The 235471-nt window shown below is 40.8% G+C and overlaps 2 protein-coding genes and 1 long non-coding RNA gene across 6 annotated transcripts; 2 read left to right on the forward strand and 1 right to left on the reverse strand.

The window, feature by feature from the left end:
* Nucleotides 1-8664: 8664 nt before the first annotated feature.
* On the reverse strand, nt 8665-25353 carry RUVBL1 (RuvB like AAA ATPase 1). Its single transcript, XM_023935342.2, has 11 exons — nt 25099-25353; nt 24308-24394; nt 23528-23660; nt 19487-19638; nt 18140-18229; nt 17171-17320; nt 15794-15857; nt 14486-14684; nt 12691-12793; nt 9567-9658; nt 8665-9261 (listed from the first exon to the last, which is right to left on the reverse strand). Exons 1-11 carry the CDS (start codon nt 25237-25239, stop codon nt 9102-9104), a joined length of 1371 nt encoding a protein of 456 aa, XP_023791110.1. The 5' UTR covers nt 25240-25353; the 3' UTR covers nt 8665-9101.
* A 79-nt stretch (nt 25354-25432) lies between these two features.
* Nucleotides 25433-151926, forward strand: EEFSEC (eukaryotic elongation factor, selenocysteine-tRNA specific). Of its 4 annotated transcripts, none has more exons than XM_086845737.1 (7): nt 25433-25552; nt 63330-63537; nt 65873-65969; nt 67541-67705; nt 95639-96280; nt 111444-111600; nt 151159-151926. In XM_086845737.1, exons 2-7 carry the CDS (start codon nt 63350-63352, stop codon nt 151341-151343), a joined length of 1434 nt encoding a protein of 477 aa, XP_086701863.1. In that variant the 5' UTR covers nt 25433-25552; nt 63330-63349; the 3' UTR covers nt 151344-151926. The 4 variants fall into 4 exon arrangements, with proteins under 4 accessions (XP_086701863.1, XP_086701860.1, XP_086701861.1 ...); XM_086845734.1 differs by lacking the exon at nt 25433-25552 and adding an exon at nt 31490-31843; XM_086845735.1 differs by lacking the exon at nt 25433-25552 and adding an exon at nt 32867-32953.
* LOC147651001 (uncharacterized) lies at nt 80434-84547 on the forward strand. The gene is made up of 2 exons (XR_015274910.1): nt 80434-80524; nt 80848-84547. It is a non-coding gene; the product is annotated as an uncharacterized LOC147651001 (long non-coding RNA).
* Nucleotides 151927-235471: the final 83545 nt, after the last annotated feature.

Genomic DNA, 235471 nt, shown 5'->3' on the forward strand with positions numbered 1-235471 from the left:
TGGTTACCCTCGCCCCCTCCTTCCCATCCCTCTTCTCCCTCCCCACCCAACCTTTTCTCATTTTGTTTTGTTTTCTATGAGTGTGTTTCGCATAACCCTGGGCTGGCTGACAGCGCTTGTAAAAACCAGAAGTCGATCTTGCAGTGGCTTTTCACCATTAATCAAGCTGCCTGGAATTGGAAAGTAACACTGACAGGCTTTTATCTTGGAGAGAAGGAGGATGGCAGATGTATTTTATGGTGGATGAGCCTTCACGGCTTCTATTAGACTGGGACTTCAGTGGTACAAGGTGGTGGTTTGGGGGAGGAGGGGAGCGAGGGGGAGGAGAAGCCGGGGAGCAGCCTACAGATAAATAGATCCGTCAGTCAGGCGATGTGGAGGTCTCCAGGCGGCCAGCCATTGTAGGTGACAAAAAAGGCAATCAAAGACAAAACAAATCAAAAGGTACATCTTATCAGCAGCAGGCCAGCTGGACTTCCACCGCACTCGGAGGCCCCGCCGAGGGCAGGAGAAATTAATCCTGCTGTCGAGGCCAGAGAAATTGTCGCTGCTGAAGGTCCAAGTTCAGGCGAGCGGAGGTGGCCGGCGTTAAAGGAGAGGGAGAGCAGGGAGAGGGGGGAGAGGAGCGGGGAAGTGAGAGCCGCTGTCCCACCAGCACCTCCCTCCCTCCCTCCATCTCCCCCCGGCCGCCGCGGGCTCCTGACAAGTGCATTCATCGTGCGGTGATAGCTCGGCACCTATGATTGGTACCTTTAATAATATAGCCCTCGCTCAGCTGTCACCCTGAAAGAACAATTTTTCCTCCCGCTTTCCTTGATGCAAAGATACATCTGTAATGAGAAGGGTGACAGAAAGTGGGAGCTCGGGGAGCCAAGGAAAGTTTGGAAGAACATTAATCTAAAAGTGAAGTTGGAGGTGATGCTGGCTGCTTGAGGTGCTGTGCATCCAGCGGGGAGCCAGCGGTGGGTTTGCAGCTCTTGTCTGCCGTGTTTCCTGGCCCTCAGCGCTTCGGGCCTCCCTCTGTGAAGGGAGAGGGATCCTTGGCCTAGCCTTGAACAGGAGCAACTTTGAAAGCTCCCATCCTCTTGCATGGCAGAGCCAGTCATGGTGGGAGGGACTGGCAAGTAGCCCCCTGTGCTGGGAGTCCTTGGTATAAACTGGAGTGATTCCATTGTGTGTGGATTTATGCTGGCCAGGGATCTCTTCACCTCTGCAGCCTGGAGGAAGAAATGTGTGGTTATAAGTCCTGTGATTTTCCCTCCATCAGGGTCCTACTCACGTCCCGCTCTGGTCCATCCTTTGGTTCCAGCCAGACTCAATCCACAGTGCCATCATCATTGGAGCACTGTGCAGAAACTGCCTTATTTCCCCAGAGGAGTTCTGCCTTCCAGGGCAGGATGCCCTTGTCTCCAGGCTATAGTCTGGCTGCCCCTGGCTCACGTACTCTTGGGGTTCCCTGTGCCCAAAGCCCTGCTGAAGCCCTGATTGCTCATCAAGCTGCCTGGAGCCACCACCCAAGGCTCTGTGCCCAGGGCCATGGCAGGGGGTGCCCAGGGATGCCACTGCAGGTGCCCAGCCCCGCACACCCATCAGCCCCTCCAAGCAATGATGTGGGGCAGAGGCAGCTGGGGAAGTTTGTGGGGGTATATTCCACCCCAGATGTAAAAGAGACACTGTCAGCCTCATTCAGGGGGGCTGGGGAGAGCAGCAGGTGCCCAAATCTGTGAGAGGCACTGAGGGAGCTCATTTTGCTGTGATTAGGGAACATGTCTATTTTAATGTAAGGGATAAGCAGCAACGTCCTCAAACACAGTTATCTCCTGTGGTTTTTAGCAGCTTTCCAGGCTGCCCAGCTCTGCTCTGCAGTTGTCAGTCCCTCCTTGGTATGAAGCCCCTGGGCTCGAATTCTTTAGCATTAGCATTTGGCAGTCTGTTCTCTCATTCTGTGCTATATTGTCCCTACAAATGATTTGCTAATCTGCATCTGGTTTTGTTTTTATCCTAATAAAAGTGGGGATTATATGAAGATCTGTATCAAACAGGTTGTCTGTAAAATCAGGGGTGCTGCTTTCTGTGGTCCACAGTCTCAAATCCCACAAGATCAGAAGAAAAGCAGGGAGGGTTAGGCAGCATCTCCAAAAGAACTAGTTTGTTCTATCTGGTCTCCAAAAATTCAGTGGTGATTGCTCCCTGCCTTCTTCATGGAAGCAGGTAACTTCTGCAGACACTGGTTGGTGGGTGTCTGAACCATATGGCTGGGATAAAGAATGGTAATAATGGGTGGCAAAAACAGTCCTTGAGGAATGTTTCCATCATGCTTACGGAAGAGTTGAACCTAGAATGGATAAGCACAGCTCACTCAGGTAGCAGACCTCTGGTCTCCATGCAGATCTTTGTAAGGACTCCCAGGAGGGGAAACGGGTCCTGCACAGTTGGTTTGGTCTGTCAATGCAGGAGCTTCAGAGGATGCTTAAAAGGATGAACCCTTCATATACACTCTGCTGAGATGATTCAGGTATGTTTTGCCAGTGCTAAAATGAGTAAATAGTGCTTTTGTCTGGTAACATTTTCTGCAGTCCATGGCCTGGAGCTGTAAGAACAGGGACCTCTTATTCAAGATCCCAAGATGATTTTGAAAACTAAGCAACAGATGTCCCATTCAGGACACATACAAGGTTACTAGACAGTTTTATAAACATTTTTTTCTGCTTTGCTTCATCTTTGTTGCAATGCTCTGGGGCTCAGTTCAGTTACCTGAACACACCTGGGGGTGAGGTGTGTGTCACAGGAGCCTACAGCAGCTCTGGGGGCTGGGAGCTCTGACAGGTGGAGCAGCCGCTGTGGGGTCACAGTGGGTGGACATGAGGGCCCTGTGATTGAGTGCTGGGGTTTTGTGTGCAGTTGCTGCTGTGTTTGGGCAATGTCTCCACTTCCACAAGTGAATCCAGAGTGTTTTGTGGTCTGTGGGATCTGGCAGTGCTCCTCTCACTATTCTGTACTGCAGCAGTGGCTTCAGATGGGCCCCCTGGAAGCCACAGATTTGTATGAAAGCAAAATCTGTTTTGTCCCTTGCACAAGTGCTTGATCTCTGAAGGCTACCACCATTGCTTTTGAGGGGAAATAACACCCCAGGGCAAAAAACATCAAGCCAGGCATCAAGGGGACGAATTTTTGACCCAGAACATGTCAAGTGTGCTGATCACCCTGTAAGGCAGAGCTTGCTGTGGCCAGGGCAGTTCAGTGCACTGCGGGGTGACAATTGCAGGGACAGTGCCCCAGTTCTAGGGGATCAGGCATGTGCTGGGAATGCTGCTTGGGAATTGCTGACACTTGCTTGACAAATGAGCAGGCAAATTACTTTAGCTGTGGGGAGCCCAGTGCCACCCCCGCTCCCTGCTTGCATGGCAGCAGCCTCTGCCAGGAGCTCTGCCCAAGGCTGGATGGGAGCAGACCTGATGTTCTTGGCACCACTGTGCTCCCAAAGCCCAGGAGCCCACAGCTGGCCTCGCTGACTGACTCCTGTGCTGCTCGAACTCAGCCTGGATGCTGTTTTCATGGCAGCTGCCTTCAACAATCCCTGTGGATTCCACCTTCCCACAGGAGGCAGGATCTGCACAAGGCTGTGGGATCAGAGGCCATGTTGAGCTGGCAGTAAAACCTCAGGTTGTGCAATTTTCCCATTTTTAATTGCAGACTCAGGAATTTGAACTTACTTTGGGAAAGAAAGTAAATATCAGCTACAGATGTGAGCGTGCTCTTTGCTTCTTTGCTGTCCCTGTGCCCCTTCCTGTGCCTGGTTTCCAATCTGAAACGTGCTCAAATCTCTCCTCTTTCCTCTTGTTTGCCTGGTTTTACACCAGAAAACCATCACAAGCTCCCCTGACTACTGACAGAGTCACAGGGCCACCAGCCAGTGGAGATGGCAGTGGCAGAACTGGGAGGTTGGTGCCAGGTTTGGAGATTGGGGCTGGGAGCCCAGCAGTGCCATGCAGGCTGCACAGTTACAAGGTCAAGTGAGTGTTATGTCCTCTTCTGTTTGGAAATCTTTAATTGGAACCCAGAATAAAAACCCATGTGAAGGTTGGTTACAATGTTTTGTAATAAAAATAAATTTGTTCTTAATTTTGTTGTTTAAAGTGAAAAAAAAGTCTGCTCTTTCCTGGCCTGCTCATTTTATCAAAATGTTGCCACTAAAATAGATTTTGTGGCTGTGACTCTCAGGGTATCAGTGCTGTTGCTTTGCTGGTGTTAATGACTCACTTGGACATGCACAGTTGAAAATGTACATGGATGCACAGGCTCTAAAACTATTAATTGGCAGAAGAGATAGAAATTCAAAACTGAGATCCCAAAATGTGTTTATACACAGGTCCCAGAGCTGGTTCAGAGCATGGCACTTGTTGGGCACTTGGTTCCCTTTAAAGATACCAAAAAGTTAGGCAGGAAAAGCTCCTGTTTACTTCAGGGCATTGTGAGGATGGATGAGAACAGTGGAGTTCAAAATAAACTCCTGCTGGTAATGACTCTTGAATACCAGGGTATCTTCTGTCAAAATAAAAAAAAGCATCATCATCTCTACCTCTCTGAGGTGTTTCCCACGCTGAGGAGCTCTGATGCATCTCAGCTGTGTGTGCAGGGGTGGGTACAGAGGAAGGGTTTCCCAAAGGAGTGTTTTGCTGGCCCTGCAGGGTGTGAAACAGGTCACTGGTGTAACACCAGCACGTCCTCTGGCCATCCTGCAGCCTGAGGTAAGCTTCTATCTGTGTCTTGTGCCTGCTGACCACAGCAAAACTCTTACCATGCTTTGAGCTGCTGCACTCACCCTGGCGTTGTTTGTGGGTACCCCAGTTTCACATGGTGAAAGCCAATGCAAGGAGAGAATCAAAGGACATCTGGACCAGTTTTTGAGATGGGAAATTTTCAGGATGTATTTAGTCATGAGTTTGCTTGGCAGTGGTGGTTTTCTGGCTGGGTCAGCTTTCAGATTTTCTCCCATTTTTCTCATAAAAGTTATTTGTGTTTTAAATGCTTTTGGCTGCACCAAAACTAAAGACATGGCACTTTCTGCCCTCAGTGTGTATAAACAGGAGAAATCAACTTTCAGGTACTACCAGACCATGGCAGATGCACAGGAGGCACGTACACTGGATTTATGTGTATCCACTGTCTCAGAGCAGGATCCAAGTGTGGCATCGCTCCACATCGAAAGGAAATCACAGTTTATAATATTCAACTGGTTACTATAACCCCCACCCACCCCAGGTTTAATATTAGAACTATTTTTCACGTTGAAAACTAAATAGTACAAAATATGGGCTTGCTGTAATTGTTGTTAGATTATGTGTCACCCTGATAAGATGTAACAAATATTTTCCTATACAGCAGGACCCGTTTCCCTGCGAGTAATGGATGGAGAAACTTCTCATAGTGTGTAGGCAATCGGTCGTAAAAACTTCTCTGAGAAGATTAATGCATCAAGTGCAACCTTTGTGGAAAATAGAAAGAAAAGAATTAAAATAATAGTTTGTTCTTTCACGTTTAATATTAATAACCAAACTTATTTGGTGGGAATGTTCCTTGCTGCATGTGCCTTCCTCCTTCAAGGGGCAGCTTTGTGTCAAAAGTATTTCTACTTCTCCCAAAGATCTTTCAGCAGCACCTATTGTATATGGTGCAGTGATTCTTTCAACAGGACTATTTTTATCAGTAATATGAAAGACTTTTTTTCATGGGCAAAGCTTTGACACCAGTAAGTCTGCTGGATGTCACTTAATAGGCTAGATAAACATTGGCTCACCATTTAAAGTGGAAGGATTTTCCCTTTGTTCCACAGCTCTACGTCTTCCCTGGGCACTTAATGGCCATCAGAGAGGTGGCACCCTGGGGACAGGGCTCTCCTGGGGACAGGGTCCTACAGGGCTGGGGCAGGGCATTGTTTGCTGTCCAGACAGGAAGGTGCAGGAGGGAAAAGCAGGGCCCTTCAAAGAGCAAAAGCTGCAGGTAACAGCAGCCCCTCCTGAGCACACTGCACCAAGTTTTGCCTGCTAGAAGGGTCCTTCCTCCTTTCTGAGGGTTCTTTGGGACCAGCTACTGCTTTGTCACTGACTTGGCAGATGTAAGGAGGGTCTTACATAATGATGTAATGATTTTTCAATTTTTTTAAAATTGCTTAAGGTTTGGGAAAAACAATTTAAGTTTGATTGCTGCTGCTTTCCCCCCGTGTGTATTTTGAGATTTTGTTTTCTTCCTTAAGTACACTTGTACCTGCAGTCAGTCTCAAGTGACAGGTACCATCAGTCATGAAGTCTGCTGTGAAACCAGGGTCTGATGGAGCTGCTTTTTTGCAGTGTGTGGCACAGTTCATTTCTTCCCAGGTCTTTGTTTGTATCTGAGCTCTGTCGGGCTACCCAGCCCGAGTTTCACAGAGAATCGCTTGTTTTACTGCCGTGAGAACAGGTATTTCTCCCCAGATTTACAGAGATTGAATTTTTATAAAGAATGTTGTGTAAGCAAAGAAACAACTGGTTTGCTAAAGCAGAAACAAGAGTTTCTGCCCCTTCTGCTGATGGTAAATGGGAACAGTGGACTTAAGATTTCAGCATTCCAGGAGGCACCACCCTTCACTGCCCCAGTAGGTCTTTTGCAGCAGAGTGAACAGAGACAAATTTATCACTAAAAAGCCAATGCCATCAAACGTTGATTGGGCCTTTGAACTGCTCTGGCATTCAAAATTATTTAGGGCTTATTCAACTTCTTTCTAAATTGATCAGTTAGATATTTCAGAAAACTCAAAGAAAAATGGTACTTATAGTCTTAAATAACTACATTCATCATTGCCAAGAAGGACTTTCAAACTGCAACAAAAAAAAAATGTTCAATTTTGATCATGCAGCAGCTTAATTCACTGTGTCTCTTTCTATGCTGCCATAGTACTAAAACAGAACGTGCCATCCAGCCACAGTAAAAAGAGATTTTAGGAGCACCGTGAAAATTATTCTGAGGGTGTAAATGCAATCTTTGTTCATTTGGAGTTAGTAAAACAGTGGATTTTTAGGTCTGAAAGCAGGAATGCTCCTTGGCCAAAAATATTCACAGATAAACCAGAAATCATTCATTAAATCTATCTGTCACTATTGTTTATTTGCAGATGTAGAGACAGGAGTAGATCGATTATTTAAAGTACAAAAGCTAATTAGGGCTGCCTGACAAGAGTACTGAATTTTACTTTGAAGAATGGGACAGGTTTTTATATGACTGAGATGGTAGAATATGATCAAAACATTATTTAATACAAACCACCCAGCTTCCTTCCAGCTATTTTTTTTTTCTCCCCAGCAGTCTCTGCTGTCCAGTCCACAGTTACTGGAGCTGAAAAATCATTAGCAATTTCCACTAACAGCACTTCAGCACAAGGAAGAGACAAGCCTCTAGAGCATAAAGGGGTGAGGACAGAGATTTTTAGCAGTTGGACTCCTTCCCCAAGGAGATGATGACTGAGCTCCTGCATGTTTTAGAAGGCAGAATTCCGATTTAACAAGGGAGCTTTGTTACTTTTGATATGTATCAATTAACCCATGTAAATTATTTTATACAAATGTGCATGCTATATCTTTGTGATAATTTTAGCTTCTTTAACTACCACAGTCTCAGAAGAAAACCTCTTAGGAAAGCAAAATGAATAGCAGAGGTGGATTTCACCTTTAGGAACAGACCAAACCAAACCAAACCAACAAATAACAACCCCCTCCTCACAAAGGTAATTGCCTGTGTCTGCCTAATTTGCCATTGCTGAGATTCTCCCCACATGAGGAACCAGTGACTTCCTGTGAAGGATTCATGGAAGGCAAATTATGTTTAGTATTTGTGAGAAAGTGTTTCATTCAGTAACACAGATTAAAATTTTTGATGACTTAAAAATCCTCTTGGCTTTGCAGATGCTAAACACATTTAAAACTGGCCTCCTGTGACAAGCTATTTTTTCCCATCCTACCCCAAGAAATGTGTGTTAAAGTACAGTTTTACATCCCTAAGGGTTCTAATAAGGAATGTGAGGTTAGTTACTTGATAAGGCTTCTACATTTTTTCTCCAATACATCCATTTATGCGGTTACAGAGATTTGTATTTCAATGTTACAAGGATCTAAATTGTTAATCATTTAACCTCAAAGTGCTATGAAACAACCAGGTATCCATGCTTCACAAAACAAGGAAGCACACTAGGAACATGAAACCAAGCTGATGTTCATCCAAAGTCTGTGCAGAGCAGGATTTTAGTTTTAGTTAGAAAATTTTTCCTGATTCTGAGTGATCAAGAAAGTGGGGATAGTGCAAAAAATAGCTAATCATGATGGAAACCAATTTTTACTTAATCTGCTTTAGGAAAACCCAAGAAAAATTTAAGTTATGCTGGGGGAAAGGCTTTCAATAGGGCTAAGATAACTATTATGTATTTCTGCATTCTCCAAGCAAGGCTTTAGAAATTAAAATCCAAACCCTACAAAGAAGTAAACACTTTTAAAAGGTCCCAGTCTATCTTTCCCTTTGCTGCAATCTATTTTGGCATTGCAGGTTAATTTCACTCATACTTGGCTTTGTTAATTCCAATTTATTTTCACCGTTTCTTAGACAGGTCAACACCCAGAGTGAACACACACACACTTCCAATACTCTTGACATGTTTTATTATAAAGCACTTCAAACTTCAATTCAAAACCAATAAGTTCTCATCTGAAAAAGGAAACTATTTATATCCTGTTTTAAAACAGGATTCATAAAGAAAATAGACTGTTCTTAAGCATCAACTTCAGTTGGAGCTCTTCTGTAATGAAATCTAAAGACAAAACTGATGGGCCAAGAGCTACTAATTTCACATATACTGATAAAAGGGAGACAAAGATGTTACACACACACCATGGAGCATCTTATTGTTGATAATGAACTAGGAACACTCGATAGTTAATTCTGGCCTGACAAAGCAGTCCAACATTTAAATATTCTTCAGTCCCAAAAGAGACAAACCATTAACATTTCTCATTCAATAACTAAGCCAGCCCTGGCTAGGGGGTTAAAGCTACTTCAAAGCATCTAACATGATAAGCTTTTCATTTCATGTACTTCTCCTGTTGATCAGCCAAGATTTTTGCTGAAGATTTAGCATCATAGAAAAGTTCATTTATTTCTTCAATATGCTCTTTCTCAATGCTGTCTTTCCCATTAATCTTGGCAAGCAGGTTAGCTGGGGTCAGCAACTGCACAGCATACCTGTGATCAAACAGAGGCAGATGAGTAATTACAATTCAGTGCATCCCAGGGAACTGATGATACAGAGAGGTGGGACATTTGCTAGGAAACACAGCTCTACCAGCAGTATGAAAAAGTCAGCTAGCACTACAGCAAATACATTCTTTAAAGAAGAAAAGAGGAGCATTAACACTCTTTTTTAAATGATTGTTAACAGGCCATGCCATTTATAAAGGAGAGGTTTGTCTTGCTTCCAACAGTGAGCTACCCTACAGCTAGTGACTTTAGACCCAGTCATGCTGAATAGAAAACTGTCCCCAGCTTACCTTAGGGTTGTCTTGGTACCAATTTCCCCTAAGTGGTTTAGAGCTTCTTCACTGATATTAATCCCTTCTGTCTGAGCACGAAGTTTTGTGATCTGTTGGGAAGAGTAAGTGAGGTACATGTCCAAACAATTAATATGCTAAATTACTTACTATCTGTAAACTTTCATCTTAGAGATGAGACATGCTACAAAACAAGATGGTGTGGAGAGCTACCCTGATGTAACTTACCACTAAACCAGAATTTGTCGAATTCTATGTCTTTGAACAGGCAAATATAATATTAAAAAAACTATTATCACAAAAGGAAGGTAAAGTAACACACCTGGACTGCTAACCCTTCATGGTAACTCTGCATGCTTAGCAAAGCCTAGCTACTAATAAGGAGCAGGGTATGAGAACTTATACATGAAAATGGAACATTTGTGTTAGAAGTCAGTGGCAGCTGGAGGCTTCTGGACAGCCACACCAGTTACTGAATTCTGCAGTGTATCACTGATGCTGTACAGCAGAGCCCTCCAAAAAGCCCTCCAGAAAGCTACACCCTTTCCTTAGCAGCTCACAACACACTTTTTATTCAATTGACAAGAAGATAGTAAAATAAATCAAAAAGTTACTTTCTATGATTCACCTATTCCTTCAAGAAGAAAAAAAAAAAATCACTAAGAAGAATCTAATCTTTCAAGAACAGTCTCAAGCTTGTACCAGTTTGAAGATCTTTACAAAGTTGGAGAGGAAGATATCACCAATAAGCCTGAGCATATAAAGCTGTAACAAAAGTGGCACAAGTCTCTCGGTAGTCTGTATTACCAGCTGAGTGATAAGGGGCAGACTGGATAATGATGTTGTGTTGTAGTGCAGAGATAACTCTGGAACTGCAAGCCTCATATAATACAGGTATTTTTCACTTTGGCAGCTTTGTAAACAAGATATCAAGAAGCACTCGTTTAAATTAAAGCCATAAAAATGCGCTCAGGGAGCCAGGGTAGGGAGCAGAGTAAGAGAAGGGCTTGAAATGGCAGAAAGTTGCTGCTAAGATATGTGCACTGAATATTAGCAACACTGCTGACAATTGCAATTTCAGGTTGAAGATTTTTTACCTGTAGATCACCTCCACATCCCCTTCCCTTCATTCAAACACTGCTACTTTGTTCTTCCTCTGCTACAAACAACATATTGAATGCCACATCTTTAACAATGTTTTTTAAAATAACTTTTTATCTAGCAACCCGGTAGAACATTACTGAAGAACCAGGACCCAAGCCATTAATCCACCACCTGCTTACATATGCATTTACTATGGAATGGGAAAACAAGGGTTTATCAAGTGAAATACACTAAGAACAAAACATCTCAGTTATAACCTCTAACATCCAACAGGAGGCACATATGCAAAAAAGTTTGATTACAACATCACCTGAACAGAATAAGCATAAAAGTGAAATTTTTTCCCTATTCTGGTTGCACTAAGGTTACTGTGTGTCTTGTCTCAAAGCACTACTTCACAATGGAATTTCTACTTTATCAATACACACAAAAAAGTATTTTGAACTGACTATGAACAAACTTTCAGTAGATACATGACCAGATTCTGTGCTGATAAAAGGAATCAATTGTGAAGGCAAAGAGTTTCAAACAGAAACATCAGCAACAGAAACTTCCTAATATGAAAGACAAACGAGAGCAAAAACAGAGAACTAACTTATGTATGCCTTGTTTTTAACCCCACCCCAACTCTACTTAGAAGCCAAAGTTAAGTGAACTGCTCCTCCTCTTCTCTCATGAGAAGCTGCCATTAAAAAGCCTTAATTTAAGGGAAAATGAGATTATCTGACTATGGGAACATGATTTATTGGGCTGAATGTCTGGACTCTTATTTTTAGCTTTATGTGAACACTTCCTTTCCTTCAGCCTCAGGGAAGGTGGACATCACAGCACTTAGCCAGCTCTTCTGAACATCAGCATTCAGAAAGTGTCTTACCTGCACGGTAGTACAACACTAACTACACAGAATTCACTTAGCATTACAGGGAAATCCAGACAGTCTTTACTACCCCCAGGTTGAGTAAAAGTCACACATGAAAATTTGTTTTGTATAGAGACTAAACCTAATTGTATTGTTAAATCACTGCGCTGCTTGCTTCTACTGCAATCTACACCACAATGCTTCAAAGTGTCCTTTAGGTACAAAAAAAAATCATCCTGAGAACAGCTCAGGACTGCATCAGTGAAAAGCTCCTCAAACCAAGTGAAATGAAGCTTTGCCTCTACCTTTACATTCGATAAATGCATCCACATCACCTTGGCACTTATCCAGCAGCAGGAGACCATTATCTGGTGACAATGCTCTCCTCCATTGACACTATCTCTTAAATAATACAAAGAATTGACATGGTAAACCCCAATGTCTTTTGCACTGTGTCACTTCCCAGCATTGAGAGGCTAATGAGGGGGGATCTTTGACACAATGCATCATAATGGCACCAAGCATTATAATCAATACACAATACACTGTGATGGCCCCACAGGAAAACTTCCAGCCATTTGGAAGGATATCTCTGCAACACTTTCTCTGCTTACATTTCAAAACTTGTCTAGGAGCATGAAAATTCTCCCCGTTTCAAGAGAGGCAGGCCCTGTATGTTAAAGCTACAGTACAGGGCATAAAGGCAAAAATGCAGCACATGAGCTTGTATTCCTCAATCCCTCTCATGTCTCATGTGAAGGAAAAGCTTGAGGTCTGGGCTAAAGATCCCATGATGTGACACTTCATCTTACACCATCTGAAAAAGCACTACTTGCTGAAATCTGCGGGAACCTATGGGAAGCACACCTGTGCAAGAGATTGCTGCAGCTAATAATTCGTGCCTTCCTGCAAATGAGGTGCCACTTTCATCTCTGCATGTGCTTAGCAACTCCTCAGTGGCTCAGATTCAGAGAAGCTGTGGCACAGTTTGAAGCAGCTCACTGTACTGACTCCTAGAGAAGCAGCCTTTTAACAAGCAGGAAGCTTTCTGGCACAAGCCCTGGTGACCACAGAGTTGAACAGCTCTAGAGTAACAGAATAGGCAGAAGCTGTGCACAACTTTGGGGACTTGTTACAAGTTCTTTAAAATCCTCTGCATACCTGCTTCATTTCTTGGGGTGTATAGAGCATGGTTCGGATAATCATTACCCGATCAAGCAGGTCCAATGGTATTCCATGAGGAGACACAATATCTTCTGTGCCTCTAGAGGAGAAACCAAACAGAAAGAAATCAGACACTACTGTGAGTTCAGTACATTGATTCAGTTAAAATCAGTAAAAAATGACTACACTAGCTTACAGTTGTGTTTCCACAGAGACACACACACCCTGGGTCAGAGACAGGAAACATTCTGGTCTAAGGCTCATTCTAGACAGCCCCAGGGAAACAAACACTATTGCTGGAGCTCATGCCTCTCAAAAATAGTGAGAGGTGCGTTCTTGCATCATATCTCACAATACAGCCTTATCTAATATTCCAAGGTATCTTCCAGCAAGGAACAAATCATTCTCACTAAGCTGTTTAGCAGCATCAGCAGAAATTATATATACTCTCATCCATTTGGAGAACACTCCCCATTGCTGAGCAAGCCATTCTTTCCCCAGTCCCTCCAGTGAATACTTCAGTGGTTTACATTCCATGCTTGCAATCCAGCTAATGGACAAGTTTAGGTCTCTGTATGAAGGAGAGGACAGGATCTAGATCCCCAACCATTTTATTTGTTTGACATACAAGACCCAACAGCAAAGCTTGCAGACAGATGTACTCTTGGCTTCTTAAGACCACTGTTATTTGCTGTGAAGTCACAAGAAACCCAGATTTAATTTATGAGAACTACACAGACTGCAGTAAAAACAGTCAAGTGCTGGTAAAGAACTACTCTTTTAAGTTCAGTGCTAGTATTTAGGTACTGCGGCTCTGGCCATGGTTCTCCAACATTAGATGACACTATTATATGGAAAATTTTCTTTCTTAAATCACAGCTTTTTCATAACAAGATCTGCAGTGAATCCATGCTGACAGATCTCTACTTCCTTTACTTTTACAAGACAGCTGCAAAAAGAGTGCAGTAATGTCCAGCTAAAACAGTTTTGAAGGGCTTATCGTTCTCACTTCTAAGAAATGCAGATTAATACCAGATGAGCCACTATGAGGTAAAGGAAAAGCTGGTTATACAGCTGAATTAAATCAATTCAAAGAGTAGCAATCATTGCTAATGACAGCTTGTTTAGACATAATTAGACCTAGACCACAAACTAGCAGAACTTATAGCAGACTCTGAAAGAGGAGAGCACTTTTACTGAACATGCAAAGAATGCATTTTGTGGGTGCAAGATATCAAAGTGAAGGCTCAAAGTGAAGTGCAGATGAAAAACAAATTGGTTGGCAAGACTGAAGAATCACAAAAAGCCAGACCAACATAGCAGGAAAAGGGAGAGGCTGAACTGTGACACACTTTACCAGTAAGAACAAGAAGCTGAAATCTGATGGAATTAGGATAGCAATCAGCAAAATAATCCAGAAGCAGGAAACAATGATATTAGAGGTTTAGTAGCTCTGGTGCTTTTGATGTCCCCATGTGCAGGCAACTGAGGTATTGGGATATACAGTGAGAATGGTAACTGCCACACACCACCCAGGAAGTGAAACAATTCAGAAACTGCTGGCGGAGGAGAAATGCGTTAGGGGAAAGGAGAAATTACAGTCAGCCTGATCTTAAATGCTTGTCACATCATGAAGCTCATGAGCAGTTCTTGAGCACCAATGCAGCTTGCAACTCATGCAGAGAACTATCACAGGTGTCAGAGACTTCGAAGATTGTAACTCTACTGACACAGCCAATTCCAAGGTTTATGGACCAATGCAAACTGGAAAATTCAAGTTTATACATCATACCTGATAATGCAGTTTCCTCGGTTGGAAGCAAAGATGACAATGGGAGAAATAGAAGATTCCAGTGCTCGGTGCAGGTATGTGAAACACTCAATATCCAGCATGTGAACCTCATCCACGAAGAGCACACCTGGCACCAGCTCTGCAATGCCTTGATCAATGTATTTGTTCACCACCTTATTTATCTCTCCTCGAAGTTTGTCTGAGAACAAAAAAGAAACTATTGATTGTTCTGCTAGTGAACTACAGGTCAGTGGGTAAGGCTTGAAGCAAGGAAAATTCTTCTTGAACTTTTTCATGGTTTGGTATCTTACCACCACAAGGAAAATATCTGTGACACTAAAATTTTGTGACATTTCATACTGTGTCAGGGAGATATCTATGCAACAAAGTATTTCTAGCTAAAATATTCACATGTGAAAAATTGATAGTTGTAGTTTGTGGAGTTTGGTAGGGGGTGGAGAAGTCAAGTCAAACTTCATTTCAAACACAGAACTTGGAAACTTACTGAAGTTTCCAAGCATGGCTGAAAAGGACATCACTGAAAGAATGAAATCTTGCTACTCTATTTCAGCAAAGAAGTTTTGATTAATGAAAAAAGAAAAAAGAAAAAGGCTGTGTAAGTTTCTGTGACCTACCACTCTCAAAGCTATGCCAGATGTTTTATCAATATATCGGGTTTTAGAATAAGCAAAACAACCTCTGGGACAGACAAAATAGTCAAAAGATGACCATTCAGTTAGGTATTGAAACAGATTTTGATTGAAATTTAGATAGTAACTTAGTGAAGTTCTATTTCTTTCAAAGCAAAAAGGAGAGCAGATCTCTCTGTAGATACTGTTTTCTCCAAAGACCTGTAGGTAGGAAGAGCAGCAGTGCATGTTGAACATCAGGTCCTTAGACAGCTGTTACAGAGGTGCCATTTTTCTACTTCACCAAAATTCAGTATGATTGCTACAATGTTTCTTAGAGTTTGTGTATTACTGCTGTTGAGTTTGTCTCTCTCTTGAAAGCCTGAACCTCACACTGTGGCAGGAGTGTTGTGGGATGGGCACTGGCATTCTGACCTCTCCCCAGAAGATGGGTACAGAGCACTATACACATTTTATCACTACATGCATGAACCAGTAACTTGTACTCTCTTCAGCCATTGCAATTCTAGCAACTGTATCACTGCTTTTTGAAATCTGAGTATGTATGAATATGCATTATCTAGGCATTCGTTTAAATATAGTAACCCTACTTTTAATCCTTTTCTAACTGGAAAACACATAGACTGTATCATCTCAAAATCTCATATAGGTTTCATACCAGTAATTTCAGTTTTCTTAGGTTTCATCAACTGTCCCATCATAGAAAGGATGTCTTGTCCTCCCTAGGAAAATAAAGTGACAGATCAGCTTTGAGGTCATTTAGAAAGCACACACCTTGGGAATTTTATAGATTGGGAATTGTTTAAAGTTGTTTCTTACAGTTAACTTGATACTTTATATCAGCAGTCTTTGATAATCTGTCAAAGTTTAGGTCACCTCACCACAAGAGCTTTCCAAACATAATCACCTAGCTACCTTGCTCATCTGGAGAGCATAAAAAAATCAAAAAGAGATATCATCTCTTGAAAAAAACTATCACAGAGAAACTCTTAAGGAATGAAATTGTCAGGGATCAGACTTGGATTGCCTGCATGCACAGTAGGTGTTCAGCCTGTGAACACAGGAAGAATTATTCTAAATTTTATGATTTTTTAATACCATGATTTTTATTAAATAAATTATTTTTTTGTAAATAAGGAGTTTATCTTGAAATTGAGTAAGTTAAAGAGTTGTACTGTTTTACTCTAGGGATTCCAGCCTTTAAACTTGTTAGTGACTTCAGTTTTTGACAGAGATGGAATTTCCTCGAGTGGATTATGTTAAAACGCGGCAATAATTCTTCTGTTTTCTGGGTTGTTTTGCTGCAATACATGCAGAGCTCTACTGAAATTCACAAAAAAATTTAACAAGTCGCTATGAAACATTTCTGAAATAACATCAACAGAATCCACAGCAGTCAGAAATACTTAGACACCTCTTATCACAGTCCTTGCAGTTTCCATTTCATGGTTATGAAACCATAAACACAGAGCAGAATATATTAATCTGCATTCAGAACTTCCAGTAAATGAAATGATGCAGGTCTGGCTGCTGCTACCTCACAACTATAGGCAGCTTTCCTTCTGGAAAGAAAGCAATAATCTCTTTTTCTGGTGAGAGACAACAGCCCACAATGCTCTTTTTCTGCAAGTGCTGGGGCACAGTGGTGGAGGGAAAGAGAGCAGGGTCTAGATTATGCATTAACTGTGAAGGTGGTGGATCCCAAATACCTGTGTGGAAGCTGTTCTACAGCTCCCAGACTGTTCTCTGTAGTGCTAGGAGTCTCATGCTGACCAGTATTCCATCACCAAGCGCATGAACCGTAAGGAAGCCACTGCCTCTTTAACCTCCATGGCAGAGCCCTGAGGCAGCCAGCTGCAGCATGACCTCCCTGAGGAGAGCTAGACTGGCCTTCAACGTGTAACACCAACTGCTTTTCCTGCAGTGGAATCTTTGAAGGTGAGTTGCTCAACTTCCTACATCTCAATTATTCTGGTAACATCACATCTATGTCAAATAATTTTTCTATAAAGACTTCATCTGTGAAGTCAGATACCTGAGGTCGAGCATTGGCCACATCCAAGTCATGCAGGGTGACATCCTGAATAATTTCCTTTTTCTTGTGCACATCACCTTTTGGCAAGGGAACATACTCTTCAGCTTCAAGGTCAAATTCCGTAGCATAGATATCACACCTGCCTTGCCTCTGAGGAACAGCAAAGAGAAACCCAGGTATAGAATTAATTTCAGTGCCAAAACCTTGAGTGACATGCATTTGATAAAAGGGTTAGTTCACAATTCCATTTCTGACAAGCTTCAGCTGACAATTCAGACATCCCACTCCCTGCTTAGCAACAGGCATACCCTATCTACTGATCAAAGCTCAAAAACTCTGTTGAAAAACACCTGATATTTTCAGTGGCAAGAATATTCCATTCCTCTCTCCCCTTCTTTTACCGTACACAATTCTTGCTAAAGGACAAATCCAGCAGATTAACCAGAGATTGGGAGAACCTCCTTTGTAGGTGGGTGATTTATTATATGATAGAAAATATTATGCTCATCCATTAAACAGTAAGTATCACTACACTTTCTAAATCAGATATGAAAAGAATGCTAACTAATGCAGTATCCCCTTCTACATGTATATATCTTGTGGAGAAAATATCAGAGAGATAAAAGAAAGATTAAATACGCTGCACATGTCAGCCTGAAAATGACTAAAGTTGTTTGGTTCTTCCCCTCTTCCCTTAGAGATGCCTTGATCTTACAGAAAAGAAAATTCATCCAGACAGCATCAGTGATAGCTTCCTTGCCAGATGACCTTAATTGTGAACCAGACCACCACATTTTTTGGGCGCAAAAGAGACTTTTCTCTCCAGATAAGGAAAGCACTGGGCTCTTTTTAAAATTTCCATGTAACCATATCATGTCAGTTAAGGTTAATAAATCAAAGAGCCTTCTGACAGAGAAAGGTCTGCAAAAAAACATACACCTGCATAAATGTACAAAACTTTTCTTTTACCTTGACAGCTCCACTGTTTGCTTCAATATAAATAACGTCACCAGTTTCCACTCGCTCCTTCTGCAAGCTTTCAAAAATGCTGGGGTCCAGCTGGAGACAAGCAAACAGCACAGTTGATCAAAACAGCTCTGTATTGTTATGGTAATCAAGGTAAAGAAACTCAGTTTGAAGCTCACTCCCATCAGACAAAATTAAAACTGCAACTCACCCTGACAATAGCTCTAGGATTTTATAAAGCTGTAACATTTGGAGCAGGGATAGCGAATAAATCTGGAAGATGCACAGAACTTACTGTCTTACAAAAAAATCTGCTATCCAAAAGGAAGTGACAGTGCCAGAAACATAACCAGTACCAGGTACAAAACATAGCTCTGAGTAATGTCACAGTGTATTTATACCTAAGAAACAGTAGTTCTCTAGCTTTCTAGGAAAACTTTTATAAAAAATCTGGCTGTAGCACTGAATTATGTTCCTTGATTTCTTGAGGTTTTTATCCTCTGTGGAGCTCTGTGAGAGAGTGGGTGTGAAATGTATTAGATGCCTTTGTTTCTCTTGGTACATGTTTATTCGCTTTTGCTCTTCATTTCCTTGTTTTCAGAGTGAACAAATGAAAGATGATACTTAACAACAGAGACAGCTTTTAGTTCTCTCCAAGTCTGACAGGGAAATTGAATGGAGACAAGAGAACAAAAGGAAAAGTGGGCCTGAGCTGGCAACACACCAGCTCAATTTCCAGTTCTCTATCAAATATTCACTAGAGCATGACACCCCATGTAGAAAGAAAAGATGTGACAGAAAGAACAATTTATATTTAAACAGGCAGTATTTCCCAAGCCAGAGTCAAAAATTTGGTTCTTGACAATCAGGAAAACAAAAACCAAACAAGGCCTTTCTCATATGTTTATTACCATGAACATTAAATTATAGCCAGGGTCAGAGTGTATCACAGACTGAGACAGAACAAAGTTCAGATTGCCAGCTCAGCCCATTTTCTGTGGTACTTGTGGTCTACAAAACTGCATCAGGACCTCTTCCTACTGAAACTCACTTTTAACTCATTGAAGACATACAGGTGTGTGCTGCCAAACAGAAATAACAGCAGCTGCTAACCAAGCACTGATGGGTTTATCTCATATTTCAATGGTAGGACACAAGACCAGTATCTAAATATTCTACATAAAGCAGATGAACAGTCAGGATAAAGTTGTCTAGCTAAAGAAAGCAGCCTCCTGGCAGCCCCACTTGACAGAAATGGGGATCAAGAGCTTGAATGGAAATAAGAAGTGCTAAAAGTAGAAGCTGCAAACCCAAAATACTTAAGGAAATCTCTGAGACTGCCACACATACCTTCAACTGTTTGGTTCCTTTTGCAGTTTTGAGTCCTATAATTACATGGCTGATGGTTTTGCCATATCCCCCCATAGGATTCTCAGTCTCACAGGGAGTTAATTCTGTGACTTCTCCTTCATAAACTTCCTTGGTCTCTTTAATCCTCAATCCTGCAAGAAATTGTTTAAAATAGTTTCAGTATACACTTAGGAATCTGATGCTTTACTGTCAACAAAATGTAACATATCGTTAGGGTGCATTACATTTCATGGTAATGTTTTACTTTTAAAGGCAGAAAGACTAATTATTGTTCTCTTCTCCAACATTAAGTGAGAATATTCATTCTGTGCATCAGAATGAAAGCTCAGCCCAAGTTTGGACTTGCTAAGAAGTTTATTAAACTTTTAGAAATTACTTTCTTCTATTCATTATTATTACTTCTTGACGAGAATGTTAGGATCCTCTGTCTCTTTTCCCTCTCACAAAGAAGGAATTTGCTTAATTTGCTCCCCTATGCTAAAGCCAGAAACACAGATCATCTTCTGAAAGTAGTGTTATTAATGTAACAATGAGTTTTACATAATTTTTAGACGATCAGAAAAGCCCTGCAGAGTTAACAAAAAAACAGAAGAAGAAAAGTAACGTCATAAAAAACACTACATTTCAGCAACTGAGTTAAAAATATAACATAAATTGATTAACAGGTATCGTGATAGAGCATCATAAAATTACTAAAGGGTTAATGTATAATTTCAAATAATTTTCAAGTTAATAGCAAAAGGTGAGCTAGATAAAATTTAGCATAAACTGCTACAAAGCAAATTTAAAACTATTTCAAAAAAGTGAGATTACATCCTCACTTTGTTATTTTTCAGACAGCCAAGCAATCATCAGAATATCTGGCTATCTTCTGTTGTAGTCACAATTACTGTAATTAACGAGGTTATTTTAAATTGATAAATAATATAGGGTTGAAGAGATTTACAGGCAGACTGTTTCAAAGCAAACCTACCATCATCACCACCACCACTACAATTATGTATGTTCTAACTACATAGAGGTTCAAAGAATCCACATCTGAAGAAACTCCATGAAGTATTTTATGAGACACACATGCCATACCAAAAATAATGAATGGGCTGTAACAAGATATAAGGAAGTCATCCTGCCCATTCTGAGGGTATTGTGACTTTATAAACCTTTCCTTGTTCTGTAAGTTTTCATTTTGCTTTGAAATAGATCAGCCACTTCACCAGTAATTTTGAGCTGCTGATAGGGGCTATAAAGAACTGACAAATACAAGTCTGTCTCCCTCTACTGGGCCCAAATTCAGGCCAGGATCTGAAATGCGAGAAACAGCCTAAATGTGGATAACATGACAAATTCTTGGTAAGAAATGTTTGCTTTCTGTTACTCAAGACATAAAATGTTGTGTACAAAGTTAATTTCAGTAATTTTAATTTTTTTTTCAGGTAACACCAGAGAGAAATTAATGAACCTCTGAGTTATAAAACTGATCTTGACAAGGCTGCATCACACTGGCTCATATACAACGAGTGTGAAGCAATATAGGAATCTGCACTTTGAAGCTACTATTGCCACAAACTGGACCAGGTTTGCTTGTTCTCTTTGTTTTGCTTTTAAACTTCCAGCATAAGCTCTACTCTGCTCTGAAAATGTGGCAGCCTGTTTGTGTTTGGGGTATGATTTATATGCTGCTGAACCATGCAATGAATCTTCCAGTTCTGTTTCATCTGGAAAGAATCCAGTTCATGTGCCCGTTCTGTTCCACAACACAAAGTCAAAGCCAAGTCAGAGAGGGCAAACCCAGGGATTTGCTTCAGAAGCCTTCCTCTAATCCAAACTAATGTGCTCTTAGAGATGTTTGTAGAAAATATTTACAGCTGAACATGATCTGAACAAAGGTAATTAATGATTTGAACTTGCTGCTGATTATCCTTTGATTTCAAATGAATATGTATGTGTCAACTATGAACTTAACTCCCAGAACAGTTCTTAGAGACATCTCCTACTTCCAAATCAGATACAAATCCAAGGTAGCATTTGTAGGCTATTTCATGTTTTGGTTCAACAACACTCTGTGAGGCTAATCAGTGCCTGCTTGACTCATTGACAGGTACAACTTAGCAAAACAAGGAACAGTTAAACCATTGAAGTGGCTAATACAGCAGTTATTTTTCACTGCACCTGAGCTCTCACCATTAGCTGCTATCATCATCCTCTCCAGCTACTAATGAGTTCTACACTGGATTAATTTCTCCCAGGTTAAATTTCTTTTAACCCTAAAGCAATTTCATCTCCTCATTTTCCTGCTCTGTCCTTTTAGGTTTCTTACACATCATAACCTCTCTACTGCATCCCAAACACTACTTGCCCATGAGACTATGTCAAGTCTGTTATTAAAAGACTCTCAACAATAAAAATTCTGTAAGCTCAGAGTAACTCCTACTTTCTTATAAAGTGATGGGTCCAAACCAGTCATAGTTTCCAAGAAAAAAACCCCAACCATTAAGTAAAAAATTTGATGTTAACATCTCTGCAAATTTTTAAGAATTCAGGTGGATAAATACCATTGAAAGTAAAATGCATGATATGAGCAATGGTGATGTACACAGAACCTGCTACTAAGGAGACATACAAACAACAAAACTCAGTAAAACCTAAATGAATACTTCAAGTACTGATGGGCATGTGAGCTGAAGCTTCCCCTGCATCCAGACCCAACTACACTCCACAGAATCTTTTTTTTTTCTTTTAAGATGCACTCTTGTAAAATATTTCATTACCAAGCAGGAAAGCTAAAACCTACCTGAAATTAAAATCCAGCTGGAAAGTGTTTCATTACAAGAAATGGTTACTGGTCCTTTAAAGTATTTCAGAGAATTTTTTTTTTACACCCATAAAAATATCCATTAAAGGCTGCGTTATGAAAACACTACATAGAATTTCACAGAAAGGAATAGAAGAAGTTCCATCATTCATTAACACTAATATTTGTTTAGAAATGTCTCTCTATTGACATTCAGGGAATGCAGGGAACTAACAATGTAGCTGGCTGTTAAATCTCTGCTATCTCTAGAACTGACAACATGGATGGCATAAGTTGGTTCAGGTTTCCAAATCTCTGACAGGGAACTTCATCACATCAAGGAAATTTTGCAGACTACTGAGGCTTCCCTCCCCCAGGCCCTGCCAGTTCCATGGTAACCAGAAGACCAGAGACTACTGAAAGTTGCTTTCTTACAAAAGTCAATGGAATACTTTTGTTTCACTGAAGAACTGAGAGACTTCTTCACCCTGCTGCTGCCAGATGAAGTCCAAGAGGAAACATGGTACTAAAACAGGAAAATCACTGTTAATACATTCAGGACTAAAACCAACTGGGCTCTCTTTAGCTCATCCTCACACAAACAAGGGCCACTTCCATCTGCATTTATCAGGTGTCAGCAGCGGTTGTGCAAGAGATTTTAGATAATCACTGAGGCTGTGCTGGAAATTAAGCCAATTTACATCAAAGTTGTAAATGTAGTGTAGAATTGAGAAAGACATTAACTTGAAGTGTTTATTTAGCTGGCATGGAACTTCCTCTGTGCTTGCTGGAACAGTAAGGCTAATGCTGCTGTTTGGGAGCCCCTGACTAAGACTTGGTTTAGTAGGGTGAACTCAGTAAAACAAAAAACAGGGAAGAGCATTTTTCTGTCTATGAGTATTTTTGCTAATGTAAGAAACTAAAAATATTTTTTTTCTTTCAGCTTTATCCAGGCACAGGCAAAAAGGAGAGCTGAATGTGGAGGATAAGAGAAGAATTTGGTGAAGTATAAGCCAAAATACAGTCATTAAATTACAGTTTATAAACAGAAAACCTCACTCCACTAAGTGTGAAAGAGATTCACTAAATTAAGATCAACACTTCAGAAAATAAGCATACAAAAATCTGAGAACGTCATGACCACTGAAAAGTTTTTCCTTTTTAGATGACTGGGAAAAATCAAAGTAAGTATCATGCAAACACTTAATTCTTCCTTTCCTGAAACTTACCAATGGCACGCCGGAAATTTTCCATTAGAACTTCTGTTTTCTTGATCTCAGTGGAATAGACCTCACTTCCAACCATAGGACAAAAGGGAACTTTGCTTCCCAGTTCCTGAGCTATAGCTAAAGCCAAAGCAGTCTTTAAAATGAAAAAAAAAACAAACAAACACAAAACCCAGAGATTAATTTTGAAGAGAATTAAGAAAGGATTATTTTTGCACAAAGTTAACTTTCCTCATTGTATCACCTTCTATATGTCAACTATCAATTTAATGGTAAGACTATTCTGACATATATTTCCCACATATAACAACCCTCCTCCAACACAGGTGACTTTGTCCAAAGATTTTTAAAAAATCTTGAAGGCACAATACGGGGCATTTGAATTTGACAGCTGATACAGATGCAAAAGCCTTAAATAGCATGGTGGGGAGAAAAAAAAAGTAAACCAAGCAAAAACTATTCTGGCTCTTAATATAAAAGTAATTTCTAAAACTTTTTCAGACCCCTTGCTACCTATATGTTTAGTAACCTAGAAGAGGTGGTTCCACATTAAAGATGCTGAACACACCAATCACTGGGTACTGCCAGTGTTGATACCATGGCAAAACCAAAAACATAAAATAGGAAACTATACCAATACATTGACTGAAAAAATATTCTGGTATATGAAAACATTATTCTGGTATATGAAAACATTCTGTAACCACTACCCAAGACGGTTTTAACAACAAATTAAAATAGATTTGGAATTACTTTATTTTGTAACAAAATAAAAAATAGTACCTTGCCAGTTCCAGGAGGTCCTGCCAACAGCACTGCTCTGCCAGCCATTTTTTTGCTTTTGATTAGTTCCACTATAACCCCACATGCCTATAAATTAAATAAGTATTAATTCAGTTAAAGCAAGTATTTCAAGTGTTTAGAAAGAATAGGTTTTACAAGAAGTAAAGATTTCAGTTTCAAATTCAAAAAAGAAAGACAAGATCAGGAAAACACACCTTCTAGACTTATTTTATCTGACACAGACTTTAAAACCACAGACAACGAAACTCAATCTGTGAGCTCCGAATCCTTTTCCCTCCCGCAGTCCCACGCACAGAGAGGTTTGAAAGTAAAGCAAGAAATTAATTTTCGCTGCCTGAGCCGCAGGTCCTCTACAGATGTTCTCTCAGGCCGGGCTGGGGCTCTGAACAGCCTGTCCCAGTGGAAGGTGTCCCTGCCCACGGCACGAGGGTGGAACAAGCGATGGTTTCTAAAGTCCCTTCCAAACCAAACCAATCTGTGACTGGTGATTGATGATGGTTTTATCCGACCACCGCATTGAAGCGGATGCTCCAGCCCCTATTTGAATCGAATCTGTTGACTTTTGGTGGGCTCCGTTGTCTGTAACACCCCAATTTCTACGCCCGACACGCGGGAGACCATCACCGTCCTTGCGCCAAGCAGGAGCAGAGCAAATACAGCCCGGACCGGCCCGATCGCGGCTCGCACCGCAGCAGCGACACCGAGGAACCCAGGCACGACTCTCCCTCGCTCGGGGACCCGTCAGAGCCCCGGCCGTGCCCCGCGCTCACCTCCCGCGCGTTCTCCTGCCCCACGAGCCCGGCCCCCGCCGGCTTGGCGGCGCCACTGTCGTCCAGCCCCAGCCCCTTGACATGGCTGTGAGCGGCGATGCGCTGGGTCTTCGAGGTGCTCTTCACCTCCTCGATCTTCATGGCGGGGCAGGGCAGGGCAGCGGCAGCTCCGGCCCGGCCGCCCCGCGCTCCTCGCACGCGGCCCGCGCGTTACCGGGGCTCCCAGCGCGCGCCGCCGCGCCCCGCCCCCGCCCCGTCATTGGCCCCCATGGCGGCAGTCTCGGCGCTCATTGGGCGCGGGGCCTGCCCGTCAGCCTTGGGGGCGCCGGTTTTTAGGGTCCGCCCGCCCGTTTCCGCGTGCGGCGCGCACGGACGGTCCGGGCGGGTGCGGGCGCTGCGGAGGAGTAGGGCCGGGGAGGAGGAGGAGGAGGTGGCGGGGTCACTGTCCCTGCAGGTGCTCAGGGAAACGCTGGCCGTGGCACTCGGTAACACGGTCCGGTTCAGAAAGTGGTGGCCCGGCATGGGCTGGACTCTGTGATCCCGGAGGTCTTTCCCAACCGAAGTGGTTCTGCGATTCTCTAAATCGGGAAGGACGGTTTGGGGAGAGATGAGCGGAGCCCTCCTGGAGGAGGAACCAGCTCGTTATGGCTCGCAGGTTTCCTGGCCCTGCAGACCACAAGCACTTCCCTTCCTGCAATCCGATTTGTCCCTGAGGGCAGCGTTTGCCCCGGCTGGGGCAGTCCCGGGGGTCCTGCTCGGGGTCTTGTCGCTTGCCTGCCCACAGCCGCTGACCGTGCGGCAGGAACCCTGAGCCTTATCGAAACCTCGGCTGGCTTTAGCTCACAAAAATAACCTGAGGCTTTCCAAGAGTATTTTCTAAAACTTTGTCAAAGATTCACAGAATCGTTAAGGTTGTAAGAGCCCACTGGAGACCACCTAGTCCAGCTCCCCTGCTAGGCAAAGTAATGATGGTTTCTTATGTGCTCGGTGTTGAATGGAACTGCAGAGTAATTCTATTCTGCATCTTGAAAACCTTCCTGTAAGCATCTGAGGCTGTGACATGTGCTGCACTTACAGCACGTGTACCTTATGAGCTTTGGGCAATTGAAATAGGTAAAAACACTCGAGTTTATCAGCAGGTCTTTTCAGGGCCCTGCAGAACCATCCATGTTTCATGAGGTCTGTGGTGCTACAGCTTCTAGGCTTACAGCTCCTAACTGGGGTTTGGTGGCAATTCTGCCTCACCTTCTGTGAGGGGTTTAAAAGCTTAACGGGGAGATCACTCACAGTGAAATTTTAGATGGGATCTGGGAACCTGCAGTTCCAGTGAGTTCCTTGTAGATAGTTTGATCTCTGCCACAAAAAAAAAGATGGGACTCTTCCCATGGATATATAGAGTTTTCTGTGATTACAAAACCATGGCTGTGTCTGCAGTGTTTAAAGCCAGTGGATTAATGTGGTATGAGGCAGGACTGCTGTCTGGTGCCATCTTGGCTTTCCTGCACACTGCCAGGGGAATTGCAAAAGCAGTCTTGTGACAGCACAAACTCAGCGGTTTTAGGGAGGATGAGAGTTATGGTTCAATTTGCAAAAGCCCAGTGAACCATATACACTCTATTCATCCTTGCTTTGTTCAAGAGCTTCCATTAGTTTTGTTGTAATTTGGCAAAGAAAAGACTTTTCTTATTGTTGCTTTCTTTTTGTGTTAATTGTTCTGTCAGTTTACATACTCTAGTTTAAAATTACAATATAATTGCACACATGTGTGGTTCAACACCTTTGTAAGGGTATCCTGATATACAACTGTTCAGCTAAGAATTTTTGGCTAACAAATACGAGCTATTCTCTAAATAATTAGAAAAGTGTGTATGCCATTAGACTGTACATCCTCTCAGGGTCATATTAGTCTCAGAATACAAACTCCTAATAGGTACTGAGCTGCAGACTTTTGCCTTTGTAAAAGAGCAAATATACAACTTTGATTTCTCCAGTGCATTAAACTGCCCCAAGTGCTGTGGGTAAGTCTGGTCAGAGTTCAAGTTTCTGCCAGTTCTGGAAGAATAATTAGCAAGTCTGGTAAGAGCTCTGAAGGCAGTGATGTTGCTATCGAGAGGTTCAGGCTAGGTATGACCCTCCTTTTCAAAAGGGTGAAATACATAATAATTTGTTAATTTAGACTGAAACCTGTTCATATGGTCCATGTTATCTTGTTTGACGTTGCAACAAGACCTGTTTCTGAGATTTTGGCATTTCAAAGTCTAGTTAATAATACTTGCTTATTTATTTTTGTTGAAATTCAAAATACAGGGATGTAGGTGGTAGAAATAGAGAACTGTTGTTAATATTCACTGTAACTTGGAGGAAGGATACAAATGTTCTATGTCTATAAAAATCAGATATACTTCATAAGGTTCTTTAACTTTGTAAATATTAATTAGGAATTTTTCCTGTTTAAATTGAATAAGAAACAGAGTGTAGATTGTTTTTCTACAGCAATGTCTCAAACTCAGAATTTAGAGCCTGAAACTTCTGTTTGATAGTAACCATTGCTGTTCAGTAAATAAAATCTGCTGCCACAATGAAGACATAATTTTAATATTGACCTGCAGAAAATGTGATTAAGTTTATTTGGGTTTGTGCTTGTAGTAGAAGAGGATACCTCAATAGAAATAAAAGTAAAAAATAGTTTGCTGGATAAATGCAAGGCTGGCTTCTCCCTCTTATTTGCTCACAGGTATTACTTAACTGTGCTAGGTTTGGCATTGCTCATTGTATTGATTGTCTTACTCATTCTGTGTGTTCTTTGAGCATTGTCCTGAAGTTGCAGTTAGAGGGGCAAAAGAGGACATTCAGAGGAGGGAAAATAAACAATAATCCTTTAGACCACACAGGACTGTTTATTCCCCAGGAAAAGCAGAGTACAAGTGGAACAACTGGGAAGTTTAGAACTGAACTTCCATACTGTATATCACATTTTATAGCTGGTGTCTTGTGTTGTGATGCATCAGTATGAGGAAATATAAAACCTCAACTTTTACATGATTTTCTATGATTTTTTTTTAACTAGTTAACATATTAGGGAGGGAGGATAAAATACTTTCAATTGCAAAGCATGAGTCTTCTTCCTCCTTTGACCAGACCACCAGATGGAACACGAGTAGGTTGTGTGACCATTCTGCCCAGCTCATTCTGTGGATGCTTTGAATATAATTTAATATTTTGCTAGCCAGCTAATCAGAAAAAATAATACCTGTCACTAACAGTCTGAACTGTTATTCCCCAGGTTTAATCAACTCATTTTACCAACGTTTCTTTTGCCCCCTGGTTTGAGGTCTTCTATTTGGCACAGATGTCATGCGATACCTGATGTGGGAGCTGGAGACTTGAGAGCTGTTTTCCTAGACTAAATGTTTGAGGTTACAGGACGTAGCCTAGTTTCACATAAGCTTTCAAATTTCAGTGGGACATGCTGAATCCTGAAACTGTCAAATAGTGTATTATTTTTGGAGTGAGAGAGAGTATATGTGTGTGAGTGTGTGAATGACCTTTACATTTTTACCCTATCCCAAAAGTCTGACTTCCTGCCCTTTCTCCCATGAGTCCATAAACTTTACCAATTTAAAGTGAACATGTTTTAAGGAAGAAATTCCATACAGGAGAGAACAACTGGGATGGAGAATGGTTTATTTAGGGGAAAACAAGGAAAGCAGCTAAATGCTACAAATTTTGAGAGGGAAAGAGAAAAATCTGGAGAAGTTGGGATTCTCTCATTTTTCCAGGTTCCCTTCTCCCTCTTAGTAATACCAAGACCTTTGTGTAGGGGTAGGGAGTGGTAGGGGTAGTGGTCATGTCTTGTTTTGTTCCCTGCAAAAGAAGTTGATTATTTTTCTACTCTTCAAAGCAATAGGAGTGATGTGTCCTATCAAATGCCACACCTTAATTTCCAAGTTTGTAATTCATTCTAAAACTTTGTAAGCTAACAAAATGGACCTTTCTAAATGCTGAATAAAAGTACTTATGTCTGCCTTTATCAGATTTCTTCCTTGATATTGGTGATTGAAGTTATTAATTTCACAGGTTCTATGTGCACTCTTATATTTCCTCAAGTGATATGTGGCAAAATCAGATCCACAGGCAGAACCCTGGAGACAGAAGTATGATCTCAGTGGTAACAACAAAGCTGTAGGCATTGATTTTTTTTCTTCCCTCTACAGGGGAATAACTGCTTCCCTATCTAGAAAGTTGCAAATCTTTTCTGTGTCTAAAGGGAGAAAACCAAACCTACATTTCTACCTGTTACTCCTCCTTCTTGCAAGTCACTCAGGAATAAAAGAGGGGTCACTATTGTTATGTGAGGAGTGATATGAAATCCATTTTATGGTGGATTTTTATTTTCTTTCCTTAGCTATCCTTAACAGAAAGAATTGTAATTTTTTTAATCACATAAGTTCTATCCAGTATCCCTCTAAATTCTGGCTGAGCAAAATGCATCTTTGTTAAGCTGGCAGCCCAAAATGGATCTCATGTGAGCCTTGCTGTGACCTCCTACACTGTGAGTATTGAAATGGGACCTCCCTCACCTCATCGTCATTTTTCCCAAGAGTTGTAGAAAGCTTTAGACTTTTCTATATTGTCAAGGATTGTTGAAAAATAGCTGTTTTTTTATAGATGTTTTGGGAGGATTTCTGGATACTATCTTTTCTGGTTGAGAATCAGATCTTTTCCCACCTCTTCCTTCTGAACTCATCTAATAATGCTAAAAGAAAAGAAGTAAAGAGTAGGTTATATGATACAGGGATATCTGTGTGGATTCTAAATTTTTAGGGTCTTGTGGGAATTGATGTAAACTTTCCCTTCCCTTTGCAAGTGCATATTGATGTAGCAGATTCAGCACAAGGAAGTGTATATGAGCATTATGATTTAACAGGAAACTATTCAAAGCCTGGGAACTTGGTCTGAAAAGTGACATTATGCTTAATTTGGTTCCCATGACAGAGCTTCCATCAGGCTGAACTATTCTGCACAAGAAGCTGATTAGCTAGGCCAGCTCAGTATTCCTTCTGAGTTCATGTCTTTCCTTTAGGGAGACAGTGTCTCTCAAATAGCACTGAGTGCTAGAAAGAAATGCCATTTTTTCCCCCCCTTCTTCATTTCAGTCATTGATTCTGTCATCTTGACTTCCATGTGTTTGGGAAGGAGGAGTAATTTGCATCCAGCTTTAAACCAAACTCTTTTCTATTGAAAGTGTTGGTATATAAAGCAGATTTCTTTGTAAGAAAAAGCCTGGAATTTGGAGTCCAAGCCCAAAAACCAAATTCATGATGTTGACAGTAGCCTTAGGCAAATTATTTTACACTTCTGGCTCATTCATTAGTTGTTTAGATGTGAGTGTTATTACTATGAGCAATATGTATCGCTGCACAGAATGAATGGAAGAGCAACTGCACTGCTCTCAAAAAAAAAAAAAAAGTATAATATAGAATAAGTCTAGTCTACTTTGACACCTGTGGGAAGTCCATGAGACAGTCTTGTTTTTTTGGCTTGTAAAGAGCTGTAATCATTTGAAGAGGTACTTTGGGAGCCTTAGTTACTATTGAAATGCTGAGTACACGTGTTGTTTTATCCTGCAGAGCATTTAGCTCCCTGGGTTATCACTAAAGCAAAGTGACTTAAATGAGTGAAGGAATCATGCCCTCAGCCTCTGAAATGCCCTCAGGCCTCTCCAATGTTCATCTACTTCTTGTTGCCTGCTTTGGTGGTGGTAACAAGTTTCCAGGAGAGCTGTTCATCAGTGTTAATAATCTTGGATTCTTAATTCACTAAGGATATGTTTTTTAAAGCAGCATCTTACCTAACTTAAATATCCCTTTACAGGAAAATTAATTTTACAACCCTAGAATTTATTAAGTGTGTGGAGAGTAAATGATCTAAATGTGACCTGCTTTTTTCACGTGGGTTTGCAATGTCCATTTGACTTTGGAATCAAACCTGCTCACCACGGTTCCAGCAGCACCGGGGTTTGCTTGGGGGCAGAATGGAGGCGGTGATGTGACAGCGAGCGGGTTTAAGCTGCCCGGGAGTGTTTAATTCGCGCGGGCGAGAAGCGAGCGAAGCCGTAGGAGCTCAGGGCAAACACCGTGCCCCCTGCCCCTGCTGCTGGCTCCCAGCGCTCCCTCAGGCCGGGCACACACCGGGGAGGGGGCGCAGCTGCTGGCCGTGTGGCCATTCAAGTAACCCGCTGAAATTGCCTCTCCTTGCAGGGGCTGCCTGCCAGGGGCAGCGCGGGGCAGAGCGGTGAGCCGGGCCGGTGGTTCTCACCCCCGCGCTGGCTCCGAGCGGCCCGGGCCGGCTCTGGCCGACCCTCGCCCCCCGGGCCGCCCTGCGCACGGGCCCCCGGCGGGCGGAACGGCGGCGGCGGGGCCCGCGTTGCCGCAGGGGCGCTGTGGGGACGGACCGGGCGGGCGCAGCGCCGCCATGGCCGCCCGAGTTCTGAACGTGAACGTGGGAGTGCTGGGCCACATCGACAGCGGGAAGACGGCGCTGGCGCGGGCGCTCAGCACCACCGGCTCTACCGCCGCCTTCGACCGGGCGCCGCAGAGCCGCGCGCGGGGCATCACGCTGGACCTGGGCTTCTCCTGCCTGCGCACCGCGCTGCCGCCGCAGCTGGGCCCGGGGCCCGGCGAGCTCCAGTTCACGCTGGTCGACTGCCCGGGGCACGCCTCCCTCATCCGCACCATCATCGGCGGTAAGGGGGGCGCAGGGGGCCCGCCCCGCTGGCTGTCGAGCCTCCCGGGGTGCTCCAGGCCTCGCGGGGCTGCGCCCGCCCGTGTCCGTGGTGGGAGCGGGGCCGCTGGGAGTCGGGGTCTCCGGCTGTGCCCAAAGCGAGGGGACGGGCGGGTGTCAGGTTTTCACGAACCTATGACTTTGCTACGCTTGCTCATAGTTGCTCTTCAAATAAAAAAACCGGCGCTCATAGAAAAGCACTTTGTACATGTGAGTTCTTGGGCTGCTGTTTGGATGGTCAAGTGTGCTCAGGTTTCGTACACTTATTAGAAAAAAAGTTTGATTTATTGTGCATGGAGGCCTTATTAATGGCATCGAACAGCCCTCTAAGTTTCTATTTTCTTGCCTGTTAAAGCTGTCAGAGTTTGACGTTGCCTGTAGTTGAGAGCTGTGATGCAGTTGCTGGACATGCCTATGTTGTCTCGGAGAACTAGGGAGTTGTAACATGATCATTTTAGGCTTAGAAAGAGTTCAGTGGATTTTGGTAACTCTTCATTTTAGCCATCATAGGTGATATCAGAGGGTTAATTTCTTTGCATTAGGACTAATTTTAAATTAGTTCACCTTGTTCTATCACTCCCATTTCTCCTAAAGAGCCTTAAGAGGTGGTCGGTGCTTGGAGTCCCAGCTGCAAGTTCAGTTCCTCTGCCAATGTCTCTTTAATGACAGCTTGGTGCTTGTTTTGTAGGACAATATTTCTTGGCTAGACTGAGGTTCAGCTGAGATACTTGCCATGATGTAGGAATTTAACCCCCTTTTGGACAATTGTGTTATTTGTAAGTTGCACTTCTTGTGGGCAGGATAATAAATATTTACTCATTTGTCAGTTTCGCCAGTAGTAAAATGCTCTGTGTTGTCAATGTGTGCTCCGCAGCTGCAAGGGAGGAGCGGCTGTGTGCTTAATTCCAGAAACCTGTGGTCTTGTAGTCATCTCTTGTACTTGACAATCCTTTATCATTTGTAGTTGTAACCACCTGATTATCTTCTGAAGAGCAAAGTTGACTTTGGCAGATGTTTCTTGGATGCACTGAAGAGTCATTTGTAGTCAGACATTCCTTTCTGCCAGAAGCAAGTAATCTGAATGCTGTAAACTTTCTCGTGAAGGGGATGTGGGAAAACTTAGAAATCAGCTTTAACCAGTTTTGTTTTTCAATAACTTTAACACTTACTGTGGTTGTTGTTTGATACACAGACTTCTCATTGCTTTCTGTTATTTTTATAAAGATTATCAAAGCATTTAGTCACAGCTATCCACATCAGGTGAATAAGTTATTCAAATTTGCTTATTCATGGGCCATGCAGAGTGAAGGAAGGTGTGGATGGGATGAGATGATAATAGTTTTCTTCCCAGCAAAAATAATTATTTACAGATGGTAATTCAGACACAGGAGCACATCAAACTTGCTTAGTTCCAGTTTTACCAGGTTCTGTATGTTACTGAAGCAAAACAGTCAATTAGTGTGACTTAATGTAATTCTGTGTGTTAAGTAAGGGTTGTAGAGAAAATGCAGTATTGTGTTAATAGTTTAAAGAATTAGGAACTTCAGTTTTCTGCTTGATAACATAGATGGATTTTGATAGTGGGTGTTTTGTTTGTTTTTTTTACTACTAAGTTTGAAAGGTGAAACCTTGATGATAAAAGCTGATATGTGCCTGTGAGACTATTTAGGTGCTTACAAATTTGGTGTGGTTTGGTGAAACTCAGACTGAAGTGTAGCATGTCTTGTGTAACAGGATATGTTCTTTGGTGTTCATGCGTGTTTCAATAATGCCAACTTTTTCACCACTTCAGGAATGGAAAGTGAGTCCTCCCAGATAATGATACTTGAAAAATTTAGGTTATTTTCATCTACTTCCTCATCACTAAGCATTAAAGTTTCACCATTCCAAACATTTTCTCTGCAATCAGGAATGCCACTACCCTTTTCTTTTTGATGGAATCTATGCTTTCCCTGTCGCTACACATTTTCTCTATACATTGTTTTTCAATAAGACCTAAGTACAAAGTACTTTATTTTCCTGTGTTTATTCTGCACCTCAGATTTCCCATACCTCTTTAAAATATCACGGTTCTGAATTCAAACCTTGGGGTAGCTACAGTTGGAAGTTGATCTGCAGAAGAGCTTGAAGTAGGATACTTGTGTGCAAGGGAGCTGGATGTGAGGATTTGGAAGGTGGAATGACAACAGAGATGAGAAGGCTGCTTCAGAACTGTGTTAGTCATGTGTGTGCAGGGTTTGCAGGAGAAGCTACTGCTCTGAAGATGTTATTGCATCTTCTTGTTCTTTGCAGTTCTCTTTTTCACTCAAGGTGGGATAAACTGCTTGGTCTCTCCTTGAGTGATCCCAGCTCATGGAAACGCCATCTGCTGTGGCTGGGTAGCCACCAGGGCTGTGCACTCGGGTCTCCCATGAGGTGAAGAGCTCAAGGTTTTTCTTCTGAGGAGTCACTTTCTGGCTCTTCTCTTCCAAAGTGCCATTTTCACCAGTGGTGTTCCAGGTTATCTCTCCTTTGTAACTATCATCTTTTCTGTGCTCTCAGTGTGCTTCTAAGGGTTAATTCCTTTGCTGTACAAAGCTGATAAATCTGCTCACAGATTAAATGTTACTATTTACCACTCTTTAGCGTATTTCTGTATGTAGCTAATTGCTGAAGTGGATTTTTTTAATGTCAGAATCTAGAATTGCATTTTTGTCATGCTGTGCCAGGTAGTGCTTGACCTTGTGAATACTTCTCACAGTCACTCACAAGATACTTGTTCAGACACAATACCTTAGGACTAAATGAATGCAGAATATTTGAGCAGTAAGCAAATGGAATGAAAAATAGAAGTCATATTTCATTCTGTGTGGCTACATTTTTCTCGCAGAGCTTGTCCTTGAAAACAAAACATATCAAATGTTAAATCAAAAGTGTTTTGTTTTGGGTTGTTTTTTGTTTATTTATTTATTATTTTTTTACCTGCATGCTAGGAATTGGTAATGTTGCAGACAATTTCACCCAAGATGTTTTGTTTAAGTTTTAGCTGCAGGGTGATAGTCAAGGTTGGAATGGAATAAGTAATAGTCACTTGGTGTACTTCATCATGCCTTTCACTTGTATTCAAACTATGCTGGTTTATATTCTTCTAAGGCTCTCGTGTATCTGTGGCAGGGAGGCATTAAGTTATTGTGGGTAGCTGTGTGGCTTGGATTGTGCTGTGTATTTCTGTCTTACTGCTTCAAACAATAAGAACAGAACTCTAAATTTTCAAACAGAATTTCAGACTTTTCCTGTGCTTTAGCAGTTTCTTGTCTCAAGCAAGGCAACAAAACCAGTGTTTACAGCTGTTTGTGTCTGATGTGCTAAGGAGTGCAAACAAACCTGAGTAACTGAACCTTAAGGGCCAATTCTCATCTTGTCCCAAGCAGTAAAAAGCACCCACATCAGCCTTATACTTGGCTTGTAACACTGAAGGCATGACTGCAAGATGCAGGACTGATATTTGTGTCATTACTGTGTTCTTCTGTTGCTGTAGAGATTTAGGGTGGTATTTTTGGTAAAATATCACACAGAGATGGGGTAGTTTCTGTCACAGCACTATGGGGTTTTTTAAGCTTCTGTTCTTTTGTTAATGTTCAGTTGCTGATCTTCCACAAAGCTGATGTTAATGTTGTTGAAATGAAATAAAATAAGAGTTGCTTTTTCATTTGTTTGTCATAGACCTGTGAACCAGTAGGGTCTGGAATAGTTTCTCAAATGAGTTCAGCAGGAAGGGATGCCTGCAGAGAGGTTAGACAAGTTAATCTGCCAGACGAAATTCAATCCCCATATTTCATTTTAAGACCACTTTGCGTAGCAAAGTAGTTTAAGCAGTAGCAGATTTTTTCCTTGCTGATGGTTAATTTCATGCCCTACAAAGGGTCAGCACACTAATACAGGAGAACATGATTACCTCATCCCAACTTCCCCCACACAGGCAGCCAAGGGATACTGAGTGTTTGCTTTAGGTGAGCTGTTGTCAGATGCCCTTTATCTGTTTGATTTTGAGATGGGTCCTCAAAAGAACTTCTAAATCAGAAAATAGTATTTTTCTTTTTTCTTTTTTTTTTCCCTATGAAGTTGAAAGAACAGAATATCCTTATAGGGTTTTAATTGGAAAGCTACTGCTTGACCCTGGTAGTTTAAACCTGGGCTGGACAAACTTTTAGTTTTGTAATCCTTATGCCTGTCTGAACCTTTGACCTTTTTACTTTATAACTAGGACTTCATTGTCACCATTTGTCCCTGCAGTTCTTTTCAAAGAAGACTGCCTTGCAAGTGTCTGTTTCCACTTTGCTGCTGTGTTCAGCTAAGGAAGGGTATTAATTCATACCTGATACATTGGAGAGGCCAAGACTTTTGAACTTTTACTAGAGCTTGGAGAGGGGGAAATGAGCATAGCAAAAGCATGTCGTGCTGATGCAAATAAGTACAATGAAAACAGGCTTGGGAGATCAAGGGAAATGTGGTCTTGCTACCAGCATTCAAATTCAGTCAGATGCAGATTATTTGTAAGATTAACATATCACAAAAAAACCCCACCTTTTATCACAGATTAGTTGTTTTGCTGAGTTTGTTATAAGCTTTTAAGAGGATTTGTAAACTCAGGGTTACCTTCGTATTACTGCAGTGAAAACACACTTCTATTGATGCAAGCTTTTGTTTGATGAGACCTTTGTGAAGATGTGACAGTTCTTGTTTTTTTCTTTTCTAGGTGAGTGAGTTTTACAGTTGTAGATGCATGTGTGGATGATCTGCTGTTGAGTACAGATGTTAAATGAAGGGAAACGTCTGGAGGGAGAGAGTGCCTTATATTTTGTGGATACCATTCTAGTCAGAGAGAAGTCACTAGAGAGTCTTGAGATCTTTGGCTGCCTGCTTGAAGTGAGAGTAACATAATGAACCCTGTTCTGTTTTAACATAGAACTCTTGTGTAATTCCTAACCACAAACCTTGATGCAGTGGTTGGTGTTATGGAAGTATTTATGGGTTAAGGGACTTCAGCTAGCACTAGTGGGAATGTTTTCTAAAACCTATTACACTCTTTGGGTTCGTGGTGCTTGTGAATTGCTGACACTGCTTTGTATTAAAAATTCAAATAAACTTTATTTCTGTAAATGAAATTGAAACAGTGTTTTTGGTTTTTTTTAGTCACTGTAATTTGGCTGGTGCCAGATAGTTGTCTGACAACACGAAGGAGTGTTTTTATTGACATTTTAAAATGAAAGCCACTTTTTTTTTTCTTTTTTTTTAAAATTAAGGAGCTATGCATGAAGAACAGCAACAGTATAAAATTTTGTTGCGTGGTCTCCACAACCCTCGAAATGGAACTTTGTCTCCTGGATGCTGCAGTGCACAAGAGGGCAGTGTTTGCTTACATTGTAGGATTTTAGGGATTAAGTACTCGGGGTAACAGGTCAGCGTGGGGGGAGTGACCTCACTGTGAATCGAAACAGAATTTAGTAGGCGATTTGGAACACAACTCTGGGTTAATTTTCTCGTTCTTAAAGAAAACATCCTCTGTGTTTTAAGGAAGGTTAGTCTTATTTCATCTATAACTTGGGTTGTGCTTTTTGTACCTTAAGTAATAAAAACGTGTGGGGTGTTGTCTTACACATGACATGAGACACAGGTAACAGTTGAGAACAAACAACTGGTTTGATGAGGGAACCATGGAATTTAGTGTGCACAAGTCTTTTATTTCCTTCCTCATTTCCCCGTATATTTAATTACTGTGTAAAAGGATGCCAGTTGTACCAAATCTGCTTTGAGCCACTAGTGTGTGAAATGGGATTTGTTGTGGGATACTGGCTAGAATGAAACTTGGGGAGGTGTATAAGGTACTTTAAAATGTGGGTCTTGTGGAGTTTCTACCTGTCTATTTCATAACTTTAATGGCTCTAACTTTCTATGTATTACATTGCTTCTTGTTTCTGTGGGTTTTGTGAGTGATGCAACAGTGGGACTGCTGCTACTATTTCTGTTCTATGCCCTTTTCTGCAATTTTGACTATAAGCTGGTTTCTCTGTTAAAGCTGAAAATTCAAGAACTTCCTGAATGTACGCAATAACTCTTAGGCAGTATTGAAAACTGAAGCAGGAGGAATCTTCTGTTCATTTTCTGGGTCAAGTAGTTTACAAGGAGCAAGAGACCCATTGCCTCCTGATATCAAAAGTTATAGTGAATAATCACAATCTCTTCTGCCTCTTCTTAGAGTCCTGTATGAAATGTACTGGTTTCTGTGTGGGGTTTAGAAATAAAAATAATTATGCATTTCTTGTTTGGAAGATGTAATTTATATTTGAATTCTCAATTTTAAGTGTAGATTTTAACCAGGAGTGGTTTTAGTGAAACTTGTTTGAATGTGAAATTGTCCCTTGTGTGACATATGACAATTTTTCTATAAAACTTCCGATTGGTTGTGTTTGTTTGTTTGTATACAACAAAACCATGCTATTTGACACATCGTTACTTGACACAAAACCATGACAGCTTCTCAGGAAAACTTAATAACCAAGCCCTGTAATGATGCTGTTAAAGTCTGTTTGATCATTTTTCCCATTGGTTTAAAAACAGAATTTCTTTGTTCTAGCATACTGTGTGCAAGCATTCATCAAATAACCACTTTTCACTTCTGCTTCGTGTTTATTCTTGCTTTAAATTATTTTGTAAGCTGTTTGGAAGAGCAGGGAAGCTTTATTAATCAATTTTTAGATGCCTTAAAATATTGGCTAATGTAGTGAAGTATTACAAATAACTGCATAAAATCTATAACAACCTACTGTAAAATATGAAGCATATTTATAGTTAAAATCACCCTTGTCAAAGTAAATTTAAAGCACATTTTTCAAAGTAGCATTTTTACTGATGATGGATATGCCTGCTTATTTATTTACATGGGACTATTGCTAAATAGTCCAATTCAGCAATTCGGTGGTCTGCTAATCAAAAAACCTTATAAGATTCTACTGTATTTGTTCTACATCTTGATTTAGAAATTGTCTTCAATTAGTACATGCTAGATATAAGCAGAATAATATGTTGCTTATGTGTAGACTCATTTTTAGTAGCTAGTTATCTTGATGGAGCCATGAACTGAATTTCCTTCTTAAATATATTTGGTTTGGATTTTTTGTACATAAAATAATACATGTTTCTGCATGGCTGTTGCAAAGTGCTATTTATGAAAACCCCTAGAAAAACCAAATGCTGATGGAAAAAGGTTATAACTGTGAAGCAGACGTGCAACAGATCTCACTCAGTGAGCAAGCCAAACCTGTGCACTCTCATTGCTAAAATCTGTTAAGCGTAATAAAAAGTTGTTTTTCCTTGTGGCAGTGAGTTGTTTTCTGTCTGGGAACCCTAAGGTTGGGCTGGCAAGCTGAAGAGCAAGGACAGTGGTAATTTCCAGCTGGATTCTTGAACACACTGTGTTCTGTGGGTCACAGCTCCCAATGGGGTAAAACTGAGTGTGAGCTTCGGCAAAAAGACTTGAACAGCTCATACGATAGCTGGGGTTGCAGAGATACTGTGCATTCTGTGAGAAAATAGTCCTTGTGCTATCTGCAAAATTCAGATTAGGTAGCTGTTCTGAAGTGTTTCCTTTAAGCTATTTACTTCCAGAAAGTGTTGCAGGCTAAGTAAATACCAATAATTCTTATTTTCCATCTCCTTATCAATTATTTTACCAAAATGTTCTCATGCAGTTTATCTAATCTCTTCAAGTGAACACAAAATGGTTAGTGTTGGCTTCCAAATTGAATTACAATCTCAGTTTCAAATTTAGGCTGATTAATCCTATGTTAGATTATAATTATCACCTTTACTAGCACCAGGGGTAGTTGGGACCAGACAAACAATAATAAATACATATTTATGCTCAATGTAACAGCAGAAGGAATTGGTGGATAGTAAGAGGAGAGGAAATGGAATAGACAGGGTAGCTTAAATAAAAATGAAGAAATCGTATTCAAGAGCATCATGGAGCTAAAGAATGATAAGGAGGAATAAAAATTGAGGTTTGAATTTTGAGAATTATAGGAAGTTGATCTGGGTAAGAATCCAGGCTCCCTCACCTCAGGCTCTAGAGGAGAGATGATTCATTTGGGCTTATGGTTTTGTTGAGAAAAACTTTTTTTTACTCCATGTTATAGAAGGGATAATGATGATGATTCTTTTGTCCACTGCAGATGGTTCTTTTGTCCGCTACATTATCTGTTTTTTTTCTGCAGAACTGGAATAATGAATTTAATACAGTTACCTGTAGCACTTTCTTGACTTTTGTGCTTATGTTTTCCTTTGATTCTGTCTTATTTGGGATGCAAGATATGATTGACAGAGTAAGCTGGTGTTCTTGAATCTCAGGAGCTCTTTTTAGTTGTTAAACTTTACCTAAATTTTGTGGGTTTTGGCCAAGTTTTACCTGTCTTGTTTCCATTAAATGCATTGTAGAGCAGGTGAACATACTTTAGATATGATTCTCCTGTATATGTAAAATTTGAAATGGTCATGAAAAGATGTTGGGTAAAAATAAGTTATAGAAGTTTTTGAGAATTGTTGGTAGAATTATCCTATCATATTAATAAGGATAGGCATAGGATTTTTTTTTTTGTCATAGATGTTTACTCATGCTTAAATCTACTTCTCTTATATTTAAAAACTAGCCTTTCAGCAGTACTGCTTTGGGTTTTCCAGAGTATGCAAAGACTTCATTTCAGAGAGAAAAACAAAATTGCAGCTTTCTTTTTTAGGATCAAGAAGAGGGGGAGGGAAAATGGTTTCCTTGTATTTGACTTGTGCTGTTGGATGGAAGACAAAGCTCAGTCTCTCTTGCTGACTAATGTCATCATCAAGGCATTTTTTTCTCCCACAGAGCAATTTTGTCTCCATCGAGACCCCCACAGCCATTGGCAAGACCATGGCCTGAGATTAAATCTCACGCTTGGATGAAATTCTAATGACCGTAATTGTTTCCTCTTTTTAAGTCTGTGGTCCCCTCATCAAAGAGTGGTGCGGAAATTATGCATTTATGTTGTAAAAAGAGAGGTCATGATTACCTGAACCTGTGGTTGACTTGGGGGGATTCCGTGTCGTGTCCTGGCAGTGGTTATCCACGCTGACATTCCAGTGTGTGAAATGATTTAAAGAGTGCCTTAGAGCACACGTGCAAAGTGTCAGTGTGGCACAGCTGGGTCTGCTCTGCCTCTGTGCTGTCCCTGGCAGGTGAGCAGCAGTTCTGGTGTGTTGGTCACCTGCTGGAGCAGGAGGGAAGGAGTAGTAAATGTGGGTTGAGGGAGATTTCTGTGAATGATCCCAAGCAAAGGGTGTAGGACTCATCAGCAGGTGTTATTGTTCACCCTCACAGTGCTTACTGGAGGTGTTCAGCATCTTGAAGGATGGCACCAGTTGTGGAAGAGCCCAACGTAAGTTTGAATGTGGGTATGGAAAGCATTACAGACAACTTTGTAGAGGTAGATTGCCCCATCCTGCAAAATTGGAATGTATGTGTCCAGCAGTGTTGCTGTGTGATGGAAGGATTTAGATAAGTATTTTGTGTTATTTCGCTTTAGTGTGCAGTTCTGTATGTATGCAATTTTGGGATTGTTCTGTGCCCTAACTCTGAAGATCCATGAAATAAATGATGTACTGTGTGTTAAGTAGAAAACATTTTGAGTTTGCACTCTAATTTAGGAAGTATCCTTTAAAGATGTCAAAAGAACTGACCAAGACATATTTCATCAGAGAGTAAGGAAAATATTTCAAACAGTACCTGATTTGAGGTGTCTAGGTTGCATTTAGACACTAAAGAAGTCCCTAAACATCATCAAAAAGTTTTCAGCATTAGAATCTTTCCCTGGTTTCTGAAATGATGAGTATTCAGTTTAGAGTATTTAAAAGTTTGTCAACAAAAAGCCAAGTGTCAGCAGTGCTGTTCATCTAAGGGACTAGCTTTGGGCATTTGACACTGAAACTGGCCCCTGTCTAGCTATATTATAGTTTCAAATCATGTGATAATATGTCTAATTAAAAAAAATCCTTAAAGCCTGAAAAGCAAGTTTTTACATTGAAATTATATCAATTTGTTTATGTATATATAAATAAAGTAAATAATAAATCCATTGAAATAATAGATAATATTTATTCTTGTGTATGACTAAAATTTCAAAAGTCACAAGTCAGGCACCCTGATAAATTTGTTTTGAGGAAATAATTTCATTCTTTGGATTTGCTTGCTGTTTGATAGGTTTTCACCCTGTGGGATGGACCATCATGAGTATTTTTTTCTCTGAGTGGATATTTCACCTCACTAACAACTGAGATTCTGTCATTATTTCAAGTGCTGTGATAAAGTTGTGGTGCTGGAGGTGTTGGCCCATGTGTTTGTAGTTGAGCCCTCTGTTTACTCTTTCTGGTGTGTATTGTCATATCCAACAATGGTGGCTTTTTCTGTATAAAACTGGTGTTGAACTGGAGTCTCCTGTAGGAAGAGATTCACCTGTCTGTGGTGCTGCATAGTGCTTTTAGGAGAAGTACCAAAAAAAGTGTATTAGGTTAAATTGAACTGTACCAAACTTGTATAGAGAAAATACTTTTTTGGTTAAGGGAACAAAAGTTTTGAGCTGAAGTGAAATTGTGTTATAAACCCCCCAAAAAAACTGACTGAAAATTCAGTCTTTACAGAAAGTTTGTCTCAGAGGTGTTTTTATTACTGAACTCTGTTCACTAGCAAATTATGTGGAGGCAGGTGTTTGGGAATTCTTTCATTGTATGTCTGTAAATTTGCTTTCTTTTCCTGGTGTGTTTTTTTTTTCTTAACTTTATTTACAGTATAAAAGAGTTGATTATTCTACTAATAGCCAGAGCTGCTTTTGTGGGGTTTAATGTTTTCTTTGTTGTAATTTAAAGCCAAACAAATCAAAGTGAAGATAAATTTAGCTGTCTGTTTCGTTACTTACCCTGCACTAAGAAACCAGTGAGTCCTAAACTTACTATCTAAAAGAATGTTGGTATTTTTAAGACTTGCAGTCAAATTGATGCAGTGGATGAAAGTTATTTTGGTCACTGTATTTGTTTCTTTTTCCTTTGCATTGTAAAGATATTTTTGTCCCATTAAGAAAATGGGGGAGTGTAGCTAGGAAGAAAATAGATCCCATAGAAAGTGATGTCAGGTTTATGGAATTTCTTGTTATGTTCTTGCATATAGTTGAGTCAATCTTAGGTAAAACCAGAAATTGCTGATGTGATATTAAAATTAGTTGACAGTATCCTTTCAAGACTTCTGTACTGTTTTAAATTATTTTGCAGTAGCTTATGAGCTCTTGTAAGAACAGTTGGAACAAAATATATTTTTATATAAATCTATATAACTATATATTAGTTAAAAACAAACTAAGAATGTTTGAGGTTAAGCTAATATTTATTTTAGTAGAACAGGATAGTTTTCCTTCCTTTTGTAGAGCTTTTATAGCATCTCAAGTGCACCTGTATTAGCTGTTGTTATTGGATGCTAAAAATTTTCAGCATGATGAAATGCACTCATTTTGGGGATGTTATTCTATGGAGATGCTTTGTGTAAAAGAGTTGTACTTTTATCCCAGTTCCGTTTTATGCACTATTTGTTCAGAAGTAGAATAAATAAGTTCTGTGAATGAAAAATCTGTTTCTGCTAAGAGCATGCTAAAGTGGAGTCTGATGTTCTCTAACAATAACAAATTAATTTCTGGATCAGAAGCATTGTGCAATATAGATGCAGTAAAAGCAGCCAAGGTGAGCTCAGCTGCAAGAAGCCATTTATGAGAACTTATCCTAAGAGTAGTGTGGTTAAGTTGTGATGGAAGTATGGATGCTTGGGCATAGTCTACAGGTGGTAAGTGTGGTTTTGTAATAGGTCAGCAAAATATCAAGCCAATTTTTCAAAATTAAATATGTTTTGGAAAATATGTTTTTCTGCTAATGAATTTTACAATTTATTGTAAAATACTTTAAATACATGAGTTGTAATCTCTTTGTATTTCTGTTAGCTCTGAGCGCCCCAAAAAATTGAACTTTAATCACCAAGGCTGTATTCTTTCCTGGTGATTTCAGCATTTTATTAAGGAGTGATTAATAATCTTTAATTATGCATTAATTTACCTTAGTGATGCATTTACAATTAGAGATAGTGTTGATTTATTGAATTTGGCTGATGATGAGCAGTTTTAGCAGATTTTTTTAATTGCCATATAAGAACACGAAAGAAAGCAGTAGAGAGGCATTTATAGCCTTAGCATAATTTTAAAATATAATCTTATCTGATATTTATGAAAAAAAAAAAGAGGAAAAACTGAGGCTTATTTGTGTCGGTGTTTTATTGTTGTTGTTTTCTTTCCCACCGCTTTGAACTTTCAGAATTCCTTTCTGAAGCCCATCTCCATAGGCTTTGTTTGCAGAACATCAATGGTTCATGATGTGCCTCTTTCTGCTGCAGGGGAATAAGCTCTGAAGCAGGCTGGTGTGGAAGCTTGTACTTAGAATAGATTTTTCTCTATGTTCATAAGCTGGCAGTTCCAGAAATTAATTAAAAGATCTTATTTACCTAAAGGGATGTCAAGGAAGAAGGAAAAGAGGAGGAACAATGTAGTGTGAAATGGGATTGAAAACAAATTTCTTGATGTTTATATGGTGTCCTTGCCTGTATGAATAAGAGGGAGAAGAAAAGGATCTTGATAGTTTTAAAAACTGCCCTTGTTTGTTTTGTATCATAACTGGGGTTAAATTTAAGTGGGCACTGTTGGACTGAGAGTTACAGCCGTTTGTGGCAGGAGGAGTTGGGTTGCTGATAACCCACATTGCTTCACTTCTGTTTGTTTCATGTTTTCTGTTTACATGTTTTACAGTTATCTGATCGGTTTACTTCCAGATTTAACAGTATCCAAGCCTGAGTTCCAGTTTATTAAAACAGCTGCAGTAAAACAGGCTTCTCTGCCTGCCCAGTGCTGCTGCAGAGGGAAGAGATTGATGCCGCTCTCTTGGGACTGAAAACTTCAAAGCTTTCATTTTGCTGGTAAAGCCCTTCCTAAAACTTGTGTACTTTGAGATGTTGTAATTGTTTTCCATGGGCCAACAGAATCTAGGTCCTGGAGAGAGGCAAATCTTCTCATTGTACACTGAGTTATTTTTTTCTGAGTAACTGAAAACATTAGATATGTTTAAAACATGGCAACTATAGATGAGAAAACTGTTTTAAAAACTTTTTTCCCCTCTTGTGGCTTCCCAGGTCTCTCACCAGCCACAATGAGTACCTTGCTTTTAAAAGGACACTAGAGGTGACATATAAACACCTCTAAAAGCATATAAACAGATGCTTCTATTACTTTATTAAGGAGGGAAAAAAATTAAATATCCATTTCTATGGTTATTTGACTTTTTCTTCTGTGTACACCAGTCATTAGATGATTTCATTTTATGTACCTACATACCTTTTTTCCTCTTTATATGTTTTATTTCAATGTTACATTTTTACAAAATGGCAAGATAATTTTTTCCTCAAAAGCAAATTAACTATGACATTTTAAACATAATTAATAAAAATAATTTATTGGAAGTACTTTAAGGAAATCTAACAAAATTTAATTTAAGTCTACAGTAAATTGTCAGTAAGAATATACTTAATAAAGTTCCATTGTATTTCTCTTCCGTTATTATTATACTGTTCTTCAACAGCAGTTGCCTCCATCATTTGATGCGAAGGCTGAAGTGGTTAGATAACAAATTAAGTATATTTACTTAAGTTCATTTGAAATTAAATTCTCATTCTGAGTTTTCCATCCCTTGTTCTGTAATTCTAGTTCTTGCTGTCAGGAAGTTCAATTTAGAATCCATTGTGCTCTCTGAATCTGCAAGATATGAATGAGAAAGAAGACCTAACAAAATGTGCAAAGCAATAATTAAAAATATAAAAAGGCACATACAAGGCAAGAGCATCCAAGGAGGGGTTTTTTGAAAGAGTGAAGGGTGTGATCTTCAAATATGCTTTGTATACTTGATACACTTTTGATCCTGTTTTGTATTTCTGCTTAGGAATTTCTTCTCTTAGTCACAGATGTAAGATTAGCAAGGGCAGATGACTTTTCTGGACTTCTGGGCACTTCTTTTCCAGAACCCCATCCAAGCTAGAGAGTGATGGCTCAGTGCCTGCACTTGCTGCTCTTTGAATTTTTGTGGGGATGGTGTTCTCTTGCAATGTCGAGTTAAATGCAAATTTACTGTTACAGCTTTGGAGCAGCAGCACTAGTGCCTTGCACTCCATGTCATTTTCTTGTTTATCCAGGATTCTTCTTCATTGCTTATTTTGAGAGAATAACCTGAGCTGTGCCAGCATTCCTGAGAGCTGGTCACATGAGCTTGGCAGTGTAATGTGTGTTCTGAGCAGAATTTGTTTTCTGTAGGCTTTCTTCCCACTTCCCTAGGGATGCTGTCCAGCCTTTAACTTGAAAATTTAAATTTTGATTTGTGAGAAAAAAGTGGTTTATAATGATTAAATGAAACAGGAGGGTGAGTGTGGGATGCAAAACTGGGAGACCTGCTGTACTTCTGTTCTTGTTGAAGGTTTTGAGCTTGAGTGATGTTTTGCTTAATCCACAGGTGTTACTTCTCACAAAGTCAGCTTCCACAAACTGCCACTACTGCTTGTAAAATGCTTGTTCCTTTGTGTCAACACTTGTATTTTATTTAGTTGTTCACTTATCCTAGAGAAAATGCTGGAAGGACTTGCTCTGAGTTATACTGAAATATCTATGATTAGATAATCATGTTCTGGTTTATATAGTGTTTGAGCTGTCTTACAAAATTTCTGTGTAGGATTGTGTTGAACAACTTCACTTTTGGAAATTCTTCAAAATACATAATTGAAAACTTTTTTCCTGTATTTATGAGGGCTTTTAGAGATAAAGGGCCTGGTTTTGTATGCTGATGATTTCTATCTGTTCACCTCACAAAAAGCTATGCTTTCCTAAGTATAAAACTTGAAACAACAAAATAACGTGGTTTTGTTAGAGATTAAAATACTTTCATTATTTTAGGAAGCAAGGTCTAAATTTAGTCTGTGAGCTTTGTAAACCTAGGGCCTTGTTCTGTGTTTATCTGTGAGGTGCCATGCACATTTGTAGCTTTGTAGGAGTACCAATTCACTGCCCAGCTGGGTGTTCTGAATTCATGAAGCCTTGTAGGAATTAACTCAGTAAGGGAGACTGTATTATTAAGGTCCAAATCAGTGTGAAGTCAGACCAGGTCTGTATTTTGCTTTTTGGCTGTAAAAGTTCAAGCACATGAATATCTAATTTTAAATAATAAACTATATATAATTCAAAGCATTTAAATTTTTTTTTAAACTAATATTCTACCAGTGAAATTTGGAATATCTTTATGGCACTCAATCTGCTGTAAATTTTTTTTAAAGAAGTCATCTGCCTATAAATCATGATAACTTAGATTTTTCACCTTGCCTCCTATTACTACTGTGGAAAACATTTACTCAGGCATTGCCACTGTCTCTTATCTCGGAGTGGTCATAGATCATTAAATTCCAGCCCCTCTTAACACAGTATAAATTCTAATCCTGGCAAGTATCGTTCCTAGTTTTATTTAGTAACTAAACTTTGCACAGCTTTCTTTCTTTACAGTGAGCATCACCTTTATATTTTTGTGGACTTTTGTTAATTATATGGAGAATGTAATAATGTGAAACATAAATGCCATACACCCTGCAATTTCTGGGGTGCTTTGTGGTGTTGGCAGTTTGGATGGCATATTCACATGATATAGTTTGTTTTGTCCTGAAATACTGGGATCTGAGATTTACATGACAGTTGACCCCTTGGGACTGCTTTGAAATGAGGTGTGTATCCTGTGCAATCCTAGTCAGCAAAAATTTAAATAAAAGTAAATACACTGTCATAAGCTCTTGTGCTGGCCTGGCAGGAGGTATGAAATAGTACCACGTGCTTGATAATGGCCTCAGAGAAGGGGCACGATGTGATGTGGCTTAGTGGAATGACAAACTATGCAAAAACCTTGCTGTTGTCATGATTAGGTGGTGAATTGCTGGTCAGGGCCTGATGAGTGCCACGGACTGAAGGCCAGAGAACTAAATACAAAATAAATCTTTAATGAAATTTGGGTGGTGAATCCAATTTATCTTTCAAGACAAGCAGAAGTTACAGCCTTTGTGTACAAACATGGAAAACTGTTAAAGTGAACTAAGAATAAATTAACAGTTCACTGCTTTGACTGTGGTTTTCAAGTGATAAGTTTGTGGTGATTTTTTAATATAAAAACTTCCTTTGGTAGTTCAGTATAAAGTCTTAAAACCTTAGCCAGAACAATTTAATGGCAGCATTAACTCTTCAGATACCCTTCTGCTGAAATTTGCAAGTTAGCAAAGCACCTAATATTTAGTGTGGCAGCAAGTCAGGCTAACTCACTGCTGCCTAGAATGTGTCCAGAAAAAATTGTTTTCCAACGTATTGCTTGTTTACTTTGGCTCTAATTATCTGTGCACACTGCAGGGAATGGAAGTATTCTGTTTCTCAGAACTGGCATCCTTAATGTGGTTGGGACTGATTTGTTTGAGATTTCTTTCTGCATGCTGCACTGCTGTAGCTGTGAAGTAATGTGGGTGCTTGAAATAAAGCTGGATAAAAACTGAGATTGTTTGCAGGGTGTCTTTCTTGAGAACAACCTTACTTTTTTGACATGAATCTATTTTTCATCCTTGATCCGACTGCTGTTCTTGTAAAGGTTATAATTCCTGTTGGCATTTGGAGATGATGAAGGTTTGGAAGGTAGAGTGGTAGTGTTACAGAAGTCTCACAAAATTTTGTATCATGACATTGAATTAATTCCCCTGGTTTGCATATGTGTGGAATTGTATGTTGAAATATAAGAGACAAGAAGTAACCTAATTGTTCTCTCTTTGTATTCCCATTTGGTTATGTTCTGCATACCAACACAACAGTTTTCTGCATTACTGTCACAGAAATCCAGAAACTTGCATCAAAATTGGGGTTCACCATCCTCCAATGTACAGAAGACTCTAAGGCAAAATGTAACTTGAGGTAGTTGTCTTGCAACTTCCCAGTAGGCATTATTACTCATTCTACATTGACCTGTTTATGAGAAGCAAAGCTGTAGTTGAGTGTATGAAAGGGATATATATAAAAGATTTTAACTGATACAGGCATGTTTATTGCTGTTAGTTTTAGGGGTGTTCTTTGTCCCTTGTTATCCCCCTCTGTTTGATTCTCGGTTGTAGTGTGATTTTCCCTTGCTTGATTGACAAATTTTCAAACTCTCTCCACAGTATTCTGTCACCAAGCAGGCGGTGACTTGGCTTTGCAGCCTTGGTGTCACTTTGCAGCTGGGCACCACATTTGTGTTTTGGGCAAGCTGTCCTGACTCCTGGTCAAAGCTGAGGCTCTCTTTGAGAAGAGCTTCTTGACCCTTTGTACTTTGTACAGTATCCGCCTCGCAGGCGGACTCTGGAGCCGTTGTCTGGAATGCGTGTCTAACGCGTTCCACTCGGACCTCAGTTCCATTCCATAATGTTAGCTTTAATTGGCTGTTTTTAAACTTTCATGTACAATTTGGTTGTACACGGTAAATTACCACCCTCTTCGCCTTTTCCTAAGAGCACGAAAGTAGAGTCCAGACTGCTTTCCCATGCTGCCTTTTGGTATTGCCCTTGAGCTCTTTTTGGGACAGCACTGGTGGGTAGTGTTTTCTGTCAGAGGACAGACTTGTTTTCTAATAGTTTTGTTTTTTTAAACTTCTAATCATCCAAAGACTGTACCTTTTAAACACTGTGTTGTATTTTTGAACTGAATTCAGAAGTTTAAAAAGAATTAATACTTCTTACCCAAATAAGTATCTCCAGTTTAATAACTGTTGCCTAATTCTTAGTGTGACAAGATAGCCAGTGTGTCCTTCAAGTGATTTTTCTTTATTTTAAATGTTCCTATATTTTAATTTTAGATACTTACTTTGAATGCATGAAGACATCAGGTCAACATCAGTGATATAACCAAGGCTGGTCTTAACAGTGTAAGAATGCCTTTGTAGGTGCTTTGAAGTGTCAGAATGTGCAGCGTGGGCAGAATGAGAGTCTGTTACTATACAGGTTTCATCTAGGCTTAAATGCTTGATTGGAGCATCACCAGAGCTATTTTTGAGAAAGAGGGATAGTTGAGTTGCACGAGGGAAGAAAATTGGCAGTGGTGCATACAAAACAAATTTTGCAGTTCAAGCTCAAAACAGTGATGAGTCTCTTGTTTGTACTTGGTATGAATGAGGTAAAACAAAGCCTGCCTTTATTCTCCACATCAGGCTTATGAGCTCATGTTTCGGCTTTTCCCTTCCGCTCCCTTTCTGACATGGGCTCTTGTCTTTTTTTTTCTTTGCTAAACAGACAGTAACTCTCCACAATATTTTTAATCTCAACAAGATGTCCAGTGGCTGATGATGCAAAAGTGTTGCATCAACAAAGAGGGGATGATAGCTGGAGCATTCCAGGTTTGACATTTTTGGCTGAAGAGCTGTGTATTGTGGCCACTGATTCCTCCCGGCACAGCATGCTTGCTTCAGGCAGGAGACTACTTTTCATTGACTCCTGTTGTGTGGCTCCCTGCTCCTTATTTTAGGCTTCCCCAAGAAGTTATGACTGGGAGTTTCATGGTTTTAGATGAAAGAGCCTGTTGTCTTACTGAATTATCTCCTTTCTGTCTATATTTAAAGCAAAGTTGGCAGGTAAAAAAAAAAAGATACAGTAAAACAAAAGCTCTCTTATGGTAATATCTGAGGCTAGATTAGAATAAAAGTGAGTGATTTAATATTTTGTTATTTACCTATATATGTTGAGGCTGCTTGCTTACCTGTAGTCCATTGGCACCCTGCAGTGGAACTGACCTCATTGCATTGACTTTAAGGTGGGCTCCTGATGGGATCTAACCTGCAAAAATTTTTCCACTGAAACTCATTATGAGAAGTATTAGATTATTTGGAATAGAAAAAGTAATATTTTGGAATTTGAAAATAATGCACATTTGTAACCATGTATATTGAGTAGTCATGTAGTGTGCAAGTGCTTGTATTCCTAAATTTTTGAGAAAAAAATTACTTTAAGGCGTAAAAGAAACATTCTCAATTTTTTAATGCTTTAGTGCAATATTTTAAGGTAATGGCATTTTTTACTGACTGAAGTGAATGCAGTTCATGAAACTTTTCATTCACTAAAAGTATAGCTGATGCTTTTAAAATATAAGGACTTAAGAACTTCCTCATGATAGCTGAACTTCTTGAAACCATATAAAAATCTGCTTATACCATAATTCAGCCTTGCAGCACTGGTTTTATTGTTGAAGAACCTATTAGAAGTTGATTTATAAACTTGTTGTTCCCTAGACGTGCCTGCTTGTTCTGTATGACTGTTCTTGTTCATAGTCTGTTCCTTCCCAGCATAAAACCTTCAGCCATCTCTGCAGCCATGCCTTACACTCCTTCCAGTCATGAAGTTTTCCCCAGTTTAATAAAGGTAAGGTGGGATAATTTGTTGATTGCTACCTAAAAGCATCATTAACCATTGCAAAGAGGGGAAATTAGGGCATGGGTTTGGTGTCTTTTTTTTTTTTTTTCCTTTGCAAATCTTATTTTTGATGCAAAGGCAGTTCTGTCGCCAGCCAGTCCAGCATGCGGAGACTCTCCCCCCCGCCATAAAACAATGAGCACATTCAGGCACAACTAGTGTTTTCAGTTATTAAAAAACGGAGCCGTCTGTCTCTGCCTGTGACTTTAATCTTTAAGCCTTTATTCCCTGTACCCCACCCCCTCTTTCTTTCCCCAACCTTTTGTTTGTGAAGTGCAGAGCTACAGGATATGTGGGCCTGGAGTTTCTGAATGTATTGTACATTCCCCTGGCAATTACAGATGTTTATAACCCTGACTGATGTTATTTCAGTATTGTGGAGGGTGAACAGAAAATTAAAGAATGCATTTTTCATCGCCCCTAGCATTCTTCAGTTTTATTTATTTTGAGGACAGGGGAGAAGGAAAAAAATGAAAAAGCAAAATGTAAACTCAATTTTTTTTTAGAAAAAAATCTTGTTTCGCATTCTTAGATGAAGCACATCTGAGAGGTGTGCAGGAGTACCTTCCCATACTCTACCATAACTCTTTTGTTAAGACAGTGTGTTGCATGCAGTGTTGTAAAAACATAATAGGACTGCATTTTAATACGAAAGAAGCTCCTTAATGCAGGGTGTAAGACTTTTGCTTACCTTATTTCAAAGACAGAGACAAGATAGCTTAGGGCTTGTAACGATTTAAGAGAAGAATCACATACTTTTTTTTCAGCTTTGTACAGAACACTTTTTTTTTGTAGAAGAATGATTTAGAATCTGATGAGTTGGAGCTTTACTTTTGGGCTTGGTGACTTGGTGACAGAATTGTTTAAGAAAATTTTTGGTAGTCTTTTAGAAATATGCTCTTGATCTGTATGAGGTTTTAAATCAATTTCTTACTGGTGGTGGTTGAGCTATCTAAAGCTGCAGGTGCACTATGAGATTAGCATCCTTGAATTGACAGAGGGGTGGAAAGAAGAGAATCCTGAAGCAAATCTCTGTGATCAAGGTGTGATAATCTGTGTGTTTCCTGGGGATTCCAGTGCATTCCATGATTTTCAGAGTAGTTGGCCTAAAACATTAAGTAGAGAAAAGTTAATTGGAGTCAAGAATTTCAAGGTGGTTCAGCAGTATCTCTCAGGTACAACTTTCATATCTATACCTGTTTTTGACTGCATGCAAACTGCTGTTTATAGGTTTTGGAAGTTTGGAGTTGCATATCTAAATGCATATTCAGGTCTGTCTACCTGTGTGATGGTCCTTATCTCCAAAGACTGCTGCGTGGAACTTTTCTTTAGACTGATCTTTCAAAGATATGGCAGAAGAATGAAGAAGAACTTACAGTGAGATATCCTTTGGCTAGGCAGGACTTGAAGAAGTTAACACAAAAGATAGCAAAAAAGTCTCTTTGTCATCTAATATTAAACTGATAAAAATATGCTTCAAGAAATTCTAACATGTTCCAAGATGTTTAGAATTCAGAAATTCTCCAAAGCACCCCAAGGGAGGCAATAGATGCACTGTAACAGTTTTCCAGTCCTCTGGGAAGGAAAAAAGGCAGCTAGTTGGTCATTAAACATAGCACATTCTTTTTATCCTGAGGCAATCAAGTACTAAAGTTGTGTATTGCTTGTCTAAGGATTTCTGTGATGTGCTGCTTCTCTATGTTACAGCGTGGGGGCATGGGTGTGACCAAATCCTAGATCTGCTAGTGGGGAGGCAATGTCTTGTACAAATGTTGAAAGAATTTGAAAAGTTGAAGAGATGAAGTAGTGAAGTAGTACTGATAGAAAACAGAATTTATAGAAACTTCATAGTTACTGTTCATGAGTCTTGTTTTGCCTCCTCTCTGAGTCCAGTACTGGGTTTGTATGTAATAGATTCAAATATGGACAGAAATGTGAACACATTGGTTAAGAAACATTTCAGTCGGTCTGTTCTTGGAAATCAGAGTGTTAAATTGTCTGGAAAGATAATGGAGGAGTTCACTTACTGAAACAGGTCACTGCTTTGAGGAGAAATGTGTGCACTGGTACCTGTTTATGTGCTTCCCTCCCTGAAAAAGTCTTGGAAAATAGATCAAATTATTCCAATAATTTTTGTACTGTTTTTCCAGTACAAATCTGTTTTTGCATGACTCATCACTCGTAGTGAAAGGCATACTGGTACAGGCTGCTGTCAGTTCTGGCCTGAGCATCCTGCAGTATCAGGGAGGTAGCAGGAATTTCCATGGTTGTATGTACCATAGAGGCTTTCACTCAGTATTTGTCTCCACACTCCAGTTAGTGGAGAAACCTCAGGTGCAACATGCTTGAAGTTGGGAATAGTCTGTTTCTGTGTGGTGTGAACTGAGTCATTAGAGACAGGGCAGAAGACTCCAGACATGTGGAAGTTGGTCAGAACTGGAGATGGGCTCATGTCCTCATTGGTGCAGGTTTGGTGCCTTTGCAGTTCTTCTAGATGTTTGATTCTTTTTCTACTGCTAAGCTACTATTTTCTCTTTCAGGTCTTGGAAATAGCTTCAAAGATGGTCTCTGTGTGAAAGATGCAAAGGGCAGAATGGTCATACTTGTAGTTAAATTTTTTGCAACATATTTAACATTGTCACATACCAATATAATTACTTTTTAATTCTTGAAACTTGGCAGGAGATCTTGTAGAGAGCAAACGTAAAGCTGATATGGGTCAAGACTATAAAAAGGGTATTTTTTTTTCTTCTTGGTCCTCTGACCTTTTTGCTTTTCGGTGTTTACAGTAAAGACTTTATGGATCATCAGGGACCATTTATGGTCACTATGTAAGGCCCAAGTGTAATGTTACCTTACATTTAACTCTTCAGGGCAGTGCAAAAACACATGTGGCCCTGATACCAAAACAAAATTCCTCTGAATAACAAGTCTGAAACTTGAACTAATCACTCATTAGTCACTAGGAAAGCTTACTAGGATCCTGAGCACACAATATCATCTGAGGAAGTCAAAGGAGGGTTTTACAAGTGTCTATTTTCCATTTTTTTCACTTTGCACCTTTTTTCCTGAAGCATGAGCATAAAATGTTGATTTCTTACACAACTTACGTTGTTTCAGAAAGCTTACCAATGAACAATGCCAGGCAAAAGGAGCAGGGCACTTGATTGCCAGTCTCTAAGTTTGGGTTTGATATGAATTGGTGGAATTACAGGTGCCATTTTTTATGACATTTAGGAACTTAGAAATATTGAAATAGACTGAAATATTTTATAGCCTGAATACCAAATTATGAAACTGAACTTTTTTTCTGCTAGGTGTAATATAGGCAGGTAGTGCAAAAACCAGACAAACAAAATCCCACCAAAACCCCCAGATAAACCAGGTTTACTACTTGGATAGTAATAACCCAGTTGGTTTCTTCTATGCTTTCTTTTGCTTTCAAGTCTATGAAATAATAGTTTTTCTTAGTATACACCTCAGATTGTATTCCATGGCTGATGAGCTGTATAATGACATTCAGTCTAAAATGCTAAGTGACTTCACTGTAGTTTTGTGCAGTATCCTAAATATTTAACTTCTCAGCTTTTACTGGTGTCTGTATTTGCATATACATATGTATGAATGACACTTTAAAAAGTTAATGTTTGCTAACTAATTCACAATTAACGCACTTTTGACTTCAAGCCAAGAAAGAAATTAATGCAGCTGAAATACCACGGTGTTGAGTAATTCAGCAAATGCTACCTTTTTTTTGTAGCAGTCATCTGTGTCTACTCAGAATGATTGTTGCTCTTCCAAGATATGGAGGCCTTTTTAAATGGTACCATAGTTTATATTTTCAGCATTAAAATAAGTAGAGATCTGTTTTTGGACTCTGTCCAGTTTGTGCCCTGTCAATATAGAAATTCAGATCTAGTAATAGCTAATATTACAGAAAAGGACTTTTGTACATATGGAAGAAGGATGACGTCTTCTCTCATATGGTGCTTTACCTCCATTTTTACACATGCTATGTATTACATGGCATTTCATGTTACAAGGCAAGGATTGTTTGCTTTGCTCTCCCCTCATTGTTTATAGGCTATTAATTTGGGGTGATTTTCTGGTTTTTTGCAGAAATATGTATTTAAAGACAGGAATTTAAATGCCAGACCCTAGTAGTCACTCATCTAGTTTGTTATATTTCCTTTGGAAATAAAAGAAATGAGGGTTTTTGAGGGACAAACAAGAAAGTCAATGATTAAATAAAGTATCCCTTTCTTTAAGTTTCATCTTAACACCTCTTATGCAGGATGAAATAATAAATGTTTTATTAAAAAATGAAGCTTCATCTACCTGGATGTAGCTTTAAAATCTTAATGATGTAAATATCAAAGCTGTATTTTTATTTGTCTAAAGACAAATGGTATTTAGTAGCACTGAATTTAAATTGTTGTGCTGCTTAAAATTATATAATTGATTGTGCTCTTTTCTTAGAGGTGTTTTATTTCCCTTCTTTTTCTCAACTTCATTTACTTTTGTCCCTGTCTGCTGTTAACGTGGATTTTTCTTTGTGAAGGACCTAACTGCATTTGTCTTGTTTCCTTTTTCGAAGCTACTTTAAGATTCCTTTTCCAGAAAGTGAACGATCAAAATGCAGTATTTTATTTCAATATTACATTGTATATAGGCAAAGTCTAATACTTTACCTTTCTTTGCTGCTTCTAAACTTAAAACATTTTGCATTGAGCAGCATATAGTGACTGTATCTTTTGAGAATTTTCTGAAGGAATTGCACTAGTTCTGTATATTTGTATCAGCATGGCTGATCAAGCTTATTGACATACCCTAATCATTAAAGGCATTTCCTCCCTTTGGAGAATACAGACTTGTTTCTGACATGCAGTTAGAACTTACTCAGGATAGATCCTTGGATGACTTGACAAAGGAGATGGTAAAGGCATTCATGCCTTTATCTTCTTCAGAACACTATGGCACACTGTTTCTTCTGGCACATAAAGTGTGAAGTATATTCAAGGGATTCTCATGTGACATCTTTTGCAAAAGAACCCTTTGATTTCTTTTAACTCCTCATCACTTAGTACTTGTAGTTGAGTTGGAACTCACATTCACAAGTAAGTAACTCTAACAGATGGGTTATTCGACATAGAAGAGATGGAGTTCTTCCAGTTATGCCCTTACAGCCACACTGCTTTCCCTTTCTAGCTCTCAGTTACAGACCAGCCATAGTGGCTGGTTTTCATCTGAAGAGAATTCATGCAATGACATAATGCTTCTAATTTTTAGCTTCACTGTGCACTCAGAAGTGTTGTGGGTTGCCAGTTTGATGTTGCAGAGTTTGAAACTGCGCAGCTCCCCGTTTGTGCTCTGAGCTGCTGATGGCCTGCTTCGGAAATGATGGTGGGATGCTTGAACTCCATGAGATCCTTTTCTTTTCAAAGTGTTTCCCACTTCTGATCCATGATTTGCATTGCTTTACAGAAGGTTTCTTCATGTGTAATTCATGTTCCCCAGTTGAGTGCATGCCTCTCCCTGCCTTACACCTCCTATTTCTGTTTGAATTTTGGGGGATTCCATATCCTGTAAATATCTTCCTTATTCATCACAGTGCCTTCCCTAAGGGAACTGGCAAAATCCTGTGTGACTTGTAACATCTCCCAGGGTGCAACTGTATATGAAAACAGGGAATAATTTAGCTGTTTCTGAATAAAGTTTCTTAACCAAAAAAAAGTGAGGAGAGGGGGCTGTGAAAGGGGAAGTTGGATACTCACTGCATGATATAGACAATATTTCCTGAGACAGGAGATACTAACCTCAAAGAATTTAAAATAAAACATTGATTTAATTTTTTTTTCTTTTTTTTTTGAAAGTGGAATAGCGGAGGTAAAAATGGTAGAATAGTTGGTCTTTTTATCCTGTGTGCAGATGAAATTGATTAAACCTTAAAAACTCGCCTCAGTCCACCCGGTTTATTAATTGAAGAATTTCCTCTTCCCCAGAATGGGAAGTGCACATTAAAACAGAGCTTTGCCCTTGAGTAGCAATGATACTTGAGAACGGTACATTTTCTACAATCCTATTTTCTCTTCTACACTAGAGGAAATCGTAACATGGTAAAAAGCATATTTAAAAAAAAAAAGAAGTATGTTTAAGGAAGTCCTCTTTCATTTCCTTGTAGAGCATGAAATCAAATTATAGCCCATGGCCCACAATTATTTTATTTTTACATTTCAAATTCCATTTTCTGCTTCCTTTTGCTGCCTGTGAACAACAGTTGCACTGTTTGTGCAAAGTCATCTAAAAAGATTATGACAGAAAGGACAGGACACAGTAGCTTAAAGAAGCCACCACTCAGAATCTGTGCCTATGTTCCATGTTTGTGTGGCATGCAAAACCTCTCCTTTGTTCACACAGGGACCTGATCCAGTCTTTTTCCCTCCACTCACCAGGTTTTACCTTTTGAAGCCAAGTCAGCTTTATTATTAGTTTGTTATTATTTTTATTATTTCTATATATTATTATTATAGCTTTATTATTGATGTATTATTGGGAATCTAATACAATGCTTTAGTTATGCTTGCCAAAATAATACAACTTTAAAATGCTCTCATATTCTTGATCTACATTTGGTAAAGACAAACCAGTTGAGATTCTGCTTATTTATTGAAAATACCTTCTGAGTGAGATTTTCATTAAGGAATGGGTAGCTTATTTAGTGCTTGGAGGTTATAACTAGATGGTTCTGAAAGTGGGCTCAGTGCATGTATAATAAAATAGTAATACATTTTGGAACTGATAAACTAATACATGAGCCTGAAGTGTTTGTTTGTTTGACTTCCTAGATCTAATAATGTAATCTTTTTCAAAATTAGTGTTAATATTATATTTTTCTGTAGGGACACAGCTCAGTCTGGGAGTTCAGATATAAAATTTACAAGCATGCAACAGGCTGAACAAATGGAAGGTGTTTTGATTTCATGTACATGCAGAACTGTGACAGCCTTTGTGGTTGAGATTGAAGGAGGTTTGTTATTTAAGATGTAATGTTCTGTTCCAGAATAAAACATACAAATTATAGTGCTTTACTGTTTTTGAAAATGCATCTGATGTCCTGGGGACTCCCATGGTGTTTCCTTGTGAACACTGGTATAAGAGCTGTTCTTTAGTAATTGTGTGTGACACTGAATACATATATGAGGAGTGAATTTGATGGAGGGGATGAAGGTCTGCAACCTTGTTTCCTAGAACTCTGGGTAGGCTTTTTTTCCTATTTCAGCAAAGGCTTTAGCATATATTATACTAAATGATGTAAATATAGAGAATGCAGTGAATTTTCTCCTAAAAATTAAAAGTTCATCAATACATACTTTTAAAATGCATACTTACTCTTTTTCAGTGTACTCAGGCAGCAGCTGGTGGGTTCTTTCAGGATCCAAGAGTGAGAGCTAGCTAGGGATGATGTTGCAAGTGGTATCATTTTGCTCTTCCTGTGGAAAAAATTGAGCTGATGGCCACTTTAGAGAAGGTTGAGTTGCTGCTTTCTGTTCTTTGGAAACTTGTCATAATCTCTGACATCTGTGATTCAACTAATCTCCTGAGAAAAGAATAATAAATTACTTCCTTGATGACTTTTTATAATCAGATACTCCTCAAAATCCAGGAGCTAGCATGGGTTGTGTATTCAAAACAGTAGCTGGACCTTTTCTTTATCTTGTCTGTGAAGGTATTTTTCTTATTTTCTGAGTTTTGTGTTCCCTGTCACATTTGTGATACAAATGAGTGCTGGTGCCTCCAGGTTTAGCTGGCACTTGCAGTCTTTGTGATGCTGTGCTGCTGGTCTTGTGTTTTTCCTGTATTTGGCTGTCATCCAGAATCTCTCAGGTCATGTTTTATCTTTCTTCTTTGTTTTTCTTCACTCAGACTATCTACTTTATTTTTGCTGTGGTTTAGCTGCTTATCTTTGAAGTATAATTCCCATCTTTATCCACTCCTTGTGTTTTCTGATGACAACTTGTTTATTTCATTTGCTTTTTACAGGGCTTCATCTGAGCTGTGTGTCATCACACAAAGGGTACTCCAATAATTGATCTTTCATTTTCAAGCAAAGTGAGAAATCACATGTCAGGATTTATCTTTCTCAATATTCTTGAACATGTCTTTGATAGATGGAGTGGCAAATAAAAGGTTACACCCCTGTTTTCTCTGTAGAAGAAATAATTTGAGTATCTTAGTTTAACTTTTTCATTGATTCTATGTGACCTGCTTCAGTGCAGATAAAATATTTTTGATTGCTGTATTCCCTTGTATGCAGACCTGTCCTTTGCATGTGTATCTGCTTTGTTCAAAGTAATTTCAAGCCATTTTCTTACTCTGAAGGCTTGTGGAATATTCAAATAATCCATAATCTCTTCCCTATTACTGTTCTTAACTGTGTAGGCCCATATTCTGTCTCCTTTTTTGAGTTCAGTTGTTTGTTCATTCAGTTCTTCTGTTCCATTTTGCACAAGACCCCGTGGCTTTTTGTTGTCAGACAGTGCAGGTGGGAGTAATATTTTCACCTTTTTTTGTTCTTGTTACTGTTTTTTGAGTCTCCACATAGTATATCTACAATATTTTTATATCCCTATTGAAAAACCTTTCCAAATGAGATTGTATTCATGAGAATACTGATATAATTCATCCTTGCTGCACTCTTCCATGTTAAATCTTACTCTGCTGCAGAAAATTATTTAGAAATACTGTTCCTTTTGTTAACTGAACTCAGATATGATAGTGAGCTGATTGTTTACTAGAGATTAGGTAGTGAATATGAAGTTATATATATTCTAAGTCTGCTATTACCGTTTATATGTTATGAGGAGAAAATGTACTGAATGAGGTGTTCCGTGGTAGGTGTGAGAAGGTTACAGTTTTGTCATCTTGCCAACTTTCCTGATTTGAAATGTGACATTGGTGAATCCCTGTACTCTTTAGATGGTTTTGTTGTAGTATTTAATGAACTTTATGCATGGCTAATGGGCAATGAATAAACCAAAATGCAAAAGTATGTAGGAGAAGATGGGGGATTGGGAAGAAGATGAATTGTCCAAGATGGTTTATTAAACAGCTCAAAAAGGAAACAAGGAACTAAGTTTTAGCATTATTTTTTCGCCTTGTTACTCAAGGTCCTATAAACATGAGAACTCCTGCGTTGATATGCACGAGTAGACACATACAAAACACTACGGAACGTCCTCATGCCTCGGTGAGAGCGCACTTCACATATTCATCAGCTCTGTTGTGGTTTTTGCCTTCACTCCACGACTCCTTTGAAGGGCAGCAGCTTCCCACCCTGCTGGTGTGCCAGCTCTGCCTGCCATGCCTTGTGTCCCATCTTGTGCCATCTCTTAGGAGCTGTGGCCAGTCAGTAGCTCGGGGCTTTGGAGGAGGCATGGTAATTGTGCTGACGGTGTTTGTAAACTTGTGTGCTGCTGCTTCCTTGAAGTATTTTTTGTCTGAAGTGTCATGGTATGTCTTGTGATGTTTCTGGAGTTTTTCCATGGAATGTACAATTATTTTTCTTTGTTCATCTTCTTGTTGCTATGCAATGCCCCTCGGCAGACATTCTTGACCTTCTAGCAACTGGGTTGATCATTTTTAAGGCTCTTTTAATGTGTTGCTAATAGATTCATAAATTTGGCAATTGCAAACGTTTGCTTTAAAACAAATTAATTTGAAGCAGTTGATTAAGAGTTTCAAGGTGAAGTGATCCCTTTCACCAAAACTGCATAGTTCAGTGCAGATTTTGTGTTCTTGTGGAGGGAGAGATACCACACTGTATATAATGCATCTTAGCAGCTGCCCTTTTCAAGGCCAGGTTTGGGTCTGGTTGCTTTGGCTTAGTTCTGGAGCATGAGGATCACTGTGCTTTAGCAGTCATAGTAATGTTTGGTAAGGCTCAAGCTGCAGCATTGTTGTGTTACCAGAATGTCCTTTTTATAGTATTAATAAAAAATTAGACTTGGTGGTTTGGTTTTCCTTATTTATTCCCATTCCTTTGGAGGATATAAGCTGTGTAAAATAGTATAATACAAAATATGTGTATTAAGTTTAAAGCAGCCCTGTTACATGTATTCACAAAAATGGATCCATTCTGATTGCTAAGTGCTTTGTCCCATACAAACCATTTTCATGCTTTTTGTTTCCCTTGGTTTCTGACCTTTAGGTCTGCACTTGGGTGGTGTGTAAAGTCTGAGCCTTTTGTACAGTCTTGATGTTTGTGCTGAAATTTAAACAAGTTCTAAATCAATACAATTCCTAAAACAATAAAAATGCAAACTATTTTTGAAGATACAAAGCCCATCTCTGGTTTGTCAGGGAGAGATATTTGAAATGATTGGCAAAAATTCTGCAGGAGCACTGGAAATATCATAATTATCCAACTAGTGCTCTGAAGGGCCTAACATTCATTATTACAAGATGAAAGCTCTGGTAGATTGAAATAGTCATTTGTAGCTATAATTTTTTTTTTTTTTCTTTTAGTTCCCACCCGCTCATTCACCCATGCACTTCAACCTCAGAATGATTTCCTATCCTGAGTTCATGGGAATTGGAAACAAGGGTAGCTGTTATCATAGCCATTGTAAAAGCCTTAAAACAAAAAAAGGCGAGGGGAAGGCTGGAGAGGGTGGAGGAACAAGGAACAGTTGTATTGATTTCTTCTGATCTTAAGGCCAATATTAAAAGTACTTAAGTTAGAGAGCTGGAATTTTACATGATTTCTAGCTTTTGTCATCTTTCAAAATGTGCATTTTTTAGCATATGACTTTCTAGTGCTTCAGCTTAAAATTTTTTTTTTACTTTATGTTTAAACTTTCTCAACACTTGATTCTGTTGCACTTTTCTATTTTGGTATTCAGAGTATTTCACTTACCTCAAATGAAACAAGAAAATTCTAAGTGTAATTAGTGGAAGGCCCAATGTTCATCAAAAGCTTCCTTGAAAATTAATTTAAATCTATGAAATTCAGGTTGCTTCAATCAAAAGATTAAGGGTTCATGACAGCAATACTTTGAAAAATAAAAATCATCCATAAGTATGATAGGTAATATCAGCCTAAAATTTAGGAGCCTTTCCATAAAGAGATCTAGGATTCAGATCTCTGTTCCTGTGTTTGAAATTACTTGTTCAACTTATGTGGATTGGAATTGGGGTGTGTGGTGATATTTTACTGGTTTTAAATTGCCTCTTCCTAACACTGGGGGATTCAAGAATTTCTTTAGGCTTGGGATAAACCTTTCTCTGGTGGTGATCACAGTTTTCACTTTTATGAAATTTTGGACTTGGAAAGAAAAATGATGGGGAGCAGATAGGGACTGAGGCTTGTGGATGTTTTTATGGGGTACCTGGTTGGCTCTTGGGTTTGCTCTGAGTGTGCAGCTCCCTGCAGTGTTGCTGTGTGTTACTTTGGCTGTATCAGATTCTTGCTTGGCTGCTTAGATGATGGTTTTTAATTGAAGTAAATGTCATGCCTGTGTTGCTACAAGCATAATTTTCTCAGTATTTTTTCAAATGCAGTGATAACAGCCTTAGACTTGACCTATCATGTTCTTCCCGGGTTCTTATGTCTCGATGATAGCCTATAATAGCTTAAATTCCCAAGGTCTTAATTTCAAAAGAGCTGTGGGGTTCAGTGCTTACTTTGACTTGTGTTTTGTTTGTCTTTCTGGGCGTTTGTACATATGCTGACAATTTTAAATGGAAACGATTTGAGAAAACGATCCTTAATCTTTTTATGCTGTGTCAATACTGACTGTGAGTTCTCCTCCAGGTGCCCAGATTATCGATTTAATGATGCTTGTGATAGATGTGACAAAAGGGATGCAGACACAGTCAGCAGAGTGCTTGGTAATTGGGCAGATTGCCTGCCAGAAGATGGTGGTAGTTCTGAACAAAATAGATCTCCTTCCAGAGGGGAAGAGACAGAGTGCCATTGAGAAGATGACTAAGAAAATGCAGAAGACCTTGGAAAATACCAAGTAAGTGAACAATAATATTTACAGGTAACTGGTCACAAAATTTGATTTGGCAAAAATACCAGCATTTCTTTTCTAGCATGCTTCTAAACATACTGGCACATCTAGCAAAAATGATGAGGCTAGAGTGAAAATATTTCCTCAGAAGCTCAGGTGAAATTCCAGATTTACCTCTGCAAGTATCACGTGTAGAGAAATATTTTCCTGTAATTAAGCTTATCAATTTAAAGAGCTACATGGAGTTTGGACAGGATAATACAAAGCCAGAATATCCAGGTGAAGAGCTGTTGGATGTGGTTACAGAAACTGTAGCACATCTTTGCACCTGCTTTGCTCAGGGATGTAAGGGGCAGAACTATCAGGTCACATTTTGAGTTGAAGGATCTGAGGAACAGGTTTCAGCATACGGAGGAGAGAGAACCAAAATTCAGTTTTTGCATGTGCAGTCTGTGCTTGCTGGTGCTTTGACAGCACTGCTGATCTGGGTGTGATTGCAAAGTGCTTGTCCTGTTGTATCTCAGGCTTGTGGAGTTTCACAACAGCCTTTTCCCTACTTGACTTTGAATCTCCAAATGTGTGGTTTTAAAATGCTTTTCTATTCCTGAACTCTTCTTATTAGCAGGATATGTGCTGATATCATTTGACAGTTGCCTCTAGTGGCAGTTGTGGTGTTTTTGTTTTTCTTTCAAATAGCTGTTGAAATATTTTCACTGTACACATAGGTGTGCATGTGGAATTCCATAACAGTAAGCAAAGCTGAAGGCTGTTGCAGTTGTAGAGTAGATGTTGCCACCAATGCTGGGGAAATTATTGTAGTGTTATCTGGAAATTGTATAGAGAGAAAAAAAAAAACAACAACCAAAAAACAAAGGCAGATGAAAGTAACTAGTATATTTGAGTAGTTTGATACTTGTGAATTTACCTAATCAAAACTTGGTTTTCTGTGAATTGATACCAAAATGAAAAGCAAGCTGTCTCTATGAGTGGAATTTCAGTTTTTAAAAAAATTTTTTGCACATCAGATTTTTCCTTTGTCCAGCTTGATCTGAATTCTGCTGAGAGACATTTGGTGTGATGGAGTAAAAGTTTCAGTAGGGCTGGAGCATGTTCAGAAGTGCCTCTAAATGTACCATACAATTACTCCAGTTTGTTCTGGTGTATGGGAAGAGGAGTAAAGCATCTGGTTCAGCATAAATTTCTATTTATTGCAATACAGTGCTCTGAAATACTTGTATAAAAATAAATTTCCAGAAGTTTTATGGTTAGTCACAAGAATTTTCAATGCATGTTTTTATTATCCTTTGTCCTTAGATGCCTCAGGCTTATGGCATGTAAACAAAGAAAATACCTCATGTGCCTGATTACAGCTGGGTCACTGAGTGAGCTCCCTTTATAGAACTTAACATTTCTTCTTCTTACCAAACATTACTATGACTGCTAAAGGCACCATCTCTTCCCTCCAGTTTGCTCCCTTATGAGAGAAAATCAGTGGGGGGTGAGTGTCAAGAGGATGGCCAAAATAATTAATTTTGGTCTGAATCTGTTGCATAAGTACCTATGAGAACCAGTTACTTTTTGGTGTAATTACTGATTATTATTCCATTACTTTAATATATATTTTATGTGGTTAATTCTGATTTTTGAAAAATGCAATAAAAAACATTAGGTTGTATTTTAGGGAGCAAAAGTTAAGTCTGTTGACTGAATTTGTAAAAAAAAAATAAAAAGAAAATTTGCTGTAAGTTAAGGACTTGAAGGATAAAACTGATTGTAGGGTAAAAGGTAAACTGAGGTCAGCTGGCTGTACTGCTCCTCTCTGAACCTTTGCATGTTTGAGATTTTTAAGTTTTGAAGACTTTGATTTCAATAGATTTAGATCTTTCTGTTGTCTACAGATCTTGCAGACTCAGGTAGGCATCATGAGGCATCTTGGATTTGGCTCCTGTTTTGAAGGTTATGACTTTACAGTTAGAATTTCAATTGTTTAATGAAAGTTAAAAATGTGCTGGTCTCCAGATAAAATGACTTTGGATGCAAACCACTGCATTAAGACTGGGTACCAGCAGACCTTTGCTTCTGAAATAAATGGAATCTTGCATTTGACTGTTACAGCATTGAATCAGTAGCTAATGTGGAACAGGACTGAAGCTTTCATAGTGAAGACTGGTAGTGCTGATCTGCTGGTAATTCAGGAAGAAATTGCCAGTCATACTGGGGGAAGAGCAGATAAATTGGAATTTTAGGAAGTTTCCTGGCCTTCAGTTGGGCCTGGAAGTTCTTTATATTGACATGTGTCAGAGATCTGTGATCTAATGGTGAAAATCTTTCTCTCTTTCAGATTCTCTGGGTGTCCCATTGTTGCTGTCGCAGCAAAGCCTGGTGGACCGGAAGCCCCGGAGTCTGAGAATCCACTGGGTGTTTCTGAATTAATTGAGGTACTCACTGAAGAACATAATAACATGAAAACATCCCTTCTCAGGTGTTAAAAACCCTTAGTTGCATGGCATGATGTTTATACTGCGAAGGGCAGGACATCTAAAGTAACAGAACAGTTTGTAGCTTGAAATAGACTTGACACCCTTTCTGTAATAAGCTTAGGGAAAGGAACATCTTTGCCCTGGAGGGATGCCACTGCTACTTCAGACAGCAGAAAAGACAAAGGCAGCATTCTTTGAAGACTTGTCAAATTCTGATTTGGATGCTGCCATGCTTGAAGTACTTGTAAATTAATGAAGGTAAGGTGCAGCTGTCAGTCATCAAAAAATCTAGGGATGCCTGGCTCTGGGCAGCCTGGCTTGTTTAAAGGCAGGATAATTCCACAAGGCTGCTGAGCACTGAATGCTGTATCACCTCCCAGGCTAGTGTGAGTCAGGATGGGCATGGGGATGGAATGTAGTATGGCCTTAGACTAGACTTAGCCAGGACCAATCTGCCCCCAGCAGTTTCTAGAGATGAGGAGATATGCAAGTGCTTACTTCTGCCTTGATCTGGTTCCTGTTAGATTTACCAGGATGTTCTCCAGGGTTCAAATCTTTGAAGGAAACACTCATTACAGCTGTTCTGTCAACTGAAACCTAATATTAGACAAGCTGGCAAATTCTGTGTGAGCCCTGCCATTGAACTTCGGGCTGTTATCCCCTCTGTCCTTCCTAAGAGACTCTCCGTGGTTCTGCCATTACAACCTGGGCTTGGGCTGCAGTTTCTGACCTTAAAAACAGATGTTAAAGGGCAATACCAAGTGTATATGCAGGTGATATAATAGAGACAGATACTGAAAGTGATTTGAGACAGGAGTGAACCTTTGAAGCACTGTAGAGTAATGACTTTCTTTTTATAATTAAAATCTTTTGGCTGATGATGTATTTTAAAAAATCAGAGTATTTGTCAACAAAATAGTGCTAAACTCAGGGAATTTCTCTAGGAAATGGTACTTATGTGGTTTTTCTTAATGCCTTGATCCTTCAAGAAGCACTAACAAAAGTCTGAAGGGGAGGTTGAATATGAAAACTTGACCCAGTATTACAGTTTTTCTGGGATGGAGACAGAGATGGGCTTTATGGGGCACTAATATCTGTACATAAGGTCATTTCCACAAAATCCAAAAAAGCTGAAGTAGCAAAGAGCACTGTAAAATTGTGCTTTTGAGGGAGGGAGGAAGAAGGGGGGGATGACACATGTACAGTTGTTTTTTTCTCTTTGCTTTGCTGCAGTGTTTATATTGAGTTTGGCAGCAACTTTATCGCCAGTGAGGTTTTGCTAACCAAGCTAAATGTGCAGCACCAAATCTTTCTAAGGCAGAAAATCGAACTGTTCCTGCTGCTAAGTGTGCAGCTCCTCTATGGCACGCAGTTAATTTGACATTGGTGAGTTCTAAGCTCATTGGGAGATGCCTGAAATCAGTAAAATTGCAAGCTTGTTCAATCAATCATCCACTTGCCTGCCTTCTGCTGTGTTGCTGTCATGATTTTTCACCCAGGCATGGTGCTGCTTTTATCTTTTTTTTCAGGTCTTGAAGTCTCAGGCTTACCTGCCATCAAGAGACCCCTCAGGACACTTCCTTATGGCAGTTGACCACTGTTTCTCTATCAAGGGTCAAGGCACAGTGATGACAGGGACTATTCTTTCTGGCTCTGTTAGCCTTGGTGACAATGTGGAGATTCCTGCCCTGAAGGTGAGTCTCTCATTTTCATTCCCCCTGGTTTTCCTGGTAGAAGGAGACACTCAACAAAGAAAAGAGTGTTCTCATCCAATCTGAAATTATTCAATTATTTTCAATTTTTATTTTTGTACTCTATTATAACCCAGTTTATAACAGTAAGAGGCACAGTGATTTTTAAGTAAGGCAGTCAGTAAAGTTACCTGCTCAATAATTTAGTTGGATAAGGAGAAGACTGATCTAGATTAGCATGTTACACTTTCAAATTCAGAGAAGTAAAGTGGGCATATTTGCAAGATGGGATGTGTCCAAGGACTGAGCAAGGTTTGCAGGAGGTTACTTTCATTTGACATATGCGCCAAGGAGAAGGTTTGCAAAAGAATCCATGTAGGTAGGCTTCCAGAAATGTCTGAAAGCAAAAGAAATGACAAGAAGAGGGCATTGAAATGCTTGATGCACATTCTCTTTGTTTGCTGAGGCTTTAATTTGTGTCAGCATGTTCTGAGAGAGCTGCTAGGATGCAGTAGGTGGCTTGCTGCCATTGGGCTCTTCAGAGAGCCTGTAGGAAGTCAAAGAGACCTTCCAATGGCCTTTGAACTGCTCAGTTGTTGTTACTGTTTAATTTCCTTAAAATATATTAATCCTTTAAAAGAAAGCAAAGTGACTTTATGCTTGGAACATGTGAAATCTATCTCACAGGTGCAATTATCTGATTTGATAAACTGCTTTGATTTTCCCTTAGTATTAATTGCCCAAAATTAATTAAGACTTGAGGAGTATTTCACAGCCACCACTTAAAAATGGACCCAGCTCCTAACATTCTGTGGGTGGGCAAGTTTTGGCCTAACAAGCCTGGATGGGACTCTTTCAATGCTGTCAGTATTATCTTCAAGCCATTTTGCTATAAAGACCTTACTATTTCACTGAGTGAACGTGCTGGTTTCTTATTTTTGATTGTACTATTTGGGCAAGTAAAAGACTGTGAGGCATTCTGATTTCACCTGAAGTATTTGGCTGATAGCAGATGATTTATTTCTGTCCAGCCTCTTCAGCAATACCTGTGGCCATCTAGTTTATATCCTATTGTTCTTTGCAGAGAAATGATTTGTATGATACATACTCTGATGTTTCTGCTTCCCCAGTCAAGTTCCTCACTGCCCTTGTTCTTAATTACAGCACGCAACCTAATTTGGGAGCCATGCTTTCAATTCCTCCAAGAATATGCTTGCTGGGATTGTAGCTCTAGCTTCAACCTCTCCTGGTTTCCACTTGGCACTGTTCTTTCCTTTGCTATTGTGTCCTGTTCTCTGTTCTGGGCCTGCCTGTGCTCAGGGTCCAAAGAGGGGCAAGTAGTTAGGAGTGCAAGGACTGGGAGGTGGGTCCTGCCCAAACAGAGCCTTGCATAGCGAGTTCACTGCTTTCTTTTTGGTACAGCATTTGCCAAACTTCCTGACATTTTGTGCTCAGGAGATGGGGGAGACAGGACAGAGTAATTATTTCTTGCAAAGAAAGAATGCATCACTAGATTGTATCTGGAAATGACTATTCTGCTTTTCATCTGTAGTCCAAGAATCTTTTGAAGAAATATGTTTAGAAATAAGTCTGTTTTTTGAGAATCCGTATAAAGGAGGAAATGACAAAAATATAGTAAATAACTTGTAAATTTGTGTTTAAAAGGACAGTGGAAAAGACTTTAAGTGTGACTGGGAGAGTACAGACAACTTAGTAGATAAACAGGTCATCTGCAAAGAAAAGCCAGATCAGTTGGCTCTTACGGCTTTAACAACTTCCCTCAAAGTTTTAGTTATTTTTCCAGTTGCTGTTAATGAATTAAACCTTCCACTGCTGTGTGTGAAATAGAAGATGTGTCCATGCCTCTGAATGATAATAGTGATGGGCAGAGTTTTGTATTTGGCACTAGTAGCTTGTGGACATTCACCTGCCTGTTGCACAGGTATGGAAACAAAGACCCAGGGAAGGGAAGCAATGTTTGTAAGTTTGAGCTGTGTGTTGTACTTCCCCCTGCCAGCATCACGCAGAGCTGGGTTAGGATACCTATAAAAGGTCAAACCTTTCTCAGGCCTACGAGGTAACGGAGGAAGCACATTTCACAACACATTGTGGTTTATGACTCTCTCTGACCTTTTTTTGCCCTGACTCAATGGTAACTGAGATTGACAGCTGGTACATTTAGGGACGTTACAAACTAGCTGCTTTTTTTAAGTTTGAAGAACCCTCTCACCAAATGAAGTGGCATCACCTTCCAGTTCTACTAATGGACTTCGACATCTTTGACCGCTTGAACCTGCACAAAGGAGGGACACAGCAATTAAAAATAAACAGTGACATTCTCAAATGCCCATGCTTGCTCTGATTGAGGCTGAGAGCACCAGCAGTGCATAGATTCCTTTATGCTTTGCCTATGTAAATTGCCATCTGGGGCTGATTATCCATATAGCAAAAAGAAAAATTATATATGTGTGTTTGGCAAAAAGCTTTGACACAGCAAACAGTTCACTCTCCAATTGAGTTAGTACTATTTGCTCCTTAGCACTTGAAATCCACCTTGAAGAGCATGAACCTAGGATTTCTGCAGCAAAAGCAGTGTTGCTAGAATTCTGAATGTCATTTAAGATTATTTCAGTGGTCTTTCAATCTCAGTTGTCTTAGAGTTTATAAACTACAACAACTTGTGACATTTGTATTTCTGATAAGTTACTAGAGTTTGAATAATACAGACTTTTTGAAATTTAGTGTAATTTTGTTTTACTGATAGGTTTTTATTTTACTGATATCTAAAGTATATGTTTAGAGACTTTAGTTGAAATGAGGATGAATGTCAAACTCCAGTGCTGCTGGATTTTTTTTTAGCACAGTTTAACTGAAAAAGGAAAGTGTTTTCAGTGGGAAAGAGGTATCTTTTGCCTTCCTAATCCAGGTGAGAAAGATCATAGAAAGGTCAAGTCTGAATTGGGTGGGGAGGCAAAGAGAGATGTACACAGCTCATGAATCTGATTATCCTGAAAGTGTCCACTTGGCATTGCCTTACCTGTGATCAGGGCTCTGGGTGTACAAGACCCAGAGCACTGATGTGGCAGCCAAGTATGCAGACCACTGCTGGAACTCTATTTTAGGAATTGTAAGAAGCAGAGACTTTCCTTTGTCTTATAGTCAGGTTCCTGTCTGTCCTGTTTAGTGCATTGCTAACAAATGCTGGAGCAGACTGATGCAAGTTGAGTGGCTAGTGGAGGTTCATAACTGACTTGGAGGCTCTGTAAAGTCCAGTGCTGCCATTTGTACTGTGTATGAGTCAGAATTTGTGAGTGTCTTGAATGCTGAGTAGATGTGTTCCTGCTGAGTGCTTACATTCATGTTTTTCTCTAGGGGATCATGTGGGGATTCTCTCTCTGTTGAATCTGAATAACATATCTGGTGATGTATGGTAAAAAGTTGTTTCTTGCAATAAATCTCATTAAAAGGAAAGATAAATACTCTTACCAGCTCCAACCTTAATCATCCTGGAGGTTTATAGTAGCCAATTGCCATTATTTGTGTGGAGCATCTCAGTCTCAAAAGCTGCAAGCCCATTTATAAAATGCTCCCCTGGTATTGGAGAGTAGTCATACAGGTTGTTTCAGTGCTCAAGTGAGCTTGCAAAAGTTGATGTGAGACTTGATATGAAAAATGTGAGGAACTTGTTTCTGTGTATCTAGTCAAGTCTCCTAGTAAATGAGAATGATGGTTTAAAGCAGTAGTGATTCTGTCTTGGCAAGACTGTCAAATTATACTGACTTTATGAACGATAGAGAAGCACTGTTTTGCATGATTCTGAGAAGCTTCATATACTTTCACCATATGAGAAGAGATGTTTTCTTCTAAGCTTTTTTTGTTGGCTAGATAACCTTGGTCTGTGTTTTGGCAAATGTTCTGTAGCTTATATGGCTAGTACAACAAAAAAATTCTCCACTGTCTGATAGAATAACTCAAATAACATTTGCAAGACTATTTCCTTCAACCAATTAGAGCTATTAAAAATCTAGCAGAGAGGTCTACTTTTGTCCATGTAAGTACTTCAGTCTGTCTGATGTCCCAGGACATCTGATTAGTGAGCTTTAGTATGTATATGCATGTAGTAAGAACTAATTTTAGTTTATTTAAGGACTTTCGCACAATCAGAGTTGCACCCTTAAGCCCTGTCAGAGGACATTTAAATCTCAGAAAATTAACTTGGATTCAACCCCACTGAATTGGATCACAAAGTCATTTGTATATGGACTTTCATGGTGCAATCTTAAAGGAGTTTTTGCTTTTACCATTTTGAGCACTTTGGGCCTTCTAATATGCCCCCTCCAAATTACAGTCAATGTTGACTGCTTTTAGCACTGCAAATCGAGAGGATGCTTGCTATATATTGAGAGTGTCTGAATACTCCTTCTACATCTGTTTCTTCCTGTGCTGCTTGAGTTATTCTTGCCCAATACTGATATAAACAGCCTTTGAAATGCAACAGGTCCTCTGCTGGAAAGGGAATTTTGCTTGCCTTGAACATTTTCCTTTCATTGGAATACTGTGAAGAAGGCCAGCTCAGAGGTTTGGGTTGAGGGACAGTCACCTAAATGTTGATGGTAAAATTGTGAAAAGGCAGTTTGTGGTGCATATTAAAAGATGTGGGTGTAAAAATGCGAGAATCTTAAGTCCTAAAGCAATAAATTAAATGTATAAACATAATGTTATACATGTGGCTTAATTCAGTACAAGAATTAACATTTTTTTATTTGTCTCCTGTTTCTAAAGCATGGGTTATGGTTTTTTTGAGATTTTCTTCTTTCCTAGAAAACATCAGTGTGAATCCTACTGGTTTTGCATCTGCTGTGGCGTTACTTAAAAGGAAAATATGCAGGATTTGGCTTATACTGGAAAGTACGCTGCTTTGAGCATTTAGGATATTATCAGTTGTTTTGGAAGAACTAAACTACTCTGCACACTTCTTTGTGGTTGAGTAAAGGATGAAAGATCTGATCCTGTGCCTGTGGAATGAAATTTAGATCTGGCAGTAAAAACTTCTCAAATCTTTTTGGCTTGATGTCTTAGGAGAATAAGAGTAGCAGATGCTGAGCTCTTTCTGAAGATCAGTTCCCTCATTTTCAAGTATGATTTTGTAACTTTTTACTGTATGTTTTTTTTTGGTTTTGTTTTTACTTTCTGTTTTAGTTCACGTTAAAAAAAAGTCCGAAACAAATCAGTTTTCAGTTTCTATTAAAAAACCATACAAAATTGTGGTTAACTTTAGACCTTTGAACTTCAAAAAAAACCCCTCAGGAATAAAAATGTTCAGCAAGAGATTTGCATGTTGCTATTCATTCACTACCTGTTACCAAAGTATGATGTTTAGTTCAAATCACTTGCAATTTTTTACTGAGTGAGTATCATGTAGGTAAAGTAAAGTGAGGGAGCAAGATAAAGGACTTTGTGCATTGAGGTTTGTTTTATTCAGGACTAGAGATAATATATAATAGAAAGGGGTCTTGATATATTTTGTGGGGCTTTTAATTTTTTTCTACTTGGTCTGAGCAGAAGGGAAGGAAGCCAGGGCAGAGCAGCCAACCTGAGCAGTGCTAATCCAAACCATACACTGTATTTTTGGAGCTTGTGTGTCTAATGTGATCTTTGTAGGCAGAAAAGTGGCCTAGTCTGTGCTGGCCAATTAACTCTTCAAATACTGAAATTCATCTGCAGCTTTTCTTGGAGGTCTAGATCATCCTGTGCTCCCAGACAGAGACAGCTGGGGTACAAGATTGGGTACTATTCTCATCCATTAGAAGGCAAAGCATATAAATTTCTTCCTATAGTGAATCTGAAAGTAAAGATATTTTTAACTTCTGTGTTGCTTCTGTCTAAAACATCTTGAAATGAGTGTTGGGATCAAGGCTTCACCTGGATATGCAGCATGTGTTGCTGGAAACAATATTGCTCTCCAAGGTAGACTTCTGCAGTATTTCCTGGAGCTGCTTGTTTGTGCAGGGTTATCTGCAATGCTGACTGGTAGTGATAGCATGAGATTAATTTGGAGTGTGTATTTTGTGATACTGCCATGCTGACAATTTTGCCTTAATAGCTAGTGCAGAGAGCTGTTACTGGCTAAGAACTGATACACTCTTCAGTGGGGTTTAAAGTAAAAAACAATTAAAGATGATCTTGACTCTAATTAGAAGAAAATACTGTGTGATATGAACGTCACACTTCTATTTGATATGATGACCGATTTTCTTAGAGAAGATACATTTTCTTTACCAAGATTTCAGTAAACATTTTGCCGCATGAAAACAGTTAGAAAAGCTAAAGGAAGTTGTGACAGAAATACAAGGTGGGAAAGAAACTGAAGAAGGAGTTGTCCTGACAGGAAAATAACACAGGCAGAGTTGTTCTGAGTTGGTCTTGGCACTGAAGTTTGATAGTTCCACTAGTGACTGCATGTGCTGCCCCATGTATGTAGGCTTTCTCCCCACTAATTTGCCAAATTAGTGTCCTCTCCGGACTCCTGGAGACTACTGGCAGATGTGAGGTCTGTGTGTAGTCTCTGGTGCTCGGTATTCTGTAGCTTTTTTGGAATTCCCAGCATACTGGGTTGCAGGATCTGATGGTAAAGCCTCCAAATCCCAGTGCACAAGTGTGCCACAAATGGAGAAATGGTTTATGTACATGGATTGCTACATGAGTAAGCATTTTGGCTCTGGTATAGCAATGCATGAGGATAAACAAATGTGCTGGTTTGTTACTCCAAAATGAGGTTGAAAAGAAAACTGAACATATGATGAACTGTAAAGATTACTCCTGACATCTAGATTTTTCTATATTGTCTCAACTTCCTTTATCTGCTCGCTCTGCTTTTTCTCCTGCCTGTCCTTTTTTGTCCATTTCTAGCTTCCTTTCCAGTCTCAGAGTTTGCTCTTCAAACTGATTGGTCTTTTCTACTTATACCATAGATTGAAGAAACTTTTTTCTTCTTGCATTTTCCCATCTGTTCTTGCAATTTTGAGCTGTGACTGGGATGCAGCTGAACAAAAAGGCCCAAGTTATCCTGCAACTTAGTAGGTAACATCTTTCCTGTCGAACCATTGAAACTCCAGGGATAAAGTATTGTGTCCTTGGCTTTGTGCACCCTGGGGTTCAAGATCTGTTTGAAACCAAGTTAATGGACATTGCTGTAGTAATCATAAGTTTCATCCAAATGCCTTTTTTTTTTAACTTTATAACTTAAGGTAACTCCTTAAAGCAAAGGATATCTGGATTGTATTTGCATAACTTGTTTGCTTAAGCATTGCTGCTGCCAGGTCATTAGCTTTATTTTTATTTCTTCTAATTTATCAGGTAGAATTGTTCTCAATGAAGTTTAACTGAAAGCAGACCCACACACACACACACAAACTGTTAGAGCAGGAATCTTAGTGGGATGCTTGAATAGTAATTGGGAAGGTAACCTGCTGTATGGTGCACACAGCCTTCACATGGCATTGCTGCTGGGAATGTAACATTATTAGAAGGCTTAGTTAGTTCTGCTAGTCAGGGCAGAGAGGAGCTCTCATGTTTTAAATATTCAAATTAAAGAGCTGGAGGCTTTGGCAAAATTTCAGTAACCAGACTGAAGGAAGAGAATGTCACTCTTCATCCTTGGTCATCCATACACAGTACAACTCCTCATTTGATGAGGCTTTGAGAAGCAGAACATCTCAGCAAATGCCACATTAACTAAGCTGTGGTCTGTATGTTATAAAGTTCTGCTTAATTCTGGCCACTGGCAAAGAAAGGATCTGAATATTAAAAACACTGCTTAACCAATGCTGCTGAAAATAAATCTGACCCAGAGACAGAAGAAAATGGATTCGTGCATAAGTGCCCAGAAATCTGTATTTTACTCTGTTACCAGAGTACTTTCTTGAGGTATTGCTGTAACACCATAGGAAGTCCTCTGGATTTCATGCCCTGTACTGTGTGTTTCTGGGAGGGCTTCACTTAGAGAACTCTCTACATTTTATTCTTTGATACTGCCATGAAAATCACATGAAAATTTACTTTGCTCTTTAAATGTTTATTCAACTCGTCACCTGCATCTGTCATGATATGCCTGTGACAATAGCATGTATTCTTGAAACTAAATGTGAGATGCATCTTTTCACTAAAATATTCCCATCACTTCATTTTATAATAGCTGGTGCAGCTTGAATTGGAAAAGTTAATACTAGAGAGAGCCAATATTTACAGTATCAGCTGGAATGATATAATTAGTTTAGCTGCCCAGATAGTACTGTGATGAACATGATACGAATGCCTAGATACAGATTTCCATTTGCAGCTGTCTGAAATGAAAGCTGCAAACTCCCAGGCTCTTCATGGGACTAAAGATTAGCTTCAAAGCATATGACATAAAGTTGGCTTCTCTTTCTTTCTCCTCTAATGAATAAATAATTAAGAATAAACATTTCACACTTCAGAAATAACAAGGAAAGGTCAAATAACCTTTTAAAGAGTCTCTGTAGCTAACACGTTGTTAAATACTGAAATTGAAAACTTAAAAAGAGTCAGGTCTTTGTGCAAGGTTTAGTAGTCGAGCTGTTCTTTAGGCAACCTGTATTTAAGATATATTCTCTCTATATATAGGTATAGGGTATATAAGAGGTTCTGCAGAAGAATGGCAGAGGTGGCCTTAGGTGGCAGAAATCAGCTATGTGAACAGATGAACTCATGGAAATAAAAAACCCTGGTGTATATATACAGCTGTCAAGGTTTTTTCTTCAACAGAAAGGGGATAGAGGTATGGAAAACAAGTCAGAAATTTGTTTGTTGTATAAGTTTTGTGTGGAGCTTCAGAAGGTCTAGAAGTTCTTCTGCTCTTTCTTGGTATTCCTTTAATTTATTTGCTTTTGTTTTCTTAATTTCAATTACTGTGTTGTAGTTGCTTTTTTCTTAATAATAATTATATCATGAATTTCAATAGACTGTTAGGCTTAACATCCCTAGAGGAGGTTTTTGTCTGATGTGCAATACCTACTACATAGGACTGCAAAAAGTTGAATGGTGGCTTAAGTAAAAAAAAAATGTACTGTTACGAATCAGTTCATTTTTGAAATATGGGTATTATTCATGAGGTATTTTCTTGCCTAGTTGAAGACATTGATCCTGCTTGTGGAGATTAGCTGACAGCAATTTAAAGTCTTGAGGGAGTGAGGAATATGCAGGTATACCACAAACACTCAAAACAAAACCACAGAAAAAACGGAAGCTTGAAGGTATGTGTTTTTACTAAAGGATTGGAATAAATGCTCAATACAACTAAAATAAATGTCCAGTTTTGAGTTAGCACAAAGCAACACCAGTTGGTTTTGTCTAAATGCAAATCTTTGTAAAATAAAGTAAAATACAACAGTAAATCCCACTGTGAACTATTTTGCATTCAGTTTTAGGAGAGAGCTGGAATCAAGTGGCGATTGAACAATAATACTGTTTTGTACAATGTGTATTTCTATTTTAAATGTTCCTTTTCTGTTGTTGACATGATACTCTTGTTTGAGGAAAAGTAGTAGCGTGTACAAAGTGTATTAAGGTGGCAAGGACCCTCATATTAAAGCTCCTTTCCAGCCTTGTCAAGGACTGCCCTATTGTTCGGGCTCTAGAGGAGGTTATTAGGTACCTTCACCCCAGGGGAGATCTTTAATCTCTTATGGGTGGAGGTGGAGAAGGTTCTCCAACACAGGGATACAGAGCGAGGCCCCAACTTGTTCTGGGCCCTCTGGTGAGTCTGAGATGTTACACAAGAATGAAGTTCAACATAATTTATTCTACTGTGTTAATATTTTTCAGGCATGTAAAATTTTAGGCATATTTCCCTAAATAGTAGGAAAATGGTGGAAAATTCATGGGTTGGTAGAAACATCAGTGTCTGCTTTGCTTTCTTGTAGAAAGTGTTAACAGTTTAGTCAAAGGTTCTAAAATACAACTGTGGTCAAACACGTTTTTGTAGTACAAAATATTTTTTTCAGGTCTTTCCTTTTACTTGTCCTTGCTTTGTTCTCATCTTCACTTTTCCTGCCTACTCATCCTTTCTGTGGAGGTTGTTGAACTTCCATTTCTAAATCAGCTCTCCAGATGTGTGATCCGTGCAGGTCGCACATCCCTGCCTGTCAGAGCTGCGATCACAGGCTCTGGCTGCACTTCTGGAGAGATGCTTGGAGATTTTAAAGTCTTTGTGGCAAGAGGGAATTTTTTCTCAGCTTGAGGTTTACTGTTGGGAATAGAGAGAAGGGTTAATAAGAGTAAGGAGAACATGTTCAGGGATGGCAATTGTGATGTCAGTAACCTCTACCTCTGTAGAACGTGTATACGCTGAACTGATTTGGGGGATTACTAGAAACATTGAGGTGCTTTTTTTCTGAATTTTTAAAAGGATGTTTTTGGCAGACACTTAAGCAGTATTTTTGAAAAATTACAGTAATTCTCTAGTGAAAACACACAAATAAGACTGAAGGTGAGGGCTCTGTTCACTTGGTTTATGGGGTTTTGGGGTGTTCATTTTTTTGGCTTTCATTTGGCTTTCATTTTTGTTTATGGATTTTTTGTTTCTTAATTTTCAGGAGGATGGTTTTGGGGTTTTCTGTTTGTTTTGTTTATTTAAATAAGGGTGGTTCAAATTCTTGTCTGAGGGTTTCATGTGTTCAGTATTGGCAAGATGCTTTGAAGGTGCATATATGGGGAGAGAGATAGGCAAAGTTTTTACGTCAGATTTAAATGGAGTAAGGGGAAAGGAAAGTTAATGCTCAGGCATAGTTTTGTGGTTGTAGTGTGACTCACAAGAAAGACTTAGTCCATCTGACACATACATTGCAAACAGTTGTAAAAACATGCCGTTAGATATCCAGAATGAGGAGTGGGCTGAGTTAATGTTATTCTGAATCCATAATGTTCACGTTTTTTGGCACAATGAATGTAACGCTGCAAATCAAACGTTGTGTTACTGCTTTTTCTTTTACATTACTTTGTTGTCCCTGATGGACAAAGTCCCTTCTGATCAGCTCAGAAATGAAGTTTTAATCCTGCCTTTCATTTTCTCCATGTCATCTAGTGATGCTGACACCAGGGCTTTTTATTTGAGTCAGGATTTAGATACACTTCAACAGAGAACTCGTTGATGTGATTTGAAATTTTATACTTATGTGAAGTGCTTTAAAGTACATGCTGATTTTCTTGCTGCTTTCCTACACATGAAGAATCAAATTTTCAGGTTAAATTTATGTTTAAATGTGATTATATTTTAAGTTTTCATTAATGCCTCACTCAATCTCAGTTGTGTGGTGATAATTTTCCCCAGTGTATTTGTATAAATATGGTTTTAAACCTATTGGAACCATATCTATATCTGAGCATGGCCATGTAGAAATTAGTCTTGTATCTTCCTAATGTTTTGTAGGCCATTAATACTCATTGGTACTCTCAGTTCAGAATTGGGATTCTTGTGTTTTAAGTTTTTGAAAGTAGTGGAGTCCTTAGGTTCAGTCTCAGATCTGAAGGAGACATTGTAACACTTAATAGTTTTAAAATAAACTTTTTAGAAACTATAGTATGTGTGATATGTGCTATATATATGAGGGGTTTTTATATTTTCATTTCAGGAGAGTTTGTTTTTTTTTTAAAAAAGCTATGAAAATGAGCCTTTTTTGTGATAAAGATTGAGCTTCAGGATCTGTTTCAGATTCTGTTTGATCTTAACTTTAACAAAGTTAAGATTTCATTCTGTGTTTAAATCCCCTTGCCAACATAATTTATCCCATCTATTGTTTTTTACCTGTGTTTGTAAGTCAGCTACTGAGACTCCAATGGGTTGATATAGAAGCTAAGAACAGCTCAAGGAAAAAAAATTCTTCTCCATATGTAGCAATTGCAACAAGTGGGATTCAGTTTGGGAGATGGAATGTATCTCTTACTCTGATAGTAACAGGAAAGTTTCAGGGTGCACAGAGATGTCACAGCTAGTCTCCAAAGTTGAGTGTGTTGGGTTTTTTTGTGTTTTGTAGGAGGTGAGAGTGTGGTTGTTAGATTTTTGTAATACAGATAGTAAAAGTTCAAGTCACAAAGGAAAACAAATTCCCAGAGATGCTGATTATCCCAGTTACCACTCAAATAATTTGCAGCCACAAGAGCTCAGTGTTAATATAAAGCAGACTGTTGCGATTTAGTGATGGATTTAGTTGTTTAATTGTGAGGAAGGCCAATGAAGTATCATAAATGTATTTTATTTTGGGACTAAGACTTTCTTCCATTACATTTAAAGAACATATTAGACACATTTCTCATATGCAATTTTTCATGTGGCAGTTCTACTTAGATTGAGTTTGTAGTGCTGTGATAATGATCAGAATTCTGCAATAATGAAAAATAAATCAGAGTTGGAACAGGCAAATATGTGTGCTTTTGAACCTGTGGGGTTATTTTTTATCTTTTTTTATTTGTTCATAAATAAAACAAGGTTTAGTTTCTTTGAAGCAGACATCTCTGCAAATGGAAGAAGCTGAAACCAGCACAGGCAGGTGTTGAGCAAATGTCTCCAATGAGCTCTCACAAGGGTTGTGTTATAGATTTTTGATTCTTTTTATTAGTCTGCTCAGAATCTCACTTCTCAGGTTTGTACTTAATTGCTGGGTGATTCTGTGGCATAAACATCCAGATGTCTACCAGTTGTTTATATCTGATTCCAGCCAGTCTCCCAGGCAAGACTTGTTTACCCTGTGTACATCCAAGGCTCACTCAGGTACCTTCTCCTCGGAGCTGGAATGTTGTTGCTTCAAGGTAATTTTAACTGACAAATTTACAAGACCACACACTTGGGGTATTCAGTTGTACCTTTTGAACCACTCTTTCAAAAGTGTAGGTGATTTACATGTTCCAAAACCATGAACGTTTTCAACCTCGTCAATTATTTTTAATATTAAAAGTCAGCAGATGGAGCCAAAGGCTTGTAGAAAAATGACTTGTGCTGAATGTATATTAAACCACAAAGCCCACTAAGTTTAACTCATAATGTTTCTACTAAAATTTATAACAGTAAAGCTGTTTATTTGGTGCTAAACCTCACATAAGTATCCCTTTTTCATTCCCTTTTGTCTGTGCAGAGTGAGAGCTCATCCCGTCATGTACTGGGGTCTAACAAGACTAAAAAGAATGAAGTTTGAGTGGGAACCTGATTTTCTTTGCAAGTTTACATCTGTGCAGTGTTTTCTGCAGCAGCATTCACTGCTTTATCTGAAAAAATGGTATTATATTTTGTCAATATTTTTCCTTCCCCTGTGAACATGGTAATTTGAATCCACTATTGAAGGTTAGACTGGAATTCATTGCAACCTCGTTTCTGTTGTTGCATGGTTGGTAAGGTATTGGGGTTTCATGTTTTTCCTCTGAAACGACTGAAATAAGTCTTTGCCTTAGATAACTTGTCAGACTTGGTATCCTAATAGGCTAACCCTATGCTTTTTGTTAAATATTAGCATCCTTTTGGGATTTCAAACAATATTTTCATAAAAATAAGGGGATGGGATATTTTCTAAACAATGTGTGCAATTCATCCCATTTTTATAAAATAAAAAAGCCCCAAAGGCAATGTGGTACCTACCTTTTATAAGAAAAGGATGAAAAAACTATCATAGTTTTAAAATATGATATCCAAAGGGGATGCAAAAAATTATGATGGCTGAACAGAGAATATTTCAGTTGATACAGTGATGTTTTGCCTTTCAAGAAAGACAAAAATGAAATTAAGTGACTAATGGCAGTTGTTTTGTCGAACTTCATGTAGAAACTTTTCTCCTTTAAATCAAATTTTCTGAAGGAGTATGAAATGTATATATGTTACACATAGAATCTAGAGCCAGTGGGATATAAATGTATGCTAAAATGTTGTATGTATATTTTTTCTCATTTTTGTTTTACTGATTCTTGAAGCTTGGTCTCTTCAGTTTGAAGCAAAGATCTCCTTAGAGAGACTTGAGAAACTTGGCTTACTGGCCAAGTTAAAAGCTTTTCTTATTTTTCTATTTATCTTTGGCCTCATCTCTGTTTAAATTATCTTTCCTGCATTCCTGCTGTTGAAAGACAGTGATAAAACTTCCACCAGTTGTACCAACTTGCTGACTTAATTTCCTCTAATGAATTTTGGCTGTAGTAGCAAGAGTTTCTAACACTGACGTTTTTCTTTCGAATGATATGGTTCGTTTTTAGTTTCAGATTCACTCTGAACTTAGTCATAGGCTTTTCTAGCAGACATTTTACTTCCAAAATTTGCTCAGTCACTTCGAATGAAATTGTATTTTCTTTTCAAGCCCTTGCATTGTGCTAGAAAAGTCATACAGGACTGGGACTGTGCATCCCAAATTATATCTTTATGCAGTCTCCAAGTAACTGAACCTTGTACATCACTGTGATGTATCTTCTGTGTTTGTATTTACTGTAGATGAACATTAATGCAACTTTTAACGCAGAGAAAATAAACTGATAACATAGGAAGGTTTTTTGCTGTATTGGAGCTGTGACATCCAGTGATTATGATGAAGACAATCTGTAGATAAGGAAGCCTGATCATGAAGAAGCACTTCTAAAAAAATCCGATGAAACTTCTAAAATTACACTGTTCCCCCTCCCCCCCAAAAATAAAATCCGAACACCCAACCCTAACCATCTAGGTTCTAATAAAGAAAAATTTTTGTATTGCTGGATAGGCTAGATAAGCCTCTTTGGATTGGATTCAGTCATCTCATAGAATTTCTTGTGGCCTGCACACTTTGGATTATGTGTAATTTCAACTTTAATTAAAAAATAAAAGGTTCTAGCTTTCAGGATTTGGGAGGGAGTGACAGTTGCAGTTTTCCAGCCTTGAGTGTAGACAGAGCAGTCGTATGTGAAATCTTCTCCTAGTCCTGGAATGTTAATTTTGAAACCTAATTGTGGTACCTTGAAATGTCATTGGCCATTTTAGTGAAGGTTGTCTCAGCAGGTGTGATCAGGCAGCTCCAGTCCTGAGACCCAAAGGACAGGAAGTGACAGATTCTGTGAGGAAAAAAATCGAACAGAAGAGAAATACATAGGAAAACAAAAAAAGGAAATGAAAAGCAGATTTTTGGTGTGCTGCAATACCACATAAAGAATTGTTCTTTACTCTGTGAAATACCTTTGCATGCCAACATGCTGCTGGTCTCTCATAGGTTTCAAGTTGCCCCTGTTTTACCAAGTTTCTGTCCTTGGTGATTTGCTTTCAGGTGTTCTTGCTGATGGCTCTGAAGCTGTCCTCTCTGTTAAACATGCATGTTGCAACCCCAATGAGCCTATTTTTAAGGTTCCCTCATGGACCACATCTTGCTTCCTTTTAAAAGACCCATAATGGATTAAAATTATTTATAAATTGACAACTGTTTACCATCTTTTTCTCCTGATTGATGACTGTTTCCTTATCATTGGTATATAAATGCCCAGAACGGGTATTTCTCAGAAAATATTCTGATAGAGTGTGTTCTAAATTAAATAAATAAAAACAGCAACAAAAGCAAAATAGCATTTTGTTCATAGCTTATTGTGAATAATTTGGTAAACATTGTAACAGCCAAGAGAACTCTGTTGAGCATTCACTGTAGCTCAGTGGTACTTGCACATTTCTGCCCGAGATGGGCTTGTTCCCTTCCCTGAGTTGCAGTGATTTTGCTGTTTGTTACAGGTGTCTGTGATACTTGATACTGGAAAATGAGACTACTTGTTTTAAATAAGAATGGATTTGCATAAGTACTCAGAAATACTAAAATATGCTGATGATAGTTGTAATTTCTTTGGATCTTGATTAAGGTTTTAAAAATCATGTCAATAGGACTGCCAGTAACAAATGCCTGTGTGCAGAATGTAGAAATATTTATTCACCTGATGACAGCTGAAAGGTTTAGGCAAATAGAAAGATAATAGAAGATTAGAAGTGTTTAGAAGATAATAGTTTGTGCTTCTATCATTTGAATACAGCTCCTGTCTGTCATTGTCAGAATATACTAGATGTGCCTGCAGCATCTGTCAGGAATTACTTCTTTTTACCTAGGGTTTTTCAAATTGGACAGCTCTTCCATAGCAAGTTAACAAACCCTTGAGAGGCAGAGAAGTCACTACTCTTTGTCTACTGTAAATGCTTGTTGTATCAGAGGTGAGGGTCCTTTTCATGAGTTAATCAAAAAGACCTATGCAAACAAGCAAGAGGATTTTTTCTTTGGTCAGTCACTACAGTTACAGAGCCTGACATTGTTAGTGAACCTTCATGATCTCATAGGCTGCTGCAAACTCTTGTGCACCAGAACCCTCTTAATAAAAACGTGAGGCACTGGATACACAAATTCATAGCAGCTGTCACAGCTGGGCTGTGGTGAAGTTTGGTCAAGACCCTTTGAACTTTTTATTTCACACTAATCCCATTTAGTGTGATCAATATACGGACCTCCAGCTCCTAGGTCTGTTAATTGGGTGTCAAGTGTTGGGTTGGCCTGTGTCAGGCTGTAAAATACAAACACAGAAGAGACTATCAGTAGGGAAGTAACGTGTTTATTGTCTGAATGCCTGAGTGAAGTTGCCTTCCTTGCCTGAGATGTCCTTAGAGATCTTAAGGGTCTTTTGTTTCTCTCAGTAAGGTAACTGTATAGTTAAATATGCATTTTACCAAAAATAGTAAAGCAATTGGGGGCTGCAGAGTAATGTAAAAGATCTAGTTCTGCTAATAATTTGATGCTGGAATACCTCTTTGTCTACCTACCCTCCTGCCTTTTTCCTGATAATAAATATACTTAATTGCTCTCGTAACTATTTGTGTTGGGTTGCTTTAAGATGGGAGTCCTTTCTGTTTTTGCATGTGTATGTCTAAAATGGAGCTTCTTCTAAGACTTACCAATATTTATTTGAACTTGTGCTTTGTAGCATTCAGGGAATAGACAGGATAACTTAGATCTTCGTTTCCCCATCTCAGAGAATCTCGGGAGGTTTTTTAACTCCCCCATCTTTAGTCCTGTATCATTCAGGGAAGGGTAAATATGTAGAATGATATTTCAACTTTCATATATTTTTGGGTTCTTTTATTTCAGTCTTTCAGTGACAGAAAGGACTGGGGAGTTGTGAGTAGTTTGTTTCATCTCCTTTGAAGAAAACCTAAAATTTATAATCCCAGATCAGACCTTTCCTATAACTCACACAACTCATCTGTTAACTGTTTTAATATATGGCACCGCTATTTCATTAAACAACATCCAGGAATAATTAGTTCAGCAATGATGCCTCGGAACAAAAGCCCTTGATTTCGTTTAACTTTATAAGTTGGTCTCTTTTGATCTGCAAGAACACATCTGGGGCCTTTAGGAAAGCAGAAAGAAAAATATTAAATGTTTAGTAAGGCTGTTGGTGAAGGTTTCAAAGCACAGTAACCCTTTGGTACCATGACGTAGCTCAGAAGCAAAAAAGTGTGAATTTCTTGTTTCATAAGCTATCACATGGCACCTCTATATAGTAAATGCAGTTTTTGTTACCTGATGACGACTACATTTTGCCTTTATTTCCAGTTTCAGAAGAGGGAGTATCTTCATCCTTTCCCCAGTTTTTTTCATTCATTTTTCTGACCTTTTACCTTAATTATCTCTTGGCTGTATTTGAATGAAGTAATCAGAATAATTATTGTAAACCTGACGTTTTTTACCAGCTATCTTTGCGTTAGAGTTTATTTTTGCCGCTTGAAACTTTTCACTGTTCTGCTTTCTTCTGTTAACAGCTTACTATAATTTGCCAAGGTGGTAGGGTTAAATCCATTTGTTCTTTACTCTAGACTTAGATGCTTAGATTTTGGAAATATCCTAAGGACTTGTGAAAGTGCAGAGGATATAAATTTACTCATCTAATCTTAATCACTGTTACTGACTTGTAATAGAAAATTGCTTGAACTCTTTAAAATTTGCCGCTAAAAAAAATCCTGCCTCAAGGGAAAGCTATAAAGATTTTGTATGCCAATTGTTTTTTATTTCGTAAACTAAAAAGTACTGCGAAAAATACTTGTCTGATCATAATTAATTCCTTTTTCTTTTCTTCTCCTCTCTGAGCAGAGGTAGCCTTTGTTTTGATTGTAATTAGCAGAAGGAATTCACCAGGAGCAGCAGTGTATCATTTGATTTGTACTGTTGTGCTTGCTTGTTTGCTGTGTAGCACCAGAGTGCTGCTGTATTTATATTCCAAGCTTTTCCTAGAAAATGTACAACCCATCACAATTAATGTTAACGTTTGCCATAGCTAATGAAGCCTACCAGATCTCTCAGTAATTATTCATCACCTTTGTTTCATTTTGTATGAATCATGGCTTCTATTAACAAGCTTATTTTAGAGAAAGGACAGGAGAACTTTGTTCATGGCAAAAAATGAGCAAAACAACTTTCTTCTTATTTCTCCCCTTGGCCATTCAAAATAGAAGGAAAAGAGTTGAAAATATTATTTTTCATTACAGGTTTTATTTTTAAATGCAGCTTTATGTTCACTCTGTTTGTTTTCCTTGGTGAGCATTTAACTCTAAGGTTGTGACCCAATAATGACCTCCTTTTCCACTCTCAATTGCTTTTGAACTACTCCAGTAAGTAAAAAGAAATAACCCAACAGAAGGGTAACCAGATCACTGCTACCACACCAAGGAAACAGGCAGGCTTTGGGATGCTCTTCTTTAATCTCTCTATCCACAGAGCCTTCATTTTAATTTGCAAAATTGAACCCAGATCGAGAGCAGTAAAGCCTGAATACGGTAAATATTCATGCCTCAGTGATCTAGAGTGGCTCCATTACATTTCAGAGATTGGGAGAATTACCTTTTGGATTATGTATATTCATGGGCTGATTTTTATTTGAGATATAATATTACTCACATTGGGCTACATGTCGCATATTCTGTCAAAACCAGCCTTCTCACAAAGCTCCAAATGTTCCTTACACGTAAAAGTTTTTTCTTCTTTTCCCTATAGTTTCCTCCCTTTTATGCTTTTCAAAGACTGGTAGTAAACAAATTTCTTTTAAAGAAGAAGAAAAAAAAGCCAGTAGAAATTCTATAAAACCTTCAACCCTGTGTTTACTGTGATATATTTTTTTGCATGTGACTTTGAAGTCTTCAGATAAAAGTATTATTATTGTTCTAAACCTAAATCTATTTGGAAAAAGTAATTCAGTTTGTTCTGTTGGAAGAAGAAAATTCCAGACAGCCTTTCTTTAACCTATAATTTTGCATTGGTTTTGACTTCATTTTTTTCCTTTGAAAAATGTTTTATTGAAATATTTTTGATAAGTTGCAGAAATTTTAATTGGAATGTAAATGTTAAGCTGCTTCTGTGTCATAGTTTTACTGTGGGTCTGACATTGTCTGCATAGATACTTGCTACCTCAACTCACTGGCATTATACTATGCTTTTAAAATGCATGCTTTGTCATCTGTGGTGATAGGTGGTACAAGCAGTAACACTTAATTTAGGGTACTTGACATCTTAATATTCCTTTCTTGTTAAAAAAAAACAAACTCACAAAACCCTGAGATATTTTTGTTATTTTGAGATGAAAGGATTATGGTAGGTGTCTGCCTTCTGCATCCCTCCACATGCCCAGGGAGTGTAGGGATCTGTTCCCTACCTACCAGACATTTGATGTGTATGGCTGTTAGACTCTTTTGGTCAGAGAACTAAAATGGGAGGTGGTCCTGTCCTGCCTGAAAAGATTCACCCAAATGTAGAAGAGGCAAAGCAGAGAGAAAATAAAAGTGCAGTGGGGCTTGGCAGAGGTGAGGGGTGGGAGCCACCGAGTGTGTTAAGAACTTCTGTTACTGGGAAATGCTGCAAGGTGCTTGAGCAGCCTGATTGTCTCCTGGGGCAGAGCACAGAGACAGAAGGAGTCATGGCTTGAACGAAGTTTGGGCAACTCCTCTCACAACATTCTTGTGTGGCAGCTGGGGAGGGATGGGATGGATTCAGGGAGGTTGGTGTGAGTTAAAAGTTACCTGAAATGGTTTAGTCCATAGGAAGCTTTGCTGTGGATGAGGAATATTGCTGTGAAATTATAATAATTCTGAAAAATTAAGAAGCGGACATTGTTTTGTTTTGTTTATTTTTCCTTGAGAATTTGGATTGTGACAAATGATGCAGTTGAGTTTATCTGCAGTGAGGCGTAATGCCATGTTATATCACAAGGGTGACAAGATTACTGGAGTTTACCAAATAAATACTCCAGTAAGATAGCCTACATGTAATACTGTGGGAATTTGATAGTTTACAGGAAATAATGAATTCTGGGCAGTTCAGTCATGAGAAGAAAATAAATACAGGACAGGTTTTTTTATTCAGTGAGATTTGTCTGGCCTGTACATGGGATAGATTAGGTTTTGTTGAAAAAAAATTGGGGTTCATGTATTTAAAGGCTAGAGGAGACTGCTTAAGCACAGAAGGTCACTTAAGTTTACCTGCAAAATCTTAATCTTTTGATTTGTGACTCTCTGCATGAATACAGCATACATGTAATATAAATTAAAATTATGGTATTGAAGCAGAGTAGCATGAGAGTAAGGTCATTGACCTGCTTCTTTATTTACTGGGTGCATATTTTAGATGGTGGGAAACGAAATAATGCAAATGGATTTTAGTATCCCCTTTTACATTGCTTTATGCCAGTGTTGCAGTGCAGGCTCTTCAGGCTCTGGTGTTACTTTATCCAGGAGGAGGAATATATTAAATAAAATCTGATAGTAATAGTGTGGTGTTACATAAACACCACAGTGGTCATATGGTGAATGCCCTTATAAAACTCACTTCCAAAAAAAATTAGAATAATCATTCAATGTGAAATAATTTTTTCTCCAGATGCTATATTCCTTTCTCACATGGAGATGAGGCCATGCAGAAATAATAGATTCTAGAAATAGTCAGGGTCTTCCAGCAAATTCCTACTAAGCCGCATGATCTTGCTGGAAAACCCACAAACTTGGAATTATTTCTGACTCCTTGAGGTTTCTGCTCTTTGTAGCTGGTCCTATAGTTGCTCTTGTGATGTTGACTCAGAAGAGAAAGCTCTCCACAACCCCAGAAATGGGCAGAGTTTGCACTGTGATTTGCTGTTCAGTGATGTGTTATAGACAGCTCTTGTTTTATTGACACATCCTGTTTTATCTCCATTTTATGCTGTTTTGAATTCCTGGTTAAAATTTTGCAACTAACTAGTTACTACATGAACCACAAAGGCATCTCAGAGAATCTAGAAAATACTTGGTACATTATTTCTTAAAATGGAAGATTTTTTTTTCTTCTTATTTTGATGGAGGATGTGACTTTCTATTTCTGATGGCTCTTTGTTGCTCTCTTGTGTCTTCACAGCCTTGTATGTCCTTTTAATGCTTTTGAGCAGGAGTGATTTGCCAGCTTTACTAAATACATGGCTGCTTGCTCATCTATGGGATTTGGCTTTGCCATCCCTCATAAAGCAAAGAATTCAAAATTCTTCATGTTTAGAAAAGAATTTATAAAAAGATCTGCTTACATGTATGGAGCAGTTTTATGTCTGGATTGGAGCTTTGCTTCATTTCAGTTGATGTGCTTAAACACAGGCTGTCTGAAAATTCTCAGTCATTGTGGTAGCCTTTCAGACAAGAGACCAGTTTGGTATCTTCTGACCACCAAGAGAGGATACTGGAAAAGAGAAGATGAGATGCTGTTCTTTAATTGAATTTGTAGTAGATCAAGAGGGAGCCAGGAAGATCGCGCTTTCAAAAGCAGTAGGTATAGGATGCATTTGGTCATGCAGTTGGGAGTTTGCTGCTCCCCTTCTGCTTATAATCATGCACTTCTGGATGATAGTGTGGTGGTGTTTCATGTATTTGACACTTTGCAACATGTATGGCCAGTTTATACTTCTCCAGAGTGTTTTTTCTTGCTAGGGTATTGATTTGGGCAGGCTTGCACTTTGGTGTATTTCTAAACCTCAGGACTGAAATGGTGCTTTCTTAGTTTCAGTTCCTTCTTCAATGTAAGTTTAAAGATGCAGCTCTTAGCAACTGGGCTCTGAAGTGTGACTTTTGTTTTTAAACTTGTTGGAGTCCTCACTATTTGAAGTGGGGTCATTTTTTATAATACATATGCAATACTACTTTTATAAATACTGCACTCATAATCAGTATTTTCTCTAACATATTATTGAGACTAATTATTTTAACTTTGCAGTTTCTCATCAGCATTACAGGCAAGTATGGTTGCTGTGTCTCATATCAGAAAGATGCACTCACAGTATTGAGAGGCAGTAGGATGGCTAGGTTTTTATCTAAAGCTATGAGCAATGGCATATGGCTGATAACTTAATGGAAGTTGGATAAATAAAGGAAAAAAAGGTCTGACATATCAGTGCAAAAAGTCATTAGTGGACTTTTTCTGTATCCTGTTTTCTATTAGTCTGTAGTAAACTGCTTTGAAAATCTTAGTGGGATTTTCCTTTGGTCTTAAAATAATGGGCTCTCGTATATTGGATACATTTGTTTATCTCAGGGGCTGAACTGTTTGGATGCTTTTGATTTCTCTTTTGTGTTTTTCAATCTGCATTTGAATACAAACTTCTTTCTCACCATTTTTATGGCTTTTTACATATGCTTTAGGAACATTAATGTGATTATACAAACTAAAATTTAAAGCAGGAAGCAAATCTCTGCAAATGATGTGACTCTTGTTATATGTTGACATATAATCAATCCCCTTGTGCCACAAGAAAATAAAATGTGTGTGAATTTCTTAGCAAAGTTTGTGGCAAGTTTTCTAATGGTATCCAAGTTCTCCATGTTTACCTACATGGTTCACATGCAGTGCCTGTCACTTTAAAGTTGCACTTAATATTGTTCACTTTGTGTCTGAAGATCTAATTTTCTCAGTTTGAATGGATTGATAAAATGGGCCTTGCATAATTTTCATGGATAACAGAAGATAAAAGTTGTTTTCCAGACAGCATTTTGAGTACTAAAATGGGGTGCTTGAAATAAATGAAAAGAAATGCCAAAGATATTTGTCATAGCTGGTCTCAGTTACAAATTCCTGTTGCTCAGGACAGAGCTCTGAAGTATTTAACCTCATTCTGGTGGTAGAGAGGTAGACTGAGTGATCCAGCCCAAACTCTCTACTTGAAAAATCCATTGCTGTAAAGCTAAAGAAAATATATGAAAGCTTAGAACTCTGTTATAACTTGTAGGGATCCCTTACATAGGGAAACCAGATATGCATAAGAGAAACAAATCTAATACTGGGGGTCAGTTGCACCCCTTTCAGTGCTTCTGGGTTTGTATTTTAGAGGCCAGACAAAATACAGATGAATTTTACTTATGTACTTGAGCCTCTCGAATAAAAATCCTAGATTTGGAGTATTTTAAACCATGGGCAAATATCTCAGTCAATCAGGATCAGAGTGAGATATTGTACTGATGTTCATGGTCTGCTCAGAAAACAGGAAATCAGTGATTTAAAGCAACTCTGGCTCTTGTTATTTGATACAGTGGGTGCAGACCAACTGCCTGATTCACTTCTCTGCTGGTTCCATGTCTGATCTAATGAAGGAGATGCAACTCCAACTCACTTGGGTGATCTAATCCATCCCTCAGTCGCAGTGGCATTGTTCTGGTCAGATTGTTGTTCCTACAAACATTATGTTCTTGGAAGAGAGCTTATGGTCAGTTATGATACTGAGCTGTGTGTTCCTTTGACAGTTCTGGTGCTGAGAATATGAGGGGAAAAAAGGAATGGGCTTGAATGTGTTCTTTCTCTGATAGGTTTATGGAAACTTCAGATACAATAATACGTACTAATTAGAACAAGTATAGATGAGCTGGTCAAATAATCTGCAGGGTAATGGATAGATCAGCATGAAGTGGTGATTCTCAGTAGGCTGAGTGATGGAATGTCATTTTCTACTGGTGTCTGAGGACAAGCAGACCTCTTAAAGTCAGACCCAGGTAGAAGGAAATCAGGTTGTTCTTAGAGCTCTGAGTGAGCACAGCCACAATGTGCAAGGCTTCCCTCCTGGGAGAGAGCTGGGGGCAGCACAGATAACCTGCTTTGGTTGGTGGGGGAGGGGTGGATCTTTACATAATTCTGCAAATTTACAATGTTTTTTCAATTAGGATAATGTTTTCTGAAAGAGAATTAGTCAAGATCCAAACTGTTCTTGAACTTGCCTTTGAAACTGTGGAGACCATGAGCAAATGCATTAGCAGGAGCCTCATTCAACAGTGGAAAATACTTCTGTGTCCATACTCCACTGCAACCTTTATCTTGCACATAGGAATTACAGCAGACTTTTTGTCACAGGAAGTGATGCTTTACAACTGCATATTATTTAATGTAGTTGAATACTGAGGAATATGGTAGAACACAGCTTATATTCTAATACAAGCAGCTCTGTGTGCTATGGTCGAGAACTGTAAATCACAATGAAAAAATTTAATCATGTGAAGTGACTATTTCAAAAGTACTTGTCCATTCTCCTTCTGATCATTGATGGGCTTCATGTCATGTCATGTCATGTCATGGTGTGCCTAATCATTTGAGTTAATTTAACAGGAGAGATTAGGCATAATACTGAGGAAAGTTTCATGGATGCCTAATTAAAAGCCAGTATGTGTTCTGAGTATATGCACACAACTGAGTTTTCCAATTGCATTTTTTATTCTTAAATGTTATCTAAATTCTAGATTAATATAAGTAGACTCTAATACTTCCATCTGTTTAGGTGCATAAGTCTAAAAAATAATATTATAAACTGGAATACTACTAATAAAGTCTTTGTGACTTCATTTAAAATAGAAAACTAGACAGATCTCTTGTGCATCTTCTGGTTCCAATTTTGTTTTGAGGAGTGATGATGCTGGAAGATTCCTTAGCTCATGCCAATTTATTGACTCCTTCCATAGTTGTTGAAAAGGAAGGATTTACTGCCAGTATTATCACATGTGAAATCGCAGAAGTTTTTCAAAAAGATTTGGGCTGGTACTTTTCATATGGCTGTTTCATTCTTGTAGTGCTTGTAATGTCTTTGAAACATTTATGTTTAGAAAACCTTGGGGTTTTTATGTTTGATTTTTCTTCTTGAAGTCATTAAACATTACTTGTGCCACTATTGTTGCAACTATAATAATGATTGAAACTGGAGAGGGAGAGGTAGTGGATGAAAGAAGGAAGGGTTTGGGAAAGATTTGATTCAAGTCCCTCTATTTCCAGCCTTTAAAAATACCATATTGGAAGTCAGTAGAAAGCTGGAGGTAAATGCTAAATTGTTTCTCTCCAATTTATCTATATGGCTAGTATTGTTCAGGAGGCTTAGCTAAAGGGATAATGAATGTATATTTGAGTACAAAAATTCTTGAAACTGAAACTATCAAGTATTTACAGTGGCCTTTTAAGTCTGTTTTGACATTAGTTAATATCTTGACAAACTATTTTGGTTCAGGCATTTTAAGTGAGGTTTTTTTCTCTTACATGAACATACCTCTTGATCTCCTTTCTCATAATATTTTGTGGATTCTTCATGAATTCACAGGCATTGATGTGGCATTTGATTTGAGAAATGTTGTAATAATAACATTATAATCTGTAACAGGGTGTTTCTTTTGGTTTTGGTTACCAGCCAGAGGCTCAGGGAACCCAAACAATATTCATAGTGGTGAAGCTCATGGGTATTGTTGTTTGTATAATTATGATTTCCAAAAGGAATACAATATTTTTGTTGTTTTCCAGAAGGCATGTAGCTGCTAGATTTTATTTTTTTTTTTTAAAGCTTTCTATATATTGCCAGTGACCATTTTTTGCTGACTTATTTGGAGACCTGTTAATATTTCAGTTACTGAAGGTTTTAATTCAGCCAGTAGACTTTTCATTTGCTCTTCTATTTTGATCTAAGTTTCTGCAATTTGTTCCCCTCTGAGTCAGGTGATGCTGGGAATAGGTGTGGACAGATCATCTGGAGCCAAGTGAGATGTCCTCCATGCAGGGCAGCAGGCTTTGTGGAGAAGGAGAACATGAAAAACATGGTTTTGTTTCCACTTATGCATTGCAGCTAAGATGCAGGGGGAAAGCTGGTATTTTCAGTATTATAAATTACTGAGTAAATAGCCCTATGATTAAAATAATTAAGTTCCCTAGACTGTTCTGTATTGTTCAGCCTAAATGCTGTGCACTGAAGCTGTGAGACATCTGAGGATGAAACCCAGCTCTGCCAATCCCGTCCTTTGGTTTGGAATCTCTTCATCAATGCTTGCATATTTTGTTTTTTAATTTTCAGGAGTTAGAAGATAAATAGGTAGGCTGAGATTATAAAATGGGCTACTAAGGGATAATGCAGTGGTTGGAGATTGATTTGAGAATAGTTTAAGCTGAATAAGAAAGTAAAGGCTTGAATGCTGAGAGTTGCACAGTAGCATTTGGCATGAACCTTTTCGATAGCTTTGATGCTAAGTAAAGGGAGGTGGAAGAAGAAATTATGCTGAGAATTAAGATCTGTCCTAGCAATGCTGTTGTTCTATACACAGTCACAGTATAATCTATTGTATTTAGATAAAAGCATACTAAAAATGATCTCTGGAACTGAGCATTCTCATGGAGAGTTCAGTTCTTGGATCTGTATGTTGAGATTTCAGCCCTTCAAAATGCTGTGTATAATTTTTCTGTACTAAGGACTTTTGTTGGAGTATGTAAAATTTATTTAGGAGATATTTTTTTATTTTATTTCCTAAGATACCATTTCAGTATTAAAAGCTATCTAATGTAGGCATGTATGAAACAGAGTGATTATCTACCCAAGCATCCAGCATTAGTATGAATGCAACAGGAGACACCATAAATGTATTACCAGAAAAACATTTTGGTTACATGCAATTTGAGGGGACGGGTATACTTATTAAGGGTGGTGGTTTGCTGAGCTGAAAAAGAAAAAAGCCAAAAATAAATCATTATTAAGCTAAACCGGTTTAGTCTGATCAAGCTGAGCCTAGACTGATCTCTAAAAGCTTATTTCATTCTTCTCCTTTCCTTGAAATAAGTAATACAGTAGCAAGCTCATTAAGACCAAAATTGGATAGCATCTAGGAAATTTTAGTATAAATAGTGATTGGTGTTTCACTTTTCCTATAATATTCCTGATATATGGAGCCTCATATTTTAGTCACAGAAATGCTAGCTATATGTTTATGAGCATTCAAATCTTCCTAAGAAAGCTTTGAGAATTTTCTATTTTAGTATATGGAATACTATAGACTAGGAAGGGGTGGGCTTTTGTATTACTGATTATTTTGTAGTGATGGTTCACGAGAGTTCATTGTGCCAGGTGCTGTGCAAATACAAAGTCTTTTTGCTCAGCACATTTTACAGTTTATTCAACCATGTCAAAGAGGAGAGTGAAAGGATTTTCATGGAAGGGGTGGGAAAGCAGGCACATAGGTGTATGAATGGGCATTGCAGTGCTATACTTCTGATGCTGCAGATGCTTAAGGGAGTATATTTAAGCTATTCCACAGTGTGGGTATATCTGATTATTTGCAGATAGTACTGTGGGTACTGCAGCACAGATGATGTAAATATCAACATAATTGAGGTCATGGTAATCTTCAGTCTCATGAACAGAAGAAGAATGATCTAGGGCGCTCAAATATGTGGTAATTTTAAGTGATGGAGTTCTCAGACTATTTGCTTTCTACTTTTTGAGTTGTGGACTCTTCTAGAAGGTCAGTTGTCTTAGAAGCCAGCAGGGTGTCATGTGTGGCTGATGCATCACAATATTAGCATATATCATGTGCCAAGCATATATGAGTGCTTCTCATGCACTCATGTGCAATTAATTGTTTCATTCTTTTTGTTCTCCTTTCTTCTATAGGTGACAAAGAGGGTCAAGTCCATGCAGATGTTCCATACTCCTGTGACTTATGCAATGCAGGGTGACAGAGTAGGTGTCTGCGTGACCCAGTTTGATCCCAAACTGCTGGAACGAGGCCTGATTTGCACCCCAGATTCACTTCACACCATCCACGCTGCCATAATTTCCTTGAAGAAAATTCAGTATTTTCGAGGAGCTCTTCAGACTAAAGCCAAGTTCCACATCACAGTTGGTCATGAAACAGTTATGGGAAGAGTGATGTTTTTCAGTCCAGCCCCTGCTAACTTCCATGAAGAAATTCAAGAAAATGTTTTTGATTTTGAAAAGGATTATCTTTATCAGGAGGAATATTTGTCCAAGGACTCAGTTTCTTCAGAGGAGAACAAAGAAAATGACCACTCAGGAGAAGTCCAGCTCCCAAAACAACAGTGGGCTTTGCTGGAGTTTGAAAAACCGGTCACTTGTCCTAAACTGTGCCTTGTGATCGGCTCTAAGCTGGATACAGATATTCATGCCAATACCTGCAGGCTGGCATTCCATGGGGTACTGCTCCAAGGCATGGAAGACAAAAACTACACAGAGACTTTCCTTCCAAAGCTGAAAGTGTACAAACAGAAGCACAAAGAAGGACAAGTGGAAAGGGTAAGCTGTCTCTCTATGCTATATATGGGAACTGGAAGTATTTGTCCTGTACAGATGTTGGTGGGCTACAGAATTGTCACTGTGTTCCAGAACCTTTACATGGGTCTTTCTAATGTTTGTATTACCCTGTGTATTACATCTGGTCTGCCTGCAGACAGAAATCACGATTTAAAGTGACTGGTTTATTCAGTGCAACCCAGTTGAGTAATTTGGTGCTGTTTTTTTGCTGATCCTTTTGGAGTCTGATCAGTGTGTTCCTCCCAGAGACTGCTTTGTACACCTTCCTAAGTGACAAAACATCCAGCTTTCCACTGATGTATTTTACACAGTCTGCAGTACATTGAAAATGTAAAGACAGTGGAAAACAAAGTAGGATTTAGTTAAATAACACAAAGAACGCAAGTAATTTATTAATTTTTTTTTTTGTATCTTTACATTTTAATGAATAACAGTATTTATTTTAGTAGACAAAAAGAAATTTCCTACAGGATGCCTTACAAGTGATAGCATGTTGAAGTTGCAGTCAGGTTCACATGGAGAAATCAAGCTGTACCTAATGCATGTTGTTTCTATGTCACACAGGTAATAATAATCATCACAATCATCATCATCTGCTATAGTGCTTGTATTTGACCCATCTCAGTGTAGCAGAAAACAGAGATGCTTTCTGGAGGAGTTAGCAGCTACAGTGAAAATTAAAGGGGATTTGTTTGCACTCTGCTGTCAGAATTGGAGAGATGAGCTCTGTAGTGGTTGGTGTTATATTGCTGGCGTAGTCAACAGTGGGGAATCACTTGTTTACACATTGCATAGTAGAATTTTTCATGATAAATGGTTTAGGTGGAGATGTACAGTGTATAAATAACTTAATTGTTTACCCCTTAGTGAACAAAGTTGACACAAACTTCAGCATTTTTTTACTTGATGTATTGGTTTGATAGGTGATCTATTAAATATTGGATAAAAAACTCTTTTCTTTAGATTTTCCTAACTCAAAACTTCATTGTTTGAACAAAACATTTAACATTGTTCTTTTCAAAATTCCATAAAGCTGAGTTGAGGATTGCATAATATCTCTCCTTAATTTGCCATAGGAGACTAAACACTTGGCATACGATACTGTGTTTGCTATGTATAATGCAGACTCCTTGAATATTGTTTGTTTGCTTTACTAATTTAATAGTAGGAAGATCCCTGCTAGGGCATGATTAGTGAGGTTCTTCAAAATGCCTCACTGAATTCATCAAATAGCTAATTCATATTTCTTTGTTTTTTTTCCTCAGGTTTCTGTTGAAATTTTAGCTCTTAACAAAAAAGGAAATACGAGTTTCTTCTTTGAATTTTCACTACTGATTTTGGAGGCATTGTATTGGTTTTTTGAATGCCAGTTTTGTCACTAGAAAGGAAGGTAGTTAGGAGGAGGATGTCTGGAGCTTTCTGAATTTTTATCTTTGTTTTTATGGGTTACCTGAAAAACCAAAAATCTGTAGTCACTCTTCACAATTTTGGTAGCAGGTGTGTTGTCTCCTTTGTTTGACATGTGCAGCTGCCTTTCTCCCTGGCTGATGGAGATTCTGAACTAGAATGAGGGGTCTGAAGTGTTCTGGGCTCTAAGCTTCAGAGAATCTCTAGACCAAATATCTGTGTCTGACATTCTCCTGGCACTCAGGAGTTTTCTGAACTCATGAAACTTTTGCCCATATCTTAGCTAAAGATTGACGCACTTGTGCATGGCCCATGCTGCCAGGATCCAGTGAGACCTGGCTTACAATAATATAGCAACAGATGCTTTTCTAACTGAGATGAACTGGTCTCACATCGTTTATTTTTGTTCCCAATACATGGCACTAATCTATGGCACTTAAAAACTTTCAGAGTACCAACTGTGTAAGTTGTCTGATGGGGTTAACAGCTTGCTGTTAGCCCTAGTCATACAATTTTAATTGTTTTTATTTAGTGTTACTTTCAAACCGTTAGCCAGTTTATATATTCTGTTCTTGATTTTACTGTGTAAATAATGGAATGCCATTAATCAATTACATATAATTTATTTTCTGGCCTAAGCAACAAGCAATGAAAATGCTTTATTTAATATTTGACCAACAGGATAGTTTATTAGGATATGTTAGTGAACTGTTTTGTTTTCCTGTGCCTTTTAAAATGTAGATAAGGAAGGTTTATTATTTTATCCTGCCTTTGTACCACAGTGTGCCCTATATATGTGTCTTGATCACTGTGTGTATGGATACTAACTGGTCCTGTAAAGGGACACTTGCCTTCAAGTAATTTCTGCAGCTTTGTTTGTACCCAGATTCTGCTTCCCATAGTACTGAAGATACTTGGAGCTGGCATTTTCCCTGATGCATGCTGAAGGGATAATTGAGCAATTATTGTAGGAAAGGCTCATGGTGTAAAGTCCCAGGAGCACTGAGGGACTTGGAAGGGTTGGTGGGAAGAGGACCGTGCCAGGTATGAGGGGCCTGCTGGGGAAGTACTTACAGCCAAGGTAGCTGCTGCTCAAGTCTGCGCTTTGCAGAGCACAGCAGCAGGAACAATTGGGTGGTACAGAGACTTATTTTAGTACACAAAGTCACCAGCTAATAGAAAATTTGAATCAGCTGGTTCCACCCTGCTGCTGATGGATGGCTGGAGATTAGGATCGCTGAATTTAGGGTGTCTATTCTTGGCACCGATACAGGAAAATTTCTTTCTCTGTTGAGCAAGGAAGCTCCCCCCTCCCCACCTTCCCTGGGGAGGCATAAAATAATAATAATAATTAAAAAATACAAGTTACCTTCACAAGAAGGGAACTTTTTCTTTAGAGAATACTGCTGGGGAAAATTAGCTTCATAGCTTCCTGAAAGGCTGGAAGAGAGGGAGGCAGGGGCATGTAACGTCCGCATTCCCGGGTTCGCGATACAAACATACTTCCATAACTGGGATGCCGTGGAATTCAATAGTGCCCATTTGTAAAGCATTGCTGCTAATCTGATGTGGGGTCTCCTAAGCCCCCCTGCTTGCTGCTGGAATTAAAATAAATTCCCTGCAGTTTAACTACCAGTTTACCCAGGAGAAATCAGGCATTTATGGTTTGGCTTTTTGTTCCTATTCTGATTACTTTCAGAGCACTGATTGAATAGTAAGAACTGTAAATTCATTAAGTTTCGGCATCACAGTATTTTTCTTGTGTATCCCTTGTGCATGGCACCCTTCTGGACTGTAAGGTTAATTTTTTTAATAAAACAAGAATATTTTTTCTCCAACATTTTTTGTCTCTCTACAAGAAAGTCTGACATTTTTCCTGTTTCACATAAAAATGAAATCCATGGAAAATATAGCATTTACTACACAATATTTTTTAAAAAGCATACTTAAGCTAGCAAATTTAGGTTTTCAGGTAGTACATTTTACTGAAATTTCATGCCTGAGCTTCCTGTTTTTTCTCATCTGCTGAGGTAATGGAAAATGTTCTACAAAAATTCGAGTTCCCTGTCATCGCATTTTTTACTGCTCACTTTTCCCTTTTGGTATCTTACTTCTCTAATGCCAGGATTGAGTGGAGCACTGGGAAAGAAAGAATCAAACTTGACTGCTGTTGGTCATCAAAATCGTTGCATTTACCTGTTGATGCCTAGAGAGGGCTGACCTAGAACAAAGGCTAGACAGGTTTAAGAATAAAGTAGGTATTTACTGAAAGGCATTAAAGGATACACCTTAGGCAGTACAAGAGCCTGGCCAGGGCTACACCCAGGCCAAAATGGACTACTGGTCACGAGGCCATGCATTTTTATGTTTTGGTTCATGTGCATATCAGGGTTAATTGTTCAATCCCTGCTTCACTTTATGAAGTCCCATCTTTCTTGTTTTCTCTCTTCAGTCCACCGTTGTTTATGCTTTTGGGTCTGAAACTTGGAATGATTGTCCTTGGTATCAATCTAGAAAAGGAATTGTTTTGTCTATCTACTCCGGGAAAAAAAGCTCACTAACAATACGAAGCTTAAAACTACACAGCTAGGTACCACAGAATATGAAAAACATAAAAGCTAAAACTCAAGGCATCACTGTCTGCAGTGCATCCTTGTTTATTCATCTGCTCATTTTTTTGGGGGTGAAAGGGGGTAAAGGGGACTGTGTATTACTGTGATCTATGACAAATTAATATATGAGAAGTTACAGTTGTCTGAGGTGCAGCTTAGTCCATGAAATTGAGATCCTGGGATTGCATCTTGGTTATGAAAAAGTTTTGCATGATTCTACTGCAGTAATGGTTTCTCTGGTATTATACCATTTGATATTTTTGAGCTGTTACAAAAATGTGTGAATGCTCTGTTTTGCTTTAGACCACAGGGGTTTTTTATGTTTAAGTATGGTAAGTTTTAAGGAAAACCAAAATATGCTATCCATCAGAACTAAGAGGACAGTGGCAGAGGTTTGTATTTGCTTAACTTGATGGTTTAAAAAACAGTGTGAAATACTAGTCCAGCTTTCTCTTGCAGAGAGGACTTGAGGGGAGAACTTCAGTGGGAGGAAGTTTCTGTCAAGAACATCTTTCTGGTGTGGTTATGTGGAGGCAGAGACTGTCGCCCTCTGGACATTTTATTTTTGCAAACTCTTGGCTGCCTGACAAATGTGCTTTCAATAGGAAAAAGCTAGGCTGGCAACAAGTGGCTTGTACTGATAAAAGTAAAAGAGAGTGCTATTATGAATGCCAGTGCAGCTCTAAGGAGCGTGATGTGGGAATCTTGGTGAAAAAAGGGCAGGTTTTGTCCCTCTGATTTGACATTCAGTGCTGGCGGTGGATGTGGGCTTGCTGAACTGCAGCAGGTCAGCAGCTCCTGGAGTTGGAGACAAATTACAAATACAAGCAGCAGCTGTTGTCCTTGGGCTTCTGGAGACAAGCTGCTCAGCATTCAGCTTGCCCAGTTCTGTGGGCAAAGAGACTTGTATTAATCCTAACACCATCTCTGAAATACCTTCTTTGAATTTAACCTCTGTACAGCCTTGCAGGTTAATTCCAGTCTGACTCATGAAGCAGTTACTCAGTTCCTGAAATAAATCCTTTATATTTGTCACATTATTTGCTCTTTGGCTTCCATGAACATACAGGTTGAGTGCAAAGAATTTCAGCTGAAAGGTGAACCACAGGAGTACATCATGGTTTCCTGCATGACTCAGATATTCTGCCTGTTTTGAAAGTGTTTACACGAGCAGGATTTATCTTAGGATAGCTGCCACAGGGTCCTGTTGTCATGGGTACTCCATATGGTAAATCCATAGCTCTGTGGCAGAAGCAAAAGGGGAAGGAAAACTCTGCTTGGCACAGTGTGAGCTGGACCTTCTGCACTTTCAGGCTTGTGTAGTGAAGAATATACACTTATATTATATCTGGCTGGAATGGTTTCCCATTTTAAGTGTAGCAGAATGCTTTCCTATCATAATGGGCGTGTTCTTTATAAAGATACTTTATCTGGGCTCCTCTGTCAATTCTAAGAAGAAATTCTCTCTATTTCAATATTTTTAATGTATCTTTCTCATTATTTGCCTTGCTCTTCAGACTTTACTTGATGGCAATCGTGGTGTACGATGTCCTGGTTTTGTTCATAGCCACTCTGTTCACAGGTTTTGTGGGTTGCTGGATAGTGAGTTTTCTTGTTGTACTCATTCTCCTGGGGACTGAGGCCATCATGTAGCCAGCATGCTTAGTTTTTAGGGTTGCCTATTGCTTACTAACAACGTGTTACTAATTGTTTGAATATTGGTGTGATCTAAGTGTCCCCAAGGAGAAACACATTGTTGCAAGAGCAATAAGTGAAAGCAGGGTAAGTTACAGAGATCTTTATCAGTGCATCTCTTCTGAAGTCTGAAGGGAAGAGAGAAAGCTTGTCTTTCAGCACCTTAAAATCGTTGGGTTCTTCCCTGTTCTTCCAGCAGGGTAGGAGGAGCTTTGTCAGGGCAAGTACATTACCTGAGTGGTCAAAGGGAAGGCTTTGTCATCATTACTTCACAGATCTTTCTGGCCTTTCAGAAGAAGGATAGGATATTGTGGAGATCAGTGCCAGTAAGCAGCTACAGGAACTGTGAGAAAATGGTATTAAATTTGTTGATGTCCAGCAATGACCTAGGCTGTCCCTTGGGGAACTAGACATTTTCAAAAGCAGCAGTTTTAAATATGGTAGGTTTTTAAAAACTGTGAGCAATATTTGAGTGGAAACAGCTCATGCAGTTACTGAGTACATGCCAGGTTTGTAGTAGCTCAGCCACACACTTTACCAGACTGCTAAAGGAGTGTGCAAAGGAGGAAAAAGGGGCTTGCCCATGAGCAATAAGAGCATCTGATGTAATTCATTGAAGGGATGAGACCAGTACTGTGCTGATTACCTTTGCTCTGGGAGGCAGTAGGTTAGTATAGGAGAACTAGAGTATTCCTGTCTGGAAAGATTCCTGGGTAGTGGATCATTTATAAAAAACATTGTTCCTTTTTCACTTTTCCAGATATCTGTAATACCAGAATTTGTTTCAGAGTTGTGCATATGGACTGTTTTCAAAGTATGTGTGACAGAAATACTCTTCCTTAAATTTTCTGTTGCGTGGTTTCATGGTGCTGCCATGAATGAAGGTAATTAAATTTTACCACCTTGGATAGTTAGACACTTCTATCTATTTTATTTCTAGGCACAGGATGTTTCATTATCTTACTAGAGCTAATGTTGCATCTACTATTTTCCTACAGTGAAAAGTGCCAGGGGCATAGCAAGTCAAGCCCTGCATCAGCCAGGTAATGGTGCTTTCTGGGTGACTGAGGTGGGGTGTGCAGACTGATAGGGGCACAATGTGAGTGACAAGGCCAAACTGTGAAATCTGATTGAGGGCTGCCTGCACGCACCAGCAGTGACCTGGGCTGTCTGCAGAACCCTCTGTGACTCTAGCTGGGAGAAGTGGTGGATGTCACTCCATCATCTACTGTAAACATGCAGACGCCACAATTACTATTTTTCCTGCTTTGATGTCTGAACATGAGTTTGTTTGGTTCTGCTTGGCTGCTGATGGTATGCTAAATACAGTAATAATACAGAGATGAAGGCAATCAGGTGAATAAAAGTGCACAGCTCATTCACTAGTTAAAATGCACTGTTCAGTGGGAATATAAAAGATGTATTTATTTATTGGCTCTTGTTTAGTTTTTGAGTAAAAGAGTCTGAGAAGCTTAGCTGGGAGAAGGGAAGGCTTACTGCCCATTAAACAGAAATACCATTTCTGCTAAACAGTGCTGAGAGATGGATGGTAATGTTTCCTGACATTTCCTAACTCAGCATATGGATTAACACATTAGAATAAATTTGTCATGAAAGTGTACCAGGTAAGTTGCAGAATCTGCCTTCTTACCCATAGGAGAAAAAAAGTTTTGTTCACTCACCAGCAAAAGAATGGCTTACTCCACATGACTGGGTAGTAGAATTTTTGCAAGGTTTGAGTAACACCTATGGTTATTATTTATATTATTAAATTCGAAATGCAGACATGCTTTTGAGTCTTGCAAGTGTGTGGACAGCTGGTCTTGATTTTTCTGAGGTTGTGTAATAGTCACCTGTGGGGGAATCAGTTTGTCAGCAAGACGACCAATACACCATTTTATTTATTGGATACAAAAATGAATTAAGAATGTTGCTTAGGTTGCAAAATCAGGAACTTGAAAGTTAGGAAATACCAGATTTACAGTTGCGTATGCAACATTAATTCTGTTCCCCTGTGCCTCTGCCCTGTGCACTTAATAAGGCAAGGTTCCTCTGAAATTTTTTTGGATATGGTCATGTTAAGACTCTATCATGGGGTATATCAAAGAGGAACAGGGATAAGGTTGTATGGACATCTGGCATTTCTTAACTTCTTAAGTGCCCAATTCTGCAACTTACCTTTATATTAAACCTAAGTTATTTAATTTCCTAGGTATTTTTAAAGTCGAAAGATAAAGTAAAACTAAACCTCCATATTGCTGAAGCAAAGACATCCCTTTACTGTTCACCTTCACTGGGGCTGCAGTTACAAACATCCAACAGTGTAGCACAGGCTTGTGTTGCTTGATAGCACAGACCTTGTTAGCCACATGGCAGAAGGAAGCTGTTACCCAATAGAGGAGGTGACTTTGGGCAGCAGATCCACACACTGGAGTTAGAGATCCTCAGGGGAGGGGACAGATTCAGGGTATTTGTATGTCTATGCTATATCTTGAGAGGAGAATGTAAGTCTGTCAGAGTCAGCTCTCTCTTCTTCCTCAGCATCAGTTGCTTCAGGCAGCTCTTTCCAGGCCTGTCCTGTCCTTTTTGCCTCCTTCCTGCACCCCCCTGCCCTCCTCTAGTTATTTGTGTGCAGTTTCCTTTAGAAAGAAATTTAACTTAGTTGCTATAGCTGACCTCCTGCTATGTGCTAGGTCTATGCAATGTTCCAAATTAAACTTGCCACGTCTCACTGATGTCTCCTTTTTGGATATTTAGGATTTAAGAAACTGAGATCACCACAGTTAAAATGCTTCAAAATAGATAAGAAATTGCCTGTGTGTTTTTAAGTCATGGAGGTACCACCAGTGTCCTCCAGGAAGAGAAGCTGTCTTCAGCTTGACAGTCCTTTCTGTGTCATGCTTACAAAGCCAGGTTAAGAGCTGTACGTGACATCTTGTCTACAGAACAAGCCTTGTTGGTTTTTATCTTGGATAATAAAGATCACAGGGTTTTTAACTCGTGTAGTAAGCCAGGGCTGGCTGGTCTGGAGATGGATGGTGTAGGATATAGTAACGGTCTTGAGCCTCCTCTTTTCCTTATCTGTTGATGTTGATTTTCCCACATAATGGGAGTGCAGCATAGATTAATGAAAAATGAAATCATGACATGAACCAGTTTCTTCTCACTTGGTAAAACTAATGTTTTCATTCGGATCATGACAGGAATTCAGTGCCTGGGATTCAACACTTGTAAGCTTTAAACAGAGATGAAGGAAACTTGCATTATAAAGATGCATGATGAATGAATAGTACCCTGTTGGAACCCTGTATGTGCCTGGAGAATGCTGTTGGGGAGATGTAGGGATTTTACAACCTAAAGCAGTCTGGTTGTCTCTCACTCATTGTCCTGTCTCAGCACTTCTTTTCTTTGCTGCCATGCAAGGTCTTACCAGGCTCTAGTGGTGGCACAATGCTCAGCAAAGAGAAGGGAATTTTATGGCTCCTTATTAAATATTCCCAAACTCCGTTGTCCCTTTACTCAGAAAAGCAGAGAAAGGAAAATGGTTTTTGGATATAAGAAGCATAGGCTGGTGAAAGATGAGTCAAACATCTGGAAACCAAGTTAATGGATACGTGGAGATGTTAGTGTGATGGCTTCCATTAAAACAGCAGTAATGAAACGTGAAGCTGAAGGCTTCTAGTGCTGGAGGGAGTTGCAGAAAGAAAAGTCTTTATGCTGCTGTAAGTAAGCTCTTGAGGAAAAGCTGTGATTGACCAAATCACTCTTTCTTTGTACCAAGTTGTTCAGCTAGTTCTCAGTAACCAGCTATAAGCTCGAAGTCTTTGTACAGTCAGAAAAGCTGGACACTTGATTATTGGTGCAATCCTCTCAATTCCTTTCTCCTTCACCCTTTTTGTGGCCTCATGTACCATCATTTTCTCAATGCATGAAACTTTGTTTTAAAAAAACAGAAATGGGAATATTTTTGAGGCTGCAAATTCCTGACACAGAAATGGAAAGTGCTTGAAACTGTTTTCTAGAAATAAGTGAGCTGTCACTGATCATGATGAAGATGTCTCAAGCGTACTTTTTCTGAAGTACAAAAAGTAATAAAAATGCTTTGTATTTTCAGTGTTAGTCACAGGTTCTTTTTGTTCTTTTTCCTCTCCAGTTGTTTTTCTGCTTTAGTTTCAATGAACCTTTTATCAGTTGGCTAAGAATAGTACTTCGGCTGTTAAAATTCATTTTTTTTTACTCATGTAATTTTTTATTAAATCAGAAAAGGCTATTCCTTCTCTTTCTCTGTATCTTTTCTGGTATTTCATATTTATTACTTTTACTTTCTCTGTCTTAAACCTTTCCTTATTTCCCTCTCATACTGGCACCACTTTATTTCCTCTTGCGTGTTTCTGTTCTGATCCACATTTTTTTTTCCTGCAGATACTTTAAGAGATGAGGGTTCTTTGCTCTCAAAATGTGTGTGATGGATTGTTGGAGAGGGTGTTCAGATAACAGTAATTTCTAAATTATCCTAAAAAGGAGGATTGTTTAACAGGCTGGACAGTATAACTTGCTGTCCTGCTCAAAGGGGCATCCTGGAGTTGTTTTTCCTTGGAATTAATATTACGGTTTGCACTGAATTCCAGCACATAACGTGAACTGTGGTTTTGCAAACAGTCTAAGGCAGGGTAAGTACTGAAGAGATGAGGAGTGCAAGTTGGTTATTTTTTTATGTGAACTTCTTGGTTTTAGCACAAGGGTTATGTGCCAGAGGTGCACATACTTCACCTACGGTTATAAAGCACTGTTTACTTCTTTTTGTGCAAACACAAAAGCCAAGTGGGAAGGGATATTTCATAAACTCAGTGCTATTGTGTCCTCTGGTCTAAGCCATAAAACAAGAGTAACAGAGATGTTCCCTTTGAACTTGAAATCCTTTTCTAAGCTGATGATCTAACCTAAGTGAGAGGGGGAGACTATACCAGCCAGAAAACTTCTCTTCTGGGTATTTTTCCCATCCTGCCCCTTTTCTTTTTAAATGTCCTTAAGTGAGTTTGATGCTGCACCTCTGCCCATAAATTTAAAAAAATATTATCGTAATGTAGGTCAGTGAACTGAAACGCCACTGTACACCATGGGGGATTAAAGTCAGAGAGGCAGCCCTCTCCCACTCCTACTAGGTCATATGACAATATAAACAAGAAATGCAAGGAGCCTTCAGCTTTTTCTTGCCCTAATCCTTTGTTTATGCAGCACTTAAACTGACTTTTGGGGTCGTCTCTGTCTGGCATTAAAGCCCTAAAGCTTTTTGAAGTTTCCATGAAGTTAATAAAATTAGTCTGTCCTCATTGCTAGGCCCCTTGCTGCTGCTTCAGAGCAGACTGCATATCCCTTACTGCCTTTGTGGCATTTGGCTTTGTGAGTTCATAATATTTTATACTGAAAAAAAGAGTGTTTGAGAGAAAAGCAGAAAGCTCTCCCGAAAGGCTGTTCAGCTAATAGGCAAAGTGATTGCCATTGTAGATGTTCTGAGAACTCAAAGGGGATTAACTTAAAATCCTACGATTGGAGGTAAATTGCTGGTAAAGTAATTGGAAGTGTTGAGTTTCAGTTAGGGAGAACAACATGCATTTCTTTTCCTTTTTACAAAGCAAAGCTAAACCAAAAATATAATTTCTTTTATTTTTTTCTAATACACTCTTAAAGTTGAGAAAATGAGCTTTCCTTCATTGCAATTCTCTGCTTCATTCATTTATTTTAATGCAAAGACTGATCCAGTTATCTTAGTTCCTGTTAGGACAGGCATTCTCTAGTTATTTTGTCTTTGTCAGGAATAAATTGATGATGGCCTCACTGGAGGGCGTGGATGGCGCAGGATGGGGTGTGTAGAATTTAGTGAGCGAGACAGAAACTTTGGGTCATAGAGGTTTTATTCCAAACAGAAGGTCAGGCAAGTCAGTGATCACTTATTATCTCAGCACCACTGAAGTGGTTTTGTTTCTAATGGCCTGTAGAGATGCCCAAGGAATCATGGTAATACCTACAGAACATATTGATTGGTTAAAGGAGGGATTTTTTATTTTTTTTTTAATGAGTTAAGAACTAGCTGGATGGCTGGGTCCAGGGGGTGGTGGTGAAAGGTGCTGCATCCAGCTGGGGGCCAGTCACCAGTGGTGCTCCTCAGGGGTCTGTGCTGGGGCCAGTTCTGTTCAATATTTTTATTAATGACATGGATGAGGGAATTGAGTCTTTCAGTAGTAAATTTGCAGATGACACTAAGCTGGGAGTGTGTGTCGATCTGTTGGAAGATAGGAGGGCTCTGCAGAGGCCTGGAATGGTTGGATGGATGGGCAGAGTCCAATAAAATGAAATTTTGCAAGTCCATTATTTGTGGCCAAAATTTGCATTTTGGCCACAAAATAATCAATAACCCCCTGCAGTGCTACAGGCTGGGGTCAGTGTGGCTGGACAGTGCCCAGGCAGAAAGGGACCTGGGGGTGCTGGTGACAGCTGACTGAACATGAGCCACCAGTGTGCCCTGGGGGCCAAGAAAGCCAATGGCTCCTGGCCTGGATCAGGAACAGTGTGGCCAGCAGGAGCAGGGAGGTTCTTCCCCTGTACTCAGCACTGGTGAGGGCACACCTGGAGTGCTGTGTCCAGTTCTGGCCCCTCAGTTTGGGAAGGACATTGAGACGCTTGAGCACATCCAGAGGAGACAACGAGGCTGGTGAGGGGCTGGGAACACAAACCCTGTGAGGAACGGCTGAGGGAGCTGGGGTTGTTTAGCCTGGAGAAAAGGAGACTTGGAGGTGATGTTATCAATTTCTACAACCTCCTGAAAGGCGTTGGTAGTCAGGTGGGGGTCGGTCTCTTTCTCCAGGCAGCAGCTGACAGAATGAGAAGACACAGTCTTAAACTGCACCAAGGGAAATATAGGTTGGATATTAGAAAAAAGGTTTTTTAAGGGAAGAGGGTGTTGGAGTCACCATCCCTGGATGTATTTAAAAAAAGACTGGAGGTGGCACTTGGTGCTGTGGTTTAGTTGAGGTGGTGTTAGAGCATGGGTTGGACTCATTCTTAGAGGTGTCTTCCAACCTGGTGATTCTGTGACTATAAGAGTGGAAAAAACAGTGCAGCTGGAGCCCTTGGTTCCTCTCCTATATTGAATGTACGAGAGCAAGACCCTAAAATGCACCTTTCTTAATAAAAGATAAGGGTTTTTTTTTTAATTCAAAGGTTGTATGTGAGTGTGGCATAACTAAATGCTGATAGATTTTGTTTCTTTTCTAATACTCAGAGGTTATAATTTCTGGTTTACTCTAAGGTACTTGATGCCTGTAACACTTATTCACAGAAATCACTGGAGTTTTTTCTGACACCCTTGATGGGGAGGCTCTAAACTGAACCATGCTAGCCTAGTATGATTGCTCATCCTGTAATTCCATTTTTAATTAAATTAAAGATAACTTTGAAGTGCTCTTGGAAAAATAAAAGATGTTTCCAAGGATGTTGGCCTTTAAAGTTGGCTTCCTGTGCCATTTGAGGGATAACCGCAAAAATAATAGATATATTAGAGATCCTTCCCGGAGCATATTGTAGCATCTGTATTTCAAACACAGGGGAAAGAAACACTAGCCAGCAGTGGACAAGAGGCAGAACAGTTTTGAAATTCTTGTTTTAGGAATAAAAGATCTATAGGATGAAATAATATTTTAATTTCTCTAGCCAGTGCAACTGGAAAAAAATTTAGATTTTGAAAATGAAAATGCTATTTCAGGTTGGTATTAACAACTTCTTTTTTTCTTCTAGTCTTCTGTTTCAGACCCAAAGAAAGGCAAGTGTGACTGAGAGCTTATCTCCCCCCCCCCCACCTCCACCTATTATCAGGGCCTCTAGGAAAAGACATTATTCAGTTTTACATTTAAGCCAAAATGTTGCTGAGCAGTGGTGCTGCCATCAATGGTTCACAAGCTATTTTGAAGCAGTGGGAGAGGACAGACACAAAGAAACCCCATAAAAGTGTCCTTTTGGGGAAAGATGAGGAGTTCAGGCAGTGAATGTTTTTGAGGCATCTGAGTGTTTCTGCCTACAGCCTTGGCTGGTCCCAGAGCAGAGTTCCCTGTCCTGTTGTCATCTCCATGTGACAGAAGCAAGAAGGGCTGTAGATATTTCTCACCCTGCATCTGGTCTGGGAAAGGGAGAGGTCCTGCCAGTGCTCTCTGATACTGCACAGCCCTTTCAAGACTGTTTATGGCTAGGCAAGTAAGATCTGTTTAAAATAAAACAAAAATGAAATTTCTGGTACTAGGTTTACTACCATACTGAGATTGGCATTAAAATGGAGGTATATATATGTAACAAAATAATAACAGTCCTAGGGATTTGAGTCTGTATATACATTATAGTTTATAGGGGGAGGCTTCAGGGAAGGACAGTTGCTTAATAAACTGGCAATACTTTAAGTCATCAGTATTTTGAGTTCATTTAAACTGAGTAAAGGGGAATGTTCAGAACTGATTGCAATTCTTTACTGTTCTCAGTCACTTTGATCCTTTCAACCCTTAGGTGTAGCTAAAAATGGCTCCTGAGATATGAAGAAGAGCTGCAACTTTCACCAAAAAAATAATCTTGGAAATATTTAAGTAATATCCCCATATTTATTCTGATAAATAAATGTTCTTTCTGTGTCTACAAGGTAGAGTAACTGCAGGCGTTGGCTGTACAAGGATATTCACACCTACAGGATTAGGCTCACTTGACTGCACCTTATACTTTATAATGCCTAAGGGAGGGTTGTTTATCTTGCCTTACCCACCAACCTCACTTCCTCTTGTTCCTGATAGCTTAATTAAGAATTTAACTTGGAATGGTTCTTCCCACTGGGTTGCAAACCTTGAAATTAAAATTTGATACAGTGGTCATAAGGCTCTTGGTTTAACAAATCAATATGTATGTGAAGGTGAGTATTTAAAAGGCTCTATTTAGAAACTCTATCATTTCTTTGGAAGTGTAGCTGTTGGAGTGCAGGTCTGGAGCTAAGACAAAGAATGTTTATGTAGGTGAAAATGTACCTAGCTGTAGAATGAAAAATGGAATGAAATTTTTGTCAGCATAGGTACTTTAGTGACTTTCATGGGGAGTTTTCAAAGCAGAAAAAAGATTTCAATTAACTGATCTTTACAGCATGTTCTGATATAGGTTTTATTCTTCCTGTATTTTGATAAGGGAGATAGAAGCAGAAATGTGTTAGTTCATAAAATCTTCTATGGTTTTAGAATTGCCTTAAACTCAGCAGTTTAGATGACTCACCCAGAGTTTTGCTTATTTGGGCATAAATGGTTTATCAAAGGTGGAGTGGTAGAAGTTGCCAAACTTTGCATGTAACATGGATAATTTTTTGTCACTTTAGCTTGTAGAGTTATGAATCCCTTTTTTTTTTTTTTTTGCAGGTGATGGATGATTACAGTGTGATTGGTCGTTCATTGTTTAAAAAGGAAACAAACATCCAGATTTTTGTGGGTCTGAAAGTGAAACTGTCTACAGGAGAAGATGGAATAATAGATGGTGGTTTTGGACAAAGTGGTAAATTTAAAATCCGCATTCCAGGTAGGTGCTTAACAGTTAACAAATACTAATCTGTGTCAAGTGTAGAGGATCTTTCCATATTGCAAGGCAAAGTGCTACCTTTGTGCTACAGATAATCTCCTGAAGTTCTGAAATAAGCTCATACCCAGTTGGAGCAGGGATCTGGTGGGGACTGTACCTCTTCTAATTACATGATGGTGGCTGTGACTTGCAGTGTGAGACCAAATGGCCTGAAGCCACATCCCCTGTGTCAACAGTCTCAAAATGACTTCTTGCTAAGTGGCAGTAACACAGAAATCATGCTGTGGCCAGAGAGGTTTGTGGTAATCTCTCCTCTCTTAATGTATGTATGATTTGCACCAGAGCCCTTCTAAACAAATAAAAGAGAGCAAACCTGCAATCATTTTACCTGTAGCTACTTATTAAATATAGTATATTGGATGCAAGTTCCTTAAATTGGCTCTGTTCTGCATGTTATTACCTAACTTGCCTTCAAGCAAAAACTGCTTGATAAATGGGGTTTTGGACATCTTGAGAGTTTTTTTATTGCTTGTGTCTCCTGTTTTTATAATATTATATATGACTGTATTTTTCATCCTTGGTGAATTACAGGAAGGATTTATGCCTCCTTAGGTTAGAGCATGGGAAATGATGGATGCTAGAATTTATAAGTGTCATTTACTACGGGCTTTTTTTCCTCCTCCTTTTAAGGCAGGAGAGCAGTTCTGAGCCTTTTCAAAAGGCTGAAATAGGTGTTGCATTTAACTCAGATTGCAGGATAAGATTTTAAGGATATCAGACAGTACTTTTGTATTTCTGTTTTGTCTTCAGCTTGTTTGTCATTGGTTAATCTCCCGCCCTCTTAGGGAGATGAGTAAGATTACTTCTGTTGAACAAGTGGAGAAAAGAAATCATAATTTTCTATGGCAGCAAACAGTCAACATAGCAATTGATCTTCAGAGAAAGGTGAAGTTTCCTGATTCCTTGCAGAAGATGGACTATCTTTCAATTTAATTTAGAGTGTGATGCAACTGCTCTAATTTTGACCCTTTTTGCAAGTTTCCTTTCTTCTTCCTGTTACAGGATAAGAATTTCTGACTATATAAAATATCTCATGTGTTCTGTCCTAGACTGTACTTACAGTTTTGCCACCAAATACTAGATTTTGCAAATAGGTCTGAGAGCCTAATTAGCAAGCACACTTCACATTTAAAGAAAAAGGTTGCACCAGATACATGTTTGCTTTTAGTTTTCTGGTATAGAAAGGATTTTGGGGATTCAGTGAGGTACCTTTAGGTAGGTGATGAAATGATGCATAGATGGCCTTTGAGCTTAAATGCTGAAAATCAAGATGGTGTCTTGCATAAAAATGTAGTTACGTAATGTTCTTAGTAACTTTTCTCCTGGAGGCAAAAATCTGATGAACAAAAAGAACAGAACAATGGTATTTATGTTGCTATTTCTACATTTTTGTATGGAGGAAATGGTTCTTCCTGGGACAGAGAGAAGCCTTATAAAGAGTCTTTGGCACCCTTGTGGATTTAAGCAGGAACTGTAATTGTGAACCAGCAGTTACATTAAGAAAATTGTATATAGATTTAGATAATGGCATTTTTCTCTGTCTGTTGAGTTAGTGGGAAGAAGTGATACCTTTCACCAAGGTGTTCATTATCTGATCTTGCTTACACTCATCAGATGTTTAACAGCAGACCTTGAAACAGAGGACCCTTTATGGTTTGTTCTTTCAATTAGAAGAATATGTAGCAGAATGCTAGAATTTAATACCTCTCTAAGGTAGGCAGAATCATACAACTTAGTTTGCTTTGCTTTAGTCTGGGTCAAACTTGGGTGCTCTTGTTGTCTGGAAAGAAAAGGCAGTTAAATTAAGTCAGGTTGAGGGTATCAAGGAATGGGAAAGAAGCACAGAATTTGAAAAAGCCTAAAAACCTGTCTCTTTAAGAGTTCCACGGATTTGTGTGTAGGGGGAGGGCCATTGCTGTGATACTGCTTGAGTCAACTGCAGTTCACATTCCTTTGTTAGATCAGTGTTGCTTTTTTAATGTGTCTGCATCCTGTTTGTGGGTTGGGGTTTTTTTTTAATTCAACTGGTCAGACTTCTCTCTCCCTTACCCCATCCCATTCTTCATCCTTGCCTCCTCTCATACAGTCTCTTACATATTTTTTGGGGTAGACCTTTATTTAAATTTTTCAAAAGTTATTTTTCTGTGTTTCCTTCAGAAGTGTGTCAGGGAGTGGGAGGGAAGGGAAGGAAATGTCCAGGCTGAAAACTGCCTTGTACTGCCTCAGTCTGGCAATCCATCAGTCTTCTCTTATTTAAAACCAGCCAACCTCTAGAACTGAGTTAGCTTGCTCAGCTAGTTGACCTGATGATTGCTGGTGGCTGGTTTTACAAACAAATCTCTCCATGGCAGTAATATTCAAGGAGATGTGTCAGAGGCTTTTGTCCTGACTACTAAAGGTAGTAATAGACCATGTCTTAGGGTGCTGCATGGTCCTGCTGGAACCAACACCTGCCCACATGAGCAAGTGTTGGGCTCCCCAAGTGTTCTTCCATACTCACTTGAAAATGGCTTGTGTTTGCTATAGATCAGCCTGGGGAACATTGTCTTATGTCATCTGTGGGCTGAAACTTGACAGACCACAACTGGGAATGGCAGAATGTGCATTTGTTTCTTACTCTGGCACTGCTTGTGTGCAGCAATAAGTCAGATACTTCTCTCTGCTCTTCTGCTTTGTGAGATGGGGATAATTACTGTCCATTCTGGAAAAAAACCAAAATAATGAAATTCTTGATTTAGATTTATTCCAGGCTTAGACCATTAATATTTCTTGAAAAGACGTAATTATCTTTATTTAGAGTACAAAAAGCACATCTAGAGTACAGCATGCAATTGGAAGTTCCTCAATTGCTGAAAGATGTCAGTAGTTTGGAAGAAATTCAGGGAAGAGCAGCAAGAATGCTGGAGAGACTGAAGGGATTGATTTATGAGGGAAAGAAGATGAAAAGAAATGCATGAAACTCAGCTAAATGATGTCTAAGTGGGAGATATGATTATCCACAAGCATTTGAAGAACATAACAGAGCAGAATCCCTAAGGGTGGTCCAAGGAGGTGGAAGCAAAGCTTAATAACATGAAATAAAGCAAAGTGTAACTTGACTATTGATATATGTTATTTAGCAGAGATGTCTTGCACTTCCAGATTATCTTTGCAGAGGAAGATTATGTATTCCAATTTGCCAATACTCATGTAGTTTGCTTGGATGTTTGCTAGTGCAGGGTAAAACAGGTGAGCAGTAGGGTGGTGGGTGGAAGTGCAATTTATTTTTCTCTCACTTCTGATTTTGTGTCCAGGCATGCTTTTATTGCTTGAATGACAAGGTATAACCTACTTTCTAGAGTGTTTTCAGCAGCATCTAAATTTTTTTTTAAAAAGTATTTGCTGGCAGATATGCTGTTCTGTAGGGCTCAGTTGTGGAGCTGCTTGTGCTGTAACTGAAGGCAAAGTTTCAGGGTCTGTTAATTGACAGGATGACTCCTTTCCAGACTAGTTGCATGATCAAATGCATAAAAAGGGGGACATAATCTCTAAACTCACAAGAGAGTTTTGCATAGTTTAACAAGCTGCTTAAAAAGCAAATGGGATTTGAAAGGCAATTTAAACTACACTGCTTTTAAAGTTATGCTTTGTGTGGGTGAGGGAGTGAGCTACTGATGGAGCACTGCTTGCTGAGGTGGGTGATACGTGGCAGCTGTTTTAGTTGTAAATGGAACACTGTATAGGGTAAATGAGTGAAAAGTATTGTTCAAGAACAAGTTTGGGGAGGCAGGAACTGTATGTTTAAGTGTCTTATTCTAAAGAAGATAAAGGCTAACAATGAGAGTCTTTGGAAAAATGCTTATTTCAACATACCTTGCACCAAGGAATGTTGTGCTGGTTGATAAGACATTTAGAGGAAAGTTCAGCAAATCATTTGAATAACCTAGTGGATTTTATTTAACTGTCTCTCACCCAAGAACTGACCCTGTAAAACTGTGCTTGTTTGCAAAATCATGATTTCTTACTGTGTGTCTTGACATCTTCTAAAAGATTGACTTTAGACATGCCCATTTCTTTGGTTTTGGCTCATTGCATTTGTCTTGTGCTGGATTATTGTAAAACGTAGCAACTTTTTTAATCTAATTGGAGCATGTGTGATATCTCAGGCATGGTTCACTTTCTTTTCTGCCTTTCTGTCTAATTTCTAGTGAAGTGTTCATCCTTTCTGAGGCACTGCAATGTGTTTGACTGCCATTCTCCTCTTTTTGACTAAAAATTGCTGCACATGACTTAGTTAAGAGTTACCTTATTTCTTAATGCGAAGGAAGCAGTGCATATCTAACACTCCTAAGAGCTGAACGCATTTCTGAATTGAGCAAATTTAAATGTAATAAAAGACACTTTTCATAAGAAGAGATAAAAATGAGAATATTGGAGTACAAACTTCTCTGTTCTTTTTAGCCATACAGGATAGCAGGAGTTTTAAGTTTCTTAAAACAGGTGAAAAAAAACTGGTTTATGTCTTTTGTTGCCAGTAACTTTTTGCCTTGTGCTTGAGAGAACAAGTCCATTTCACTGTTTCCACTGCTTGTCATGGTAAGAGGGATTGAGCAAGCCATAAAAGTCTGTTCTGAAGTAACAGCACAGATCTTCTCCCTAGCCCAGGACACAGTACCTCTGGGATCCTGCAGTGCTGGTATGACTGACATAAAGTGGTCAGAATTCAGCAGTGTCTTATTCTTGAGAGTTTCTTGTATTCTCACATGTGAAATTAAGTGTAGAAATGTAGAATGTGTTTCCCCCTTGCATATTCTGGATTTGGTGCATCTTTGGTGTTTTTATATTTTGCCAGTTTTTCATTGGATGAGATCCTACACTGGCTTGTAAAGTCCTTAATGATGTAGTGGGAGAGTTATGATGTAAGAGCTGTACTACTATGTATGATTTCAATTCCAGTTAAAAACTGAGGGTTTAAAAGTGGAATTCAATTTTTTTTCAGTATTTTTTAGCATTCCACTTAAACAAGGAAGTTGACTAGAGGTTAAATAGCATGAGGGAAATTAAAGTTATGTGGAGATTGGAAAATTAAACAGTAAAATAATGTGTATCACATTGTCTTCTGTAACCTCCTCCTTAAGAGCCAACTTTATTGTATTCTTTTTTGATATTTGATTTACTTTTTTTCATTACTATTCAAGGCATATGTCTCTTTGTTCAGGTAGGTCTTAACACACCAATGTAGCTGGCATTTGTGGAATATTACTTTCAAGGGTTTGGGTTTTCTTAATTGTAGGAGACAAGCTTTAAATAGTTGAATGTAGATAAATGTCATATTCCCAACTGTGTGGTTTGGAGGGCACTCCTTACTGACATCAGTAGGAATGGGGCAGTCTAAACCTTTTCATTGCAATGAGAATAATTAAACAACCTGTCACTAAGCAGCATACTTTTTTTGTGGGAGATCTTGACATTTGTAATTCTTTGCTTGTGTTGCATTAGAATAGGATAATCTTCTCTTAGGCAAAATGGAATTTAGGCACATTTAATGTCCTTGTTTTCCCATCCTGGCTTCTGTTTTAATAAATGAAAATAAAAAATTGTTGGCTGCAAGGGTCTGGTGGGTTGCCATCCTTGTCAGTATCAGGTGAGGCTGAGCAGGATTTCAGTCAAGAGGAAAAACAAAAGCCCAAGGGCAAAGAAATCTGTGTAGCTGTGTTTTATTTAAAAGCTGGAGATTAGCTCTGCTTGTTCTTTCACAGTCTCTTTTCCCCTACCCTCTAAACCAAACAAAACCTAAAATCCTTAAGGGGTACTTCAGGCATAAATCTCCTTCTCTCCTTTTTGCGAAAGTTGGCTGGTGTAGTATGGACAGAGGCTGGAAGTGGATTGTTGCCAGGGAGGCATCACTTCCTTGTATGATCCCCTCTTGAGCAGATTAAACAGCAGTGATGTGGACCTGGTGACCACATAGGAACTAGGAATTTGTACTGCATTTACACAAAAAGGTTGACCTGAAGGAATCAAGTCTACCTTTTCAGTGTGAGCCCATATTGACCTTTGAAGCTGAATAACGAGATTTATTGACATTAAAGTGTTCTTGTGGAACCACAGTCAAAATTTGTGTATGTTCCTTCTGAATGAAAATAGAAGTCAAGGAAATGTTAAGTTACTAACTGCCTGTCTGCCTCATTCGTGATAGGATTGGGAGATCCTGGTCCTGTTTGCAATGACAGAATTGCAGGATGGAACCTCTGAACTGAGAGCTTTGAAGGGGGAATGTGTTGATTGTAAGATGGGTTTCACAAGCAGCAGGTCATTGCACACTAGAGCAGATGCTCTAGTGTTCCCAGGGGAGGTTATGACTCTTCTTTGGATTTAAAATTTCCATTGGAGTGTCTGTCCAGCAGATTTTTTCCTGGGATCAAGCAGACATGGATTATGGAATTATCAGGCATCAGGTGATGTTAACACCATTTGAGTATGTCTGCAAGAAAAGAGTCCAGCTCCTGTGTAAACCCTTGTGTTTGTACAATATGGGCTCCACAGCAATCCTCCAGGTCATTGAAAAGAGTGAGGGAGCCTTTTATTTCACTGCCACTCACCCTTTCTGCTCTTGTGCAAGAGGAGCTTAATGGAGGTGTCATTAGTGCAACAGGAGGAACACTGGTGGTTCTGCACCATGTGATGGAACTGCAGTGTTTCTTTCCTACAGACCTCATCACACCAGTGATCATCACACTCCCCTTGAGGTCAGGGCTGTTGAATTGCCTTCAGGAAGAACTCCTATTGCTCTGACCAATCCTGCCATGGCAGTAAAGAGCAGTGTGTACTGAACCCTTTTTGCTCCCCTGAGTAGCAAAGCACTTCACAAGTGTGAGCTCAGCCCCAAAGCAAACTGAGCTTTCACTCTGGGCTTTGCTCCCTGTTGGGTTTGTGTTAAGTTCATTTCTATCCAACTCAGCAGAGCATGTTTTTCTGAGCTTACTGTTTGCATGTGGGGGGCAGTAAGGATGTAGGTGCTGCCTCAATCTGTAAAGATGATTGCCTTGAAAAGACAAGGTGGTGAAGAAGTTAAGCATTTAGAACTTCAGATATAAAAAAGAATATCTTAATTAGCTCTCCATTGTGAGATGCATTATGATACCAGGTCTAATTAAGTGATTGCATTCCCCACACTGACACACACAAGAAAGACTTTGCTGGTTTTGGTGATGCTTTGTAATTTACCTGTTGTCCTGTACTGAAGTATTTTTTTCTCCTCAGTGAGTAACCAACTCCTTTATTTTTTGCCTTTCACTGGACTCCTGCTGTAAATATGAAATTAATTATTTGTGCTATTTATGGGAAAAAAATCCTATTAATAAAAAAACAATTCCATCAGATGGGATTTGTTTGACTATCTTAACTTATATAGATTCTACCATTTGATAAAGGAAAAAAAAACCACAAATCCACAACCAAAAGAAAGACCACTTAGTAATCACTTGCATACGTTTTCTTTTCTTAATATTTGTTTCCAGGCTCCTCTGAGCCTCCCTTCACTTTGACTAAGGGAGTGCTAATGCTCTCGCCTCCCTCCTCTTTGCTTCTGTTTTTTATTCATCTGCTGCTGCATCCCCTGCCCATCTTTCTTGGTCTCTGAAGTTGGATGCCACTAACAGCTTGGTTTGTCCTCAAATATTTCCACCAGCATTTTCAGGCTTATGTAGGGATGTGCAAGGTAAAGGTGATGTTTTCTGACCTGGGAGTGTTCTAGTTCTGCTATATTGTGAGTTCTTGAAAGGAAGAGCAGAAGGGAAAATCTAGTCTAGCTCTGTGCCTGAAATTTCCCTCTGCAAATGGAGACTGTTGGGAATTGAGCTGCCAAAACAGTCTGCTCCAAGTCCATTCTAATTAAGCTTCCTTTTTTGCCTCCAAGAACAGCAATTGCTCTACTAGTTATCCTGAAGTTAAGTTTCAAATCCCTGTTGCAAAATAGAAAGATGGTATAATAGAATTTATTTATCTTAATTTCAAGATAAAATCGGGATCTGATAGTATGGGAAGAGCTTGGGAGATGACTGTAGGTTTTTACAAGTATTTTTGAAACTGAACAGTTGTTGTTTCCATTGGCAGTGACATAGGTAGTCAGCTGTCCAAAGTACTCATGATAGTAAGCCCACAAAGAATGATTTTCCTTTTATTAAAAGAAAAAAAAAAATCTGTAAAGATTGTTTCTTTACTTAGATAAACTCAGGTCATATATAAGATTCTTCTAAGCCACAATAGCTAGATACATAAATTAAACAAACTGAGATTTGCACTCAGTTGCATGTTTTTAGGATCTGGGATTTCAAAAGAGGTGCACTTATCTTGAGATTTGTGGTAAAACTGAGAGCTGGAAATGCTGCTGTGTATAATAACCTTACTTCTGTGTAGAGTCTCTTGTGGTCGTAAGTCTTTCCAGTTAATCCAGGCTTTGTTATTTTGGGGGAATGTAGTTATTGTGGAAAGTTGCATTCCCTGGGAGAAAATAAGCATCTTGCACATTTAGGGCTGTTGCTTTGCTGAATTTTGAATAATTATAACAGCAGCTGTAAGCTCTTGGAGCCTATTGCCCAGTCCAGCTCTCTGGCAGGGCATGTCTGCAGTGGATGTGGCCAAACAGGCTTCTCCATTTGCCTGTATTTGTTCTGTGCTTGTATTTGCCATCACTTCACCATTAACTTACTTTTAATTTCCAAATTATCTAATACCTTTTTGGCTCCACGCTGCTGTTATGTAAGCTGCCCGTCAGTGAGTCTTGCTTCACGTGCTTAGGAAATCCTTTGTTCAATGGGGCTCCTTTACTGAAGGTTACCTTTTTGAAGAAAAAAGGAGGAAAAAATCCATCATGTTGGGTGGGAGGCAAAATTAAATACTCAAAATGAGTAACTGAATGAGTTTATTTCCCATATAAAATCCTACCCTGTTTTGCATATGTGATGGTTCCATAAACACACAACTACAGAATAGAACCATATTCAGGTTTTAAGATTTTGCTACATTTTTATTTTGGATATTTTTCATTTTAAGTCACTACAGTCACTACAAACCAAATATCCTCTTCCTTACAGACCAAATTCTTCATTTAATTTTGTCTTCACTGGGTTTATGCTGCTGAAGTTGCAGACAATTTGGATTAGAACGTGGCGTGGTACAGCAGGAATGCCCTTACTTTCATGAAATAGTACAGAAGTTTAGTGTACCACACATCCTGCAAACAAGAGCAGGATGCATGTGCTACCTTCTGTCTGTTTTTTGTTGGTGTCCTTTTCAGGTGTTTCATTTTGCAAATTCAGTACGCGCTTGCTGTAATTTCAAATGTGAAAACATTTTTTTTCTAGAAAAAGAATATAACTTTTTCTTTCTCAAATACTTGCCCTTTGCAAGTTTGGGATGCTTCAGTGAGTGCCTTGGAAAAATGTGCAGAAAGAATAAAATACAGTTTCTTCTGAGGAGTTACAAAATGTCATAAAAATTTGTTGGTTTACTGCTGCTCAGTGAAGTGAAAAAGGAAGGGCCTTTTTTCCTGCTGAGGACTTAGCTGATGTCAGTGCAGCTAAATACGAGGGATTCAGGTAACCAAACTGCCCAAATATGGTACTTTTTAAAGTGATGCTTAAATTCTCCGAAAAACAGTGCAGGGGATATACACAATTACTTCTTTCAATGTTTATGGTGGAATTTTACTTTGAAGGGTTACATTTTTGGTGAAATACTCTGTAGACAGGTGGACCAAGGGTTTCAGGATGAGGTCAGTAGGAACTTGCTCTGTCCTATTTGTAGTGGGCAGCTTTCTCCAAGAGCCCCCTTGTTTACGTAGAGAAAGGAAGTGGAAGCCATGAATCCAAATTTTGTGTTCCCAGGTCTGTAGTTTATCTATGCAATACCAAAGAAGGAATTATTTCTTTCATCTTTATTTCTGCTTTTTTGTGTGCAAAATGAGATACTGGTTTTTGGATGTTACAGTTCTCACTCACAGCTTTGCAGTATTTGGGTGGAAAATACTTAGGTTACAAGCCTTTACATAACTTTGATCTTCTCAAGTCTCCACAAGGGTCACTCATGCATTCAGGTTGCCCCCTCACCATGAAATTTCTCTCCCTTTCTGTAAACTGTTTGTGCTCGTTTACTTGATTTTGATCGTTCATCCCCTGGGCCTTTCACCTTCCCTTTCCACCAGTGTTTGTTCTGATAGCTTTTTGAAGTCTGAGTAAAAACATACACCACAGGGGCTTCCTGGAGGCATAGAGCTTTGTGGTTTGCAAATTGTAGAGTATTTGAAGTATTGACTCACAACAGTGGCCAGTTCGCAGGGTATGAGAACTGTTGTGTGACAAGGACGTTAACCTTGAGAGCTTGATCCATGTTTTGAGTTTGGGGACAAGAAAAAATAGTTATTCTTAATAGTGTGCATTGATTTCAAGGAAGTGTGTGTAAAGCAGTCTTTGGTTGTGTTTTCACAAAGGGATTTGAGTGTTTAATAAAGAATAGGAAATAACTGGAGCTTCAATAGACCTTTCTTCATAGGGGGGGCTCTACTGTAACATGATTTTGTATAATGTTATACATAACCAACAAAAGCATTTCCTGTCTGTACCTACAGTATTACTGCATTAAAAAAATCTGTAAAAAATACTTTTAAAAGTACTTAATATATGGAATAAAAATTATAGGAAAAGTAGAGAAGACCATCATCCTGCTTAGACAAGTCTTTCATGTAATATCTGAAGTTGTAGCTTCAATCCCAAGAACTCCATATTGCATGCTTATGTACTATGGGTTTTATGACAATATTTTTTAAAACCTCTGAGCCCTCAATTCCCCTCACTGCTTTCCCTTTATTCCTGTCAGCTATTCCAGATTAGCAGATTAAGACAATGAGGTGATTCAGAGAACCTGTTCTTTCCTGTTACAACTGATGAGTTACCCAGTTTGATGTTTTTGATGTTTTACTCAAATCCATTTCTACTCTCCCCTCCCCACTCAATTCCCTCTGTTTGTCCATTTGCCTTTTCTTACTTCTGCAGCCCCTTCCCCTGATCTTTCCCACACAACCCAGAGCAGCCTCTGCTGCTTTATAGGTTTTTTTAAAAAGGGTTATATATATATATATATATATATATATATGTGTGTGTGTGTGTCTGTGTGTGTATATATATATATATATGCAGAGCCATGAACCAAGAAGATGAACCTTTGCCATCCCTTAGATTACTTTGTTGTTCTGTCCTAAACCACGTCATTGTATGTAAATGAAGAACATTGTTTGTATGGTGCACATTTTTGCTGTGCACCTGAGGATTTTTAATTCAGTACAAGTTTGCTGCCAGGTATGTATTTACTCCTCAGTGCATTTGCTTGCCTTCTCAGTTTCCTGTCTGAAAGAACAGCATTCTCTCTCCCTAATACAGCCAGTTGATGTATGGATATCTTAGGCAAGGGACAGTTTGCCTGCTGAAGTATCAGCTCATCAGGAGTGGAATTACAACATGAATGCAGCCTGAAGAGCATTCATTTGTTTTCTTTATGATTGCAATGAATTATCTTTTCAAGCTCCTGCAATGGTAACACAGGCTGTGCCAAGCAGCATGTGCCAGGCATAAGAGAAAGAAGATGTTTTTTGAGGACTGAAAATGTGCTAAAGAATGCAAGTTCCTGCTGACAGGAGAGCAGGCTGTATATCATGAACTGGGTATTTTCTTTTCATGGCTCATTACAATTGATTGTTCTCACTAGTACCTCCTCAGAAGATGTTCAAAGATTATAGTCCCTTTGGAGTTCATGTGGAAATTGATGCCTGCTTCCCCAATCCCAGACTCTTTCCCCTAGTTTTTCTTCATATTTTCCTTGTTATGCTCTGAAGCGAGTAATTGGAGGACATAACATAATTGGATTTAGTTGTGGGTTTTATTTTTCTGTCTTGAAATTGTGCATATTCAGAGTGAGATTGACTTACTCAGTAAATTATCAGTGTTTTTATTTTTTACTTGAAGTGAAATTTAAGCTTGGTTTTATTGACCCAGGCTCTCTGTTGAGCTACTCTTCTTTTTAAGAGAAGTCGATGTTTTAAGAATATTTTTTATTTTTCCATTGACCAAGGCCAAGTAGAAAAGATTTTTTTGGGGGAAAATACTAAAATTTAATATTTGATAATTTATATCTGTGAAAAATCAAATTAATTTCTCACATCTGTGAAAATACTACAACTTGACTATTTCTGTTCAGTTGATCTTTGTGTAATTCACACTAGTGTTTAATCTTAAATATGTGATTAGATTTCAGAGTAGATGTAAGCTGGGGCAAAAGCAGGAGTGAGTCTCTTTTAGAACTTATTTCTTGTAAGCACAGGAAAAAAGTTTTATTTGGCATTTGGAAAAAATTACAGGTAGATTAACAACAGATTTTAAATGTAATTTCTCTGTAAGATTTTGAGCTTTAATAAATACTGATTCTTGTAAGAAGACTATGCTGTAGAGTTCTGCAAATTAGTTTGGTTGAATAACCTTATTTTCTCTAATCTTCGTAAAGAAAGGATGGATTTGTAGTATACACAAATGATTGCTTTTCGGGTGGCTAAGAAATGAGAGAAATCTTGTAAACATGGGGAAGGGTCTGTGTTATTCAGGCTCTGAAGTTTCCTGGGTTTGCTTGCTGATGGTTGGGAATCTTCTGTTCAAGAACTGTTGATTGCCTCTGTATTTAAAGCTTTTAATCTTATATTAGATAGTAGGTTTTGATTTCAGGACACATACATATGGGTTACACATAGAACAAGAGGAAGCATGTTATGGATTCCCTGCTACTTGCATTGAACCAGGTAGAATTGGCTTGGGGAGGAAAAGACCATCTGTAAGCAAATTGATGGAGGGTATTTCAGTCCACCCCTGCCGATTATTTCTAATTGAAGCTGTCTGAGCCAGTCTTAATACAATTTAGATATCGCCAGCCAGAAGGATTTTATTTATGGAACAGGGCCTGTTGAAACTTCCTCCGACCCTGGAGAAGCTGTGAATGAGAGAGAGCTGATCAAGCAGGCATGCCTGGCTAGCGTATGCATTTCTTTAATAAGGCAGGGATTGATGTCTTTTGCAGTTCAGGGGTTAGATAAACAGCAGTCCCTCGGTTCAAGGCTCTCCATGTTCAGTTGTTTGTTTATATGGATCTCAGAAGGTTAGCTTAGCCTTCTTGACATCCCCAGGGAGCTTTCCTGACCATGCTATAACCTTGTCTGCTCCAAAGCTGCTCAGGAGGTGTCGCATCACCTTCTAGGAAAAGTACTGCCTGAGTGGAGTGTGCAGCTCGGACCTGGTCTGGAAGAAAGGTAGATGTAATCAGAGTGGTTGGAACACTGGGTCTGTCTTCAGGAACTCGTAAATAATTTGCACATGTAGTGTATGTAAGTACAGTGCTTTCATTCTGAGACTTGATGTTTGCGCAGGGACACCTACAACACACAACTCAGGCTCTTACAGTTCTGAGGAATCAGTGACATACATGCCTAAGTTCACCAGAACTTTGAGGCTTACTAATTTCTGCTTCTCTTGACTTGGCAGTGGTAGCCCTTAAATTGAATGGGATAAACTCCAAATAAATAAGTAGCTATGTTAATAATTTTTAATTAAAAAAGAATTAGTGATGGCTACATGTTGAACAATACAGAGAGTTAAAGCATGCATCTCATTAAGCTGATTTCCATAGCTATTCTATCCCAGCTTTCCTCCTCCGCAGAGGATGATGATGGTCACATGAGAAATGAGAAAGGAATGGTGCAAATTCATCTGGGTCTTACTGCAGTGTAGTTCTGATGAGTAGAGTTGTTCTGGAATTTAAGGATGACTTTGCTCAGGGTTAGAAGTGTGCTTTATCACATGTGGGACTGGCTGATTTTAAAATGTGACATGTTACACAGTTGGCTTAAATCCCAGAATTTGTTGAATTAGTTTTTGCTGATTTGATGTCTGGTTACTTGTACTTCATTTTTCTGCAGTGCCTTCAGTCTAATGCCATGCAGACCCAAACAGACATTAATAAACTGGCTGCACATCACAGCACTGCTTGTGAAATATCTTCTCGTACAGATAGGGAAACTGAGGCTAAACATGGGCTGTTAATGGCCACTGGACATTTTTGAGAGATCCAAGAATTGTATGGCCCTTCCTGTCTTGTGACCATCAGTGTTGTGCTTCTTGACCTGCCATGGCTTTCTTTGAGATCAGTTTGTGCACTCCAGGAGCTTCTCAGGAGACCTGAACTTTGTCTGGTGTTCCCAAGTAGGACGATGCTCTTAAAGTACCCTGTCTTGTACAAATCCCATATGGATGGCATCCCAGCTCAAAGGTGTTCAGAGTGTGGGGGAGAGGACACTTCCATGCTGGCTGAGGCTTCAAAGTGCCAAAATATGAATGTCTTGTCACTTTTAAATAGTGTGTGGGGTCTGACTTCGATGTTGGGTTTCATATTTAATCAGTATTAATATGATAACAGGAATGTGGCAACTGAAGCGAACACAAAGAGATTATCTTCTTAGCCAAATGCATCCATTAGCTAGGAAATATAGGTTTCTATTAAATGAAGCAGACAGATGGAGTATTGGAGGTGACTGAGAACAGGAGGGGGAGGGGGCTAAGAGGTGAAAGTTGAGGTTTAGAAAATCTCTATAAAAATAAAAACAAACCATCCATCTTGATGGCTGGCGTTTTACCCTCCCGTTGCACTTTCAGGATGGTGCTCCGATTCCTATCAAGAACATTATGCTGAAATTTAATCCAACAGAGCACTTACTCCTGCCAAACTCTGGCTCAGCAACTGCTCTGCACCCCTAGAAAGAAGTGGCCAACAAAGCTTCAAATACAGGACAGTGTTGTGCCATCTTCAGGAAAGCTGCTGCTTTGAGATCCCAGGGGAGGACAGATTGGATCTTGTCCCTCTAGTTTGTCGGGGGTTTTTTGATTTTTGCTAGAGAAGCATGTTAGGGAAACAAAATCATGTTCCAGCATTTCAGAGCAGTTGTAAAGTAAATTATTCATCTCTCTGTGTGTATGTATAGGAACCCTGATCTCATAACTGTTGTAACAATGTTTATAACCAGTGTTTGAAACCAAGGTTATAATAGTATAAATAATTTTAGATAATGCAGATAACAAGAAGAAAATAATATAATTAGAATTTTACAAGGTAGACAATTCACTAAGATAGATGGAGTAACACAATACATTAAAAAAAATAAATCTGTAACAGCACAAACATGACACTGGTGACAGGAAACATCTGCATTGCCAACTATCCCTGGGCTGGCCACAGCCTCACATCTGCACCACCAGCCTGGGAGCTGTGTGTGCTCCATTGTATGAGTGCACATCAGACCCTCTGTTCTGCCACAGAGGTTTGGGATATTTTCTTTGGGCATTTTGTATTGGTTTTAAGTCCATAAGCATTTTACTTGAAAACAAAATTGAAGAAACCATGTAGGATGGTGCTGCTTAGGAAGAGTGGACTAAGTGTGAACAAACTGTAGTTCATTTTTTTTTTAAAGCTGTTTTGAATTGGACCTAATTACTGTCATGGCAAATTCTGCATGTGAGCACTGAGAGTCTGGTTGGCTGCAAACAATTTTTCATTGCTCATTCTTTCATCCCATTTTGATTTTGCTGCCAGTGATTATTCCTCCCCTGGATTTTGAGGAATGTGCCAAGCTTCCTCTGGCTAAGCTTTGTGTGGAGTTTTAGATTTGGTGATGGTGGGGAATAGAGGAAAAACTATGTGGCAGGAGGGAGAAGCATCATCACTCTTCTGTCTGCTCTTTCCAGGCTTCACACAGTTCTGTAAATGAATTTTATGTTCTTTTACATAAATTCACTGGTTATTTTCTGCATTACTTCTGCTTGATTTTTTTCTAAAGCCTTTAGGTGTTAACAGAAACGGGACACATGGAAAGTCCAGGGTGGACTTTTCTTGATCCTCTACACTTGGCCCATTGTCCATCTCTAAGTTGGTGCCAAATTAACAGTGACCGGTCCATTTGGGCTGCACAAACCAAATGTTACTCCCATCTCTGGATCCAAGAAGATTTTAGAAACTGAAACTTCACAACCAGATTTGAAACATCATCCATGGTGTTCCTTGTTCATTTATACTGATTTTTTTCCCCCTGATCCTCAGCATGTGGTGAGTAACATGGAGACAATTCCTGGGAGAAGGTGTGTAGGGCTGGGTGATGGTGCAGAGACACACGTGCCTGTTCCCAGCAGGGAGGTGTGTGCTTTGCTGGCTTCATGAGTGGCTGCAGGAGGTGCAGAGCCATTTTTCAGGCCGTCCTGTCATTCCTGCTTGGGAACCTGACACATGGGCCTAACTTTCTTGCTTGTGTTGTTTTTTAGGAGGGAGGGAGGTGACTGGGCGGCTAGCCCCCTTGACAGGGCAGTTTTAAAACATTCATAAAACTTTTATTGGGCTGCCACCCTTATAGATAAATATTTTCTGAGTTTATGGGCTTATTTTAAGGATTGAAGCTTAATAGCAGCTTTGTAGCCCTATCTGTCCCCAAAATAGCCTTTTGGCAAGCCATGCTTGGAGGCTGCCATGCTTTTCTAGGTCTTTGGAGTTTCTTCATCACTAAATTATTACCCTTTTGCCTCCTTCCAGCTTTGTCTGACTAAATGTGACCAACTGTTAAGTCTTACCCCTTCCCCCAGCCTTGCTGAAAGCTGATGCTGTGTACCCATATTTGGTCATCATGAAGGGAGAAAGATTGCTGTAGTTATAAATTAATTTCTTTTATTAAATTGGGTTTGTTAGACCTGTTTTATATGGGTTTTACTTATCAGTCTTTTCTTAATGTTGCATGTGATTTTAAGATGGTGCAGGCTGGTGGCATTTCAGACACGTACTGGCACTTTTCAGGCACTTTCTCAATGTGCTTCCACAAATATAAAAGCTTTACAGCTCGTCTCAGCATTAAGTGGGGAAACCAGTGGGCTTGCAGCCAAGGCTATACAAAGGAATGCTGTATGTAGTGCTTGGAGGAAGATGGAGCTGCAGTATGAGCATCCTTGCCATTTGATTTCACTGTGTTGTGTCCAAAGAGTTTTCATGGATTTCAGAGTGAGCTTTTTGCTCAGCACTGACTGAAGACAGCGTGTGCATTTTGGCTGCCCTGGGAGAGTCACGTCTGATCCTCATGTGTTCCAGCTCCTGAAAATAGAATGTTTTTAGCACCTGGAGCACTACTACATGTCATGGTTTCTTTGAATCCCTGTACAGTTGCTGGTCTCCCTTCTTTTCTTAACAGAGGCAGTTGTAATACCTAGAAGGAAAGTGTGTGACTTCTTTTTTTGTTTACTCAGCTGTGTTTTATGACACTACGTTCAATGACTGATTTCCTGAACAGCAAAATGCTGTGGTATTGTATCATGGTATTTTCTTTGTCTCATCCCAAGTTTTTTGGGGTGTGAGTCTTTGTATGCAGGAAACCCTTTTCCAGTATATGTGATTGTTGGTCCCTCAAACATGCTCACAAGAGTATGTTTGGAAAAAAAGAGTATGTTGTCTCACAAGAAAAGTGCCACAAGTAGGAAACAACTTAAAGGTTGGGTTCAGAGATACTTCTGAAACACTTATCTGTAGAACTGATAAAGAAAATAAGAACTTCAGGACAATTGAAGAGCTTAAAATAGACTTTACCTCCCTTAAGAGGGTCACTTGGTCTTAACAGATGTAAAGAAAAAACCCAACCAAAACAACCCACTTGCTTTATTTTGGGTGAGGTTGACAATTTATGTAGTCAGGGAACTCCCTTTTCCAGTCCAGTCACAGTTCAGCAATACATTTGCTGGTTTGTTGGTTTTTTTCTTTCTTCTAAAAATAGGAATATCTATTTTTGTACAAAACAATGCCCTGAGACTTTTGTTTCTGTATTTCCATGACTTCTGTTTTTTATGTCAGCACATCTTGGGGCTTGTCCTAAGACTGGAGCTGATGTAATAATAATGGTTTTCATCGTAGCCATCTGATATGTTGCTTAGGATATGAAACTGTTTACTTTTGCTGGACTGTTTTTCTGCAAGTTTGACACTGATGAAGAGAAAAAATCATAGGAGTCAAGAAAGTTGTATTCAATGTAAAATTGGATTCAAACAGATTATATGCTCAAATAACCCAGCACAACAATATACCTACTTCAGTATAAGCAAAGAGGTTAAGGCTTTTAATAAGGCTGATACTAATTTTTTTTATTTTTTTTCTCCACAAGACTGTTGAGTTCTGGCAATGTGCACATTATCTGCAGAGTTCTTGTCCAGCAAAATTCTGGGTGAAGCTGGACAGTTTGAATTTTTGTATATTCACGTGTGAATTTTATTGCTATATCCATAATGTAAATATGAGTATAATGGATTGTAACTTTTTCAAGTCTTTTCCTTGACATTTGGTAGTGGTAGCCCCCAGCTAGTGTCTGTCTCATATCAGATGAACTTTATTCTTTTTTTCCTCTAGAAAGCTGTGGAGCAGAGGTGTAGAGACAATAGATAAGTTGCCAGCAAATTTATGGTGGTACAGTGAAGAAGACTGTGGAGTTCAGGTTTAGCACCAGTGTAAGTCCATCTCCTGGAGCTTTTACAGTGTGCTTTCTTTTGGGTTAGTTACTGGGTCAGCCAGAAACCTGTTGGCATTGAGTGTTGGTAATTTTTTTTTAATTGCTTGTCATAACAGCATGTTTTGATCCACTGTATTCAATCTCTGTTGGGGATTAATCTTGAGAAGAAAACTGGATGTTGCCTAATTCATAAGAGTTGTAAATTCTTCTGGAAATGTAACCAAAGGTGTGCTTTCAGGAAATATCCTACAGTTTTCCATAATTATATATACATCTTAAAATTGTAAGGACACAAATAGATCAAGTTTTTAGCAAATACAACTTACTAGTTTTTGGGTTTTTTCACTCTTTCTTTCTGGTACCTTTTGATTGTATTGTAAGAAGACAGAGTAGGCTTTTGGTTTGTTGGTTTGGGGTTTTATTGCCAACAGCAAACTCAGCAAGCTGAGAGATACTTCTGATTCTTATTTGACTTTTGAACTCTGTGTCTATGTTTTCTTTTGTTGTGGTTTAAATTTCACATCACTCAGAAGTTAATGCTTCTTAAGGATGTAATTTACCTTCAACATGATTCTTCTTGCTAGTGCATGGATGGTTCAAGCACTGTGGTTCTGATGGGAAAGTATGAACTGCAGGCAAGAACTCCTGCTGTGGAAACAGAAATAGTGAAACAAGGAACAAATATGGCTTCAGGGTAAAACATACACTTCTCAAGTTTTGTTGTAAAATAATTAGCCTTCTGTGGAGGCACAGAGACCATAGAAAAAGCACAGGAGCTGCTCAGTTGCCTGTGATTTGACTTAAAGTTTATGACCTTGAGTAATGTGCCTGCTCAACCACACTTAACAAAAGCATATTTGATGAAATGTTAAATTCATGAATTACATCTCCATGGAAAGCCTTCTTTAAAATTTGTAAAATCAGAAATAAATCAACATCTTCAGACCTCAGCAGAGTTGTTTAAATATGGAATTGAAAGGAACAGGCTGTTTCATCAACAATGACACTTTGTAAACTTACACAGAATGTGTAGCTTTTCTTCAGGTTGAAAAAGAACTCTGTATTCCAAGGTATTGTATAAAGAACTGTAGCATTAGGAACTGTGTTTTCTAAGTGGGGAAGCTGAGACAGAGGTGAAATAATGTAGTGAACTGATGAAAGCCAAAGAACTAAAACTGCCTGGGCCTGGGATTCTTAATTTCCAATCTAAATGTCTGCCCATTAGGGCAGCAAAAATTTGAGAGCAAGTTGTGTGACAATTTGGAGGCTTCTGTGAGGCAGTGTCTGTCCCTCTGTTTTCCTTCTTGTGAGCAGCAGTTACTGGTTCAGTTGTCCTCTCATTTCAACCATCAAATTTGTAGAGTTACTCCTAGTTTATTCTTATAAAACAGATTTTACTTATGAGAGAATAAACTTGCTGTCCCTGCTCACACAGCAGCAAGGGCTGGTGTCCCTTCCATAGACCTGTCAGCCCAAAGCCTTGCATGGCATCTGGGAGCCTGTTCTTCTCTCTTTTATTGCTTTGTGAGTGTTATTTATCTGCTTTAATGTAAAATACTGTAATTGTTCTTATTTATTTCATTTGATTGGGGATTTTTAAAAGTAGTTGGGTACTACTGTATTGAAACAAAAATAGGAAGTGTTTTCTTTGACTGGATGCTAGGATTACTATATAACAATGAAAATGCAGTTTTTGTTTTCTTGGAGAGTTTTTACCTTTGTTTTTCATGTATTAAGCATCACATCTGATACTAAAGCACTGTATAAAACATCTCTGTTGAAAACTGGATATTTCCCTGTAAAGCTGGACAGATTTTTTTTTGATTTTTTTTTTTTAGGTCACAAGAAAGTTTGAAATGCACAATAGCTCTGAACATTAACTTTTCACTTTCTCCCTGGAACTTTTGAAGAGAGACTTGCATTTTTTGGCATTGGTCAAGTAGTCTCGTCTTGATAGACTTGCAGTCTGTAGTGTCTTTGTATTAAGTGTTCCCCCTGGGGCTCCATCTTGTGTTTTAATTCCCAGTTTGTTGCTGATGTATGGGCTCTTCTGTTAAATAACTTTTGTTTTCTATGCCATTATGCCTACATACTTTACTTGATTTGTGTTGCATACAGACTGTTTTCCCCTTGTTGTGTTTGGAACTGGTTTGTAATAGGGTTATTGTTATGTAATTCTGACTGAAAGTTACAACTTCATCAACAAACACAAAGTGCTTGTTCTGTTTGAAAATTTGTGTCTTACACTCATCATGAACTATTTATCCATTATGTGTTGGTTTTTATCGTTTAAATAAAAGAAACCGCTATTTCATACATGCTGCAATTTAGGAAGTATTAAAGATTCACTGGTATGTAGAGCACTTACTGCTGTGAACACAAGTGAAGAGCTTCTGTAAACAATTGATTCAAGATTTCAAAATAACACAAGTGCTGAGAAAACTGCTGCACTCAACTATACTGTCACATTTTCATGGATTAATGAGTTACTGTTTGTTATCTCAGTGATAGCGACTGTCTGAGTGCTCAAACCCCATCACAAATGTGCTGTAAATTCATAACCTTGGATCTCTCTTTAAATCCCAGTGAAGATGTTTTGTAGTGAGCACGATGTGCTGAGGAGCATTTTGCAGTTACTGAAGCTCAGCTGATAGTCACTGACTTGCTTCTGTGTCTGAGCTGTAAAAGGACAAATGGTTGAAAAATATATCCTTTGTGCCAAGATCAGAGATTTCTGCCTGCAATTGTAGAGTGCTTTAGAGCAATTCCAGAAGATACTCAGATGTTGGCTGGAGAATACATTCATTCTTTCAAGTTGTGAATATTCCACCAGTCTGTGACTCGACTTTTGTCACTCTTACTCATGGACTTACTGTGCTTCAGCGATCCCCAGCCTCCTCATGCTTTCTAGTATTCCTCCCTGTCTTACTTAACCCCCAGCTTCATTTACACATTTTATCTTGCAGTGTCTGTGATGGAAAGCACTGTAAACTTGAAGAGAACTCCTGGTCTGTTGAATCCATTACTTGGGTGTACCTGTGGTGGGCGTGTTAGTGTGTAGATCTAGTCAAGCTTGCAGAACTGGTCAGTGTACTTTATTTGGAGCATGTTCAATCTGTTTATCTAAGTAGGTAGTATTGCAATTAAAATCTTTTTCAGTAGTTTGTCCTTTTGAAATTACGCTTAAAAATTCCAGAAGCTTTTTGAAACGCAGGCTGGCTGTGTTTGGCTTGGGATGGATGAATGGTGCAGCCAGTGCACATCACTCCAGTGTATACTGGATGATGTTTTGGTATTTAGGATGATGCAGCAAACCCTGACACATAAACGCTCACACACTGTGTATGTTGTGGCTGCACATCTTCAGCTTGTGTGGTATGGTGTACACACTCGTGCACGCCCACACACTAAACCTTTGCAGGTCAAAAAGGGAGGATAAACTTTTGAACCCAGCTGCTTCCAAATTAACTACATGTGCAGGGACCACCAAAGCTGGGGTTACCGTATTCCAGAAAAGCGCCGGACACTGACTCCCACATCTTGTACTGCAGGAGACTGCTTGTTCTTCCCTCAGAGCCTGAAGGATGATGCCTTGGAAACACACTGTCCTCTTTGCCCTTTCCTTGTCACCAGAAAGGACAGGCAGCAGTTTGGTGACTTCTCCCTTCGTTATGGAAATGGGACTGATACAGTAATCAGGATGCTACATATGGAGCTTTTTAAATTACTGCTCTTCAGTCTTTTGTTAGCCTTCATTATTCCTGAAGATTTTTTCCAAGTCATAAAAATGACATTTTTAATATGCAGAATTTAAAAAAAAAGGCAATATGAAGAATACATTTTTGTCAATAAGCTTTTACCTTTTAAACCAGTTATCTTAGTTTCTGCTCTAGGTATTTTAATTGAAGATTAACTACTGTTAAAGAGTATACAAATTTAGGTAGTATATATTTGAAGTAGTAAAATAGGACTGAATAAAAGCTGGGAATAGGGTGACCTGTCCATTATAATTTTAGATTGCAGAGCACAGACTAACCTTCATTTGAAGTCAGCACTGCTCACTGACTCTTCTAATGTAAAGGCTTTTTTTCTTTTCTTTTTTTTTTTCTTCAGAGGAAGTTTACTAGAAGTATACTTGTATGCTTTAGAGTTGCAAGTTGAGCAGCTCTTACCTGGAATGCTTGTTTTATTTCTGCTCCCTTTTTTAATAAAAAGTTTTTGGGTCAAAACTGATGCATGCAAGCATGAAACAAAATGCTAAAAATAATTGTTTTATGCGTCTTTTGACTTCTGCTAAAATGACCTTGGTTAGCTTCTTTTTGCCTGCTATAGGAAATAAGACTAGTTAATTTCTGCCTGCAGGCTGATAATTTCTCTTGCCTCTTGAGCAGCCTTGGGTATTACACAGGTTGCCTAAAATATGGGCATTCAAGGCACGGAGGCTGCTTTTGTTTCAGAGGGAGGGAGCTGAAGAGGCTGCTGCACTCCAAGCCACCTGCCTGGTCTCTTGGGCAAAGTACCTGGTTACCTTCCAACGAGAGAGGCTCGTGTCTTCCTCACAGTATCCCATATTTCTTCCAAGAATTCAAGGATAGCTGTCCTCAGGAAAATCTTGTTAAGACTTACAGTTTAAACCTATTTGGAAGGGAGAGCATCTGGTAGGTTTTGTAAACACTTGGATTTTTCTTTCTCCTTAGAGTTTTTACTAGAGCTTGAATTTTAGCAGCATAAGTATTAATGTAAACTTCCTGTAGATCCATAGCCTTAATGAACTGCATGTAAAACACACATTTATGAAGACTTTGATGAATTCCCTCATCAGTATGCAGGATGAGGGAATGCTGCTGCTTCCATTTTGATTCCTGAAAGCTGCAGTAGCCTAATAAAGCCAGAGCTGGTGCTTGTGCTGGCACATTAACCTGCATGGAGATGTGATTCCCTGCTGGACCATTCCTTTGTGCAGTCCCTGAGGTAGCCCTGCACTGTGCCCCTGAAGTGTGCAGGGCATGGAGAGCTTTAGATGAAGAATAAGGCTCAATATTGTGGTGTGCTGCAGACTTCCCCCTTTGCTGCCTGCCTGTAAGGAAGGAACCTGGATAAGACAGGACCTTGGGTTTGACTTAACTCGGTGTAATAGTCCCTATTTCCTAGCTTAGCACAGGCAACACTGTTATTAGCCAGGGCTGTGCCCTTTAACCATGGCACTTCCCCAGTCCTTCCTTTTGCTTGTTTTTGGTTGGTTTTTTGTTGTTGTTGGGTTTTTTTTATTCATGTTGTTGGTTTGGTTTTTTTTGCATGTTCTTATTTTTCCCCCCTCCTCATAAGGAGGAAGGTTTTCTATAACTATAGATTTGCCATAATTCTGCTGCAAAATCAGTAACAGCTGTTGGGATTGTAAATGGCTTCTTGGTTGCCATCACAGAACCTGCAGTTGATCAACTGTGCCCTGAGCAATAACTGGAGTCATCAGGGTTCGAAATAGAGAGCACAGATGGGTATGGAAGGGACACAGTTTCCTTTTATTGGATGACTTTTCAGATGCTGTGAAGTGTGGAGTTGACAGGAACAGTGTCATAACGGGAGGTACAAGGAAGATGTAGAGGAGCTACCAGAGAAAATATAATTTGAATATGAATATTTCTTAAATTACCCCCTTTTAAAAATCCAGTATTCTAGGAAAACTCAGTGGGAAAAAGTTACTCCATACTTTCTTTGGGTCACTTTATAAGTTATTTATAATGATAGGCTAAATATGTTCCTGTGTTGTCTTTGAGTAATTTAAGATATCATAAACATTGATATGTTAATACATGGCAAATGTTTAACAATTATTTGTCAAGAAAAATAAGTCTTCATATCTGACAGCTTCTGCTCCTGAAATGGGTTGTATTAGAACCTAAGCTTAATGAAATCAATAGTCATCACACAAGATGCTGCCTTTGTGGTTTTGGTAATGGGGCTGATTTATTCTTGTTTGTGTGTTTTGGCTGGTCATATTACATCTTCTGTAATTTAATTTTCCTCTCCTTCAATGCTGCCTTTTACTGCACTCCCTAGAAACACCGTATTTATTTGTGGGGGTTGGATTTTTTTGCAGTGCAGGTCAGAGTGAATTGGTGTGTTGGAAATGTGCAGTGCCTCTTCAGTCCAGGTCGTTGCTCCACAGAGCTGGTTTGCTGTTGTAACACCCTGCAATACAAGCTGCGAACCTTTTCCCTTTGGGTCCCCTTGGACCCAGACACTCAACAACTTTGCATTGGTAGTGGAAGTCTTGTCCTCTAGGTTGCTATAATTTGTTCTGTTCCAGCCAGCCACTTGTATCAGAACACTTGTTAATAATTTCTGCATCAGAGCCCTGTGAATTGCCTACATCTTACTTCTAAACAGTGATCAGCACCTGGAAATTTCAGAAAGATAAAGTCTTAAGGGGTGATGGTTCAGGAAAGTTAATCTCCATCAGCCTAAATATGATCTGCTTCCCTGGACTTGGACAGAGGCTGTACCTGTTTTCTGATATTTTACTTGACTGGGTTTTAGAACAGTCTGTGCCCCAGGAAGAGTGTAATGAGGAAGGAAACCAAGCCCTTGGGTGCTTGCCTAGAAAAATGGAAGTATTGCTGTGGCATGGATAGAGGTATTAAGTTATTAATATGTGCTAGGTCTGTGTCACTGTATCTCTGCAGCTTGTGCTATCTCATTTAAAGTTTGACTTTCTGTGCCTGTCCCTTTATAAACATACCACTTCTTATGTTCAACTTGGTTAATATTGCTGTTTATTTGGAGCCTGAGTACTATAAAGTAATTATTAGAAAACATTAACTTTCACGTACAAAAGTTTTATTTCTGATCTTTGTATTTACTGAGAAGAAGGATGAAAAGATTAAACTAAGTCCTGATATTTACAAGAGATATAGAAATAAATTTTTACTTTTAGAATAATGCTTGTATCAATTTTAAGCATTTTTGTTTGTAGAGTGGACTGATGACTTTGCATTTTTGAAATTAACAATATTGAAGAAACTTACAGAGTCTCATTCTGAGAATCTTCCCCCCCCCTTTTGATAATCATTGGCTAATTTATTTTTATAAGAACATTTAAAAATATTGTAGTTAAATAATACAAAGAGAATCAAGTTAAGGCTCAGTAGTATTCAACCAGCATGTGAAAAGCATAGTGTCTTAATTAAAAGAAATGCAGGAAACTTAGTTATTGGAAAGTATTTTTCACTGCTAGAGTATTTGTGGGTGACTAAGAAATTTATAGACTTGAGTTTTTTATTTTTTAAATAAAAGCCAGATACATGTCTTCATCATTTGGCTTGTTGACTCAATTTACTTGGATGGAATTTTTCAACATTTAAAACAAATTAAAATTCATGAATCATTTGTGCTTAAAGGCACAAGCTTTTATAGATACAGCAGTTAAGACTTAACTGGTTACATGCATAAATACTGTTGGGGATATGTAAATTTTGTACTTGCTCCCTTAAAAAATGCAGATGAAAGTTTAAATTGTTATGCTACAGCTGTGATTACCTGCTATACAATAATTATTGTGCTTGAATAACTGTTTATGTTAGTGTTGTATCATCTCTTTCTCTTGTTTCCTGCAAAAGCAGTGCCTACTTCGCAGGACAACTGCGAAGAAAACATTCCACCATAGCAGAAGGCAGCAACGTGGTTTGTAAAGCTGTTTTGTGCTGCCTTAGTCACAGTCTGCAATTTCTTGGTACTCAGGTTTTTCAGTTTTGATCTGATGATCCATATTTACTCTTGAACTTGGATTTTGCTGCTCTGTGCTGGTCTGTGCAGGAGGGGAAGGTGCCATTTCAACCCGGGTACCATTGATAATTAGATTAGGATCAGCAGCATTGTTTTATTCTGTGGTAAATGCAGCATGTGAATTTTAAATTGTTTTAATTATTGTGGCCAGTTGATTGCTGGTGTACAGCTAAGCAAGCTTTTCCACAAACATTTTGTAAGTGTGGTAGGTTTTATTGTGAAGTTTTAAACTCTGCTTTCCTGGAATTTGCTTAAAACATGACCCTGGGAATGCAGGTGAGCAGTCAGTGGATGGTGACAGAAAATGACAATTGCTCCAGATCAAAAGGTCTGTTCTCTTTCAAATATTATTTCAAGAATATTTTGAAGATTTTATGTAATTCAGCATTCACTTAGGGAGCTCATTTCTCTGCTGCTGTAGAAGCCAGACACCCAGTCTCTGTAGCACAGCTCTGGGCACTGTCGGTGTTCAGAGAAGTACCAGCCATGGCTTATGTTTCTCTCTAGACTTCTTTTGCAGAGGACAGGGGGGAGAAAAGTGAGGGGTTTGTGGCTGTACATGAGCAGATGCATATATACTGCCAAAAACTTAAAGCAGGTGAATTAGAATGTACAATTTTTAAGTGAAAAGAAATGTAAAACAGTTGACAAATTGGGAAGCAAAGACAGAGTACACCCTTTTGGATTTTCCTTACTAAGGCTGCTTTGTATAATGTTCCTAATTTGTGTGTAGAAGTCCATAATGGGCTTTCTCTGAAAGCTGTGTTCATTTTCTGCAGAAGAAATGTTCTAAAGAACATTGGAAGCATTGAGACTGAGTTTTGATGCATGAGCCAGGTAATTAGTGTTTGAACATCCACTATAACTGGAAAACAGTGCCTGGGACAGCAAACCTGTCCAGTATTGTCCCTCAAGTGGCCTCTACTCACTGAGTGACCCTTGCTTTTCTCATCAGCCTTCCCTCCTGTTTGACTGAGATCCACCTGTGGATGGGGTGTGACTCTGGGAACCTCACCCAGGAACACGTGTGTGCCCCATGGAGCTGCTGCATCTGAGGGTGTTTGAGTAAACCTTTGTGATCGTCACCAGTTTCGGTGTTGGCTCTTGGTCTTGGCAGACTGTGAAAGACACTGGGAGGGGAACACACTGTGGAACTCTGAAGAATCGTTTTAGGGAAGAAATATATGAATAATAAAGGAGAAAGAACTGGCAAACATTTGATTTTGTCTTGGTAAAACAAAATTATACAAATTTTTAGCGTTTTGTGTTTGTTTTATTTTGGTAGAAAGCCATAGAGGAGAAATTCATAGTTGTTTAAAAGACTGAAAACTTCATAGTAACCCAAAATTCTCATGCTGTTTCTTCTCCTCCACCTCCTACAATATTTTATTTCCCTTGTAATAATTAGTTTGAACTTTCCTCTATTTCTCTGGATCAAGTAATTTTCATACAACTTTGGGATTTTTTATATGCTTTAAATCTTTCTTCTAAATAATGTTTTTTATAAGGAAAAAAAAAACATGAATACATTATAATTTCAATTTTCATGGTGTGTGAAAGATTTCTGCACTAGGTCTTTATTGTTTTTGAAGAATTCATCACCCTAGTTAAGAAGCTTAATGTAAATTAAAGAAGGTATTAAGGAACATTAAGACATCAAAATGTGGAGCGTTCTTTTCCTTTCGATTGCTCCAAATGCAAACTAGTTGAATAAAATGCAATCAAAGGGCCTGTTTGGAGAACATTGAGTGGCTTTACAGCTGTGCTGTAGAGAACCTCTGGTAAGAGCATAATTCAAATAAAAAGGCCTTTCTTTCCTCCTCCTAATTCTCTTTGTTGTGGTGACAACAGAGTACAAGCCCGATAAAAATTTAATCACCTTATCTTTTTAAAGCAAATTGCATATTTGTTTACACACAATATACATAACATGAAAAAGCAAAAGCTGCTATCCAATCCCCCTCCCCTTCTAATCGCCTTAAAGGCCCTTGCCTAGAAGTTAAAAAAAAATATTTAAATGTTCTAGTCTTTATTCTGAAGTCCCATTGTTCAGGATTGCTTTAAAAAGGCAGCCTGGGGGAAGATGAATATCACCAAACTTAAACTCTGGGCCAGTGCTGAGCAGCAGATGCCTGGGATATGGCAGCGGAGTTGGTCCAGCTCTACTGGCTGCTGCGGTGCCTCCTCCACATCAGGAGTCCCAGGCGAGGTGGGAGGATCACAGACAGGCCTGTGGAGTGAGCACTTTGATTTGGAGCTGCTTTGTAATGAACTGCCTTTGATTGTGTGTCAGGTCTGCCAGCCTGAACTTCTTCCGCATTGTATGCATTTCTGAGAGGCTGCTCCAGGAGATACTGGGCACTGGTGCGGGTTTTGTTGTTGTTGTTCCCTTTTCACTGGCATGATGAAGTTTTAGTCCCTTGTGTTGAATGCAGAACCTGGTTTTAGTTGTTTCTGCTCACCTTGGTGCACACAACATGAGCATTGTTGGTTTTATTTACTGTTCAATAATGAGTGTTCAAAAATGAGTGCTGACAAAAACACAATCAAAAGTGCTTTCTGGCCCGCTGCTGAGTAGCTCTGGGCTGATAAACTCCCTCAATGGATAAATTTAGTGCCAAAGGGATATTCTATGTTTTTTTTTTTAAATTATAAAAGCTCCTGTGCTTAGTGGTTCCTTCATCTATTTTTACATACCTAACTGTACTCTCCTGGGACATGTTTGAGATATTGTTCCTCTTGATCTGAGAATTTAATCAGGAAGGACTCCCTCATTAATAAAACTTGTAAAAATCTGTCCTGTACAGCAGTTGTCATGGACTCTCCCAAATTCTACTCTGTTTATATCTGCATGTTTCCTAGTACTCTGCCAGGAGAGAGAGAACTTAGGAGATGCAGTGATAGTAACTGTGATTTCAAGACACTGTTCTGATTTTGAGTGTTTTGAATGGTCTTTGGTATTTCATGATGACCTGCCTGTGATTTTTCTGCTGTTGGATTGTAAGAAGAGCTTGCCTATAATCCCAAGCTTCCAACATTTCATTCATATGTATTAATAATTTGATTCCTTATTAGTTCCATGAATTTTTCATAGTTGCTCCTGTTACACACTGAGCATTTTCCATGCATTCAGTTTTGCTTCAGGGAGCTTGAAGAATGTGTGGGCTGAAATCACAGCAGCAGTGTGAGTGGAGCCTCTCCCTGTAGGTATGCTGGGAGAGTGAGTACAGCATTTACACATGATTTCAATGGCTGTTGAGTGACCATCAAATGAAAATAGAGTTTTAATAGTTGTTGGTATGATAGATCAGCTGCCATAATTGCAACCTTGTTACTATACTGAAAGACCGTGCAGAAATTAATTTGAAAATTTCCTCTAGGCTAGTGGAACAGTGTTGGATTTGGGGCCAGAAATATGATCATAGTGGTTGTCTTTTAGCTCTGACAGTTCATCCATTGTATGGTGTGTACACTTCATTTGTGTAGCTTAGACCTAGTGCATGGTGCACTGGAGTCTCCCTAGAACCAGTATTAAGGTTAGTCCCTGCTCACAGAAACACAAAGTTTTGTAGAGCATAGAACTCACAGTTGTGTTGCAAGAGTGCAAGGTAGAAGGTCCTCTGCTCTTAGGGAATTACTCCAAGAAGACTTGGCCAACAAATGGCTGTGGTGCACTGTGCAACAGCAGCTGTCTTGGCCTATAAAAAGGGGTCAAGTTTGGTACTCTGAACTGATTTCTGCTGCAGGATGGCCAACTGACCAAGGAATGAAGACCTTAAGTATGTCACTTCATCTCCATGTTGTCATTTAGGGCTGAAGGGGTATATTTTGGAAAACCCACTGTGGGAACTGCAAATATCTTTCTAAAGTGTTCGTGGGCTTGTGTATATTTACTTAAGTAATGAGATGGATGCAGAACAGTGGTGTCATACATGATGGGGATTTGTCAAGTTCAGACATGTCCTGCTATGTGGCTCCAGATGACAGTGGTCCATTTGTACCTTGTGTTTAATAGTTGCATTTGAAATTTTTCAAAATTAATTTCTCAAATTTTTGAAAAATAAGGTTAAAAAGGTGGATGTATTATGTAAATTTGGGAAATCAGATAATATATCCTGGTCATCTTGCTGGAAATTGAGAAATATAAAGCTGAATGAATGGCATACTCAATGCACTGTGTTATGCTGGGTCCCCTCAGTGTGGATGACAGGTTTAGGATGAAGAGAGGAGGGGGAAGGGGCAGGCAAGGCAAGCACAGGGAAGCTCACCACTGGTCCCCACTCAGTAGCTCAGCAGTGTGGTGCTGGAGTCTGTGCTCCATTTAGCAATATGAAAAATATCAGACTGAAAATCAAGACGCTGACTTCATGTAGAAGGTATGGCAGACTAATTAAAGAAAAAAATGTGTACCAATTGAGCCTATAAAACTCTTCCTGACCTTGAGAAAACTCCCAGAGAGCTGTGGGAAACTCCAATCTGTCCCCTCTGAACTTTTTTGTGTTGTTGTTTAAATATAGTAACTGCTTTTTTAATTAAAAAGAAAAATTAGATGGCATTTCAAATTGTGTCCATGGTGCCTTGGGGACCTATTACAGTACAAATTACCCTCTACTATTTAGTGAGGTCTTGTTTACTATTGTGTGAAGCAAGGGTTACCAGTGTAAGGATGTAGGACAAGAAGGGCCCTTCTTTGAAAGTCTGGCTCTGCACATGAAAGTGACGCCAACAATTGGAAGCAATTTGTGGAATTGTTTGATTATATTAATTATGGCACCAGCAAACAGTGCTTGGGAAACAGTTTTGTTTTCTTGCATTCTTTCTTGATTGCTTGCAGCAAAAGCCAAGATACAAAATGTGCCTTTAAGGACTGCCGGAGAGCGCAGTTCAAGCCATTGTGTGGAGTTGGCAGTGAGCTTGAAAGGGTTGTGTCCGGCTTGATGGGAGAGTTTTCCAAATACAGCTTCAGCCTGAACTTCACCCAGGTCAGCTTCTTAAATTAAAACAGCTTCTGTCTTCCTCATCAAGGAAGATTGGCTCCTCCCTTGCGAAGTAGGAGCTCATCACGAAATCCATGTTATTTCCAGTAGTACCACTTCTTATAATGATGTATTTCAGTCCAAAAGCCTGTATAAACTTAAATTGATACACAAGACTCATTCCTGCTCACCACTGAGCTGCAGCCTTCTCTGATGTGGTAGAGGGCAGCTGTTCCCCAATTTATGGGACGATGTTTTATCTGTTAAGGATTTCTAAGCAGTCTGCCGTGTTGAGGAGTAGCGCTGCTGATGCAGGTTGGCTGTCACAACAGTGTTTGTTTGGGACATGGGGCAGTCTGCTTCTGCTCAAAGTGGCTGTAATATTTTTATTTTTTTGTCTTTGTCATTAGACAATGAATTATGAATGTTTTGCGTAGATCTCAAACATCATGCTGAGGATTTAGCACGTTTGGAAGGAAGGAGACTCCTTTCTTGTCTCCTTGGAGGCTGGTTGCTCCCTGGCCAACTTCTTGCTGTAGCCCTATTAATATTCACAAGCAAAGCAAGGTGGTAATAACTGATCTTGTACTGGCCAGAGAAGAAAAATTACTCATCTCTGGAGTTTGAAACTTTAGCAGAATATTTCAGAGAGCTGACAAGAGATGTGGGAAAGGTGGTGTGGATTCAAAATAGAACTACTGGAGAATTGTAAAGGGATTTACATAAGTAAAATTCATTGCTTGATCTGTGAAAGTAGTTGAAGCTCAAATCCTGAGCTCCTGAGAGTAGCAAGGAAAGGAGTATCCCTTGTTTCTTGAGTGACTCTCTGGTCAACTATTACATTGAAACAGTCTTGGTAATCATATTATATTTGTTATCGTGGTGATGAACACCTGGGAACAGAGATTGCCTCCTGTAAAGAGAACTTAAATCTTCTGCCTGGAAAAGGTTTATAGATGTTGACACTGATGTCAGGTGGAGAATTTCTGCCTGATCCTGGGCTCCAGTTAGCTCAGGACACAGTTTCACCCCCGCTCTTTCTAAAGCACAATATATTCATGATAGGCAGGTGGGATGGCAAGCTAGACAGGATCAGCAGTCTCTAGATGACCCTGCACTGTGTTGCATTGGAGGTCCCTATTATGGTGTTTATGGGTACAGTAACAAAGCACTTTTGTCCTTGGAAGGCTCACAAAGATCTTGTTTTTACTGATCAGTTTGGGGGTTTTTTTGGTTTGGGTTTTTGTTTTGTTGGTGTTTTGGGTTTGGTTTTTGTTCGGGGATTTTTGGGGGTTTTTTCTGGGATATTGAAGGTGCAAAATTGCATTAATAAAGTCAAAAGGCAGGATTTGGGGTATCTTTAGCAGAGGAGAAGCGAAGCAGAGTTGTTAACCGATGTAAGGAGTTGAAGCAGCAGGTTGTTAAGTTTTATTGTTCTTGTCCTTTCTGCCTGATTGCAGAGAGAGTTGGAACAGGAGAGGCTGGGCAAATAGATCTTCTCATTTTGGAATGCTTCCGCCTTTTGTTTAAATCAAAACTCCAAAGTGTTACTTTAGGGATGTTACATGAGCTTTTCAAGTTTTTGGGATGCATAGAAACACTTTTGTAGAACTGCTGACATGTTTTGGGACTAGTTAGAAAACAAGTGTGTGCTTTCTAGTGTATTTTGGGACTCTGTTGTGGGTTTTATAACACTGGTATATCCATCAATTTTGCTGGAAACCAATGATAAATCTATTATTCTTATTTTAAAGTTGATCAGAATGTGAAACAAATGGGAGTACTGCTCTATTTACACCTTGTACCCTTCTTTGGACATAGGTAGCTATGATTTTTTAAAGAATGGATGTCTTTTAAGGATGGATAAATATATATAGTTTTTAATTGTATTGTGCTGAAATACAGGATTCTTGAGTCCTGCAGTAACTGGCAAAAAGTTTCAATTTCCGTTCAGTGGTCCATCATTGCAGTAAGCTGAGGGAGAGGCTGGTCTTTGTACACTCTCTGGTGAAGCCCCTCTGCATCAGACTGTGGCATGGATGTCTCCATCTGGGCCTCTAATTATTTCTGATTTTCAGGTCAACCAGCTTTTGTACTCTCTATTAGCAAGAGCTGATGCAGGCACACACTCTCTAACTGTGTAATTAGGGTTCAGGCTCTGAGAGTTCAATTTAAGGAAATCCTGAAATTGTGCAAACCAGCTGGTACGAATAATCCATTGTGAGTGAGGATTATCCCCAACACTTTGCCTCTTTCAAGTTTTGCTCTTTTCTTCCTTCCCTCGGGAGGAAAGAGAAATGGCTGCCTGTCACATTAAAAGGTTACGTTTGCTTCGGATAAAAATTATTTCCAACATCAAATATGCTACTTGTTCTCTGATGTTCAGTCAATTTTTAACATTTGAATGTTGACAGGAATCAAGAAGTTGCATGTAGCTGAGTATTCTACCTGCAGTGTTTGAAGGAAGTGAATAGGATATTTTGTTTACAGAAGGGAGAAGCAAGTTAAATTTCCCACTGAAATTCTGCTCACAAATTCCTGGATGGAATGGAAGGTTTGGCAATAGTATCAGCAAGTCAAGAACAGTCTAGCAATTTCTTAATATGTAATACAGAAAGGAATATTTTGTATTCCCAGGGTAGCTGCTGGTGTAGCCTCAGTATGCCTTTTCCTAACAGCATGGTGAGGATCCTGAGCCAGCACTTTTCCAGCAAACCGTGGCAAGTACCAGTACAGGGTAGAATGAACTTTTAATTTGGGCCTGAAAGCAAAGCTCTCATTAATTGGGAGCATTGAAATCTTTTAACATGATTTTTTTTTTTTCCCTGTTAAAATTCTTACACTCTAAGAAAACTGTGTAATCATCCATGCAAAAACTTCCATGCTCACCAGCATAGTTAGCAATAGGCTTTTTTTTACAAGTGTGCATAAGAGAAGGGAGTTCTGAAGTTCAGCAAAATAAATTATTCTCCCTGGCTGTGCTGGAAAGCATGCCCTGCACCTATATTATTACACCTGTTTTCAATGATGGGTTTATCAGCTGCTTAAAAATTGCTCCTGTTTCTGGCTGGGCTACAAGGTGATACTGTATTATCTTGCTTCTCATCTAAAGTGTGTCTGGCATTCAGTCCTTAAAATCTTGCATTCAAACACAATGTTTCGTTAGCTTTGAAGGAGACAGGACTATTCCTAAATATTGAAGGGAACTGTGAAAATAGGAAGTGGAAATACAGAGATGGGAAAATTGAAAAATTAAGTTGGAAAAGGGGGAGAGAGAGATAAAACTCCTGAAGACTTGAATAGCAAGTGAGTCAAGGAAGAAGGAGCTGGACTTTCACTGGAAAGAACAGAGACCACCCTTGGAGACCTTCTGAAGGAGCAGGGAAGCAGAAGGCTAATAAGAAAAAAAAGTCAACAGATCTGACAAGGGATGTTGATAAGGAATGACAGTATTAAGTGAAGGAGGATGTGTAGTGGAGAAGTTAAAAGTGTAAAAGGCAAAGTAGAGTCCAAGGTTACAGGTAATAGATGAAATAAATATTTATGTGGGGCAAAAGCACCGAGGTGCTCCTTCACCCTGCTGTTGGGCGAGCAAAAGGAATTAGAGGAGCAGATACTGTGTCAGCTTTCATCCTCCTTCCAGCTGAAGCAGTAGTAAAAACCAAGCAAAAATAAACCTGATTGTGGTGCTGTGTGTGGGTGTTGTGATTTGTGTCTGGGCTGGCATTCCAGGCTGGCTGCTGGGGGCAGCCCGTCCTGGTCCCACCGCTGGATCTGCGGGAGGGCAAAACTTGGGTCCGTGGGAGTAACTTCCCGGGAGGGAGGGGAGCTGAACTGATTGTGTACACATAAAATTGGATTTTAACCTGTACACAAGAAGCTGTCCAGAGTTCTCGTGTGGAATTTCCATATGAAGTGGTTAAAATCCGCGTGTTTCTATGCAAATTTCTTGTGTGAGCAATTGTAAAATTCAACGCTGTCATTCATTTAACTGTGTAAGATGCTGCAAATCACAAAGCTGATAGCTTTTTATTTGTGAAAATTGTATAAAATACTGCGTTTTTCCTTTATTTTGTGCATGTGAAATTGTTTTTGACTTGGAAAATATTTTTCCTGATGTGGTATTGCTTTTCATTTGAATTTGAAAATGCATTTTTTTATTAATATTTTTAAATGGATCAGTTTGGACTTAATCCTTCAGGCTATTCTGAGACAAAGGATATTAAAGAGTCTGTATTTTCATTTGTTAATTATTAACAATAGTTGAAAAGAATGAAGTAGATTACAATGTTTTACAACTAGATTTTCTTATCTAACCTGAGTTAGTGGATGCTAAAAGTATATTTTGCATAAGACCTTGTCTGGGCACTTCTTACAGACATGGTTTTGATGGGTAGGAATGAATTTGCTAAGCTTTCACATATCTTATATGCCTTTGAGGATGGCCCATTAATAATATTAATACATAGGTATTTTCCATTGTTGTATGCAAGGCATTTTTTAGAACTTTGAAGCTAAAATTTATTTTTTTTTACACATGGACCTTTTCAATTTAATCCATTAGCAACTTGGCAAAATAAAGTAATTGTCCAACAGGGGAAGAAAAAAAAAATCTATTAACATTTGCTACAAATCCGAGTAGTACAGGCAGCACTTAATTAATGGAACAGATTTCTCACTATGTGTTCAAGCTAACACAGCTATTGTTCAGCAGAGATTAGACCCTTAATGTAAGTAAGTTAAACTAGACCTCCATCTAAAAATATACGTCATTTCAGCTATTAAAGCTCTGATGTCTTCTTCGGTGACAGATATATTTCCCTTCATTTCCTTGGTTTTGTAAAATGTAAAGTATGCATTGTGTGTAATGTGAGAAATCCACGGAGGTAGATGAAACCCTGATTGTGCCTGTCTCTCTCTGCCTGCTCCTTTGTGCTGCTCCCTGTCTCAGAGCCTCCTCAGCCCCGAGACCTGCTGGAACCAGAGCAGAAAAACAGAAAATGCCATTTGTCAGGGTATGATGCCAGCCACCTAATCTGTTTGCAGAATGAGGGCCATGGGATCTGATTATGTAATTTAGATACCGTGTGAGTTTGATAATACCTGAGCTGCCTTTGGCTGTCAGCCTGTCACTTCACCAGCAGGAACTACCACATTCTGCCATTTTTTCTTTAAACTTACCTGGAATACCTTATTTAGCCCAAATAGGTGTTAAGTGCTGCAGGTGAGGTGTACCTTTACTACTTTTTTGTGGAAGTTAGTGATAGGGTGGAGGAGGTGAGATGGCTCAGTTTGAAATACATTTCCCCAGTGGAGTTCCATATGCAGCGTGGTATTTTTTCTCATAAACAAAATTTTTCAGACATGAGATGCTTTCTTTGAATGCTGCAGATGCTGTGCCAGGTTTCAGTTGTGTTGGGCCATCCAAGCTGATGTCACTGGTGGGTTTCAAGCTCAGTTCATCCACAGTGGTTATTTCACCCTCGTGGCTGAGACTTTCCTGACTTGCTGCTGCAGCCGAGGGTCAATTTGGGGTGAGAGGCCAACCAGTGTCCCTTGTCCTTGTGGGCAAGGGCTTGCAGAGGCAGCCTGGCTTCTTCAGATACCCATAAGGGAAAATTTTGGCTGCAATTTTAATGCCACATCTCCTCCCTTCCTCTCTCCTTTCCGCCAATTAGCATTTTTTGGAAATTAGAGTCTCGCAAAGCCTGCTAACATAAATAAAAGTGTTTTAGGATTTGTTTGTTTTAATTAAAATGTGTCTTTCTGAAAGGATTTAGTTAAACATCTCTCTTAAACAGTGCTGTGCCAGTAACAGCAACATTTGTAATAGTGATAAGACCCAGAAAGGGAAACCAACTAGAAAGCAAAATGAAATGTTTCTTTGTCCAAAAAATAAATGGTCGTCTTAGAAAAGCAGAGGAAAGCCTGTGCAGGGATAGTTGCAATTAGGTTGATCAAAACAGCAAAAAACATAAAGTATTAAGTATTAAATAAATTCTGCAAATGTAGTGAGTGGGGCTGTGTGAGGTCACTCTTTTGCTGTTTTTGTTTTCCCCTCTTTTGACTGTTGCTTTTTTTTTTCTTGCAGCACCCATGACACTCTCAGAGCTTTCCAAATGGGAAATATTTGCTTTCCATGTAGTAATAAATTATTTTCATAGTGAAGATGGAGTGATTGTAAGGGTAATGATATTAATGGGATTTATATGAAAGCATCCAATTAAAAAACCAAAACAGCTGCATCAAACATGACTCTACAATGTAATAAAATCATATAATAAATATGTGGTCCTGCCAAACCATATTACCTAGTTTGATTAATTGAACCTTACATATGCAAAGATACTCATTATCAGACTTCTCAGCCATCAAGGAAGAACAATCTCAATTATTTTCACAATGAAATAATCACTGTTTTTTTGTGTCCTGCCATCTGGAAAACAGAGAAAACAGCAGCTGGCATGACTCTGAAATGCATGATCTTGCAGAAATGTGCAAAGTTGATTCTGGTTGATGCTGGACTCCTGCAGCCTTGGTGTGGGCTGTAATTTTTTAATTTATTTAGTTATATAAAAAACATGTTGCTTTTCTCCTCTATTGGACCCTTGCACTTATTTTTTTTTTATTATTATTGTTGTTGGTTGGGGTTTTATGGGGGTTTTGTTTTGGGGTTTTTTTGAGCTGTTGGGTTTTTTTTGAGCTGTTGGTTTTTCTGGTTTTATTTTGGGGTTTTTTATTCCAAAACAAAGACTCCTCTCTCTGTAAAAGTCTCACAACTGCAGGGCCTTAGGGATGGTTTACAGGCTCTGGTTGTGAAATGGCAAATGGGCAGTTTCCTGGTTTTGCTCCAACACTTCCCCATTTCCTCCCTTCCCCTGGCCATGCTGGGGATGCTGCTGCAGCGGTTCGCTCTGGTTTGCCCTGCCACAGGTGGATGAGGAGGTGGGCTCTGGGGCTGTGTCCCCTGCCAGCAGCTGTCAGTGCCTCTGTGTGTGTCTGTGCTGGAGCAGCTCACCTGTGCCCGCAGACCTCCTGTCTCCAGTAAATCATAAGCATCTCAATCTTTTTGTCAGGCCGTGATATGAGAATCCGCATCTGAATTTCAGTATTAAGAGAGAGAAGCTGATTAAGTGTTTGCGATAAGGTTATATGACACCAGAGGTTAAAAATACCTGAACTGATCTTGGCCCAATGCCTGAAAACCACATTGCAGCATATTCAGGTGGCACTGAAAAAGCTTCTGAGGGGTTTGTTGCCTTCTGCTTTATGCAAGTGCTTCTTCAGGAGTGCTTCTAGGAGTCTCTTGTTTTACAGCATTTATTCGTGTTTTCCTAGCTTGCATTTCTTATCCAAAATGTTACTGGTGTGTTGAGTTAGAAGAAAAAATAAAGGTGTAATAAACCCTGGCCGGTTAGGAAGAAAAGGACAAATAATTTTGTTTGCCACAAATGTCTGGAGAAACAAAATACTATGCAGCTTAATTCTAGTAACCCTAAGCAATAAGCAGTGCAAGCTGAAATCCCTAACAAATACTTTAACAAAATAAAAACAAAAACCCAACAAACAAAAACAAACACAAAACCTGTACAATTCATAGTGTGCAAGTTATAAAGAAAGAAGTGTGCTTCTGGTAAATCCAGAAAATAGACTTAAAGAAATTCAACAATCTTCTGAGTCTTGTGACTCTCCATAATTTTAGTGTTTTACTAGTTGTTTTTATTCATGACTTATATTTTTATAAATATTCTTAATGATGACAAGAAACTTTGGGTATGTATCTTAAATAATAGGAAAGGTCTGTCAAGTAAAGACTTAGACCAGGGAAGCTGGTCTGGCTTGTTTAAATTCTTGCCTGTGTTTAATACTTTACAAGCTGCAGATGAACACTGAAGGATTCAGGATACTGCACTGAATTTGTGGTCTCTCTGTTGTGAACTTTGTTACATTTAAAGACTTCTCTTATTTTCTATGTAAATTACCATATTGCAGGATTCTTGCACAGAAATGTGATTTCCCTAATGCATTTCATTTACTTTCTTATTTCCTTTGGTTGATTTCAGAGGAAAACATGCCTGCTCATTTTTTCTAGTTCTCTGAAATGTGATGTTGAGTGTGTTAGTTATGTGTGTTCTTGTTCTTTTACAGATGGGCTGAAGCCAAATACCAAGACACTGCTAACTGCTGCCTCCAAGAAGAAATCTAAGGGAGGGAAGGGGGATGTGACCAAAGAGGATGAAAGCAGCAAGAATGATTCAGCCCAACCTGTTACTATCTCTCTTATCTTTAAAAGATATGTTTTTGACACACAGAAGAAAATGATTCAATCCTGAGGAAGCAAGAGAGGCCTCTGATTACACCTCAGAGTCCAGACCCTGAAATGCATTGAGTTGGAATGTGTTTCCTGTCCAAACACATTAGACCTGTTACTTCCTCACAAACAGAACCTGGAAGCTTGTGCTGACTGTGCCCCCTTCCAAAATCTCTGCAATCTCATATTGTTCTGTTCAAATTTGCTTATTTTGTCATCTCTGTGATGTGCATCTTTATGGCATCTCAGAATTTCACCTGCCAGATGAACACACTTGGGTGTACATTCTAATTGCACTGTTTTCCTGGGTAATTGTGTTTAAGTTTCTCTTGATTTAGAAGGTTGCCACCAATATTAATCTAAATCAAGTCAATATGTGAATTTCATATGACCCACAAAGTGAAGCTGATTATTCTAGGCTTACTTCCTTGAGCAAAGTGGGAGACAGAAAGCACGCTATTTAATAGGTGAAACCTAAAATGGATGTTTCACATTCCTTCAGTTGGAACTTTGTAAGATGCTATCTGAGAGATGGTATGGATGTTTTTTATAAATATGATTTGTATCTAGAAATGTTTTTCACATTAAACATAATGATCTGTGCAGCTGAGAGTCTTAATTGTTTGCTGTTCCAAAGGTTCAAAATTTATCTTCAGTAACATTCTATGTAGCTTTTCTGATTTTCCTGCCTGTTCTGCAATGAATCCTATTCCAAAACTGTTTTCTTTTTCTTTTTTTTTTTTTTTTGTTTGGTTTGGTTTGGGTTTTTTTGTAGCCAAAATGCCTTTAGTATGTGAAAGAAAAAGTTGCCTCTGGAAATAGTCAAGGGCTTTATTTCATTAAAATAATGATAGAAGATTGCTGCATAAGCCTTGTAAAATGAGTGTCTCCAAGACGCTTTAGAAACCATTAGTTTTTAATAGGGATTTCATGGCTGCTTTAGCTCTTTCTCTCAATTTCATAAAAAGGAAAGCACTGGTAATATCCCTACCTTGTTGCATACAAAGTATAGGACACCTTAACATGAAAAAGAGCAGCAGTTCCACAGATACGAAAGCTGCAGCCTGGAACAGAAATGGGACTTGGCAGCATTGGCAAATGTCAATTCCCACCTTTTGAACAAAAAGAGTACCTGCTTGTTGATGCTAAATAGCCTCTGACCCATTGGCTGAAGTCAGCTATAGATGGTGACCATATGTATAATGTAAATGCATTAGTTGCACATGGAGATAAATAATTGCTACATTCCTTCTTATTAATTATATTATTATATCCCTTGATAGGTACGAGTCCATCATGTTAACATGATCCTGATTTTTTTGGTCTTTTCCTTTTAATTTCTAGGTAGCCAAAGTGGCTACAAATGGCAAAGCTACCAAGAGGATATTTACAGCTGGACAGTTGTGAGACAGGGCAAGCCTGTCTAAACTAGGCTGATGGTCCCCCTTTAAATCAGAACAGAATTAGTGCTTTATGTAATAATCCCAAACAGTTTCTGCTGAGTGAGTCCCAGCAAAGCTTTAGCACATCCCTTAAGATTATGGGGTATGCTTTCAGTGTGATCCCAGAGGAATTAGGCAGGCAACTTCAGCTATTGGCTTAACGTAACTTGTGCTGCCAGCCTTGCTGCTAAATGTGTCCTTCTGTAATGGAAAAAATGCATTTCACACCCCTGTCACCTTTCCTTCCCCATTTCTCTCTTCCTCCCAAACACCCCCAAAAGCAGTCTTTGGAAAGAATATTCATAATGTTATCTTTCTTTTAAGCCTTTATCAAATTCTGTTTTGTACTCTGCACTGTTATATCTGCCTAAGATACTGCAGTAATAGAACACAGAGAAACAGATCACATTGAAGGCACAGTGTTACTATCATCCCAAGTTAGTGTAAGAATTATGGGTATAGAAAAAACTAATTAAATACTCCTAATTATTAAGGAACTAATACTTGTATCTGTATAGTTCTTGTGTCCTTGCCAAATTTTAAATGGGTTGCTAATTTGGAGTATTGGAAAGAAAAGGGGAGTGATTGGGAAAGGTGTTTCCAGAGTTGTTGTCCTTGCACTTACAGGGTTTTGTCTTTCTCATTTCTAAGACACTTTTGAGTAGTTCTGGAGAGGAGGTTGTCAGTGTAAATGGGGGTTATGTATTTTCACAAAAGCCTATCTGATGAATGTTTTCTCCCCCACACCATGGATTGCCCTTAACAGGATCAGTGAGTCTGTTGTTACGGAACTTGATCCCTTTGAAAACTCATTAACCCTGAACACTTAGATTTGCAGCCCTCTGCTTGGCTGAAAGGACTCCTGGTGCACGGAGTCCAGTGGTTTATTTGCTTGGGGTACTCCAAGGGAGTGAGCAGCAGTAATTCCAGAGCAGAACCTACATCCCTTTCTCATCCAGGCTCTTGTAAACATATTTTTAAAATCTTCCTATCATGGATTTCATTTCCAGACTGGCATACTTAACTTACTTCTTTAATTTTTCTTTAATTTTTAATTCTTTAATTTTTCTTCTGTCTTCTCAGTCTGAGACCTGATCTCCTCCTCGGTGCTCCCATTTCCTTCTTTGCTCATTGCTTCTCCTTGCTGTGGCTCTGCTCTTGCCCTGGAGATCCGTGGCAGGGCTCCCACGGTGGTTGCTGGGAGCCCAGTGAGGTGGGGAGGGCTCTTGGCCTGCAGCTCATCCCGGTTCCTGTGTGCACTGAGGGGCTGCCTCTCTTCAGGCTTTGACCCTGGGCAGCTCTGATGGACCCACAGGAGAAGGCTGTGGCCTTCACCTGCCACCCCACCCTGTCCTCGTGCCTTGGAATCCGCTGTGGAAAGCCGCTGTCACAAAGCCTCATCCTGCTCCTGTTGCAGAGGTCTGTGTAGGATACACAGCTGGGGAGTGATCTGTTGAAGACTGGGGTTTGGTTTTGTGTTTCTCCCAATGTAGAATTCCAAAGGGAGAACTTAAAGTGTGCCCAAGAACTTTGATTATAATGTGCTATTACTGCAGATCTCTGGCTGCTGTCCTGAGGCTGTTGGATACACATTCAAAAAAGGGTGAAATGGTGGAACAAAATGATTATGGGAAAATCAAAGCTTTTAGCGACATTTGTAGGATGAACAGATGTTCAAACATTCTTTTATTTGGTTTCCAGACAGACGTAGAGACTTTCCTTTCATCCTCATAATCAGTGCATTATGCTGTAATTTGTAAAAATGGCATTAAAAAAATATTAACAGGGCCACATTGTGATCTACTGACTCTGTGTCATTAAGCCGTGAAGTTAAGAACAGCAACGGGGAACATGGGTTAAATGCTGCAGAATGTACTGTACTAGCATATATTGTCAGACTGTATTATAGTGAATGGAAATGGAATAAAGATGTAAGGAGATTTTTTAATACTTTTAAGGTTGTCAGTGTTGCAAAACTAAAAATTATTACGGCTGTGCAGATGTTTGGTGAGTAATACATCTTCGGGTGGTGGGGAGAGTAGCAGGGAGAAAAGCTTCGTTTTTACAAGCCTGTTTTCTACTTTTCCTTGGAATTTGTTTAGGGACTGCAGTCTGGCTTGCAATCATGCCAGAGGTCTGGAGCCAGGAGGGTCAAAGCTGTGCTCATGGTAGCAAGGATTCAGTAGGTGGCATCCTTTGCCTGGAATCAAAGCTGAGTCTCCCCACCTAAAAAGGGGGTTTTCACTGGAGCTGAGACAGAAGGGTTTGCATCAGGCTTGCAACTCAGCTCTTAAAGAACAGCTTCTATTGAAAACTACAATGCATTTAATGTCTGGGACAGAGCCATCTACTCCAATCTGTTGACCAAAGCCTGAGGCACTCGTGTCCTTTCTGTGTTTGTTTCTGGCTAATGCTGAAAATAACTCTCTTAAATAATATTAATACTAATACTTGCAACTGTATTAGTTGGTTGCAAGTAACTGACTGTGGAAAAGTGAGCCATCTGCACCAGGGGAGTTCTTGATGTGTACAAGGCATCTCTTTCTGGGCAATAGCACCTTCTTTGCCTGTTGGACTCTGCAGCTGAACAGCCACAGGGTGGTAAAGCGAAATGAGAGCCTATCACAGCTCATGGGGAGCTGCAGTGGTAAAGCCACAGTCCACCCCAGCACTGTTTGCCTCTCGCTGCTGGGAGAGCAGCTCTGTGTTTACATCTGCAAAGTGCTCTGGGATCTTGTGAAATGAAGGATGAAAGGCTGCAGAGGAATGCCACCTTATTAGCAGTTTCAAAACCCCTTCATGTTTCCCTTTCAGTGTAATATTCACAGTGAGCTGGAAAGCTCTTAATTTACAAACACATTGAGTTTTAAACAAACTTGTTGAGGATATAAATAGAATTATTTTAAGTAGAGCCTAGCACTGGGAGCTAACCTGCCAAGCCTGGCAGAAGGGGAAGGACTGAATGACTTCAGTCTGTGGTAAGGCCAGTTTTGCTAGATGGTGGGCACCCAGAAGGAATCCAGGGGCTTGGGGTGGCTGAGTTTAAGCAAGGTACTGTCAGTCTTCTGGGACTCCCCACAAATTCTCCTGCTGTTCTGTGCAAAAGCAACTTAAAAACATCAGTTTACACTGTTGACAATATATGAGGAGAAAGAGTACAGTGGATCTGCTTATTTCCTGCTGTCAACGCCAGAATATGGAGTCTTTCTCGCATCTCCTGCTGTGCAGGCTGTGCTAGTTGAAGTTCCAGTTGCTGGGTTTCCATTCCTCAGTAAAATGTTACAGTTCTTTATTTTCATTTGTGTGTCTGATATGAGTGCTTTTCCAAGATGGTGTCATCAGTCTGCAGGACTCGGATCACCCGCTTCCCCCTCAAGGTGACTGTTAAAGGTGAGTCCTCTATGGGGCATCTTAGCCATACATTTCTGATATGCATTTGTATACCTTTTCTAGTAAAGGACAGGAGAGAGAACCTATCAAATTCTTATCTTCTTGTATTTCACAGTTAGCTTTGAAAGGAACTCATTGAACAGAATCAGAAAATACTGCAAGATCTTTGGTAAATCTCAACCCTGCACTGCTTTACAAGGCACGTCCTTAAAAACGAGACTGTCATTTTGACTATTGAGTCCTTGCCAGTCCTGCCTGTTCTAGTTCATATTTCTTAACCAAAAGGTAATTTGAGGTCTGGATCCAGTGCTGCTAAACTGACAACCCCAGCAGTGAATGAGGTGCCTGCTAACACCCTTGCACTGGCATTTTGGCTAAACTGATCTGGTTACTTTTCATCCTTTAAGAAAGCTAGGCTGTTCATTAGCTCTAGCATGTTCTGTTTAGATCAATTTCTTCTCCTTTGAGTGGAAATCATGCAGTCTTCTTGTGTTTTAGTTGATCATTCTGAGATTTCTCAGGGGCCTCATTCATGTCAATCAGAGAGACTCCATCCTTTTTGGACCACAAAATTGCTTTTATTAGGCTGTATGTGGCCCCCATTCATATACATAGAAGCCAGTTCTTTTATACTATTTTCTGTGAAAACTGATATTTTAGTGCCTATAACTTCAGTCTGACAGTTAGGGGTGAACCGTGCCCTCGTGGTGAATTCATTCCCAAAACAGCATTCCATAAGGACAAGCTGAAACTTAGACCCCACACAGAGGTGTTGCCTAAATTTCTTTGTTTTTGCTAAGTGATCCATTGTCTGGGTTTATTTCTTAAGCCTCACTTCAACCAAAGCTGCCTTGAACTCTGCACTCTCTGAGAACATAATTTTGTTACCTGGAAAGATCAAGGTCTTTCAGAAGCTTTCCTAGACCCTGTTAAGTTACTGAAATATTATCTACATTGGTGCCCACCTCTGTTAAATGGATGTGGGAATTTTTCTTCTGCAGAGTGCTGGTCATGCTGTCTGTGAGGACAGTAGAAATGCAGGTGGGGTATTTAGTTACTTATTATGCAGGAATAACTAAAATTATTTCCCCTCAAAAATCAGGCATCTGAGATGTGCATTTTCTTATGCATATCTTACTTGTTTTGTCTGTAGATGAACTAAGGTAGGTTTCAATTGCTGATGAATGTGGAAGGGAAAAGGAAGGCATGATGTCGTGTCATCTTGCCTTTTAATTGTTGGGGAGCTCTGGCAAGAGAAGCATTTTGTTCAGGGAGAAATGCAAATCACTTTATACCTCAGTGTTGGGGGTGTGGTTTGTGTTGTTTTTAACGGTGAAGATTGATCTGTGCTTACAACCCCACTGGGTGAGTGGACAGTTTGGTCTCCATCCAGTTCTAAATTGAGCTGTAAATCTCATTTGCCATCTGACAAAGCATGGCATGACTGGGCAGTTTCAGACAGAGGTCTGGATTTAGAACAGTGGAAGAGCACAGAGGTTTGCCAGATTGGAATGAAAATAGAACAAGCAGGAACACAAAACTCAATGAGAGGCATAGGTTTAGGCTGAAATGTATTTGTAGAGACCTTTAACTGCTGTGATAATGGTATCTGAGCACATTTATTTAGTAATTCTGTTGTTAGGTACATTACTGTTTAAGCATCACAGTTTAACATACACACTTTCTTTTAAAGCTGAAGTTGCTGTTAGATCAGTATTGAGAAAAGCTCTTACAAAGTATTTTGATGTCTCAGTACGAAGTGCTGACAGTATTTGACAATTTTGGCCTTTCATATATGATGTATTTCAAAACCACATCATTATGTACAGCTTGCCCTCACTTACGTGTTTGTGCAGTGAATCAATGCCCAACTGATGGGTGCAAAAGTGGGAGAATTCATTTGGTCAGTTGTCCACTGCCACATGTGGGATATCACAGAGGTGGACCTGAGTCTTCAGACTGGCTCCTGCTGCTTCTCTTCCCACCTTTCCCTTGCTGCTGCCAGGTGAAGGGCACTGATGAATCTGCTGTTACCAACTAGCCTTGGGGGTAGTTAGTCCAGACTCCTCAGAACATTTCTTTCCTACAACAAAAGTAAGAGGAAATCTGTCATAACTTTATCTTTCACTCAGGAAATGCAGACAGAGTTTGTCCATATGGTCCATATTTGGTTTCATCCATCTTCCAAAAGTGCTTAAATGGATTTTAATCCACCAATGGATTGCCATCCACCCTACCATGGAAGTCTCATGTAGGAATTGGTACTTGTGTCCCACTACTAAAACAGGCAGAAGTGAACTTGTGGTAACTTTGTCCACAATTATTTGCTTAAAACACTAACATTAAAGTCATCTATGAAAGAGCAGCAAAGACCACCTTCAATTTGTACATAAGACTTGCTAATTTGCAACATTAGTTTTGCTGGGTAGTGTGGGATGGTTTTTTTCCCCCTTAATTAGAAATTTTAATTAGAGCATGCTGTGTATTAAGATGTTAAAGCTTTGACTGGCAGTTTGGAATTGCAGAAGGATCAGCTCTCTCTGTAGGGTTGCAGCACAACAGGGATTAGCTCGCACCCTCCTGCCTGCAGGTGTGTTTTGCTTCTTGAGTCAGATCATCGGGAAATGTTCCTCAAGGTAGGAAGCATTCATCTTCCTGATCAGACCTCGTCTGTTCCAAGGAACCTGAGCTTAGGGAAGAGCTGCAGATTCCCAGATCATACACAAGGTGTAAGGACAAAGTCTCAAACCTGAATGACAAATGGGTCAATTGTTGGAGTGTTTCACCACAGCACCTTTGTGCACTTAACTCCACTTGTGCTGCTGCCAGTGCAGGAAGGTTCCTGTCTTTGGAGATCAGTTGCTATGCTGGCCCTTCTGCAGCTCCAGTTTTCAGTCCTGTAACATAGAATAGCTGCCTGAAGAGATTTCCCCATCCCTGATCTGGGCTGTCTGTAACACACCATGCATAGCGAGTTGCTGGGTGTGAGGGAGCCTTGTGGGCTGATGTATTTGGAGTTGCTCAAGTTCCCTTACCTCATTTTTCTTCTCTCCTGTTTTAAAACAGATTCAAGGGGAGATAGGATAGACTTTTAAACATTAGCATTTAATGTTTCCAGCATCACACTCCTGGAAAGTTCAAAACTTCTGCCATGGATAATTATGGAATAACCTACATAAGGGAACTGTTTCCTAAGTCTCCTCACAACTGGTGGATATCTTGTGTCCTTTGAGCCTGAAAATTCGTATTTTTGTTCTGTCTAGAGTAAGTGTGGGTTTTTCTGTTAGTCAGACAAATACACAATCATTTAAAAAACTGCTGAAATGCATTTTCCAAGATATCTTGTGGCACTCTAACCCACAAGCTAATTATGGTACTGCAATTATAATTTGCTATTTTGAGTTGATTTCATGATCTGCTGGACCAGAAGTCATGATTTCCCTTATTTCTTGCAGTTAGTTTGTTTATCAGATGTCATCTGTCTCCAAAAGTGTAAATCTTTGCAACCTCTGCTGGTATGGAAAACTATCCATGCTTCTAATGGTTTTAGTCAATCAATATGCTCTTCCAAATGAAAACTGATAAGTAACATTTTAATAATTTCAATATTATCTGTCCCTTTTAAGCATCATCCCACAGAGTCCTGCTCTTCAGAGTCCCTGTTCATTTCTATTGAGTGTTCACATTGCTGCCCAAATCTTTCATCATGAGTTCTTCTGTTAATGTATCCACATAGTTCAATTTATAGGTTGTTGATGGTTAACTTTCACTTGTCAATACACAAGTTCAGCTTATCTTTGGTGGTACTTAAGTTCTTCCTCCTCTTCCTGGCAGCTAAATTAACCTTCTGCTATTTGCAAATCTTGTCCAGTTCTTCCCATCCTGGAGGGTCACTAGTTAAGCAACACTGAGTTAGTGTGGACTTGTTTGATCTTTCATTTGATTAAAACCAGATTCTTACTTCTGTCCTTTTCTTTCTTTGCTTTTCTTGCAGAAACTCTTTGGTAACCGAATGGTTTATGAATGTGTGTGTATAATTCAGTATACTAGAGGCATCCAGTTTTCCTTGGCTTTTTTTGGAGCTTAGTGAATGACATTGGTCAGGATGATTGGCCAACCTGATTTTGATTGATGCCTCATGGTTCTGTGTGGCATTGAAGTAAACTGACACTGGTCTGTAACCCCTTCTAAGTTCTGTTTTAAAGAACTTTTAAGTAACTCTGGTAATTGACTGTAGTTAAGACATATATGTTTGTAAGTGTGTAACTAATTTTAAAATGCTGTCAATAATCAGTGAAGCATTTTAGCAGTTATTTTCTGCTGATCATGTACTTAGTGAACTTGTAGAAGCGACTAAGTTGATAATTATGTTATGATTGTTAACAATGTCATGAATGTTATTGAACATCTGCACTTTTTGCTGAGCAGTTCTAGATCAAAGCTGATCACAAACTCGAGAGTTTGTCACCTGATACTGAAAGCAGATTCTGTTTTAAGTTTGTAAAGATGAAATTTTTATTTTCATCTGAACTTTAAGCTAGCACTGTCAGCACCATGTAATGAGTTTTTTGCTGGAAGAACTTGTGCAGGTATTGTGGATGTTGAGGTGGGCAATGCTTGAGGAGTGGCTAAGCAAATCCAGTGTCACTGTCCTGCACTTGGCTGCTCCTGGCTCCTGTCTGCTTCAGAAACTTTGAGTCCAGCATTTCAGTGTCTTAAAAAGGGAACATCAGGAGAGGTTTTGCAACAAGTTGAAAATGAGCAGCAATGTAGAAAATACACCATGATTGAAAGAAGGCTGATTTAATTAAATGTTTATGGCTGAGACATTCTGATGTAAACAGCCTGTGGCTCCTGGCTTGCAAATTAGATGTCTTTGGGTTTGTGGCCAATCTCACTGTTTTGTGCTTGTGGTACTGGAGTTTCTGTCACTCTGAGCTCAAAATATCAAATCCAGGTGAGTGACTTGCGCACTACAGAATAGGAGAACCCCTTCACTTAAGCACAGGTGTGCAGCCTTTCCTGGGGGACAGGTCAGCAACAGCAGAGTGAGTTACAGAGCAGCAGTGCCACATCCATTCCAGCTTGTGGCATTTGTGTGTGAAGAGGAGGAGCTCTGTTACGTGTATGAGCTGGAGTTCAACACCATAGTGTCTGTTTCAGACAGCACCAAATCCCATTGGAAGTACTGTGTTCTGAACTTCCACTCTGACATCTCCATTTTTGTCTTGGGATCCTGCACCTTGCTTTGTTATCAGTATAAAAATATTAAGAGAACAAACTTTTTTAACGTTCCATTAGCAAGTTTTCTTCAGAATCTGTGACTGGCAAGCATCTATCTGCACCTTTTCAGTAAGGAGCTGTCATCTGTTGGATTTATATAGAATGGCAGGAACTATTATGTTTTGAAGGAAATCCTAAAGTCATCTTGTCCCTCTCCCTACCTAAAGGAAGGATCAGTTGTATAGATGTTCTTTTCTGGTGTCCAGCTAACTGGGTTTTAGAGATTTTTGTTACTAGCTGTCACAGGGCTTTAGTGTCATTAGAGTTGTTTGGGAGAGCAAAGGAACCGATTTTTTTTCTCCCAATATCTTTCTTGTTGCAATGTAAGCCTATATATATATATATTTAATTTTTCTTTTTTTTAATCCCTATCCACTGTGATACAGAGAACAGTCTATTCTTTTTCACTTTGCACCATTTTTTATATACTTGAAGACTGAGCATAGATGTGATCAATCTTCTTTCCTCTGAACTAAATGTTCTTTGTTGGTACAGTCTCTCCCCTTGGGGGCTGTATTTCCTGGACCTGGGCTTGTTTCTGTCTTCCTGAGTTTCTCCAAACAGTCCATGTCCTAAGTACATTTCTCTCTGCCAGGCAGTTCTCTAGCTAAGACCTCATGAATGCTGACTAATTCAAGTAGGATTTTAACTTTGGGGATGTCTCAGGACATCTACCTGTTTATGCTTCCCTGTCTGTAGGTTTTGCACAATTAGGAGTTTATTACCTTGAGTTTAATGTGTGAGCTCAGATCACAATGCCTCTCTGTTGGTTTGTTACTATAGGCTTCCATTTCTCATTCTGTACTTACACATTTCAACATCCCCTCTTAAATAGCTTCTTATTTTTTCGGACTACTGTCCCAGTTTGCTTGGTTCAAATTCTAGTCCTTTCCTCCAGTATTCATTCCCAACTGATCTACCCAGTCATTGAGATCATTAATGAAAATATTGAATAGAATTAGCTCAAGGACAGGCTTCTGTGAACCTTAATACAGCCTCCCAAACAGCATATCATTGATAACTATTCTCTTAATGTTCTCCAAACAGTCTCATACTCAGCCTGTAATGAGTTTCTCGAGGTGACTTTTCCCTAGCATGCTAATGCAAATATCTTGTGGAAAACTGTCAAAAGATTTTTCTAAATCAAGCTACCTACACCTATATTCTACGTGTTATTTTCAGAGTTATTCATTCTGCTTTGATTTGGCTTCAGCTGCAAAACTGGACCTGTGTGGAACCTGCTGCCCCAAGGTATATGTTTATTTTTGGGTTTTACTAAAATCAACTTTTCTTAGAAAAATTGAAATGTTTATGTGTAAGAGGATGTTTAGGAATGTGGACAACTTCGATGCAAAATATGCTGTACACAGATGATATGCAAGTTATCTTTGTTCTGTAGGTGCTTTTTAATCTTGACCTGCTAGAGTGTTTGCAGCATGGTTTAAGTATTCTGCACTCGCAGCCCTAAATCACAGCTGTCATCAAACACTCGGGTGCCAAGCATCCAAACAGAGCCTGGACCCAGTTTCAGCCCTGCAGCTTTTTTCTCTCATGGGTTCTGTCTAAATCACAGCCTGTAAGGCTTTCAGAGCTAAGAAACAGCAAATTTTGCAGTTGAATTAAACAACATTTTGGTGACAAGGGCGAATCCTAACAGGAATCCAAGGAAACATTCATTTCACATATGGAATAAGTGGAATTTGAATTGCAGGTTAGTATTGTGGTCTCTCTCAGTATCACGATGCTTTCAGGTGTGATTAAAATGTTTTTGTTAACATTTAAAAATCAAATAAGACATTTTCTGATAATTCCTTCTCCTTTCTTGGCCTTGTAATAACCATATAATAAATCCTTCAACAGCTGATGTTGTGAGGAGCTGTTGGATTTCAGACCATCTGAACATGGAGATATTAGGATGCCTCGTGCACCTTTGTGTGTAGTGAATGGGTCTCAGTTATTATAAAGTGCTGCACAACTTCACATCTGCACAGGGTGTTCAGCAAACAATCCCCAGCAGAAAATGCCTGCTGTTTCCTGAGCCATGGGAAATGCTCTCTTACTGCATTAGCCCCTCTGCACTTGCTTGGTTTTTCCCCCTGCTTGCTCCAGAGGAGGGAAATGTATCTTTACCACCACACTAGCAAGAATTAGCTCAAGTGTATTTTACAGGTAAACTAACAAATAAGAGGAGAATCTGAGCAGCCCCCAGGGACTGGATTTTTTTGCTGCTGGGCTGTTCTATCTGCAACTGGCATCAATGGAAACCCAAGTGCTCCATTAAAAGTCGACAATCTCTGTTGGCTGGGGCATGGGGCAAACAGAGCCAGCCTGTTCTGCAGACAGACTGACGGCCTTTGTCTGCCCCCACCCAGCTCAGGGTGGGAAATGATGAGACTCTGAAACAAAAAGCTTGAAACTGGGACTTGGAGGAGCAGACACAAGGTTACCATCAGGGGCCATGTGGGAAATTCACGGAGTGCAGTGCATTAAGTGAGGATTGGGGCCCATCTGTAGGAATGGGAAATAATGAATGCATGGTGCTGGTGTGGGCCCCAGGTAGTGACACAGGGATGTGCATCTGGAAATCTTCACCCCAAACCCTTGGGGATGGCATGGGTAAGTTACTACTCCAAGTTGTTGGGGACAGTAACCTGTTACAGGGTCTACCCTTTTAACCATGCCCATGGATTAGTGCCTTAAGCAGCAGCATCCTGTCCTCTCACCCACCCAAGGAGGCTCAGGGCCACACTCTCCATAGCATTTTCTTCCTGTAAATGTGACTGCTCAAATGATCCCTTGATGTTCTGATTGCTCACAAAACATAATGTAGGGCTAATATGTACTTTTGTCCCCATGGTGCAGCAGAATTAGATTGCATCTCAAGGACCTGGAATTAGGGATGATTCATGGGAAATACCCAGCATTTGATGTTTTCATCTTTTCAAAAGACAGCCCTTCAGCCAGGGGACAGTGTGCCACACAGGAAGTACACTGGGCTTTGATGGTATCACAGCCTGAAGGGAAATGCATGATAGTACTCCGAGTGCAAGGGAAGTGGTCTTTCCACTCTGAGTTTGCAGATATTTGAGTGGTGAATTCATTGGCTCTCCCATGCAGAAGAAGTTATCTTTACCCTATCCTTGCTGCTTCTCTGTCCCTTTGTTCCACCAACAGTTTTTATCAGTAAACTCTTTGGTACAGCCAGCAAGTTGTTGTTTGCCATATGATTAAGGCCTTGTTTTGTCACTAAATGCTGCTATTTTGTTACTTGCTCCTTTCTTTGGCAGTCTGGGGCTATGAGCACAGTAACACTGGAGTTTTGGGGCTGTTGGGGGATTGCACATGGTCCTGCGATCCTTTTACTTGTCAATTCTATCTGGCAATGTTATAAAATGTGTAAAGGAAGAGTTCCCCATATCATCTGCCTTTTGTTCATCTTAATCTCTCATCAGTGTAAGTGACCTTTAGATAACAGCCAAGATAGTATTTTGTGCTTTAAAAGCCTGAACATAGAAATGGATGCAAATATCCCTTTTGCTCTAAGCTGTCTGCCCTGTGTTGGGTAGATGGGTTGAATCATTATTCTAATTACCTTTTGAAGGTAAAGGTGGTATCCTATGAATGGGATTTTCAGAAGCAGTAGCCCTAAACCTACTCTTAAAACAGTCATGGTGAGATTCATGGCTAATTTCAGGGGTAGGAGTGTGCTGACAGCACGCAGCTGACAGCCCAAACCAAACTGCTATGCCTGGTTTGGTATGGCTGCAGGAGTCACCTTGGTCCAACAGAGTTAGGGCATTTTCCCTTGAATTACAGGGATTTAACCTCTTATTTTGTAGGGCATACTCTGATGTCTGTTCAATAGTCTCTAAAACCTGTCCTCACATACACAGTAAACTCTGGTATTCCTGCAGAGGAGGGGAAAAATGAAGGGAAAACATCTGGGGAAGGTAGAACACGAGCACAGACCACTGAATACAGTTGGATATTGTCTTTGGCTATAACAGTGTGTGAAACCTCGGGATGATCCACTGCAAAAACAGGGCAAGGATGGCTCTACCAAAAAATACTTCTGGCTTAGGTCTTGTGCCCGTGTTTTTTGTCAAGTTGATCATGGTGTTGCACTGCATCAAAGAATAATACAGTTTGTGATTAGCCTTCAAGCCCTTCTAACTGCACCATGCATAGGTCCAAGCCTGCTGCTTGACTTTGTGGGTTCTGAGACTTCACAAGTGTTGGAGTGAGGAAGAAGCCCGATGATCCAAATGTCAGCAAGGATTTGGCTATCCTGCAGTCCCCTTAGCAAGTCTCTCTGGTGTGCATGTGGAATATTTTCTGCCATCTGTCCTTTTGGTCTTAGTTTTAGCTACTTTGTGTCTGTCATCTTCAGACTCCTGATAAGTTGCCCTGGGTGTCTCATGATCTCAAGAATACCTGTCTCAAAATATTTTGGTGTAGATGTCTTTGATTTGCACTGTTCTCTGCCTCCAGGTTTGTGACCAATGCTTTTTCTCCCTTCCCTGTTTTTTCTGACATTCTTCTGGTCAAGAGGTTTTGTTTCTTGTAGCACCAGGAGCAGGGTTAGAGGCGGAAGCAATGCAAAACTCTGATATGTCCACATCTCTCTTCAATCTGTTTGTCTTCCGCAGAGACCTGATAGTGAATGACATTCATATAAACAGTGGGTGAAAGACCTGATGTGCACAGTTCAAACATCCTGTCATGGTCTGGCCACATGTACCTGATTGAAAAATAAACACCTAACATGCATAAATATCTGATGTGTTTTCCTGGTTAAAATCTTGTGTCCCTGTGCAGTGTTTTTGGAAGACCTACAGTTAATTCTTCTGTTTTCTCAGAATCCATAAGATATAACCTGATTTTAATTCTGTCTTGAGCTGCTGGCTGTGACTTGATTGATGCTATAGACAAGTTTATCTGAATGCAAGTTTATGTGATATAACAAACAGTACTTCAGAGTAACACTTAAATATTTCTGTTTCCAGCAGTGACCTGTCAAACTATTTCACACAATTTAACCTTGTCTCCCCCACTCAGTACACTTGATGGAAAGGACAGTGCTTCCATCTAGAAGGCCATGTAGGTTGGACCAGGCTGTCATTTCAACTTCTGGAATTTCTATTCTTGCAAACTTTTCAGGACCAACCTGGATAAAGTCATCAGGTCTGAAATAATTTTGCTCTCAGCAGAGGTTGGTGCTAGATGGTTTCCCAATATCTGAATGATTCTGTGAATCTGTGTTAGACAATGTGCAACCATAGTTAAAACCAGGTTTCTTCACTCTGAAATTCCTGTAGCTTGAAAGAGCATCATCCTTAGATAATGTGTTCATTGCTGCTTCTTCCTGTCAGCCTCCTGTAGTGGGATTTTTGACCCGAAGATCAGATGTTTCCTGGAACTGAGGGCAAACAACAGATAAATTGCTGGAAAAGGTGTGAACAGAAGGTGCAGTAAAACTCTTCTAGAGGCATCATTTGTAGCAATTGCAGTGTGGTTCCAGCTTCCAGCTGTGCACAGGGTGCGACAGGCCTGAACATCTGTGGTGGATTCCCTGTGCTGGGCCTGTGAAGACAAAACTGATCCATCATAAATGGTTGGAAGTTACTGACCGTGTGCACTGGTTCCTCTGCACTCATCTGACTGGAGGGACATGACAGAGGCTCCCAGAGCTGTTTCCAGAAGAGTATTCCTTTTCATGGCAGGAGGATAAATGCTCTCCCGTATTGCTCAGGGGACAGACCTCAGGCAAAGACCTTCAAAGTCTGAGCTTTCTCCTACATATGGAAAAGAAGATGGCAAACCCAGTCCAGGGGCTGCTGATGTCAGAGGGGATCAGGCTTTGAGTCTGAAAGTCCTCAGTGATGTCTGTGTTGGCCTGTAACAAGGCTTGGTAAGATCTCTGGTAGGAACTTACTTGTGCAGTTGAGTTTTGCCTATGAGAAGTTTGGTTTTACTATGAGCAGCATTGTGCATGCTGTTCATCCCTAGCTGTCTCTTTGCGCTCCTGCTATCCTCAGCTCTTTTCAGAAACCTTAGATTTATCACTCTTGGATTGTCTGTCTTGTTCTGGCTTTTAAAAATAAAAGCTTTTCAAAGGGCCTTTGGAACAGGCTGTGTTGTTTTTGGCTCAGTCTCTTAGTGACACTCATTGCAGAATTAAAACTTCTAATTAGAAAGAAAAAAAAAATTGCAAGGGAAGGAAAACACATTGCTGCAAAATTAAGGTGGATATTTTAATTGCCCCAGAGGCATGGAATTGCAATCCACTGCAGAGTTTGCTCTGCCCCAGAAGATCACTGTAGAAAATGATTACTGTTTTCCATAAGTAATCTACAGCCTTTTAATTTTAAAATCTCAAACAAACATCTCTTCCAGGATACTTGGATGCTGCCTGAGTTTGATGCAAACATCCTAAAAAGAATCACTTAAAATTTACACACATGATGTTGGGAAGACGATATAGAGGGAAAAAGTAGTGAATTAAAGATGGCAAAGGGGAAAGATTGTTTTAATAAAACAAGAGATACAATGGAGTTAGAAGTGCAGATGACCTCTATTCATTTCTCCTGTGCAAACTTCTTGAAAATTGCTTTGAGATCATCTGTGAGGCTCTGCATGAAGGGATGTGTCTGTGAAATTCGTGTGGGCTCCTTCCCGGTTTGGGTTTGATTCCGATTCTGCTCTCTTTCCTTTTCCACGTGTGCCTGCTTGGCCCTGGTCAAACCATCAGTTTTTTCCACAATACTTTTCACTGAAGCAGGGGAGGGTTGTGCTTGTTGGTGTCTGTGTGTGTTTGTGTCTGCCAGAATCCCCCCGAGGTCCCAGTTCTGCTCTGCAAAGCTGTTTAGAGGGGAGAGGGAAAAGAAACAGAGAAAAGGAGATGATTGACAGTAGCCCTTTAGATTTCTGTTGTTAATGCACCAGTAATAAGATAAGGCTTATCTTTAAATGTCCATGGAATCGAGACTTTGATGGAAACAGGCTTTTGGGTTAATATATTTTTGATAGATAAAGCAGAATGAAATGAATAGACCAGGGGAACATACAGTATTTAGAGAAAGACATATTTTTTGTTTAAATCTCTCTCCTGGCATGTTGTCTGAAAGCATGTGACACTCACATATAAATGGTGTGTTTGTAAACACACGCTCAGTGCGTGTGTTTTAGAGGGACACGGGGGCCTAAAAGGGGTGTTACTGGGCTAAGAGGCTGCTGAGGGAGATGAAATCTGCTAGTTGAGATGAAAAATCTCACCTTCTGTCCCTTCACTTCCGTTCAAGTCCAGCTCTTGCTGGGTGGCTAAATGTGAGCAGATAAGAGTTTGCAGTGTAGAGATTTTGCCTCCCCCATGCTCTGACATGAAAAAGGAATTGCGTGCCAGCCCCTTTGAGGAACTTGGGCAGCAATGTTCTGTTGTTTGAGCTGTGCAGGGGGAGTTTGGGATGTTGTAGTCATTAATGCATTTCAGCTCAAGCCCTTTGGACAGTCTGTTTTGCATATTTGCACATTTGGATGGAATTATCTCCCAACCATGCATAGTGCAGTGTCTGGGAAGGCCATGCCAAGGGGACAGAACCTCCTCACACCACAGAGCTGCAGCATCTGGGACTTGGATCCCAGACCTCCTGGTTGCTGCTTTTCCATTGTGTGTTTACATCACAATGGTTGAATTTCATCTCCCTGGCTTCATCCCTCTCTTTTATACCTCTTCAGTGAGGAGTCATCTGTCCTTCCTTGTCTGTCCCTGCCCAGGAACCTCTGCACTCCAGCCCAGACATCTGAGCAGCACAAGGTCATTTTCTCTGAAACCTTCCTGGACTCAAAACCATCTCTCCCTCTTAGGACATGCTAACATAACCCCAGCATCTTACCCAGCCTTGCAATGTTTCACTATAAATGGCTGCTGGGGCAGGGAATTGCTGGTAAGTGTTGCCTGGCAAGTGAGTGGCACAGCTACTGTGGAGAAGAAGGTCCCAGAGTCTTCAAAGAGAGATAAATCTGTAATTCAGATCAGCCTGGGGGAGCAAGAGACACAGATTTTCATTTGGTTACACAAAATATTTGGTGTGGTAATGCCAAATTGGGGATTTGATTACTCTTGTTTTAATATGACCTCTTTAGCTTGGTCCTGGGTTTTGCTTGTTTTAAGGGGTTATAAAGTGAGGTCTGGAAACAGGGTAAAAGCTTTGGTTCTTTTCAAAACTGGTGACAGAAGTCTGACTTAATGCCATTAGAATTGGCATCAAATCCAGGGAAACAATTTTTCCAGGAGTAATTTTGCATAGAACAGACTAGAAGCGTAGTAGAGTCCAAATTCCTCATTCATTTATCATTTTTTGCTTTTTCAGCCTTTCACTGAGTGGTGGGCTCTGAGCTCCTGAGCTTGCTTATCCCTGTTTGTGGTTTCTCTGTTCTCAGTACATGTGTGTATCTGTGCTTGTGGGCACCTGTCGCAGGTACCAGTCTTTGCCCCACCCTGAAACTTGCTTCCTTTGAACAATTTTAATGGGGTTTGGTTCATTAGGAACCAAATCCATTTTAGAAACCTGCCTGTATGTTGGTTAGAATGTACTTGTGTTGCTCACAGACCTCTATATTTAATTAACGTAAAACAACCGTCTTGAATCTAAGAAGCTATCTAGTTGCAATTAGTTCTTGTTTGCTAATTGATTACCAATGGATGATTAAAGACTTGTTTACTGAGGTTTAGCAGCTATCAAGACACACATCTAGTACTCAGGGGATTTACTATGCAGTAACTGGATTGTTGAATTAAATTCTTATTGGAGACCTTTAAACTGTGACTGAGGAAAGCTGCTCTGCTGATGGAGGCTCCTTTTACAGCTCTCCTCCAGCTCCTGCTGCCATGGGTGGGATTGCTCTTAATGGGAGGGGTGGTTAGGCTGATACACCTGGTTACCTGGGGTGAGCAACTTGTTTCCTTCTGCAAATCAAAGGCAAGGAAAACTAGGATCAGGTCTTGTTGGCTAAGCAGTGCTGCTCACACGGACTGGCAAATACAGTCTGCCAAGTCTGGCAGTCATGGTTTACCTTTGTTTCATCACATCTTAGTCCAAACAGACAGCCATGACTTCTTCTTTTCTTGGGATTTGATTGCAGACTGGCTTTTGCTCCTGCATGTAGGCTTTTGGTTTTGCTTCTTCTGACAATTTGCTGGATAGTTTTGTTGGATTTTTTTTAAGTCTGTGGGTTTGTTTCAGATTCAGTCCCCATGTTTATGGACTATTTGGTCACCAAAACCCCAAGTCTCTGCTCACCACTTAATGAATAGGATTGAGATTTATGGTGGCAATCAGTGGCTTTTTTGGGTAACCAGCTGGAAAAGGCTTGAGAAGATGGTGTGTTCGCTGCCTTCTCAAAGCCAAGCTCTTGAGGTGCCTGGAGATGTGCAACCATCATTTCTCACTGCTTTTGAGAGCCCTGCCCTGCGTGTCGTGGATAAAACAACAGAAGGGAAAGTTAAACATTGGTTCTCATACCCCAAAGCTCTGGGGTTTGCCACAGAGAGTTGCTTCCTGCAGATTGGCATGAACAAAAGCTGTCCATGCAGGTGTTGGTGAACAATAAGGGACAGCAATGTGCTTTATAAGAGCAGCAGTTCAGGGCTTGGAGGCTTGGTTTTAAAAGCTGTCTTCAGGATCTTTAGCCTCTGTCAAGTGCTGCTCTTGCATTTTGGTTTTTACCCAGTAGGTCATGAAAGGAGGTAGGAGACCAGTAAGGGTGCTGGGAGTTTCTGCATGGAGACAAGCTTGGTCGGATTTCATGGAACAATTTTATCCATTCTTTCATTTTCTCTTGTGCTTTCCTTATTTATAAGCCAGAGGTTGGATTGCTTTTCTCCAGGCTCTCTCACTAAGCAGAGCTGGCAGGGAAAAAAAAAAATCAGAGAGAATGAGCAACTGTGGCAGAAAACTGATTAAAAAGAATAATTAGCATTTGCCCCTGATAAATGAGCAAAGCCATTAATTAGACTGATTTACTCCTGGCTTTTTTTTTTTTTTTTCTTCTCCCTTTCCTCTCTCTTTTTCTTTTTTTTTTTTTCCTTCCCTCTTTATCAAATGGCAGCGCCGTGACTGCCCCTTTGGTACGTTTTCATCAGCTTTTCACCAGTTGTCAGAGCTAACACCCTCCTTTCCTGGAGCCCAAGCTGCCTCTGGTAGCTAATGGATATGGAATACAGCCAGAGCTGATAGCTGCTAGATCTCCACTGGCTTACAGGTGTTTCCATCATTACTGGCATATTATCTGCCACGGGGTCTCCTTCTTCTTCTTCCTCCTCCTCCTCCTTTTCTTTTTTCTCTCTGTTTTCACCCTTCTTTGCAGTGTTCTAGAAGTAATTACAGTTTAAAAAAAAAAATAGCTGGCAAATTTTTAAGAATTTTATTTTATGCAACACGATGTCCCGGTGATCAAATCAATTTCTTTTTTTGGCACAGTGACAAACAGCGATGCTGCTGCTGTCGCCTGTTTGAATGTAATTACCAGGATGAAAGGGAGAATTTTAATTAAGACAATTTCCCCCCACACCTTCTTCCCTCCTCCTTATTCAAATAATGAGCTGGGGGCTGTGGTTTTTTAGTGCTGGGGTTTTTTTAATATGTGATTTTTTATTAAGAAATACTACTAATCATCAGACTATTGCATATTATATCATGACTATGCCCCCCCACCCTGATGAGAGCTGGCTGAAGGCTTGGGTCCATGCAGAATGGGAAAACGATGCATTCACAGTCTCATATGGGAGCTTGGCACTGTACAAGCCAATATGAGCATAAAATTCCTTGTTTCAGATCTTAAATGGTGCAAATGGGATCACTGGCATGTATATTGTGCTTGGATCCTTTTGTGATTATTATATGCATTCCTGTAATGCCCAGAGGTCAAATTCTTCATGCAGTTTAGGGCCCTGGAAGCAGAAACAGGCCCAAGTGGCTGCCTGGGAGCCAAATGCCACAGAAACATCACAACATGTGGATTTGACCTTCATTCTTTAGACCCAGCTCTAATTTAGGGAAGCATTTGAATTGTGTGCTGGGCAATGGATAAGAGTAAGATGTTTCTGGGGTAGAAGGAGGGAGAAAGTTGCTGGCAAAGGGCAGATGTGGAGTGAAATGGGAGAAGAATATGCTGGAATTTGTTGGAAGGAGCTCTTAGAAAGCTGAGGAGAAGTAAATGGCAACTGGAGCTGGGAAATGAGGGAATGAGAGTTTATCTGGAATGGGAATTACTTTTGAAGTTCAAGCAAGTACAAATGTATAATTCTTATGAGCCTCTGGCATGGGAGGTGCATTGGCAATGAGTTTGCAAGTCAAAACCATCAGAGTTAGGGCTTTGTGAGGAGCTAGTGAGGTGCAGGACTAAGATTTTCGGGGGTAGTCAACCAAATTCCCTAATCATTCCATGAGCCTTAGCTCTTATCTCAGGAGGGTGCATGCTGGGGATGATTTTAACTGACTATTGCCTTGGAGGGATACATTACCCTGCAGTACTGTCACCTCTGTGCCCCTGAGTCTCAGCACCATTTGCAGAAGTTATACAGAGGTCAAGTTCTCTGGGACTTGTACCCTGATGCACAGGCAGGAGCATGGAGAGGAATTTTTCTTCTTTCTTTTGTTGTTGTTGGGGTTGCTTTGGTTTTGGGTTTTTTTGTGGGGGGTTTTTTTGGGGGGTGGGGGGGTGCATTGGGGTTTTTTTGGTTAGGTTTTCTGTTGTTGGTTTGGTTTGGTTTTTTGGTGTGTTTTTTTGTAGGGAGGGCAAGGATACCTTCCCAGTCCTCTGAGATTTTGCCCCTGTCTGAACCCTATGGGGTTCAGCCCACACCATGCATCACAAACCCACTGTGCTCTCTCAGATACAGGCAGGGCATCCTCTGCAGCCTGGCCACACAGGTCTGTTAGCAATCCAGAGGATCAGGGTAATTCAAACTGCCTCCTTCCCCCAGGGCAGGACACACACTGCCTCCAAAATATGCTTTTTAACCTGCAGCCTTGGGACCAGGGCAGTGCCATTACTTGGGACTGAAATTAGGTCTTCAAAGGGTTGGTGTTGGAAGGGGCTACAAAGAGGAAATCCATTTCCCAGATGTGTTTTTGAAGCATGTCTCATGGCAGTGGAAGGTAATTTAGACCAATCTAGGTGCTTGGTTTCCCAGAACAACTGAAAGTTTCTGAGCAAGTTCCTTGGCTGTGCAGTTTGTGGCAGGTACCCTGAGCAGGGCTGGTCCCCAGGCTTCACCCTGCCTTCCTGGGGATCACTTCAGGCATGACGTGAAGATTGCTGGACAAATAGGAAAACCTGCAGAGCAAGGTAGGTGCCTGCCAAAAAATGAAGGCAGCAAGCTGTGTTTGGGTCTCTTCACTTGTTCAGTGATATTCACAGGGGTCACAGCTCTGCCTCCCTCCTCGCCTGTCTCGCCATGGAGCAGTGGAGCTCAGGCATTTGGGCAGAGCTGGTTGAAAAAGCTGAAAAAAAGGAACTGGTAGAACTTGAACCTTGGCTGAATGGCTGCCCTTGTCCCCTGCAAATAAACCATTCCTGCCTATAAAATCCATGTGCTTACACCTGGGTTTTCAAGTCCAAAGGGGGAACTTTTCTCCTTTATTCATTGCCAAGTGAGCTGGGGGCTAGCTAGGCTGTGGTGTAGGGTGTGAGAACCAAAGTTCTGGATAGAGGAGGTCGGGGATTTAGGTGAAGAACAGCACCAGAAGCAGGATGGTAAGAGAGTAGAGTGGATATATCACTGCTGGGTTTGTCCTAAAGCTGGCAGCTCTTTGTGGGCTGGCATTCACCAGCACAGTGGCCAGTTGTCCTGGAAGAGATGCCTCCTTTAGGATGGCACCCTCAGGGGCTTGGCAGAGCTTGGATGCACGGGGTTAATGAGCAAGGATCGGTATGCGTGCTCCTACCACACACAAACAGATGCAGTAATCTGAAGCATTTCTGAGCAGCCCAGGTCCCTGGCTTGCTCAATCCCAGAGTGGAAATTGCGCCTGAGGTTAATGCACTGCAAAGAATGTAAGGGAAATGTTTTGCGTTTTAAACAAATAAAAATCAGTGCGTATTTTTTTAACGCTTGCTGACCAGCTCTTCACATCCTGTTAAGCTAAATATTTGCATGGTGGTAGTGCAGAGAGGGCTGAGCAAGGAGCCCCTGTGTTTCGTTTGGGTGGCTCTATATTGCGATCAGCTGCTCCTTCCTCTTCTGTCTGTTTTTCTTAGCAGGGTCAGGACGAGTTTCACAGTCCGAATGGTTCACTGCAATTCTCTACAGGATATCCTCATTTTACTTTAATGGGGAGGAAATTAATGAAACATACAGGCCCTGGGGCTTCAAATACTATACATTAATATTATCCCAACGTATTGTGGTATGTGCAGTCTCTCAGACTAAACTTTACACTGCACAGAGGAAGTTGTGATCAGATTCAGGTGCCTGTGAAATTTAAGTGATGGGGGGAGAAGGGGAAAAAAAAATAAAGGAAAAGAGAAGCTTGAAGCTGTTTCCTTCCATTTCAGCCCTTGATCAGTGTGAGAACGGGGATGTTCAAATGGGATCAGGTCAATACAAACCAAATAAACTCTCCCAGCTCTTAGGACAGGAGTATTTAGCTGTATTTGTGTATCTGAGAGACTCATTCTTTTGATTTGTTTGTTACCTACTTTGGAGACCAAATTATTCCCATCTGTCATTAGGCCAGTAGTGATCTAAGACAGTGGTGGTCTTTGCAGATGTGCTGCTAAAGGATTCCAAATCTTCCCACCTCCCTTTCCTCCAAGTTAAAAATACCACAGAATAGAAGAGTGTCATAGGAATAAAAGAAAATCAAGTTCATTTTCACTTTTCTTTGGTGGCTACAGGGAGAAATGAGTAGACAGGTCTGAGCACTCAGCTGTTACCCCTTGTGCCAGCCCCCTCACAAGCCAACAATTTCCATGCAGTGATGCATTCTGGCTTCAGCACAGCCCAGGACCTTCAGCTGGGGGTGCCTTGCCCAGACAGTGGATCTATATGCTATTGAGCCTCCCAAGACAACCAAGAAGCTTTGGCCATGCACTGCACACAGCTTAGACCCAGGGTGCTCAGCTGCCATCCCACTGTTGCTCTGAGCTGTTTAAATACAGCCCCTCTTGTGTAGCTGCTCCAGCAGCTGGAAAGGGATCACTAACATGGGGCTCTACTGGGCCTGTTCCTCAAAGCTGCTGACAGTGAATTCTGTTTTTCCTTCTGGGAGTTTTGTTTTGTTTTCTTTCTCCTTGTGCTGCAATTTCCTCATGTTACAGCAACTGGCACTGCCTTTGCATCAAAAGGAGCAGTCCTTCACAATTTTGGTGAGAGAATCTGGAGGAGGGGATCTTGTTTGGAGAAACTTGCTGCATCAAGGAAAAATAAGAATTTAAATGGTCATCATAGTCTTGGGGGATAACAAGGCAATTTTTTTCTTTTTCTTAGAAATGCACTAAAATGCCTTAAATTTTATATGGGCTGAAGTAGAAAGCAAACCCCCTCCCATTCCCAAACTCCACATCCCCAACTCTGTCCATTTGATTTTAAATGTTGCTGAACCGCTTGCCTGGTGGAGAAAACCACAACTTGAATATTACCACATTTTGCAAACTGAAGGCTCTGCCTTGGGACATGGGGACAATTTATTAGTGGAAATATCTTTAATTAATTTGTGCACAAGTTCGTGTTTTTCTTTAATTCTTCTCCCCAGGCACTTGACCCATAGTAATGAAATCCGAGAGTCCTTTTCAGAAAATTACTTTCTCAGCATTTTTGTTCCTTTTAAAGTTAAGTGTATCGCATAATGACCATGAAATGTTATCCTCTATTAGGAACACACTTTTCACTGAGAGTCTTCAAATAGAGTTTATTAAACTCTGTGGTAAGCTGCCATCCTCTGCCTCACAGTCACACAGGCCTGGCTTTGAACTCTGCATGGCAGTGTCTTGGAGGACAAGTGCTCTGCTCTTGGTTGGAACGGGCTGTCACTGGAGGACTGTAGGTCCAAGGTTTGGTTCCAGCCTCAAAGGCCAGGCTCAGGAGAGAACAGAGCTCTGACATCAGTGGCCAAAAGCTGGACAGTGGGCTCCTGCAACCCATCTGTGTTTGGGAATCTCATGTGTGACCTGGTCCCTGGGCAGGTTTGGTGCCTCCAACGTTGCAATTGGAAACACAGACCTTTCTGTTAGGTCTGAGCAGGGACAATGGCCAAAAAGGCTCTGGCTGGCCCTGTCCCTGCCAGTGTCATGTTGTGGTGGCAGTGTCTCAATGGTTTCTTCTTGTCCAGGCTGCCCCTAGGGAATCACTCCAAGCTCAGGAAAGTAGGACACTCCTCGAGAGGCTCTTTGGTGTCTTGGATACACTTTGTCTCTCACCGCAAACAGTCCACAAGGCCAGAATGGTTTCCTTTTGCACAGGGATGGGCCAACAGTCCCCTGTGGTTTGGCATGTGGGGCTGTTGGCACTGACACAACCGACACTGGTGATTGAGGGGTTGTTTGGGAGTAATGCTGCCAAGGCACAATGGGATCTTTCAGTTTTTTGCAATGGAGAAAGATGGGAAGGGGGGATGCTAAACAGCAACAGGCGATGAACGGTTCTGATTTATAACCCATCTGAAACATGTTATCTCCCCACCCCACCTTCTGCCCCTCAACTGCCACTGTCTAAGCCTGGCACCTTCTGATGCAACATTCAGGTGCTGTTTCAGACCAGATTTGGAGGACATGGTGTCATTGTGGAGGAGTTCAGATAGGTGTTTCTTGAAAAGTCTCATTCAAGTACTGACTGGGCTTTTAACCCCCCCCTGGACATATGCCAGGGAATTCACCATGCTGTAACATTACTGTATTGTCCTGGAATGGACAGTCTTGGCCAGGGCTACAGAGCTCCTTGCACCCCTCTGACTCCAGGTCTGAATCCTTTTTTCAGGGGCAGTAACACAGGGCACTCACCGCTCTTCAGTCTCTGATGCTCAGTCCAAGCAGAGTCAAACCCCAGGGGTCAGAGTTGGCTCCCTGGAACCAATTCACATCATGTCCAAGTGATTCATCTTGTCGTAAAGAGATTAGTGTTTAGAAATCCCCACCAGCAGCAGAAAGGGCTGCTTCACAAAGGGCCTGTCCCCCTTGTTTTGTGGTCATCCATCTCCCTGTCCTGGTCCCGTTTTCACTCTAATTTGTTCAGACCACAGAATGGGCGCGTGAACAACTTGTTTTGTTTTTGACGGGTGACCACAAGAACGTTGGCTGCATGTGCTTTTTGTTTGGTTGCAGTTTAACAGCTGTTCCCTTTGAAATAACCCCATTTCTGCTTGCTTTATGTCTTAGTTGCTCTTACCCAACTTTTCTGTCCAGTGAGGCTTCTCCCTCCTCCCCACACACCTGGCCCTGTTCCCTACCCTCCCCACTACTACCCCAGGAACCCTTTTGGTTATTTCAACCTCCGTGATTAAACTGGCCCCCAATTGTTATCAAGAACATTCAGGAAGGAGGATGAAAAAAGGAAACATAATCTTATCTGAGAATAGAAAATATGATAAGGGCCCCCTATCTGGAGGCTGCAGTGTCCCTCGTGGTGGGGCTGCAGCAGCTCCTTTGAAAATAATCACCGACACCATCTCTGCTAAATCACCTTTCACACAGCTCAGGCCTTTGATACAAAGGCCCCTGGCAAAATTAGAGCAGGATTTTGTAGACCCCAGAGCAAACACATTAAATGCTCAACAGATCAGAATTAGGGGGCACACAGATATAATTGCTTAGGAGGAACTTGTGTTCCTGGGGGGTGACAGTGTGTGGGTGGATGTGTATGCACGTTTGTGGCTCTGTCTGTAGCTACCAGATGATGACTGCAAGTTGTAAGGCATGACATGAGGTGCTAATTAAATGGCCTTTGTACGTTTTAACCATCCACCTAGGAGAGGAGTTAATGCTGGACTCTATGCAATGTATGATGATTGAGTGCTCAGCTCTCTCAGAAAGCCTCAGAAAAAGTGTGAGCAGCCTTGTGCTGGTTACATGCAAGCAGCAAGACCAAGAAAGTAATTTTTGCTTCTAGTTTTTATTGTTTGGTTTTGGGTTTTTTTGTGTTTGTGTTTGTTTCCCCCACACCTGTTTTGGTGTTGAAGTCTCAGGGTTAAGCTTTTCTTATTTTATTTCAGTGGAAGTGAATTTCATTGTTTTTTATGTAATAGATCCTTTTAGGCACAACCCAAAAACGCCTCCATGTGTTGCTCCCAAGAACCTGTCAGACCTTTTCATGAATATACCTGGCCTGAAACAGCCCTGGTGAAGTGTGGGGAAGCTGCTGGAGCTGGGAAAGCAAAGTACCCTGCAGGGACAGGATGGAGGTGCATTGAGGAGAATCATAGGAAATACAAATATATGGGCCATAAGTACTACTTACTTCAAAAAAGAAAATAAAATATCTTCTGTATTTGTTCTAAGATTCTAAAAAATACTAAGAGATTTGGGGTACTCATTCATTTTTTGGATTCTTGGCATGGGGTGCCTTTCAGAGAGTGGCATAAAAAGCTCTTTTTAAGCAACTAGGTTATTTCAAAATGTTTGAAATTAGTAACCTAAAAATTGAGGTTCCCAAATCCAAGTTCACTTGAGAAAATTATACATTGCTAATTGACTCCATACATTTCTGATCATTGTGGCTTATATCTTTTAGAAAATGATTTGGCTTGAACTGGAAAACTCTGAGCCACCACCCTGACTCGCAGGTGTTACCCATCAGCCAGTCAACCCATTTCCAAGGTACTTCAAGGCAAAGCTTAAAAATATGCTTAAAAAAAACAAACCAAAACAAAAACCTGTGAAAACCTTCAACAGCCAAGCAAACTCTGCTCCTCTGTGAATATCAGGTTAGGAGGTCTTGCTTGGGGCATAGGAAGTGCTGAAATGGTCACATCTTGTAAAATTATTTAACTAAAGAGTACAGGCTGAATCTGGAAAAGCTCAAACTGTAACAAAGTTCCTCTGCAGCATAATAATCTGGAATTAAACCCCTTTTTTTCATTAGAAGGAAAAATCCATTTTTCTCATACATTTGTGGTGGGACCCTGCAGCACAGGGAAAGAGCATTATAGTGTTGCCACCTGGTATCTCAAAGTGTTAACTTCAGCATCGTTATTCTAGGGTAGAAACTTAGTAAAGTAACCTCATTTTAAGTACTGGCCAGGAAGCAAATTGCAGTGGTGGGAAATTGGCAGGAGAGGTAAGAGATAAGCTCAGAAATCCTTGCCTTTCTACTGATCTGGCTTTCAGGGACTAGCATTTGTGAATGCAGCCCATTGAATATGAGTGCTGCAGTTTGCTGGTCTGTAACAGAGACATGGTCCATGTGGAATAAGGTTGTGAATGACTGGCAGAACCTTCTGTCCATTTTTTTCCAGATACACAAAATATGCCCTTTAGGTCTTTTCCTCCTATTCTTCCCCTTGACAGCACAAATTATGGATGGAGGTGCCAGGCTGAACACTAAATTTCCTGTTGCATGTTGATTTGTGGGTTATTTGTGCAAGTAAAAAACACGCTGATTTCTGGAGCAGTCACAGAGGGCTAAACAGTGAATTTGGACATAAATCCATTTTATCTTTCATAGGTGGGTGGAATCCTCTGTCACTTCTGTAGCTGGCTATGAAATGCATCTAAATCAAATCCTCAGATTTCCTTGATCCTTGTGGGAAGCTTCAATTTGTGATGTCCCAGAAGATATGTCCAAAAGAAAAACCTAGATTCACCAAAATTACTGTTTATTATTAGATATAATTGCTGATCCAGAGACACCACACTCTGATTCACTTACAGAAGTATGAAGTGAGGCATGAGCCAGCCAAGGCAAGCCCTGCTTTCATCTGCAGAACTCACTGGCATCACAGTCTGGGGCATTCCCAGCCTGCAGCAGCCATCCCTGTGAGGGTGACCATGTGGTGTTATGAGGCAGTGCAATAAATTATCTTAGGGAACTGATCCAGCTGCAGAAGAAAAAGAAAAATCCTGGTTTTTGTGTGTCCTGTGTTCTTCTTGTCACAGTGGATCAGTTCTCCAGGCAGGCTGATGTCCTGGACCACTGCAGCAGCACATGGAGGGGATCACACGTTGCAAGGCATGGGCACTCAAAAAGGAATCCCCAAAACTAGAATTCCCACAAAATTTCTAGCATGAAACTGTAGCCCCAGCAAAGCAGGAGAGGAAAGCCCTGTGAGCTGTTTAAAGAAAAACCCAACCAACAGGGAAAACTGTTTTGCTGAAGAAAGCACTAAGGGGAAAGAAAACCCAGAGGAATCCCTCCAAACAAACCCCAACCCAACGCAAGTCCTTTTTCAGAAGAAAGAGTTGAAGATGAGTCTTCTTCAGCCTGACTCTACAGTCTGCAGTGGGCTGTTTTGGGAAGCTTTGCAATTCAGGATGGGGAGAGAGTGAGGAAAACAAGCAACACCAACGAGTGCCCAGAGAGAGAGAGACTTAAAAGCCCTCCTGCCTTTGGGTTCCAGCAGCAGAAAGTGCTGTTGGTGACTACGAAGGGAAGAGAATTCTCCCAGAGTGTCTGACCCTGGCATCCCTGTGTGCAGCTCCCGTTCTCAGGCCCTGTTTCTGTTTGCACCTTTTAAAGAGGGGTTCCCAGGCATTGCTCAATCTGTAACCTTTGTGTGCTTCCTGTGGAGTGCAGTCTTAAATTATTTTTTATCAAAAAGGCCCAGAAATTTGATAGGGGAGATGAGATGATGGGTACGATCACCAAGGATAATAATGAAGAATTGTCACTTCCCTGGCTGTAGCTTTGTTGGCCCTCCTGCTTTCTGAGATAAAGACACAGCAGCTGGTCTGGGCTCTATATTTAAAGGCCATTTTGGCTGCTTGATTATATATGAAATATAGATTTAAAGCTTAACTTACGTTACCAAAAGCAAATCAATTGCAGGGTAAAGCCTGACACATTTGTTATGATCTCTATAAAGCTTTTCTTGTCTTGTTGGTGCTCATAGTGACTTTAAAAAGCTGTTTGGATCCAGTTTCGTGAAATCTTACCTGTTCAAAATCTATTTATATATTTAGTAATAACAGCTCAGGAAATATTTTCCACCTGAGTTCCACTAACCTCTACAAAGAAGGAGTTAAAACTTCCTTTTAGCAGGTAGAAAAGGAAAGAAAGGTAGAAAAAATTCCAGAGCCAGTGTCCAAAAGGACTGTGATCCAGCCAAAGTATTTTATTTCTTCAGGAGATGACCTTGCTCAGCTCCTTGGTTAAATGCTGTGCTGGATCTGTTGCTTTAGGCTTTGTTCCTGGAAAGCTGAGTGTACCAGAGCTAGAGAAATGTTGCCCTAGCATCACTAAATGATTCTGGTACCCATACAAGCTCTCACAGAAGGGCCTGGAGCATCTCTGTGGGTGCTGGAGGAAGAAAACGCCTTTCAGAGGCTGTGGCTCTTTGCCATGGTCATCTCCCTGGCAGCCTGACAAGTGCACAGCCAGAAGGTCGGTGCAGCACCAGGAGTTTGCCAGGGAGCGATGGCTGGAGCCATCCTGCCTTGGCTGACAGGCCTCTGGGGCTCGTCTGCTCACAAATGACACACACATGCAGGCACAAATAAAACCCTGGCAATCGCTGTCTGCAAGAGCCTGGCTGCTTCCAGGGGGAAGGAGTGCAGAGTAATTTGATGCCTTCATTATCTTCATAACATGAACCAATTTGTCAGCAAACTACTGTGCAGCCTGATTCCTGATTGCAGGGAAAACCAGGCTGGGAGAGAGGACTATTATTTGCAACCAGTTTAAGCATTGTTCTTTTCAGAGGAATATAAATACACTGTGTAGAGCTGGCTCATTAGACACTTATCCGTTTGTATTTATGGTTTAATTAAATAACTGCACGGGAGGACTTTGGTTTCTAATCGCAGTCACAATACAGTTTTGCCCTCTTTATGGCAGTCTCTTTCTGAGAAAGGTATCATAGGCATGAGCACATTCAATCTGCCAACTCCCATTCCTTGATGGAAAGAAGAAAGTAAAATACTTTTAAGCCCCAGTGTATGGATGATGGATAAAGAGTTTCGGTGACCAGCCTCAGGTTTTGCTGTTTACTGACTTCTTGTGAGAAACCATTGAGTTTTCTGCTGAAAAGCAGGGCTAGGAAGTGAGTTGCTGATTGCTCTTTACTTCTAAAGAGATGATCCCCCACAGAATTTTGCAAGCACTGCTTTTGCCTGCCTTCTTCTTTTGTTATAAATTCCAAGCTTAGCCCATCTTTCCAATCACCCTGAATCAGGTTTTATTTTGCAGATTTGCTTGTCATGACTCTGATTTTAACCTGAAGCAGCAAGAATGCACTACTGGGTAGGATTCCTCCGAATGAGCCCCTGCACAGAGTCCTGAGCTACTTTGCCATCCCAGGAGCTGGATTCCATGCAGGATGTGGCAGGAACTACCTGCTAGGTTGGCTGCCCAGACATGTGAGGTGAGTTACAAAGCTGCAGACAAGTTCCTCTGTCTGTCTCTGAAATGGCTCCTACTCTGGTGTTGCTTCTGCTCTGGCATTGTCTTCTGGTGCCAAATCCAGTGGGTTTCCTGCCACACCATATTTCCTATAAAGACCATTCTACAGAAGATTTGCTTTGAGGTTTTGCTGAGGGAGAGTCTGTGTCATGGCTCTGGCATGGAGGCCAGGTAAATATAAAGGTAAGCTTTCTGTGTCTCCCACCCCTCACTTCTTGCATCAACTCACATCTCTGGTCTCAGTCTGGGACAGAGGACAGCAGGGTTATGAGATCTCCTGCTCAGGCATGCAACTTTCAGCAGTGTTATGAGTGTAAATTTTCTCCCTGAAAAGTCAGGAGAAATCTAAAGGAGCTGCCTGTTGCTTAGAGAATAGAGAGGAAGAGTGCTTTGACATTATATTTTCTTATTCCTAATCCCTGAGGTAGCTGATGTTTTTATTTAATATTTTTTACTCCCTTCCATGTTTAATGTGCTCCCTTAAATTGCTTAAGCTTCTTTTTCTTCTCTTTAACTCAGTTAAATCAGATTCCCCTGTACCCTGAAATATAAAATACACGGAGGTTTTCTCTAAAGCATAGTTTATGCTAATAATTCCCTCTCTGCATTCCTGTGCTAGAGTCAAGCACTGCATATCTGATTGGGCTCTTAATGACTTTTGGGAATCATTTAAATATCTAGCTGACTAGCCCAGTTAATAATCAAAGCTGCAGCTCCTTGAAGCAGGAGTGACTCATGGAAGAAGAAGAAAGCTTCTGGTTATTTCTAAGCCTCTCTCCTGCCCCTTCCCCGCTGTGCAGGCTCTGAAGGGCACGGCCTTATCAGATGTTCCCAGGCAATGTGCATCCTGTCTGTCTTGCTCCCAGTCACACATTCAGGTGTGCAAAGTGCCAGCTTGGCTTCTCAACATCTGCTGCCTGTGCGCCCTTTGCAGGGAGATCGCTGGAGCTTGCAGATTAAACAGTTCAGGGGCAAATTTAGTTTTTGAATTGCAGATTTTTTGAGGGGGGGGTGGGGTGGGGGGGTGGAAGGAAGAAATCCATAGATATTGCAGTGGGGATAGTTTTTGGGAGACAACTGGCTTTACTCCTGTGTGCTAGTGTATGCCCTGCTGTTGCTGGTACTATCTGTGGATGAATCAGAAAGCAGCAGACATTGGGATTTGCCTTTGGGGTTGCTTGTCTAATTCAGTGTCCTTTCCCAAATGAGTGCTACCCTATTCCGATATTTGTTTTCATTCTTAAGGTATTTTCTGACCATCTCACCTAACAGGTCCTGAACTTTCATATAATTTCTAGAATGAGCTCTTTTTTTTTTACATTTTTTGTTCTAGAGTGCCATGGATTATTGTTGTGTGCTGTTACTGCTATCTGTGCTGCAGACAAACAAAAAATCTGCTCTGGTAATGGAAAAAATTAATAATTGCTGTGTTTCCCCTCCTCTTGCACCCCAGATTACTCTCCTGAGCACTAGCATGATGTTAGGACTACCTTTGGTATCTGTTTCCTTTTGTGTCCTGAATGGCAGTGCTCACTGAGATCACTGCTCTTCTGATTTATGAATTGAGATATGTTCCACCAGAGAGAATGAGTGCCTGGGGGAGGAGAGAAGGACTTTGATCTCACTGTGCTTTTGAAATATGACTGTAAAATCAGAATTAGATGACAATCTCTCTGGGGCAGGGACATCTCTGTTTGCCCTGCACAGTGCCTGGCATGCTTTGGGTGTCATGTTATCAACAACAGAGGTTGAGTAATGGGCAATGCTCTCAAATAGTGTCTATTAACCCTGAAGAGTTGAGGAGCTGTTCTCTCCTTGTGCCATTATTAATAGTGCTTTTGTTTTCTTCCCCCTGCTCCATAGTAACTGGACCTTGCTGAGCCCTCTGGCCATAAATGTGGTGGGACGGAGCCACTGCTGAGCCATTGCCTGGTGTTTGTGACAGGAGCTGTGCCCTCTCCTGGGCACACCCTCATGTCCTGCTGCACAAACCATGGTTTTTCTGTGGTATTCATTCTCCACAGTTGGCCTTAAGCACCTAGGATAGCTTCACAAAGCCTTAAAATAATGAAAGTAGCAAGGAAAAGCACAGGGATATTTGCATCTGCTGGGACCAGTCACAGAGTTTTTTCCTTTGTCAGTGTGAGTTCAGACACGCCACCTCATTCTTTCTCTTGATTTGAAATTTTGGAGAAGATGTACAAAGACTGTGAGGGGTTGAATCACTGGGCTGAATTGTTCTAAATCCACAAAATGAACCTTTGAAATTTCTTTTTCTTAACTGTCTCTTTCTTTTTTTTCTTTCAAACCTACTTTTCTTTCACCTCCAGATGTGAAATGCCACTTTTTGATCAACCTAAATCAAAGTTTTTCAGTGGGGGAGGTACAGCTGAAGATGTCCTCTCTGCTTCCAGAACTGCTGTTTCCTCAGCTCTAAAAGCAACACCACACTTAATGGTTTCACCAAGATTTTGCTGTCACTGCTATTAAAGAGCCTGACTTAATTCACAGTCATTTCATTTGAGTGGAAAACTTGTCTTACCATTATAGGGCAAGAGGAAGGAAAGGATACTCAAGGTGTGATTCCTAAATGAGTCATGGATTTTGATGTGGAAAGGGCTGACCTCATCCTCTTCGACTGCATGTGTGGCTTTGCTTTTTTGTTGTCTGTCCTGCAGCTGGTGGCTCAGATTTGAGGACAGCAGTGTCCATAGCCTTTGCAGTTAGAGCTGGAGATTTGGGATAGAGGGCTGGCCCTCTCCAGGGTGCCCTGCTGCAGTGGGGAGTCTGTTCACCCAACTGCAACCATTTCTGAAGAGGAGGAGCCAGGAGGGGTGCTCAGACTATTTGAACTGGGTTGGCTCTGAAATATTGGTCCATGTGGAAACTCTTTCAAAGAGGACTGTTCTTATGCTTTGTCATGATGATCATGCTTTTCTAAGAGTAAGGAAAATTGATGGGACTTTAGAGAGAAGCAGAAAAAACAAAAAAGATCTTTTTTAAGGCCCACCAAGATATAGGCTAAAGCTGAGGTGCACTCAGGTGATGTCTTCAGCTCAGTTGCCTATGGTGCTCTGTTCTAAAATGGGACATTTTAGCCATCTGATGTGAGCTACAGCCCTGTGTCCTAAAACTCTCACTTAATTGTCTTGGTTCTCCAGCTGCAAAGATCCATTAGAGGAGATGGAAATTCCTTGCCTCCCCAGCCAGGAATGTAAAGGCAAAGGGATGGGTGAAAGGGAGTGGGGAGGGCACACAAGGAGATGTCACTGGCTCTGCAGTGGATCTCACAGCCCTGTTCAGCACATCTGCCTCTCCAGAGGAGCTGATGGCACATGTGAGATGCAGTGAGTCCTCGGGCTATTGTGTAACTTGGGGGATGCCTGCAGCCGCTGCTCATAATTAATCATTTAAGCAACAGTAAAATCAAGTGACTTTACTGACAGTATCCAAACTGCTGACCTCAATGCATTTTAAAAGTTCGTTGGATACTGAACCTCGAATGACCCATGGATGGATCTGGAATAATAATTTTCATAATCCTCAAGTCATTATCTTAAGAGGGAACGTATTGTTCTCCTAATTAAGTCTGTCCACACGCTGTGCAGCTTCCCATGCAAATGCACTGTGCATAAACTAATTAAAAGAAATATACAGCCACAAGGACTTAAATGGTCTTTTATGCAATCTCTTTAAATTATAGTCTCCCTCCTCCCCCCTCACACACACAAACTAACAAGGGATTCGGCATCATATTCAGCAGGGAAAACCACTGAGCAGTTTTGGATCCCAATCTGGAATCCCCCAGAATTTATTAGAAAGCTTTTGTTTTATGACATTTTTGTGAGGGCCCTGGATGTGTAAAAAACCCTAATTGAGAGTTATGATTGTTTAATAGGAGACAGTCCCTGCCCTGAAGAGCTTACAGTCTAAACAGACAGGACAGCCAAAAGCTGGAAAAGCCTTGTTTTGCAGTTGAACTGCTCAGCCATTGAAAAGTTGAATGACTTTTCCAAGGTCATATATGCAGAGCTGGGAACTGGAGGCAGATCTACTAAAGCACTGTAAGTACCTGAGCCTTCTACCTTTAGTAACAGACCTAAAAGACATAATATACAGAAGCTTATTTTGTGCAACAGCACCAATGGGCAATTTCACACTGATTCTCAGTGGTATTTTGTTGGTTGGGAAATGTCTGTGTGACTGCCTGGCTGTTTTCAGTAGCTTTTTCCATGTTCTCTGGTGTGGTGGAGGTTGTGCCCTTGGAAAGCAGTGTGTTGGAGGCATGTGACCATTGTAAAACACTTTCTGCCAGGTGTCCCCACTTAAACCTCAGCAGCACTGTGCAGATACAGCAGAAGCCCCCGGGCCAGCAGTGTTCATGCTGTCCATGTGCCTTGCACTGGATCATAAGTTGGATGAACCCTGGACTGGCCTCCATTTGTGTTTGGTTGTGAACATGACTGAAGCAAGATGAAGATCATTCAGGTTATTTTTGCTGTCATTTCCCTTGGGACTGTTGCTGACATTGCCTTTGGCTTGTACATTGCAGAAGAGGAGTGGAAGCTCTGGGTGTAGGATGTCCCACTTGCTGCTTTCACTCCTCTTCTGGTACCTGGATCTGGTGTTTGTGTGTTTGCCAGTTTGCCATTCCAGCAAAGGAATACTTTCTGAGTGCCCTGACCTGAACAGAGCTCCCAAGCAAAGGAGCAGTACTTGCACTGAGGTGAACCAGGACAATGCAAATGTGCCCATCCATGGGAGGGGATGCAAGCAATTGTGCAACTCAGCTGCTCTGAACCAGGTGGAGTGATGTCAACTGCTAGATGAAGATGGGCTGTGTAGCTTACAGCATGGCAGAAGCCTCAAGTCCTGCCAAATAGACATTAGTTGCTGTCTGCAGCTTCTGAACAATTATAGAGGCAGCGGAGCTGCAAGCTTCAGAAGCAGCCCATCAGTGTGTGAATGCCATCCACAGTGGGACTGGCTCAGGGGGAAGTGGCAACCAAGCCTTCAACAGCCCAGGCATGGCTGGATGGGAATTTGCACATAAATTTTGAGAGAAAACAGGGATTTTTTTTGCTCTCTTTTGTAGATGGGTGTTTATGAGTGTGAAGTGGAAGATGAAATTTCTTTAGGCTGGTCTCAATTACTGTCTCATTCTTTGCATGTGGCAGGTTTCCTGACAGCATCCCTCCTGATGCAGCAGCCATGGAAAACAGCAGCTGGAAAAGGAGGGTGAGGAAGAGGCTGGCCCTGCAGCTGGGAGGCCCCTCAGCACAGGATCAGAACCGCAGCGAACAAGCAGTTCTCCTCTTATCTGATGTAGCCTGCAGAGCAGACAGATAGGACTGCAGCAATCAGTATGATGGGAATGCGGTGGGTGGACTCTATCAAGAGAAAAGAAACCCTCCCCTCTATGGATGAACCTTCATCTCTCTGTTTTCCCCCTCTCCAGTCCTCATTCTGGTAAGAGGGAGGATCTTTTCCCCATCCAGCGATGAGATGAAAGAATGCCCCACACTTGACACTTCATGAGTTGGCTGAACCCTACAAAGTGATCTTCATAAAATCCTGATTCCAAAGCATCAAAGCCTTTTCCTGACTGGTAAAAACCCTAAAAATTCCTGGAAGAACTGCCAAAGGGCAATGGGGCTGATTCTGTCAACTGCCTTTGGTTAGAGCCGGGTTTTGTTATTTATGGGGGCCGGGGGAGGCAAGAACTCTCCAGATGGGCGGCTAAACCAAATAAAACAATGATAAAAATCAATGAAAGTGCAGGGGAAAGAATGCCTGTGGATGAAGCACACACTTCTCTGTGCTGAAGCATCCCTCAGCACGGTGCTGCTCTGGGCACTCCACCCCATGCTGTCTCATCCCCCTGTGTCTGCCCAAATGTGCCCTTTGCTGGGGGAATTCTGGCTTGATTTAATGGTTCCTTCCTAACGAGCCTTCACACTGAGGCACAAATCCTACTAGAAACATGTCTAGGCGAGTAATCACCTAAATGCAACAAAAAGTCATCCCACTGCAGTGGGATTATAGCAGGGGTGGTCTGTCAGCCCTTGCAAGGAGCCAACGATGGATTAGGAGCAGGACTTTCATCTCTCTGGAAAGGTGGCAGTGTTCTGATGTGCAGGTCATGCTGGGACTCCAAAGAAGCCGGTGTGTTTCTCGTCAAACTGTGCCTCAGACTGGATGTGTGAGGGATGGAGGTTGGGACATGGGGCAGCACAGAAACCCTTGGATGAGAAACAAGGTGTAAAGATGAAGATTTCCTATGAGAAAAGGCTGAAAAAATTTGCTGTTGCAATGCAATGGTGTAAAGGAACTGAGTGAGCAGGAGGACAATCTTCAAAATCGTCTGTGTACTTAAAACATCCTGAAGCCTTAATTGTGAGTCCTGTCGGGGTGTGTGTCACTGCAAAGCTGTGAGTCAGTGAAAAACTGTCCCTTCTCCAAAGAATTGAAGTTAAACACACAAGGGAAGAGAAAGCACAAGAAAGCAGGTCATAAGGGGTTGGGACTGGCTGTTAGATCTTCCATGCATCCAAGGTTAGAGGAGGAAGATTCAGTGAGCCCTGCAAGAAGGAAAATTACTTGCAATCTACTTCTCAAGGAAGCGTGCTGAGCATCTCAGCAAGTGGGAAGATGACTAGGAGTCAGGATGGAGTGTTGAAATATCTGACAAGAGAGAAAATTTGGTGGAGAGGGTTGGATGTGATGACTGCAAACTGCTTTTGAATGAGTGCACCCCTGGTTTTCCTATGTTAGCGAAATTTTGGATGTTTGCATGGGTTGTTACACAGCCATACCATGAGCCAGTCCGATATTCTCATCTTCCTAGAGCTGGTTTTAATTTTTGGAGGTATGCTTTGGTGGAAAACCTCCAGTACTCTCATAGAAAAATTGCCCTTGAGTAATTCCTTTTTTTCCACTGAGTCCTTTTGTACTTCATGGAATCATAGAATGGTTTGGATTGAAAGGGACCTTAAAGGCCATCTAGTCCCAAACCCTGCCATGGGCAGGGACACCTTGCACTAGACTGAGTTTCTCAGAGCCCCACCCAACCTGGCCTTGCACACTTTCAGTCTGGTAACTGCACTCCTTGGCCTCACCTGTTCACCAGTATTTGTTTATGCTGTTAAAGAGGTGGTGAGGATCAGCCCACTGAGGTTGCTGTCACTGTGCTGTGAACTCCCTCCCTGTAGGTGAGTGTAATTTAATTATTTCTGTCTTATCCATCAGACAGAGCCTTACTGAGTTCTTTGTTTAGGTCAGGTTCTACACCTGTGTGAGTGGTCCCACCACTGCCTTTGCCCAGTCTGATGTCTCGAGGGAGCCCAGCCTTGCCACAGTCATCACAAAACTGAGACACTTGTTCCTCTCTGCTCCTTACCCACAGGTGGAGCCTGCTGGCAGCACCTCAGCAGGAGAGGGACAGGATGAGGTGAATGATTTGTTTGCTAGTCAGACGGCAGGACCCTTGTTTCTTGTTAAAGGCCTGTGAGATAAGAGATGCCACTGATGTTTCAAGGTGTTCTTATCATAGGCCTCAGTCTGAAACAACACTACTCATCCACACTTTCTCTCCAGCTTGTTGATGAAAATGGAGAATTTTCTTCTGCTGTTTCCAGTCTCTGGAATGCCCCTAGACAAAAGAATTTTTCAGACACATCTTTTCCTTTTGTGAATCAAACTCCAACCCCTTAATGTTCAGCAAATAATGTGTTCCAAAGAGACTGTGTTGTATGTGATCGTAATTACATTTGGGTTTTAATAATCATAAACACTCCTGTTTTCTAAGAACCAGCTAAACTGATTTCCAAATAATTTAGTTTGAATGGCATGTTTTGTGTTTGTGTAGCATCTTCTCCCCCACTTCTAAAGAAAAACAAACAATGTATTAAAAAAAAAAGCAAGTGTGGTGTTAAAAAAAAAAAAACCTTGGAGAACTTTAAAAGACTCTAAACCTGAAAAGGGAGGGTGGGATCAGCTAATTTGTCCCTCTTTTGTATGGTTTATTAAGCCTTTTGTTCTGGAACGCATGGGTTCAGTGGGAAAGCGGTTTTTGATATATAATGTATTTACTTTTGCTAATTAATTAAAGCAGTATTCATATGAAAATGCCGACTGATAATGGCTTTCACAGCAACAACTGTGTTTTTTAAAGCAGCAACTTTTAATTACAAATTGACTGGCAGAAATATATAAACCCAAATATTGTTCCACTGATTTCCTTTTAACTGTGTTACTCTTGCTTGATTTATCGGATTAGGGCTTTTCACACATAGTGGGTACAAGATATTGTTTTTAATGAGAAATTAAAAGATTACCAACAATACCCATAAACCATTAAAAACACAAACTCTAGATGAATGGTAATTAGACGGAATGATTTGAGGCTGATAAATTGAAAGCAATTAATGTATTTGTTAGGGATTCTGAAGATAGCTCTGGGTGTTCCAGAAAGAACTGAAGGGTTCAGATTTAGTGTGGAATTGCATGTGGAGATACCTTTCAGTGCCTCAAGTGTCCAGGGTGCTGGTGGAGAAGATGCTGGCAGGGCTCCAGTGGGTTCTGGGAACGGGGAGAGGTGACGAGTTACATCAAGGGGTTTTGTGGGGAGGGCTGAAGGGATGTATCAGGGCAGGTTTTCCCTGGATCGAGCCTTTTCTGTGTTTCACTGTTATCTGTGACATAATATGAGGGAAGACTTGAGGAGCTGAGGCAGGGAGAAGTGCTGAGGAGAAGTAAAGTTTTCTCGTCTCTGTTGTGGTTTATCAGGAATGCATCTTCTGCTCAACTCAAGCCACCCCAAGTCGGTAAAGCTGCACAAGATGCTCTCTTTTGGGATATGAGGAGGTTGCATTTCTTAATGGTGGCTTATAACCCCAGCAAGAGCATCCTGTTTCTATTCTTTCTCTTATTCTTGGCAAAGCAAATGTTTTGGGATCCTGTTTCAGCAAAAGGAAGTACTCTCGGGTGGTGATGCCTTTTGATATTGTTCCTTGTGCTTGGGTCTAGAACAGAGCTCACCATGATTTCCCGTTTCAGGAGAAATTTTCAGCACAAGAAAAATAGCCAAAAACAAATAATCTCATAAATCAGGATAGTGATGTCTCTACTAAAAAAAAAAAAATCTTAAAATAAAATAGCTCTCTCCATCATAAAACTTAAGGGCTCAGGTACCATATGACCTGAGCAACTGAAACATCTAATTTTAGTTTTTGCTATTTTTATTTCAAGTCTTCTCCAAGCATAAATTAAGACATTCATATTAAAAGTCATGGCAAACAAAAACTGGAAACCTTTCCCCCAATTCCCCCAAATCAGGAATATAATCAGTCCTTTCTTACACACATATGCTTTGTGAGAATTTGAAATTTCTGATGAGGGGTGGGGTGTTTTTCCAGGAAAAAAAGTCTTGATGTGGAATTCTGCAAGTAGAACTCCTTATCCACCACTGGCTTATCTCTGTTCTAATCCCTCCTTCAGATGTATTCCTTCCACGAGGCTTTTCAGCTCTTATCCACTGTAGAAAGCATATGCATTATTATGTATATGCTTTCTGCCATTGTGCATTATTTAACAAGGCAAGAGCAAGAGCTCAGTGAACCCTGATGGAGGAACCCTTCGAGTTCTACCATCAGCTGCTGGTATCTTGTTTGGGAAACCAGGTTTTCAAAGGAGCTGGGGTTCTTGAATTCACTTAGCACTTGCTGCTGGTGGGTGCTGAGTTCCTTTGTGAACCTGGTCATTGCATTCTGAATGAAAGTTGTTGGACTGAACTGGGATTTTTTTTTCTGAATCTTTGCCCAGAAAATGGTGTTCTGTATGGAAATGCTGCAGCCTTCTGCATTTTCTCACTTGTTGTCTGTCTCCGAGGCACACTGAAGTCTTTGCAGGTGTTCTGAAGCTTATATTTGCAGGAGCAGGAGCCCTGTCATCTCTCCACGTGGCCCCATCCCTGTGCAGCACATTGTGGCTCTTTCAGGGTGATTTGTAACAGCTTTCCATCCTACTGCAGTCACAGTCACTTGCAGAAAAAAGTAGGTGTTTTATCAAGGAATGTCTTGGTTCCAAGGATGAACTGGAGGAGGAACTGCTTCACCCAGCAGCCTTACTCTGGGGAACACTTCCTGGGCTGTTGCCACTGCTGTGAAGTAGCATCTTGGGCACTGCATTTCAGTATTTTTCACTCCTCATGCACTGGTTCAGCCATCAAATTAACAAATAAGGCTCTTGGAGGAGCCACTTGGGGCCTATTGCACAAGCTGGATGCCAGTAAAATCCAGTTGAGTGTAGCAAAAGGGAAAAGACCAATAAGGAAACAATAACAGAAAAGCTCTGTTAAAAAGGCATATGGGTACAATGCTGCTGGCCCAGTTAAGGAACCTGTTATATTCAGTAGTGCAATAAAATCCCAAGTAATTGCAAATGAAACTTAATGCCTTGTAAAAGAGCTCAGCTCCTTTCTCCCGTAGCTGCAGCTTTTTGAATGGCTCCAGCAGGAGGTGTATTTGTGCTGCACAGCCTCGGGAGGCTTTGGGGAAACAGCTGATCTGCCCTGGGCAGTATGAGGGTTGTTTGAAATGCTCCAGCTTTTTTGGCCAGCCTGGCCTTCTGCAGGAGGATATGGAACAGGGCAGCACACAGAACATTTAACTCCAGCCCTGTGCCCGTGGAATCCAGAGTGTTCTGGTCTTCCCAGCAGCTGCAGGAATCACTTCAGACTGGCCCAGCCAGGATGCTGCTGAGGTGATAGTTACTTTTTCCTCTGGTTTCAAATCCCTGTGTTCCATCATCATCCTGACTAGAGCGGTGGGCTCAAAAGCCATGCAAAAGCAAGGCAGAGAAGCTCTCCTAACATCACTTGTGTGTGTATTCCTTCTGGGCTTTTATCCATGCTTTTTCCTGAATGTTTACAGCATAGGATTCTTGCCTGCTTCAAGCAAACACCATTTATCTGGGGAAAAGAGACTTGTGGTTCTGCTCTCTCTATTACAGATTTTGGATCATAACAGTTTCTAAAAGTCATAGGGCAAAATCCTCATTGTCTTCCCTCAGGTCTCAAGTCAAACTTCCTTTATGTGAATAAGAAATACGTAGGAGGAGGGGATTTGCAGCACCAGGCTTTCCAGTGAGGATAGGGATATGTTTTATTGTTTGGTGTCTGGTCTTTGGGAATTAAATAACTGCTTGAGAATTTTAACTTCACTTCAAAGGCATGTTTCTAGTCCTTATGTTTGTGTGGACTCCACCCCCCCCCACACCTCCCCATGTAATTTGAAAGTGTGAATTGGTTATGCTTGAAAGATTCAGGATCCAGAAGGCAGAGAAAAACACCCAAAGCTGATTGCTATTAAAAACAAACACCACCATCCCCTCCCCAAACCGATGGTATTTGAATTCCTGGGGTTTCATTGCTGGTTTTGGGCCATAGGAACTGATGGCAGGTAGAAGCCTGACTTTGATTAGAGCAGAAAAGCAAGAACCTGGTGGTTTGCTTGTAAATGGCCTGAGCCTGTTAATCCTGGTGTGCAAGTGCCTGCAAAATGGTGTGAGCGAGGCCCGAGTGAGTGCCATGGAAGGAAATACCAGCCCTTAGAGAAAATCCTTCCTGCTTCCACACACTTCCCTCATTTTTCAGTCCTGCAAAGTATGATATCCCCTCCTTCTTTCTTAGTCAGGTTTTCATTTAAACTGCAATGCTGTGTTTCCCCACATGGTTAACTGTATTTGGTAAATGAAGTATTGAATGGCCCTTTTAAGCTCAAATGATGGCTCTAGCTGCCCACACTTCAGTTGAAAATGTGCAGTGTCCTTCTTTTGTGGCATGAGCTAGCAGAAGTCATGGGGTACACTCTGAGAAATAACCACTACTTTCTTTCCTGTTGTTTTTTCCCTCCCTCTGATGGCACGAGTCAGGGGCACTGTCAATCTCTGAACCAATGGTGTCTCCTTTTCCACAATTAATCTGACTGTTTCATTGTCTGACTGAGCTGTGGCATGCTCTATGGTTTGTCTTAATTCTCTGTAGTTGTCAGTAAAGAGGCAAATTTCTGAAATTCTAGGAGGATTTCTAGAGAAAATAGAATTCCCTCTTCCCCCTCTTGAAAATGAAGCAACCTCCTGCAAACTCATCAGCCTATTTCTTTCCTTTTAGGGTTAGGGCTGGCATCCTTTGTTAACTTCCTGCATAACTATGGGTTTGACTTGGCTTCTCTAAACATTCTTACTGAAATTGGTCCAACACCTTATCCTCACATCCACCCACACATGTAAATTTCTCAGTGTCATAAGTTGGTTAGGTTCCATCTAAGTCATGGCATCTCATCTTTGCCTGTGCCCCTTCATCCACCCCTGTGGAAAATGTGTGGCATTTAAAATGGAAGCAAATGCACATAGCTACGAGGTGGGGATATGGAGCTAAGAGAGGAGGGCAGTGAAGGCAGAGTCTGTGGAGTTCATTAGGCCTTTTCAATAATGAAGTGCAAGACTGTCCCTTAAAGCTGGATGTGAAAACTGCAGAGCCAATAGAGAGGTTTGTACTGATTTCAGTGAGCTCTGGATCAGTCCCTTCAAAAGCAGCAAGGAATATGGACCTAACCAGATGATATCCCCTGTGGCAAAAGATAACCCTTAGCATCCATGCAGGACCCTAAATAAGACCTCTGGTCTTTCAGAAGTGCTCCTTAGGAAAGGGGAGATCCTATACTCAGGGAGGATTGTAGTAGTCTGAAACCAGTGCTTTGGAAACTCTCTTCTCTTGGCTAAATGAGAATACTTTGCATTTTCAAATCTGGTTCCAGTTGTAGGCGTTGAGTGAACATACTTCTGAACAAATTTTTTAAGACTGCTTCACCTTTGACATCAAAACTGAATTTTGCAAGGTGCTATGTTCCTTCAGCTTTTAGGGCTACCCATACACACAGTCAAGGACTTAGGGTCATTGATGGGAAATGAAAAAGAAAAATTCAGGTAAAAATGGATATTTAGATCAAGGATATGGACATTTTTGACCATTTTAGAAATGGCAGGCCAGACAGCAGTTTTACCACCAGATCTCAGTTTGAACTCTGAAACCCCAGCAAAGTTGGGGTATGTGATCCCAAGACTGGGGCTGTCTAAGCACAGAAATCACTCAGAACTCAAGTCAGAAGAAGTGCTAAGGTACTGAATAAACATAGCAGTGCTGGGGAGCTAATCTCTCCACCCAGAGCTCTGGAGCTCTCAGTATGCAACCATTATCATCTAAAATATTACCTGTCCTGTTGCAGCCTGGATTTGGTCTCCTTGCCTGTGGATTAGACATAAGGAATATAAAACAAAATACATGCACAAAACCCTTGTGTTTCCTTTGCAAAATCAGGCTGTGCATATAGCTAATTCTTTTCATGTTAATCTACACTTACAACCAGATAACAAGCTAGAGCTTTCTTCTAACTAGGCTTGATTAAATTTGGAAGATTTTTTTCCCAACAGGAGAACCCTTTCTGCTTTCATGCAGTAAACATGATTTTGTGCTTTCTGTATTTCCCTTTTTTATTTTTATTTCAGGATTTTTTTTCCCCCCTTATTATTATTATTATGAATAAGCTAGTTTTAAATCAATTTCAACAGCTGGAATTAATTTTCCTGTTACTGACTCTTCACTTGGGCCTGTCACAGAGGGGGGGGCTTTCTATTAGCATAAACATAACTGAAAGCTCTGGAATTTGCATTAATGTACTTTTAACAAGTTGACAGTCTTTTGGCACACGCTCCTGAGATCTGAGAAGCAAGGGAAAAAAAGACTGTATTATACCTTACACTGGCCGGATTGTAAGAAGCTGTCAGGTAAAACCTCTGGTTTCTTTTTCTACTACAAAAATATGGGACAAAATATCCACTCATAAGCAGGTGCACATATCTGACAATTTTGCAAAGTCCTTACTACTTCCCTCCTAGTCCCTGGAAAAGCCTGCTCCCAGCTTGGGAACAAGCTGTTTCATTGTTATTTAAGGGATGTGGAACTCACTCAAGGGGTGGAGGTGCTGAGCAAGATATTTTACAAAGCTTTTAAAGGGTCTCAGGAAATGTATATTTTGGTGACAGGACCATGGACCCTTTGAAAAGTGATCCAAACTCTGTTAAATAAATGGGTTGATGTGCCAAATAAAAAGCTAGTCCTGCAAGCTCCTTATTACCATGGGGTAGGAATTTAAGAGGATTCAGCAGGGCAGTTTGACCAGCAGATGACAAAATCTTAAGGGATGACCTGAAGACTGAGATGGTGGTTTTCTACATCTCTGTTTAAACCACATTTAAAGTGAGGGTCTTTCCATTTGATTCCAGCTCATGCATGGCAAGTGAATTGTGCTTGAACTTGGCCTTCATTAACCAGAGGAACCAAAAACTGCTGCTCCTGCCAAATCACAGAATCATTTAAGTTGGAAACAACCTCTAATATCTTTGAGTCCAACCTTTGGCCAACCACCACCTTTTCAACCAGACTGTGGCACTAAGTGCCAAATGACATGGCAGTCCCAGCGGGGTCTGAAAGGAGGATGATTATTAGGAGACCTGGGGTTGGTGACATTTGGCTGAACTCTGCTGGCTCTGCAGTCAGTGTGCAGAAGTAACAGGACTACTGCTGGGCTGGTGTAGGCAACCAAGGGGCTGGTCTGTGCACCCCTGCCTGCCCAAATGGACTCTGTCACGGCCTGAAGGTAAGAGTTAACTGAGTCCCTGCACTGCAGCCTTCAGATCTATGGATAGGAAGCCTTTGAGTAGCTCTGGGTCTCTCAGTTATGTAGATGTTCTGCTTCTACATCAGTGCAGTTGTTGTGTATTTTTAAAGAATGCAATGTGCTTCCACCAATTACTTAGAATAAATGTGTGACAGTATTTGCAAAAACTGTACAAGCCAACATTAAATTTGTGTATGTTTCCAGTTAGACTAGAAAAGGGGGCAGGAGAAAATATTTGGGCTACAGATCAGACTCATATCAGTTACCATGGGAATAAAAGAAATACTGAGAATTGAGGGAATCCTTTAAACTACAGGATTTTTTAAACTGGGGTCTTATTTGACTGTTTATTTAGGCCTTACATTAAGACAAAAATATGTGTTTAGCCAGCTCCTCCTGCTGGACCCAGAGCAACTATTAGGGCTTATTTCCATAGAAATACTGCTTATCCTGGCCCCAGAACAGAGCAGAAGGAGGCCTGGGAGAGCTGCTGTGCTTAGTGACGCTGGGCTCACTCTACAGCCAGGGGCTCGAGCAGCCAGCTTGAAGTTTGGCAAACAGAGGCCAGCTTTATGTTTACATGGTAAAGCTGCTGCTGGTGGTTTGGCAAGGCTGCAGTATTTGTCTGCTTCAGGCTTTGTTCCTGGGTTTGTCTCTTGAGTTTGGAGAGACCAAAATGGTAGCCCTTTGGTCTGGAAACTATGACTTGATCTGGCCGACACGGGAGCGATATGACGCAGCTTAGAGTATAGCAGTCTCACTGCTGGGAAAAGTCACTGAAAGGTCTGCTTGTTAATTAGCAGAGGGATTGTAAATAGCTAAAACCTGACTGAATTCCTCTGTCAGCTCAGGACAGGATCCTCCTGCCACTCCTCTTCCTGCTTCTTCACTCTTTGACCACAATTGGTTATTATGGATATTTTTCCTGTCACGGCTTCTGCTCCCGTCACTACTATGGCTCACTGTGGCTGTTATTTGTTCCCTCTAGGAAAAGAAGAAACTCAGTACTGGAAGAGCCAGTGTTCTCCCTGTCTCCTTCACACCCTTTGTAGCTTTTCCCTTTCCCAGGGAAAGGCTGAGAGCAGAGGCAGCCTGTCCAGCATTGCTTGTCTTGGACACTGCTGTCCTCTCTTGCTTCAGCTCTTGGAAAGCACTTGAGGCAGATCTGCCTTGGCTGTGGCTGAATCACATAACTTTCCTGAGCTAATCTGCCTGTGTACCTATGGATTCACAGAGCCTGGTGCAGGTTCCTCATCCAGCCAACAACCACAGCCCATGGCAGACTGGATGGCTTAGAGATTCCTTGAAGGTGTCTTCAGTTGCCATCATTGACCAGTGCACAGGGCCAGATCACTGGAGCAGGGAATAGGACACTTCTTCACTCAAGCCTCCAGAGCATAAGGTCATGAAGCCAACAAACCTTCTGGAAGGTTTATTTCCTTCTTCTTAACAAGACAATTTCTTCTTCTCTTCCAAGAGCCGCTGGAGTAAACCTGTGCTGGTATAGGCGGTGCACCCTGGCTGAAAATGCATCAGAACATCACCTGTCTAACTGTGTGTCTTCCTTCAATAAAAAGAAGATATTTCTCATCTTTCACGTAAAGATATTTTCCCTACATGCCAACCCAATCCCTTCCTATTGCATGCATCCCAAAAGCAGTCTAAAAGTAAGCTGGAAGCAGGTGTCAGCTGTCCCAGGCCAAGGGCCCAGTGCCTACACCAGCATTGACTTCACTGGCCTCAACAGAGGGTCTTGTGTGAGCCAGCACTGACAGCACCAGACCCCTGGTAGGGTGTGAGCTGTGGGCTGGGAGGACTTTGCAATGATGGGGTGAAGAGTGTGAGAGGGGAAAAGGGAAGAGTAGCTTGGTTTAGAGATACTGTCCACAGTGCTGATTCACTGAGCTAATCGGATCTTGGTGGCATTTTTCCTCTGGTATCTGCTCTGTGCGTCTGTCACTGTTTTTGAGAATTTATCTTTCTCATCAGAGCTTGGGGTTTTTGTTGGGTTTTTTTCCTCTCTTCATCCAATGCCTGTTAGAGGAAAATGTTTGAAAACAAGATGTATTTTTCTTCAGAGCTCTGTTTGGTAGGTCTGAGCTATGATAAAGTCTTTCCTCTTGTTGATTTCCAAGGATGCCCCATGGGCAGTGGTCAGCCAGTGCTCCCTACAGCCTCTACTGAATTCTCTCTCTCTCTCTTTTTTTTTTTTTTTTTTTTTTTTTTCTTTTTGGTAGAAGTTCTCAGTTACCCAATCTCTAAAGCTTATTTCAGGACTATACAGCAAAGGCTGCTGGATGGCCATTCTATATTGAACCATGCCCTGTGGCACAGACCCTGTGGGCAAGGGTCTGGCATTCCTTAAGTGACTGTTCCTGGCAAATGTGAGAAGTGGTAGACTGTGATTGAAATGGGCAGCCCTAATGGGTTTGGAGATGGAGAGGAGAGCTGTCTTGCCTGGTCCATATCCTCCTAGATAAAAATAACAAACAGCTAATAGCAAATAGCTGAGAAGTTTTTATTACAGTTCAGGTTCTAATACAGCTGCTGGAAAGGTTTGAGCAACTCCTGTGGAGCTCCACTCCTGTACAAAGTGATGTGAAGCCATGAGATAAGTTGAGCTCATGATGACCAGTGTGCCAAACCTCTGAAATCTGCAGATTTGGAAAAAAGGGTTCAAGTGTTGGTTATTACCTGCCAGATGAAAATTCCCCTCCAACCCCTGTTGTATCTGTTCAGCTGAGCACAGCATGAGAGGGGGGCTGCTTGGGGAGTGCCTGATAAAAGAACTTCAGCTGTGAAAGCTCCTTCAGTGAGACTTCTCCATAAACATCATCTGTTATGAATTCAGCCTTGCATGATTACAGGCAGACATCTGTGTTGATTATGTGGGTTTTCTGGAGGAAAGATTTTAAAATATGGAAATGAATGAAGGTATTTACACAACCGGTTAGCATCCGTTTCATGTCATTATTGAATATATGTCTCAGAAAAGTGCTTAGAGACCTTAGGTCAGAGTAGGGCTTCAATGAACAAGGTACAGAATATGCCTGAGGAGATACACCTTGCTACAAATAGCTTGAGACAGTCCCAGCCAGAGCAGACAGCTGGGCAGAGGGAGGGTGAGGGGTAAGGTGACCTGCTCAGAGCTGTGTGCAAGAACATAGGAACAAAACTGTGCCAGGCTGCAGCTCCTGTGCCTCTGTCCAGTCCTCAAACACTGCTGTGCCCCCAGGCCTATCTGTACAAATGACAAATAAGAATAGCCCTGTAAATTAGTGATAATATTGCTATATCTCCCTCTGTGGTGTTTCCACTATCCTTCTCATGATGTCTGCCTGACACCTGAGTTTTGAGGAGACAGATACTGGTGTGCTCTCAAGGATAAAGCATGATGCTAGTTTTATACCTTTACTCCATTCAGAATAAAGGGACAATAAGAAAGATGATGATGTTTAAGAAATATCCCAGAGTGGTCTCAAGAGTGTATATTAGGTCTAAATAAATCAACACATTTGCTTATAAAAATTTGAGAACTTGGGATGAGGCAGTGAAAGGAGACCAAATAAAATTTTAGGTGTAGATATAGGCTGTTCTGACCTGGTTTAGCACAATTTGGGTGTGAGTGAAAATCAGAATCCTCCTTCTCTACAACTGATATTTTCTGCATTTCAGTTTCTACCATATTGAACATTGTGAATATAGGAGATGAGTTGAGGGTTATGACCATCAAAACAGTATTATTCATGGGGCTGGTGTGGGACCAAGCCCAATCTGTTTCTTGCAGGCAGGTTCTGACATAAGGAGTTGAGCCATTAGATCCAGCACAAAAAATGTAGAAATGCCAGCTGGCAGATGTGTCCCACTGTCATGGAGTGACCCCTGTGATGGCTCTGTTTTTGCTGAGGAACACCATAACCCAAAAGACTCATGTGGGGCTGGGAGTAAGCCACAACCAGGAACCCTCTCCACCTCAGGGTGAGCACTTCTTCTTCAGACAGCTGGCACATTGGCAGCAGGACCCCAAACTGAGGGCATGGGTAGGCTGTCAGAAGGATGCCAGTTCAATGTGGCTTCAAGAAAACCTGTCCTCAGCTTCTGTTTCTTGTCATCACACAACCCTTCAGAACCTCTCTGTGCTATCAGGATGGCCGTTCGTTATGCTTATCACAATGGTAAAATAGACATGGGTAAAAACATCCCACCATCCAGAAACACGAGAAAACAGCATGGGCAAAGGGGCCCATCCTCCACACCCCACTTCCCCTCACAACTCCTCCACACTCAGGAAGTGGCAAGGCTGTCCTGTGTGACCAAAAACAAGGCAAAAGAACCCTAGTGAAAAAGGGCGTTAGGGCTGATTGGTAAGCCAGGCATGGGCACTGAACATCTCTCGAGAGATAAGCCTCTGATGCTTGATTCTTTTCAGTCCTTTTGGAGACCATGATAAGGAGGCGGCAGTTGCTTTGTCAGGGTTACTCATGCTCTTTGTGCAGCATGTTCAGTCACTGAATTTGTTCAGATAAGACAAACATCTGAACTCCATTTCCGGAGACATACACCAGTCTTTGCACTCAGGCAATGGCTCTACCGGGGTGGGTTGCTAGAGACAGGGCTGATGATGAATGCTCATGAGCAAGATGCTCCATTGTAGCTGGTGGTTCTGTGTCTCCTTTGCTTCCCCAGAGCTACAAAACTGGAATCCCAAATAGTCCAGGATCTTTTGCAAAGGTGGCCATAAGCATCCCTGTAGTGGACGGGGAAGTACTGCTGAAAAACTCACCAAAATTCTATGTGCTTTGGGCTGAAATAAGCTGGACACTCCCAAGGTCTGGTCACATCCAGACTCATGTGTATCCCCTTTGCAGGGTTTGTGAGTCATCAGCCATCAGAAGAAAGCATGTTGTAGCTAATGAGTGCTTTGGTTGCTGCTGAAAGGCAGCCACACAGGAATAGAAGCATGATTGATTCAAGAGAACAATGTCTAGACACAATTGTTTAGGACAGACTGCGCAAGAAAATTATGTAGGCAACGGGAAAATTGCAAGGAATTCTGTAAAGTGTCAGGATGTGATAAATGCCCAAGGTAGTTACTCAGTACCCTTGCTGCAAGAAGTACTGGGGCAGCTCTGGTCACCGCTGTTGGCTGGAGTTCTTTTCCAAACTCTCACACAAAGCAAGAGGTTTGGTTGGGATGCAGTCCTGGCTAGAAGGAAGAAGCACTCCCCATTCAGTTACCTTAATTTTTTCAGCTTCTATGCTTTCTCTAGAGTGCTTCCAAATAATTGCTCATCTTGTTTTTTCCGTAGAGCTCAGAGGAGTCTTTCCCTGGACTGATGAGCAGAAGTACATCAAGTGGCTGGAGCTGTCCCTGCAGGAGCAGCAGCCTCAGAGCAGTCCTGCTGCCCGGGCAGTGAGGGTTATGGGAAGCTGTGTCTGTGGGTGTTACATCTTCTGTTTTGAGACTTAACATGAAAAGGCTGAGATACAGGTTGTGTAGAGACTTCTGGGTGAATGACAGCACCATTTGATTTTTGTCCTCTTTTTGGAGGAGATGCCATGAAACTGCAATCTGACACAGGATCACTTTATATGTCAAGATCTGAGTAGCAGACAGGTGTCCTAAACTGGGCTCCTAGCTCTGCTGTTGTTGTGCACTGAAAATTAATCTACTTTACATGACTCCTGGAAGTCCTGGAGGGGGAAGGACTGCCAAGACTTTGAGTACTTGTTTCATTATTCTGTCCAAATCTCCCTTAAGATCTCTATGTGAACAGATTTCACATAGGGAGAAGATTTTCACAAAAAGTCTTCTCTCCCCTCCTTAAGCAGACTTCATCTGAAGGCCACCAAGAGAGCTGGGGATCTTTGGCACTCAGAGGATCTGGTCCACACTGAAAGCACTGTCCCCACCGTGTCCCTGGGGGATGTTCCTCCTGGTCACCCTGCACAGTGCTCAGCAGTTGTATCACTCAGGCATCTAATTGCATTTATAACCCAAGATGCCAGGTATAAGATGCCAATAAATTTTAAAAACCCTGCAATGGAAAGGTTTTACAGTATATTACCAGGCCACTGAGGTTTCAGTTCTGTCAGCATGAGGTTATTCAATTAACTGGGATCCAAGCAATTAGTATGGCAGGGTTTTATTGTTTATTTTGGGTGGGTTTTGTTTTTTTGTTTTTCTTTTTTGTGGTTTTTTGTTTTTGTTTTGTTGTTAATTTCTACTACGAGAACAAGGATTTAAAGTGTTCCTGAATTTCAGTGATGTTTTTGTTCACTGCCAGTTTCCCAAAGTAATATACTAGGTCTATGGCATATGCTGGTATCAGCCTGCTGTGAGCAGCAACAGAAAATCCCATCCTGAGAGGTGCTTGCTCTTGGAGGAATGGATGCACACAGCCCTCCTTGCTTTTCTCATGTTGCATTGGATTCTCCTTTACAGCTCACCCAGCAGCACTGTGTGATTTTGTGGATTCCCCAGCTTTTCCCAGACTGTTTTCTCTGGGGGCTGGGAGCAGTTTTGGCAAGCAGTGACCTAGTCATGGTCCATGACCAAGTGAATTCCTGATCTCGTGGTTCCCAGTTTTCCCCTGTATTCTGCTGATGTGCTGTGCAGACTGGAACAACACAGTCTGTGTGCAGGCAAACCCAGAGTCCTGCTGTCCTTCGGCAGCATTTCCAGGGTGGAAATACTTCTCTTGCTTTATCTGAATGTACCTGTGCCTGTCTGAGCTGGGGTGCACCTGCTGTGTACCCATTCCATTCAGGCTTCAGCATCCTTCTCTTTCCTCAACCTTTAATTCCACCTTTGCTCTCCCTGTCCCCAGACAAGCTGCCTGCCTCGATGGAAGGGCCGTGCCTTTCTCGTGGAAGGCAGCTGCCTGCATCAGGGAGCTCCAAAAGCTGTCCACAGTGAAACTTTGTTGTTTCAAAGTCACTTTGACCTGAGTGCTGCAGCAAACGTGTACAGCATCTGCTGCCGCTGTTTCGCATGAGGGAGCTGCAGTCAAATATTAAAAAGGCAGCAAGAGCATTAAATTATTCGGCAATGGAACATTGTCATTCCTCCATAAAACTACTTTGACCTGTAGTTTTCTATGGAGTCCATTGCTCTTAAATGTGCAGTGAGAAAGGAAATTAAAAATTAATCTTTATTTCCATCTCAGAAGAAAACCTTAATTCTCTGCATTGAAATTATACTCATAATCCAGGGTAATAAATTATAGTTTTTAATTGCAGCTAGTCACAGCCAATCAAATGGGAACCTCTCTCTCTGCCCCCCCTCCCCTTGCTTGCTTTAACTTTGCTATACAGAAGAACTCATGGAGTGCTGGAAAAAATTCACATACATTGACCCAGGCTCTAACACTGTGTGGAATAAGCCCAGGATGTATTAAAAGAGCCAGGTTCCGTTCTGGCACCCTTGAGCCAGTGACCTGAAAGTACCTCATGGGCACTGGCTGTGCCAGCACACAAGCACAGGGAAATGGGTAAATTGTACCATTTCCACGAGGGCAAGGTGTGGTGTAGGATCTTGTTCAAGGTTACAGAGTGAGTCAGTGTTGAATGAGGAACAAAATCTTAATCTTGGTTCACTTGCTTTTGACTGTGAGATAAAGCACCCTCCCAAGCAGAGGGCAGGAGCCAGGATGCCCTGCTCTGGCCCACTGACCAATGTTGCTGGCCCTCAGGCACCTCAGCTCTGACATCAGACCTCCTCTGACAAAAAGGACAGCTGGTTAAAGCAGATGCTTCTTCGTGCTTGGTGTCTGCTGAAAGTAACTTCTGCATTCTTTCACATTTACAGTGTGTTGCAGACAGATTCTTGGGATTTTACATTGCTGTGTTGCATCTGATGAAAGCTACCTTGCAAATGGACTTACTGAGGTAGGGCAACCTTTAGCACAGCCAAGGAGCTCTGTTCCCAAGTAACTGCTGCTCTGCATGTGCCAGCTCTTTCCATTGCTATCCCACAATGTCTAGCTGAGTGCTTGCACACCCACCACACTGCTAGATCACCCTGGTGTAGTGGCACTTAGTCTGGGGTTGTTGTCTCTAGGAGCAGCCCACAAGGTGTATAAATACCTGTGTAGTGCAGGTGCTGAAATGTTTGCATAGCATGATTCTCCTGGCAACTCAGCCTTGATGGTTTGGGATTTTTATTAGGGTTTTTTTCACTCTGTTATATCCCAGACAATGTGATGGACCTGTTCTAACTAGGAGGATTTTAAGGGTGGCTTAGCACTCCCAAGCTCAGCTAGGGAAAGGGAGAACCAACAGGAACACAATCCCCAGCTGGAGGAAGAAGCAGTGGTAGTGGCAGTCTTCTATTCTGATAATCACTCCTAGGCCTTTCTGGTTTTCTTTTCCTCAGTTATAGCAATATGTGGAAGAATGGACAAGTGAGAAAAAGGATGGAGAAGTGGCTAAAACACCAAACACAGCTGTGAGAATGAAATGAGGTCCACCTGACGAAAGAAGCCTTAAGTGGTTATTGCCAATATAATCACAGCAAAGGTGTTTGTTACTAATCAGGATTAACCTGCTATGTCTCTAGTCATTGATTTGGAAAAGACTGTAAAATCTCTCAGTGAGGATCTTCACTCTGTAGCCATACCTTCTCAGGGCTTCAGTACTGTTACCTGCTGTGAGAACTGTGGGGGGAAATCCCTACCCAAGGATGCACAAAAAAGTACAGACAACAAAATCTAACAACATTTTTGTGCAAAAGCATTGATGTTCTTGATTAATAGTCCCTAGATTCCAGACAGGAGGTTTTATGGGAGCTTATTCTGCACTTTTTAGCACTGGCTGTTCCTAGAGATTTTCAGGTGGACAAAAAGAAGCATTAGCATGGGTAAAACATGCTTTTGCCATTTTAAGAGATTATCACACAGAAGTTCTGCTGCTCTTCCCTCACTGGCAGCAAGCTACTGTCTATGGAGGATCTCTGTGTGCCCTGCAAAGGGCTCAGTGCAAACCCAAATGGTGCAAGCTCTTCTCCAGGTGACTGGCTTTCCTTGTTGGATGATCAGCAGTTCCACATCAGCAGGACAGGCGTGTGCTGCAGCAGTTGTGCAAAAAGGTTGATTTACCCACATGAAATTTCAAGAGGGGACACAAGTAGTGTGATGGGAATGACTGCCCTGAGCACCGTGGGCAGAGCTCATCCTTGTGCTCAGCTGCCTCAGCCCCAGGGCAAGCTTGAAAGAGGCATTAGGCATTTACAAGGGAATAAATTTTGACATCCTGGAGTTCTTCTGCCATATTGACTCTTCCATGCATTTTGTTAGACAGAGCTCTCACAGAAATGTGTGAATTAGGAAGGGCTGCTGAAGTTGTGGAGATGTTGATGACCAGTTTTACACTGAGCTGTCCTGTCCTGCTCTTGCTGTTATCAATGTGCCAGTTTTAGCTAAAGGTAGCTGATGTGTGTTCATGTATGGTGAGCACACCTCTGGTTCCTTTTATCTGAGCTGCTTTTAAATGTGAAATCTCTCCCTAAGCAGGATTGAGCATGGCATAGTGAATCAAACTGCTTGGAGTTTTTTTCTGGTGATCCAGTTGAATTTGGCAGTTAACTTCCTTCCTCCTCTTCTAGTTCTACCAACTGGATTTACCTCTAAGTTATTCTCCCGTCTTGGACCATTCAAACAGGAGGCAAAGCTGCATAGCTTTTCCACTCTTTCACTGTTTTCCCTCCTAAATCAGTCCTTCACAATTCTTGGTCATTTTTTATTCTAGCTTTATTTTCTAGTTTCATACAAATAAAGAAAAAAGAATTGTCAAGTTTCTTCTTCTAGGCTGTGAAACTGTAGAACAAAGTACTTGGATTGCTGCTGAGGTAAATAACACACTTTCTTACAGTTCATGAAAGTGATTCTTAAATTTTGAATGAGACAGCTTTGTGATGCAGAAAGCTGAGACTGCCAGTTGCTCAACCAAAGCCTCTGCTTCCCAACAGGCAGCAGGCAGGGAGAAAGCAGAACACCCAGTAGACCATGTGTATACAGACAAGGCTCCTTCTGGAAATTAAATGGTTTATCTAAAGTTATCAGACTGCTGACTGCTCTTTTAAAGAGGTACTTCAGAGCTGGGGAAAGAACTGCAGCTCTATTTGTCAAATCTAAAGGAAGAATGATCCTGGAATTTATTATCCTATGTGTAATTTCTGTATTTAGCGAAATACTGAAACCAGGATTTATGAAACAAACAAACCTGTTTCCGGAAGATGATGGCAGCTCTATGCCTTTAGCAGTAGTGGCAGCATAGTAAATGCATCTCACCAGAAAATCTTTTATTTTATAGGACAATAAAATTAGTGAATGAAAGCAAAAAGAGGTATAATGGATCTGGGTTTTAACAAGCATATGAATCAGTATCTCATGAGATCTTACCTGAAAAAAGCATAATTGTATTTTGCTGGGAAAAGACATGTGGAGAATAAAAGGAAAAGAATAGGAGAGAGAATCTTGTGACCATGGTTGGAGATTTGACTAAGATGGGGTGATCTGGTGCTCAGGGCCTCAGCCAGTGGGTTTAAATCCTTGCTCTGCCACGGACTTTACAAGGGGACACCATTTCCCTTTTGTGTTTTTTTTTGCATCACTTCTTCTCTTGGTCTGCCATCACTGAATGAAAAATGGTTCTATTGTCCTTCCTCCTTGTGAGAATGATGGCATTTAACATTGAGAGGTTCCATGAACCGTGGGAGTGCAGACCATGCAACAATATTGGATTTTTCCACTGCCATATGAGCAATTATAACAAGTTATCCATTTTTCATCATTTCATGCTTCATGCACAGGGTGAGCAGACTCTTGATTTGCCTATGATTGTGTGGGAAGACAAAAAATATTTATCTGGTGTTTGGAAATTTCCTGTAATGACAGCAGGAGAGAAAAAAAGGTCTTTTGCTTTTCCTTCACCCTGGAAATGGGTAAACGGAGCTCTTTGGTGAGGCTGTGCAGTCACAGTTCAGACTCATGTGGCCATGTCATTTAGTGTTTGCTCGCTTTTCTGGTGATTTGGAACGAAGGGGATTGGCTTCTCTGTCTCCCTGCAGCCTGGGGACACTGCTGTTCCTGGGCCCAGGAGCATTTGCTATGCCCACTCCCCTGAACACGTGTGCTAGCCAGAGAGATTGTCTCTAACACAGGCTGGGCAGCTCTTTCTCACACGCTCTTCTGTATCAAACACTTCCCACCTTGAAAACTTCCTTGGTTAACTGCTAATTTCAAAATCATTATTAATGTATTTGCGCAGGGATTTTGGAATTTAATTAGCCTCTTTTGAACTGTTCTTAGAGTGTTTGTCTAGAGAAACAGAAAATCCCTCCATGGCTTGTTTGCTTTCCCCACTCGCTGGTTTTCACTGGAAGGGAAAGATACGGGCTGGCTTTGCAGGGCTGCATCCTCCTGGTGCCACTGATGCTGCAGCTGAGGATAAACCACAGGCTCTGCAGGGGGAGCAGCTGGTTTTGGGGTGCATCAAGGCCCCTCCTGGCCACGGGTGGGTTCATGTTGGCTCAGGCCAGGCTGCTGAGCACGGTAGGACTCTGTGCTGGTGACAAGGGGCTGTTCCAGCACACAGCTTGCTCTTACTCCTGACCCAGGTGTGTTTGCACCTGGACAGCCATGCTGGCTGAACAGGGCTCCCATTTCCCTCTTCATTTTTTTCCTTTGGGAAATTCAAATCCCTGACTGAGATGTGAATGGATCTCGCTTCCAGAACACAGTGGCACAGTGTGATTTTCATCTCACTGTTTGCAAGCACCGTGTTCAGGGCAGCCGTTCTGCCACACCCCATCCAGAATGTGTTGCAGGCTGTGCATGTTCCTGTGTGCAAATCTGCAGGCTCTCAGTTTTCGTTTGAAGGCTGGTTTAAGTTGGATTTTCTTCCTTTTGTCTGATCCTGCTTTGAGAAGCCAGGCTGGGCAGAGAAGGATGGGGTTTCTGGTGTTCCCCACTGCCGCAGGAGCACGTGCGCTCTCCTTCTCTCTGGCAAACCACAGTGGTTATGACCACTGCCTCTGGTAGTGTTGTATTGGTCCCAAATTGAGGAAGGATGACTAACTTAATCACTCAATAGTTTTGATTTCTAAAATTAAACTGCCTGCCATATGTGCAACCCTGTTACTATATTTATGCCAGCAGTTAGCAGCGAGCACCAGCCAAGCTGGAGGGGCTTTGCAGCTGCAGCTTGTGCCTGTACTGCTGCTGCCCTGAGCACACAGATGTTTCTTTGCCCCTTCCCTAAATGCAGCCCTGTAGACATTTCTCCCATGGAAACAACAGCACTTGTACTCCCAGAGCTTTCTGAAGGCTCTTCAGCCATTACTTTTTAAGTGTCCTGATGCTCCCTGAACAGGGGGAAGGATTTGGGGGTTGGATCAAACCCAGGGGACAGGGCAGCAAGGCAAAACTGCAGGCTCCAGCCCCAGTGCTCCATTGAGTGAGCTGCAGGGGCTTCCTTGAGGAAATGGTAGGTGCTCCTCCAAAGAAATCACCTCAAGGGCCGTGCATGGCCCTGAGGGACACGTGGCAACTCATTTTCCTGGGCTGCCTGAGCTGTTCAGTGAATTAGGGGGTTGAGATGCCTTTCTTCCACCGTTTGTTTTGCAGGAACTCAGTTAGCACCATGCAGATTTATTTGGATTCCACAAGAGAGGAAATAAGTTGAATAAGCAGTGGATAAAAGCCAAGGTGAAATGTCCTGAAGTGGAAGGAGTGTACCCTTGTTTTTTGGAGGAAGGCAGACTGAGGGATGATATGTTGGTTATTATTTTGGTCCAGCCAACATTCCTCTGTGATCTTAGACATGTTGCTTGACTTTGCTTGCTAGCAGGAAATCTGGCTTGCCTAGCAGAAGGATTAAGAGATGGAATTAATATTTAGCACTAACTAACCAAGAGTGTTTGGGTGAAACTGAAATATTTTGACATATTAGATCTGATTTTACCAACTGACTTGGTGACTTATAGGTGCTTTTGTTTGGTGTTGAGCAAGTGTTACTGCAAAGCATTAGCAGCAGTGTTTGGGTAGGGTTGCATGTGCTTGTTGAGTAGGTGGCAGGAGAGGGTTTGTTTTTCATTTGCTTGGGTTTTTTATTTAAAACAATTGAAATCTTTGGGGATTTCTTCCTTGTGGAACGGAGCTGTATGGATCTGGCATCTGTATGTAATAAAAGTAGAGAGTATCTCTGACCCTTAGGGCAATGTCAGATTGAGAAACTATATCAATTAGATCAGAAAAAAACAAACTTTAGCTAAGTGTCTGTGCCTGTTGCACACTCTCCTCTAAAGATGCATGAATGATTTTGGGTTACAGGGACACCTCAGAGCACCCAGGGTGACCTATATACATCAAAACAGTGTACTAACCTGTCTCTTTTGGAGAGAGGCACTAGTTTTGTACTAACCCTGCAATATTTGGAGATCATCATCCATACCTGATCATCATTTCAGTGTCCATAAACTGTCTACAGCTAGTTCTTGTTTAGCTGTTACAGCTGCACAAGACTTGGATGCATTCTGCAATTCAGGAATTACCTCACAACATGTAAATTCTTAGAAATATCATTGATGTACAGAGCAAAATGAAATATTGACAGGTCACTTTTTCAAAATCTTCCCACCACAATTTTTTTTTGGGGGGGTTAGGGTATGTTTTTTTCCAATCTACTTCCTTCTGCTTCTAGTTTATTGGGAGCCAAGGAGGAGGCTTGTTGGACTGATTGCTGTTGTTTATTAAGCTTGCTTCCTTTAGGAAGATTTTTCAAGCCCACTGTGGCCAACACAGGGAAATGCCTTCCTATGCTCCACCTCTGCTCAGAGGGCAGGAGTCTGGCATACAAAAACAAACAAGATAACCTTGGGAATAATCCTTTCTTAAAAAGAGACAGACCAGACTCACAGCACTTGAAGTTTTCTGGAACCATAATTTCTGTGGATTCACAGAACCTTAATGTTTTGTACCTTAAAACAGCATTGGCCCTTGCAGGCAAAAAGAGCCTTTATGTTTACTGTTTTGCTTGTGGATAGTTCCAGATAAATTACTTAAAATTCTCAGGTATCTGGATAGCATGGAGTATTGGGAAAGGAGAAGAGATCCTTCTGTGCCAGAGGCAGCAGGCAAGTGAGCTGGCTCGTCTCTTTGGCTTGGTGCCTTGGGTGGGTCAGACTTCCTGCTCAATTTCTGCATCCCAACACTTCCTTTTGCCAGTGTTATTAGTAGTGATACATTATAAATTATTAACATTTGGAAAAGGCTTGGATTTATTTGCAGAGAGCTGTTCTTGGCACAAGAAGGAGGAATAGTATTTTGGATTGTGTTGGGTTTTTTATTGGTTTTGGTTTGGTGTTTTGGGATTGGTTTCTTTTTAATTCCTTTTTTTTTTTTCTTAATTTAGTCAGCTAAGTTTGAGTCCATGCTTTGACTCATATTTTAAACAGCAGCATCAAGGAACTCACTATTTCTGCCAGCAGGGCATTTGGCCCTCTCCTCTTTGCTGTGCTCTCTGCCTCCCTTGTGAAAGGTAATGTGGGATGTATTGATCCCAGCTTTTAGGACTTGTTCTATTTCTGAACCCAGATTGCAGTATAAAGTACAAACACCATTTAAAAAGGGAAGATCTATATTAGAATGACAAAGAGAATAAATGAAAGCACTGTCCTGTCTCTAATGGTCTGCAGGCAGTCGTTAAGGAGGGAATGCCCAGCGCTGTCTACCTGAATGATGCTTTAGAGTCTCCAGTATCAGGGGACTTCAGTGAGCACAGTATTGATTTTTACTCCTACATTAAGCTTTTAGCTTTGCAAATGGTTTTCTTTGAAATCATTAACATTGCAATGTGCAGCATGAGGGTGAAATAGCTCTGCTGCTGTGCAGGTACCACCTCTGATCACTTCCTTCTTCCCTTCCCCTGCTGAACCATCACTCAGCTGATGCACCTGCAGGAGAGTGAGGAGAAAAGGAAGTGAAGGTACAAGCCAGGACAGCCTTGGAACTGGGTGAGGAAGACAAATTTTTCAATAAATTTGCAATTCTTAAAGCTTTCCTAATGGCTGTGAGCCTAGGGTAAGAGAACTGGGACACAGGCAAGGGCTGTGTTTGAATCCTCTGGGTGATACCTGGCTGTGGGTGTGGGGATGCTGTAACAGCTCAGTGGGGGCTGAGAGCTGCCATCAGCATATTTATTCCTGCTTGAACAAAGAATCTTAGGTAAATTCAGCTACCAGGTAAGCTCAGATTTTTCCCCACTTCTGAAGGCAGTTGAGTGGTGACAGGGAAACATTGGAAGTCTATTACTAACATCGGACTGAGGTTTGCACCAGGCCCCTTTGCTTGTTAGAGGATAAACACAGCTGGATCAGTAAATCAAGATGGTTATGGGTGTTTCAGATTTATCCAGATACTCATTTGATGGGATCTGCTTGCAGGCAGGAGCATGTCACTGCAGACACAGCTATGCTGCTTGAAGCAGCTCATCCCTCTCTCCCTTCCCTCTGTTACTCTTCACCCTCCATGCCTGGCTTCCAGATTTGAGGGCTGAGCCTCACCCAGGGGAGTGGGAAGGCTGCTGCAATATAGGTGGATGCTGTGGAGCTGTCATCCTCTGGGAAAGATTGCAGAGACACCCACTGGTGTGCCCAGGCAGGGCAGGGATTATCCACAGGGGAATGGTGTCCCAGTTGTATTGAGGAGGAAGGGTGTCTGTGCCTTTTGCTTTGTCTGTGTGCACGAGCCCAATGACCTAAGTCCTTCAAGTCCAATGATGCTGTTTAATTTCAGGACAGGACAAAGAGCTTTTTGTCATTAATACTCCTGACTTTGCTACCGTGGTGAGTTCCTGGAAGATCAGGATGTCTGTCTGCCGTGTTACGGAAAGGAGGGGGATGTGAAGTGGTCACAGAAGTGACAAGTGCCCAAGTCCTACTGGCTGCTGTGTCACCCAGCCCTCATGGTTGTTTTAATGTCAGTTCTTCGTGGGAAGGAGGGCTGGAAGGGACATGGAGATACTGTCCAGTGTTTTCTGCTGCCCCAAGATGATGTCAACTTGCTCAAAGATTTGTGTTGGTGCAGCATAGCACAGGATGGGCTCTGCTGCTCTGACCAGCACTGCCTGTCCTACTCCCACCAGACCTTGGGCCCCTCCTCTGCAGTGTAGGTCATTGCTGATCACTGCAGCTCCCTCCTCTCTCTGCACTGCACAGCTCTTTTTGGGGAATACTGCAGTGCCAGTGCCCAGTTTATCTGCAGTGGCAGGTAAAGACAACCTCTCCCAGTGCTCTGGAGCCATGCTGTTTGGTCTTCTGTGATCCTTCATCTAAACCAGAACTCACGCACACAAATAGCGAGTGTAGAGCTGGAGCATTTGTAACAACTTGATTTGTGCTTTGATTTAGTTTTTAATATTTTGTTCTGCATCATGTCTCCATCAAGACAGCTCAAATAAGAGGCAATTGTTTTCATGGCTAGGAAGTTTCCCAGGCTTGCTGTTAGTGAGTGTGCTTCAGGAAGAGACCAGCCTCCCACCTACCAAGCAGCAGAGAAAAAATTTATTTTCTGTGGTCTCCTCCCTCCCCCAGTCCACGAGTGTGTCAAAACCTTGAGTTCTGTGTAAAGTTGTTAAATAAGCTTCTAGGCAAAATAAAAGATCAAAAGGGGTCTAATTAGCTGCAGTCTGCTTAGGAATTGTGGTTGTTTACGTAGTTTTATAAATTGACACTTTTAACATTAGAACTCAAAGCAAAAGCAATGTAATTATTCCCTTTTTTTGAAGCGTAGGTTTAATGTCTTTATTGAAAATTGGGTACTGCCGTGGCATCTCAAGATGCTTTATTCTATCAAATCTGGAGCAAGTAATTTTTCATTTTGGATTGTAATGTGGTACAAATGATAAGGGCCTGATTCAGAAAGCTTTTTTTTTGTCCCCCCCACTGGCAGCCTGACGAGAAAGCTTTGCAGTCACCTCACAATAACCCTGAAGATAATCTAGGGTTTGAGTCTTTGTGAAGCTGCTCACTCTAATACAAGGGAAAGAGTGAGATTTCTGAGCTCTTAGTTAGGATGCCTGAAGCTAGCTTGTCATCACAGGATTTTTAGTTCTTTTCATATCTCTTACCAGTTGTAGGATGCCAAGGCAAAAATGTATTTCTCCTATAACCTTTCTGTGCTGTGATCATGTCTTTGGGAGTACCATGTGCCTAATTTAAATCTCAGAGAGGGTAGCAGGTAGTTGAATGGGGAACATCTGGTGATTAAAGCAAAGGAGGAATGAGAAAGAGATGAGTTCTGTTATGAATTTTTCACTTTTGCTCTGATATGACCTGATCATGTATCTTATTTCCCAGCCTCGGATCATTTGGACATACCACTCATGAGTCAAATTCACACGTCCAACCTCACTAAATTTGACCTCAGTAACTTAGAGCAGCATGGATAGAGGAGGGGAGGGTACTCATGAAGTCACTTTAGGGCTTGGATAGGTTATGAATTTTATTTTTACTGTGGCAGGACTCACAGGCTCCATTTAGAACCAGAGGTCGATGGTGCTGGTATTTTACTAAAGCAGAGGAAGTGGTGGTGCCTGCCCTAAGACCTTACCACCCATCAAGACAAATGGCAAATATAGGATTTGTGGGAGGGTGATTGCAGGAAAGAGTCAGTCCTTCAGTGAACTTTTAACTTTTTTTTTTTTGGTGTTTATCTAAAAGTTCATGCAAATTGAGGTGGGTTTCTTTGATCTGAGAACTGTCTTTTGTAATTTCAACTGCTCCCTGGCTTGTGTCAGAAATACCATGAGTGGGGTTTCCCTGGGGTTTTTGCACAGACCGGGTTTTAGCTGGGCTGGGAGAGACATGAGGCAAGATTTATACATCAGAACAGGACTTGTAGGAAAGAAATTTTTATTGGCATATTTTATATTGTCCTAATTCAAAAGTTTCAGTTCTTGATGATCATTCTGGGCATAGGTTCAAGGTTTCATTTGCACTTGGCTCAGCTCAGATGCTGGAGGAAACTTTCATGATGGGAGACAGGTCCTTTTCCTTCAAAAACAGAATTTCTCAGTAGATGGTAGGATTGGATAAGAGCTTCCTTTGAGAATCCAGAAGGGGTTCACTTGAGTTTTTCCAACTCTGCTTCTCTGATGCAGTGTGGTGATTAGAGAAGAGCTTTTCAGGTGTCCCTCTGAGAGTTTGTGCATAGTCTGGCTACTTGGATCTGTGGGGTTTTCAGTAATTAGAGCTCACCAAATGAAAAGCTTGGTACATCCATATAGTCGATAAAGGTTTCCCCGACAGAATGGGTGTTTATTCTTTAGCAACCCTAAATCTTTTTATTGGCTAACTGGTAAAAAGACATTCGTTTCTAAGCCTGAGACAGCTGCTTGGTGGAAAAGGTTCAATTATTCTATATGCATGCTCTCTATGGGCTGTGTTGCCATACAGCATAAGCAAAGTCCAAGGCTTTTTCCCATTTGCTCCTTACAAGAGGCCCAGTGGCTTCAGTAGGAAGAGACAGAGCCCAGGAACAGCTCTGGGAGCCACTGCAGAGAGCAATGGACACAGCTTAGTGGATAATGTAACACAAGGCTGCCGTGAAGGGGAGTTCAGCCCCTCTGTCCCACCCAGAGCAAGAGGAGATGGATGTTCCCCCTAGCTGTGTGTTGGGTCAAGGACTCAAATGCTGTGGAGCTACTCTGTGCTGTCAGACTCATTGCTAGGAGGCTTTGTGGCACACAGAGCATCACCTCTGGGAAGCTGGACAGCACAGAGCAGTTTGCATCTGGCTGTCACTCTGCCACAGTGATCATTTAATAACACCTCCGTGGTTTAGAGCTCAGTGGTTTTGTTTAAGTATCAAATAAAGATTTTGTTTTAATTGAATTTAGCTTAATCATCTGGTTGTGTGGCTGACTTGAGTAGGAGCACTGAAAGTCTGCAGAATTCCCAAAATGCACCAGAGTGAAAATCCTTATGATTTCATCAACTCTACTAATCAAGTAACAGGTTTGTGATCTGCAAGTGAGGGACATGAATGTGTGCATGTTAGAGGCAGGAAACCAATACTTCCACTAGAATACACAGCTGCTTCTTGGGTGAAGTGAATGCAATCTCCGCTTTTTATGTCATCTTCCCCAGGTAGCTTACACCGACACACCTGCTCTAAAAGTTTCATTTAGACATATGTGATTTTCCCTGTTTTCCTTACTCCTCAAGAATGTGCAAGTCTTGTAAATTCCCATTATTGTTTCACCCCTTAGAAATTGGTCAATACACTGTACAGCTGTCTCTTGAATCCTCTGGGCTGCCTCTGGATAATGCCTGGTGCTTCAGTGTCAATCCAGGAATTTCCAGGTTGTACATCACCAGGCAGGCAATAAAGAGAGAAATTCCTATCTGAACATGGGGTTAAAACTGTACATTATGGAACTGGATTAAAAATGTTGTTATATGTATTGTTGCCATGTTTTGACTACCTACAAATGAGAGCATTAATCATGTAATTACATAACTTATGATTACCTAAAAATGCTGCCTTTTCAAATGGCTGGTGCAAATTTGTCATCTGCTTATTGTGATTCATTAAATATGTTGCAAGTGGGTCATAGTCTTCATTAGTTTCATAGAATAAATCCAAAACCAAGGATAACCCATTTTGTTTTCACTGGAACAAGCAGTCGTGGATGTTGATGTATGTCTCCTTCACCAAGAGAAGTCTTGGTCCTAAACTCACCTCCAGTGTTTTTGATTCTTGAGGGTTTCAAGAATAAACCTCTCAAGAACAACATTAGCAGCATACAGAAAACAGAGATTTTAAAAACAATATTAACTTCTATAATTTATAAACTTGATTTCAGATTCCTTTCTTTAGACCATTTTGTTTTCAGAAGCGTTTATCAGAGCACTGGGTTTTAATTTCCTTTCAACTGGCAAATTTTGGAATCAGAGAAGATACATTTCTCTGATTACTGCTGGACAAGGCTTGTAGGTTGAGATAGTGTCTTTTATTAGGTGGAGCAGCAAAGTTGGAGAGCTCAGGCAAACTTTGAGGCACACATGCCCTCCAAATCTGAACCAGAAGCAGTCAGTGCTAAGCATGTGCTGAATAAGCGTCTGCTTGGGGTTAGATATGTGTGAATTAGACCATCCCAGTGAGGGGAAGGTGGTGAGAGTAGGGATCTCTAGGTCTTAACAGTGACTGGGAAGTGTTGCCAGATTATTTGTAAGCATGGTCTGGTACACAGGTGAAGGGTGGCAGAATTGTTACAAGGAAGAGTCTTGTGCCTTAAGTATGGGAAAGATGTGTTTCTCTTGAGTGATCTAGTAACAACACGAATGCCAGAGTTCCTATTTCATGCTTAGGAGTTTGTGTCCTTCTGAGATTGCTCAAAAGCGCTTCAAATTTTCTTCCCTATTAATTTCTGTGGGCTTTTGTAGAAAGCTGGAGAAAAGTCTTCTACATTTACAGCTCTTTTTGCTCTGACACAGGTAGAGGAATCTTCAACATGGAAGCTCAAACCCTGTCCCTGGGGTTTCAAGCCCATGGGGAAGGTCATATATGACTGACAATGGGGAGCTAGTGAGATCTGCTCTTCTGGGTTTGTCAATTATTAGCCTGGTCTGACAAAGGTTCTACCATGAGCATTGTGGTAACTCCTTAAAGTTGATTGGGAGCTATTAAAGAGTGATAAAAATCAGATATTTCTGACCATGGTGATCAAAGGAGGAATTCAGTGATAGTACAATAGGTGCTTGGAATTCTCTGGGCATTGCCATCAGTATTGTTTAATGACCCAATGCTATGGCTATGTTGGGTAAATAGCAGCTTTGGCAGCTATATAGAAAAGAAGTCCTTAGGACACAGGGATTACAGAGCAAGGACATAATTCATTGCAGACTGCCCACTGTCTTGGACAATGGTAGTTGCCATATTATGACTGTCAGACAGAAGGCTGACCCCACTTTCAGAATCCTGATTTCTCCAGAAACCTGCAGATTTCCTCTCTCAGGTTTCACACACGTTGCTTGTGGTCTAAAGGCAACAGTTCTATCAGCTGAGCTGTCAAAGGTTCCTTTCTGTCTGAGGTTATACATACACATGTTAAAAGCTGGTGTCAGGTGAATTTTGCCTAATAGGATTCTGAAATTTCCTCCTCCTTTAAGAACGAGGGTAATTTAATGCTCCTGCCCTAATATAGGAATATACTGCTTTGGGACTCTGCCACACTGAAATACTTCAGCAGCCTGTGCTAAGAAATTGGGAGCTCAGCACGTGGGAAGTGTTGTCCCAGCAGCTCAGTGAGCAGAGCCACAGCATCCCACGGAATCACAAAAGGTTTTTTACCCTCATTATCTTTCACTCAAATTTTATGGGCATCCTCACACTGCTTGGAGTACAGAGTGGTGGCAGGGAGGATGTTGGCTTCCTGCATCACAGGCCTTTGATGCCTTGAGTTCCCCAAATTCCCTGAAACTGCCATGCACTGGAGCTGTGTGAGTCTCCTTGTTCTTGCTGACCAACAACCAGCAATTTCCCAGGCATCAAGTACATGTGTGTGTGGTATTGAGTCATTTCTTTGGGGCTATTGTTTAAGGCTTCAAACCATGGAAGGAAACCGGGAGCCTGTTTAGATGTCACTAAAGGTCACTGGCTATTTTTATAGATTACATTAAAGAAAACCAAAACTGCACAAAAAAGAATATTTAGATTGTGAAATCAGGACTTTGAAAAATATTTTTGCTGCCTATCACAAATCATTTCAGAGCATATGCAAACTGATTTTTCAGGCACTCATAGCTTGGCCAAAGGTGCATTACTCTTCCTGTAAAAAATTATTCCCTGGCACCATTGTGGCCTTCCTGCCAAAATTTAAAGCAGAGCTCCAAATGATAGCACTGAGACTATTCAACCAAAAGCTTGCATGAGATATCAGTTGTTTGTTGTTTTTCTCTTTTTTAAACTGGGGTAAAAAGCTTTCCTGTAGTGAATGAACTGCGTTGCCTGAAATTTTCACCCTGAATTCCAGCAGGGCAGACAACCAGCATCAAAAGCTTTAATTCAAAATATTAAAGTCTGGCAAAATTCTAAGCAACCTGAGTCTTTTAATAGTGAGTTTTATACAATGTGGTCAGCATATCAAAGGGAAATACTTTTTTCTGTCCGTTCTGATTTTGATGTCATTCCATCAAACATTTAATTGGTAGACACAGCATTAGCTCCAAACTCATTTTGAAGCAATGAGCATTAGTCAGACATAAACAATTGGGCTGGGGGCAGATTAGATGAGTGCCAAATGGTGGGAGAGATTTTTAAAAAGGGGCTTTGCAAATTGTGTCTCTGCATGAAGAGAATTGTTGCGGAGCAGAAAACAGACCTCGAAATGGTCTCTGGCAGAAGGAACAGGGCTTGTACAGCACAAGGGACTTTACCTGCACAGCAGCCTTGGGCCAGGTGTGCAAGTGCCGGGGCAAAGGAGGTCAGGCTGGGACCGATGCAGGTCTGGGATCAGCGTGAGCAGGGCACAGGGTGCTGGACTTTGACAGTATGGTGCAGCTGAGTGGTGGCTTGATCCAAAATCCTGCCAGCCTGCTCTCCTGGGGGAACAGCAGGGTAATGTTCTGGTGGCTTAGAGGCAATTTATGAGGTTAAACTGCAGGTCAGGAGGTGAAATTGGCCCCAATGCAAATGGGTCAAAATGCTAATATGTACATATACAAAAACCATGCAGGCAGTCAGCAAGATTCTTGAAAATACAGGCTTGCAGTGACCAGACCTCAGACACCACAAAATAAGGAAAAACCTTTGCTAATTCTCAGCCATTGCCCCTGCAGAGTATTGCAGGCCAGAGAGGCAGGTAGGACTTACTCAAGGTCTTATCTCGAGTCAGAGCACAGCCAAAGGTTCATTCCCAGGTCCATGGTCTCACTTCTGGAACAGGCTGCCAGAAATTACTGGCAATATGTTTGGTTTTAATCTTTGCACTGTTCTCCAGTGAAGTTCTCCAGGCTGAAGTGCCTGGAATTTATCTCCAAAATATTTTGGAGGGGAAATGTGATCATAAAGCTAAAGCTTTGGGCTATGCATGCTTCTTTTCAGGCTCCTAACAGTTTTGAAAGGGGTAAGTGTTAGTAACCTGCCTCCTTTGTTTTTTGACAAGAAAAATTATTTAGAAAAACAAAAACCAAAAAACCCAAAACCATTTTAATCCCTTACACTGAGTTCATGTCAGCTTTAGCTTAACTCAACCCACATTGCAGGAACTTTAGGAGTCATTTTATGTTTGTTAAAACAGGTTTGGGTCTCTTACTGCTCTTGTGGCTAAATCACTGACTGGGACCAGAGCTGTGCCAGCAAAGTCCTGCTCTTGGTGGCAAAAGTGAGAGGAAGCTGCTCAGCCCCAGTTTCAGGTTTGCTGAGCAAACATCGAGCCCAGCCTCTGCAGAAGGGCTGAGCCTCCAGTTCCTGTCCAGCTCCTGACACAAAACCCTGAGCTTCCTCTCCTGGTATCTCTGCAGCCTTGTAAGACCCTTCCTCTTCCCAGCATATCGAATTGCAGCTGTCTCTGGCTGACTGGCAGCAAATTGCTGCTCCTGAGTCTGCCCTTGGGTTTTTTCCAAGCAGAAGGGAAAGGCTGGAAGTTGCTGGTTTCTGTGGTCACGGCTGTCCCAGCGAGCTCATTTCTGCCCTGTTGAGAGACAGCGGCAGGCTCTGGGTGGGTGAGAGCACCGGTGGCAGGTGGGCATCGTGCCTGCCTTCACCAGCCTGACGGGAACAGACAGGGACAAAGGTAAGCTCGAGCCATGAAAAGGCTGCTTGTTGCAGTGTTTCATGGCCAGTGAGCATGACCAGCCTCCAGGGCTAATTACCAAAGGAGAGAGAAGTATGTTCTTGTCAGCAGACCTACAGGGTTACTATTTAATGAAGCAGATATGCAGGTAACTTGTTCAGTGAGCAAGTGACTGACTTGTGTCCACACGGATGTAGGTGTGTGTGGCAGGACACTCCAGCTGGCTTTTGGCCCTTCTCTAAGTGCAGTTGGGCACAACTCTCAGCAGGGACAATCTCTATCCCGTTTCCGTCTTCTCCACTTTACCCCTCTACATTCTCTGCTCTCCTTTTACCTTTTTACTCTACTATTGTCTTTTTTTCAACCCCAGCACTTCTTGTTTATTCCATCCTGCCCTTTCATAACTCTCCACCTTATTTTTCCTCCTCTTTTTTTAATTACTGATGCTAAGCAGCATTGAACAGTGGTGTCATCACTATTTCATCAGGCCTGCCCAAGTTCCTGCCAGTGCTTTATGGAGCATGTGTGAGCTGGGAACTCCTGTGAGCTGAATATCCTCCGTGTGCTTGCATCAGGGTCCCCCACTGATCCCAGCTTCCCAGCACATCTGTCAAGTGTTACTTGTCCTTTCCATGGAGGTGTGCAGGGGGTTGTGAGCTGTGCCAATCCCTGGTGTTGTGCTGGCAGGGTTACAGCCAGCGTGAGGATGCCTCCATGCTGCAGGAATCTCTTTGTATTGCTGTGTAATCAAAGCCAAAAAGTTACTTGTGTGTTAATCGGGTGCCTTTGTTGGTCTCTGTAAGAGAGATGGGCCAAAACATGCCAGAATTAAACAAATGGTGATTTTTTTTTATTTTTTTTTTCATTTTTTAATATTTTTTTTTCTGCCCAAGTCAGTTGGTATGAGCAGATTCAATGGCGCTTTCTGACTCCTAAACTTGTACTCTGAATTCATACAATTGAGTCCATCCAGCATCGCCTCTCAGACTTGCCCTGACCTCTAGACTGGAGTAGGCAGCACTAGGGAGGAGCAGCAGCATCTACAGTACACCAGCTCTCACAGTTTGTTATGGGAATTACTTACTTCACCTCAACCTTTGACCTGATAGCAGCTACACTTGATAGAGGATCTTTCTAATACAAAATTTGATTAATACATGCAGATTAGATAGTTATGGATCTCTTCTATCAGTATCCCTTTTGTATTTACCATAAAAGATAGCTGGATTGTCAAAATTTCACCTGTACCTGCCATGGCATTGGGACAAATATGGCAGCTGAAAACTTGATGTGACTGCAGAGGTTTTGAAGCCCAAGAGCCGAGGTGTGCATGGGGAGCACAGACTGCAGCAGGGAGGCTGGGGCAGGTCAGAAGTGAGATGAATTAGCAGAAACTCTGGGACAAGACATACCACGTCTGTCTGACCCAAGCCTGCTATTCCCAACCTGTGGGCATGGCCCTTGGGGTTTTGTTCGTAGATTGGACAATTTGAAAAGCCACTTTGACTTGTATGTTCCATGGATTTTATGCTGCTTTCCCTGTAGAGAATGTTGATGTTTTTCCCTGGAATATTACGCATAAATGTATCTCAGGAAAGAGTCAGCCTTCCTTTTATTCTCCTTTTTTCTACACAAACCACTTGATATGAAGCATTGAGATGTTTTGGGATACAGTGTGAGCTTGGCCTCAGTTCAAAACTGCAAAAGTGGCTGCTACCCACAGGAGAATATGGGGCTGGGACATGACAGCCAAAGCTGCTGTGAGTCTTGGTCTCTTGTTCTGGTCCTTGCTGGCTCCAGGACCTGTCACTGGTCCACTTGTAGTGACACCAGAAAAGACATTTCTTTACAGTTGTGCTGCTTCACACTCTCTGTTTCTACCAGCAGGTTCCAGGCCGGCTCCACGACTGTGCTGTCCCCAGGGAAGGAAGAGTCCTCCCACTGCACTGGCTGCTGGTGACCTGGCAGGGAACATGGAGCTGCTGGCTGGCACAGCACCTGAGGAAGCAGGGAAGGATGCAACAGCATCACAAGCTGAGGTGGAAGGAGCAGAAAAAGCAGCTGCAATGCCAGAGGCAGAAAGCCTAGTGGGAGCAGGTCTGGGCAGGAAGGGGGTCACCCCTGAAGGAGCAACGATTGTGGTGGGAGCATCGGAAAACCCAGCAGCAGAAAGGGCTGCTGAAGCATTTTCCAGGGCAGCAGAAAGAATTGCAGTATCAGAAGTAGCCAAGGTGTTGCAGTCAGCAGTAGCTGAGGTAGGCACTCGTGCAGCCCCAGGTGTTTGGTGGGGTGGAGGGGCTGGGCTCCCAGACCCTGATGGCATGGGAGGCTGCAGCTCCAGCACCAGAGCTAACCCTCACCTTTCAGCCTTGCCCTCAGAATGCCTCAGGTGGATCACACCATATTTCTACTTAGCACTGAGCAATGGGAAGAGATCTTTATTTTGGAAAAATTGAAAGCAATGTCAAAAAAAAAAAAAAAAAAAAAAATCCCTGAAGTTCCTGCTGAGAGTTTGTGTTCTTTTCCCATCTGGTTTCCCTCTGTCTTTTAGATGAGCTTTTTTTCATGATAGCGGGCACTTTATCACGCCTGGTATAGTTAAGGTTACAAAGCACTCTCCATTCCAGCCCCTCTGGCCACATGCTCATCCTGTTCTAAAGCATTCATATTTGGGGATCAAAAAAGGTCCACGCGTGGTGTTTGCTCAGCAGAGAATTTTTATTTGACGTTTGAGCAATTATGCCTTGAGTTGTTCGTGAGTTTGCTGAGGGTGATAAACGCACTTTTCCCATTTGAAAAACCTGTCTTTTAACATTGATGATGTGGTGACAGATTTTCAGCAGGGATGGGAGTTGGATTTGCCAGGGCTCGGTGCCCACTCTGAGCACCAGATTTTCATCTGTGTTCGGCACCCAGCAGCTCCCCGTTGGGTGTGAGGCCTCTGGACATGTTTGTTCCCATGTGTGGAGCTCGTTTGAAGAGCTGCCTGCCTGCAGCACCACCGAGCATCCACCTTCTGCTCTCAGGAAAATCTGGATCTCATCTCCCCAGGCTCTGATTTCATTTTCGTGTGCAGGGTCAGCTTACTGCTATCACTTTTCTTGGGCCCAAGAGCTGTCCTGAGCACGCGGAATTTCTATAGGATATCTTCCCCCTCAGCTTGGGCAAGTGGCTTCACTCAGGAAGGGCTTCTCAATGTCTGTTCGAGTTTTGGTGTCTGAGTTTTAGTGCATTTTTACATCTTGTGGAGATCAGCTCCATTTAGGTACATGCCAAAACAATTCTCTAAATCAGCCTGTGAATAGGTACCTTTATTTTTAAAATCAGCAGTTTGCTTTATAGTGGCTTTTCCACTGCTCATGTATTTCTTCTCTTGACTTTCCAGCTCAAAGGGAAGAGGAAGAACATGTGGATAAAGCCAAGGAATACCACTCAGCAGGAAGAGGATTGGATGAAAGAGGGAGAGGTGAAATGAAATGGAGAGGTGATGTTCTGGGTCATACCTCCTAATTGGGGTCTTGGACCATCACTCTTGGAATGCAGTAGGGCTGCCAATCACATCTCTTTTGTGACTCACCATACTATTAAAAATAAATATATGGCATATTCTGCATGCAGTAGTTGAGGGTCTGTCAAAGGCCTTTGTCTCCTGGTTTTGTGAGAGGCAGCTCTGCATCTATCCTCAAAGAAGAGGGAGAACAAAATGTGTTGTTCATAACAGAAAACATACTACAGGCATGAAATGACATAAAAAAGAAATACTTTCATAAAATCTTAAAATATCCTGAGTTGCAAGTGACCCGCTAAGATCATCAAAGTCACCTCCTCGCCCTGCACAGGACACCCCCAAGGCTTAAATTTACATTTAATATGCAGTCAAGTTTCCGTGTCTGTTGGCTGAGAGATGGTCCATGGGAGCACTGGTAATGTGAAATAGTTTCAAATCCTAACAGAGAAGGTGCATTTACCAGTCAATCCACATTGCTCCAACTCTCTCCAGCTCTGAAGTGGGTCTCTTGCTAGATGGGAATGATAGGTTTGTTCTTTTTCTTTTTTCTTTCTTTTTTCTTTTTTTTTTTTTCTAATTCTATTTATTCATATGAAGCATGGAATGGGAAAGGTGACTCCAGCCAGATTGATAATGGTGCGATGCCAGGAAGTCCAGAAGAAATTCAAGAAATGGGAAAAAATAACTTCAAAACAGTGGTGGACTTGTCAGCATGAATGACATTCCCCAGGCAGTACAGATGGATCATTAAAACAGATTTCTAATTTTTGAAAGGAAAAAATATTGTTTGTTGTAAGATTGTTTTCTCAGCCTGTGAGGTACAGGTAAGACAGGTTTGTAGCAACAGCTGGATGATGGAGCAGTCACCATAACAGATAAATGGTGATAAAGTGTTACAGAGTGTGGGATTTGAACAAAGCCACTCTTGGTGGGTGTCTCAAGGTTTTCTGATGGAGGATAATCACAAATCAGACGTGCCTGATGCCTTCAGCAAATGCCCACTTCATGAATTCCCTTCAGATGCTTCATGGTTTGCTGCTCCAGGTTTGTGTTTAGCAGACTGAGGGGATGGGGTCAAATGTGTACTTGGACAGAAAATTTCTGAACCAAATGCAGGAGGTGATGCAAGTGCATGTGTGTGACTTGTGGCCATAGCCCAGGTGGGGTAACCAGGCAGTATCTCCAGGTAGTCCAAGTGAAACAGAAAGCAGCTCCCTGACTGCTGGTGGTCACAACTAAAGCCATATCACTTCTGGAAAGAGTGAAGACTGCAGCCCTGGCTTCCACTCCAAAATCCATGAGTGTATTCACAACCCATCTTTAAACTTCTGGGTAGTTGCAGCTGGATGTGATATTCTCCATATACCTTACTTCCAGCTTCCAGGGGTGTTTCTGTGGGAAACATGCCATTTGTTCTGGTGCACCCCAGAAGGGGCAGCACATTAGCTCCAGCATTGTATGGAGCTGTTCTCCAACAGACCCCAGGCGAGGAGGGTGTTGAGGAGGATCTGTTGCTTCCCTGTGCAAGCTGGCTGGCCAGGAAGATCCATCTTTATCTCGGGAAATATGTCCTTACATTGCAGCAAAGCCAAGGGGTTTCAGTGCAGGCTTGTGCCTTTGCCCCTCTGCAGCGCACCCAGTGCCTGTGCACCTCTGCTGGCTTCTCTCTGTGCAGTGACAGGCTGGGGAGGAGAGAGGAGGGGAGAACAGCAGCCTCTGATTAAAACTCAGCCCCCCTGGCCTTAGATCTGAGGAGACAGAGCCCGCCCTCCCTTCCCTTACCATAATTTTATTTTATTACAAAAAGAGCCCGTATTAAAAAAGCTCATGATTATGTTTTCTGTTCACCAAGACTTTTCCTGTATTCGACCTTTGGATAACCTCCAAGGCTTGCAAACATTTGAAAGGAGTAAAGGAGCTCGTTTTATTGCAGGGCCTCAGCATACATTCTTTCCAGCCTATCTTTAACATCAGTTGACAAGAATTATATAATTGCAGTCTGTGATCCCTTTAAGGCTAAAATGTATTCGTTTTCCCTCAAAGAACACTTCAGGTTTCAGAGTTAAAAGTATACTTTTTTTTCCCCCCCCACCTGGGTTATTCTGTAGAAAGCCGTTTTCTCTTAAACTGGCAAGTCTCATTCTACCAACTTGCATGGATTTATTTTTTACTGCGGTTTTAAGCTCACATGTTAACAAGTAGAAGAACTAGCCTCCAAATCCCAACCTGTGTTTCCCATTCCTTTGGAAAATTAGTGGGTTACAGAGAACGCGCAGGGGGAATTACACTCCTTAGGTGGAATCAAATAAAATTTCAACATACCGATTTAATCAAATTAGTGTCTAATGCTAATTGATAGGCACTCTGGAGATGGACAGGTAGCTGGATTGGATTTGATCTTGCATTTCAGAGGCATGATGTAATCTGCTGGATCAGGAAGGAATTTCTGGTTTCCTATCAGAATGGCATCTGCCACCATTTTAGGAAGCCGTGGACATTGGATACTTGTGTAGGAACTGGGGAAGGATGCCAAAAAAGAAGTCTGAAGATAATACCTGGAATTTAAAAGATGAATTAGCTGTTGCCACGATGAAGATCTATTTGCATATGTTCCTCTCCATTCAGGTTCTCACTGGTGTTTGTCACATAAACACATGAGTATTCCTGGAAGCTTTTTGTGCCAGTTGTGTTTGTGTGTCAGAGCCAGTGATGCTCAGATCCTCTGCTAGGAGGGAACAGAAGTGATGCCACCACAGTGCTCAGAGCATATTCACAGTGCTTCTTGATAATGGAATGAGATGTTCAAAGAAGCTGCAAAAAGCCCCACCACTCCAAGTATTTCTGGACAATGAAAAATGGAGGGTGTAAGTAGCCTAGTCATGGGCATGCGCATGCAGGAGGGGAAATCAAATTCGTCTCACGAATCGGCTGTTAGGAATGATCCAGCTGGCTGAAGATGGAGAAGAGACTAGGCTCAGTGGGCCAATTGTCCACTTTGGTGGTCCAAAGGGGGAGCTTTGAGGAGTTCTTCTCAATTTTGCCATGAGCTTACCCCAGATCTCAGCTTTCTTACCTGATAGGAAAGGACGGTGGCAGCCAGTGTGCCTGCCTTCATGTCCTTTTATCTAAGCACTTGAGGAATTACAAACTTTTATGCCAATTAATGTTTGCCAGTAAAAATGTATCTCTTCTTCAAACATTTAATTACTCTAATGCTGATTGCCCCCGTTCCCTAAGGGGAGTAGGGGGCAGGAGCCACCTTCCTATTTTTATAGAGGGGCAGGCTTGAGAGGGCTGTAACTGCATGTCGTGGGGGTTGGATGCAATAATTGAAGAGAGGGGAGCCATAATAGAATCCTTTTAATAAACTACAAGCCCACAGTTTATAAACTTGGACACAAATTATGCTTCTTCCTAGTGTATAATAATAACCACATTTGGATGTCTTTGTGGCCAAAGGATCTTGTAACCTGTTAAGTTTTTGCTGCCTGTATTTCTAATGTAGGCAGGACCAGTGTAATACCCTGTGTTGCACTGAAAGGGAAATCTCTGGTCTGTTAAGCTGTTCCCTGCCTTTGGTAGCCTGTCTGTATCAGGATTCACATTCTTGTTTCCGTTTCAAACAGGAGACTAGTTTACAAGGCAAGTTACTCCTTGGAGATCACAAGAGGCTTTCTTTCCCCTTTCTTTTTCTGAGAGGAAGGATTAGGTCACAGTATTCTGTTTGCTTTTTTTTTTTTTTTTTTTTTCTCCTTTGGCTAATCTGCTCTCCAAGATGTCCATGTCACAAGAGAAATAAAAGGCTTTAAGTGAGCGCAGGATTTTTTCCCCTCACCTCAGCACCCCAGCCGATAAGGGCGATTTATAGAAATCGCCACATGGAAAAGCCTTAAAACAGAATTTCAGATGCTTATAAGACAAAGCAGAAAGATAGCAGAGCGGCAGGTGCCTTCTCCTTACCTCAAAGGGTCGTGTTCTGCCTGCTCTTAAGGAGTTTGGTGGATGGTGATTACAAATACGTCTGCACCGTATCCGGGTGTACTGTACGTGCAGTTAAAGCTTTGTACAAGGAGCTTGTGTAGTCCCTCACCTGCAATCAGGAGGTTTATCACTAGTCAAAGACCTTTGTTTTCTTTTATCTTTGTGCATTTTGTGTGCTGGAAGCATTAATGGCACCACGGTTTAAGATGTGTTCTTTGAGGCTGGCACCTTTCCTGGTGGCAGCGTGTGATGTGCTGCGCATCGCTTGGCTCCATTCGAGGGGAGGACACACACTGGTGCCGATCCTTCTATGCGGAAAGTTTTGGGACTCTCTAAACAAAATTACTTTGTTCAGAGCATACTGAACACAAAGATTATTGCTTTAATGAATGCTGAATTATTCTTGTTCAAATACCAAGTCATGGTACTAGTTTGTGGTAAGACATAAAGATTTTTGCAGCAATGCACATGAATCTGCATTTGGTAGTTTGTACCTAGCACAGGTACAGCTTGTTCACACTGGTCACGTCACATTCAGCAAACTACATTTCAAGGGCCAGGTCTGCCTTGATTCAAGTCAGCACAGCTCTACTGAACTTTGTGCCAGTCTCTGACAACTAGTTATGCTTCTCAAATGTTTTCAGCTATTTTTTTTTTCAGTCCTTTCTTTCCAAAGAGTTTTAGAAACGCAATTAAATGGACAGTAATACTCAGCAGTTATACATAAAAAGCTGTTTATCTAAGGGTATCAAGTGCTTGACAAAGGTGGGTAATTCTCACAGTGCCCTTTCTTTGCAGGGTGAGATGCTGGCATGCAGAGACAGCGAGCGGTTTATCTGAGTAACAGAGTCGGTAGCAGAGGTAGTAATTAAAACTTTGGTCTCATGACACCCAACTCTGTACTGTAACCACTAGACAAACTGCCTCCCGGAACCATATCTCATCTCTATCTCCCTACATATGCACAATAAAGCCTTTGTAGTATATGCTGTACACTTGCTATTGATAGTTGTATCAGCTGAAAGATAATGCTCGCTCTTCTAACTGGCTGCAAGTGTGCTCCACACAGCCTCAATTATCTGAACATAATAGTCGAGAAGGGGAGAATTTTGGATAACTGAGGGCTTCAAATAACTGGAGGAGTTTTCAGTGCAATTAATAGACATGGTAGGAGCACAGAAGGTTTTGGAGAGCAGGTTCAGGTACCTGGTGTCATACTGTGCAGTCAATAACAAACCTGCTGCTCTTTCAGAGTTTTTCTCTTTTTCTGAACAGAGTTGTGGCTCTTCCTTGCTTTGTCTCAGACAAAAAAAAAAATATTTTAGATGTGTTGGTATCCCTTTAAGTTTGATGAAGACTAACAGCCATCATTTTGGTCAATGGGAAGCTGCTTATGGACATGGGTAGTTTTAAAAACACCGACTGATCGGTGTTAGGCAGCTTGGCTGGCAGCGGGATGTGGGCTACGTGGGTGGCTCTAAATGTCTGCAGAGAAGCAGGACCAGACATCATGTGAAAAATAATTTCTCCTGCATATGCCATAAACTCTGGGATTTCAAGTATGACCCAGCTGTAATGAGCTCCATACAAGCAAACAAACGTTTGGTTACTGTAGAGACACATTTGTTAAAGAAGATAAAAACATGATCCGCAGAACACGCTCATGGAGTGTCTGTGCACCGCACACTGACCTCTGCGTGACGGAAATCTTGACTTGTGTGACTTCATAATAAATTTCACCATGCCCCCTAGGCCAGCTGCACATCACTGCCTGCTTTCTCTGCAAGCTAATTTATTTCTAATTGCAACAGAATAGAAAGATGGGATAAAATTTGCAAAGCATATCACGAAGTGTTACTGGCCCTGTTCAGTTTTCATCGCACTGCATGCTCTCACCATGACTTGCTTCTTAAAGCCAGCTCTGTCCTCTGCCTCACACCAGACACAGGAATTAAGAGTAGCCTTTACCCTTGCAGCGGTTATGAACTAACAGATTGGTGCAGGTAAGGCTGAAAGACCTTAAAGAAGGGAATAAATTTGGTTTGGTTTTTTATGAAATTATGAAATGTTGGGTAGAGGATGGGTGCTCAGCTCTGACTGCCTCACAGTTCATCCTGAACTGCCTCTGTTCTGGGACTGGGGCAGTTATGTGCCCCTATCAGAGAAGCACCTGCACACATTCAGATTAGTACAAATCCCACAGTTTGGTTTATTTTTCTCAGCTATTACCTGAGAGACAGGATATGTTGACATCTGGGGCCTGATGTCTTACTTATATTTTGAAAAGATTGATCTAATCTTAGTTGCTTTAAATTATGATCTCAGATTTTTCTCTGTAAGTTTTCATTGCCTGGTCTCATTAGCTACTCTAAGTGCTTGGAAAAAAAAATATATATACTTTCTTGTATGCTTCTTGTATACCCCAATATGCATTTTAGGCAGAGGGAACATGCATATTTATCATCTTTAATGCACTCTGGATACACACACATACATGATTCTCTTCCTACTTAGACATCGTATTATACACAATTTGTATATTCGTATTTATAAGGGCTTAAATGGAAACAGGACTGACACCAACATTTTATGCATTATTAGGAGAAGCAAGTTCACCCTTTAAAATGACTATATTTGGAAACCTGATTCTAAACTCTTGCTGGTTTAACTTAATTTTGTGGCTTTTCTCCAGATTTTCAAAAGCAGTGGAAATGAGGACAGGATTGAGAGGGACACTTGCGCTCCTTGAAGATGAGCATTAGTGTGGACACACTTGTGTAAGGGACTGTGTAAGGGTGCTGCTTTCAGCCCATCTGAGACATGACTGCACCAAAGAGTGGGGCTTCACAAGTCGCTATTTGTGCATTGCTGTGCTCTTTTTCTTCCCCCACCACTTTGGTGGTCAAAAGTCTATTTTTGGGGTTTTTTTTTTAATACCTAGTTAGCTGCTCTTGTGGGAATTTTGTGCTCCCTCTTCTTTTCCCGCATTGTGTCGATGCCTTTTTGAAAGCACAAAGCAGTGAGCTAAAGCACAAAGAGCCCGCGGTGAAGCCGGGAGTTTTGTTTATCAGTTCCGAGAGTGAAAGCTGGCGGGAGCTGGGGAAGCGATACCCTGGGCAGAGCCTGGCGGGCCCCAGCGCGGGCATCTGCTGCGGCTTTGCGGCCTCTCCGAGACGCGTGTGTGTGATGTGCTGTTCTGTTCTGTGCTGTTCTGTGCCGTGCCGTACTGTGCCGTACTGTGCCATGCCGCTCTGTGCCGTGCCGTGCTGTTCTGTACTGTGCCGTGCTGTGCCGTGCCGCTCTGTGCCGCTCTCTGCCGTGCTGTTCCGTCCTGTGCCGAGCCGTGCCGTGCCGTTCCGTCCTGTGCCGAGCCGTGCCGTGCCGTTCCGTCCTGTGCCGAGCCGTGCGGTGCCGCGGGCAGCGCGCCGGGTGGGGCAGTGCGCCGCGCGGCCCATAGGGGGCAGCAGCCGGCCGCGCTCGGGCCGCGCTGAGCCCGTGCCGCGCAAACCCCGCACCGCGCACAGCGCCCCGTACCAACCCCGCATCGACCCCGCATCAACCCCGCATCAACCCCGCATCAACCCCGCACCAACCCCGCATCAACCCCGCATCAACCCCGCACAGCCCGCACCAAACCCGCACCAACCCCGCACAGCCCGCACCAACCCCGCATCAACCCTGCACAGCTCGCACCAACCCCGTATCAACCCCGCACAGCCCGCATCAACCCCGCATCAACCCCGCACCAACCCCGCATCAACCCCGCACAGCCCGCATCAACCCCGCATCAACCCCGCATCAACCCCGCATCAACCCCGCATCAACCCCGCATCAACCCCGCACAGCCCGCATCAACCCCGCATCAACCCCGCATCAACCCCGCACCAACCCCGCATCAACCCCGCACAGCCCGCACCAACCCCGCATCAACCCTGCACCAACCCCGCATCAACCCCGCACCAACCCCGCACCAACCCCGCATCAACCCCGCACCAACCCCGCATCAACCCCGCACCAACCCCGCATCAACCCCGCACCAACCCCGCACAGCCACCCCAGCCCTCACCAGCTCCTCACAGCCACCCCGAGCCCCACACAGCTCTGCTTATCATGGTAACAAAGCCCTATAAAAAGCGAGGTTTTTTACGGTTTTTCGCTTTTTCTTTGTTTGTATGTGTATAGTCGCAGTGTGGAGTGAGGACGCTCTGGTGTGGTGTCCTAGATAACTTTCCCCATAATGGAAAAAAAACAAAAGCTAAAGACCTGTTAAAAAGAAAACAAAAACTCCGACCACTTAAATACCTAGAAATAATGTTGTGTTGCTTGTGCAAAAATATGCCCTGAAGAAGATCTGAGTAAATATGTATACAGAATATGTAAGTTCCTATAAAAGCAGATTTTTGTTTGCATGTGGGTCCATATGAAACCCAAGATGATACATCATATTATGCTCAGATCTTTGTTTTGAGATACAACTATGAGTAGATTTCACAATAGAACATCTTTTAACTTTTATTTCATCACTTCTAACTTTGCTGTTTTCAGCACATACACACTCAATATTAAAGTCCCATGATTATTACTTCTTCTAACTCTCTGACTGTTAACAAGATCCTTTAAAAACCAAACTAAACCAAAATCCTTTTAGATCCCATGTGGATTTGTTACTCTGCTGTTGGTAGCTTCAGTGGCCAGTTCTGAACTTTTCTGGCAAGTACAAGGGCGAGCCGCTTGCCCGCGTGAGTCTGCAGCCAAAGCCGCTGCTGCTGCCGAAGCACCGACCGAGCTGCAGGAAGGGCTGAGCAAATGGTTACAAACGAGCACTGCTCCTCGGCTCCACAATTTTCTCTTTGCCTTAAATGCACTTTATTGCACCTTTCCCACAGTTTGTTCTGAGGACAGCCACACTGATAATCCTTATCCAGCGCAGAGGAATCTCCCTCCTGGCTCTCAGACTGAAGCCGCGGCTGGCATTCTGCTACTCCGATTTGTTGACTTGGATATTTTTTAATTATTCTTCCATATTATCTCTTGCTCGTGTTACTGGTGCAGTTTACCTCCAACCACAATCTGAGGCTGGCTAACAGTTGCTATAACATAACTTCAGCATTTCCCATCCCTAGATTTTTAGGGCTATGATTTCAGCAGAATACATGGCTTGTCTTTTCAGTGGGGGCTTTCAAAGTGTGTGACAGCCGTGAAAGTGAAGAATCCATGAGAGAGGCTCTGTGTGTGTGTGTGTGTGTGTGTGTGTGTGTGGTGCTGGGGGTACAGGATATGGGCAGACTCTTTAATACACTGAAAATGTTATTTTTGATTTTTGGTTCTCTGGAAGATTTTTGTTCTGTTTTTTGACGATGGCTTGAACTATTCCCCAAACTGAAAGTAGTTGCTTTTCCTATATTTTGACAGCAGCCTCTAAAAATGAAAGTCCTTCCGAGTCTTTAGAAAATCAGTGTATTGAGTACATGCTGAATAGCAAGAACAAACTACTTTTGAAGTTGTTCTGCATTGTGGAGTATCAGTGCTTTCTATGTTCAAACCAGTATGTGCAATTCCTCACGACTGTTACGTTCACTTTAAACAACGAGATCTTTGCTTGGGAATAGTCCTGGGTTTGTTAGGGAATCGCTGCAATGCTGGCCCTAATCAATAAATGAAGTTTGTTTGTGGCAGGACTGACGCAGCCATTAAATAAGAGGCATGTAAGTATTTGATTATTTTCCTAAGAGTTTTGTTTGCTGGTTTTCAGGCAGAATAGTGTCACTTGGAGCAAGTATTAATCTTTTTTAATCTTAAAAATATCAAACTCAGCAAACAACACTGAAAACTTAGCACTGAATCTTGGTCTTAAGGATTAGTTCCCATCAACTTCACTGACTTCATTCACAGGAGTAAAGGCCACAGGAGAAATTCCACACAGGAAAACATATTCTTTGCCCTGGAAACCTTGTTATCTTATATGTTCCAGGTATGAACTGTTGGTTCACTCCCGATGCATGAAGGGCGAATTCCTGCATTTCTTACTCTGACAGGGTTTTGCCAGGGCAAATTTACTCCTGGCTTACACCATCTGTAACCTCAGTGGGAGCAAAATTCAGCCCTTTAGCTCTAATGGGAGCCTGTTTGATCTCGTCCTTTATTGCCGAATGGTATCAGGAAGGGAGCTGAGCACAGAAACGTGTCTACCACCGAGCTGCTATTTGTTGCACTGCATTATCTGTAGTATCCTTGTTATTCTAGAAACCCCTTTTTTTTTTTTTTTTTTTTTTTTTTTCCCTGCCTGGAACATTTTCCTGCAGCAAATGAAGAAGAGGGGAAAAAATTGAAGAGACCTTCATTTGGTGGCATAGAAAATTTGCATAAAATATAGCTCTAAGCATTGAAGGATCTTATTACATAGGGTTTTGATGATAATCTTTGTTGAAATAATATTTAACACATGCTGCACTTTTAATTAAGTAT

Source organism: Cyanistes caeruleus, chromosome 11 (assembly GCF_971803275.1).
Source record: "Cyanistes caeruleus chromosome 11, bCyaCae1.hap1.1, whole genome shotgun sequence".
NCBI lineage: Eukaryota > Metazoa > Chordata > Aves > Passeriformes > Paridae > Cyanistes > Cyanistes caeruleus.

Excerpts from the sequence above, each read along its gene's own strand:
- EEFSEC (XM_086845734.1), top strand. The coding sequence starts at position 31,573 with ATGGCCGCCCGAGTTCTGAACGTGAACGTGGGAGTGCTGGGCCACATC. Across the intron at positions 63,538-65,872 it reads AAGACCTTGGAAAATACCAA|ATTCTCTGGGTGTCCCATTG; the intron begins GTAAGTGAACAA and ends TCTCTCTTTCAG. Across the intron at positions 65,970-67,540 it reads GTGTTTCTGAATTAATTGAG|GTCTTGAAGTCTCAGGCTTA; the intron begins GTACTCACTGAA and ends CTTTTTTTTCAG.
- RUVBL1 (XM_023935342.2), bottom strand. The coding sequence starts at position 25,239 with ATGAAGATCGAGGAGGTGAAGAGCACCTCGAAGACCCAGCGCATCGCC. Across the intron at positions 23,661-24,307 it reads GACCTCCTGGAACTGGCAAG|ACTGCTTTGGCTTTAGCTAT; the intron begins GTACTATTTTTT and ends TTCATTTTAAAG. Across the intron at positions 9,659-12,690 it reads CACCCCAAGAAATGAAGCAG|ATCACAAAACTTCGTGCTCA; the intron begins GTATGCAGAGGA and ends TCTTCCCAACAG.